At 49.9% G+C, this 285,618-nt stretch overlaps 6 protein-coding genes across 6 annotated transcripts; all 6 read right to left on the bottom strand.

Annotated features, from left to right (window-relative positions):
• Positions 1-18,813: 18,813 nt before the first annotated feature.
• Positions 18,814-82,121, bottom strand: MYO18B (myosin XVIIIB). Its single transcript, XM_030959125.1, has 43 exons — positions 82,062-82,121; positions 81,432-81,587; positions 79,339-80,448; positions 79,064-79,130; positions 78,186-78,298; positions 77,539-77,715; positions 76,380-76,578; positions 74,946-75,088; positions 73,250-73,350; positions 72,797-72,860; positions 71,297-71,441; positions 67,136-67,300; positions 65,293-65,383; positions 63,608-63,800; positions 62,888-62,968; positions 61,809-61,956; positions 61,517-61,676; positions 60,290-60,473; positions 59,128-59,320; positions 58,463-58,572; positions 56,846-56,911; positions 55,334-55,462; positions 54,977-55,120; positions 53,458-53,547; positions 52,187-52,306; positions 51,967-52,075; positions 51,409-51,533; positions 50,061-50,215; positions 49,195-49,318; positions 48,267-48,461; positions 48,056-48,166; positions 47,164-47,268; positions 45,180-45,326; positions 41,764-41,877; positions 41,257-41,373; positions 40,524-40,607; positions 39,053-39,190; positions 38,037-38,222; positions 30,249-30,382; positions 27,785-27,826; positions 26,510-26,671; positions 20,204-21,441; positions 18,814-19,402 (listed from the first exon to the last, which is right to left on the bottom strand). Exons 1-42 carry the CDS (start codon positions 82,119-82,121, stop codon positions 20,205-20,207), a joined length of 7,494 nt encoding a protein of 2,497 aa, XP_030814985.1. The 3' UTR covers positions 18,814-19,402; position 20,204.
• Positions 82,122-85,555: 3,434 nt separating this feature from the next.
• Positions 85,556-146,502, bottom strand: GRK3 (G protein-coupled receptor kinase 3). Its single transcript, XM_030958926.1, has 21 exons — positions 146,146-146,502; positions 132,614-132,690; positions 119,107-119,180; positions 116,581-116,682; positions 115,718-115,792; positions 114,755-114,816; positions 113,716-113,767; positions 113,013-113,104; positions 110,387-110,486; positions 103,929-104,007; positions 103,371-103,501; positions 102,524-102,618; positions 101,579-101,686; positions 99,547-99,613; positions 99,261-99,361; positions 97,866-97,932; positions 97,327-97,422; positions 95,011-95,173; positions 94,141-94,277; positions 93,115-93,228; positions 85,556-91,686 (listed from the first exon to the last, which is right to left on the bottom strand). The coding sequence occupies exons 1-21, from the start codon at positions 146,256-146,258 to the stop codon at positions 91,525-91,527; spliced, it is 2,067 nt and encodes a 688-aa protein (XP_030814786.1). The 5' UTR covers positions 146,259-146,502; the 3' UTR covers positions 85,556-91,524.
• Positions 146,503-159,246: 12,744 nt separating this feature from the next.
• CRYBB2 (crystallin beta B2) lies at positions 159,247-161,899 on the bottom strand. Its single transcript, XM_030958994.1, has 5 exons — positions 161,841-161,899; positions 161,126-161,244; positions 160,264-160,438; positions 159,665-159,807; positions 159,247-159,551 (listed from the first exon to the last, which is right to left on the bottom strand). Exons 1-5 carry the CDS (start codon positions 161,895-161,897, stop codon positions 159,383-159,385), a joined length of 663 nt encoding a protein of 220 aa, XP_030814854.1. The 5' UTR covers positions 161,898-161,899; the 3' UTR covers positions 159,247-159,382.
• Positions 161,900-164,821: 2,922 nt separating this feature from the next.
• Positions 164,822-171,825, bottom strand: LOC115909635 (beta-crystallin B1-like). The gene is given in 13 exon segments (XM_030959126.1): positions 164,822-165,089; positions 165,720-165,862; positions 165,940-166,072; positions 166,151-166,269; positions 167,486-167,565; positions 168,224-168,278; positions 168,280-168,312; positions 168,314-168,450; positions 169,983-170,035; positions 170,857-170,971; positions 170,974-171,108; positions 171,111-171,212; positions 171,792-171,825. Coding segments are annotated over 13 exon segments (1,305 nt in total). The 3' UTR covers positions 164,822-164,923.
• A 38-nt stretch (positions 171,826-171,863) lies between these two features.
• Positions 171,864-237,291, bottom strand: KIAA1671 (KIAA1671 ortholog). Its single transcript, XM_030958900.1, is given in 14 exon segments — positions 171,864-174,374; positions 174,758-174,840; positions 174,999-175,041; positions 175,044-175,131; positions 175,357-175,484; positions 175,672-175,846; positions 177,317-177,569; positions 181,997-182,115; positions 208,718-208,840; positions 209,599-212,793; positions 214,194-214,287; positions 214,831-216,451; positions 216,721-216,849; positions 237,004-237,291. Coding segments are annotated over 11 exon segments (5,865 nt in total). The 5' UTR covers positions 216,399-216,451; positions 216,721-216,849; positions 237,004-237,291; the 3' UTR covers positions 171,864-174,374; positions 174,758-174,761.
• A 13,286-nt stretch (positions 237,292-250,577) lies between these two features.
• Positions 250,578-272,734, bottom strand: SGSM1 (small G protein signaling modulator 1). The gene is made up of 23 exons (XM_030958814.1): positions 272,663-272,734; positions 268,640-268,802; positions 267,698-267,850; positions 267,173-267,240; positions 266,889-267,034; positions 266,342-266,473; positions 265,734-265,858; positions 264,298-264,365; positions 263,003-263,166; positions 262,503-262,632; positions 260,098-260,236; positions 259,769-259,833; positions 259,300-259,445; positions 258,278-258,406; positions 257,515-257,697; positions 255,823-255,894; positions 254,730-255,311; positions 253,880-254,004; positions 252,655-252,737; positions 252,327-252,436; positions 252,006-252,102; positions 251,484-251,651; positions 250,578-251,165 (listed from the first exon to the last, which is right to left on the bottom strand). The coding sequence occupies exons 1-23, from the start codon at positions 272,724-272,726 to the stop codon at positions 251,077-251,079; spliced, it is 3,201 nt and encodes a 1,066-aa protein (XP_030814674.1). The 5' UTR covers positions 272,727-272,734; the 3' UTR covers positions 250,578-251,076.
• Between the last annotated feature and the right edge of the window lie 12,884 nt (positions 272,735-285,618).

A 285,618-nucleotide genomic window follows, 5' to 3' on the forward strand; every position in this document is an offset into this window, starting at 1 on the left:
ACAGCCGTGATTTTTGCTTTACAAGCGTGATTGCTTATAACAGCCTGAAATTACAGCCAGAGCTGGCCAGCCTGGCAGCAGATAAGTGGAGCTGGGAGTGTGGCACTGTGTTGGTACATGGGGAGGGAGGGTGGCAGCCCCTGGTGAGCCACATCTCTGGGATATCCCGGTGGGAAGGCAGTGGGGAGCCCAGAGGAGATGGAAGGGCTCAGATTGGGAATAAACACGTGGCTGCCCTGCCCAGGGCATGCTCAGCCTCTCATGTGGGGACTCCAGCTCTGAGTGCCCTGCTTCAACACTGCTCTGTCCCACACCTCCCTAAATCCCTGTCATTCCAGGCATTTTCCTCACTTTGATCAGCTTTTTTCACCACTCTGAGGAAGAAGGTCTCCATTTGCTCATCACTGCTCTAATTCCATTTGCAAGCTGTGGGTGTCAACCAGAGGCAGGCCAGCGGGAGCTGGGAAGGATTCCTGGCAGAGCCAGCCTGTGTGTGCTGGGTGGGATTGATTTCATGGTGCACAAACCGCTCAGCAGCAGCCCCTGCCTGTCCTCCTGCCACGCACAGCACCGTGGAAAATGCACTGATTCGCATATTACACCGATTCTCTGAAGTTCAAGCCTTCCAGGTATTTCTGGTCCCTCCCAGGCTTGCCATCTGCTTTCACCCCCTTTCATCCCCGTGCCTCCCTGGTTCTGCTCTGCCTCCCGTGTTTGTCAGAGGGCAAACCAATCCCAGGGCTGGGAGCCTTTTCCTGGCGACTGCGCTCTGCCAGCCTGACCTTTCCAGGGAGCAGCCCAGGAGTGCTGCACATGGCATTCCCTGTGCCACAGCAGCAGCAGCACAGCCAGGAAAGGGCCCTTCCCAGGGTCTGGGTGTGCTCTGTGCCCAGAAAGCCTCGAGCACCATGGCATGGCAGCAGGGGCCTTTGTGGGGTCGGCAGGGCTGGTGGTGGGGCAGGGGAAGCAGCGAGTGCCTCTGCCAATTCCTCAGACCCTGATGGAGCCCTGTGGCTGGTGGCTGAGTCTTTCAGCCTGAACCAAGCTGACAGCTTCCAAAAATCCTGTTGATGGATGATCTCATTAACCAGGGATGCTCTGGGAGGGAGGGAGAGGAGTAGATGACTTATTGCCTTCGCTGGAGGCTTTGCTGGCAGCGTGGGGATGGTTCATTCCCTCCTCCCCAAAGCCAGGGAAGGTGTGTTCATCACTGCAATGTGACCTGGCAGGTCCCTGAGGCACTGGGAGAGGTTGGGGTGCTCCTTGCTGGTCCCTATCCCGCTCTCATGCCCAGAAGGTGCCAGTGAGGGTGACCCAAAGCAGCCAAGGAAATCACAGGGCTAGAAATGCAGCCAGGGAAGTCACCTCAGTGTGCTGGAGAGCCATTTCCATGCTCAGCACTCGTGGTTAGTTCATCCCTTCGCGCTCACAGCGTGGAGATCCAACAGGAGGATGATCCGGCACAGGAGTGGGAGGGATTTTGATTTTTCTTTCAGGGATCATGTTTATTTTCTTGGCACGCTTCAAGGAGTCCTGTGCAGCAGTGTGGAGATGAGCAGGCTCTCCCCAGGGGTGCCTGGGTGCAGTGCTGGCAGGGGATCAGGGATGCAGGGACTGAGTGGGGATGGCCTCTGCCCTTCAGCACTGCTGAAGATGCTGAGATCCTCTGGAGCTCATGGCCCAGGGGGACAAAATTTGGTTTACCCAAGTTTGTCTGCTCTTGAAGGGAACAGTTAGAGGGAGAAGGAGGGTTTGAGAAGCTCCTGGCTCTGTTAGAGGGAAGATTTGCAGTGCTGGCTGTGGGATCAAGGACTGCATTAGCATTGACCTCAGGTGTGCTGAGATTTCCCAGCTCAGCACAAGGCTGTGCTGGGCTCTGAGCCTCACAGAGCACGGGGCAGACATTGCCCCTGCCTGGCAGGAGTGTTTGGGGTCTTGAGTCATCAGTGTCTCCTCAACACCCCCATTCCCAGAGGGGAATGTTAGGAAAATTAATCCACAAACATCAGAGGTTTATGTGCAAAAAGGAGACAGAGGAGTCCTTTGACTTTGTTCCAATAAAGGCAGAGGCCATGGGGCATTCCCCTGGGATCTCCCAGATTTTTGGAGGCTCCCTTTTTATCCCAGTTTCCCAGCCACATTTCTCTTCTCTCTTTCCCAATTGGCTGAGGTACTTCAGAGGTTCAGACTCCCCAATACACCTGACACCAAAGATTTCCCTCTAATGTATAACCCTCCCCTTTAATTTTTAATTCTTATGGAATTTAGGGGTTTTTCTTCCCCATTGTTTCTTTCATCTTTCAATGCGTCATTTCATTTCTCAGCAAACCTAAAGTTTATTTGTAAAAGCAAATATCCTTTTCCATTCATCAATCAGTGGAATCCTTCCCGTTGTTTCTTTTATCTCCCAGTGCTGGTTTTATCTACCAGCAGACCCCACAGCTGGTTTGGAAAGGCAAATCTGCTATTCCTGAATGCCCTGGCAGTGCAACACTCAGTCCTGGCTGCTGGTTGTGCATCAGGCATCAACGTGGCACCTGAAACCAAAGGTTGTGCTGAGCAGGATCCCAGCTCCAGTCCCAGGCAGGGAGGGAGATGACTGAGGAAGGCTGGAGGAATAAAAATCCCCTCTCCCCTCATCCTGCTGCTGCAGCTCTGGCACAGCAGAAAGGCCTCATGCTGGGCTCCAGGCAGAAAGAGCAGGTGATGGCTGTGAAGTCAGGTGCTGCTTGCAGGAATGAGTTATCCCAGGAAAAATGCAGGTTCTCCCCTCCCTGTGAGCTCCTGAAGCTTTGATATGCCCCTTCTGCAAGTGAGAGAGGCAAAGGGAGCACGGAATCAGCACCATCTTCCCCCTGGAGTTCTTCTTCAGGCTTCACTTGGTGTCATAATGATCCAATCAATCCCAGGAGGCTCCGAATAATTATTAATTAAGGCAATGATTGGGTGATTTGGCCGTCATTGCAGCTGTCTTTCACAGGGAGAGAGAAAAGCCTGTTCCTTTCTTATTTTTCCCTAAAGCCTGACTCTGATGGCACGAGGCTGCTCTGCAGAACACAATGTAATAGCAGGGTGAGTCACAGCCAAGGATTTGTGTTCAATATCGGTTCGGATTACATTAGCTTTGCCTAATGCCTGAGCAATAAAGTGCCTCTTCATTGTATAGCTGCAATTTATTTCGGCTCCTGGGTCGGTACAGAGCAAACATCCATCATGCAGCAACACGTGTGCCCTGCCAGGGGAGCAGGCTGGGGGATGCCGGCCCTGCCTCTCCTCCTGCTCCCGACAGGAGTTCCCATTTTGTCATGGAATGAGTTCCCATTGCCATGGAATCCTGGAATGGTTTGGGTTGGAAGGGACTTCAAAGCCCATCTTGTCCCTGCACTGGAGAGGGGCACTTTCCACTGGAGCACGTGTCTCCAAGGCCTGTCCAAGATGGGGTAGGGAATCTTCCATTTGATGACTGGGATGGAGAATCATCCATTTGTTTAGCCATAAAACTTGCCTGGGTGTCCCACCAGAGCCCAGAGGTGACCACAGTGGCTCTGTTCCCCCATCAGGGTGTGGGTGCTCCACTCCAGGAGCAGATTCCTGAATCCCTGTAACAATCCACAGGTCCTGGAGTGTGACGGTGTCCACAGGGGTTCTTGGATTGGGGGAGAGACCAGGATCTGACTCCATGTTTCAGAAGGCTTGATTTATTATTTTATTATATATATTACATTAAAACTATACTAAAAGAATAGACAAAAATGTTTCATCAGAAGGCTGGCTAAGAATAGAAAAAGAAGGAATGATAACAAAAGCTTCTGTCTCAGACAGAGAGTCCGAGCCAGCTGGGCTGTGATTGGCCATTAATTAGAAACAACCACATGAGACCAATCACAGATCCACCTGTTGCATTCCACAGCAGCAGATAACCATTGTTTGCATTTTGTTCCTGAGGCCTCTCAGCTTCTCAGGAGGAAAAATCCTAAGGAAGGGATTTTCCATAAAAGTTGTCTGCCACACTGGAGCAGCATTCCAGCCCCTTGCCCTGCTCCCTGCAGGCTGCAGCTGCTGCCTCTGAGCGCTGAGCAAGGGCTCTGGATGGGCTATGGATCCCTCCAAGCCTCTGTGCAGCCAGCAGGTCCTGAGCTGGTGCTGTTCTGGTCCCATCCCTGCCTCACACGCTGTTCCCCTAAATTCTATAAGAATTAAAAATTAAGAGGGAGGGTTATACATTAGAGGGAAATCTTTGGTGTCAGGCACATCAGGAAGTCTGTACCTCCCAAGTACCTCAGAAATGGGGAAAGAGAGAAGGGAAATGTGGCTGGGAAATTGGGATAAAAAGGGAGGCTGCCTCCTCCAAAAATCTGGGAGATCTCAGGGGAATGCCCCATAGCCTCTCCCTTTATTCAAATAAAGCCAAAAGAAGGACACCTCTGTCTCCTTTTTGCACATAACCAATCCACAATCTGATGTTTGTGGATTAATTTTGCTGACAGCAGTGACACGGGTGCTTTGGCAGAGCAGGAAGATGCAGGAAAGCAGCGAAGGCTGTGAGAGCACAGCCCAGGCTCTGCGCTGCTGCAGCTGCTTGGCAAAGGCTCCCGTGCTGGGCTCTGGGCTCAGCGCTGCCAGCTCAGCCCAGAGCAAGGGCAAGGGGACAGCCAGCACTGCTTTTTTTCAGTTTGCAGAGGTCTGGGAAAATGGAGTGTTTTCCTTGGCTGCCCACCCAGCTGAGAGGAGCGGCGGATTTGTCTTTACAAATGTCATAAAATAATTCATGCTAAAGGAAATTAAAAACCACAGGATTTTGTGTACTGAAGCCAGTGTCAGGCAACAAGCAGCAATAGGCTAAGTGATAAGGATGGAGATTCAAACACCAGGAGGACACTGTCTCCAGAGATGGATATTTCAAGGGATTTTTTCATCTGACAAGACCACAGCAGGAGGCATTTGATAGGCATCATCAATAAGATAATAGTCAATGCCAGAAGTTCATCCCAGAAGATTTTCACCTGATGGGATTACAGCAATTATTCACCAGTTCTGAGAAATGAGGCAGCAAGAAAGAAAAAACTACAATAATATGCTAAAGAAGCCCAAAAGACTGTACAGAACAAACCCCTTAGAAATGACATTTGGAGACCCACAGGGATTTTGGTGCATAGAGGCCAAATCCTGGGTTTCCCTGCCTCTGATCACCTGGCTCAGAGTCAAATTGCTTGTGGCTTTTTCCAAATTTATACTTTGATTATTTAATAAATTTCCTTAATTATTAAATTGGAGTACTCACTCATAACACAAACAAGCTGTGGGTCTGCTGGTGGATAAAACCAGCACTGGGAGATAAAAGAAACAATGGGAAGGATTCCATTGATTGATGAATGGAAAAAGATATTTGCATTTACCAATAAACTTTAGGTTTGCTGAGAAATGAAATGACGCATTGAAAGATGAAAGAAACAATGGGGAAGAAAAACCCCTAAATTCCATAAGAATTAAAAGGGAGGGTTATGCATTAGAGGGAAATCTTTGGTATCAGGTGTTTTGGGAAGTCTGAACCTCTCAAGTACTTCAGAAATGGGGAAAGAGAGAAGGGAAATGCAGCCGGAAAATTGGGATAAAAAGGGAGGCTCCAAAAATCTGGGAGTTCCCAGGGGAATGCCCCATGGCCTCTCCCTTTAATTGGAACAAAGTAAAAGGATTCCTCTGTCTCCTTTTTGGACACAAACCTCTGATGTTTGTGGATTAATTTTCCTTACACAGGTGATGATTCACGTGGGCAGCAGTGAGTAAGAGCCTTATCTTTATTTACTCACTCGATGCTTTCGTGCTGGTGCTGTGAGAGACCTCGGAGGAGGAGGAGGGGCAGCTCCACAGGGAGCATCCGTGAGAGGAGAGCTGAGGCAGTCACTGATGATTTATGAACTCTCCCGTGCAGGGCACAGGTCCCTTTGTGCCTGGCACAGAGGCACGGGGCCTGTTGAAGGAGGGAACTGAAGCTTTGCTCAGAGAAGCTGCCAGGGATTTTTCCGCATCTCCTCCTGCCGTGGGTGTCCCTTCCTGTTTGTCACCTGGCCAGGCAGAAGGAGCAAGGAGGGATCCATGAGTGTCCCCGCCCGGGGGGGGGGGGGGGGGAAAAGAAAAAAATGGGGTTTCAGGGGGTTTTTTTTATTTATAGTATTATAACACAGCAACTGAGGGTCCCCAGGGGGGACCATCAAAAAGCACCAAAACGGGTATGTTCTAGGCCTCGCGAAGTTTTTCCAAAAATTTTGACAAACCAGAGACCTGGCGCTGTGACCCTCCCCAGGTGGTGACACAAAGCCCTGCAAAATGTGGGGGTGAGGGAAGTGGCTCCAGGGCTGTGCTGGGAGAGAGGAATGCCCCTGGGATGGGGTCCTTAGGGCTGAGTGATGCCACCACCATTGGTTAGCCCATATGCTCGGGTGTCCCCAGGGCCGGACACTGCTGCTGTCACCGCCCTGGGACACTGAGAGCTGTCCTACGGAGCTGTGACGCCGCTGCTGCCAGCTGGAGACATGCTTAGCGGTGACATCTGATTGCTGAGAACACCTCAGCCAGCCCGTGACTGCCAGCAGGGCTGGGCCAGTGCCAGGGCTGGGCCAGTGCCAGGGCTGGGCTCTGCAGCCACCGTGGGCGCATGCCCGGCTCAGGATGGGGCTGCTCCTGTGCTGGGACATCCACCTGCAGGGCACCTCCAGCACCCTCTGCTTGCCCACCTGCACTTCCCAGGAGCCTGGATAACCCAGGAGCAGCAGCGTGTGGGGCAGCACCACCTGGCCTGTGCTGTGGTGGCCGAGCCAGAGCCCTGCAGGGTGCATTGTCACCCTCCTGTCCCCTCACGTGGCAGGGTGTGCCAGTGGCATGGCCATGGCAGCAGCTGTGGGAGAGCCACAAGGACTGAACAGGGCAGGGAATTGTGACAGTGTTCGCAGGGGTCTCAGGTTGAGGGAAGAGATGAGGATCTGACTCCATGTTTCACAAGGCTTGATTTATTATTTTATGATATATATTATATTAAAACTATACTAAAAGAATAGAAGAAAGGATTTCATCAGAAGGCTGGCTAAGAATAGAATAAGAAAGAATGATAACTAATGTTTGTGGCTCGGACTCTCTGTCTGAGCCAGCTGACTGTGATTGGCCATTAATTAGAAACAACCACATGAGACCGATCACAGATCCACCTGTTGCATTCCACAGCAGCAGATAACCATTGTTTCCATTCTGTTCCTGAGGCTTCTCAGCTTCTCAGGAGGAAAAATCCTAAGGAAAGGATTTTTCATAGAAGATGTCTGCAACAGGGAATTACCTCAGTGCTTCCCAGGCTGCTGGGATGGGAAGGGGGATCCCTGAGCCCTGATCTTCCCACAAAGCCAGCACTGCTCCCTCTAAGGAGCTTAATCCTTAAATCAGCCATGGGGCTGATGCTAAACCTGTTAGTGCTGGCAGCAGCACCCAGGAGCTGATGGCTCCATGCCCAGGGCGGTTCTCTGGGATGAAGAAACACTTCCCATGCCACAAAGTTGGGGTAAAAAGCCCTGATTTCTGGGACTGCTGGCGAGACGGTGTCCTGAGGGAGTGGGGGAATCTGGATTCCTGGGTAAATCTGCTGCCATCCAAGAAAAAAACACATTTTAATCAGATCCAAGGCAACGCTGCGATCTAGACACAGGAAATATAGGCCACGCTCGCAAACTGGGAGGCTGCGTCCCAGAAAAGATCAAATGTGAAAATAATTCAGAGGTTGGAGGAGCAAGAGCAGCTCCACAGGCATTGCCAGGGCTCTGACACCCTCCAAGGCTGGAGGCAGTGGCCCCAGCACAGCCCTGGTGAGGTTTAGGGGGTTGCTGTGGTCCTGATGCACCTGTGGGACCAAGGGGAATATTCCATGCAGGGCTGGGAAATGTGCTTCATTAAAGAGGGGTTTGGCAAACAGGAGAGGGTGAATAAAAGAGGGAGGAGAATTCTCTGAGGAACTGAAAAAAGCGCCAGTGAAAGGCAAGGAGGGAGTGAAGCTCCTGGGGTTTGGCCAAGGAGGATCCAGAGGTGCCTTGAATCCGCTCTGCAAAAATGTTCCTGGGATACAGCAAGCTCTGAAAGGGCCTTTTAATCCAGCAGGGAAAGCACAAGAGAGCCAACAACTGGAAGCTGGAGCCAGACACATTTAAATTAGAACAAAAGACACATTTCTAATAGCGAGGTAATTAACCACTGGAACGAATTATCAAGGGGAAGTGATGCTTTCTCAGCCTCTTGAAGTTTTCAAATTAAGTCGGGATGTTTTTTCTGAGGAAAAAGCTTCACTTGAGCAAAAAAAACAACTGGAGGAATTTACTGCCTGTGCTCCAGTGTCAGCCCAGACCCTGCAGAACACTCTGGCCTCAAAATCAGCTTTTTTGATAAAACTGGTGGAATTTTTAGGGCAAATTTTTAAGGCAGATTCAAGTAATTGCCATGGCATGGGAAGAAGAAACATTTCCCAGCATATTCCAGTTCCCAGTGAAGCTGTTCCTGCCACAAGCTGTTCTCTTACACTTGTCACCCTTGGGGCGATTCCTTTGCCTTCTGCTAAGTGAAAAATTTGGAATTTGGAGAATGGTCTGGATGCATCCCCAGGGACCTGCTCTGGGTCATGGGGCTGCAGCTCCCTGGTGCAAAACCACCCTGGAAGTAGTGTCTGAGCTGGGGCTCTCCTTGCATGACACTATAAATAAATGCACAGATATTTATATTTATATTTATATTTATATTTATATTTATATTTATATTTATATTTATATTTATATTTATATTTATATTTATATCTATATCTATATCTATATCTATATCTATATCTATATCTATATCTATATCTATATCTATATCTAATTCTATGTTTATTGCTATAATTATTGCTATACATTGATATTGATATTGATATTGATATTTATTGCTATATTTATTGCTACATATGTATATGTATATGTATATTTATATTTATTAATGTATATGTATATGTATATTTATTTCTATATTTATTGCTATATTTATATTTATTTCTATATTTATTGCTATATTTACTTCTATATTTATTACTTTATATTTATATTTATATTCATTTCTATATTTATTGCTATATTTACTGCTACCTATGTATATTTATATGTATATGTATATTTATATTTATTGCTATATATGTATATGTATATGTATATGTATATTTATATGTCTATTTATATTTCTATTTATTTATATATTTATATTTATTGCTTTATATTTATATTTATATTTACATTTACATTTACATTTACATTTACATTTACATTTACATTTACATTTACATTTATATTTATATTTATATTTATATTTATATTTATATTTATATTTATATTTATATTTATATTTATTTGTCCATTTACATTTCTCAGTGGCACCACTGCAGTGGCCATGCCAGGGGTGAGGTGGGCCCTGTGTGTTTGGTGTCAGACAGTTTGGCCCTTCCTGTGAGCTGGGGCTGAGCTGGGAAGTCAATCACAGCTGCTCCACAGAGCTCTGGTCCTGTAATTACTCCGTGATTAAATAAAAACGTAATTCCTTCAACACCTCCGCACTCCTGCTTTATTGCAGGAGAGCCCACACAAGGAATTAATGTTTAAATAATGGCTTTCCTCCCCAGGAGCAGGCTCTGAGATAGGCAGGAATAAATTAATGCTCTGTCCCACGGATGGAAGGAGCAGCACCTTGCTGGGGGGCACAGAGGTGGCAGTGCAGCATCCACTGGGATTTTCCCAGTGATCTCTCTCCACATCTCCTGGGCACAGCCAGGGCTCCCTGGGGCAGAGTGCAGAGCCCCTTTGTGGGGTGCAGCACCCCAAATCCTTTCATCTGAGGAGCCCAAATCCCTCTGTATATATTATAAATATTCATGAATTAATCACCCCAGCTGGCACGAGGAGCCTTCCTTGGCAGGGCCCAGAAAATTCCTGGTAATTCCTGCAGCTGGGCTGGAAATTTGGTGCCTGGAGGAGTACAGGGAATTCCAGCTGCTGGCTGCATGGATTTCTGAGCTGGCCTGGAAATTTCCTGGTAATTCCTGCAGATGGGATGGAGGTTTGGTGCCTGGAGGAATGCAGGGAATTCCAGCTACTGGGTGCATGGATTTCTGAGCTGCCCATCTTTCCCTGAACCTCTCAAGTATCTCAGCCAATGGGGAAAGAGAGAAGGGAAATGTGGCTGGGAAATTTGGATAAAAAGGGAGACTGCACCCTCCGAAAATTGCAGAGATCCCAGGGGAATCCAATGGCCAATTTCCTGTCAGCTGCCTGGAAATTTCCTGGTGATTCCTGCAGCTGGGCTGGAAGTTTGGTGCCTGGAGGAGTGCAGGGAATTCCAGCTGCTGGAATTCTGAGCTGTCCATCTCTCCCTGTGGGCAGATGCCAGCTGGGACGTCAGTGCCTGGTGAGGAATTGTCTCTGCCTGCAAAGGGCGACGCTGTTTCAAGCTCTTTATTAAACCAAGCACAATCCTGTGCGCCAGCAGAGATGAAGAAAAGCTCCTGATAAGTGGGACTGGCCATTCCCTGAGTTCCCAGTCTCCTTGGTTACAGTACAACACACAAATGCTTTTCTCAGCGAGCAGGCTGTGAGCAGAGAGTCTGAATCCCAGACTGGAGGGGTTCTCCCTCTCCCTGCCTCTACCTGGTGCTGCTGGGGGGATGCTCAGCACAGGGGGGCTGGGGAAGGGGCCCCTGCTGGTTCTGCAGAGGGGTCTGAGGGATGCAGTGGGAGCAGATCCAACGGGCTCTGTGCAATCCCAAAGCCCAGAGCCCTGACAAGCTGCTCCCAGCTATGAACAGCACTGGATGGAGGATGTGCTGCCTGCTGTAACTGGTGTGAGGATGTGGGCACCCGTGTGGGGCTCAGAGAGCCTCAGCCCTCACCCAGCACCTCCAAGGAAGGCCAGGAGGGTGCTGGTCCCATATTCAATGCACAGGAAGGTGCTGGTTCCCATATCCAGTGACACAGGAAGGTGCTGTTCCCATATCCAGTGACACGAAGGTGCTGGTCCCATACCCAGGGGCAGCAGGCTGCTGGTCCCAGCTCCAGAGCACAGCCAGCAGTGGCTTCAACACAAGTTTTCCACGCTGACCCCACACCCGTGCTGTGCCCGTGCTGCAATGCCACCTCTGTGGTGTCACCCAGGGCATGGCAGTCCCAAGGGATCGCTGTCACCACAGCCAGCCTATGACAACCATTAGTAATGTGATCCCCTGGCTGGTCAGAGCCTCCTGTAGCTATGGTAATGGACTACCATAATTCACAATTATAATGTCAGATTTAAACCCAGGGCTTGTGCAAAAGGATAAAAATATCTCTTTGCTCGTGGGATCTCAGTATTATTTGCTTTGCAATATTGGAAGCTAAATGCTCTCATGAACATCAAGTGATTGTGCCGAGATTAAACACTTTTCTTCTGTTTATGCACGTTTCACCCTTTTATAGTTTTATTAAAATGCTGGCTGCACTCTCAATTAAGCGAAATCCTTCTGCAGTTGTAAGCACATTTCACAGGAATAAATAATTTAATCTGAAGGGTGTTTGGGGCTCAAAACCACAATGCTGAGATATTGGGGGGGTGCAGAGCTGGGGCAGGGGAGAATCTCACTGTGCTCCAGCAGGGATCAGGGCACAGAGCCTTCCAGGTGTGCCCCCCTCACACACCTGGTTTGCACCTCCAGCCCATCCCATAACCCCATAACAGGGGCAAACAGGGCTCGTGGCAGAGCCCACACTCCCCTTCCTGCCCCTCATCCTAGCAATGCCACTGACACCTTTCATCTGAGGAGCCCGAATCCCCCTGTATATAAGATAAATATTAATGAATTAATCACCCAAACTGCACAGCTTGGGCTCCGCCAAGCTCGCAGTCGGCGTTTCTCCGAATTTCGCATGGAAAAATCTGTCTGTTTTCTGCCATGTCTTAACCTCCAAATGTTGCTTTCTTGGCACTTCCCAGAAAGCACATGTTCAGGTTTCCAGCACGGAGCCCTGTTTCCCTGGATCCCTGCCCACGCTCCCCGTGCTCGGCTGAGCTTCCACGTCCTGGTGCTGCTCCCGGTGCCTGCCCGGGGCACCCCAGCACCAAGCCCTGCTCCCCCCTCCCTGGCACCTCTCCTGGCTGTGTTTGTACAGCACCAGGCAGACCAAATCCCTGAGAAATCCCACCCACTGCTGCTGGGAAACTCTGGCAGAGCAGGATGGTTTTATCCTTCGGGATGGCAGCTGACAAAGGCTGTGCTGTTGGAGAGTAATTAAAATGGACAGGTACCAAACCTTTGTCTTAAAGCCCCCGAGACCTTGAGCTATTTCTGACACATCAGCAGAAAGTGGCAGCAGCGTGACAAGCTCAGGGTCAGGGCTGGCTCTCAGGGACCCTTCTCCCAAGGCACAGCCATGGTGCCCTGGCTGCTCCATGAATATTCCTCAGGAAAAGCATTTTTCAGCGGCACCGCTTTGCCCCAGTTTTGGATTTTTGCTGTGGGTGATGCCTGGGTGTGTTGGAGTCAGTGCCAGCCCAGAGCTCTGCAATTGGAATGTAAATGAGCCTCAGATCCGGGATTTGCTTCTGCTGGGTGGGTTTTATTCCCTTTAAAGGCCTCCCTCTGCTCCAGGTACCCCAGTGCCAGCAGAGGCTCTGGGAGGCTCCTGCTGCAGCAGCTCTCTCCCCAGCTGGTTTGCAATGTGCCACACGAGCACAAAGACCTTGCACTGTAATTAAGCTCTTGCTGTTCTTTCAGGACTTCGATTCAGAGAAATTCATCACTCAGAAAGAGCAGCTTGGCTGGGAGTTGAGGGAAAAACAGCACTTTTCCCCCAAAGCCACGGCCAATGTGTGGAGGTTTATGCCCAGCCCTCTTCATCACCCGGGTGAGCAAATGAGGAGCCATCTCCTGCCCCCAGTCCTCTCATAAATTATTTAGCACAATCCAAATTACTGGGAATGTTCGCTGGCTGTCCAGCTAAATCTAATTTGTATTAAGTTCATTTGGCAGCAATTTTCCTTAATGGCCAGGGTGGCCTTCTGTGGGTGTGTGGTAAAAGTGGTCTCTTGGATATAGGTGGGAAAGGCCTGCGTGGGCCTGCACTCCAAAATAACAACCAAAAATTAATTATAGCCATTATAACAGCTCAGAGGTACACTTAGTGAAAGTGGAAAATAGAATGAGGATAATTATAGTGGTTTTTCCCTGCTGTATCAGTCATTTGATGACATAGCAAGCTCCTCTATAAATATAGAATACATCAATAAAACACATCACACAGAACCTATAATATATAATGTATTATATAATATGCAAAGTAATTTTAAGATGTATCAATATATAATATGTATCTACCATATAAAATACATCACACAGAATCTATAATATATAATGTATTATATAATATAAAGTGTAATTTTAAGATGTATCAATGTATAATATGTATTCACCATATATGTATATCTAATAGTTTCTTTATAATATATAGGCAAAAATTATCGTATTAGATATATGATAAATAACATATGTAATATTTATTTTAATTCATATAATGTATTATATATTATATTTATAATGTATATATATTATATATTTATAATGCATATTCTGCATGATATGCATTATACGTTCTGCATTATATGCATTATAAATTCTGCATTGTATGAATTATAAATTCTGCATTATTTTGAATTGGCAGAGACCAGGAGCCACCCAGGGGCACATGGTGGTCCATAGCAGGGCCAGCCCCGTCCCTTCTGCTCCTGGGCAGATCCCAGCCTGCTGAGGTCACTGAACAGCCCCATCACATTCCCCTTTGCCATCTGCATCTCAGCTTTTCCAAGCCCTTGGAGCAGCAGGATCAGTGTCAGCCTAAACCGAGCCCAGCAGAGCCTCAGCCCAGAGCCCCCTCTGACTCCTTGTCCTGACTTCAGGGATTTTTTTCCCCCCAGGAGAGGTGTGTGTGTGGGGTGGTTGATGTTCCCCAGATGCTCGGGATGCTCGGGATGCTCCGGGCTGATGCTCGGGATGCTCCGGGCTGTGCCGGGATTGCTGGGAGCCGCGGCAGGAGCTCAGCACGCTCTTGTCACCCTCTTGTCACCAGCACGGCAGGAGGGTGTGGGCTGGCTGGCACTGAGGCAGGAATCCCAGCGGGACTTCAATAAGGATAAAGCTCAGCGTGATGAAAACGAGCCCCAGCCTGACAGATGGCCCTGAGCGAGGTGGAAAGGCAGGAGCTGGGCAGAGAGGGCATCCTGCCTTCCTCCTGACTCGCCCCATGCTGGGATGGGCAGGGAGTGGTGAGGAGACACCCTGAGCAGGGGTAAGATCCTGATTTTGGTGGGGACAGGGGATTTAGGATCACCCTCAGTGGTCCTGCGCAGCACAGGGACACAATTCCTGCTCTCCATCCAAACAGGGATGAGGAGGGTGGCCAAGACAGCACTGCTTTGACAAATCCAGTCCATTTTCATTTCCCACCCATCCCTGCAGTGCCACACCATGCCAAACTCTTGCATCATCTCTTCACAGACCCATTTGCCCATTCCAAACCCATTTGGAAGCCCCAGTGCTGGGGGTGGCCTTGGCCACTGCTGGAGCACGAGCCCAGCCACAGCAGCAAACAGTGAGCAGGGCAGGGGGGAGGCTGCCACGCCCGCTGAGCCACCCCAAGGAGAAATAATTTCAATTCTATCTCCCTTTTGGAAGGGACACATTTAATGGCAGCAATCAGGAATTAACTCCCTGCATCCAAGTGCCGTGAAATTGAATCCTGTCAGCGCGGGCAGGAGCTGAACACAGCCCAGGAGAGGTGGGGGCTCCACGTCCCCATCCTTCTGCCAGAGCCACCAACCCATCAGGACAACCCTGGCTGCTCTACCAGGGGAGGGTGTGCAGCTCTGGGTGCTTCCCATCCCCCTGAGCAGAGTTAGGAGTCAAAGCCAAGCGGTTATCAATGAAACAGGCATCCCCCAGCCAGGGAATAAAGTGCTCTGGCTGCTCTACCAGGGGAGGATGTGCAGCTCTGGCTGCTTCCCATCCCTCTGAGTAGAGTTAGGAGTCAAAGCCAAGCATTTATCATAGAAACAGGCAATCCCCAGCCAGGGGATAAAGTGCTCTGACTCCATGATTCAGAAGGCTGAACAATTGCTTTATAAAGTTATTCTATATTACACTAATACTATACTAAATACATACTAAAGAGATGCTATACTACAAAGATACCATACTAAGGAATACTAAAGAAAAACCCAGACAGTGGATCCAATTGGTCAAGGAATCAAAACAACCTTCACTGGTGTCCAATTAATTAATCACTTTGGGAAAATAATCTCCATAATACATTCCACATGTGCAAAACAACAGGAGCAGCAAGTAAAGATAAGAATTGTTTTCTCTTCTTCTCTGAGCTTCTCACTGCCTTCCCCAGGAAAAATCCTTGGGAAACTTGTGCCTGCTGCTCTCTGTGAAGAGAGCATTCACAGATACAGGTGCTGGGAAAAACAGCTTATTTGTTGGGAAAAGGGCTCGCAGACCCAGCTAATCGTTTGGAAGTGCACTAAATGGAGTTCCCTGATTGCTCTGAGAGATTTGGAGGAGGCCACAGAGCACCTCAGGCACGTGGTGGGATTCTCAGGGTGGTCTGGTGCAGGACCAGGAGTTGGATCCATCATCCCTGTGGGTCCCTTCCAACTCCGGAATTCTGTGATCTCCTTGATGCTCAGCTCCTGCAAAGTGCTGTGATTCAGGGGGGTGATGGGGAGACCAGGGAGGTGTCCAGCCCTGGTACCCACCTCAGCAGGGACCTGAGCCTGCCCAGCTCACCTGCACTGCCTCTGGATTCTCTGTGAGGGATGGATGTGATGAGCCAAAGGAAGCTCTGCCAGCAGGAACGCTCCAGGAGTGCTGCAGGATGGCCCTGGACACTCAGTCCTGAGTGATGGGCATCATGCAAAGAAAAGAGCTCTCACAGAGATCACTCCTCTGAGGAAGCCTTTCCACAGGCACAGCCAGTGGGAGAACAGAGCACGCTTTAATTATGCTAATTACAGCCTTGGCAGTCTCGTTGCTGGATGCCGTTGCATTTGATGTGGGGGCATTTCCCTTTGCCAGGGTCTGCCCCAGCTGGAGAGGGAGGGATGTGGGCACAGGGATGCTGGGTACAGCCCTCTCCCTTCTCCAGGAGCCTCCACACTTCCCTCCCCAGGGCCTCCATCCCTGCCAGCAGCACAGGGCTGGAGGAGCATCGGGGGTAGGATGGTTGGGATTGACACAAGAGATCTCTGCAGCCAGGTCAGGAACTTGGGGTTTATTGCAAAGGGGGCAGGGCCCTGCTGGGAGCTGCCAGCCACAGCTCAGAGCAGGCCTGAGAGAAGAGAGGGGGAGAGAGGATGAGAGGGTGAGAGAGTAAAAGGGTAAGAGAGCAAAAGCATAAGAGAGTAAAAGGGGTAAGAGAGAGTAAAAGGCAAGAGCGCAAAGTTCCCGTTATAATACCACAAATCTTCTTCTGTGTTGAATATTCTCATTCTCACTAACCAAGCTAGCCCAAGATACAAATCCTATAGCATTTACATGCAGCCTATAAGAATCACTACATCACCACACTGTGTTACGTTTTAAACCCTAAAAACTCCTCTTTGGGCCCCTTCTGCCAAGCTGTAGGGTCTGCTCTGACCCTTGGGCCTGTCTGCAAGCAGAGGGTGTTGTTCCATCAAAAGGGGATCACCTTCAGCCAGCCACACCCTTGTTTTCCAGTTGTTCAGTAACTAAAGGATCTCAAAGCTTGCTTTCATTCCAATCTCGCTTATAGTTTCTATATTCTCAAAATCTTTTGCCAGGCAATCATATTTATAAGGCTTTCCTGTTTCATCTTCCCCAACACAGGGCAAAGTTCTTGTGCTGAGAGCAGGTCAATGTGCTAAAACACAGGGGCAATGGCAATAACTCCTGCCCTCCCACTCCAGGCTATAAATGGCCATGGTCCTGCTCCTGGCTGGCTCAGCCATCAGTTTTGTGTCTCCTGAGCCTCCCAGGAGGAGCAGGAACCAGAGCTTTCCCCGCTGTGCTGTGCACACACCGTATTTTCTACCAGCCAGCACTGATGGATGGCTCGGTCTCACCATCCACGAGCTTTGCTCTCTGGCTGCTCCAAGGGCAAACAATTCTCTGGACTGAGCCCGCAACGCTCCAGGCCAAGCATTGTTTTTGTCCTGGTTTGTCATTAAAGGATGTGCACAGCCATTCCAAGTGACAGAGCAATTTCCTTTGTGTCCTGCAAAGCAGAAGGAAAAGAAAGAAGTCAGCGTATTACACACAAATCTGCTTTTCTCCCGCAAGTTGAAATAGGAACAGCTTAATTTCCAGCAAAGCCAACACTGTAGTAATTCCAAATCAAAGGCTTTGTGTCAGAAGAATCATTTTGCCACAGCCACAAATAATGAGCAAGTTGTGTCACGTTTGGAGATGAGATTAAAAACGAGCTGCAAAAGCAACACCTCGGCCAGTGGTGGTTGTGGGTGGGACTTCAGAGGCCAAAGGTGGGGCAGCACTGGATTCCTGCTCCTGGGTGTCCCTTCTCCAGGTGCCACTGGTGTCCCTCCCCTCAGCTGGCTTGGGGCAGACCAAAGAGCCAGGATGGGAGAGCTGGGGGTGCTCACCTGGAGAGGAGAAGGCTCCAGAGACAGCTCAGAGCCCCTTCCAGAGCCTAAAGGGGCTCCAGGAGAGCTCCAAAGTGACTTGAGACAAGGCATGGAGGGACAGGACACAGGGAATGGCTTCCCACTGCCAGAGGGCAGGGATGGACGGGATACTGGGAGGAAATCCTTCTCTGTGAGGGTGGGGAGGCCCTGGCACAGAGTGCCCAGAGGAGCTGTGGCTGCCCCTGGATCCCTGGGAGTGCCCAAGGCCAGGTTGGACAGAGCTTGGAGCAACCTGGGACAGTGGAATGAGTCCCTGCCCATGGCAGGGGGAAGAACTGGATGATTTTTAAGGTCCCTTCCCACCCAAACCCTTCTGTGATTCCCTGGTTCTGTGAAATCCCCCTGGGGAGTAATACTCCCTGCAAAGAGAAAAGCACTTGCCTTTTTCCTCCCAGAAACAGCGGAATCATTTTTTAAAAAAGACCAATTTAAAACTAATTAGAGGCAATTTCTTCATCTGCTGCCTTCTTGCATGAGGCACACGTCCTGAAAGGGACACGTGGGAGCTGAAGGAATGTCACCCTGCCCCCTGCCAGCCCTGCGGGCCGGGGATTGCTGAGCAAAGCGCTGATGTGAGCCCTCATCCCCAGGCTCCCCATCCATCGCTGACAAGGGAAATGCTGCTTGCTGCAAGGCTCTGCTTTAAATGAGAAGTGAAGGTGAAGAATACAACAGGCAAAACAAAATGCTGAACAGAGCCCAACTGGCCTTTCAAGCTGCCACTGCCCTGTGGCTGTCCCTGGGGTAGGGACAGGAGAATGTGCAAATTGGTGGAAATTTCCTAGCCAAGCAAATGACTTGGAAATGCCTGATGGAGAGGAGAGGTTTGTGCATGGACATTGTGCATCCTTTTGCCCCAAAACCTCTGATCAAGGAATAAGTTTGGATCTCTTCTAGGAAAGAAGGGTGAGGCTTGAGAGAACAGGTTTTTGTGGAAGGAGGTGCTCAGCTCTGCACTGCACAATTTCCACAGACCTGCTCCCCTCATGGGGAAAGGAATAACAAGAAGGGACCTGTGTGTCAAAGAAGCAAATATTTTATTGTGTAAAAACCAAGCAGACATTAAATAGAGCCCCCCCATTGTCCATGTGCCTTGAAAGCCACTGGGATGTGCCCAGGTGTCCCCCACAGGCTGGAGCCATGGAAGCACAGATGGATCCATCAAATACCTGTGGAATTATCAAAGTTTCAGAGCTCTGCTGTTGCTGGGTGTCACACTGAGACCCAAGAGCATCCTCAAGATCAGCTAATTTTTGGGCCGTGCAGTGCGGGATGAGACACCTGGGCTGCAGCTCTGGGTTACAAAGGAGGGGTTTGGTGTCCCTCCAGCTCCTCTCAGAGTGGCTTTCCCGGGCCATGGCACATCCTCAGCATCTGTGGCAGCCGCTGGGTTTGAATTTGAGCACCAACTCCCAAGTCAAACAACTGCAGGAGAACAGGAAAGTCCTTTTCCCTGCGGCTGGCCCTGAGCAAAGCTGGGAAATGGGGCAGGAGCAAGAGGAAACCACGGTAAGTCCAGGACCAAAAAAAGTTTGTAGAACCATCCCACAACTTTTGTGGAGCCATTTGCAGTGTCTGCTCACGCGAGGTGGTTCTGCCAGGAGCAGGGATGCTGTGTGCCCAACGTGGCTCCTCGTCACTGCGGGTTGGGGCTCGATGGAAACAGATCCTGCAGAAAGTGGGATGTTGCATTATGCAAATTTGCTTCCTGGAAAGAAATGTTTTATTAACACGCGCTCCCTTCGTGTGTTGGCTTAGTCAATTTGGTCACAGCTTGACATCCAATAAGTTACTCTAAAGGCAATGGTTTTACAAAATGTTTTTCTAATCTATTTTAAACACTTAATTACAGTTGTGGCGCATTCATTAGGGACTCCGCTTTCAAACCCGGATTGCAGCAATAAATCCTAATTCTCCAAGTGTCAGTTGCAATCCAGACATGGCATCCAAGTGGGTGTCAGAGGCTGCTGAGAACTGGGGGAAGGATATCTGGGCCAGGTGGGAGCCCCATCCTCCAGAGAAGGAACCCCCAGTGTCCAGCCTGAGCTGACTTCTAATCACCAAGAAAGAAAATCACCCAAAAACAACTTAGGGCACTGAGGAGGGAGCACTTGGGGGGATAAGTCTGCCATGTGCTGGAGTGGCAGCTGAGGGTTGCTGGTTTTGGGAAACCCCAGTGAATTCCGAGCTGGTGCTGTGGATGGCTCTGGGGCTGTCCCTGGCACCAGCAGCGTCACCATTGCAGCTCTGAAGGTGCAAAGGCAAGGGGGGACCAGTCCCAGTGCCACACACCCCGAGGGACACCCTGGCAGCCCTGGGATGCTCTGACACCAGGACAAGCATGGGAACTCCTGCTGTCCCAAGCTATCCTGTCCCCACACAATCCCCAGCAGCATCAGCACAGCCACCGAGGCTCAGGGCCAGCGCCCCACAGCTCAGAGCCCGTGCCATCACTGCCTGGCACACTGACCTTACTCTTTGCCCAGGTATTTCTTCATGATGCTGCTGACATCGTCCTCCCTGCCCTCGGCCTCGGCTCGGCTGCTCATGGCGCTGCCCTGGCTGCCGGCCCTGCCGCTGGAGCCCTCCCCGGCTGCCCTCGGGGGCTGCGGCCGCCGCTTGATGCTGTCGGCGCTGCGGGACGAGCGGTGCGAGCCCGAGGATGAGGAGGAGTCAGACACGTCCCCGGGCTCTTCCCTGCCCTTGGCCGTGCCCTTGGTGTCAGAGGGCTCCAGGCTGCCCGAGGCGATGGCCTCGTCCTCGAAGCGCACGGTGAGGGGCCGCTGGTCCCTCCTGTCCCTGCGGGCTCTGCCCAGGCTGCTGGCCGAGCGCGACTTGCGGATGGCCGGCACGAAATCATCGAAGTCAACCTTGGTTCTCCTCTCGTAGTTGAGGGTGGGGATTCTCCAGCTGAAGGGGTCGCTCCCTTTGCCCTCGCCCAGCCCATCGCTGGGCAGGGAGCTCAGCAATCCCTCCGGCTCCTTCCCCAGCTCCACATCCTCCAGAGACGGCTCCAGACAGCTCCTCCAGGAGCTCAGCCGCGGCACCTCCATCCCCGCAGCCGGGGAGCTCGGCCGGCGGCCGGAGCCCTCGAGGGCCGGCAGGAGGGACTCGTAGGAGCCGAATTTCGACGCCTTCTTCAGCGCTGGGGAACGCGGGGGCTCGGCCGGCTCCGAGGCCATGCTGCGCAGGCTGGAGGAGCGGGTGAGGCTGGCACCTGCTCCCTCTCCATCCCCTGCCCGATCCCCCTCCAGCCTCCCCGGGGGCTCCTCGGCCGCCAGGGCAGCCCTGGAGCGCCGCAGGGCCGCGGCACCGGTGGTGCGGTAAATGGGCAGCGGGGAGGCGTCCCCCAGCCCCGGCTCCCGCTGCCGCCGCAGCTCCTCCACGTACTCGGAGAGGGCGGCAGAGCTGGGCACCGGCCCCGAGGCCACCGGGACCGACCCCGAGGCCACCGAGAGCCTCCTCCTGCTGGGCACCGGCGGGGACACCCCGCGCAGCAGCGATGGGGATGTGGCTCCTATCCTATCCACGGGCTTCTTTGGGCTCTCCAGCTCCTCTTCTTCTGCCTGAGGTTTTCCATATTCCCGTCTTCTGGCGCCCAGCAGGGGACTCGTTGTCCTGACCGGGCTCGCAGCCTCGGCGGGGCGGGCAGAGCTCCGGGAGGAGAGAGGGCGGCTCAGAGCGGGGTCCTTGGTGTCTCTGCTCACCCTGAACGAGAGAAACCCGTGTTAGTTTAGCTTGTGGGATTCCCAGGGACCGGGATGTCATCCAGCAAGACAAGGCTGAGCAGTGAAAAGCTGGCATTGCCATGGGAGTCTCGGGATGAACTCACTGCTGCATCCAGCAGTTGGGCAATGCCCAAGGATTTTTATCTTAAATAAGCCCAGGTCAGCCAGCCTGGATAATTCCTGGTGGTGTGACCAGCTTCAGCTCTGCCAAGCCAGCACTTACCTCCAAATATCCTTCTTCTTGACAGATTACAGCAATATGTAGGATTTATTTTATTTCTGTCAAAGCCAAAGATTATTCACTAAAATTTTATGAAAGCAGCTCGCAGCGCACCCCCGACACATCTCAGTGTTATTGCTGGGCATGTTTCACCCAGGCTGCTGCTCAAACAAGAGCCCTGAAACCCCTGAATTTGATGTTCCTGCACAGTGAAGGGGGATGGCCAGACCAGGGATCACATCCCAAACAAGGGATGGTGCAGGAACCACATGAGATCCACACCAGCAGCCCCAGCCAGGCTGTCCCGGTCACAGAGATGGGCACCAGTGGGCTTGGGGTCACTGGTGTCACCAAGCCCCTGCTGGGACACTTTTTGATCCCCTCCAAGCATTTGCTTTGCGGCACTGTCCCCACTCCCAGGTACCCTCTCGCTGCTCAGCCGAGGGAAACGAGGTCTGGCCTTACTGGGATGGGAAATTGGGAAAGAAAGGAGGAGGGGAAAAGAGGGAACAGGGCAGAGCAAAGCAGCAGGACCCGAACAACAAAGGAATCTCTGGGAGGGAGCAGCAGTGATGAAGGTTCCTGCCCTGGGAATGCCGCTGTTGCCATGGGAATGGGCTGGGAGGGGATAATCCCGGGACACTCAGACCAGGCTCTGCTGCTGACCCGTGAAATTATTTACATGCCGAGATGGGCTGAAGACAAACTCCAGAGCTGGGAAATGCGGGATTGCAGAAGGGAAGGGGCAGTGGAGCAGCTCCAGCTTCCTGGTGCCCACTGGCATGGCCCAGGGCACAGAGGTGCCCCCCTGAACTGGCACCCACCGCCTTTCCCTGCTCATTTAACCACCCTAAATCTCTCAATTATTCAACACAAAAGGAATTAACCAGAGATTTCATCTCCCTGAATCACTGCCGTCCCATACTGACACTGCTGAAGCACCACAGCTGATTAATAGTTTGAGACATTTCAATAATGCTGGATTTTAGGACCCTAAATTGCATCTTACTTAAATGGCTGGTGTAATCCTGTGGTGAGGTTTTGTACAGAAATTGCTCCATTCATTCTGCACGTTCCCAAATAATATTGTAACCTGTGTGCTGCATGAACGGCTTTCATAAATTAAACACCGGCATCAGGGTTTTTATTTGGGTTTTAAGGCTGAGATAAAAGTGAGTGGAGATGTGAGAACCACTAATGGGCTGTGAACAAGGACTGAACACGCTGTATTTATTGTCCTGTTCAACATGACTGACAGGTAATGCTTTCCTGAAAATCTTCAGAGTCTGAAATGGAGTGAAAGCTGCAACGGTGGGATTGTTCCAGCTTCCATGACTGCCCCAGAGCCCAAGCAGGGACTTCACACTCTCCATGCCCTGGTTTCCAGCCAAGACTGCCCCATCCATCCTTGTCTCTCCCAAAAGTTCCCATTTTCTGCACCCATTAAACTGCCAGAGGCGGGGTTGGATGGGATATTGGGGGGAAATCCTTCCTTGTGAGGGTGGTGAGGCCCTGGCACAGGCTGCCCAGAGAATCTGTGGCTGCCCCTGGATCCCTGGAAGTGTCAAAGACCAGGCTGGACAGGGCTTGGAGCAACATGGGATAGTGGAAGGTGTGAAGGGGGAAGGGGGTGAGATTGGATGATTTTTAAGGTTCCTTCCCACCCTAACCATTCCATGATTTGTTTCTTTAACTCTTCCCTTATGCCTACCAAAATCCCCTCCAAAATCATGGCTCATCTTCCTCATCCTCATCCTCCTCACAAGGCAGGACACAAGAGCCAGAGGGTCACGCCCCATCCTGCAGCATCCTCTGCTCATCCATAAATCCCTGTCTGATTCCCAGCACGAATTCCCAGGGCTCAGAGTGACCCCAGGAAGGCCCAGGCAGCCCCAAAAGAAGGTGATGCCACAGGAGGCAGGACCCTGAGCCCCTCCAGCCCTGAGCAGAGCCCTGCTCCTCCAGCATCCTCAGGGAAGATGATTTTCCCAGCAAAAGATGCCTGGGAGGCACCTGGAAGCCAACAGAGCTCTGCAATCTGCCATTCACACCAAACCAAATGACATACAACAATAATTAGCGAAGATTACATAGCAATTAGCATGATTACAATTATACCAGTTGAAATCATTTATACAATAAAATCCACACATGCTTTGCAACACATGACCAGGTCTGAAAGCGTGGCTGGGATGCTTTTCCTGGGAGCTGATAAATAAAACAAAGACAGCTCAGTTTCAGGGAGGGGAGAGACACTGGCCTCATTTCTGTCAGAAGAGGATTTTCTTGTCACACCATCATCTACACAAGAGCTCCCAGTTTCCCACGTAATGATTTGCTTCTGACACAATCGTGGTTAAAAATAAACCTGTCGGATCCCCAGCAGCCTTGGGACCAGGGCTCTTGGTTTTGTCAACCAAGGTGGGAGGGGAATTGCTGTCAGGGTGATCCAGGGGTGATGCCAGGGCTGTGGATGCCCCAGTCCTGTGGGATGCAGGATGGAGAGGCAGATCCTGGGATGTGCATCCACTCCCTGACTGCGCCTCTGGGTAACCTCCCATCACAGCACAACCCTGACCTGCCTGGAAAGGGGCACAATAAATACATAAACTTTTAAATTGGCTTCTTAAAAAAAAAAAATCATATTTATCCCAACCCTGAGCTGTCTCATATTTATGGAGGCTTAGCTCTGCTGGCCAGCGTTTTGTACAGGAATTTAAATAGCAGAGAATTAAAGGCAACGTTAATCAAAGCTCTCCCTCCTGTAAGCACAGGGGTGATAAGAGCTCCCTGCTCTCCTCTGGCTCTTGGCAGCTGTTTGTTCAGCAAACAGCCCAGATGTGGTGCTGAGCAGCCAACACGAGCAGGACTCGTTTTTCATTACTGGGAGCTTGTGTAAGACAAAGGAATCTTAATAAGGAAGAGCTCGTTTCCCTGATCTCATTTTTATTACCTCCAGTCTCGTCTCCTGTTTGTTTGCATTTCATCCCCTCCCCCTCGATTTCCATCTTAGATGAGCTGCAGCCAAACACAGCTCCCACACCCACAGTCGCAATCTGGCCCTTCACAAGCCCCAGGACAGAGGGTGATGCTCACACTGGGGCCAGGGCTCTGGACAATTTGCTTTTCACAAGGGCCACAAGCAGCCCAGCAAACCCCAAAATCCCAGAATCACTGAGGTTGGACCACTGAGCCCAAGCTGTGACCAATCCCCACCCTGTCACCCAGCCCAGAGCACTGAGTGCCACCTTCCTTAGGGATGGAAACCTCCCTACCTTAGGGATGGGGACTCCAAACCTCCCTGGGCAGCCCCTCCCAAGGCCTGACCACCCTTTCCATGAGGAAATTCCTCCCAATGTCCAACCTGAAAGCCTGAATGTCTCCTACTATAAATCCAAGGTATAGATTGGATATATATATACCAGAAATAAGATATTAGCCACAATGCCTGCTTTTCTGTCATTCATTAATGATCAGAGTTGGGTCATTTGGACCAAAACCTCCTCAGCAGCACTTAGGAAGGGCTTTAATTATTGTGCAGGGTGCCAATAAGCTCAGCCCACTGCTCTCAGGGCTCCCACTTATCACTGGTTTATGGGAGGTGTCCCTGCCCATGGCAGAGAGTTGGAATGAGATGATTTTTAATGTCCCTTCCCACCCAAACTATTCCAGGGTTCTGTGACCTCCCCACAGGTCTCTGCCCTGCCTGACTGCTCTTAAACTCTGCCTTGTACCTCCCCAGACTGCTCCAGCTCACCCAGGGTGCTTCCTGCAGGGGTTCTGCTCCTCAGAACATAATTTCTGACAGCAGTGATTCTCCTGTACAAGGCAGGTGGGGGCTGTGGGGATGGAGCTCTCCAGAATCAGAGCAGGGAGATTAATACTAATGTCTGCAGTGAAACTGTGCTCACAACCCTGACAAATCCTGTCACCTTGGAGCACCTACACCTGCAGGGAGCTGTGCCCAGCCTCAGCCTGGCACCTGCCATGGTTATGGGGAGAAAAACTGGAAAAGCAGTGATCGCGTCACGAGACACCATTCCTGGGGAGGTCCTGAACCACAGGGGCTGTGAGCAGGGGCACTGCCAGCCCTGCCCACCCTGAATTTGGATGGTTGGCACCTTGTCCACCTTGCCTACAGGGGGATGAAGCTCTCTGGAGCTCGCTCTGCTCCCTGCCCCAGGACTCCATCCCTGCTCCATCTCTGCCCTCACAAAGCTCCAACACCCTCCTCCACCCTCACCAGCTCCCTCCACAATGCAGCCCCAGACCCTGATTTACAGAGTTTTTCCAAACTCAAGCCCTGTGATTGTTTCACACACGAAATGCAAATTTCTCTGTGACACAGAAATTGAGTTTTTCTCGGGACTGGGTGGTCCCCTGATGGGCACCAATTCAGGATGGGCACCTGGGCACCCACAGAGCAAAGCAGGGACATTTGCTTGGGCCCCTCTCCATCTCTCTCCCAGCCCACCAGCATCACCACCAAAAATTAACGTATTTGATATTAGAACACTAGAAACGCATCCCTCTCCCTCAGCAGCGAGCATATGGCATTCAAATCCTCAAATAGGCTGCAATGCCTCTTTAAATTATCTCCAGAGAACACATCAAGGGATATTTTCCTGCTTGAAGCACGTTTTTGATGCAGTGACTTTCATCTGGTGTTTCACTGATCCCCGGCGTGGCAGTGACTGCCTCCCTTGAGTTGATGTTTTTTGACCTTAAACACCACAGGTCCCTCTGAGCTCCGTCCTGCACATCCCAAGAGGAAGCCCCCACAGCTCAGCACCCCCCAACACCCCCAGGATGGGCTGGGGTCCCTCACCTGAGGCTCTGGGAGCTGCGGCTGCCCACGGATGGTGCTGAAACGCTCCCGGCCACGCTGGCACTCAGCAGGGACGTCCAGCCTGAGGAGGAGCTCGGCCAGGACTTGACACTCTCTGCAGGCTCCAGGCTGAGCACGGAGCCAACGGTGGAGCCGGCATCCCTGGGGGGACAGGAGACACGTTCTTAATGGACGCCCCTCTGTCGGGTTAACAAGATAATACTGTGCTTGTTTGAGTTGTCGTGTATTGGTGATTTGTTAATAACGTACGGATGTAAGCTTGCGTCGTAGAGGGAGGACCCTGGTTACTCATTCTAGCATTAATTCTCCCGTTTGAATATAGGTTAGCCTCTTTATGGGGAGGGAGTCATAAAGTTCTTATATTTTTGTAGTGCAGAGCTTTAACGCACTCTGTGTTGAGGGCTGCTTGAGGGCCCACAGTGTAATTGGGAAATTAGTATTTATCCGCTCCTAGAGATTGTATTCTTTTTTAAAGGAGCTGTACCCCCTTTAAATAGCCCTTAATTCGCTTCATTGGGGTTTGTAGGTTTTCCTTGGAGAAGAATCAAGAATGAACTTATATTCGTTTCGGGTTGTGGGTCACTCTGATGGTGGCACAGGGCACAGAGTGGGGTGGTGTTCACACCTCCACCACAGCAGCTGGTTTGTGGCACCAGCAGAGGGAAAAGAAAACTTTCCAGGCGGTCTGGTTGCTGCCACTCATTATTTCCTCAAGATTTTGCAAGTGCCCTGTAGACCTTGGGCAGGAAAACCCTGCACTGCCTATGGAGTGCAGTGACAGAGGCAGTGTGACCCCAGGCACCCCACAGAGCCCTACACACCCCGGGATTCCCCAGGGCTGGACTGCAGTGACAGAGCTGCTGTCACCCTGGGTACCCCACAGGGCCCTGTGCACCCCTGGGCCACCCCAGCCCAGCCAGCAGGAGCTCCCAGGCCACGTGCAGGGGATGAAACCCTTCAGGATGTCAGTTTTCCTTCAAAGCCAGAGATCATCTCTCAAAGCACAGCCCAGAGGAGTGGAAGCATCCCTTGGGATAAGAGCCAGAGCTCCCAGGGAATGGGAGCGGGTCGATGGGCATGGGGCACACAACACCAGCACATCTGGATGCCAGTGTGAGCCCTGCCCACGCAGCTGCAGATGCATCCAACCAAGGGGTTCATAACCCCTCTTTTCAGCAGCTGGTGGTCCCTGAGCTGTGGCAGAAGCAGCCCAGGCTGTGTCCCGTGGCAGCAGCATCTCCTGGGGTCACTCACGTGTCTCTCCTGGAGCACAGCGACTCCCGCGCCGTCCGCACGCTGCAAGGAGCGGGGAGAGGGTCAGGGGTGGCTCCTGGGGACCCCAAACCCACTGATCCTAAACTTCCCACCAGGTGCAAAGCTTCCCAGCCCAAGCCAGCGTGGCCAGGGCAAGGGTTGGGCTGAGCCAGGTGTCTTAGGCTGCAGGATGTAGCTGGGGGTGCGTAGTGTGTATTCTATTTTCTGTAGTTCCTATTCCCATATCTTTGTCTGAGAGCCCCTAAATTCCAAAATTCTAATAATTCAGAGGAAAGGGGTTTAGATATTCCATTTCTTGCCTTCCTTAGCAGGCAGCTGTCTGTCCAAACCAAGACACTGGGGAACACTCCCAAAACAGCCCCAGGGAGTGGGGCTGGAGACCCCTGCCTGCTCCCTGCATGGGGAAAAAGGAGGGAGCAGAGCAGGGACTGATGCTCTGGGAGTGATGCTCCTCCCCGGGGCTGCTCCTGCCGGGAAGCACTTCTCACCTCCACTGATGCATCAACTGCATTGGAAATCACTCTTCTTTTGGGAAGCAGTGAGTGTCTAAGCTCATGGTTTCTATCTCACCTTCCCTGGTTTAATCACCACACAGAGCAAGTGGTGACAAGCACACCTCAGCTTTATTTTTCTTCGTTTTTTTTTTTTTCCCTTTTTTAAACTCATTTCTCTGTTTGGTCTCCATCTGTCATGATGCCCCTTTAGCTGTACGGCAGAGGGGAAAATTGAAGGGCTTTGGAAATAACACCTGAAAAATGCACTGGAATCCTTTCCTCATTTTTTTCCTAGTAAAACCCTCTACCCAATCACTCAGTTTCACTGGCTCTGCAGCTCCTGGGGATGATCAAAACAGGATTTTCACTCAATGAACCCAGCACGGAGGGCACCAACAAACTCCTGCCAGGGACCTGCTGTACAAACGGGGCTATTCCCACCCCTTTTTTGCTCACTTTAAGCTGGGCCACCCAGGATGATTTAAAGAGTGACACTTTCCATAAAACCTTCCATTAACGTGAAGTTTTTTGCTTGTAGCAGCACAAACACGTGAGTGTGAGGACATGAAATTACCCTGGCATTGCCCCTTCCCCGGCAGAGAGCAGCTGAGCCCCCCAGCTTCCTCCAGTTCCCCCAGTGTGGGAACCCAGCACATCCCTCTGGCTGATCTGAGCAGCCAAGAGCCCTGCCAGGGCTCTCAGAGACCCTGGCACAGAGCCCAAAATGCCTGTGTGGTTTTGATTATGACCCGTAGAGCAAGTTACCAACCTTAGATGAAGATCTGCAAGCCATGACAACCTAAGTAGAATGATAGTGAATTTATCATAAGGTGAAAAAGTAGATTTTGGGGTTTTTAGAATGGGGGTTCAGGGGGCAAGATGGAGGGATCTGGGCGTGTCCTGCCATTCTTCTTCTTCTTCTTCTTGGCCTCCATCTTCTGCTGTGATGTTGGCACTTTTAGATTGGTTTAGAGTAGAAGCTCACGGTCTAACATAGGTGATAGGTATTGGGAATTAAGTGTAAATATTGTAGTTTTTAGTATAAAGACATAACACCGCCCTGAGGGCAGGCAGAGTGCCTGGACTGTCTTGCTGAGCAGACCTCAGCTGGACAGGAGAAAGAATTTTATAGATAAGATACAATAAACAACCTTGAGACCGAGAAATGAAGAGCCCTGACTCCTTCTTCAAGCGCCAGGCTGGGAAAAGAAACTTTGGAACTTTTCTCGGGGTCACTCTGATAAGCTAGAGATCCCGACACCCCAGCTTCCCCCAGCTCCCCCCTCTTGAGTTGCTGTTGATAATTGCTGCCCCAAGCAATTATCAATAGCAATTAGCAATTATTAATAATGTCTCTGCTTCAGCCTGCACAACTAAGAACGAGTCTGGACTCTTCACTTTTCGGTCTTGAGGTTGTTTATTAATTCTTATCTATAAAATTTTCTTTCTGCCCAGCTGAGGTCTGCTCAGCAGGGCAGCCACAGGCACTCTGACCGCCCCCGAGGTGGGGTTGTCCTTTTATACTACAAACTATGTATAACATATTTACACTTAATTCCCAATACCTATCACCTGTGTTAGACAGTGAGCTTCTACTCTAAACCAATCCCAAAGTGCCAACATCACTGCAGAAAATGGAGAACAAGAAAGAAGAAGAAGAAAGGCTGGACACGCCCTGATCCCTCCATCTTGTCCCCATAACCCCCATACCAAAAATCCTGAAACCTACATTTTCACTCTGTGATTACTTTGTTATTACACTATTCAAACCTGTGTGACTTTCACGTCCTCATACAAAGCTGGCAACTTGCTCCAAGGGTCAAAATCAAATCCCCAGGTGTTCTGGGCAGCATGCCAGGGTCTCTGAGCCCCCCGGCGGGGTCCTTGGCAACTCTGGACACGAGGAGGGACGTGCTGAGTTCTGACACCCCCCAGCCCCTGCTCCTCACCTCTCAGCATCGCTGTCGTCGCTGTCCCGCAGCCCCTCCAGGGCCACCTGCAGGTCTGCGATGCGGCGGATGGAGGTGCCCAGGTCAGCCTGCAGCCCCTGCCTCGCCTCTGCCAGCTCTGCCAGCTGCTGCTCCTGCACAGGGGACACCAGGTGAGGGTCTGCACCTGGCATGGGGACTGCTGAACCATGCCACCCCCAGCCCAGTGCTGCCTGCTGGGGCTGGTTAGATGCGCCATGCCCTGTGGTGCTTGTGAACATGAACTGCATCTTCCAGCACCTTCCAGTGCTTAAAGGGGCTCCAGGAGAGCTGGAGAGGAGTTTTGGATGAGGTTATGGAGTGAAAGGACCCAGGGAATGCTATCCACTATCAGAGGACAGGGATAGATGGAATATTGGGAAGAAATTCTGCCCTGGGAGGGTGGGGAGGCCCTGGCACAGGGTGCCCAGACAAGCTGTGGCTGCCCCATCCCTGGAAGTGTCCCAAACCAGCTTGGACAGGGCTTGGAGCAGCCTGAGATAGTGGAAGGAGTCCTTGCCCATGGCAAAGGGTGAGACAGGATGCGTTTTGAGGTCTCTGCAACCCAAACCATTCCAGGATTCACAATCTGACACGACCCACACAGCTCCGTGGACCAGCATCTCCCACTTTGCACACCAAGGGCACCAGCCCGGCCCTGCACCCATGCTCATCACATTCCACGTCCTTCCAGCTGGGAAGGAACCCTTCCTGCTGCTCCCAGGCCATCGCAGGGCAGAGAGGAGGGAGCAGCAGATCCACAGTGATTGAAGCTGCCAGCTGTGAAATCGCCACGGCGGCGGTGACAAGGTGAGGGATGACTTGAGACAGGCCAGGGCACAGGAGCTGGCACACTGTCACAGTAAATAATGGAAGGCCTGGAATCACCAGGCACACAGGGCCTGGGGCAAGAGCATCTCAGTTCATCAAAACGTGGAAAGGAACAGCCCAGTTTGGGTGTCACAGCAGCCCCTGGGAACGCGCTGGCGTTGGGGAAAACCTCACTGCTCATCAGAAGTTTTCTGAAACTTGGTGTTTCCAAGCCCTCCACATCCCTCCTGGCTCAGGGAGAAGGTAGAAAGGAGCTGTTTCACCAAGGGAACTGTTTCATCCAGGACTGCAGGGGCTCAGAACAGGGCTCACAGTGAAACACTTGAGAGGAGGAAGGAGCCCCAAGCTCTGGGTGCTCAAGTGTCTGGGTTCAGTGTTTGGGGCTGCAGGAGCAGGGAGTGGAACTGCTGCCTGATAAAGGGCTGAGCCCTTCCACAGGCTGATAAGAGCCTCTCTTGACTCACCTGCAGGCTATGGCACAAATTATACGCAGTTCAGTGGCTGCATTTAATTCCACTCCCCTGTCCTGCTGTTGTTAGCAGGGATGGGCAGGGAGGCACGGACCAGTATCCCCCTTACCAGCACCCCAAACCCACCTCCTCTGGCCACAGACACAGAAATCCCCTGGGAATGGCTGTGGGAGCAGCAAACAGAATGCCCTGGGGGCTGGAGGGGTCCCCCTGGATGGTGGGGTGCCCCCTGAGCTCGCTGCCTTCTGCATGACCCTGGGAATGCTGAGAGGGAAGGGACAGCCCAGGTGATGCTGCTGAGCTGGGGCTCCCCCTGGCACCCCCAGGACACCCCTGGCACCCCCAGGACACCCCTGGCACCCACAGTTTGTGGCACACACACTGGTGGCCTTGGGAGGGGGACCTGGGGTGACCCTGGGGTCCCCTGCCCACCTGAGGGGTGATTTAAATGTGAGCCAGAAAACAGAGCTGACACTGCTCAACCCCCCACCCCAGCTGTCCCAAATCTCATCCATGGAGACACCTCACGTTTCTCTCCATACCCTACAATTGTCTCAAGGAAAGGAATAATTTTGCCACAATGATTCAATTTCAGATGGAAAGACACTGCCTGCAGAGCACAAATGGACAAGGCCCAGCACCAGGCCCCGGGCACCCAGGGAGCTGCTGGACGCCTTTGACACACGTTGTTTCTATCTAAATGTAAACCCAATGAGCTTTTCTCTTTTCACACAGTCCCTGGGCTGAGAACTGACACCCTCACACTGGGCAGAGCTGGCTTTTTGATTCCTCTGAGCAGAAAATGGGGAGAAATAAAAGGGAAAGCTCACATTATTGGGCAATCTGCACCACGAGGGACCTGAGGGGCTAAAAGGAGCATCCTCTGCTGTTAAACCCCTTTTGGCACCAGCATCTCTGGCTGCTCCCACCAAACCAGTCAGACATGCACAGCAGGACCAGCCTGACCAGCTCAGAACCCCTGGCTGATGTATATTTCATCATCAATAAATAAAATACACCCTCTGCTTGGTTCTGAACACATTTCCAAACCAGATTCTTCCGTCCACACTGGGGGAGAGATTGCCCCAGAGCAAAGGACTGGCTCTGCTGGTGGGGCAGAACCCATGGTTTTAGAAGGCTGAGGTTGATCCCTGCTGACAGGGAGCCTGGATTAAAGGCTTCCCCAAGACAAGGGGATGGACAGGAGCTCACTCACTGATGCCTGGCACTCATCAAACCCACAGGGAGCTGCTCTCACTCCTGAAAATATTCTGCACATCCCTCACGGAAGGGGATTTCTAAACCTTCTTTTCCTTAAGAGGCTTTTTTTTCCCCCCAGCTAAATTTGTCTCAGAATTATCTGAAGACCTTAAAAGGAGATAAACAAAACCAGCAGTGCAATGATCCCTGGCACTCCAAAGGATTCCCAGGCCAGCACCACGTCCTTGTCACCACCTCGTGTTTTTGTTTGTGCTTTTGCTGTGACAACACCACCTCTGCTCGCTCCCCTCCATACCTCGAGTCAAGTGTAATCTAATTAGTGCAACTTGGATCCCTTTTTCTTCTAATAACCGAGCCCGCACCTGCAGAACTCATCCATCATGATTATTTTTAATTAAGCCGTTAACTCGCAGGGTTTTGGGAAAGTTTGAAGTGACAAAATTCGCCGGGTTGAAGGCTGGAGTGTGAGCACAGTGTAATGTAATCGGTGCGTGAGCAGCTGATGGATTCCCGAGGAATTGGCTCTTTTTAAAGGCAAAGCGGAATCACAACAGCCCTAATTAGCAAAAAAAAAAGCCAAAGCAAACAAAAAAAAACCAAAAAGAAAACAAAAAAAAACCAAAAAAACCCAAACAAAAAACGCCCCAAAAAACTAAAAAAACCCCAAAACAACACACTCACAAAAAACAAATAAAACCCAAAAAAACAAAAAAAAACCACAAAAAACCAAAACAAAAAACCAAAACAAGCCAAAAAACCCCCAAAACAAAAACAAAAAACCAACCCAAAATAAAAAAAACAAACAAAAAACCCCAAAAAACCACAAAAAAAGCACAAAAAAACAAAAAAAACCAAAAAACAAAACAAAAAAACCCAAAACAACAACACACCCACCAAAAAAACACCCAACAAATAAAACCCAAAAAAACAAAAAACCAGAACAAAAACAAAAAAAACCCAACCAAAAACAAAACAAGCGAAAAAAACCCCAAAACAAGACAAAAAAGCCCCCCAAAAGAAAAAATAAAAAAACTCCAAAACAAAACAAAAAAGCCCCCCAAAAATTTAAAAAAAACAAAAAACCCCACAAAAACTCAAAAAACACACAAAAAACTCACCAAAAAACCATTTAAAAACCAAAAAAGAACCATAAAACCACGCACAAAAGAACCCTAAAAAAAAAAAAGAAACCCAAAAAAACCAAAAATGCCCAAGAAACACACACAAAAATACCCTTAAAAACCCATAAAAACCAAAAAACAAACAAAAAAACCAAAAAAAACACAAAAAAATCACACACACCAAAAAAAAACCCCAAAAAAAACCCCTTTATAGGTTGCAAATGAGCAAAACCCCTAATCCTGGAGTTCCAGCTCTGTTGTGTTACATAATGTGGCCATAGCAGGGCCAGGGAATAAAGATCTGCCAGCACAAGTACCAGAAAAAAAATTAAAAAAAGGTTATTTACACTATTTACACTGAGGCTCTCACAAAAAACCCAACTTGTGAAGAATATCTTCACACCTGCGCTTCAGTTTTCTGTAAAATGAGTTAATTATTGTGCTGATGAGTTTCACGGCTTCATTAAAGGAAGCTGATTTTAGGACAGCACCCACCAGCCCCCCTGGTGTGCTTGGGGGAGGGTTCGGTGGAGCTGTGCTGGGCTCAGAGGGACAGGAGCAGACCCAGGAACTCCCTGGATTGTGCCTCAACCAGCCAGGGCTTCACCCCAGCTGGGCCAGCCCCTGGTTTTCCCTAGGAATTCCACCAAGAAGGCGCCTGGCTCTCCACAAGAAGAGACCTGAGCAGCTCCTGCCCATGGCCGGACCCCATTGCTGAGTTTTCCTCCCAGAGTCCTCATCCAGATGTTTAAATTGTGCCGTGAAAGCCAAACTCTGCAGGCAGCTCCGTCAGAGCAGCACAGCCAGCCCTATGCTCCCCTAGGAGCAGCCTCAGCAGGGAAATCCCAGACACTGGGACAGCCACTTGTGTCCCACATTCCTGCTGCTCCCAGCCCTGTTCCATCCTTCCCAGCTTGTTCCATCCTTCCCAGCCCTTCTCCATCCTTCCCAACCCCTGTTCCATCATTCCCAACCCTTCTCCATCCTTCCCAGCCCTGTTCCATCCTTCCCAGCCCTGTTCCATCCTTCCCAGCCCCTGTTCCATCCTTCCCAGCTTGCTCCACACTTCCCAACCCCTTCTCCATCCTTCCCAACCCCTGTTCCATCCTTCCCAGCCCTTCTCCATCCTTCCCAACCCCTGTTCCATCCTTCCCAGCCCTTCTCCATCCTTCCCAACCCCTGTTCCATCCTTCCCAGCCCTTCTCCATCCTTCCCAGCCCTTCTCCACCATTCCCAGCCCTTCTCCATCCTTCCCAGCCCCTGTTCCATCCTTCCCAGCCCCTGTTCCATCCTTCCCAGCCCCTGTTCCATCATTCCCAACCCTTCTCCATCCTATCCCAGCCCTTCTCCATCCTTCCCAGGCCCTGTTCCATCACTCCCAGCACTGCAGCCTCCCCAGGGGACACGTGTAGGGGACAAGCACGAGCGTTTGTGCACACACGACGAACACAGAGAGCAGGGTTTGGGTTTAAGCTCCCCGAGCTGGAAATCCACCCCCTCACTCCTCACCATGGTCAGAGGACACCAGGGGGCTGGGGCTGGCCTGACAAGCTCTGGGTGCCAGCACAGCAGCTGAGAAACGAGGAGCTGCTGCAGGCTGGGATCCAGATTTTATTGGAAAAGGAGCTCCAGCTCCAGGGAGGAAACCCAGGATGTGCAGCCAGAGCAAAGGGAGTCCAGCAGGGCCAAGTCCTACAGCCATCATTACCAAACATGCTTGGAAAGTGTTCAAAACCCATCCTTCTTACAAAATTCATGAGGCAGAGCCATCTGCCTGGCAGCCAGCTCTCATCCCTGCTCCTCACTGGGTATTCCCTGCTGAATGGCACAAGGCTGCCTCCCAGGTGCCCTAAACTGGGTGGGAAAAGAAGGAGGGATGGAATGGAGACACCCTGAGCCTGGCTGGGGATGGTGGCATGGGGTTTTCCACTGATAAATGTGAGCTGTGAGAACAAAATACCTCCTGTTCTGTATATTGTATATATATATATATATATATATATCTACATATACAGGCAGCAGCTCTGAAACAAGACAGGATTTTTAACCCAATCTCTGCCAGGAATTTGTCCTTTCAACACCCCCCTTTAAACCTCAACAATGTGTGGTAAAGTCCACAACCTCACCATGGTGTATTTAAATAAGTTTTTCAAAAATTGTTAGGAGCAGAGCACGACTTAAGTAATGTCAAGTGAATAATTCAGGCTGGATTTATAATTGATGGGGGATTTAGCAGGAGCAGAGCCATAAGTGGCTTTCTATTAACTATTGATGCTCCCCAGCAGGCTGGGCTGGGCTCCCTGATCACAGCTCTGCCCCATGTTTAATTCAAGTGCTCTTCAGAGGACACAGCCTGGGGGATGCCTCTGCTCCCAGGAATGTCACAGCAGCGCCTGGAGCCAGTTCCCATGGAGCAATCCCCATGGGGAAGCTGGGATGGGGAGCTGTGTCTGGGGGAGCCCCCCTGCTCCCTTCTCCTGCCAGAGGACCCCAAATATCTGAGTGTCTGGATAAACCCAGAGCCCTCAGTCCTGCCTCACAAGTTCAGCTGGTTTTCAGCTGTTTGTGTCTGATTTGAGGGAGGCGCCTCTAAAATCCCCTTTCAGACCCTCTTTGCACGCTTTATCTGGGAGAGCACAAGAAGCTGCTGTGCCTCCCATCGCTCACATCCCCGCGTGAAACATTCAGGAAGCTGCTAAAAATACAGGCACAACCCCAAAAATACAGCAGAAAGAACCCACCCCCATCCCAACAGCCAGAGAATCCACGCTCCAAGCACTGTCCTCCCAGCAGAGCTGCAACAAACACCCAATATCACCCACAGCCACTGCTCCCCCAATCCCACAGGGATCAGGGAGCCCAGAATGCCCATGGCACCTCAGCAGAGCCTCTCTCTTCTCCATCCCTCCCACCCCATTCCATCCTTCCCAGCCCCTTCTCCATCCTTCCCAGCCCCTTCTCCATCCTTCCCAGCCCCTGTTCCATCCTTCCCAACTGTTCTCCATCCTTCCCACCCCTTCTCCATCCTTTCCAGTCCTTCTCACGGCTCTGCAGAGCATCAGAGGCTGAGATCCGACCCCATTCCATGCCCAGGGGAGGCTGGAGCAGGCAGGGCTGAGCCTGGCAGAGCAAGGACAAAGCCTGACCCTGGTGCAGGCAGAGGATTGGGAATCATTCCCACCACTCCCCTCGGCAAGGCTTGGCAGCCTCGGGGCAGAATAAATCCTGAAATCTCCTTGATTGCTAACTAAAAGATTATTGATAAAATAACTGCTCCTAATTCAGCCCTGCTGCCAGCAGAAGTGCAATATCTTTCAATTACCACTCGGGAGCGAGGCTTTCCCTTGGATTACTGGAAGAAGCAACATGAAAAGAGACTCTGGAAAGGGCTGGAAAGGGAAGGTGAATCTATTTCTGCTGCTCTCCAAAGCCAGCTGGGGCTCTGCTCACTCAGAGCAGGTTCAGCTGCTGGTTGGCACTGTCTGAGCTGCAGCCACGGGGAGGGTTTGGCAAAGCCAGGAGCTCCAGGAGGAGCTGGTGCTTGGGCTGAGCCTGGCACAGCCAGCCCTGGCACACCTCAGCACTCAGGGCCAGGGCATTCCCACCCACTGTGGTTCTGCCTGACACGAGGAGAACCAGCATGAGGAGCTGCAGGAATGACCTGAGCAACTTGGAATCATAGATTCACCTAGGATGGAAACACCTCCAAGGTCATCCAGTCCAACTGAAACCACATCCCCAAGCGCCACAGCCACACGGGAGCTGCATTCCCATGAGAGCAGGCAAAGCCACCTCCTTCCCACAAAAAAACCATGGAGCAGAATGAGTGTCCAGGCTCCCAGACCAGCCATGGAGAAAGGGAACACGAGGATCCTCAAGGACAGCTGTGGTTCAATGGTTTGGGGCTGCAGAGAGCTGCAAAGCAATTCCCTGCCCCTCCCAGAGGAGCAGCCCAGCAACAACTCCATCCCCAGACCAAGAGCACACAAAGGACCACACAAAAATGAATTTCTGGAGCCCTCAAACCAACCCAGGGGCTATGAGGGGTCACCTCCAGCTGCAGCAAACCCCTGTGGCCATGCGACCCCCCCAAACCCCTGTGGCCATGGGACCCCCCCAAACCTCACCAGCTCCACGAGCCGGCGGCTGGACTCCAGCTCCCTCTGCACCAGCTCGTCCATGTCAGCCTTCATCTCCTGCATCCTCCTCTGGTAGTACCTGCTGCTCTCCCTCTCCCGTGCCTCCGACTCGGCCGCCTTCTCCAGCTCCTCTCCCATCTGGATGATGCTGTCCCGCAGGCGCAGCACCAGCACCTGGGGGGTGAGGGGAAGGTGAGCAGTTGGGGATCTCCCTGTGAGCACCAAGCCACTGCTGGCTGTCAGGAACCCCCTCACAGAGAGAGCAGCAGTGCCACCAACCCGCCTGGGCTGCCCCAGTGTTGGAACTCAGCGCATCCCTCCCGGTGTCCAGAGTTGCCAAGGACCCCGCCGGGGAGATCAGAGAGCCTGGCACACTGCCCAGAACACCTGGGGATTTGATTTTGACCCTTGGAGCAAGTTGCCAGCTTTGTATGAGGACTTGAAAGTCACATGGGTTTGAATAGTGTAATAACAAAATAATCACAGGGTGAAAATGTAGAATTTAGGATTTTTTGTATGGGAGTTATGGGGACAAGATGGAGGAATCTGGGTGTGTCTCGCCTTTCTTCTTCTTCTTCTTGTTCTCCATTTTCTGCAGCGATGTTGGCACTTTGGGATTGGTTTAGAGTAGAAGCTCACTGTCTAACACAGGTGATAGGTATTGGGAATTAAGTGTAAATATGTTATACATAGTTTGTAGTATAAAAGGACAGCGCCGCCTCAGGGGCGGTCAGAGTGCCTGTGGCTGCCTTGCTGAACAGACCTCAGCTGGGCAGAAAGAAAATTTTATAGATAAGAATTAATAAACAACTTCAAGACCGAAAAATGAGTCCAGACTTGTTCTTCAGCCGCACGGGCTGAAGCAGAGACATCCTGCACATCTCAGGGCAGCAAATATCAACAGCAACCTGAGACCCCAGCCTCCCCCTGTCCCTCCCAGCCCTTCCCAGGTGCTCCTGTCCCCACAGGTGGGGCAGCGGCACTGCCAGGTGACGAGGGGGTACCTCGAAGCGCTTCATCTGCACGGCCTGGAAGTCCAGCTGGCTCTCCAGGTCGCGGATCCGAGCTTCCTGCCGGCTGACGATGGAGCGCTCGGCCGGGCACTGCTCCAGCTGGGCTGCCCTGGCCTGAGCTGCCTGCAGCTGGGAGAGCAGGGGCTGTGTCAGCATCAGCATCCCCAGCCCCTCTGCTGGACCCCTCTGCTGAGCCCCTCTGCTCATTCCCTCTCCTGATCCCCTTTCCTGAACCCCTCTCCTGGACCCCTGTCACAGACATCTTTTACGAAAAATCCTTTCCTTAGGATTTTTCCTCCTGAGAAGCTGAGAGGCCTCAGGAACAAAATGTAAACAATGGTTATCTGCTGCTGTGGAATGCAACAGGTGGGTCTGTGATTGGTCTCATGTGGTTGTTTCTAATTAATGGCCAATCACAGTCCAGCTGGCTCGGACAGAGAGTCCGAGCCACAAGCCATTAATCATTCTTGTTGTTATCATTCTTTCCTATTCTATTCTTAGCCAGCCTTCTGATGAAATCCTTTCTTCTATTCTTTTAGTATAGTTTTAATATAATATATATCATAAAATAATAAATCAAGCCTTCTGGAACATGGAGTCAGATCCTCATCTCTTCCCTTATCCTGTGAACACCATCACAGACCCCTCTGATGGATCCCTCTGCTGATCCCTCGGCTGAACCCCTCTCTTGATCCCCTCTGCTCATCCCCTCCCCTGGACCCCTCCCCAGTCCCTCCCATGCCCTGGGGGTCTCTCCTGGCCCCTGAGCTGCTGTGGCCAAGCACTGCCCTCCCTCCCCAAAGAATTCCCTGCTGCTGGAGCCTCACAGAACAGGCCTGACACCGAAGTGTGGCTCTGAATGGAGAACCTGCTGGCCAGGGACACGTGTCTGGGGCCCCTCTGCTCCTCTCTCCTCACACACTCTTTGAGGACAGCAGGTGTAAAAATTCACAGTCTTTGTGGAAAGCTGCCTGGGCCAAGCTGTTTCCTCAGTTCTTACACCGAGATCTCCAAAGGAAACTGCCCTTTTAGTGATCCCGGGTTCAGATTTTGAATTTGACCTAAAACTACAGGAATTTGTCTCCTTTTATCCAGCCTATCTCCAAAGCACCACCCGCTCCTCCTGCTTCTGATTCCTGGGCAGCTTAGCCACGCTCCAGTAAAGCACTTCACTTAATGGGATTACTCATGTGTTTAAAATTAAATCCCTCACTCCAGGAGAGCTGGCACAGCCTCAGAGGCAAGGAGGTGCAGCCCCTGGCTGGTGCCCACCCTGGGGTCAGCCCATCCCAGCCAGGGCAATTCAGCAGGGGAGGAGAGAGAAACCAGGCTGTGAATCCCAAAAACTCTGCCAGGGAAAAATTTCTCCAGCCTAAAGAGGTCCCACTCCGCAGCAGGGGTGCCACAGGCTGGGCAGGAATTATGTTTTCCTGCAGGAATTACGTTTTCCTGCAGGAATTACCTTCTCCTGCAGGCTCTGCTTTTCTTTCTTCACATCCTCCACCTGCGTCTGCAGCTCCCGGATCTGAGCGATGTCTGCGGCCGACTGCAGGAACAGAAAATGTGGAGTGGGAGCAGCAGGGCTCCGAGCAGAGGGCTGGTTCCTGCCTGAATTTCCTGCCACTGGGACACTGAGCTGCTCCTGGACTGCCCTGATGGAGCCTCATTCTCCCAACTCACTGCAGCATCCCTAATTTTTGAAACAAGTATTTGTGGATCAGGATTCTCCTGGTTCCAGACACAGGCTCCTGGATCCCTAGCACCTCTGCAAGGAGCACCAGACTCTGAATTGTCAGCCTGGCCCCCTCCCATGGGAGTTTTGGGGTCCCTCAGCTCCCAGGATAATCCTTTGGGAGAGCCTGACATAGTTTGGATATGGCACTGGAAGCCCCAGGGCTGACTGACAGTGCTTTTCAACCTCTAGAGGAAAAAATGGTGAAAGGAAGAATAAAAACAACCCAGAGGGACAGCTCTAGGATTCCCCAGGTGTTGAAACCAAAGGCAAAACACCTCTTGAAAGAAAATTAAAAACTGCAGGTGAGAGGACCTGGTGCTGTGAGCCTTCCCTTCCTCATCACAGCATCTCTGTGGCTCCTCACCACTGTGCACCCCCAGGTGCCACCACCTGCTCTGTGCCAGCCTGCAGGGCTTTCTGAGAGCCCTCCCAGGGCTGGAGAGGCTGCCCCAGCCCCTACCTGGGCGATCAGAGCTTTGTGCTTTTCCATGAGCTCGTTCAGGTCCTCCTGGTCCTCGTCGATGCGTTTCAGCAGGTCGGCTCGCTCGTGCTGCAGCTGGAACAGCTGCTCGTCCACCTGCAGGAGGACCCACAGCTCCTGCTTCATGGATCCCACCAAATCCCCTCTGGAATATGCTGCCAACAGCCTCCAGCCCATCAGAGAGACAGGGCAGGAAAGTGGGATGCTGTTCCCTCGCAGGAATTTTGTCCACCCCATTAAACCACCCCGAGGGGTGTTGCTTCCAAACAGCCCCAGTGATTTAGTGAGGAATATCCTTGGAGACTCAGTAAATTTGCTGGGATATCGTGTAAATATCCTCAGAGGTGTAATTAACACTGTGAGGTGATTTATTAACCACTCTGGTAGTGCTGATTTAGGAAACCATCTGCTGATTGCTGCCAAAGCCCCCGAGGTGGGACTGTGCCCTCCCACCTGCCCTGCCCTGGGACATCTCCAGGAACCCACCAGGGTCTTGCTTCTGCTGAGGGTCTCCAGCTCCGTGTGCAGGTTCTCCAGCTCCTGGGCTGCTGTCTGCTGGCATCTCTGGGCCTCTGCACACTTGGCTTCACTCTCTTCCAACTGGGAAAAGTTGCAGGGGATCATCATTAAAGGAGCAGGAACCACATGCCAATGGTGCTGTCCCCGTGCTTATTCCCACTTTCACAGGGTGTCACCCTATTTTTTTTAAGTTCTTCTAAACCTTCTGATGTTTGCACTCTTGTAACGAACTTTCTCACGCACTTCATGTAAATAACTGATTGTTTTGCATTCTTTTATGGAGGAGGAGAAAGTTGATGGACTGTTGGTTTGTCCAGTGTCATTGGAGAGGTGGCACTGTCACCCTCCAATCCGCTGTCACTTTTGGAAATCTATAAATGTTGGAGTCAGAAATTAAACTGCCCTCTTTTTTACCTTGGAGAGTCCAGCGTCCGTGTTGTTTTATTTCATGTCCTAGAGCGACAACAGGGCATTTTTCCCTGCTAAACAACACAGAAATCTCCACATTTTAAACCCCTGCTGCTCCTCAGCTTGTCTGCTCCTGGTTGGCACCTCCCAGCTCAGATCCCAACACCACCGCCTGTCCTGGTGAGTCCAGGCACATCCTCCCTCCTCCTCGGCCAGGCAGAGCTGGGATCATCAATTTGCAAAATTATGTGAATTACACGTAATTCCTGATTAGAGCAATTCATGATTCGGGGGTTTGCAAATGGGCTTTTCACGTGGCGTAAATTGCATTTGCAAATACACGTGGAAGATCCCATTTATAAACGCTCGTTTGCTCTCGGGTTTTGCAGCTCAGCCATTGAGATCGCGAACGATCTTCAATGGGCTGCAAACATCTGGAAGCTGCAGCGTCATCCCCAAAACTCCCCCCTTGCCTGGGCGGAGGAGTTGTCGTAGGCTGTACCTGAACATCCAGTTCCTTCCCCTGCTCGTTGGGGTTTCTTTTTCTCTACGAAAAAGAAAAATAAACCCCTCTGCTCACTGCTCATTTCCTGTGGAGTTCCAGGGAGCAACGGGAAAAGCTGCACACCATGGTGAGAGTTTGAGAATTTTTTTTTTTTTTTTACTTTCTTTTTTATCTCTCACCCTCAAAAAAAAATTTAAAAATAAAAAAGTGGGGGGAATAATGGAATACTATCACTGGAGCAATCCTCAGCTGGTTTCCCTCCATTTTTTGGGAGGATTGAGACCTCTCACTAGAAAAGGAAGAACTTTCTTCCATCAGCTGTAAAAAAGTCTCTGTTCCTTGCTGGGATGAGTTGAAGATGCCACTCAGATCAGCTCCTGGTTTTATGGCCTTTCCCACCTGTCCAGCTGCATCCCCACTCATGGACTGGCCTCTTCCCTGCCACAATTCCCACCAAACTCCTGAGAATTCCATCAGACAGAAAAGCATCTCCAGGACCCCTCATTAAACATCAGCTTCCAATTCACTTGGTGTAATGGAATTTTCCCACTTGGGAAGAATAAATTGAAATTCCCCCCCAAAAAATGCATAATGTATGAACTGTGGAACAACATTAGTTTGCTGTGAACACCATCTGTTAAATACCTGCATAAAATGGATGCCTCAGCCTTATTAAGAAACAATGCTGCACTTTCAGCCATATGGATTTTGATTAACGGAAATGTAACATTTTAGCAAAGTTTTTCTTCTCGTGCAGGTCTGTGGGCTGCTGGTAGGATGCTTTGGCTTTTGAGAAAGTCGTCATGAATGCCATTAGAAATTGTTTCAGCTTAAAGGACAGGATAATCATGTGGCATTTTAAGCACAGGCAGAGCCTCAGTGTTGGTGGCACAGGAAAAAGTCCACATTCCCAAAATCCAGGCTGTTTGCTCTTCTCCAAACACAAGGGAGATGAGCAGAGGACATGGAATCACAGGGACAGAGAGTGACCTCCTGCCTTGCTGTGGGGGCTGGGGTGTGCAGGGAGCCAGAATCCCAGAATCCCAGAGTCGTAAATGTTGGGAAAGACTTCCAAAGTCACCAAATCCAGCCTGTGCCACCAGCCCAGAGCACTGAGTGCCACATCCAGGAATTCCTTGGACACCTCCGGGGACGGGGATTCCAACCCACCCTGAGCAGCCTCTTCCAAGCCCTGACCACCTTTTCCATGAGGAGATTCCTCCTCATTTCCAACCTGGCACAGTTTGATGCAGTTTCCTCTCCTCCTGTCCCCGTTCCCTGGGAGCAGAGCCTGACACCCCCAGGCTGTCCCCTCCTGTCAGGAGTTGTGCAGAGCCACAAGGTCCCCCCTAAGCCTCCTTTTCCCCAGGCTGAGCCCCTTTCCAGCTCCCTCAGCTGCTCTCTCCATGACTTTACTCTCTGGAGCAAAGACTTAATTCCCCAGATAATGCCCAGCTCATTATTCCCCAGAGAGATGGGGCTGGACATGATGGGATGGGCAGAGGGAGCACCTCAGCATCCATGAAGGTCCCTCAGATCAGCACATGGAAAGGACCTGAGTGCACAGCCCTGCCACATTTCCCTCTCACCAGGGACTGGGAAAAAACAGGGGCAGTGCAACCTCTCCAGCCCCAAAGTGGGATTTGGGAAAAAATGAGAGATTAAGGAAGTGCAGCACTACAGCACTGGGTCAATAATAATATTTAACAACACAAGAGTGCAAAAAAATGGCCATTCCCAGTGTGGCCTGCCCCAGCCATGGCCATCTCCTGCCCTGGACATCCAGGTAAGGGCATGGACACACCTCTGTCTCCATCAGGCCCAGCTCACCTTCCCCTTCTCCCCCAGCACAGGTGGGAGCAGCTGCTGCTCACAGCTGTTATTTATGCACAACGACCCTCCCAATTACATTTGGGTGTTGCTGGAGTTGCTCGTGCCTCCAGGTTCGTTGGTTTCCAGGTGAAATGTGCAGAACAGATTAATTTCTGAGTGGTTCCAGCAGGCCAGCATCTTTAGCTGAGCCCCTGCTTGGCACTTGGGAATACACAGCCCACGAGGGGATGGACAGCCCCGTGGTGCCCCTACCCATGGCAGGGGACTCAGAGCTCACCCTGGGGTCGGGGATGTCCCCAGTGTGGTGGCACAGAGCTGGCACAGGCTCCGCAGGTCACTCAACAGCGCCGAGCTCAAATCCCCCCCATCCCTCTCCCGCTTCCAGCATCCCTATGGCAACGCCGCCCCAGCCCGGCCGTAGGAGACGCGCAGAAACGCGCCAAACAGAAGGTAATTAACAGGAAAAAAAGGGAAAAAAGGGGAAAAAGGGAAAAAAACCCCAATCCACCAGCGTTGCCTTAATTACAGGGAAGCGCTCCTTTTCCAAGGAGACTCTCCAATGCGTCAGCGCTCAGTTAACCGGGGCAGCGGGGGATGCTCCTTGCGGCCTCCCCGCTGCCCGCGGCTCCCTCCCTACCTGTTTGCGCAGGTGTTCCAGCTCCGGAGCGCTGCCCCCGGGCCCGGCTGGGGCCGCCAGCAGCAGCTGAACATCGGCCAGCAGCGCCCGGCTCCGCCGCAGGTCCCGCCGCAGCTGCTTCTCCACGTCGAAGTCGCGGTGGCCGATCTGGAGAAGGGGGGACAGGGGGTGCCTGAGCCCTGCTGGCCCCTGGAACCTCCATCAGCACCTCCCGCCACGCCCCCAAAGCGTTCCCCGCTCAATTTAGGGACATTTTGGTCGGCTACACCAGAGTGAACACCTCCAGGATGTTCCATGCTTTCCCCCATCAAAGAGATGCTCCCCTGATTTGCCCACCCCTGGTCCCCACGAGTCACATCCCCCACTGTGGCCACCCCTGTGGGCACAGCCTGGCTGCAGAGCCACAAGGAATACCTTAAAAAACCCACCCTCAGTGCTCCCCCCCGGAGAGAGGGAGAGAGCAACCATGGTTACAGGGATAAAGGAATTAGGAAGCCACCAAATAAACAGGGACATGGTTTCAGCGCTCGATTTCAGCATCACTGAGGTGTAAGAGCATTTTCCATTTAGGTTGTTTTCCACGGCTCTCGTTTCAAAACCCCTTTCCTTCTCCCATTTTCTGTTCACTGGCTGAAATCAACTGTGTGGATTTGACCTTGTGGCCTGGTTTAGAGCTGGCTGGAATTTGCCGGAACAAGAAATCATCGGCATCTCCATTTCCTTAATTAGTTTTCTGGGTTGGATGTTTTCTTCCCATTTTTTAATGAACTGTCCTCTGCAAACCACAGGGTGTTTGCAGCACCACCACTGCTGCTCTGCCATCCCTCCAGCTGCATCCTGGACACTGCTTACATCACTTTCCTCTTGCTCAGGGTCTCTCCACGACCACAGGGGATAAATTTGGAGCTGTGGTGGGAACCAGCTGCCCCCTCCCAGCAGTGCAGCCCAGGATTTTTAAGTGACAAAGGCAGGATTTGATTTAGCTGCTGCAAGCTGTGGTTGTGTCTCACAGCAATCCCAGCTGCATGGCCCCATCTCCCCTTCTCTTACACCAGGACTGCCCTTGGGGGGCTGGAGGGGAAGGGGCCTTTCCTCCTGAGCCCCCCCAGCTCCTGCTGCCTCCTCATCCATCTCAGCTCCCCTCCCCTGAACAAGCAGGACACGTTGGACTGTTGTAATAATCCCCTGCTTTGATACAGCATGTGCTTGGGATACAATTCCTCTGCAACGAGCAGGATTGGATAAACTGCTTTTCTTGGCAGCTGGATGCACTCCAGTGCTAGACCTGGCTAGTTTGACTCTCATGAAACACCAGGAAAAAGAACACACCTCCTCCTGCTTGGATTATTCTCCTGTACATAAAGGAACAATTCCCCTCTGTGGGTCCTTGGTGGGACCATGCAGCTCCTGTGTGATCCCTGCAGTCCCAACACCTCCAGATCCCAGTGCCTGCTGTGGCTGGGTGGCATCTGGGACAGAAGAGGGACAGAGCCCCACGAGCAGCTGCACGTGCACCAACACCAGGCTGCTGCTCTCGCTGCACTTTATCCCCACCCCTGTTTTTAGGGCAGGGCTGTCACAGACATCTTTTATGGAAAATCCTTCCCTTAGGATTTTTCCTCCTGAGAAGCTGAGAGGCCTCAGGAACAAAATGTAAGCAATGGTTATCTGCTGCTGTGGAATGCAACAGGTGCATCTGTGATTGGCCCATGTTGGATGTTTCTAATTAATGGCCAATCACAGCCCAGCTGTCTCAGACAGAGAGGCGAGCCACAAGCCTTTGTTATCATTCTTTCTGATTCTATCTTTCTGATGAAACCTTTTCTTCTATTCTTTTAGTATAGTTTTAATGTCATATATATCATAAAATAATAAATGAAACCTTCTGAAACAGGGAGTCAGATCCTCGTCTCTTCCCTCATTCCAAGAACCCCTGTGAACACCGTCACACAGAGCAGCCCCTGGGAGGGCACTGCCCCCTTACCTGCTCACACAAGGTGCCAATGAGCCCTTCCAGGTCCTGCTTCTCGTGCAGCACCATCTGCCTCTGCTCGTGCTCCTGCTCCAGCTGCATCTCCAGCTGCCGCAGCTGCGTGGGACAAACCCAGCCCTGCTCAGTGCCCGGCCACCCCTCAAGGTGCCAGCAGGGCACAGCCCCTGCCCAGGTGGGGGTTTGGCAGGGCACCAAGGTCTCTGCAGCCAGCACTGGGGACCAGGAATAGCCCACATCCCCTGGAGCACCTCCTGTCCCCAGCAGTGCCAGTGGCAGGGACCTGCAGGACACTGGGGACAGGATGGGCTGTTTGAAGTACACCCAGACGTGCCCAAAGGCTGCCCCTGCAGCTCTGGAATTCGTGTTTGCACCCATCAACCTCATGGCTTCGAGGAAAGGCTATTTTCTGCAAATCATCCCCAAAAAACATGAAACGCTGGAGTTGGTGCCCTTGGTGTGACTCTGGGGTTACTGGGAGCAGTGGGGCCATGTGCTGCATCACGTGTGGCTCTCACACACTGTCCCCAACAGCCCCTCCAGCATGGCAGGGGCTCAGCCCTGCCCCAAAGCCTGATCTGCACACCTGGGATGTGACTGGGGCTCAGCCCTGCCCCAAAGCCTGATCTGCACACCTGGGATGTGACTGGGGCTCATCCCTGCCCCAAAGCCTGATCTGCGCACCTGGGATGTGACGGCTCGCCTGCCCCAAAGCCGTGATGTGCACACCTGGTGGGGCTCAGCCCTGCCCCAAAGCCTGATCTGCACACCTGGGATGTGACTGGGGGCTCACACTAAGGTGATGGTGGGAAAGCAGGAACATGGACCCCTGGAAGGGCTCCTGGGGACATGGGGAGCTCTGGGGAGCACCCAGCATCCAACCTACCCTCTTCTGGCAGGACTTCTGCGTGTCCTCCAGCTCCTCGTCCTTGTCCTCCAGTTCCTTCTGGTGCATCTGCTTCATCCTCTCCATCTCCAGCTCCAGCCTCTCGTGGAGCTGAAACCCCCAGAGATGATGCACAGCCCCGAGGGGTGAGGATGGTGTTGGGCTGTCCAAGCAGGGACAGACCCCCCTGGTCCCCCCAGCCCCACATTACCTGCTCCAGGTGCTCCACAGCAGCTGTCTGCCTCTCCAGCTCCTTCTTCTGCTCAGCAGCGCTGCCCTCCAGGTCCCAGAGCTTCTTCTTGAGCACAGGCACCGTGTCCATGGCCCCGGGGGTGCTGAGCTCCTGCACTCGGCCGGCCAGCACGGCCACCTGCTGCTCCAGCCTGGCCACCTCGGCCTCCTTGTGCTGGGCAGAGCAGGGTCAGAGCCTGGACACTCACAGCCCGCTCTCAGAACCCACAGCATTCCCAAAAACATCATCCCAACCCCCTGGAGCAGCAGCAGGGGTTGGGCAGCCCCTGTCCCACACACTGAGGGCCCCATCCTCACCTTTCCATCTTGATCCTGAGCTCACTTTCCCACTGCCCTGGGGTGTCCCTGCAGTCCAGGGACGTGCAGGACACTGGGGACAGGATGGGCTGTTTGAGGCACACCCAGACATGCCCAAAGGCTGCCCCTGCAGCTCTGGAATTTGTGTTTGCACCCACCAACCTCATGGCTTTGAGGAAAGGCTATTTTCTGCAAATCATCCCCAAAAAATGATGGTGGGGGGTGCTGGCAGCAGCCCTGGGGGTTCCCCCCACCCCAGCAGCTGTGCCAATGGCACCACAGTGGCATCTAGTGCAGCACCATCCCATGGGGCACAGACAGCACCATCCCCAAGGTGGGATTGGGGGTAGGATGTGAGGAAGGGCACAAGTGACCCCAGGGAAAATAGGGGTGGCCCTGATTAGCTGAATCATGGTGGGGGGGGTCACTTATACATAGCAACATCCCTTCTGGCAGGAGATTTAAACACACCGAGCTGTGCTAGGAGAATTTGGAATCAAGTTTCCTGATTGCCTCTGCTCTAATTGCAAAGGTAATCAGCGCTGCTTCCAGAACTGGGTCCAAGACAGCAAAGTGGGGTCTCCTCTCACCTCCAGGCTCTGCTGCAGTTTGCCCATCTCCCAGCGGATGCTGGTGTTCTCCTGGGACAGCTTCTCACGGAGGCTCTTCTCGAAGGCAGATTGCCCCAGGGCCTGGGCTAGCTGCAGGTCAAACCTGGAGGGGAGCACAGCAAGGTCAGGAGGGACACACGGACCCCACGCACCCCGCTGGACAGGGCTGGGAGCAATGTGGGGCGGTGGAAGGAGAATATTCATAGGGAATATTCCATAGGGATGGAACTGGGTGAGCTTTAAGGTCCAAACCCAGATCAGTCTGGGCTCAGACTCTGTGTCAGTCACACAGCAATGGGATGGAAAAATGACTCCCAGCAGCTGAAAGAGATAAAGAACCAGCTCCACCCTTACAGCAGCTCTGTGGTGGTGTTTGCAGGGGTCCCAGGACGAGGGAAGAGATGAGAATCTTGACTCCATGTTTCAAAAGGCTGATTTATTATTTTATTATATATATTGTATTAAAAGAAAATTATAGACTAGAATTATACTCAAAAGAATAGAGATAAAAGGATTTCATCAGAAGTCTTGAAAGGAGTAGAAATGGAATGATAATAAAATCTTGTGACTGACCAGAGAGTCCGGGACACCTGGACTGTGATTGGCCATTAATTAGAAACAACCACATGAGACCAATCACAGATCCACCTGTTGCATTCCGCAGCAGCATTCAATTATTTTTTACATTTTGTTTCTGAGGCCTCTCAGCTTCTCAGGACAAAAGATCCTAACAAAAGGATTTTTCATAAAACACCTCCGTGACACAGCTCCTCACCCACCCCAACCCTCCCCATTCCCATTCCCTGCCTCCTGCTCCAGCACCCCCAGCCTTCTCCATTCCTCACCTCTTCTGCCTCTTCTCCAGCTCGTGGCTGCGGCTCTGCTGGCTCTCAGCCAGCACCCGGGCATCCTCCAGCTCGCAGGCCAGGCGCTGGCAGCGCCGCCGCAGCCGCTGCGCCCCGTCCCGCGCCGCCTGGCACGCTGCCCGCGCCTCGGCCAGCTGCGGGGGGACACGGAGGGGCTGTGGGGCCACGGAGGGACGCACCGACCCCCCGCACCCCACAGAGGAGGGACATGGAGGGGGGATGTCGTAGAGCCCATGGTACGGGCGGCCCGCGGAGGGGGGACACGTGGGTGCCACACAGGAGGGACACCATAGAGTCCATGGCACACGCAGTTCACAGAGGAGGGACCCCACAGCACACACAGCCCATAAAGGAGGAACCCCACTGACCCCACAGAGGAGGAATCCCACTGACCCCACAACACACGCACCCCACAGAGGAAGGACCCTTGGACCCACACACCCCACAGAGGAGGAACCCCACACACCCCACACCCCCTGGATAAGATCCCCACCAGGACTCAGCCCAGGGTTGCTTCAGCCAGAGATTTTTCACCAAACAAGACCAACCCGAGGTGCTGTATCCCCTCCAGCTCCAGGCACCCCCCGAGTGCCTGCAGCATCCCAGCCCTTCCTGCTGAGCCAGCAGAGCTGCCCCGGGGCGATGCCTGATCCCATTTCTCTGCAAAAAGGACTGGAATCCCCAAGGATTCCCGTTGTGTTTGGGACAGACACTCAGAGCTCTCCCACACCAGGGAATGGAGTCGTTAAGGAATGACTTTAAATAAGCAAAAATCTTGCATTAATGAAGCCTGTAATTCCAAACTAACTGAGAGCAAATGGGCTGCTTCGCTTTACCCAAGCTCCTAAGACTCAGCTTCTTTCTTATTACTATTTAATGTACCATGAGAAATCTTTATTTCTTTGTTTTATCCTTATGGGGAGTGACCTGGCTCGCAGGCACTGCTCAGGGAAGCACGTTGGCTTTTTCCCTCCTCAGGGCAAAGCTCAGGAGCTGCCAGCTCTTTCTGTGACAGATGGGGAGAGCAGAACCCTGTACAGCTCCCAAAGCCAGAGCAGCACCAAGTCCCACCACTGAAAACCCCCTGCCCACAGCTCCTCACCCTCTGCCTACGCTCACACTTGACCAAGGTGGAATTTTGCTATTTCTGAGGCTCAAACCTGTAGGAAATATCTGTTTTGCCCCGGTCAGTGGGAGCAGCAACAAGAAGCAGATGCAATGCTGAGCCTCAACCCTGCAAAGCTCCTGGGAGCAGGGAGAGGAATATCCCTAGGATCGCCCTGCAGCCGTGGGTGTCCCTGTCCCCTGCTGGGCTGGCAGCACTTGCCTTTTGCTCCAGCCCTGTCCTGGTGCCCAGCTCTGCCTCCAGCCGCTCCTCCAGCTGCGCCAGCCGCTTCCGCAGGAAAACGATCTCGGTCTGGGCACAGTCAAACCTCACCTGCCACTCGTCCTCTGCCAACGAGAGACACCCAGGGTGGCTGCTGGGGGCCTGACCAGCCCCTGTGGCCCTGCTGGGGGCAGGGGAGGGGACGCACAAGGGACTGACACCAGCACAGAGTTTATGGGGCACGGATCTGCTTTGTGTGCCCCATTCACACCGAGCATGTGCCCTGCCTCGGGCACAGCTTGTGTGCCCATCCCACCCATCCCAGCAGTGCCAGCAGCACCCTGGGGCACAGCACACCAGCCCCATGCCAGAGCCAGAGCTGTGTCCCCAAGCTGTCACAGCCAGCTCCCGCTGGATGAGCAATGCAGGGTGACAGAATGTTCTGGAGAGGCCAGGGGCTGCAGAGTGGCACTGACTGGGGGGGACAAACCTCTGCCCTCTTCTCCAGGTCAGGCTGGATGCCCAGAGCACGCACTGCCTCCAGAGGGACATCCCTACCTCCTCCAGAGCCGCTGATCTTCATCTCACGCAGCTGCACCAGCTGCTGCGCCTCTTCCAGCTGCTTCTCCACCGACTCCAGCTTCTTCTGCACTTGGTCGTGTTTGCTCTGGGGAAGGGAGGAAGGGAGCAGCTCTACCCAGCTCGGGGGCACTCGGGAGGGCTGTGCCAGGGGGATGGCAGGGCCACTGTCACCGCACAGGGCTCGGGGCTGTGGTACCTGCAGCTCCTGCAGCTCGCGGGTGCCCCGCAGCCGCTCCGCCCGCTCCCCATCCAGGGCCTGGCAGGTGACATCGCCCTTGTAGCGCTCATCCGACAGCTCCGTGGTCAGGTCAATGATCTGGGGGAGCAGGGGGGCACTCTGGGCATGGCAGAAGGGGGTTCTGCCGCGCCACAGCCATCCTGACAGCTCTGCCTGGTCTCAGGAGTGCACAGCAGCCCTGGCCAGTGTCACCAGTGGGAGCCCAGGCTCCTGCCTGGCAGCTGCCTGTGCCACGCTGCCTGCACTGCAGGGCTCACCACAGCTCTCCATTGTCCTACGTTATTGCATTAAATTTCCTTTGAAACCAGGAGCAGAAGGGGAGAATTATTAATCCAGAAAATCAATTCCGTTTTCCGCAGAGCAGACGGGCACATGGTCCTTGCTGCTCAGCCAGTCCAGCGAGGGGCTGCAGAGCCACAGGGAAGCACAGCATTCCAACACTGCTCTCCTGCGCCTGACAGCATTTTAAGGCACCTCACATTGTGCAGGCTCCTTAGGGAGTCCCACAAGTTTAACCCAGTAAGCAAATCCCACAGGATTTCTCTCCCTGGTGTTTTCCTAGGTCTGCCCTGAGGCAGTTGCCTCGCTCAGCATTCCCAAAGGGCTTAAACTAAACCATCTTTGCCCCCTTCCCGGGGATGAGGAGGGTCCTGGCCTTGGGGGCTGTTGGCTGCAGCCTAGACCCAGCTCAGCCCTGCTGCAGCCAAGGGAGTGGGAAAACCCAGGGTATTTATAGAAACCTTGGGAGCTCCTTCTCCTCGTGATGCTTGGCAAAATCCCAGGCACAATCACAAGGAGCTGTGCATCTGAGAGCAGAGCCCACAGAGGACCAGCAGCCAGCTGGGAACATGAAATCCCAGAATGGTTTGGGCTGGAAAGGACCTTAAAGTCCATCCAAAGCTTTAAGGGACAACTTCCACCAGCCCAGGTTGCTCCCAGCCCCATCCAACCTGGCCTTGGATATTTTCAGGGATGGGGCAGGCACAGCTTCTCTGGGTAGCCTGGAGTGTTGCCAGCCTGGAATTCTGCAGCTGGACACTGCAGAATCCTGTCCAGAATCCTGTCCAGGGCACCACCCCTGGCCACGGCTCCTCCTGCTCTGCTGGGACTGCTGCTCCTGTTCATCCCCATCAGCTCCCATCCCAACCTGGCCAAACAGGGCTGTGGCAGAGGTTTTGGGGTCTGTATCAGCTGTTTTGGGGTCTGTACCAGAGGTTCTGGGGCTGTACCTTGCTCTCCAGACTCTCTGTAGTCTGTCTGAGCTCGCTGCACGCCTGCTCGGATTTTTCCAGCTTCCTTCTCAGCGCCACCAGCTCCTCCTAGGGAAGATTGGAAAAAAAAAACACACACACACACACAGAGTTCCAGCATCCTCGGCTTATTTATGAAAACCTTGTTTTCTGCTCAAAATAAGTGGAAGAGACATAGCTGCCTTATTAATAAAATTTACCAGGCAACTTTGAAGGCTGCTCACTGCAAATTGCCGGGACTACAGCTCCTGACATGAATTCCATCGGAGGGAATGTCAGCTTTGCTGTGTGTGGAGCATGTTTTATGAGAGAGCAGCAAGCCTCAAAAGCCTGGGATGAACAGCCAGGGGCCTGGATCATGCCCAGGGAGTGTCTCAGGGCCCTGGCAGGTATCAGAGCATGGTGCAAAGGCACGGTGTTGGCTGTGATTCCTTCCCAGGCAGCAGGAGCTGCTCCATGCAGCCTTGTCCTGCTTTGATGTCCAACACCGAGCGTGCAAAGTGGTGATAAAAACTGAGGTTAACAGATGATGGGGCCTGATGGATCCCAGGTGGGCTTGGAGACAAAAACAGAGGCTTGGGCAGCTTTTATTTCATCTGAGCCAGCCTGAAAACAGCTTGTTCAAACCTCGCTAAGGCAAGAGGAGGAGCGGGACTGCAGGGAAGATGGGAATTCAGCACAGGTCTGAGAGGGTGCAGAGGGGTGAAAGGAACCTTTCCTGGGACAAAAAATGTCCATTAGCATCTCCCATCACCCAGGGCAACACAGGTGGATGCCGGCACAGCAGTGGGGACAGCACAGAGTGGAGTCCCCTCTGTCACAGGGGTGTCTGAATGCTCATCTCTCAGCAGCCCACAGGCTGACAAACCCATCCCCAGGGGTTTGGCTCAGGGGACACAGCCCCTGGAGCTTGCAGAGGGCACGAGGAGGGCAGTGGCTGATCCCTGGCGTGGGGTTGGCTGTGGGGACACGGTGTGTTTGCTATTGTCCCTCTAAGCAAGAAGTCACTTCTCCCTCCACAGCCCTGCAGAACATGCGACACCGGGCTAAGAACTGATGGCAACTTCTGGACGGTGGGAAAAACATCTTTGCTGGGCAGAAGTGACTTCCAACTTGAGCAATCCACCAGGCAGAGCCCCTAAAGCACCCTGTCCTGTTACTGTTCTAAGTTCTTCTAAGCCTTCTGATGTTTACACTCTTGTAATGAACTTTCTCACGCGCTTTCCTCTAACTAATTATTGTTTTACATTCTTTTCTGGAGGAGGAGAAATTTGACGGACTGTTGGTTTGTCCAGTGTCACTGGAGAGGTGGCACTGTCCTCCTCCTATACACTGTCACTTTTGGAAAAATCTATGAACGTTGGAGTCAGAAATTAAAACTTCCCTTCTTTTTTACCTTGGAGATTCCAGTGTCTGCGTCATTTTAATTCATGTCCTGTAGTGACATTGTCCTGTCCTGTCCCACCCATCCCATCCCATCCCAGCCCTTGGCACTCACCTCCTTAGCACGGAGCTGCTCCTCGCCAAGGTTCACACTGAGCAGGGGCCGCAGGTGGCTCAGCAGCTGCCACCAGGGCCAGTGCCTGACTGCCTGGAACACCTGCAGGTTCTTCTGGATGCAGCGGATGGCCAGGCGCTGGATCTGTGGGGACACAGCAGGGATCACCCCCACCCAGCCAGGAAAAACCAGGCTGGGACACCGGGCTGGACAGGGAAAGGTGGCAAAGGAGCTCAGGGATGGCAGCACAGCAAGTCATGCCTACAAGGGAAAGCTTCAAAGGAGCTCAAAGAGCTGTTATTTGGGTGCCATATCCCAGGTGTGGGCTCAGGTGTCCCCAGCCCACAGGATGGGTACCTTCAGTCTCTTGAACTTCTGGCGGCTGAGGAAGCCCTTGCAGGCAGCCTGGAGCAGAGTCATCTTCTGGGCTATCAGCTTGTCTCGCTGCTTCTCCAGCCTGGAGATCACCCCTGGCTTCAGGAACACCTGGCAGCAAGGAACAGGTGACACGCCTTAGGTCAGGGCTGGAAACTCTCCCTCCTCCTTGACAGAGGCATTGACCATCACAAGGTGCAATTCCTCAAAACTTTCCTGTGGGATGCTGCCTGTTCCCCCCACTGTGGGGATGGATGGATGGATGGATGGATGGATGGATGGATGGATGGATGGATGGATGGATGGATGGATGGATGGATGGATGGATGGATGGATGGATGGATGGATGGATGGATGGATGGGATGGATGGGATGGATGGGATGGATGGGATGGATGGGATGAGGATGATAATAGATAGATGATGGATATGGTGTAATAAGATTCTGACAGGTGACACACAGATGCACACAGGTAACAGCAATAATGTGTTACAATAGCAAAACCAAAATAAACCAGATTGTTTTCTTTCTCTGAACTGGTCAGAAACACCTCAGAAATGACACAATTTGCTGATGCCATCAGACCCAGGCCAGTATAGATCTCTGACTGTCTGAAACATCTCTGGGTCACTGCTGGGAGAAGCTCTTGGAATCCAGGATCAGGAGCTCCCAACCATTTGCACGGCCCAGCTTTAATAACCTGAGTGACCCGGGCGAGGCCGGGGCTGTGCTGGGAGAGCTGCATTTCAGCCATGCCAAATTGAATCACAGCACAACCCCAAGGAAAGCAGCTCTCTCGTGAGCTGATGCCATGATTGCTCCACCACCCATTCGATTGCCTCATTAATGTCTGAATTAACTCCCCAACCCTGCGAGTTTCACAGCTGGTACAAAATCAATGCTCAGAGCGACGGCGAAGCGAACCCGTCCCTAACAAAATGTGACCAGGGCTGCCACCGTGCTATTGATTAAGAACGAGCGTTCCAGAGAGGAGATAATTACAAACTGCACAGTGCAGGATAAAAAGAAAGTCATTTCGCTCCACAGAACCGTTCCGTGAATTCTTTCTTTACAAACTCCAGAGCTGAAGGCAAGCACACACGTGAAATTAATTTTTCTTTCAGACCATCGCGCTGAAGTTCAAATGTGGTTGCTGTGACAGTTCCTGCTCTGCAGCAAACCCACAAGCTGCCCAAGCCCCCTTCACTCCCAGGAGACATCAATGGTAATTAGAGACTTAAATACCAGCAGGGGCTGGCTGGATTTTGGTAATTAGGTACAGGATTTACCCTGGGTTCTGCTTTCAGATGAGAATTATGAGGTTTTGCTCTGATATTTAGCAAGTCTCGGTTTCCCAGCCCACCTGGTGCCACATGCAGCAGTGGAGGAGAGATTTTGTCACTAGTTTGGGGAACTTGGGGCTGCTGGGGAGCCTGGCATGGGGCTGTGCCCACACATACAGAGCAGCAGGGAAGCAGGGCACAGTCGTGGTACCTGGGTGCGTCCTATGGCAACGCTCTTCTTCTCCAGATCCAGCGCCTGGAACAGCTCCTCGATAGCCTATGGAGAAGGGACAGATCATGGGACTGCCCAGGAAGCACCCACACCCTGCTGGGAGCTGCTGAAATGGGGTGCAGAGACCCCCAGTCCTCGTGGGCACCCAGTGAGGGTTCATCCAGCTCTGCCCTCATTTCCTCCTCCCCTTGCCAAAGCCCAGTCCCGAGCCCCAGTGCAAGGACCTCCCTCCCTCGAGGCTTTCAGCAGGATGGGGAGCAGAGATTTGCAGCTGCAGGCGAGATTTTCCTCCCTTTGCTGCCATCCCTGTTCTGGCAGAGCCTTGGTGCGCGGGCAGGAGGTGACACAGGGGACAGTGCCTGTCCCAGCATTGTCCAGCTGCACTCGGTGCTCCCCTCCTGCCCACCTCACCAACGGCTCATCCCATGGAGCCAAAACCAGGGGCAAGGGCTGAGTTCTCCCCTGAGCCCACAGAACAGAACTCCTGGGGGATTTGAGCAGATTATCCCAAGGAGAAGCCTGAACTCAATTACTCCAAGCTTTGGACCAGAACATGAACACAACAGCAGCAACACCAGCCACCCCGCTGGGGGAGCCACGCTGGATGGATGGGTGGTTTGAAAGCCCCAGGACTACAGAAACTGTAACAAAAATCCTCTGCTAACACCTGACTCCACACAACATCATCTCATCTCCTCCCCGAAGGACAAACCCACAGAAGGAATATTCCACCATGGGCCCAGCAGCAGCATTGCACCCCTGGCCTCACCAGCAGCCGTGCTGGAGGGGATGGAGCACAGCAGGGAATGGGATATGGATCACAGAGCACAAACAGGCTGAGGAAGCAGCAGAGCTGTGGCTGTGCCTGCTCTGGTGGCACTGCTGGGACCAGGAGTGGTGCAGGGCTGTGCAGGACAGCCCCATCCCAGCACAAGCACGGGGCCAGCTCTTGCTGTCCCCTCACAGCTGAGCCTCTCTCCTGCTCCAGCAGCCAGGTTCATGCTGGGTCCCAGGCAGCATTTCCCAGCTGACAAACCCTGGTGGCAGCAAGCTCCGGGGAGGATGGGATTTTCCAAATCCCCTGCTTACACGCTGCTGACAAGGCACCCTCTGCCTCCGACAGCACTTCATGGCAATATTGACCTTTCCCAATTGTCAGACTTGTCTTATTAAATCCCGAGGTCTTAACTGCCTTTGCACGTGCTGGCTGCAGTTTGCACAACACAGCACGTGCCCAGCTTTAATTCAGCTCCTCTCAGCTCTTGGTGGCTCATCCACAGCCTTATTCCAGGCATGGCTTTGCGCTGGTTTTGCTGCAAATTCACTCGGAAACAAATAAAACTGGCAGGTGTCCAGATTCCCTCCTGAGCTCTTTTGGCTTTCAGCATCACAGGGTGAGGTGAGGAGTCACCCCAGGCTGCAGGTGATGCCCAGTGCTCAAAAGATTCCACAGTCCCTGTTCTCTTGGGCTTCTGGGAATGTTGCCTGGCTTGTCCTCAGGTTTTTGGGGAGCCAGGGAGAGGGACTGGACCACAGCAATGCCCACATCCTCCCCTCAGCTCTGGCATCATCACAGCCCCCCAGCCCAGCACACACCTTGCTCTCATCTGGCACCTCGTAGGCAGAGTTGTGCTTCTTCATCACCTCGGGAGCCAGCACCTGGAAGCGCCTGCGGAACTGGGTGAGGAGCAGCCTGTCCGAATAGCCTGGGGGCACACGGGGCTGTTGGGGGCTGCACCACGCCCAGGGCATGATCTGAATGTCCTGGGGGCACACGGGGCTGTTGGGGGCTGCACCATGCTGGGGCATTGGCACTGGCACACTGGGGACCTGCTGGGACATCCTGTGCACATCAAAGGGCACCAGGGGTGGAGGGGACCTGGGGAGCTGCCATGAGAGAGGAAATCCCTGCAATGAGGGCACGGAGAGGGCACCCAGATGAGTTTGAGGTGGCCAGATGGCACCCCAGCACCTTGTGTGACACAGGACACAGCTCCCTGTCCCCATGGCATGGGCTGTGGGCAGTGCAGGTGCAGCCTGACGCTCCACTGGAGCTGCAGCCTCAGAGCTCAGGCAGGAGAGGGGCTCAGAACCCCTGCAAAAAGCAGGGATAAAAATGGAGGAGGAATTTCTGAACGGGGAATTTCTGAAGGAAGGGGGATTCCTTGCCTGCTGGTGAGAAGCAGGTGATGAGCAAAGGCTGAGCAGGGGCAGGGAGCTGCAGGTGAGATGGGCACGAGCCAGGCAGGGTCTGGACATACCGACACGGTGGAGGCGCAGGGCATCCAGGAGCTGGGTCCCCTCCAGCTGTGTCCTCAGAGCCACCACGTCCAGCTGTGGGGCTGCATCTGGTGGCGCTGGGGGCCGAGGGACCGGCCCTTCCCAGCCCATCCCTGGGAGGAGGCAGTGCACAAAGTGCAGCTGGGAGCGTCGCAGGAGGTTGGTGAGGGCATCCTGCAGGGTGGCAGAGGTCAGTGGGCATGGAGGGGACAAAGGGTCAGCACGTGCTGGCAGTGGGAAAGGCTCCCTGTGCCACCTGCAGGGTGTCTGGGCAGGTGGAGGGGTCGGCTCTGTGTTGGGAACAGGCTCAGTCAGAAAATGTTCCAGGATTTGTAGAATCATGGAATGGTTTGGATTGGAAGGATTAAAAATCATTGTTGTTCAGGGATGCTGGGCAGGGGGTTTGCCAGGGGCAGGCAAGACACCAAAATGGGCTGGTTAGGGACTCAGCAGAGCCTGAGCCTCATCTCCTGAGAGAGTTGGGCCGCTGAATGAGGTGTGAGAGCAGCAGGAGCCTGGCACGTGCCCAGCGCCCAGGGCTGGCCACTGTCTGAGCACTTAAGAGGATTAAAGCAGCGAGGTGCTGGTGTAATCTGTATGTGATCTGTGTGTAAACTGTGTGTAATCCGTGTGAGATCTGTGCATGATCCGTGTGTGATCCGTGCGAGATCCGTGCGAGATCCGTGCGAGATCTGTATGTAAATTGTGTATGATCTGAGATCTGTGGATGATCTGTGTCTGATCTGTGTGCGGTCTGTGTGTAATGTTCGTGAGATCTGTGTGCAATGTTTGTGAGATCTGAGATCTGCGTGTAAATGGTGTGTAATCTTTGTGAGATCTGTGCACGATCTGTGTGTGATCTGTGTGTGACCTGTGTGATCTCTGTGAGATCTGTGTGTAATCTGTGTCTGATCTGTGTGAGATCTGTGATCTGTGTGTGATCTGTGTGCCATCCATGCCTCATCTCTCCATTTAGGGGGCTCTCCCTGAGTGCCAGCAGCTCAGCACCCCCAGGTGGCCACAGCCCCAACGGGGAGGGGCAGGATCTCCCTGCTGGGGGTGCAGACACCCCTGTAAGGCACCGTATCCAAGCCAAGATCCCCCCGGGTACCACCCCCCCATCCCGCAGCCGCTGCCACTCACCGCCTGCAGCTTGATCTGGGCGCACACCGACCTCTTCCTCACGGCGGCGAAGCTGCTGGCGAAGGTCTTCCTCAGGCAGGCGTTGCGGTGCAGGGCGGCCTGGGAGCGCCCCTCCAGCCCGGCCAGGGCAGGGCAGCAGAGCGGAGCGCCCGCCCGAGCCCGCACCAGCTCCCGCACCGCGGATCTGCGGGATGGACACACGCACACACACCGCGGGTCGGCATCCCGGCTTCTTCCACAGGGATGCAGCACCCAGCGCCCCGCATTCCAAACTGGCGCTGTGTCACAGACATCTTTTATGGAAAATCCTTTCCTTTGGATTTTTCCTCCTGAGAAGCTGAGAGGCCTCAGGAACAAAATGTGAACAATGGTTATCTGCTGCTGTGGAATGCAACAGGTGCATCTGTGATTGGCCAATGTTAGTTGTTGCTAATTAATGGCCAATCACAGCCCAGCTGGCTCGGGCAGAGAGTCCGAGCCACAAACCTTTGTTATCATTCTTTCCTATTCTATTCTTAGCTAGCCTTCTGATGAAATCCTTTCTTCTATTCTTTTAGTATAGTTTTAATGTAATATATATCATAAAATAATAAATCAAGCCTTCTGAAACATGGAGTCAGATCCTCATCTCTTCCCTCAACATGAGACCCCTGTGAACACCATCACAGTGCTGCTCTGAGGTGTGGAACAGGGTGATGGGACACCTGCACCCTCTCCATGCTCCCTGGTCAGAGCATGGAGGTGTTCTCTGCTCTGTTAAAGCTTCCCTGGGTTGAAGCCCAAGCCAAACGAGCCAGGAGCATGCAAGCAGAAGGTTAAAATCCCCCTGTGTGCACAGACACCTGCAGCATTTCAGCTCCCTTTCAATTCCAGTTTCGTTTGCAAGGCTGCTCAAAGCAGAGGGAAAACCCAGGCAGCTGCTGGGGAAGCCTCACAGCTCTGACTTGTGCAGAGACACCTCCCACTAGCCCAGGTTGCTCCAAGCCCTGTCCAACCTGGCCTTGGACACTTCCAGAGATGGAACGGGGCTTTACCACCCTCACAGCCAGGAATTTCTCCCCAATATCCCACCTAAAGCTGCCTTCTGCAGTGGGAACCATTCTTCCCTGTTCACACAAGGGATGCCCCACTCCACCCTCTGTCTCCAGAGCTGGGGCAGGTTTGAACTCAGGCCAGGGGCACCCCCAACCCCCTCCCACGGGCACTGTGGCACCTCCTGGCACTTACACCGTGGAGTTCTGCAGCACCTGGATGGCATTCTGGGCCGAGAGGTTGAACTTGGCCTTGCTGACCCAGCCCGTGAGGTCGTAGCGCACGGGGGCCGTGCCCAGCTGGTGGCAGATCTCGAAGTGCAGCGTCTGCTCACACCTGCGCAGGTGCCCCTCACCTGTGGCAGCGACAGCACCCCAGGACCAACCCAGGACAAAAAACCCAGTGATGGGTTAAATCATCCACATCTCCCCCAGATCCCAAACCCAGTGATGCCAGAGGCTGGGCAGCCGAGCCGAGCCCAACTCACCATCCTGGTGGGGTGCCTTGGTGGCGAAGTAGGAGCAGAGGCGCTCGAAGGCAGTGCCGTCCCCAGAGCCTGGCACCAGCACCTCCTCATCCAGGATCCACAGCAGCCCCCGGCGAGCGGCCCCGGCGCTGCCCTTGAGCACCTGCGGCTGCCGAGGTGTTGGGGTGTGATGCAACAGCCTGTCCCAGTTACCCCGGTTCCTTCCCCAGGTGTGCCAATCACCTCTCCTTTCCCCCACCCTGAGCCCTGTCTGTCAGTCTTGGCATTCCAGCAAGGGCGTGGTGTGATTGGCGAAGTTCAAAAGAAGCCTCTCAGCCCTGGGGACATTGGGCCATCCAGGTGTCATTTGTCCTCTGAGACTCCCCCCTCCTGACCTGGTTGGTGGGATCCCTACCCCTACCCTGCCCCTCTCCCTGGGGTTAAAAGGAACAGCAACAACGTGGTTTGGTAGTTCTGTTGGAGCTGTTGCTGCATTCAGAGGCCTGTGGGCCAGGAATAAAGCTCTGGATCCAAACCCTCCATCAGAACCGACTCCTTTCCTTTGCCTCACCTTAAAGCTTCTCCACCAGAGGTAAACTGAGCTCCTGCACACCTGGACTTGTCCCAAGCACCCAGCTGCAGCATCCAGCCAGCCAAAGGTGTCTCTGGGGTGAAACCACCACAGCTGCCACCTTGGTCAAGCAGCAAGGGCCAGACGAGCTCAGACACGTTCCATCCGGCTATATTGGTATTTAATTCCAATACCGGGGGACACGGGGGGCTCTGGGCTCCAGCACAGCCTGCTCTGCTCCCCCACCCTGCTCCCCCTGCCCAGCTGTGCCCCCAGCCCAGAGCAGACCCTCCCCAACCTGATCCAGCTCTGCACATCACCCTCAGCAGTGCCCCAGAGGAGCCCATCACCCCACGATGGAAGGGGTGATGGAGCGCGGAGCTCGGTCAGGGAGGGTGTTTATATTGTAAAAAGCAAAAAGTCCTGGTGGATGCTGTGCCCCCTCTCCCTGCAACACCTCAGGTCACTCTGGGATGCTCCCACTCTGCCTCTGGAGCCCTCACTGCAGGATGCAGAGGGGACAGGGTACCTGGGAGCAGCTCAGGTCGATGATGGACAGTGTGGCCAGCGGAGAGCGCTCTGGAAGATCAAAAGACACCTCGACATTTTCCTGGAAAACATCATTTAAAGGCTTGTTTTAGTCAAAAGACACCTCAACATTTTCCTGGAAAACATCATATAAAAGCTTGCTTCAATTGTGGGACAGCATCTGGAAGTCTTCACCACTAGGGAAGCGCACATTTATCCCTACTCAATGATGTCTGTGTTAAACCATAGGAATTCAGCTCTTTTCCCAGGGCTGGAGGCATTATGGTAACTCCTTCAAGCCTATAATAAGTTCATCTCTGCCTGTAGGTTTCTCAGCAGCTTATTTCTGCAATAATTTATCATTTTCCTTTCTATCCTCTATTATTCATCACCTGAGGAAAAAGTCAGCTGCGCCAACAGAAGGCACAAAGTCTCCTGAGCTGCAGCAAGCATCTAATAGAATTCAAAAATTATTTGAGTTGGGAAAAATCATCTCATTCCAACCCACCCCCCTGCCATGGCAGCTTCCACAAAGATGCCAAGAGAGCAGAAATAGCCAAGAGGATTCAGAATTGAGGCAGGGGGTGGAGAAGGAGGCTCCCCCAGCCCTGCTGCAGCCCTCCCAGCAAAGCCCCTGAGTTATTCACTCACACCACAGCAGGACCCTGGGGCACAAAGGCACTCCCAGGTGCTGGGAGCTGCTTCCAGCCCTGCTCCTCACCTCTCTGTACCTCTCCATCTCCCACAGGAAGGTTTTCTCATAGAAGAGCCCCTGCAGCCTCTCCTGGACGTAGTTGTGGCACAGCTCCTCGAAGGTGGCCGCTCGCTCGCGCCGCTGCTGCCGCGGGCTCTGGAAGCCAGGGGTGTCCACCACGGAGATGGAGCCCATGGAGAGGTGCTGGGAGGAGAAGGACCTGGGGAGAGCCACACACAGCACCAGGATTTACCCACAAATGGCAGCAGAGTGGTGCCAGCTGAGCCCTCACAGTGGCACAGGACACTGCAGTCCCAAATGCCAGCTTCCCAAAGATATTTTTTCTGGGGAAGCACAGAGAGAAGAAAAAAACCCAATTCTTATCTCTATTCTCTACTCCTATTATTTTTACACATGTAAAACATGTTGAGAAAATTATTTACCTAATGTGCTAAGAAAATTATTTACCTAAAATAATTTGATTAATAAAACACTGATGAAAGCTGTTTTGTTTCCTTGGCCAGTTGAGTCAAAACTGTACCTAAGTGTCTGGAGACAGTCATGAGATTTTCTTTAGTATGTATCTTTAGTATAGTATAGTATAGGATTGTTATAGTAGTTTTTTTGAGCTAGGTCTTATAAGCTTTTGGAGGTCTATAACACACTCAAGATAGCTCAGCTACCTTTGGAGGCATAAAAATCAGCAGGATGGCTTCTGTTGTAGTTTTGGAAACAAAAAGGTTTAATAAAAGGCAAAATAACAAACAGAGAAAAACAGAGCCAGGTGCAGGAGGTCCGTGCTCTTGGTAAAACACCTCACAAAAGCAATTAGTTTCTTTGTTCACTTCTTTTTCTAGTAAATTGCTCAGGGGGGCCTTTTTGGCTATTGTCTAATCAGTTATTTTTAAGTCTGAGGTGAAGTCCCCTAGGCCTATCAGGTGGCTTTTTTACCTAATCGAGGAGAGAGAGAAACTTCTGGGCTTCTTTCCTTTTTGAGGGACAAATGATGGTTTTGTCACTCCATTAACAGGGGGCACACTCCTATATAGTATTTCTTTAGTATAATTATAATATTAATATAATGTGGTGGTGTTCACAGGGGTCCCAGGACAAGGGAAGAGATGAGAATCTTGACTCCATGTTTCAGAAGGCTGATTTATTATTTTATGATATATATTATATTAAAAGAAAATTATATATTAGAACTATACTAAAAGAATAGAAGAAAGTATTTCATCAGAAGACTAGCAAGGAATAGAAAGGAAAAGAATGATAATAAAATCTTGTGACTGACCAGAGTCAGAGACAGCTGGACTGTGATTAGCCATTAATTAGAAACAACCACATGAGACCAATCACAGATGCACCTGTTGCATTCCACAGCAGCAGATAACCATTGTTTACATTCTGTTCCTGAGGCCTCTCAGCTTCTCAGGAGAAAAGATCCTAACAAAAGGATTTTTCATAAAACATGTCTGTGACAACATAATATAGTATAGTTTTAATAAAGCAATTGTTCAGCCTTCTGAATCAATAGAGTTGATGCCAATCATTCCCTGCATTGGTCCCTCCATTCTACAATACCAGCGCCACTCCCACATAAAGATTTTCACAAGGCTGCCTGTTTTTCCAGCAGGAATCAGCCACATGCTCCATGCTCCTGGGGAAGGGGCTGCCACCCCCAGCCCCAGCTCCCAGCAGCACTTTGGTACCTGTTGATGAGCGAGACCACAGCAGCAAAGAGCTCCTCATAGAGCCCCAAGGCCATTCCCTCCACGCACTCCACTCCCGTCATCTTCGGCCCTGGCACAGCGAAGGGAAGAGCAGGAAACATGTTTATTTCCAGCCAGGTGGGATCTGGGATTCCCTGGGTTGTGGTGCAAGAGAACCCACACAGCTCCACAGCACATCCCCCGGCCTGCCTTCAGCTCTCGTGGATTTAAGGAATACAGCTATTGCCATGTCAAAATTCTCCTCCTCAGGATCTTGCTTTTATCAGGATGACTTGCAGGGCCCAGCTGGAATTCCGCTGCTACCATGGAATCATCAAGGTTGGAAAAGACCTCCAAGATCATCAAGTCCAACATTTAAGGAGCGTGGGAAGGCTGACCTGAAATCCAGGCAATATCTCACCTTCCCACCTCACACATGCTCCATGAATCAGAGCCATACAATAATTTCAGGTTTCTGGTGGCTCAGCAGCACAATCCCCGATCCGGATCTCCTTGCAGGACACAGGTGCTGGGAGCACAACACCAGCTAATTTGTGGGGTTTGGGGTTTTCCCCCCTTTTTCTAGGCAGAGCTCTCACAGCATTTAAGCCACATCATTTATCTGAATTAATCTCATTTCACCTGTCCCTAAGGAGGGTCAGGCAGGGGCAGCTGGAGAGCTGAGGGCAGCAACGTGACACTGCACAGTTAATGATTTTATTAATTTTAAGACCTACCTGGGCCTCTCAGCCTGAGAAAAACAGGACAATTTGCCTCACCATTCCCTCTCCCCCAGAAACAAAGGGGAAAAGTGATATGGGAAACATATATGCGTATGAAAATGCTAAATTTTGGAAGCATGTAATGTATTTAGGTGGGTGGAGGAAAACAGAAATTTATATAAATAAAATCTATTTATAAAATATATTTTATATATTATTAAATATAATATAATGTAATGTAATGTAATATAATATAATATATCTATAGATAGAGAGAAATATATAATAATATATAGCTTATTTAACAAATATGCAAATCGCAGAACACAGTTTCTAACAGGAACATAACTTGCTAGGTAGAGACAACTTGTAACAGAAAACATAGGAATTTAGTTGCTAGGTAAAGGCCATAAAGATAACTCAGTAAAGCAAGATTCAGGTACTGTTGAAACCCATAAAGCAGAACCTTTCACTGAAAGAGCCAGCAAGAACCAGGCTCCTGGTTCTGGCCTGAGAGAAAGCCAAACCTCCACTAGGCCTGCCCAGAAGAAAAGGTCAAGCAGTGAACATTGATGAAGATGATGTTACTTCATCAAAAACACCCACCCAGGACCACCAGGAGGTGAGGCAGCGCCAAAAACTCTGTGTGGTGAATGGGCAGGCAGGGAGGTGTGGGCTTGGGGGGCTCAATGTGTGTTTAAACTCAAAACCTGTCTGAGAAATTTTGGTGGAAACACCCCCCATGCATCCCAGCTGCAATAAACCACACCCATGCTCCCAGCTGGAATAAACCACACCCATGCATCCCAGCTGCAATAAACCACACCCATGCTCCCAGCTGGAATAAACCACACCCATGCATCCCAGCTGGAATAAACCACACCCATGCATCCCAGCTGCAATAAACCACACCCATGCTCCCAGCTGGAATAAACCACACCCATGCATCCCAGCTGCAATAAACCACACCCATGCATCCCAGCTGGAATAAACCACACTCATGCATCCCAGCTGCAATAAACCACACCCATGCATCCCAGCTGCAATAAACCACACCCGCGTTACAGTTTTAAATTGTAACCTCCTAATTCCACAAATCCAAGGGATGGGGATGGCGGTACCTGGCGGGCTCTCCTCTGCCTGGGGCCGGCCCCGCGCTGTCACCTGCGCCAGGATGTGCCTCAGGTGATGCTTGAAGACGGCGCTGCCGAGCTCCTCCACGTCGCAGCCCAGCACCTCGGCAGCGCGGCTGGCGCTCTCGAACCTCAGGAACTGCTTCCTGCCCACTGGGGAGGGGCACGGGGGGCTCAGCATCACCAAATCGCCCCCTCGCGCACCCCCAAAATCAAAATGGTCCAAAGAGAACCAGGCGAACCACAGGACATCAGTGTTACAACAGAGCAGAGCAGCAGATGTGCTGGTGGGAGCTGATGGGATTAGGAAGCAATCCCTCGAAATCCGGGATCACCTTTCAGGGTCCCAGCAGTGTTTGCTGTCCCTGCAGGCGGGAGCAGCAGTTCCTCCCCTGGAGCAGACATGGCTCACAGCCGGTGATAACGATCCCAGCTTAATGATTTAAATCAATAGGGAAGGGATTAATCCTTTTACAAATCCAGAGCAGAAAGATGCTGTGGAGGCAGCTGGGCAGCACAGCTAAGAAACACAGAGGGATGAGCAAAAATAGGAGCAGCCAAAATCACCCAGAGACCTCAGGGTGGCACTTTTGGGTGCTGGATGAGGAGCTTGGGGGAGCTCACAGCTAAAATTAAAACACAGCTGGAGGCTGGTGGCAGGGAGAGGGTGTGGAATGGAGAGTGAGAGGTGGCCATATCCTGGAAAGCTCCGGGGGAACCACTCCTGGCTGAGAGGATGCACAAAGCAGGGCTGGAGGGCTGGGGGTGCTTCATGAATCCAGCCCCTTCTCCCTGCCCCTTTGATCCTTCCCCAGTATTTCATTGCTGACTGAAGGACTCCAACATCAAGAGCTGTGCTGGAGCAGGCAGGGGAATTGCCTCAACACTCCAGGCTTTGATTTATTCTGTTTCCACTTGTTCTTGTCTGAGCTGGCTGGACGGACGCTGATTCCTGTCAGACACAAAAGCTCTGCCTGCCAGGGAGTTGGAAGGGCTGGGGGGGGGCTGCACAGACCTGGCTGGGATCCCACACGGACCATTCCAGAACCCCACACTGCACATTCCATAATCCCACACTGCCCACTCCAGCATCCCTGGGACAAACAAGAGGGTCCGCTCAGCCCTGGCACCCCCAGGCACCATTTTAGCCTCCATGAGCTATAACCAGCAGCTCCACATGGCTCTCCTGAGTGTGATGTGACCATGGAAAACTCGCTGACTTTAACACCTGAAGGGAATTACTTTGGCCCAGGCAATATTTAAGAGAGGTAGAAGGAAAACACGGGTTCAGCACTCACGGGGACAGCTCAGCCTCTCTTGCTGCAGCCCCAGCCCATTTCCAAACTGCTCAATGCCCAATTTCCTGGGTTCCCAGGCCATGATGCCACAGGTGTGGGTGTGTGCAGGACCCCCTGGGCCACAGCAGCTCAAGCACTCACCCTGGGCTATTGCTGGTGCTCTCACTAACCCCAAAATTCCCCCCTGGCTGTCTCAGTTCTCCTGTCCCTCCTGCTGCCCTGCTATCCCTGACCTCTGCAGGGTTTGGGGCAGCTCAATGTCCCCACCTGAGCAGAAGGTTCCAGCCCTCCTGCCCTGTGGTTTTCCTCCATCCAGAGGAGCTCTGGAGGGTGGATTTGCAGGGGCTTTGGAGCGACTCCTGACACAGCTGTGGCAGCACCAGGAGGGCTGGAATGGCAGCCAGCTCCATTCCAGGTGCGTGCTGGGGAGCCCACAGGGAGCTGGGAGCCACAAAGCCTTATTCTGATGTTGTGATATTGTGATATTCTGATGTCAGGCAGCAAAAGGACAGCGTGAGAGCGAGCTGAACGCCGCCCCCGCTGCGCCCCAAACCTCCCTTCTGCTTACAGGGACAGCAAATAAATTAAACCAGAGGATTTTCTGCAGCCCACAAAGGGACTGGAGCACTCAGGTGAATGGTGCCCGGGGTGCCCTGCTGGCCTCCAGCTGCCAGGCTGCTCTCCTAATAAAAGAGCTGCTCTAATACGTTTCAAAGGCAGCTGGGATGGAGCAGAAGGAGCTTTTGAAATTCAGCCTTTTCTTCTCAGCGTTTTTTGTGGCTGCAAATGCATTTTCCACCCCCAGCCAGGGAGAGGTGGTGCTGTCCCCTCCTGGTTTATTCCTGCACAAACTGAATGGGTGAGGAGAGAAAGGTGCCTTTAGCCCACACTGGGACTCGTTTAACACGTGCCAGGGCTGGGGATGGGGATGGGGAGGGAGGAGGTGCCTGGCTGAGCTGCTGAATGCCCTGGAAAAGCAGTGCTGAGGCTCCCTTCGGCGAGATTTCAAGGAGAGGATTTGGAATACACAACATCAAAGGGCACGAAAGGGGAAGGGAAGAGATGGCTATCAGGAGACAGGTTTAACCACATTAAAAGAGTCGTCGCCCCCACTGAGACTTTTGCTCCACCCGGCTTTGATCCATTTTTTATCCATATTTCCTTTCATTTCTCCCCTTTTGTTGACACACGGTGGGGGAATCGATACCAGAGTGAGCAACACTGAGACATGATCTGCTTGTTAATCCCACACCAGAGAGTGCTCAGAGCTCTGCCCGGGTCTGCTACTCCCATTCCTGCTCCTGCTCAGAGAACGGAGCAGCATTTGTTGGGCACAGCATTCCATTCCCTCCCAGGCTGATTTACTGAGGACAGAACGTGCAGGAAGTCTGAGCAAAGCAAAGCTCCTCGTGACCACCCCTCCACCTGCCATTGAGCTGGGCACTCCCAAAATGAGACACGTCTCCAAAATCTGCTCTTCTGAAAACCCACAGGGCCGAAAGACTTTCTAAATTTTCGGCCAAAAGCCTTCTGACACTCATCAACCTGAGAGGATAGGGTCATGGATAAAAGCTGGAAGGGCATTAAGGTAGATGGAGATGAGGAAAGAAACACCAGAAAAAAGGAGAAAAGAGAACTCACTGTAAGTCGTGACAGCATCTATCCTTTTAAAATAATTAATAAATGATTAATGGCATAAATTACCATAAGATGTGTTATGACATGTTGCAGAGACATTTATAAATGTCTGCTCCATAGTTCATGGCAGCCTTTATGCAGCCCTCATAAATTGAAGGGTGTAAATCAATGTGGCTGCCTCTGAAATGGGTTAGAGCACGTCCTAAAATCACTTGTAAGGAATAAGGCAATTTCTGCCCATCTCTATTAACAAAGTCTCTATAAATACAATCTTCATCCAGACTCAGCCTATTATAATTCAGTTACTGCGGTAGACACTCAAGAGATGATGAAATTAGTGAAATTAGTGCTACCTGGAGCTGTCCCTTCATGGTGTCATTGGGGACAACGTGACAACAAAGGAGTCACCCACCCCAGTGCTTCCCAAGGAGCTGGCATGAGGTGACACCCTGTCACCATCACATTTTCTGAAAAATCCTCTTTGCCCAGGATTCTTCTCCTGGGAAGCTGAGAAGCCTCAGATTAAAAGGAAAACAATATAATCTCATTTGCTTCTCCTGTGTTTTGCTGCTTTGGAATGTGGAAAAAGGAAAACAATATAATCTCATTTGCTTCTCCTGCGTTTTGCTGCTTTGGAATGTGGAAAAAGGAAAACAATATAATCTCATTTGCTTCTCCTGTGTTTTGCTGCTTTGGAATGTGGCTGGAGATTGTTTATCCAATGTATGAATTGTTTTAACTGAATGACCAATCACGGTCAGGCTGTGTCGGGACTCTTGAAGGAATCAGGAGTTTGTCATTATTATCTTTTAGCCTTCTGTCTGTATCCTTTCTCTATTTTTAGTATAGTTTTAGTATAGCATTATTTTATATAATATAATAACACAAAATAATAAATTACCCTTCTAAGAACATGGAGTCAGATTTATCATTTCCCCCCTTCATCTGGGGGCCCCGAAAATACCACAACACCCAGCAGCCCCTGCCCTGTCCACATGTGGCCAGGACAGAGCTGCTCCAGAAGCAGGGGGGCCACCAGCATCTCACCTCCCACCATGCAGGAAGAGCAAGGAAGAACTTGAAGCCACCAAAAAACAGAGCAGCCTTGGGATGAGCATCATCACCAAGCACTGATCCCTGCCAGGACACACTCCCTTCCCCTCTCGAGCCCAGACACGAGGTGTGAGGGAAGCAGAGGCAGCATTGCCCTCACCTTTGCAGGCTCCAGCAGCTCCCAGGTGGTAGATTCCAGCCAAGACACGCCACACGGCCGCCTGCTCCTCCGCGGTGATGCCCAGCGTGCCCATGGCAGCCCGGAGCTGGGAGAAGGCCATCGAGGCTCTCTGCTTGTCCTCAGGCTGCAGGGGGACAGAGCCAGGGGTGTCACTGCCTCTGCTGGGCACCGTGCCCGACAGAAGGGACAGGGAAACCATCAGGGCACCTCAGAAAATTTGGAGCAAGTGGAGAAGCCACCAGCAGGTGTGACAGACGTATTTTCTGAAAAATCCTTTTGCCAGGATCTTTTCTCCTGGGAAGATGGGAAGCTTCAGCTTCTCCATGTTTTGCTACTTTGGGATGTGATTTGGAGAACTGTTTACCCAGCATGTGAATTGTTTCTACTTGATGACCAATCACAGCCAGCTGTGTCTGAACTCTGGTCAGTCACAAGATTTTATTATTTGTTCCTCTTCTTTGCCAGCCTTCTGACGTCTCCTTTCTCTTGCTTTATAGTATAGTTAGTTTTAGTATAGTATAGTTTTAGTATATCTTTATGATATGATATGATATGATATATGATTATATTATATTATATTATATATAATAATATAGTATAATAATTATATAAATAATAAAATTAATAAAATAAATACTATATTAATATAATATAATATCATGTAATATAATATATAATATAATATAATATAATATAATATAATATAATATAATATAATATAATATAATATAATATAATTAATATAATATAATATCAGCCTTCTGAAACATGGAGTCTAGATTCTCATCTCTTCCCCCATCCTGGGGACCCTCAAACACCACCACAGGCAGGTTCCTTGGGTGCCTGTGAAAGGAGGGTAAAACCCCATCTCTGAGCCTGAGTCTGCTGCATCAGCAGGGTGAGGAGCTTGCTGTGCCTTCCCCGGAGCTGCTGCTCCAGCAGTCAGTTCCTTTGGCTGCCAAAGTGGAGCAGGAGCTCCCTAATGAAGATGGAATATTGGATTCATCAGTAGATGATGTAACTGCAAATTGCTGCAATTCATCCCAGCACTTTGGCTCGTGAACAATCTGCTGGGGCTCTGCAGACAGCTCAGACTAATGAGGGGCTGGAGGTGGGAGCCAGCTCTGGAGCTTTAACCCCTAAAATTCACATTCACATCCCAAAGGATGCTCTCGCCCCTGGGAGTTGCTGCTGCAGGGGAGCATCAGGGGTAGGTGACCCTGGAGCAGCAGGATCTGGTCCCAGGGTGGCTGTGGCATCCCAGGGAGGGCAGCCCCAGTCCCAGCAGAGGGGTGTTGGGGGGGCTGTTTGAGCAGACCCTTCCTCATATCCCAACATCCCCTACCTCCCCTCCAGGCTCCCAGTACAGTGGCATCATCATGAGACACCCAGGAACCAGGGAATCCAAGTCATCCTCCAGCTGGTGGTGACAAAGGGGGTGCCCTGCACCATCCCACCTCAGGATTTCCCTCTCCCTACCTTTGTGAAGGGTTTGATCCCAAAGGAATTGCTCTCAGCCACCTGGTGCAGGTGCAGCATCGTCCTGGGAGTAGTCACAAAAAAAAATGAGAGTCAAGCTCCCTCCTTGGCTGCCCTCAGCACCCCCAGCCATGATCTGAGGGACCTGGATGGGACAGGCCACCACAGCACACTGCCCCACGCAGGGACATCAGCTGGAGCCTTCTCCTGGGGACACAGAAGTGGGAGGGAAAGGGATCTCTGTCTCATTTATCACCCCAATTTCAGCTTTAGTGGAGGGGCACCAGGAAATGCCCTCATTTCATAGAAAATCTCTCCGGATGCAGAAAGATCCCATTCATGCAATTGCTCTCACAATCCCTTACCAGGGCGTCTCAAAACCCCACAGATGGAGGGAATTTGGCTATAAAGGATGGGGAATATCCCTGGGCAGCCCAGGGCTGTCACACCCACCTCTCAGCCACATCCAGCCCTGCCAGCAGCAGTGGGAAGATGTTGAAGCTGCTCTCTCCTTCGGGCTGCTGGGCAACGCGGGCCCTCTCCAGCAGCAAGGTCTGGGGAGGGAAAAGGGGAAAGGGAGATGGGAAGGGGACAGGGAGATGGGGAGATGCTCCTGGCAGCTGCCAAGAGGGGCTGGATTTCTCCTTGCAGGGACTGAGCTGGTGTCAGAACTCAGGACATCCCTCTGGAGGTCCTGAGCAGCCAAGACCCCTGCCAGGGGGCTCAGAGACCCTGGCACACAGCCCAGAACACCTGCGGGTTTGATTATGATCCGTGGAGCAAATTACCAGCTTTGTATGAAGACCTGAAAGCCACAGAAGTTTAAGTAGTGTAATAATAAAATTATCACTAGGTGAAAAAGTAGATTTGAGGGTTTTTAGAATTTGGGGTTTTGGGGACAAGATGGAGGGACTTGGGCATGTCCAGCCTTTCTTCTTCTTCTTCTCTACCTCCATCTTCTGCTGTGATGTTGGCACTTTTGGATTGGTTTAGAGTAGAAGCTCACTGTCTAACATAGGTGATAGGTACTGGGAAGTAATTGTAAACATTGTACACGTAGTTTTTAGTATGAAGACATAACACTGCCCTGGGAGCAGGCAGAGTGCCTGGAACTGTCCTGCTCGATGGACCTTGGCAGGGCAGGAGAAAAATTTTTATAGATAAGATACAATAAACAACCTTGAGACCCAGAACTGAAGAGCTCCGACTCACTCTTCGAACGTGCAGGCCGAAACAGAGACTGTTCATGTGTCTTGGGGCTGCAATAAACTGCAACCTTCCGAGAAGCTGGGCTGGGGGGCTGCTCCTCCCACCCAGGGCTGTGCAAGCAAGAGCTGAATCATGACCCAGGCAGCAAGGAGAAACTTCAGCGCATGAAAGCAACACCCACGGTCCCTCTCTGAGCTCCCAGAGGCCTGGGCAGTGCCATGGCCCCAGCAAAGATGCTGCAGGACTGGGATAAGTCATTGCCTGGGCTCCAGCCTCGCCAAAGGTGTTCAGTGCCAGCACTGGAGGCAGCAATGAGTCTGCAGAGCTGGGGGTCCCCACCCCAGACTGTGCCACGGACGTGCCAGGGTGGCTCTGGTGGTTCTAATGGGGACATTCCTGCACAAGGAGAGCTCCCCCAGGCCACCAGCTCCCCGTGGGTGCCCAGGGCAGAGCAGTGGGAAGCCCTGGTGCTCCCCAGGAGCAGACAAGGCTCCAGCCCCCTCCTCCCTCAGACAAGGCCCAGGGGCACGGGCAGCTCTGATTAAAGAGCCTTTGATAAGAGCCCTGACATGATAAAAGCCCTCTGAGGCTCAGCTCCGGGCAGCCGTGAGGTGCTGCTAATGAAACGCTGAATTATACATTTCCTCATCAACAGTTCATGCCAGCACTGCCCTGAGCTCCCTGCCAGGGACAGGGACAGGCTGGGGGACCCTGCCATGCTGCTGACAGAGATTCTGCTCACTTGGGGCTATTTGGGCACCTCTGGTTAGGAGGGAACAGGGAGCAGAGCAGGGAGCAGAGCAGGGAGGAGAGCAGGGAGGAGAGCATCACCCCTCATGCCCAGCCTGGCTGGGAAGTGCAGCTCAGGGGAGGCTCATCCCCACCCCAAGGACCCCCATTTTCAGCCAGAGCCCTCCCATCTGAGCAGTGTGACAGGTACCTGGAGGTGAGCAGCAGTGACCTGGCCAGTGGCACTGAAATCCAGCGACAGGACCATGGAGAAGCGCGTGGAGCTGCTGCTGTGCCTGGTGCTCACCGACCCAAAGGCTCCCAGCACTGTGAACATGGCCTGGATCTTCTCCACTGCAAAACCACCAGCAGAGCCCCCTGAGCCACCCTGCAGCTCTGGAGGAGGTGTCTCCTCCTGTCTCACCTCTGCTGCTCCTCTGGGCTCTGTCCCAGCCCTGGGGAACTGCCCGGGCGTGGGGTCAGCATCCCACAGTGGGTGTCCACTGGCAGGAAGGGGACATGCCAGCCTGCCCAGCGTGTTCCAGGCTGTCCCTCAGCCCTTTGCAAGAGCACGGTGTACCCGAGAGAGCTGCGAAATCCAACCCTGCCCTCTGAAGGCGCTGCCTGCTGAGCAGCGTCACCGGTAACCCGAGCAGGTGCGAAATGTGAAATCGCTGCCCCGAGCACCACGCGAGTGATTCCCTCCCGCTGCTCACAAATCTGCTGAGTCTGCCACGGGGACAGTGGCACTCGAGGCCACACCGGGTGCTCAGGAGCCACCCCAGGGAGCCCAAATCCAGGGTTTTGTGTGGCTGTGTGCCCCCAGCCTGCGCAGGCTCTGTGTGCTGCCTCTGCCCAGCACCAGTGTGCCATCCCTGCCCATTACCTGAGAGCCTGCCCTGCCCATACCTGACACCCTGCCTGTGGAACCCAGAACATCCCTCTGCCTGTCCAGGATGGCCAGGACCCTGCCAGGGGTCTCAGAGACCCTGGCACGAAGCCCAAAACACCTGTGGGTTTGATTATGACCTGTGGAGCAAATTACCAACCTTATATGAAGATCAGCAAGCCACAACAGTTTGGGTAGAATAATAGTGAAGTTATCATGGGGTGGAAAAGTAGATTTTGGGGTTTTTGGTATGGGGGTTCAGGAGAAAAGATGGAGGGATCTGGGTGTGTCCTGCCTTTCTCCTTCTTCTTCTTGGCCTCCATCTTCTGCTGTGATGTTGGCACTTTGGGATTGGTTTAGAGTAGAAGCTCACTGTCTAACATAGGTGATAGGTATTGGGAAGTAATTGTAAATATTGTACATGTAGTTTTTAGTATAAAGACATAACACTGCCCCAGGGGCAGGCAGAGTGCCTGGAACTGTCCTGCTGGATGGACCTTGGCAGGGCAGGAGAAAGAATTTTATAGATAAGATACAATGAACAACCTTGAGACTGAGAAATGAAGAGCCCTGACTCCTTCTTCAAGCACCAGGCTGTGAAAAGAGACTTTCCAACTTTTCTCAGGGTAACTCTGATAAGCTAGAGATCCCGACACCTGCCCACACCTGAGACCCTGCCCACACCTGAGACCCTTCCCACACCTGAGACCCTTCCCACACCTGAGCCCTTTCCCATACCTGAGCCCCTCCCCATACCTGAGACCCTGCCATCCAGGCTGCCTGCCGTGCCCACCAGGTACTCCAGGGCTCTCTGGCAGCAGCGGGTCCTGCCAGCCCCACTGTGCCCCAGGGGGACGATGGCCTGGTCCTGCCTCTGCAGCAGCAGGTTCCTGTAGGCTCTGTGTGCCAGCGAGCAGATGTGGGGGGGGAGGTTGTCCCGCTTCCCCCTGGGAGCCTGCAGGCAGGGAGAGGGTGACAGAGCACGTCCCAAACCGGCTTCTCACTGAGGGAATCCTGGAGGTGCTCCCACTCAGGGTGATGGTTTCTCCCCAGGGCACAGAACCTCCTGAGTCTGAGTGCTCAGAGCTCCCCCAGCCCCAAGACCAAGCACCCCCAGAGCATTCCTGGCCTTCAGGACCTTTGGAACATCCGCCTCTCAAAACATCCCTGGTTCTGAGTATTCTCAGAGCATCCCAAGTCCCCAAATGTCCCCAGAGCATCCCCGGTCCCAAACATCCCCAGAGTATCCCTGCTCCCAAATGTCCCCAGAGCATCCCCAGTCCCAAATGTCCCCAGAGTATTCCCAGTCCCAAATTTCCCCAGAGCAACCCTGGTCCCAAATGTCCTCAGAATGTCCCCAGTCCCAAACGTTCCCAGAGTATTCCCAGTCCCAAACGTCCCCAGAGCAACCCCGGTCCTAAATGTCCCCAGAGCATCCCCTGTCCCAAACATCTCCAGAGCATCCCAAGCCCCAAATGTCCCCAGATCATCCTCGGTCCCAAATGTCCCCAGAGTATTGCCAGTCCCAAACATCCCCAGAGCAACCCTGGTCCCAAATGTCCCCTGAGCAACCCCGGTCCTAAATGTCCCCAGAGCATCCCCTGTCCCAAACATCTCCAGAGCATCCCAAGCCCCAAACATCCCCAGAGCATCCCCGGTCCCAAATGTCCCCAGAGCATCCCCGGTCCCAAATGTCCCCAGAGCATCCTCGGTCCCAAACATCCCCAGAGCATCCTTGGTCCCAAATGTCCCCAGAGCATCCCTGGTCCCAAATGTCCCCAGAGCATCCCCGCTTGTCCCCGCGCTGTGACGGTCCCACGGTGCCACCTGCCGGCCCCGCCGCGCCCGGCGCCCTCCGCCACTGTCCCCAGGAGGGTTGGTGGCCGCTTCCCGCTGTCCCCGGTCCCTCTCTCACCTTGCCGGCGCCGTCGGCGGGCGCGGGGCCGGTGGCGATGGCCACCAGGCTGGGCCCCGCGTAGGTGCAGGGCAGGCGGGCTCGGAAGCGCTGCCGCAGCGTGTTCAGCACGCTGCACTCGTTGAGGCTGATGAGGGCAGCCAGATCCTCGGCCTGGTCCAGGCCGGGGGGGTTGGTCTGGGGAATAGAGACAGAAACCCCTCGAGCTCTGCTGTCATTGCAGGGCTGTGCCAGACCCGCTGGCACCCCGACACCTTGGGCACAGCCAGCTCAAGGCGATGGCTGGAGAAGCATCTTTGTGCCCTGGCACTGTCCCTGCACCCCCAGCCCAGGGAAAGGGGCTCACCTGTCATTACAGGACATGAAACAACACGAGTGCACACACTGTTGCTTTTAAGGTGAAGAAAAGGGGAGTTTAGGTTTTGATTCTAACATTTATAGTTATCTAAAAGTGACAGTGGATTGGAGGGTGAGGGCGTCACCTCTCCAATGACACTGGACAAACTAACAGTCTATCAAATTTCTCTTCTTCTATAAAAGAATGTAAAACAATAAGTTATTTACAGGAAGCGTGTGAGAAAGCTTGCTACAAGAATGCAAACATCAGAAGGCTTAGGAAAATATTAAAAAATCAGGGTGACACTCACCCTCTGCACGCTGTCCTCGTCCACCTCGGTGATGGTGCCGTCCTCGTCCCGGCGCACCCTCACCCTCCCTGCTGGCAGCTCCGGCGTCCCCACGTCTGGTTTCAGCTGTGTGGCTGAAGGAGAGGCTGGTGAGTGTCCCTGGGGTGGGGCAGAGCCGGCTGTGGTGTGTGCCAGGGACCAAACCCAACCCCGACCCAAACCCAGGACATCCCTCTGGCTGCCCTGCAGGGCTCGAGCCCCTGCCCAGGGCGCTCAGAGACCCTGGCACAGAGCCCAGGACCCCTGTGCCTTTGATTTAGCCCTTGGAAAAAACAATTACCAACCTTTACATGAAGAATTACAAGTCAAAATAGTTTAAGTAGAATAATAGTTTGTCGCGGGGTGAAAAATAGATTTTTGAGGTTTTTAGAATGGGGGCTCGGGGTCCCAAGATGGAGGAATTTGGGCGTGCCTTGTCCTTTTTCCTTCTCCTTCCTAGCCTCCATCTTCCGGGTGATTTTGGCACTTTTAGATTGGTTTAGAGTAGATTGGTTTAGCTCACTGTCTAACACAGGTGATAGGTATTGGAAAATTATTGTAAATCATGTACACGTATTTTTTAGTATAAAAAGATAAAACCAGTGTCCCTCAGCCCGACCTACCAGACAGACCTCAGCGGGTCGGAGAAAGAATTTTATAGATAACAGAAAAAAATCAACAACCTTGAGAACAAGAACAAAAGAATCCTGACTCCTTCTTCAACAGCCAGGCTGGGAAGAAGAAGCTTGTACGTATCTCAGAGTCACTGTGAGCAGCAGAGATTCTGAGAGTGGGGCACAGCAGCTGCAGCTGGCTCTGCTCCCGACACCTCTGACCCAGGGAGGAGCAGGGAGAGTTACCCAGTGTGAACCCGTCCTGCTGGATCAGCCACACCTTCTCTGCTTCGTACCAAACGTCCCTCGCAGCCTGCGGGGAGGAGAGAGGGGAATCGGGCAGCAGCAGGGGAAAGCTGAGCTGGACAAACTGCCTTTGTCCCACGGACAGGGGCATTTCCACACTCCTGCCCCTCCAGGCTTGGGGTCACCTTCCCACCAGCCCAGGGGAAAGGGAGGAGCTGCATGAAATCAAAAACTGCACCAGTGCCCCAAAACCCAGATATCCCCCAACACATTACCTGGTCCTTGTCCGTGCTCTCGCCCGATGCCTCTTCATCCTGCTCCTTTTCCATGCTCTTGCTCATCTCTTGGCTCCTTCCCGATGTTTCTTCAGCCTGGTCCTTGTCTGTGCTCTTGCCAATCCCTTTGCTCTCTTTCAGCATCTCTTTACCTTTCCCCAGCTCTTCCTTCACCTTCCCCACCTCTTTTCCCACATCTGTGGACTTCTCTTGGACTCCTCCCGGCTCCCCCTTGAGACCCTCTGACTTGTTTGTGGCTTTTTCAGGCTTTTTGATCTCCCTCGGCTCCTTCTTGCCGCCTCCAACATCTTTCTTCATCTTCTCTGGCTCTTTCCTGGCTGACAACAGCTCCCTCTGGGCTTTCACCTTGGCTGGAGGCTCCTCGTGGCTCAGGGGTGTCCCCTTCTCCTTCTTGGTGCTCTCAGGGATTGTCCCCTTCTCCTTCTTGGTGCTCTCAGGGATTGTCCCCTTCTCCTTGGTGCTCTCAGGGATTGTCTCCTTCTCCTTCTTGGTGCTCTCAAGGATTGTCCCCTTCTCCTTGGTGTTCTCAGGGACTGTCCCCTTGAATGTGTCCCCTTCCTTCACTGGGACTTTGCTGCCTCGCTGGGGGCCCTGGCTGGGTGCAGGGGCTGGAGCTGGGGGGCTGCCCCCCAAGAAGGAGTCCTTGGGGCTCTTCCTGGGCCACGATAGCTTTCCCACCTTAGGAGCCCCTGGCTGAGGGGTCTCTGCTGGTTTGGGGGAGGTCCCTGATGGTTTGGAAGAAGCCTCTGCTGTTTTGGGAGATGTTTCTGTTTTTGAGGATGTCTCTGCTGGTTTGCAGGGGGTCTCTGCTCTTTTCGAGGGTGTTTCTGCCGGTTTGGGGGCAGGCGCTGCTGTTTTGGGGGATGTTTCTGCTTTTCTGGGGGGTGTCTCTGCTGGTTTGGGCGCAGGCACTGCTGGGCCAGGTGCAGGGGCCGGGGTTTTGCTGGGGACAGTCCCCAGCACAGGGGGCAGCTCCTTGTCTGGGGGGGCTGTGACCCCCTTGCCGCCCTGCCCCTCTGCCTTCAGCCCGTTCCGCAGTGGCCCCTCGCTGGCCGCCCCTCCTCGGCTCTCTCCGTCCTTCCCCGTGGGCTGCCAAGGAAAGGAGAGGAGCCCGCTGTGACACCTGGGGATGCTGCAGTGTGATGCACTGGTTTGCCTCAGTTTCCCCAGTCCTTCCCCAGGTGTGTCAATCACCTCTCCTTCCCCCCACCCTGAGCCCTGCTGAGTGCTGCCTGTCAGTCCTGGCATTCCAGGAGGACGTTGAGTGATTGGCAGAGTTCAAAAGATGCCTTCTATCCCTGGAGGATATTGAGCCATCCAGGTGTCCTTTGTCCCTTGAGACCTCTCCCCCCACCTGGTTGGTGGCTCCCTGACCCTTCCCTGCCCCTCTCCCGGCATTCAGAGGAACAGCAACAACGTGGTTTGGTAGTTCTGTTGGAGCTGTTGCTGCATTCAGAGGCCTGTGGGCCAGGAATAAAGCTCTGGATCCAAACCTCCATCAGAACCGACTCCTTTCTTTCGCCTCACCTTAAAGCTTCTCTGCCAGAGGTAAACCTGAGCTCCTGCACGCCTGGACTTGTCTCTAGTGCCCAGCTGTGACATCCAGCTAGCCAAAGGTGTCTCCTGGGGACACCAGGGGACACCCGGCTCCCCTGTGCTGTGAGGTCCTTTCACAGACATCTTTTATGGAAAATCCTTTCCTTAGGATTTTTCCTCCTGAGAAGCTGAGAGGCCTCAGGAACAAAATGTAAACAATGGTTATCTGCTGCTGTGGAATGCAACAGGTGGGTCTGTGATTGGTCTCATGTGGTTGTTGCTAACTGATGGCCAATCACAGCCCAGCTGGCTCAGACAGAGAGTCCAAGACAGAAGCCTTTGTTATCATTCCTTCTTATTCTGTTCCTAGCCAGCCTTCTGATTATATCCTTTCTTCTATTCTTTTAGTATAGTTTTAATGTAATATATATAATAAAATAATAAATCAAGCCTTGTGAAACAGGGCGTCAGATCCTCATCTCTTCCCTCATCCTAAGACCCCTGCGAACACCGTCACCAGGTCCCTCAGTGCTCACCTCCTCCTTGGTGCCCACCCTGCTCTCCTTCCTCCTCCGTGCTGCCTTGGCCTCCTGCTCTGTCTCCCGCACCAGCTGCTTGATGAAGCCCCCGGGGATGACTGACAGGAGCAGGGGGGGAGCAGACGGGGGTGGCCCCCGGTCCTCGTCACGAATCTGGGGTGGGGAGCACAGGGGGGTCACAGGGCAGGCACGGGGACAGGAGCCAGCACAGCCTGTTAGTGGCAGCAGGGCTGAGCACAGCATCCTGCTCAGGCTGAGCACAGCATCCCACCCAGGCTGAGCACAGCATCCTGCCCAGGCTGAGCACAGCATCCTGCTCAAGCTGAGCACAGAATCCCGCTCAGGCTGAGCACAGCATCCTGCTCAAGCTGAGCACAGCATCCTGCCCAGGCTGAGCACAGCATCCTGCTCAGGCTGAGCACAGCATCCCACCCAGGCTGAGCACAGCATCTGCTCAGGCGAGACATCCTGCCCAGGCTGAGCACAGCATCCTGCCCAGGCTGAGCACAGCATCCTGCTCAGCGAGCCAGCATCACCAGGCTGAGCACAGAATCCTGCTCAAGCTGAGCACAGAATCCTGCTCAGGCTGAGCACAGCATCCTGCTCAGGCTGAGCACAGAATCCTACCCAGGCTGAGCACAGCATCCTGCCCAGGCTGAGCACAGCATCCTGGCTGAGCACAGTCATCCGGCTGAGCACAGCATCTGCTCAGGCATCCCACAGCCTGCTGGCTGAGCACAGCATCCTGCTCAGGCTGAGCACAGCATCCTGCCCATGCTCCTGCTGAGGGCACCAGGGCTGGGTCAGGGATGCTGTGGGAGCAGTAGCACGAAGAGGAAAAGGCCAGAGAGAAGCACCCAGATTGGTGCAGCCCCCATGGGCTGGCACAGCAGGAGCCCACGGGCACTGCCAGCTCTGCTCTGTGCCAGCAGCCCTGGTGTGGCCACCAGAGGAACCATCCTGGCTGCAACCAGGCAAGAAGCAGCTCCAGCATCACCACAGCCACATGCAGCCCTGTGGGTCCCAGGGCAAAACCAGCCCCACAGCTTTTCCAGCAGCAGCACCAGCATCAAACCCTGCCTGCCAGGCTCACGAAAATCACTCAGGCAGGCGAAAATCACTCAAACCAGAGCACTCAGGCTGTGAGGGAGCCCAGACACAGCACAAGGGAGCTGTGGGCATGTGACCCTGGGGCTGCTGCAGTGACACCCCCCAGCACTGAGCTCCCAGGCAGCCCAAAAACACCAGGACTGAGACTTCCCTTCTGCTCCCAGAGCGCGAGGCGCGAGGAGATGGCCATGGTGGCGGCGAGGCAGGACGGTGCTGTGCAGAGACACACGGGGACAGAGAGCAGAGAGTTAGCCAGGGGCTGCTGCTGGCCCCAGAGCTGTGCCAGGCCAGCAGCACCCTGACCTTGCTGGTGAGAGGAAGAGGAATGGTGGATTTGTCTTTACAAACAAGCTGTAGGTCTGCTGGTGGATAAAACCAGCACTGGGAGGTAAAAGAAACAATGGGAAGGATTCCACGGGTTGATGAATGGAAAAGGATATTTGCTTTTACAAATAAACGTTAGGTTTGCTGATAGATGAAATTAGGCATTGAAAGATGAAAGAAACAAAGGGGGAGAAAAATTCCTAAATTCCATAAGAATTAAAAGTTAAAAGGGAGGGTTGTACATTACAGGGAAATCTTTGATATCAGGTGTATTGGGGAGTCTGTACCTCTCAAGTGCCTCAGAAATGGGGAAAAACCCCTAAATTCCATAAGAATTAAAAATGAAAAGGGAGGGTTATACATTAGAGGGAAATCTCTGGTATCAGGTGTATTGGGAAGTCTGTACCTCCCAAGTACCTCAGCCAATGGGGAAAGAGAGAAGGGAAATGTGGCTGGCAAATTGCGATAAAAAGGAGGCTGCGTCCTCCAAAACTTGGAGACACCCCAGGGGAACGCCCCATGGCCTCTCCCTTCATTCGAATAAAGCCAGAAAGGACTCCTCTGTCTCCTTTTGGGACATAAACCTCTGCTGTTTGTGGATTAATTTTCCTAACACCAGAGGAAAATTAATCAGAGCCCACCTGAGCTCGGGACACCAACTGGGGACAGGGAGGCCACCAGCAGCCACCAGGGCAGCGTGGGGAGGGGGTGGCACGGAGGGTTGGTGGCACGGGGGTGATTGAAGCAGGGAGCCCACCGCCCCGGGCTGGGTGGCCGCAGGAGCCCATCCGTGCCCCACTCGGGGCCGAGCGCGGTTTCACCTGTCGGGATCATTCATGCACCGAGCGCGCCGGGGCTCGTCCGGCCCGGCCGTGCCGCCCCGGCAGCCGCATCTCCTTGTACAGTAAAGGGCAGGGGCGGCCAGGAGCGGGCTGGGAATGTCACTTGCCTTCCCGGGCGGCTGCCCCACGTGCTCTCAGGCCCCCGCGCTGTCCCCAAGCCGGGCTCTGCTGTCCCCGGAGAACTGGCCCCGATGGCACCGCAGAGCCCGGAGGGGGCGAGGCACACGGCATTGTCACCCCCGGTCAGAGAGGGACGCTCCTTGGGGAAACTGAGGCACGGAGGGGACGTGCCTTGAGCAGGCAGCCAGGGTGGCACCGGAGCGGCACCAGCGGGACCAGCGCCACCAGCACACAGCCCCAGGCGGGCCGAGGGCGTTCGGGTCGCTCCCTACTCCTGCTGCCACCCTGGTGTGCGCCACGAGGCCACCGAGGGGTCCCCAGCCACCACCCTGCACAGGGCAGGAGCAGCGTCCCCGTCCCCCGCTCCCACCGCTGCCCTGCCGCGCTTCTTCCCCCGGCACAGCCCCGCCACCCCCGGAGCCGGGGCTGCCGCTATCGCCATCCATTCCCAACTACAAATACGGACCATAGCCCATTCCCAACTAAAAATAGCCCTCCCGGCCGAGGGGACCCCGACCCGCACCTCGGCCCCCCAAGCTCCGGTACCTGGCGGGGGCGGTGGGTGCTGATGTCCCACACCGGCACCGGGATCCCGGCGAGCCCAGAGCGGCGGCGGCAGCGCCGGGAGGGTCAGCGGCCGCCTCCCCCCGCCCCCGCCGCGGTGGCAGCTGAGGTGACACATGTCACTGCTAAAAATACCCGCGGCGGTGGCACCGGGGCCTCGCCTGGGGAGAGGCGGTGGCACCGCGGGGCCCTCCTGTCCCTTGGCTTCCACACGAGTGTCGCCCGTGCCCTCCTTGGTGCGCACCTCTGCACCCCAAAGAAATGGGGGAAATGCTGTGGTCGGGTGTGAGCCCCCCCAGAGCACCCTGGTGCTGCCCAAGGGGGACACCCTGGGCTGGGAGCCCAGCACGGGGCTCCCCAGTGCACCCCAGTTCCCCCACCAGCCCCAGCCCTGAGATGGGGCCGAGCTGGAGGAGGGAGGACCTGGGAGCAGAGCTCAAAATAGCCCCTGGCACCAGCACCAGCGTGGTCAGCACCCGGCCAGGGCAGGTGGGAGGGGAGCAGCACAGGGGACACGTGGTGACCACATGGGGAAAAGGGTGACCCCCCCCAGGGCACAGCAGGACCTGTGTCCCACATGTCCCAGCTGCCAACAGCCAGTCAGGGTGCAAGTCACCTGCTCAGGACAAGCCCAGCTGCACAGGGGCAATGTCCCCACCTCGGCCACTCAGCATCTGACCCAAAAGCTCCATGGACACAGCCAGGGCACCGGCACTCGCTGCCAGAATGGCTCTGCTAGTAAGCAAGGAAACAGAATTGTCAGCCTGGAGTCCCCTGGCAGGAGACTGAGGGTTGGCTGAGCATCTCACCAACCCCAATCCCACCTGGGAACAGCACGAGGATGTGGTTTCCATGATCCTTCCCAGGTGACGCTGCAGGGACGAGGGAGCCTGGCCACTATTGATGGAATGCCACCCTTGGTCACCTGTCACACACCTCCCAGCCCCTCCTGGCACAGCCAGCACTGCCTCACCTGCAGCTGGTGTGTCCCTCGGAAAAACCATGAAAAACAGCATGCACAGGGCTGGGGGAAGGGACTTACCTGTGCATGGGGCAGTGGGGTCCATCCACTACATCCCAGTACATCCCAGTACATCCCAGTTCAGCCTCACAGTGGGCGCAGGAAGGGACAGGTGACACAGAAAGAACGTGACACGGGCACACACGCAAAGGACGGTTTTTATTGGGGTCTGGTCGTAGGAGAGCAGTTTTGTACTGACCAACACACAGAAGCAGCTTAGCTGTGCCAAAATAATCCGTTAAAAAAATACTGGCGGCAAGAACCGAGTGTGGCACACCCGCCACGACGGGGCTGTAAACTCCGGGACAGTCCGTGAGGAGCGAGGCCACGGCTCATGGCACCCTCCTCCCCACAATAAATATGGAAAGAGCCAAGTACATAAAACAAGGAATGATCTCATCGATACAATATCTAAAGTTATTTACAGATCCTGGCTTTGCTTACCATTAATTAATTACACATTTTGGACAGGTTCTCTTTCGATCGCTTCCTTCATCGCGAGTAGCTGTTCGTGTGAATCTGCTCCTTTTTGTTTTAAAGGACGTGGTGAGGCACTGGAAGTGCTCACAAATCCCCTCTCTGAGGATGCTCCTGCTTTATTCTGTTTTTCACATGCATTTTTTTGGTGCCATCTCACCCGCTGACTGCTCTCTCTCCCTTTCCCTGAGGAGAAGATGCCTGCTACCAACAGCAAAGCCTCTTCCCAGCCCATCTCCTTTTCCAGCCTGGAAACACAGCGTGTCACACAAACCCAGACCAACCTGGCCCTGGACAAAGCCACCTTCCTGCAGCTGTCCCCAGGTTCTCTGCCAAATCCCTGCCTGGACACACCCCAGGCCAGCAGCAGTGTCCCCAGCACGGCACCTTTCCAGGGGTGACACTGAGGAGTCACAATGCCACCAGCACTGCCAGCTCCCCCTTCCCCCCAGGAACAGCTTGGGCTACAGCTCACCCCAAAATCCAATGGGATCAGAGAGGGAAACAGGGAAAAAAGGCAGAGATTACTCCAGGGAGCACAGCTGGGATCCCTCCCTGCCCCAGGCAGCCCCTCAGCACAGAGAGAACTTCAGCAGCAGCGTGGCAATGGAAAATGCCACATTTCACCCAGAAATGCCACAGGGATCGGCCCTGACCAGCACAGACCTCCAGCCCCACCACTGTGGAAACTGAGAGCACACAATGTTATACCTCAAGTATTCCTCAGACTGCACAGGCCAGGCCCACAACTGGAATTATTTTTAGGAACTGAGCGACCTGATAACTCCAGGGCTATTTCTGTACCTCACTGGGGACAGAAGAGCTGGGGTTGGCGCTGCAGATGTGCCCAGATGTGCCCAGCAGAGGCAGCTCCTGGGGAGATGGCACCACAGGGGGGTCCTGCCTGGGTGTCACCCCCCCCAAACCCCGAGGGACAGTCCCTGCAGGGTCCCTGGTGGCTGCCACCCCCCTGAGATGTGACACCAAGCAGGGTCCTGCCCTGGCCCCGGCTCTAGGACAGTGATCTGGCACTGCTCCTGCCTCAGGATCCTGCTTTTAAGGATCAAGTGATCCCCCTGGAACACCAAACCCATCTCCAGTGAGGACATTTTGGGTCCTGCAGCCCAGCCCTGTGTCCAGGCTCTCCCTCCACTCGCTCCTTCCCCTGGGAATGACAGAGCTCTGCAATTCCCTGATGGCTGAGCTGGATCAAACACCACACTGACTCCTTGCCCCAAGTTTAGGTCATTAATTCTCTTTAACTCAGCACAGACTCCTGTGAATGAACACTTGCTCTGGGAATGCTGAGGGATAAAGGAGAAATTTAGAAATATCCCATCAAGGGGTGGATTTGCAGGAGTTTTCCACCTGAGATGGTCCTGACTGAGCCTGGAGTGCCTGTGCAGGGAGAGAAGGGCTGCACAGGCTCAGGAAATCCATCCCTACCTTGTCATGAAAAACAGAATAAAGCTGGCTGATCCTGCTTGAAAGGAGCTGCCACTTCCATACATATACAGAGCAGAAATTCTGTGGAATGTCAGAAGTTGGAGAAACATGTATTTAATAAATAATATAAAATGCTTTTTTTCTGTTAAAATAGAATTCTCGGGTTTATACCTACAGAGCATAGCAACCTTTACATAAACAAAATAAAGCTGAGTCTGTGATGATTAGTTTAACACAAAATAAAAATACAATTTAACAATAGTATTAAAACAGCCGATGTTCCATCCACACAATATGTACACCATGGAATAGAAACCAACAGGAAACAAAAGTAGATTATCTTGAAACTCCTCAGACATTTGGATATACATATTTTCTCTGTATATTTTAGATATTTTCCTTTTTTTTTTTTTTTTACAATATTAAAATTAATACTATGCTTTGTCAAAATACGCTTTTCAGATTTTTTTTCTTTAATTCGTAGAACTGACTCATTCCTTATGTTAAATCACACACCACTGGAATTATTTCTTGTCTACTGTACACTTCAAACAGTCCTTCCTCTGGGGGTATTTCGGGTGCAAACACCTCAGAGGCGGAGGAGCCGTGTCACTGCCACGTGCTGGGGGTGACACCGCCCTGCCAAGGGCTGCAGGACACGGATATGGACATGGGATCAAGGAACCTGCTCCTGAAGCTGACCAGCTGCCAGGGAAAGAGCAACTCGGAGCTCCAGGGATTTCACTCCTCATGAGCTGATTCCCTGCAAACCCCAGGAATGGCGATGCTGGGGCTGGACCTGCTCAGGGAGCATCAACCCCGAGAGCTCCTCTGGGCACCAGTGGCCACTGTGGGCAGGATCACAACCAAAACAAGTTCCTTCTTAGCACAAATCTGTGTTTTCACCACCTCCACACCGGGCTGCAAACACCTGATTTATCCTGATTTATCTCAAAGCCAAACACAACCTCACAATTTAATTTCTGGGTTTTCCTCCCTTGGTAGAAGTGGGAGAGGAAAATCTTCCACTGGGTTTCTAAAGGGGAGGTGCTGAATGACAGAATCATGGAATATCCCGAGCTGGAAGGGACCCAAAAGGATCATCAGAGTCCAACTCCTGTCTGTGCTCAGGGCAGCCCCAAAAAATTCAGGAAAACTCCAATGTGACTTAGCCAAGGTCTATCCCCCAAGCTGCTATCTCCCTACCTGCCAGGCTTCCCTTCCCAGACACACTTCCAGCTATTATTAGCCTGCTCCAAGATTTTTTGAAGCCTGCTGGGGGGTGGGGGAACATACCAGGAATGTCAATCCCAGCTGGATGCACTCCAGCATTACTCCAGCTCCTCTCACAGCAGCACTTTGGGAAGAACCCGTGAGCCTGCAGCCGCAGCTCTGCTGGACCAGGGACAAGAACACAAAAAGCTTAAACACAACTAAGAGGAAGAAGATTTACACTTGGAGAAGTGGATGGCAAACTCTTGGATGAAGGATTGGAAAAAAAAAACCCACAAAAAACACCCCACAGTAAATGTTCCTTTAACGGTTTCATCAATTTGCAAAATAATTAGCAAATAAACGAGGAATCCTAAACACACAGCCAAAGACCCTCCTGCAGATTAACACCACCAGGAATCTTTGTCCAAAACAAAAACTTCAGAGACTCTGGTTCCTACACCAGGAAAGGAGCAGACTGGGGCAGTATCCAGGATTTTTTGGTTTGGAGGGTGCAATTCCAGCTCTCCCTCCACACCAGCACATCCAGTCACTTCCACACAGAGCCCCATCTCTTACTGGGATCCCACCTTCGTTCAGGAGTTTGTCACTGTGATAGCCTCTCCTCTCCTAGCTGCACAGTTAGATACAAGTCACAAAAATAAAGCTATTTTCAATTGTCAATAAATCACAGCTGGCTAAAGAAATCCAAATCTTTTCCTGCCCCTCCCACTGCAGATTGGACGGGGCAGCAAAGACCACAATAATGAGAATATTCCAGGGCCATCCCAACTCCATCACATTTCAAAATAAATGTATTTCCCTAAGACAATATACAGCCTTCATTTCATATAAAATCTCTGGGTTTGAGGCACAATTTCCCAGCTGATGACCTGTTCCTCCCTCACTGACACCAGCACCGGAATCTGCTGACAGGGAGTGAGAGTGAAATCCAGCCATGGAAAATAACTGAAGGAGAAGAATGGGACTGAGCAGGGACTGAGGAGGTAAAAACAAGTTACACAAGAACTGTGAGAAGGTTTTGACACCATCTGAGGGCTTTTTTCCTAAATCAAGGAGAGAAATACGAGCATTGCATGGTATTGTAGGGAAAGCTGAACCACAGCCAGGATGAGGCATTTTTTTATCCCAAACGTTTTTTAAATACCACACAAAGAATCATGGAATTATTTTAGGTCAGAAAAGACCTCCAAGATAATCAAGTCCAACCTTTGACCAATCACCTCTGACACTGCTCCTTACAGAGGAGCTGAGATGCTCAACAGGAATGACAGAGATGCTGGTGCTGTTTACACAGAATAATTTAGAAAATAAATAGGGGGGGAAAAAATCACTGAAAGAAACCACTTTCTCAGGGGGGTATTTTCCAGAATGCATTTTCCCTTTGGTGCAGCCCCAGGTGGTCAGCCAGGGTTTGCACAAGCTGTGCAGCAAACCCAGCTCCCATGCAGAAGCAAACAGAGCCACTTTTACTACTTCTCTCCAAGGAACTCTGTGGTGATCTGACAGCCACACACGCTCGACAAACCACGCACAACTTCTACTCCCACTGACACAGGCACAGCTCCACTCTCTTCAGGGACTGTGAGAGTTGTACCTCTGTAGCTGGGAAGAAAAATCTTCTCTAAGCTGTTCACTGAATTGGAAAAACAGCTTCAGTTCAGCCCTGACCTCTCTCTTAGAAACCACCACAACACCCAGCTTGGGGAAGCTTGTGGGACAGCTCAGGATGAGATCTTTCCTTCAGCAAGACTTTGCACCCTGATGCCTCAGGTAGAATGAACATAAACCTGGCACTGGATCAGCTCGTCCATGCTCAGTTCTCTCACACTGCTTTCACTGTGGGCAGTTTGAACTCTTCAGAACAGAAAATGAGAGATCCTTTCCCAAGCCGAGCTGTGATATGTGCACGAACCTCCTGGGCTGGGCTCCAGGGGATTTCTGGGGATTTTTGGGGGTTTCTATGCTATGGGAACACACCTGTGTACAGCAGAGGAGGATCCCGAGTCCCAGGACTGAGGAGTGATCCGGGATACGTACCGAGGTACCCACACACACCTGAACCCAGCACATGCTCTAGAATGCACTGGATTTGAATCATTTCTTTTTAATTTTTTTTTTTAAAAAGTGCAGTTGACCTGAAATGGAAAAGAACTGTCTTTTATGTTCACTGTAAACTTGTCAAAAGGAATCTGCTCTTTAAAAACTGTGCTAAAATAGTCAATTTATACAACAGAGCACTAGATGAAGCTACCATAAATTCCTCTTCACCAATTATTACTCTATTGTGTCAGTTATAGTACTGCATATACGTAGAAGAAGCAAAACTGGTGGTAGCTACTATTAGTGAGTACAACAAACCCAGGGAATAATTCGAGTTCAACGCTCCCATGAAGTAGCAATAACATTTAAACCACAGGACAGTTAAGAATTCAGTACTTTGAAGTGCATCAGAGTCACACTGTTGATCATCAGCAGTATGGAGCAAGGTTATCAGAGAGAGTCAGCAGTAATGGTCGGGGAGGACACGGCAACACCACAGAGCGAGGGGGAGCACCCACCACGGTCCGTCGGTGTCACCACGGCAGTGTCACCCCCCTGCCAGCCAGGCCACGGCAGGGACAAAGCCTCTTCCTTCCTTCCTTCCTTCTTTCCATCAGTAGTTCCAGAGGGACGGAGCTCGGGCGGGCCCCGCCGGGGGTGTGGAGCAAGGAGCAGCCTCTGGGCTTGGTGACCTCCAGCGCTGCTGCTGCTGCTGCTGCTGCCAGGGGCAGGGTCCCCCCCTGCTGCAGACAGAGTCCTGACGTGATCCCAACGCTGTAAACATGGAGCTCCTCCTCCTCCAGGCACATCCCGCCTCCGGCACTGCACAAAGTCATTCGTTCACAAGGATTCTGGGACGCTCTGCAGGTTCACCAAGCAGCTCTCCCTGCGGGAAGGTGGTGGGTGTCTCCTACAGCCCGTTGCTGTTCCTGTGGCTGAGCGGGGGCTTCGACAGCTCCACCACTGTGGAGCGGGATTTGTTGAGGAACTTTGGAGCCCGGCGCAGCAACCTCTGGGCCTCGGTGAAAGCCTCTGTCAGCTCCTTTTTCCACTGGACAAACTCGGGGTCGCTCTGCAAGACACACAGAAGGAGTTTGGCACTTTATGCTATGTGGCCAGTGGCGTCTTCTCTTGTAGCCACATTTCTCTTCACAGAGAAAAGCAAGGCACAGTTCTTCCCAAGAATATTTCTGGGTTTCACATTCTCTCAACCTCAGAGAAAGGAAAAACAATTCTTATCTCATTTGCTGCACCTGTGTTTGTTCACATTATGGAAGACTGGTTACCTGAAGAGAATTAGTAATTAGATTCTGGTATGAGTGTTTTGATTCACTGACCAATTGAATCCAGGTGAGAGGAATAGTGGATTTGTCTTTACAAACCAGCTGTGGGTCTGCTGGTAGATAAAACTAGCACTGGGACATAAAAGAAACAATGGGAAGGATTCCACTGATTGATGAATGGAAAAGGATATTTGCTTTTACCAATAAACTTTAGGTTTGCTGAGAAATGAAATGACGCATTGAAAGAATGAAAGAAACAATGGGGAAGAAAAACTCCTAAATTCCATAACAATTAAAAAAGGGAGGGTTGTACATTAGAGGGAAATCTTTGGTATCAGGTGTATTGGGAAGTCTGAACCTCTCAAGTACTTCAGCCAATAGGGAAAGAGAGAAGGGAAATGTGGCCGGGAAAATGGGATAAAAAGGAGGCTGCATCCTCCAAAAATTGGAGAGATCCCAGGGGAACGCCCCATGGCCTCTCCCTTTATTGGAATAACGTCAAAGGACTCTTCTGCCTCCTTTTTGGACATAAACCTCTGATGTTTGTGGATTAATTTTCCAAACACAGGTGTGTGTGTCGGGACTGTCGACTGACAGTCAAGAGATGCTGTGCAGTCGAGTGCAGTTGAGTGCTTGGCAGATTCAGTTTAGATGTAATGTAATACAGTGTCATATAATATAGAATAATATAGTATAATAAAGTAATTAATTAGTCTTCTGGTATCAATGGAGTCTCCTCATCATTCCTCTCCTTCATCGGGGGCAAAAATATCTCAGATATTCTCTGTCAGACAGCACTTTAGGGAAGATAATTTTATTTTCCAAAGGAATGAGCAACTTTGGCTATTGTCCATGTGCAGCCCTTAGCTTCTCCATCACCCCAATGCAAGCTGGTACAATGTTCTGAGGATTTGAGCACTCCCCCATTCCACACATGAGCTCCAGCAGCTCCCCACAGTGAGAAATGAGCCAATGAGGCCCTTGGAGCTTGAAAAGTTTTTAGCTATTTAATAAACCCAACTCATTTTGTCCCAAAAACCACTGAAATCCATGACAAGCTGCAGGTTTCCTGCTTTCAGAACTCAAGGGTGATAAAAACTTTAGCTCTGCTTCACCAAGTGTCTTAGTTAACATGCAACATGATAAGCTGACAAACTTGACAATTGTTTATCATATGCAAAACAATCTGATCAAGTTATCAAAAAATCAAGTCTTACCTCACACTGTAGGACAAACTGTTTTCCCCCTTTAATTCTCAGTAAGATGCATTTCTTATCTTTAATTTGTGTTTCTTCAACAGATACTATTTGTTCCATTGTCAGCAGGTTTTGCTGCAGCATTTGCAAAAGAGCAGAGAATTAATTGAAAAAAAAACTGTTGCCCATCAAATAAAGCCACTATCTCATTTTCCTGGACTATCCACATGAATTAAGTGATGAACATTAAATGTCATTATACAAACATTTATTTCTGAAGGCTGGGTCATGAACTAAAGATAGATAGTAAGGTAAGAGAGAGATTTACAAGGGGCTTGGTTGCTTCAATAGTGACAACAAAATATCAGTTCTAAAAGCCAGTAATGACAGCATGAAATAAGAATCTACAAATAGGTGTGTCTGCAAACAGAATATTAACTATTTTCCCTCAAGAGCTGCATACAATTTGATACATTTTTCAAGCATTACTGTTATTACCCAAAAAAAAGGCAATTTCACTACTTCAAAGAGCTGAAAGGGAATATTTCAGCACTGAATACTTACAAAGAGAACATACACAGCAGTGTGCAGGAAAACTCTCCCTATGGACTGCAGAGTACACAATGTCTTAAATTCCAAACGCTTCCTTAATTTAAATATACAAATTATCTGCCCTGCACATGAGCACAGCTGGGCTACACTACAGCCACTATAGCATTTTCTTGGAAACAAAATGCTATAGCATTTATCACCTTACCAGTTTGTGTTTTTTTGTATAAATAGTCCAGAGGTCCTAAATGAGAAACAACACCATCAACTACCAAAATCCTTTAAAAACACAACAGAACAAGCAATGGATTCTCAAGTCAACTTTACATCTCCTGTGTGCGGTGTAAGCTATGCGTTAACTACAGTGAGACAGGAGAGAAGATACTCAAAGGGGCTTTTACTTAGAGCAAATTCCTTCCCCAGGAGAGCTCCTGGGCTCTCCAGGTGTGTCCCAGCTCCACCTGCCTTCCAGCAGAGCTCCCAGGGCCCCTCACTCACCCGGGACTCTCCTTCTCCTCGCCACTCCAGCCGGTTGGGGAAGAGGTAAAAGTAACGCCGCTGCCACTGAGTCAGGAAGGGGTTCCCCAGCTTGAGCATGTAGCCATGCATGATACAGTCCTTCCCCAGGGCATAATCTAAACCAAGAGGAGATGTTAGCAGAGCGCCAGGAGATGCAGCTGAAAGAATTCTGAGAGAGCTCTGTGCCGAGGGGATGGAGCCCCGGACCTGCCGCACCCTCGGCAGGTTCAGATCACACACTCAGCCCCAGCTCTGCCCTAACTGCACAGCTCCTGTGGCTGCAGAGCAGGGAACAAGGACAGGACTTGGCTCTTAAAGAAGTACCTCACTGGAGGAAGTTTTAAAAGAATGTTGCTCTCCAAAGTTTGGGGGTTTGATGCAACACCCCCGTGGCAAGCTGCAGTTTGCTGTGCAAAACCTCCTGGGGCCCTTCCCAGCTCCTGGGCAGGAAATCAAACCCCACAGACTGGGAAGGTGGGGAGGCACAGGGTGCCCAGAGAAGCTGGGGCTGCCCCATGATCCCTGGAAGTGTCCCAGGCCAGGTTGGACAGGGTTTGGAGCAGCCTGGGACAGTGGAAGGTGTCCCCGCTCATGGCAGTGGGGTGGAACTGGATGGGCTTTAAAATCCTTTCCAACCCAAACCATTCCAGGACTCCATGATTCCATGAATCTCTTTCCAAAGCCTGATGTCATCATTCAGCATTTCAAAACATTAAGAAACATTTTAAGCAACACGACAGCGATTAAGCAAATCCTAACAATTCCTGGGAATGACAGCAATGGGAGAACTCCAAACCCAGGAATTACTACCTAGCAGCAAAAGATGAGAGAAGTGTAAGGACAGATTACCTTCCTCGTGGCCAAGCTGCTTATTTTTAGCCCTTTTTCTGGCCTCAATTTTATCTGTGTCTGCATTTACTGCATCATAAACAGTTTCTGCTACTTCTTGCTGCCAACGCTCCGATATTACCAGAGGGAAGTTCTTATATAACTCCTGGTCACTATCAAGCAACTTGCAAGAGAAAAACAACAAAAAACCCAACATTTTAATAACTTTCACTACTCTTATCCCCAACAGTTAATAGTTACCCATGCAACAGTATTATTTTACATGATGGATTGAACTCAAACCTTCACAAAACAAACAGATGCAAGCAAGAGAAGCACAGACACTAATTTAAGCAAAGATATTAATTTATGTGCAGAGAACAGGCCACCTGCTCAAAATTTGTTTGGTTTGATAGCTCCAAAATCCTCACTCAACACTGCCCCATAATGCTCTCTAGACATTTAAATAACTACTCCAATGTAAGCAGCAGTATTCTTAATCTTGTTGCACAAAAACTTCCCCAGCCCAAAAACTCCACGAATAAGTGCAAAGATACCTTTTCCACAGCAATGCCTTCCATGCTTCCACAGCCTGGCTTTATATTCTTAATAATTAACCCTCAGAATTCATCAGCATGTGCTGCAGATCTCAAATGTACTGGCCTAAGGATCATTTTCTCCATTAATCCTTTGAGTACTTAAATTGAATTGCACTGAAGAAAATCAGGGGAAAAAATCCTTCACCAAAAGGGTTTCCCAGCACTGAGCAGGGCAGTGGTGGAGTGCCCATCCCTGGAGGAGGTTAAAGCTGTGTGGATGCAGCACCAACAGCTGCAGGAGCAGCTTAATTCTCCTGCTGCAGCCAGGCCAGACCCTCCTGGAATTAGATATTCTCCTTTCCAGAGATCCATGCTATAATCCAGCAGGAAAATACACACCCAGAAAATCTCCCTGTGGCACCCAAGGAAGGGGGAACAGCCACAGGTATCCCCTGCTGGCTTCCCACTCATAACCCAAAGCTCATGAGCTCTTCTGGGGGCCACAGGACACTTTGCAGGATAAATTCAACCCCAGGGAGGACAGCAAGGGGCTCAAACTTGGTGGTGCCCAGGGCACAGAGGGCTCCTGGCACCTCGCTGGCAGCTGACACAGGCAGGAATCCTCCTGTCCCCTCTGGAAGCCTGTGACACCCAGGGGGGCTGTGCTGTCCCTCCCTGACTCACCCCCAAGGGTAAATTTATCCCCTGGGCAGCCTGAGCTATGAGACTCTGAGATCAAACTGGAGATGACACAGCGCTGACCTGCTGGTGGTTCGCATTCCAGGACAGGAATCGTGTTATTGAGAACCTCTGAGCCACCCAAGAAATAAAAAGACTCCCTGGTTCTTCCTCGCAAAATGTTCCTCTGAATCCTGGCACTGCAGAACTACAGGAGACTGGGATCCTGCCAGGCTAACATTGATGCTGAAGATGTGGAATTTTCTGGGATAAAGAACATCCTGGGCTCTCTGCACTTCTCTGTGCCAACTTCTGTCACCACAGCAGGTGACACTGACAGACGAGCTCCCTTGTAGGCTCAGTGAGTACTTTATGGGGCTTTTTCCTTATAAAGTTTAGAACAATTAATTTCCCTCCTGACTCACTTCTGTAAGAACAAGAATGAGATCTGTTCTACTGCAGAAATGGGTGATGAAAACAATGAAGGGCACTGACCCAAGCCCTGCTGCCCTAAAGTCCCAGAGAAACTTCAGAGAGAGGAGGAATTCACAGGGGGTCACCTCATTCATGTGAGTCCCAAAGGGGCCAGCAGCTCTAACTTCTCTCCTTTTTTATATGTTATTTTCATTAAATTTTGGATAATATCAGGACCTGAAAATTTCTTTTACCACTCTTCTAACTTATGACATTGCTACTATTAACACAGTTTGTCATTTTTAAGAGTTTTCCCCAGCACTCTCTGACCACTCAACTATTAAAATAAGGTTTAGCTCCACTTCTCCAAGCTACCAGAAATAAATCCCAACTTTTAAACACAAAAACCATAAGGTATTCTTGAAAAACTGAGGCTTTCCCAATTCTTTCCTGACCATTTGAAACAATTCCTTCATCACATAAACCTTTTGGTAAGAAAGTAGATTTCAGTTAACCTAAAAACTTAAAGATTTGGCAAGCAACAACAAACAGGGGAAGCAGCCCAAGGTAGCAGCATGGATTGATTCTCCCAGCCTGAAGGAATTCCTTGCACATCCAGAGCCCTGAAGCAAAAGAATGCCACACACACATGGAAAGCCAAGCAGAGCAGCCCCAGTGCCACCCTCCAGCACTGAGAGTTGGGTACCTTAATGCCTTTAGTGTCCTCTTCATCAAAGGAGCCAATGTCAAAAGCATCTGCTGCATTGACTTCTCCCCGGGGAGGAATCAGGGGGGGAGGGTACTAGAAATTGAAATCAGCATCATTAAAGACAAATTAATGGGTATTATTTAACTCCATTCTGTATTCATGCATAACCTTTGTATTTTTTGCACAGATTACACCTGACTGTGCCAGAGTGCCCCCCTTGGAATTAAACTTCAGTGCAAAATTTCTGGCAATTCTTTTAATTAGAGCTCCTTCAAAAATCTGGGGATAAAACTCCCCAGTTTAGAGACAGCAAAGGAAACATGCAGTCATTTGAGCCTGGAAATGTTATTACTTACTCCTAACAATCAGGAAGATCTGCAGTAATGAATATCCATCAACAACCCTCCCTGCATTTGTGTGAGTGAGCACTTGTGCTGGGCACTGTGACCCTCAAGTTTTCTCTTCAGTATCTGTTTGGGTTTATTTTCCTTCTACTGCTTTACCAAGTCAGTTAAATTACTGTCTTTATCCTTTACCTTCTGTAAATAGACTTGCTGCCAATCAATGCCTTTGAAGAAAGGATGTTCCTTTACTTCTTGTGCGCTGCAAAACAGAAGTGACTGAAGTCAACAAAGGAAAGGGCTTTAAAAGTGTATTCAAGGAATACAAAGCCCTCAAAGGTCACACTTCTATCACTTGAGAACATCAGGGAAACGCTCTTTTTTAGCAAAATAAAATATAAGAATTCCTCAGTAAACAACAAGAGAGAAGAATTGCAGATGGAAACACTTGGAACAGTGCTCTAGGGCTGGCAGGCAAGAATTCCTGATGGCAATCCATCATTTCCAACAGCAAACAAAGTTCCTCTGTTGTCAGATCCCAAACACAGATCCAGGTCAGATCCCAAACATAGATCTGGGGCAGATCCCAAACACTGCTCTGGGGCAGATCCCAACACTGCTCTGGGGCAGATCCCAAACATGGATCCAGGTCATGGATCTGGTCAAATCCCAAAAATGCTCTGGGTCAGATCCCAAACACTGCTCTGTGTCAGATCCCAACACTGCTGTGGGTCAGATCCCAAACACTGTCTGTAAATAACCAATTACTCCACATTATACAAATTTTACGAGAAAATAACCAACTACTCTTGTTATCTCCCAGGGAAAATTAATCTCAGGTCATTATCAAAGAGGGCTCCAAAACAAAAACCCTCTGAATCTCCCACTGCAACTGGAGCCAGCCCAAGGCTCAGGTGTGACCATCTACCTGTTATCACACATCCCAATGGTTTCTCAACACTTGTTTACTCCTCTCCTTGTCTCTCAGTCTCCTACTGGCTTTTTAAGCAGGAGATAACAATTTCATGAACAGCTACATGCAAGGTGAGCCTGGCAAAAGCAAGGAGTGTTTTGTAGTCAAGAAACAAAACAAAAGCTCTTTTCCTCAGAATAACCAAGTGACACAGGCAGCACCAGCAATATTCACAGCTTTTGCTTGGTGTTTTTGGGATTGTTTTTTTTGGTTTGTGGTTGTTTTTGTTTTGTAATATGCTCCTATCATTACAGATACAATATAAGCAATAAATTTTCCCTATCAGTATGTCTGAGTCAAGTCATATGATTTCATGCCAAAACAGATCAGGCAAAACCAGAAAAACAACCGAGGGATGAGAAGTAAGAACACCACCCAAAGCAAGTATGACTGCAGGGAACTCAGGGAAAGGCTTTAAGGACAGAAATTGTCCAAAAAACATGTCCAAACCGAAGGAATCTGAAATGTAATTCCATGCAGCAGCACTTTGTAATGTTCTCTTTCCAAAATTAAAATCCTCACAACAGGAAGCAGATTTTTACTTGAAATGAATTCACTCATTGACAGAGAAGTGGAAATTTTTCAAGGCAGAGGTCCAAGGAGAAGACAACACCTACCTTCTTCCTTGGCATCCAAGCCTCTTGCTCACATCCCTCTGCAGGAGCCCTTCCAGAAGGGACTTCAGCTCAGGAGAAAAGGAATCCGGGAGCTCCACGTTCTGCAGAGAAAAGAAACACAAAGAGATATTCCATGGTGGAAGAGGCATGCTCTGCTTTCTTGCCTCTGCTGGTGTTTGGAAACAGCTCTCCCACGTGCAGATAGAGCTCTCTGGGAGAGCAGTTCCAGTTTTAGGGGAAATGGGAGCTCAGGGAACACGGGGATGTCACTGAGGCCAGCCCTTACCACCGTGAGCGTCATCCGGTCGATCTCGTGCTTATCTTTGGTTTTGTGCTGCCTGAAAGGGCTGTGCCTGTGGAAAGAAGAAAAAGAATGCCAATAAATAAATGTCAAGCCCCAGCATATCAGGGTATTTCAGCTGTGGCAGTGCCAGGAAAGAGTGGAGCATCCTGTTAGTCCCATCCTTCCCCCTCATCGCTCCTGTCCTGCACAGCAATCACAGGAAGGTGAGCAGAAAGCTGGGTAATTCTTCAACAGTGATCTGGCCTTCAAGATGTGCTTCAAATGCCTCACCAATTACATCTATCTCCCCAAAACCTGAACACTTTTCAGCTAACAAGGAAACCCTGAGCAGCCATCACCCACAGGGATTTAAATCCAAGGATTTCTATAGGGAAGGCGAGCATGACCCACTGAACTCACCGTTCCTCATCACGGAGAGTAAAGAGATAAGAGATCACAGATCCCACAGCATCAGCCACTGGGAGGATATCTGATGGTATCTTGGAAATTATCAGCTTCATCCCTTTCCTGCTTTATAATTCTGGCTTGAATTTGAATTTTCCTCTAAGCTATGGAAGACTGTGACCCATTAGAGATTTATCACACGGTCCTCCGTGAAAGAAGCAGCATTGTAGTAAGAGATATTTTGATTATATTTAGGATATATTCCCTGCTTCTTTTCTTTAAAACCTTGAGGGGATGATGTTTTTCACAATCAAAATGTTACTCACTTATCAATTCCATTAATTAGATATTCTAAAGCATTCTGGCTTACCACATGGCAGAGTGTACCAGCATGTTTCAACTGGAGACCTGCTACTCCCAAGTTATTTTCCTTTTATTCTCAAAAATGTTCTGATTGATGAATGCAATGGATGGACCAGGACTCCAATTTTTCTCTTTTCAGCATGACAGGTAAATGGTTCCCACACAGCCTCGTGTACTCTGACAAGGAGGCTCTGAGTAGATCAGGGAAGAAAATGATTCACTGGCGACTTCTGGGCAGATTCTGTGCCAGACTAAATTTACCAAATACCAAGAAATGGCACCATGTGCCCAGCCCTTGTTTTGGGATGTGTTTAATTGGTTTCAGAACAGATGAGGAATGAGAGTTCACTGTGAATAATGCTCTGGCTTCTGGCTGAGCACTGATACCACCCTGAACATCTCTGCCAGGGACAATCACAGCCCAAAGACTGGCAATTTAAACACCACTTCTTTCTTTATTTGCACCCTTACACAGTCTGCTTTGTGCACAATTAATGTTAAATCGATATAGTTCTAGAGTTCAATTCACAAGTCACACACTGACCTTCCTTTGTGCACTGTCTGCATGGAGATAAAAGCTTATAATTAATTATGTGTGAGGACACAGGATGACCTAATGATCAATCTTTACAGAGAAGCACTGTGAAAAGCCTCAGATTTCTCCTGGTTTGCCATTAACACTGAGGATGCCATTTTCAACAAGCTCTTGCCCATCAGTGCTTGTTGACTGCTCAGATAAATCCCATGGCATTAATCTATTCTAAATTTAATGAGCTGACAAAGCTGTAATTATCGTGTACCTTTGGACACTGGTAAGGTAACAGGCCAGATTCAGCAAATGGAAGGATCCACACCTTGTACCTGGCCCAAACCCTGCAGGAGGGAAGGCTGAGTAACACCCAAAAAGGAACCAGTGCAGCCAAGAGCTTCTCCACAACACCAGGTCTCAACACAAAGCCCACGATTTAACAGGGCTGCTTAGAGCACTCCAAGGAGCAACACATTTAAAACACTGCCAGAGAGGAGCAAACTGCTGTCTGCAGCACTTCAAAGAGCAGACAGAAGTGGCTTCCTCATTTCCCACACCTGTAGCTACTACAGGATGCTTGGCTTGGGTTTGGTTTGGAAGAAAAAGCCTGGTTTGTCACACATGGGGCAGCACTGAGGGATCCCTTCAGCCAACCTGTGACACACCACGTCCTGCTATTCCAAGGGACACCCACAGAGGCCCCCAGGCTCCCAGAGGCAAGGCAGGAGCCCCACTCACCCCCTCAGCAGCTTGAAGAGCATGCAGCCCAGGGAGAACCAGTCAGCACTGCTGTCGTAGGCTGTGCCCTTCTGCAGCACCTCGGGGGCCATGTACCCGTGGGTTCCTCTGCAGAGCACAACAGCACAAAGCACTCATTACACCCAACATTATCACTGGGGAAAAAAATCATTAAAAATCAGTATTCTCTCAATAAGACAGCCCGGTTTGGAAAGAATTCATTTTGACAATTTTGTTTTGCTTCCAATGGGTTTTTTTGTGTCATCTGTGTGAGCACAGGACACTCCTGAAGTCACCCCTGGGCACCACAAGAGGCAGCCACCAGGTATTGCTTTCACCCTTAACATGTTCAAAACATATGGACTTTTTTCAAGAAGCTACTGATTTGCAAATCTCTTAAGGTGTGACAGGCTGGAGTTTCCCTTTTTGCATAAATTCCAAGACTAAATCAGGTCAATTGAGGAGCTAAGAATGAAACGTGCCAGGTAAGATGTGAATCCACACCCAGCTCCAGGAATTCAGATCCCAGTTAAATCCTGATGGTGAGAGGCAAAAAGGAACAAAGCTTGCCTCCAGTTCCATGAAGATCCAGAAAGAGAAAGACATAATAAATCCAAGATTTTAGTCGGTTTGGGAATATTTAATTACCAGGTTGGGACAATTAAAGCAATCTGGTACTTTAACTCAGTCAGGTTCTTCTCTGAGCAGTGAATCATCCTGAAATAATGTGTCATCTCCCAGCCATGCCTACACATCAGCTGCTACAACTGTGCAGGAAAACAGGGACAGGAGCCCAAAAAACCTCATTAGAGCCACCAGCTCAGCAAGCCTGGGCCACACAAGTGTCATCCCTCCCCTTCAGGCAAAGTTAAGTTATAAAGACAAATTCCAGATGGATTTAGCACTACCTGTGTGTGCAGCAGAGCTCCCAGACAGAATACTTACACACTGGCATGTGGCTTCTTTTTGGAAAAGTCACAAGCCAGCCCAAGGTCTGATATCCTCACGTGCCCATGTTCATCCAGCAGGATATTTGCAGGCTGGAAACCAAGAGAAAGAGGTGAGTGCTTGGTATTCCCCAGCTGACAACTGCAAACTCTCAGAGCACAGCAACTCAAACATCAATACTCCCTGGTAATTGGTAATTGCCTTCTTTCATTTAACATCAATATATACCAGGCACTTCCTAGATAAAAATCCACCTTCTCACAGAGCACTACCATCAACTCCACAGGTTATGAAATACTGAATAACAGGAGGGAATAACCAGGCAAGGTTTGAACACAAAGCAGGTAATAAACGAATAATCCATTCTGGCCTCAAGTTGGTTTTGGTTTCTTCACAGCAGGGGCTGTGTGTGGCTCTTACACCTTTTATTCTCAGTCTCTGGGCAGATTTTCAGCCCCTTGTGCTGTCACTTGGTCCAGGGACTCTTCTCTGGGACCTGTCCTTGATTTCCCAAATGTCAGTGAAAGTCCCCAGCCCCTCTCCTGCTGTTGCCCCCCATCACACACACAAAGGTCTCTTCCAGGGCTCCCAGAAATACAATATATCCTCTAAATCATTCCCATCAGGGAGATCAGTAACACCTCACAGGATTTACTGTGACCCCCAGGAAGCCTCTCCCAGGCTGGTTAAACTGGATAATGGCACAGATTAGAAGGACTTTGAAAACTCAGTACAAAAATCAGGCAGATAAAGAAATAATCCTGCCAAGGAAAGGTTTCAGGAAGGGTAATCCATAGAAGTTTTCTGAGGGGCTGTGTGGATTTAGGCACCCACCAAGCATTACCTTCAGGTCTCTGTACACCACGAAGCGATTGTGCATGTGCTCTAAGCCCAGGATGATTTCAGTAGCATAAAACCTCATCTCTTTTTCAGAAAACACTCCATGCTGGGAGAGGTGGTAGTGCAAATCTCCTCCTGAAATGAGAATTGAGATGTAATTAAGTGCACAGTAAAATCTTACCCTGAAGGCAGACAGGGTGACACTGTGGGGGAACAGCTCAGCTTTTGTAGGTTCTTATTACCTGGAGATCACACAGCCCCACCCTCTGCAAATCTGTGTGGTGACAAAACGGCTGAGAAAGTTCATACAGAGATTTGATCAGTCTGAAACTCCATTTTAAAACGCATTTATTTCATAAACATTTGCATTCAGTGACTAATCCAGCAGAGGATTTCCACATAAGCAAAGGCTCCACACATTGGTTTGTGGAGAGCAGAATAAATCAGCTCATAGAGCAGCCCAGGCTTGAGGGACCAACCATCTCAGCAATCCTCCTGCCAAAATTTCTGTAGCATCATCATCATCATCATCATCATCATCATGTGAACAAGCCTTGCTTACCATTCATGAGGTCCAGAATGAAGCAGAGCTTGTCAGGGGTGTGGAAGGCATAGGTCATACAGACTATAAAAGGACAGTCCTGCAAGGCAAGAGCAAAGAGGTTCACCTTGGGCAAAAAGCAAAGTGTGACTTAGGGAAGCTAAAAATACAGCTGGTATTTTTCCTGTGCTATTTGCCAGCATTCCCAAGTTCTCTCCTGAAATTCAGCTTCATTGTTAATCCCTGTTCCCCTGTGAGGGCCCTGCTCAGGAGACAGTGAAGGTGTTTGGCCCCTGATGCACCTGAACCTCAATCCACCCCATTAAAGACAAGCAGCCATAAAAAATTCCACTGGAAAAACACATCTTTGTTCCCAAGGTCTGCTCACGTGCTGGTACCTCCATGGCACACATTCCAAACCCCATGGCAGCAGCTGGCAGACCCTCCTCTGCACCAGGCCTGTGCTGGATACAAGGGCTCACTCAGAATTATGGAATTGCTGAGGTTGGAAAACCTCTCTGAGATTGAGGGATTCAGCCAAGGCCACCACTAACCTGCATCGCCAAGTGCCACATCTGTGGCATTCACAGTCTCTGAAAAAATTCCTTTGCCCAGGGTTTTTCTCCTGGGAAGCTGAAAGGCAGCAAGAGAGGCCTCAGAGAAAAGGAAAACAATTCTTATCTCATTTGCTTCTCCTGTGTTGCGCTCATGTGGAATGTGTTTGGAGATTGTTTACCCACAGGTGATTGTTTCATTGGATTCTGCTGTGAGTTGTTTTGTTGGGACTCTTTCCAGAGTCACAAGTTTTTCGTTATTAACTTTTTAGCATTCTGTAAGTATCCTTTCTGTATTCTTTAGTATAGTATAGTATTCTTTAATATGATATAGTATAATAAAGTAATAAATCAGCCTTCTGAGAACATGGAGTCAGATGCATCATTCTCTCCCCTCATTGGTGGACCTGCATTTACAACACCACATGCACACATCGGTTAAATCCTCCCTGGGCTGTGACTCCACCACTGCCCTGGGCAGCTGTGCCAGGGCTGGAGAACCCTTTCCATGAAGAATGGACCTGCTCTGGCCATATTATTGCTGATAATAGCCAGAAGGCTCTTGGCTAATGACCAGGAATGGCTGTCACCTCCTAAACTTCTTCTCCAAAGCCATATGGGATGGAACCATGGAATGCTTTGGGTTGGGAGGGACCTTAAAGCTCATCTCATCCCAAGCCCCTGCCATGGGCAGGGACACCTCGTGGTACAAAACCAGGGCTGTTTGGTGGGTCTGCAGTGATCCCTTTGGGAATCCTGGGCTGGGCTGCCCCATCCCACATCAGATCCCAAAGGCAGAGCAGCCCAGGACACCCTGCAGGAGGCAGAGCCTCACGTGACTCCAACAACGTGCCTGGAGCTGCAGGATGGAGCAGGGAAAGCTCTGGGAATCTCTGACAGGAACTTGCTCCCTTCCCAATTTAGAAACAGCAAAACACAGTGGCCTTGGGCAGAGAGGAAAGGGAGGGACAGGGACACTTCAGAGCCCCCCCCTTCCTTCCATGGGGTTTAGATAGAAAGGTTGCTTTATATTTCTAAATCTTTATAAATTTATAAATCTTATAAAGATTTTAATATATATATATATATGTATTATTTATGTATCTTTACATATATAATTTATATTTCAGGGATCCCCACAGTGCCAGGCTATTCTATTTGCAGGGTGTCCTGATGAAGGAAGGAAGGATGAATCTGACTCCATGTGTTCAGAAGGCTAATTTATTATTTTATGATACTATATTATATTAAAGAATGTTAAACTATACTATACTAAAGAATACAGAAAAGATACTTACAGAAGGATAAAAAAAGATAATCATGAAAAACTCTTGACTCTTTCCAGAACCCCAACACAGTTTGGCACTGATTGGCCAAAGAGTGAAAACAACTCACATCAGAAACTAAAGAAACAATCACCTGTTGGTAAACAACCTCCAAACACTTTCCAGACAAGTAAAACATAGAAGAATCAAATGAGATAAGAATTGTTTCCCTTTTCTCTGAGGCTTTTCAGCTTCACAGGAGAAAATTCCTGGGCAAAGGGATTTTTCAGAAAATGTGAATGCCACACCAGGGTATATCCTGCCCCTCTCCAACCCAACTGCACTTTGTGTTTTGCTCCCTTGCAGAGAGGAGGGATGGATGTGAAACACCTGCACAGCATCCAGGAAAAAAGCCAAATTCCTAAATATAAAATGCAAATTTTAAACATCTGTAAAATTTTTTTCCTAAAACTAAGGAGCCTGATGTGGTGTCTAACACAAGATACCACCTTTGGTTATGAGCTCTGTGTTGGGGATTATTGTAGCTGCCACTTAACTTCACAACAGCAGCTTTAGCAGAATTATTAACTTAATTTCCTGCATCGACTGGATAATTCAGAAGGGTCCCCAAGCAGGGCTCCTAAAATTTCAGAGCAATCTAATTACCCAGAAGGATTTAGTGGTAGAATTTAAACACCACACATAGACAAATAAAAAGGTTTTTCTACACCAGAACATAGCTTGCTTATATTTTTATGGATTTTAAAAATAGAAGTTATCTGGAAGTGTAAATGTGATGCATAACTCATTTTTTTTGTGCAAGCATTCCTAATTTCATCACTACCCTCTCCTTGCTTAACAGAGAGAAAAACTGTACTGCAGTATTTTCCTGACACAAAAATCCCAGCAAAGGAGTATTCTACAGCATAAGAATAAAAAAAAAACCACCCTACAATTATTTTTTAAAGGACACATAAAGCAATAAAACCAATTTCCCAGGAGAGCAATTCTTCATGGCAGTCAACTTTCTGCTCTGATGAAAATAAGCAACATTATGACATTAATGTGTGAATTAAGACCAGTTTGGAAAGAGTTCCTTACATCCAAACAATCTTGGATTGAATCCAGAGAACTGCTGAAGTCAAAGCTGTGGCAATAAATCATGTGGAAGGAAAAAAATATTGGAGTAGTCATTAAAAAAAAGTAGAAATGTGATATTTTAAAGACATTAGCACACTGAAAAGTGCTCTAGGAGGAAACCTTTGGGTTTAACTCTTCCCAAAACTCTTCTAAAAGCCAAGCACTGAGCTTTGGGGCACAAAGTGACAGCAAACAGGGGACAAAGGTGTGCAGAGCACACAGCAGCTGTGTCCCAGTTTAACTGGAGGGCAGCTCTGTCCTGACATGTCACCAAAGATGTGTCACTGCTTGAAGCACATAAACACCAACCAAGTACCTGTTCTGCTCCAAAAAAAATCAATTATTGATCTCCTGGGGCATCCTGAGCTGGGCCCTCCAACTGAGGATATTCTGGGATTATATTTAACATATCTTGGAGGAAATCTTGAATGCAGCCATCAGTAAAATCATCTCGAGAAGATCTGGGTAAGGCAGCTGAACTGCTGAGGCTTTTTTAGAAGGAAAAAAGCTGGGAGCCACAACAGAGAGGAGGCACAGCCCTGCACAGCCCCAGGCTTGCAACACAGATGGAATGATCCCCTCCTACCCTCAGGAAAAGATTAATGGAATTATCATTCCTTCCACCAGCACCTTGGCACTGGCTGGTTTCACGGGGTCCATCACCACCTTGGTGACTTCCATGTTCCAGTTTTTCAGCAAAAATCAGGCAAATACTGGCTACTACAGAAATGAAGTATCTTTTTCTTTTTAACAGAAAGTAAAATCTTTTCCCTGCTCTGTGACCTTCCAAGGATTTCACAATGCCTTTCCAGCCTGAAGGGCTCTGTGGGAGGGGAAGATGAGGCCTGTGTCTTGCAGAAGAGGAAACCCAAAGCTCAGTGACAGTTTGTCCCCGTTACACCACAGTGACACAGCAAAGGCACCAAGGGACACTGAGCCCTGCAGAGCCCAGTTTGGTGCCACCAGGGCCATCCAAGAGGCTCCAGATGCTCTGCAGAGGTGCCTGTTGTACTCCTGAAGCCACTGGAAATGGAAAGCTGCTGTCACCACACAGCCATGACCGACTCCAGCCTGGGAGCTCCCTGCTCCAGGGGTGCTGGGGGGAATGCCAGAGCTTGAGGTGGATGAACAGAACTGATTACACAACCAGCTGTGTCAGCTGCACAGCTGTTATTATGCATTTTGCAGAGACATCTGGATTCCCAGTTAAATGACTAATTGTGCTGTGATGGATTTCCCAGTTCCACTCTGCTCTGGGCAGTGCAGAACTGTCCCTGGGCACACCATGAGCCACTGCAGCCTCCCAGCTTCTGTTCAGGGACTGAAGGAATTCTCTTATTCCACCACCTTCAAACCTATCTCATTCTGCATATTCCAAGCCTCTCCTGCCCAGGTGTACCTGACCTGAATGAGCAGCACTTTGTACAAAACCTCTCTTCAAAGTCCTTCAGATTTCTGAGAATCTGGAAGAAATGTCACTCTAACGAGCTGATAATCCTTTACAAAAGAAACAAATGCTTCCTCCTGCTGCTGCCCCTGCTTAAAGCCTCACTGTGTGCTGGCCTGTGACAAAATGCCTCCACCAGCAGCTCCTGATCTATTTTCTCTTGGAATCTCTAGACATCCTAATTCACATTCAGTGCTGCAGCCACAGAATCACAAATTAAAGTTAATGGGACAATTATTACTCATTTGCCTCGATTTCTTGTCTAGTCCCTACTACAGACCCACTCCCCACTGGTTTTCAGGAATCCTGACACACGTGGACAAACTACAACTTATCTCTGGTGAAAACAGGTAACTTGATCAAAAAGCATCAAAAAGGGATGAATCACAGATCCCAGAATGGTTTGGGTTGGAAGAGACCTTCAAATTCATCCAGTTCCACCCCTGCAAGGCAGAGACACCTTCCACTGTCCCAGGGTGCTCCAAGCCCTGTCCAACCCTGGACACTTCCAGGGATGGGGCAGCCACAGCTTCTCTGGGCACCCTGGGAATAATTCCACCCTCACTGGGAATAATTCCTCCCTAATATCCCATCTAACCCTGTTCTCTGGCAGTGGGAAGCCAATCTCCCTTGTCCCAAGTCTCTTTCCAGCTCTCCTGGAGCCTCTTTAGGCACTGGAAGCTCTCCTTGGCTTAGTGGTGGCCATGGCAGTGTGGGGACAATGACATCTTCAAGGTCAGTCCCACACAGAAGATCCCCTGATCTCTGGGGACACAGCCCTGGTGCCTCAGAACAAAGTTTGCTCTGTGCCATGCAGGGAATGCTGCTCTTTGCACAGCTCTGGTACAAAACCACACTCAATTCCTCCTCATCCTCATCCCTCCTGTCACAGACATCTCTTATGAAAAATCCTTTCCTTAGGATTTTTCCTCCTGAGAAGCTGAGAGGCCTCAGGAACAAAATGCAAACAATGGTTATCTGCTGCTTTGGAATGCAACAGCTGCATTTGTGATTGGTCTCATGTGGTTGTTTCTAATTAATGGCCAATCACAGCCAGCTGGCTCGGACAGAGAGTCCAAGACAGTAGTCTTTGTTATCATTCTTTCTTATTCTATTCTTACCCAGCCTTCTGATGAAATCCTTTCTTCTATTCTTTTAGTATAGTTTTAATATAATATTTATCATAAAATAATAAATCAAGCCTTCTGAAACATGGAGTCAACATTCTCATCTCTTCCCTCATCCTAAGACCCCTATGAACACGGTCACACCCCCCATATCTGTGGGCACAGGGGCTGTGCTCCCACACTCAGTGTTTAATTCATGCACCACAAGGTGAGGGAAGTGAACCTTCCTGCCAGCATCACCCGTAGCCATGGCAACCACGGTGTCACTGCAGGGAGGGCAGAGCCACCTCCCATCCTGCCTGGAATTCTCTGAGCCCAACACACCTCAGCCACCAGCCAGTGACCCCAGGGAGCCAACCCCAGGTAGGTGCTGGCTTTTTGCACACACCAGTGATGGTTTCAACTTTAGATTTTAATTCATCTCGTTTTAATCCAATTTATAAATAGAACAGATGGCTTGGAATACACCTTGACTCAGCTACAGTACACAGAAAAAAAAAAAAAAAAATGGATATCAGAGTAACAGGAAAGGGAAGATGAACTGGAGTTTTGTGTGCAGGAACACTTTAGATCCCACCAAAGTACTCTCTAACTCTACAAATAAAAGGAATCGTTTTTACAAGACAGAATCGTGTTTTGGAAAAGTTTCAAAGAAAAATACTTTAAAAAGGAATACTTAAAACGTCAGGAAAGTGGGAGGATGAATTACCTCAGAAATGGGCACCCCCTCAAGCCTCTGCAGCAAAGATGCTCATTCTGTAGGACCCAAACTGATGAAGCACGTTTGGTTTTCCCTTCTCATTTCAGACACATTGCAAGAATCAGGGGGAGGCTCCAGTGGGGGTTAATTCTTGCATGTCACACAAGGGAATTGATGGAATATGCATTATATGTAACAGCTTTTACATTATATGGAAGGAAGAAGGAATAACATGGTGATACTTACTCCTGTACTGACAAGAGACAGCATAATTCTTTCATTTAAGGCTAATGTTTCTCCTTGCTTCATCTTGATTCTCTTCTTATCTAAACATTTCATTGCATACCTGAAAAGAAAAAATAAACATTCAGAAAAAGCACCAAAAATCTCCTCTGCCAGGACTCTTCACTGGCAGCCAGGCCATGCACATTCACAGGATGCTGTAAGCAAGCTCTTGAAAGACTTAACCCCAGGACTAAAAAAAACATAATTTCACTAAAACTAAAAACCTCCAAAATCTCCCAGAATTAACACATTTCCAGCAGAAGCCTCCTGACAGAGAAATGTGCTTTACAAATAATTCCATGTCCAAACCATCACAGTGAGATAGGAATTACACAACATATATTCATTTTCTCATACCTACAAGCAAGGATCTGCCTTAGGAATTAAATAACAAAAACTCTGTTATGGTACCTTTTAATTCCAACAGTTTCAACTCTATCAGGAAAGCAATATCTTGAACACACGCTGAGTTTTTTTGGGTTTTTTTTCCTCCTTAATTTTCTTTCTACTCAGAAAAAGTCAGATACACACAAGAAAGCTTTTTTAGTCTTCTACCATCTGTGCTACACAAATTAATAAAATTTTGCTCACAAAGGATGTTACCCTAACAACCACCAACCACAGGAGGATATGATCCAGGCTGGGTATTTTTCCAAGCTGTTGGTGAGTTCATTAATAGATATCAGTGAGAAGGACATGTGTGCTCCTCCACAGAAGACTCCTAGACATGGATAGTCATGCATATTTTTTAGGAAATTACCACATTACAGCAGTGTTTCAATGCCCATCCCCATCCAGCCCCAGGGCTTCAGCTTTTGGGAGCTCCAGTTCCCAAAAACAGCCACGTCATTCCTGACATCAGTGTTGTTGGGAGTGGGGGAGTGAGGGTGAATTTTAAGTTTGCAGACTGGGAATATATTCATGTGTTCCTGCTGAGGAGTCTGTGAAGGGTGAGTACAAATAACCCCTGACCCTGCCCTGCCCAGAGAGAGGCACTGGGGGTGTTCAAGGCTGATGGAAACCACAGAATGGTTTGGGTGGGAAGGGATCTTAAATCCATGGGCAGGGACACCTTCCACCATCCCAGGCTGCTCCAAGCCCCATCCAACCTGGCCTTGGACACTTCCAGGGATGGGGCAGCCACAGCTTCTCAGGGAACCTGTCCCAAATTAAGTCTGCAGCTCTAAGTGCAGCAGAGGCAGCCTGGAGGGGATGGGAGCTGGGTTAGGGATGGGCACAAAGGTTTGGATCAAGAATTAAACCAAACCTCTACCCAGAAGCTGAACCTCGTCTTAAGTTTTTGCTTCAAATTTGAAAAAGAAGGTTGGTTTTCCCACATTTTGCTTCCCTTTGCTGTATTTATATGTAATAAAACCTGTCCTTTGCTTCACTTTTCCTGTCCTTCTCACTTCCCAAGGGTTTATCCACCTCCTGCCAGAGCCCTACTCAGGCACTCAGACATGGAGACGGCTGGGACTCTGAGAATTGCTGGCTGAGCATGCCTCAAGCTAAATAAAATGTTTATTTTTGTACACAGACAACTGAATGAACTGTACATGGACAAAAAGTACCAAAGCAAGAATAAAGCCAGCGTTGTTAGTAAGAGCATTAATATAAATACTTGAAGTCACTGCAGAAATACTGAATATAATAATAGCAACATTAAGATGTCTTCCACTCGTTAAGAGTCAGAAGTTTATTATTATCAAGGATGTCAGGCACACATAAATGCCAGAGGAGCCAGACACAGGGCACCTCACACATGCCCTGCTCACTTGGAAGGGAAATGTTTAAGGATGGGCTGTGGACTAAAATTGTAGGAGAAAAGCAAGATGAAAGGCTGGGGTGTAAATAAAGAAATGTTCAAAATATCGAGAACAACTGGTTAAATCCATGCCCAGATGTTCACATCAGAACACAATGGGACAATGGTGCCTAGAAATGAAAATCTGATGATCAGGGGAGGTGTGTGAATGGAAAAGGAATAAAAACCACCCAGGGCTGACCCTGGAGCTCCCACTGAGAGTTCTGGGAAGCACAAGTCCAGCAGTGGGATATCCCCTTCCAAACAGCAGCAGGGATCTCTGCTTTCACCACACATGGGGCAGGCAGTGATGGAATTCCCCAATGGGAATGGCTCTGGCACAGCCCTGACTGCCCAGATTTGGGGACAGATTCCTGCAGCTCCACCTGGAGCAGGTGACACCTGAGCAGCCACCATGGGTTCCACAGAAATATCCTCTGATCCAGGGAATTGCTGCTGATTTTAACACATCTGCATCTGTGCTGATTTTAAGACATTTGCATCTGTGCTGATTTTAACACATCCACATCTTCCACTGGTTTTGACAGGACATTTCCATGTGCCCAGGAGCTGTGTGACACTGAGCCCCTGCATGGCATGGAACAGGATCCACTGAGCCTGCAGTGAGCCAGGAATCACAATTGTGGGGGTAAAACTTCATCACAAAGAACTTTACAGCAATGTGATGCTGCTTCCCAGTGATTTCCTAAGAAATGATTGGAAGGATTTCCTCACTAGTCCAGAGTTTACAATCACCTCTGCCACAGAGTGGGTGATACTCACATTTTTCCAGTGTCTGCTTTTCTGCAGCCATACACTTCACCAAATCCCCCTCTTCCTATTATTCTATGTACACTAAAATCATTCATGGTCAGCTGCAAATGGAAACAGAAACAACAAAAACAAAACCTTCATTTTTCCAGCATTAAAAAAAAAACCTACTGTGAAAACATCTAAATGATCCATGAATGTGTTGAGATCCTCAACTGTAATTCAACAGCATTTACTGTGTTGGAAAAGGAGCCCCTTATTGTTGATATTTCCATGTACTTGGAAGCACTACAGTGTGAAGTAGCACCAACAGGCTGCTGTTCCCAAAATCTGCCAGTCTCAGGGCTATTTTTGCAGCTCAACTTGTCACACAGAAGTGCAGAAGGGACAAAAGCTGAGGCCAAGGGAAGGGGCTCACAGGGTGCTGGGATCACAGACTGGAGAGGGAAAGGGAGGTGGACAGGGATTGGGGCTGGTAAAGAGCAGAAATTCTGGCACTTCAGCTCTTTCAGCCATTAAAAAAATCAAAATTCCATTAGCTGAGGAAGGCAGAGGGGACGTCCAGACAGGAATCATCAGGGCTGTGCCTAAGAATAGCAGAGCAGTGACATCCACCACCCTCCTTAATGAGGCCTTTGCAGAGCAGGATTCAAAACTGAACATTCTCTTTCCTGTATCAGCCTCTGACAAGATAAATATACTTGTGAGTACTTACATGAATATTTAGCTCTACATTTTTCCATTGACAAAATCTAGTAAACTTGTCACTGCAAAAGAGAAAAAAAAAAAGTTTAAAAGTTGTCTGAGACTATTGTGTAGAGTATTACAGGAAATGTCAAGACTCTGATATTTAAAATCTAGTCTGAGCTAGGGCGTGGGGTGGTATTTAATAAATGACAGCCTTCCTTTCACCAACTGTAATCTTACCCCCACCAAGAAAAACAATTCCTAGGCAGAGCACACTCCATGTTCTACATCCTTGGGAGAGAAAGAGAGCAGATAACCTCATCCCTGGAAGTGCTCAGTGTGTCCCCACAGCTCTCTTGCATGGTTTTCAGTCATTCAAAGACGGTTTTCAATTTTTAAACAACTATGTTTGGAACTAACAAACATTTAAATTACATCAAGAGAAAGATAATTATAAAAAAAAACACAGGCAGCTCGATTTATGTTAATGAACCTCCCTATACTCCAAGGAACATTTTAAAACTCATTTTATCTTAAAATAGGGAAGACATCAGCAATACCACAGGCATTGGGAAAAAATGATAAAATAGTTGCTTATTCCTACATGAATAATTAAGTATTTATTTTCAAAGTAAGAAAATAACAGCTTTATGGAGGCATTTTTATAATTATCACAGAATGGCACCAAACCAGTTTAGAAAATAGATTTGGGTGTTGCTGGGTGGCAGCTGAGCTTTGCAGAGCCACACACAGGACCAGGAAAGAGCTGCTCTGCTGGGCCAGACTTGTGCCTTCAATTCTTTATTACACAGAATATCCCCAGAACCCCAGTTCTGCCTTTTCTCAGCCCAAACTCCAATCTCTGTGTGCCCTGACTGAGAAATCCCTGAGCTTTCCAGCTGTTCCACGCACACATCCTGACTCTGATCAGGATATCCCACAAAGCTGGGTTAATTTGATTAATCATGCATTAATACACATTTTTAGCCTTATTTACAGCAGTACTGAAAGGACCTGGCTTCCCACTACAGCAGGCAGATAATTCAGGTAATATCCCAGGTTCATACCTTTCCATAAATTTTTGAAATATTTTTCCTCGGAGACTATCACAAATTTCTTCTATATATGGCTAAAAAAGGGTGAGGAAACACAATTAGTATTTAAGCAGACAATAAATGGCTTTTTTCAATCCCATCCAACACAGAGAACTCTCCTTGGCCCCACACAAGAAAACCTCAACAAAGCATTTTAGCTTTATTTGGCTTTTGGAATCTGAGCAGGTGCCCTGCAGTCAAACACAAAATATTTTCATCAGCTAAAAAACCTTAAGGGGTGTGGGGGCAAAAAATTCTTCTCTCAAATGTATTTAACCGATAAATTGTCACCCCTGTGGAACCCAAACTTCCCAGAGCTGCTCCCTCATCTCCGTGGTGCCTCTCTCCTCTCTGTCCTTGCACCTTGAAATCACAGGTGAGTTTTTCCAGGGAAATCCCTGCCCTGGCTGTGTCAGGGCCCAACCTCCCCCCAGGTAGTGCTGAGACATCCCCCAGCACTGCAATCACCAATTCCCAACCACAACAGCTCAGGAGCACAACAGACATCAGGCAAGGGGCAACCTCCACATTTTTTCAGCACATAAAAACACATCAGATTTAGATAAAAGACACTTAGGCTTACAAACACCCCCATGATGGATTAAGACTATTTCTCCACTGTTGCAGCTCAGTTCACCCTGACAGGATGAGCATCTTCCTGATGGAAAGTGATTTACTCTAAATCATTTAATGGCTCAAAATTATACAACTATAAAAACTCTTCTGTTCACACACCAAGGTACAGTTTGCTTTTCTAAATGTGCTTGAAAATATTACAGATAACAAGAGTAAATTGTAATTTTGACTTGGAAAAGCATTTCAATCCCACTTACAGCACAGAATATGTACCAGTCCCATTTATTCAGTCTCTTTAAAGAGTATTTAAAAAGTCACTTTCTGTCAGAGAAGCTGAATGTTCAGACTGTGAAAGCTCACCTGGAAAAGGCTGGCTGGCACTTGTTTCTTGGCTAAATGTGTTTGTACATGATCTACAGCTTGTTTTGAGAAAGGCTTTTGGAAAAGAAAAAGGAAGATTTCAAACAGTTGGAACTGTCAGGAGTTTCATTTCAGGTCAGAGCACTGTTGTTCTTTTCCCCACACAGAAACACCGACCCCAAGGGGAATCAATAGGGCCTCCCACAGGTATATTACAGTGAATATTGTGTGAAATGTGCAGAAAGATCCAGTAACAGGATTATTCTGAAGCAGAAAAGCAGGAGAGGGGAAGACGAGGAGGAGCAAGGTAAAAATCAAAGGGGGTGATGATCCTCCTTTAACAAATCCATGAAAAATCCCATTTACAGGCACAGCTCCAGAGCCAGAAGCAGACACAAACTTTTTACTAATAAAATAATGCATTTTGAGGGAAATAAAAAAAAAAGAAAAGCTTAAACCCTCCACCCAAAGCATGATACCACCAGAATACAACACCTGCAAATCCTTCTTTCAAAAGAGAGCACATGAAACTGTTAAGAACAGATCAATGGGCCCAAACTTCAGCTAGAGGAAATGTGTCTTTTCAATGACTTTAGCCACATCTCTGTACACACCCTGCATTTATTTCATCCTTTTGGAAACAGACATTTAGTCTAAAGAAACATAAACCAGAAAAAATCTCCTGATACTTCCTTTGCGTGCCACTAGTTTTAATGAAAATTACAGCACGCCTCAACCTTTACACCTCAATAAAAAAAATAAAAATAAAAAAAGCAACATTTTGAATTTGGCCAAACCCAGATGTTGGATTTCAAAGGGAAATTTCTGCTGCCAGGAGAGGGGGGAAAGGGCAGGATACCCACGTGGGAACAGGAGAGCAGCTCCTTCATGATGTAGGTGTCGTAGATCTGCCGGCTCCGCGACAGCCGCTCCTCCTCCGAGTCCAGCTTCTCGTACTCCTTGATCTGCAGCACAAGCACACACACCACACATTTCCTTGTGATTTCTCACTCACTGGGTCAAAACAGGGCTTGGGCCGAAGTTTTATTTTATTGTTTTCTTTATTGATGAAGAATCGCCTGCGACAGCACAGTTACAGCTGGGATTTCCCTTTAATATTGGGATTTTCCAATTGTGGAGTCCCATTCCGTTGGTGGAGTCCCCATTCCTGCAGGGATTTAAGAGGATGTGGCACTTGGGGACATGCTCAGTGGTGGCTGAGTGAACAGTGGGACTCACTGGGCTGAGAGGGCTGTTCCAATCAAAAATTCCCTGATTACAGCACATCGGGTACAGATGTCCAAGAAAGAATACAAAGCACATTTCAAAATGTTCACATAGTCCAGCTACACTGTGGATTTGAACCCCAGAGGTGGCTAAAAGGCAGTTTTACAAAATACATCCAGTTTCCTCAGGTGTGCTGTAGGAGATCAGTGTGTTCCAGGTGAAACAACAGCAATCCCAGACAGTTCATTTACAGAACAAAACCTGACAACCAGCTCCAGAACAAAAAGTTCACCCAGTCCAAGGGTCCTCTGGAGCATATTTCGGGAAAGAGCTCTTCCAGAAATGACAAAATGTAAAAAAAGATGCAAGGGGAAACACTCAGCATTGGCTTTCTGGACCTTCCAGGAGCAGCCTGTGAAGCCCTGGGATCCAGATCTGCTCTGTGCCACACAACCCCAGCATTGCTTAGGTTGGGAAAAAAACCTCCAAGATCATCAAATCCAATTATCAAGAGACAAACTGGGACCAACCTACCTCTGGAGGTGGAACATTAATTAAAGTCAGTATCTTTCTAGCTGTACTGCTGGTGTTTGCTGACATGATAAGGCACCAGTCCCACCCCAATCTGCCATCTGTGCTGCTTCCCCCTTGATACCAATTTATAATTAAAATGACTCAAAATGTCTTTGCCCAAGAAACACTTTTAATTAATGCAATGACACAAAATAATTAGCAGTACAGGAGGAAGCCTGATGGATATCTGATTGTCTTATTTGAGTACAACCTCCTATCCCTCAACGTTTGCTTGTTAAAGGACCCGATTCCTCAGTCGGCATTCAGGGGTTTCAGCAGAGCCCCCCAGAGATCAAAAGGATCTCCTGAAAAACTGGGATCAGAATACATTTGTTTTCAAGTATTTAGAAGCTCTTTTTTTCCTTTTTTTTCCCCAATTTTCCACCCTTTTTCTTTTGAATTTCTTTTCTTTTCCTCCTGAAACCGATCGGGATGAATCACTCATCCTGTTAAATGCCTGATCGTGACTCCAGCTGCAGTGATATGAAATCCCTGGAGTACAGAGCTCTTTTACATCAAGCAATTTTTAATGTAGCAATGTACTCAGATTATTCTATGTGTAATAAATGCAGCAAGTAAATCAAATATATAAAAAAAGGGAAAAGCTCCTGGATCCGGTATGTCACAGAGGAAAACACAATGAACCTCTCTTTAAATATCTTTAATGGGATTTTTCCAAAAGTACATGACAAAGCACTGAAATTCTTTTGAGGCAACATTTTGCTAATAACCTAAAAATACAATTTTGAATTGTTTCAGAGATAAAGAGGCAGCCAAAAATATCTTGCTAAATAATCTGGTACAACAGGCCTTTTCGGATTACTTATGACAGTGATATCTTCAGTGTATAAAGAGATGGAAATGATAGAAAAAGATTCTTTATTGACAGCAGGTATCTGATCTGAGTGAGGGAATGGAGTCTTGCTGAGGACTGATCTCCAAATTGATACCAGCTGTTTGTGCTGATAGCAAGGAGAAAAGTTAAATTCTCAACTCATGAGTGAAGCAGCCAAGGCTATTCCAGCTCTAATTAACCCTGAGCATCAGGCATGGGCAGGGCTGCCCTGAAATCAGCACCTGGGACAGGATTCACTGGGGCTTTATTCAGTGTCACAAATGTAACAGGGAAGGAATGAATGAATGGAGCCATGGAGCTCAGACCCTGCAGCAGCAGAAGCTGGAGAGGACCAGTGCATTCCTTGGAATTATTGATCCTTTGGGATGTGCCTTACCCAGTGAAGGAGCTGATGGGCACTGTGCATCTCCTGACAAGGGACACAATTCATCCATCTGAAGCCACCTCTTGTGTTCCCTCTGCCACAGCAGCTCCTGAACCATCTGAGCAGCTCCCACCCCTCATCCCTCCACAATCCCCACCCTTGCTGCCTTTTCCACGGGTGAAAAACTGCTGGGAAGGACCTGAAGGGTTTCAGTGTCACCCCAACACCAGAAAATTCATCCCAGATCCTTTTCTACCAGTCCACACCGCTTCCATGTCCCTCTCCTTCCCTCTCACCATTCCCTGATGGAGCAGGAGCAGGAGAGCCTCACTCCCTGCACAGCCCCAGAGCTCCATCACCAGCACTTACCTCCTCATAGAACTTCAGCTGAGGGACAGCTTCATCGATCTCATTCATGCAATAGTCTTTAAAGAGCAAAAATCCTGGAAAGAAAAACAGAAAACATCAGAAAAACTTGTCTCATTACACTTGTAAAAAGGCTCATGAAACCACCTGAGCTCCACCACGGGCTCTACAAACCTGTGTGAGCATCCCCAATTGGCAAGGTTTAGGATTCTGATTCCAGCTCTTCATTTCCAGCACAAAAGGATCCCAAACCTGCCTCACCTCCCACAGGTGTATTAAGCCCATTACTGCTTCCACCTGCTGAGGATTTTATCAGGCATTTCCATAATGCACAAAAATATCCTGTTCCTCTACACAGACCACATTTTCTTCTCTTTTTTTTTTCCCCCAGTAAAAACTAGACACTATTCACATTTTGGGTTTTTTTTTTGTAGGAGATTTACCTACATTTCACTCATGAAGCACAACCTCTTCTGCACTCCCATTTCAGAATTACCGGTTCATGTTACCTCTAATGGGTTTTATTGCTCAATAAATTACAGCAGGGTCTTTACAGTTCCTTTGCAAGTAATTTAGAGCATGACCCCAGCAGGCTGCAGATGAGAATCTTCCATTAGGAGCATTTTAATGCACTGTCACAAGCCTCATCCCATGGAAGCTCTGTCTTTCCCTGCCTCTGAGCTGGCACCTGCTACCCTGGAATTTCACACAGCAATCTGTGTCACAAATGTCCCCATCACTGCCAAACCCACCCAAAGTCCCCCATCTCCTCAGCCAGACCGTGCACCTCCACCTCTCCTTGCCAGCTTGGCTTTTTGAGGGCAAAAAGTGAAATTTTGGGAGCTGATTCAAATTCCTTATTTCCCACATGACGGAGCCAGCAGCAGCACGGAGCAGAATCCCGCTGAATGGACTGAACTTTTCTAGGACAATGAACCAAAGATTGGGTAATTAAGAGACTGAAGAGTGGCACAAACAGCTCTGAATGCAGTGAAAGAAAAATCCCTGGCCTGGTCCCAGCTCCTGGCTGGTGCCCAAAAAAACCCACAAACAACAAAAAAACACAACAATAAACCACAAAGACAACTGTGGGAGGAGTGTGAAAATATACCAACACACATTTCCAGCAGGGCCACGCCAAACATTCCAGCCCTGCTTAGTATTTTCCAAACTTTTTCAATTTAATTATGGCAGAGAAAGAAGAGGTTCCCAAGCCCATGGCACAGGGAACAATCAGAGGCTTATGCAGCCACAGGACACGGGCCACTCCTCCCTGAGGCCCCTTGGCACTGCGCTGCAAAAACCCAGATATACCCAAAATATACAGACTGAGAGCTCAGGCTGCTCAGCCTGGGGAAGAGAAGGTTGGGTAAGGACCTCACAGCACATTCCAGGGTCTGAAGGAGCTAGAAAGAAGCTGGAGAGGGATTTTACATCAGGAACTGGAGTGACAGGACAAGAGGGAATGGCTTCAGACTGAAATGGAAATTTAGGTGAGATATATGGAAGAAATCACTCCCTGTGAGGGTGATGAGGCCCTGGCACAGGTTGCCCAGAGAAGCTGGGGCTGCCCCATCCCTGGAAGTGTCCAAGGCCAGGTTGGACAGGGCTTGGAGCAACCTGGGATAGTAGAAGGTGCTCCTACCCATCCTACCATGGATGATCTTTAAGGTCCCCTCCAACCCAAACCACTCAGTGATTCTATAATTCAGACAAATCCAATTAGAGCCTAACGTTCCCCAGACTGGAATTGTTTCTGTTTTGACCTCCCATTCTATCAACAGACCCTGCACTTCCCCTGCAGCACAAAGGAAATCTCCTCCTTTACTGCTGCTCTTGGATTGAGTGAAAAATGATCAGCCAGAAACTGCAGCTCTCACATAATGGCACAACGAAGTGACAGATGCAGCATTGAGTAAGTGACAGGAGTTTTAAGAAGTTCAGGGGGAGCTGACGAGGAGCACAATAAGCACAGTTAACAGCACACAGAAAAATAAGCCCAGGAACAGAAAGCAGGAATTAATAAAATGATAGCGTTAAGTAACAGCTAAAAAGAACCAGCAATTATTTATGAAATAAAGATGCTGACAGCTTTGGTTTTAAAGATTCCTTCTGCTATAACTATATAATTTCTGCAACAACCAGATCACTGGTTGTTAACGGAAAGGAAAAATATTTTTTAAGAGCTTCTTCTGGCAACACCAAAGTGATGGATGATATCAATAATACACACACAGAGTGTGAGGCAGCACCCACCTCCTCTGGGCTCCAGCCTCTGGACAACCATTTCCCCCTTCAGCTTTGTATTTACAATCCCAAGACAAATTTGCCAAGTGCCATGAATTGCACTGACTCTAATTACCAAGGCAAAATGTCTTTCAAGGAGGGATGAAGCCACCTTTGAGGTTTGCAGAGGCTCACAAGCAGGAAGGGATGGGCTGGTGGGGAGAGCAGATTCAGGTCAGGCAGTTCAGCCATAACCAGGAGGGGAACCAGGTCAACCCATCTCTTTAAAACAGAACATGAATGTTTACTTCAGTATTCATTCAAATAATTGTGTTTTTTCCAGCATGAGCAGAGTTTTGCATGAAATCCTGACTCTAATCAACAGCATCCCTCCACCCCTGGTTTTTGTCTCCAGAATTCAGCCCTTCCCACAATCAAAGAACACAAATGCTGCTGGTGACCAGCCACACACTCCAGAGCCCTCATCATGTTTGTGGCCTCCACTGGACCCTCTCCAGGAGCTCCCTGACTTTCTTGAGCAGTGGAGACCAGAGCTGAACAGCACAGCCTAGATGTGGCCTCACTAGGGCACTCAGCAGGATTGAAGCCAACTTCTCATTTTCTACTTCCGTGGCATTTTCCTGCCTGTGACTCTGCCAAAGTCCCCCCAGGGCAGCAGCCACAGGGGCCAGCACTGGCCTCTGTCTCCTCCAGCAGTCTAAAGGTCACCTGCAGCCACAACACCACCTCCTCACCCCTGTCAGTCAGCTGAGAGCATAATAAATAAAATAAAACAGAACAACAACGAGGAGCTCCATCATAAAACACTCGGAGAAAATGACTTATCTAATTCTAACTGGAATTTTATGAGCATCAGATTCAAGTGACCTTTTAACAGGAGTAAATAAAAATCTTATTAAAGCAAACAGGAGCGACTAGGTGAGAGAGCAGAGCTAAAAATAGCCACGTTCAGCCCCGATACAAGCGTTCACAATGTCACTGATTGAAAGGAAGCTGCATCTATTTACAGCAGGCCTGAACGTGGTCCAAAACGCTGATGTAGCCTCTTTCTAGTAGGCAAAATAGCAAATTAGAGAACAAAAATATCAAGCTGTTTCCAAATCCTCCCAAAACGTGCTGTGTATAAATACAGAACCCTGACAAACAAAGCAGCAGTGACATCTGCACCAGACACGGGCTCCTTTCCCGGGCAGGAAAAGCTCTGGGAATGTGGGATGGTGCTCAAGGCTGCCACACAGGATCTGTCCCTGCTCAGGGCACTTGAAGGGCTCCAATCTCAGTCATTCCAAGATGTGTCTCATGATCTTTCTTGCTTGGTGAGCTCGGATATCAGCAAGAAGCCATGGCCAGAGGGATGTCTCACATGCTGCTCTCTGCACCTCCCTGCCAGGACACTGCACCAAGGTGGGCCAGGCTGGAAATCAGGAGGAATTTCTTCCCAAAAAGGGTGGTCAGGCATTGGAAGGGGCTGCCCAGGGAGGTTTGGAGTCCCCATCCCCGGAGGTGTCCAAGGAATTCCTGGACGTGGCACTCAGTGGTGGCAATTTGGCACTAGTTGGACTCGATGGTTCTGGGAGGAATTTCTTGACCCAAATGATTTTGGGATTCTGGGGCATCTCCTCCCCAGGAATGTCTCTTATGTAGAGCTGCCACAGAAAAACAAAGCTCAGCCACCACACCATGGTGACATTACAGCACAGCTGTGTTTAAATCCAGCTGTGGGTGTGTTCAACCTCCTGAAATAGCCCTCAGTGACCTGCAGGTCCATCAGCACCAGGAACAGATCTGGGTCATTGACACAAACACTGGGACAAAGTCTCAAAAAACCACATGAAACCTGTGATTCCCACCAGCCTGCAATTGTCACAGAACACCAGGCCGGGCTCAGACTCCTGCTCTGTGCAGTGCCCGCACAGAGCTGACACAGCACACAGTAATTCAGGCCACCTAAGAGCTCCACAACTGAGAGAACCACCAATTTCCCTCTCCAGGAACAAAGATCACCAGGGAAAACTGTGTAGGAATTGTGCTCTGGCAAGGTGCAAAGCCACAAGAATCCTCCCAGCCCAGAAAGCATCACACATTCCACTCCTTTCCTTTCCCTTTTCCATTCTTTCCTAATTGAGCCTAATGTTCATTCCCTTTGCATTAAAAATAATACATTATAACAGACTGAAACATATTCCTGTGCATAGAAAGCAGGGGAAAAGAACAAACTGTATTTCATGAGGACGTGCATCCAATGGTGAGGAGAACAGAACAATTTCCCTAGAACAGAACCAAACTGAGCTCAAAATGAGGCTGCAAGCTGCCAGGTAGCTTGTTTAATGAGGTCTAGAAATCATTATATGAAAATAAGCTTTGGCTAAAAGGTTTTAAGCATTGTCAAAGAAAAACTTTTTTTATTTCCAGGCCTTTTTTCCAATAGCTTTTCATCTAGGGAAATCACTGCTGAAGCTTGGTCAGCCCTCTTTCTAAACACCAGACTTGTGCATGCCTGGAATTCCTGCAGGGAGAGGAGCAGGAGAGCTGAGCTGCTCCTCCAGCGCTGGCACTGGGGACAGAATGGAGGAATATTCACAAATTCTGTGTCAAACCTCAAAAGCTTGAGCCAGGTAGAGCACCTCAAGCAGTGAATATACAGATTTACTGAAAGCACTCAACTATCATTATTTAGGCTGCCCAGAGAAGCTGGGGTTGCTCCATCCCTGGAAGTGTCCAAGGCCAGGTTGGATGGAGATCTGAGCAACCTGGGATAGTGGAAGGTGGAGCTGAATGAGCTTTAAGGTCCTTTCCACCCCAAAGTACTTAGGGATTTCCTGAATATCCCCATGAAATAGTAGCTCTGAATACTGAATGTGTGATCAATCATTTCTTAAAGCCATGCAGAGAAAATAATGGGGAAAACTTAGCTCTGAACCATATTTACTATGTATCCTTCATATTCTGGGCTCCTTTAACATGCAGATTCCAGCTGACTGAAGTCAAAAATCAAAGGCATTCAACATATCAAAGGTGAAAGAAAAAAGTGGGTTTTACACAAGAAAAAGCTCCTCTGGAAGATGGAGGAGTAAAAACACTAAACAGAAATACACAAAAATATTCTAATTTTTAAAAGGACCACTAAACACAGAATAGAAGCATTTCATTTCAATCAGTTGTCACAAAGAATGTGATTAAATTCCTTCACTAAATCCCATCAAGGAATACACAGCAATTGAGGTTTTCTTTTTTCTTCGCTTGTAAAGAGAAGAAATTCACAGCCCTTTGCAACTGGTAATAGAAGGTACCAGCAAGCTAACAACCAGGAGCAGCTTAAAAACCTCATGGTGGTGGACTGGGCTTTGTTGTATCTGTTCTTTCCTCACATCACAATTCAGGCCCTACCAAGGATGTGAAAGTTATTTTCCTGACCAGTATTTTTCCGTTAGAAACATTTTTAAATTAATTACATAATACAAGCCAATATCCCTTTATTATTATTGAGAAACACACTTTTCCTTCTGCCCTGCTCCAAGCTGAGAATTTCACTGTTACCAATTACTGAACACACAAACTCCACTGGGAAACGCAGCTCTGCTGCTCAAGTAGGGCTTAGATCCAGGTGTGGTTTTTAGTGGCAGCAAGGTGACAGGATCATTTGATGAATACACGGAATAACTGCACAACAAAAGGGTGTTCTCAAGTCCCTGGTGCCAGTATTTGCCTCAGCAAACTCTGCTCAATACCTGATCCACTGTGAAGAGCCAAATTGTTCAGCCAGAGCATCGAGGAACTGTTGTGCTGTGGTCAAAACCAAAACACAAAGCCAGCAGTATCCAGTTAGTAAATACACACAGCACTTAGGTAAAGAGCAGCAAAACCACTAAAACAACAGTGACAGAGCCCAGCTGATTCTGCTGCAGGAATTTCTGACTCTTCCTCTAGTTCATTCTGGCACTCTGAGAAAGCTGCTGTGAGCTGGAGGCTCAGACACAGATGGTTCTGCTGCTCTTCCTCTTTTAATCACAGAAATCATGGGCAGAAGTATCTAGAAACACCAAGAAACTGGTTTGCACGGTTTTGACCCCAGCTATCCAACCTCCATGGACACACAGGTGACAGCTGGATGTCACAGAGGCCCTGGCTGGACAGGACACTGGCAGGAAAGGGGTCTGTCAGGTGTATTGCCCACATTCTTTTATAGAGGAAATGTTGCATGGATCAATAAAAGCATCTGGAAATGGGGTAATTGATAGCCAGAGCTCTCCAGCTCCTCTGCTCTGCACCTCTGACCTCTCTATCCCTTAAATGCACTGCTGAAAGTGAGAACACTTAACAGCTCCAGTAATTTAGATTCTACTGACTGGTGCTGGTTCTGAGTGATCCCACTGATGGGAATGAGCAGCACTGGCAGGCCCAGAGAATCTGCTTTATTAACAATATCAATAATGCTTTTACAGCTGTGCAGGTAAAGCTCATTAAAGCTGTTACCATGCCTCCTTACAGACGTGGCAAACTAACAGCGCCCTACTTCTCAGTGGTGCTCAGAGGCTTAATTAGCTGTGAACTGTTTCAAGACACATTGATAAAAAACTCCATGGGAGCGCAACTGTTTCAGATTGACTGAGGGATTGCTGGGTGGGAAGAAGAGGAAATCAGGACTGTGTGTGCACAGTGATGGTGCACAAGGAGAAGATTCCACCAGGAACAGGCAAAGAAAGCCCAAGTGAGGCCAAGCAGAGAGGAAACGCCACCTTTGGGATGGAAGCCACTCTGCACAGCGTTAATCACAGAATTTCCAGAGCTGGCAGGGACCCAGAGGATCATCATCCACTCCTGGCCCTGCACAGACACCCCAACAATCCCAGAGTGTCCCTGGGATTGTCCAACTGCTCCTGGAGCTCTGGCAGCCTCGGGGCTGTGCCCATTCCCTGGGGAACCCGTTCAGCACCCAGCACTCTCTGGGCGAAGAACCCTTCCCTAAAATCCAGACTATACCTCCCTCACATAGTTTTAAACCACTGCAAAGAGAGCTCAAGAAGAGGCTGGAGAGGGCTGAACCAACCACCCAGGGCCCTTCTGATGCGAAAGGAATGAATTTTCCTACAGGATTCCAGGGGCAAAGCAAACACACCTCAGGCAGGTGCACAGCAGGGCAGGTGCGCTTGTGTTTGTGTTCTCTGGAAACAGCCAAGGGAAATGCCATGCAAATAATCCCTTATCTGTTCTCTCTATTACAGAGTGATATTCCTTAATACTCTCTTCTTCTCTCCTATGTTGCTACTTGAGTTCAAAATTGCCAGTTTGCCTGGAATTCTTGATAATTTAACCCAAAAACCGTATAATTGCACTGCTCTGCTGAGATAAAGACTTTCTCCCCATGCCTTATATCTTCCAACAACTGCACTGCATATAAATGCTAATCTAGCAGGATGTGTACATTATCCATCATGGGACGTTCCAGATGATAGGGTATATATTTTTTCCTATTTTAAAGCTCAGATTTAATCTGCAGCTCCCCTGGGAAATCACATAACACAGCATCTTCAACCCCCCACAAAGGCAGGCAGGGAGATCAGGGCTGAAGCCCAACAAAGAAATGCTCAATTATTTATCATCAAAAGAAAATCCAAAATGAATACATGCATTTTGACAGTGCCTTTGGATACTCTTTACCCCTGACACCAAGCCAGACAACTCCAATGCACACAAAATCTACAGCAGGAGCTTCAGCAACACCCCTCAAAACGATCTTCAAAGTAAATCATGCCAAGTATCACTTCATTTTACCACAAAATAAGAGGGTGTTGAAAGAAATGTACCTTCCAGTAACACTGAAATTATGACATAATAAAGAAATCTTAAATCTAACACTCATTTGGTGAAAAAAAAATACTGCAAACAGAAAACCAGACCAACTTTTAGAAGGCTCAGAGCAGGGATTTTCTCGTTCACTGTCCCCCCCCTAACCCCCAGCCTTGTTTGGTGCAGGCAGAGAAGCGTGTGAGGAGCAGATCCCCTGTGAAATGTCTCACATTAACGGTTTCTGTTTCAGTTTGCAGCCACAGTTTCCGATGTCTCCTTGTGGTTTGGGTTCTTGTGTTGTTTTTAACTGATCACAGAACTGTGCAAGGACAGAGGGGGCTTCCACAGCCCCTGAGAACCTCCTGCAGCCCGTCCACAACCCCACGTCCCAGGCTGATCTTGCGCTGAAAACTACAAATACCATGAGAAAGAAGACGATCTGTCTTCAAACAGCATTTTAAATGTAATTTTTGTTTGGAGGACGACTTCCTAATTTTGGTGGTGACTAATTCTGTGTGGTGGCTGCCAGGTCAGGACCAGAACCTCAAAATAAAACCACTTTGCAGAAACGACCTGTGCCCCTGCTTTTACAGAAAACCCACCAAGCAACGATGTCCCTGCTACTTGGCTGCACATTATTTAACATCAAAGTACCAGAAACAGAGCAAATTTATCAGAGTGCTCATGATACAGCACAGAAAAGTCATCCCTGCTCACTTCACAGCCAAAAACTCAGGTGCTTTTCTTTACTCCCCACCAAGTTTTATAGCCTTCATTGTTATTTCCTCAGAGGACTATTTAATTAGTCTAGAATGCCAACAGCACATAGATCTTCTGCTTAAATTAAACAATAGCTTAAATAATGCTCTAGGGAGTCACTTTTCCCAGCCTGTTATTTTTAGGCAGTTCAGGGAGCACGGTGCCAGCAGAAAGAGGAAGAGCAAGAATGTTTTTCTCAACAGATTTTAACTCCTATCTAATGATTAGCACCAAAGCTCTGAAATAATGAAATGTGAGTCCGTAACTAGAGAAAGAGGCAACAGAAAGCATCATTCACTGACTCCAAAAAAAAAAAAAAAAAAAAACTGCTGTAGCTGTTCTCACCTCAGTTTTGGTTGGGTTTTTTTTTTGAACAGAAAGTTGTCCCTGACCAAGCAGCCAGCAGGGTCATTTTGAGCACATTTCCCCGAAAATGAGAAGGGCAGGCACAAAAATCCCTGTGCAGAAGGAGTTACCAAACAGACCAAATGCCCTGGAAGCTGAGCTGAGGAGCTGCAGAACAAACATGATCCATGCTGAGCTGGATGAGGACAAGGGGAGCAGGGAAGGGGCTGAGAGCCCCCACAAGCCCCCGTGGGTTGGAACCAGCCCCTGATGCAGATGGCAAAATGCTTCCCCCCTCTGCTGGGAAAACCTCCAGCTTGGAGCCGGTTGAGGAGGATATGGAAGACAGTGGAATGAATCACCTCAGAAAGATCATCCCTCACTCTGCGAAAGTGGATGGTAAATAAGAAAAAAAAAAAAAGGTTTGTAACTTCTTACGTCAACTACAAGTTGTTTTAATTAATTCACAAAGGGAAAAAAAAAAAAACTAAGCCACCTTCAGGGGGAAAAAAAAAGCAAGTTACTTCCTGGGAAAGGTGCAAAACTCACACTGCAGCAAGACCAGCTGCTGAACCAGCTAAAACACGTCCTGTTCTCCTCCTTCCCCCAGCCCCAGCAGCTGTGCAAGAGATGAGAAACCGAGAAGGGTGTGAAGGAACTGCCACGTCCCCCCAGCTCCAGAGATGACAGCAGCCCGCTGGCCTTCACCAGGGTCTCAAGCAGTCACCAGAGAAGCCAAGGCTTCCATCGTGTAAATTATGAATATTGGGATACCAGAGTCATAGAATGGTTTGGTTTGACCTTACAGACCATCCCATTGCATCCCCTGCCATGGGCAGGGACACCTTTCACTAGCCCAGGCTGCTCCAAGCCCTGCCCAACCTGGCCTTGAACGCTTCCAAAACCCCTCAAAACATCTCCTTTTCTAAAGAAACTCCTAATCTGGAGTTGTAGCAAACAGGATGTGGTAAAAGAAAACCAGCTAAGGTGGTTACGCACTCGGCTTCGAGACAGGCTGTACTTCCCCAAGAGGCTTCTGCTGTGGAGGAAGCAGCTTCTGAAGGAACAGCCGGCTGGGCTGGGCTGCCAGAGCACTCTTCTGGGTGCTTCTATGAGCTCCATGTCCTCTGACTCACCAGGACATTCTTAGAGAGCTCCAGATCGTTCTGGAGCATCACTCAGGGGGCAAACAGCAGTGCCAGCACCAAGGGATGAGAGCAGCCTGGCTGAGGGAAGGCATGCAAATCGGGGACACACTTGTTTGTGCAAATCTGATGGAGCCTGCGGGCCATTTTCATCCCTGATGAGCTTCCTGCTCTTACCCTGATCCTAAAGGTTTTGGTTTCCAAGCCAGAGCTGCCCCTGTGACTCCCTGCAGTTGCACACCTGGCAGGAAGGGAATTTGGGCCAAGCTTTGGCAGTGGGAGCAGGAAAGCACTGACCCTAAAATGATTTTAGGGCTCGCTAAGAATAAACACTCGCAGGTGATGAGACCAGCACCATAATTAGACACATGCATAGGGAAGCATCCATACTGACATCAGAGCCCTTGTATCAGACAGCTGATCAAAGCCTGCGTTTACATTTGAAAGGATACTGAAAAACAAGAAAAAAGAAAAAGAAAAAAAAAAACAACAGTGACCTGGAGCTGTGAGGAAAAATTTAGGTCTGGGGAAAAAAAATAAGAAAAAGAAACAAACCAGTTCTCATCTAGAGCAGTTGCCAAGGAAAAACTGGGGAGCTCGGTGCATTTTATAGTCGGTGTGTAAAGATAAAGCAGGGAGTGCTGGATGGCTCCTCAGCAAAATTATCACAGGAAAAACCAGGGAAGATCCAGCAGAATTACTGGATCAGGCTGATGGAGACTCCCCCCACAGCGGCACACCCAGGACCTGCCTCACCTGTGGTCTCACCACATCCCCCCCCAGCCAAAGAGACAAGGAGCAGAACAAAAAGGTGATTAGAGTTTTAATTACCTCCCCATACTTCTTCTCACAGCCCTTCGCAGAACGCTTGCCTAAAACTGCAGGTACTTTACCACAAGCAATTATGCTAATGTCTGGAAACAGAGCTAATTGAGTGGCAAAGAACACGCTAGAAAACGCAATCAAATTTAAATGAACAACCACAGTAAAGGAAATACTGTATTTTCCAGCGTGATGCAAAGTCTGCTGTTAAAAACAGTCGTGTTTAGCTTAAATCTTTTTTTAAAATCCCATTCTAAATCCTATTTTGGCTTCAGAATGAACTGAAACTCCTGCACAGCATTCACAGAACTGCTCCTCATTTCCAGGTAATCCAGGGCAAGTCCTGCTCTGACTGTACCCGGGGAGAGGAGGAGGAAACCTCTCCTCTGTGCACAGAAACTAAAATGTTAATGAAACTGGGCTCTAAAATTCCAGCTTTAATGGCTACTACCAACATGGGGAAAAAAGGAGAAAGATCTAATCCTTCCAAGGTTCCAGTTACCTAACTGTAATTGCTGTAACTAATCAAAATAACTGCAACAGTCCTCGCTGTAACAGGTAATGAAAAGTATTCAATTACACAAATAGAAATATCCATTACATAGAAGATGGTCTGTTTGACTTCTCTTTTTATAGAGAAAAAAAATAAAAAAGGACTTCTTCATTTCACTGCCCCCAAAGAGACTCAGTTGAAGTCAGACTGTGTTTGGTTGCTTAAAATTCTGCTTATTTTGCAACTGCCAGGCTACAGCAAAATATTAATGATTCAGCACAGGCATTGGAGCTGAAGAACACACTGAGGTGTCAGTACAAGCAAACAAGGTATCTACATTTACATGGCAAAAGTTCTGGGCACATTAAAACTCATAGTTTTAAGCACAAGTACAGCCCACACTCCAATTGCTGAAACACAGTGAAAAGCTCCCCAAGACTTCCAATGGCTTTGAGACTCATTAATGGCACTCTGAGATATAGAAACATTGATTATTTGAATCTGGCAATACCTAAAGCTCCCACTCCAGTGAGCTGCACACTGCCATGGTAAGCAGGAAGGTTTTGGGGTATTTCTGCTCCAGCCACAAGGGAGGCCAGTGAAAACTCAACCAGCCCAAAGATGCCCCCATTGCACCACTTTTCCTGGGAAATCAGGGACTTTGCTCACTACAGCCTCATTTCAGACAGGAATAAAACCACTGACCTCCTCAAGACTTGCCAGCCCATTCCCCATTTCCAGGAGCAGCTGTGCTACCCCAGCCAACTCACTCCCCAAATCTGCCACACAAAAATCCCAAGAGCCCCTCATGAAATCCTCCCTGCTTTATTACCCACACTACCACTAATTTTTTTTTTCTTTTTCATTAAAACATTAAAGCTCTAGAAAACGGACTAACCTCATCATTTCTGCAACAGCTTTTCTGGTTTTGAATCATGTTCAACCTCACTTCTCCCTTCCACTGCCCACATCAGACCCTATTTCAATACTTCCCTCTAGGTCAGATTTAACAGACTGCTCATTCCCACTGCTTTTTCCTGGACTTTTCCCAGCAGGTCCATGTATATTTTTTTTAATCCACTGCCAGGATGGACACAACATTCTGCCAGAAGAGGATTATTTCACATGCCTCGCTGGCTACAACACTGATTTTATATTTAGTTGTGTGATCCAGCTGAGCCAACACAGCTCAGGGCTGGCTGTCACAGCCAAGTCCCCACCCTGAGGGTCCCCAGGCTGTGCCTTGTGATTGCTCTGGCACAGGTGGAGAGGAAGGACACTGCTGGATTTCCCTGGGAGCACTGCATCTTCCCCCTCCCCTGGTTTGTGGAGTTTTTGTCCTTGGTGTGTCACAGCAGAACACAGAGGCTCCTCACTGCAGCGTGAACCCTGATCTCTGATGCTCCCATTCCCTGCATCAACATTTCCATCACTAACTGCTCCACAAGCCCATTTTCGCCCCCTGCACACACAGATTTCATCCCCCACGCTGGGAGCAAGAACACCACGTCAGAGGGTCAAGACAACACATCTGGGATCTTTTCTCCTGCTCCCTTATCAACAGGCTCATTACCTCTGCAGAGAAAAAAAAAAGTTTAACTGATGTGACACATTACATTGTTGACAAGCCCATACCAAGTAATATCATTTTCTCCTCGATGTTTCCAAATAATTTAATTATTTTCCCTGTAGTTTTCCAGAACCTGAAGTTGACAGATGGCCTTGCTCTGTCTTCTTCCCTTTCACAACATTTCATCTTCTTGAGGACCTTTGTTTCACTAAGTCCTGTCCATGCTCCAGTGTTCTTCAATCTACAGCACTGGCTCCTCAGCAGGCACCACAGAAAAATGTAAAAACCAAACTGATCTTGAAAATATCTCCACAAGTAACATTTTATTGAGACATGACTTACCAATTTTCTGATGAAAGATCTTGTCAAAGGTTAATTCACCCCTTTCCTCGAGGTATTTCTGCATAACACTGCGGATACTGAAAGAAAAAAAAGGGAAAAAAAAAAAGGAGGGGTTACTTGAAATTGCCTTTTGATCTCTGGGGTCACTTCCCAGGGGACATCCTGGTCACCACTTTATTCCTGTCTCAGGTTTAGCTTGCACAGTAAAATAACTGCACAAGTCACCCTGAGCTAGCCACACAAGGAGCCAACAGCAGCTCCATTAGGCCCTGCTTGGCTGCAGTGCACTTAACATCTACTCTGCCTAATTTATAATGTCACAATCACTCACTTCAACCACATTAACAAAGATTTCCTTTATTTGTCAAGTAACTTCAATATTCATTGTAATATAATGCCCATAAAAATTTCATATGGGCAACAATACAAGAACATAAATCTTAAAATCAATGCAGGCCAGCAGTGCTGGGCCTTGGTAAAGGAACTCTATTGTCACAGTACCGAGCCAAAATTCCACCAGACTTTCTCTGTTTCCAATTTTAAAATCAATAATTTCCATATGTGCTATTTATTACTATAATTACACTACTTATTATGATAATTATACTATTTATTATTATAAAAATAACCTTGAACAAAGTACTCATGCTCTAAACAAGGCCATTAAGTATCACTGATATTTCTGCAGCAGCAAGACTGAGCAGCTAAGCCTTGCTGACCTCAGGGACATCCCCTCTTGTGTGCTCATCACTAAAATTCTGAGAAGCCTCCCAAATACTGACAAACATCTCCCCCATGGAGAGAGGAAAGTATCCACACTCCTCCTCAGAGGAGCTGAGGCACGAAGTCTGAATGACTTGACCAGAAAAAAAGTCTATAACAACGCCAAGGACTTTGCTGGAAGGCCCTAAACTCCCATGTAGGAAAAATTCCTATTAATAGTTCTCTGTGTATCTCCAAGTCCCACGTGGAACACGGATCTCTGAACAGTGTGATCCAAAGCGAGAACTCTGGAGGCCAACCACCACATCAAGTCAGACAAGAACTGGGAGGGCTGAACACTGTTAGTCAGGTTTGAGATGATAAATTATTCAGTGACGAACTTGCTGTTTATTTGTTCATTAAGAACTGGGTCTGCCCTCTGTGTATTTTAACAATCTAAACAAAATACTGATTTTAAATGAAGAGGGAGCAGTAAATAAGAGATTGTGGAATCACAGAATGGCTTGGATTGGAAGGGATCTTTAAGAATATCTTGTTCTACCTCCTGCCATGGGCTGGGACACCTTCCACCATCCCAGGTTGCTCCAAGCCCCATCCAACCTGGCCTTGGAGACTTCCAGGGATGGGACAGCCACAGCTTTCCTGTACCAGGGCCTCACCACCCTCACAGAGAACAATTTCTTCCTAAAATCCAGCCCAAATCTTTTGCCTTGGACACTTCCAGGGATGGGACAGCCAGACCTTCTTTGTACCAGTGCCTCACCACCCTCACAGGGAACAACTTCTTCCTAAAATTCCAACCCAAATTTTTTGCCAACCAGACCTTCCCCTTGTCCCTCTGAGCTCACAGAGGAGCCACTGGAGATGAACAAGCCTGGCAGGAGCTCCCAGAGCCCACAGCTCCCCCTCCTCCCCGAGCCCCTCGGCGCTGCCATCGCCCCCCGGCACCATCCCCGTTCCCACTGACCACCAGACCAGCAGTAACAGAATAAGCCTTTCTCATAATAATGACATCAAGGAAGCTTTCCTCTGCTCCAACGAGTGCGCTGCAAGAAATTACATCAACAGATCTTCAGTCTAGACAATGGGAGAAGATAATGAAAATTTAACGTGTGACTGAGGCGCCCAGGAAAACAGTGATTGTGTAAGGAGCAAACCTCTCCAGCACCTCCTCCTCCTCTGCTCACATCCCATACTTCTGGTCTGATGGATAACGTCAAAGGAACAAAATGTCTTTTGCAGCCACAGAAACTGAACAAATCTGTAAAATGATCACAGGCTACGGGAGTCTGTGCCACGTTCCAGCTCCTCGACACTGCACTGCTTTAAAATCATTGCTACTTATCCATATGGATAAATAGGAATAAAGGAATAATTAGGAGGTGATTATTCTGATATGACTATCCAGAATAATCACCTCCTAATTCTCACATGGAAGGTACAGGTAGAAATCCTCTGGAGTTCAAAGAATTGAAGCAGAGTCCATGTATCCTTCAGAAGGACGGAAAATTTTAAAATGGAGCTTAGCACATTCCACAAACAGGAAGAAAGGTTCCCTCTCTGCTTTAGTCTATTGACTCATTAGTTGCCCTACACGTAAACAATCTGGGATTAAAAGCTGCATTTCACAGAAATGCAGCCATTTCTGAAAAGCTTTCCCTGGCCAGAGATGCCATCAGCACAAACCACGCACTAATGCAAGAAGTGGCCGTGTCTGCACGAGTTCATCTCAGTTCACAGCGTGATCCACCTTAATAGCAGCACTCACAAGGAGCAGAAACAAAAGTTGGCTAAAAACAAAATCCAAGGAGACTTCAGAAACAAAAGCACATCCAACTGGACTGCAGCAAAACCTTTTGTTCATGTATTCTTTTCATTTCAAAGAGCAAGAAAACCGCAAGCAACAAAAAATTCAGGAACACTCCATTTACTATCCACATACCACAAGTCAACTGAAGGATGTTTAGGGGAAGTCAGAATCAGGCCTAAAATTTGATGAGAAATGCAGCTTGGACCCTGGGTACCTCTTTCTGGGCATCTTTATCTTCACTGAAAGGGTGGTCAAGCATTGGAAGGGACCGCCCAGGTGGAGTCTGCATGCCTGGAAGTGTCCAAGGAACATCTGGATGTGGCACTCAGTGCTCTGGGCTGGGTGACAAGGTGGGGACCAAGCACAGGTTGGACTCCATGGTCCTGGAGGGCTTTCCCAACCTCAGTGATTGTGGGATTCTGTAATTGCTGCTTTAACTGGGAGCACAGGGAAGCCCTTTGCCACTGCCCCAGGGAGATGCCCAGCAGTGCCTGGGCACAAACAGCGGGGTGCTCTTGCACTTCTGAGAGCCCCTGGGTGAAGCTGCCCCCAAAGAAGGAGCTGAACAAACACCCCAGGCCTGCAGAGCAGGTTGGAGCACACTGCCAGCCCCAAGCAGGCAGAAGATGATTTATCTGCACCCTCATCAAACCATAAACAGGTCGCTCTAACCTGGTCAGCTCCTCCACCTGCCCAGAAAAGGGATTTATTTCAAGCACGAGCTCAACAGTTTGTTGAAAGGAGCTTCAAGCTGCATCTTGGAGCTCTAGTTACTCCAGCCTTGATCAAAGAAACCTGCTGAAAAGCAGCCTTCCAGGTTAAGCTCCATTCTGGAATGAAACAGCTCTCAGTGTCTGTGAGCAGCCTGGCAGGGCACAGGCAGCAGCCGCAGTGCCAAGGTCGGCACAGGAGGAAAATGTCTACTTGAAAACACGTCTGAAAAGCTCTGAAGAAAACACATTATGTCCTTTCTAACACAGAAGAGGCCATGTAAGGCAAGAGCATCTATGATCCTCCTTCTCAGATGAGTTCCAGCAGGAGCAGCAAGGCAGAAGGAGCCTTGGAGAGGAGCTGAGCCAAAGGCAGGACTTGTCCTTGGCTGCAGCACTGGACAACAACAGCCACTCCTGCTGTTCGCAGGAACACTGCAGTGACAGCCTGGGACTCCAAGGAGAAGCATGCCAAGCAGGAGAAATCAAAGTGAGTGTGCGTGCCCAAGGATGGTCACTGGAGCTGAGGAACTGACCACAGGGCAGCTGGAGCACAACCCCAGTGGATGTGGGAATATGCCCAAATCAGGATTTACAGAGGAGAGGAAAACACTCAGCACTCGCTCTGATACTTCTGAGAAAGACGGAGAGGGACTTCTTCCAAGAGCATGTAGCAACAGGACAAGGGGGAATGATTTCAAACCGGCAAAGAGGAGGTTTAAATTAGATATTAGGAAATATTTCTTCTCTGTGAGAGTGGGGAGGCCCTGGCTCAGGTTGTCCAGAGAAGCTGGGGCTGCTCCATCCCTGGAAGTGTCCAAAGCAAGGCTGGACAGGGTTTGAAGCAACCTGGGATAGTGGAAAGTGTCCCTGTCCACAGCAAGGGGTGGAACTGGATGGGCTTTAAGGTCCTTTCCACCCAAACTATTCCACAATTCTGCTATTCATTTCACACAGACTTTGTCCCTGAAGTTCTTCTGAAAGTAACTCACACCTCAGAAAAGGAAAGGGCACAGAATGAGGCAATGGGGTGTATCCATATGTACAATACTCCTACTACTGGAACTAGGTCAAGACTCTCCTTACTACTGCCCTTCCTACTGCTGGATCTTAAAGGAGCTTTGAATTATTTATTATCACAGCAGATGATTTTTTCTTGTAAATCAATAAGAGTTCAGATTTGTGGGATGTTATTTGGTGTACAGGTGCACACATGCACACCACAGCTTGGAAAAACAATGGCCAGCATTGAAGAACCACATCTGCATTAAAAATGAGCAGTTCCAGTCATTAATATATTCTCCAAAAGGCTGAAACAGGAGAACAGAAAAACAAAATAAGAATGAAACAGCAGCTTCACAGAGACTAAGAGCTTAGTTCAGGATTTAACTCTACCAACATTTCCTGTACTGTGAAGAGCAGGTAATAAACTTTACCTGCTCAGATCTCCAGTCTGTAAAATAAAGCTGGATTTCTTTTTTCCTTCCTCTTTGTCATTAGAGCAGGTACCATCCCTCTGCCACATGTGGCTCCTGTATCCAACAGCACACTGAGTTCCTGATGTCTCCTGGTGCATCCAAATTATTAATTATTTCAAGAAAATGCCAGATATTCTTTAACTCCATGGCCAGTGCATTGACTGCCAAGGTTTGGCAGTGCCTGTCCACTCTCTGCACTCCCAGCATCCCATCTCCCCATCACAGCCACCTTCATTTATTCCTGTGTCAGGGGGTAATAAACACTGAACACTCACAAACCACTGAACCCATTTCATTCTGCTTCCTCTCAGATTGCACTCAGCTCAAAGTTCAGCAGAAGTCAATACTTCTCCAAATGACTGGGCTCTCAATGCTGTAAAAGCTGCTACACACGTGGTCACTGTGGTTCCAGCAGTTCATGGGGCAAATTCCCAGCACAGAGAGACAGAAAAGATCATAACACCATCTAAACTGACATATTTATGTATTACTTGTAAACTCACAGGAGCACACTCAATCTTGAAGACCTTTCTCAATGCAAACCCTTCTGTGAGTCAGTTATTAATCAATGCACACGCTCAGCCTCACCACCTGACAAAGCAATGAGTGACCCCAAACTTTGATTTTTCTCCATAAACACATCACGCTCCCCCACCTCTATGGGACTCGTACCATTTTCTGGCCCAACTTCACCCATTTCTGCCCCATTTTGTGCCCTCACACCATTTCACTGCAGCAAACTAATGCTCTTAGAGCTGTCGTGGGTGATTAGCAACATATTTCACCCCAGAGCCCTGTGGGATGGAAGGGATTAGAGCTCAGCAACACCTGCCCACACCCCCTCCCCTCCCTGCATCAGCAGCTTCACTTATGCAAATTATTTTAACGAAGGAAGTTTACAAGGAGGGAGCCAGAAGCAGGAGTTTTGGAGCTCCAACTTCACAAAACACCAGCCCCAAGATCCTTGAGGCATTATCAGCGCTGAAATCTGAAACTAATATAAAAGCTTCTGAGTACATGAATTTTGCAGGAATAATTACACCAAATTGCAGTGTCAAGGACTTGCCCTTCCACCAGATTGCTGCTGCTGAGAAATTACAAGAAAGGGAAATCAGAGCAAAATCACATCTCCTCGCTCTGACTGCAATTAAGGCATTCGCCAATCATAAATTACTTTTTTTTTTTAAACAAACACAAAATTACTGAAGACGTGCCAATTTTTTCTAATCTTTCTCAATCTCAAATGTTTAGAACTTTCTTTGCAAGTAGCAAGTATAAACCTTGACTGAGAGACCAAGAACTACGGCCAACACTGACAGACGCCTCTGATTTATTTATTCATTTATAGGCTCAGGATGCAATTTTACAGAGGTTTTAAATGTTTACTTCCACTATCCAAATCCATCATAAAGTTGCTAAAATTGGACCAAAGATCCTGCCCCAAAGGCCTCTGAACTGAAAGCATGACAGGGTCAACAAGCACAATTCAAAGCATTGGCAGAATGGCCCAGAGCCACCACAGCCTAAAGTGGGTTGTTTTTTTTTCTCTTTGTACAAGTGCATTTAAAAGGTTTAGCAATGCAAGATTGATCAAAAGTGAAAACTGGGATGAAATATTTGGCCTAAGAATCAGATCTTTCAAAGCTCTTTTAAACAACAAGTTAAAACTACAGGGGATGTTCCTGTATTTTTGAACAATTAAGAAAATCTTGGGTAAAGAAAACAAACATCAAAACCTTAATAAAAAAAAAACAGAGGATTGATGCACAGCACAGAATTGCTTCAAACATGAAAACGAAAAGAAGAGGACAGAGAAGAAATGGAGAAGTCAAAGTCTTCTTTTAATTGAGTTATGGGATTTTTTAGGTTGGAAAAGCCCTCAGAGACCATCAAGACCAACTGTTCCTGCAGCACTGCCAAGGCCACCACTGACCCATGTCCCCAAGTGCCACATCCACATGGCTTTTAAATCCCTGCAGGGATGGAGACTCCCACCAACTTTTGGGATCCTGAAATTCCAGGAATTTTGTTCCCCATTCCCAAATTTTGTGGTCCCAGGGTGGATTTCTGGGTGAATTTTGGGGTTTTTTTCCATTTAACTTTCACCATTTTTGCACCATTTTCCCTTCGATTTTCGCCGTTTTTCCACCTTTTCCCCTGAAATATTTTTGGGAATTTTTGGTATCCTGAAATTCCAGGAATTTTGGGTCCCTTTTCTCAGATTTCATGATCCCAGGGTGGATTTTTTGGGTCCTTTCCCCTCCAAATTTCACCATTTTGAGGCCCCAAATCCACCTCAACCTCCCCTGATGCAACTTGAAGCCGTTTCCTCGGGGCGCCAGCTGGATCCAGCTCCATTCACCACCACCCTCTGGACCCACCACATGAAGCTCAGGCTCAGGGCTCGTTTTCCCCGCTGAAATTGAGGCAGAATCACAACAAACAGCAGCAGCCAAGGCACATCCCAGAGCTGTCACATCCCAGAGGGGCCCTCGGGACAGGGGTGTCTTTCTCCAAGGTCTGAAGCACCAAGTGTTTCATTGGCTTCCCTGGAGCTTTTTAATTTCCCGGGAGGATGCAGGAGGCTCTTCGCTCATGTGCACCTTGAGCAGAGGTAGAAGTCCCCTGAGCACCCAGCAATTCCCAGCTCCTGGTGAGGCTGCAGGAGCTGGGGAGTGCAGCTGGTGCCTGTCTGCTGTCACACACCCCAGACTCGATCCCTAGTGATGGCTTTGATCTGCACAGCTCCACCAGATCCTGAGAAATCCTCCCTTTCCCCGGCTCCCTCCTCAATAGGACGTGACACACGCTGACAGGACAAATTCCTGGCATGCTGGAAGGAGGCTGAGGGGCTCTATGATCCCTCAAATGCTTTCAGAAATTGTTATTTATTTCTGCAAGGCGTATTTATATAGGTGTTTAGTCAGTGTTGGAATGATTTTTTTGGGTGAGTATGGGGTGAAGATCCTGTGGAAAACAGCTGTATTTTCTAAGCTAGAAACTGCTGCTTTTCGCACCAATTTAGTTCAATTAAAATCTGTTGTTTGGTTTATGCACCTGGACCTGACGGCTCCTGATAGGCTTTCTACTAATTTTATTAATTACCAACAAAACCAAGCTATTATTGATAAGAAGATTAAACCAGGCCATTCCACATGATTTCACCAGAACAGAAACCAAGGGCTGCACACGCTGGTGTCCTGATGTTATAGTTCCAGTGTTGGCTGAAACCATCTCACACAGGAAGGTCTGGGCACTGAAAAGCCATCAGCTATAAAAGGATTAAGAGCTATAAAATTCATTAATTTTACTGAAAAAAACATCTGGCAGGTCCCTGCAGCTCACCTGCACCAGATCAAATGAGTACACCTGTAACACAAGATCACATTTTGGAAGCTTTCCCCCAAAAAACACATCTAGAATCATCCCTCTGTTTTTAGCACAGGAACAGAAGGCTGCACGCTGATCTCCCTCCAGACCACCGTTGATTTACCCTTTTTTTCCCTTACTTAAGGTAATGACACCCGAGGGAAGGTCTGTGCTGCAAAACATGCGCAGCAATCCTGCAGCATCCCCAGGGAGAAGTAATTGGAGCATCTCTCTGAAGGCCACATCTCTCCTTCTGGCACCCAGAGATGCTCCAAGCACTGGATGCTCAGCAACTGAGACAGTCGAGGGTCTCCACTGAGGCTCAGAAAATTCAGCTTCAGCTCCTGCACCTGCCCAAGGTGCTACATGTGAACAAATGCACATCAGGTATTTCCTAAGTGGCTCCTGATCTGTACAGATAATACAGATAATAACAACCTTTTCCTCACCCAGACTCTCATTCCTTGTCTCTTAAAGCTCTGCAAAGGACTTATATCCTCCTGTGCTCTGCTGTAGAGGCTTGTCTGTTATCAGGGTATGGGACACTGCAGGTACAGTAAAAACTGAATTCCCAATAGAGAGAGAGAGAGCACCCAAACAGAGCCAAGAGCAGCACCCACAGCAAGCAGGAGCCCTCCCATACATCCTCCTACACTGACAGGCCATAATCCATCCCCAGGCAGGCATTCTTCCCAAGAAAGTGCTGGAGTACAAAGCTGACTTGAGATAAAAAGCAAGTACACGTTGTCAGCAGCCCCAGCATTCTGTATGCACACCCAATTATTTTGAGAGAGCCATTTCTTACTGCCTTCACAACCACACACTTCTGCTGATGGCAAAGCAGGGAGGCTGAATTTCCAATCAAAATTTCACTACTCTGTCTCACCCTGAGCTAATCCACCAAAAATCACAAGTGTTCAGCCTTTCTTGTACTGTTAGTTCAGAAAAAGGCAAATTTTTCCCCTTCCTCAAGCGGCTCCCAATGAACCCTCACGTGTGCCTTTTCACACTAGCAGTGCTAGATAGCAAAATAAGCTTCAGTTTACCCATTTAAGCTTCAGATTTTGGATATTAGGAAGAATTTCTTCATGGAAAGGATTGTCAGGCATTGATTGAAAGGAGCTACCCAGGAAGGTGCCCAAAATTGAACGCTTTTCTTACAGCAACAAAGAAGCACCTAGAGAGACACAGAGGGCTGACACGGGCGGAACAGCAACAAAAATGAAAATTACACAAGCAATTGTCAGGAAAATGTTCCCAGAGACAGCAGGGTAAATGAATAAACACAACACGGAGGCGTTAAACAATGCCAGAGAAAACACCACCAAAATCACCCAGACTGACAGCACAGACAGGGGAATGTGAGCCTGCAACTTGGAGATTTACACAAGTTTCACAAGGTGCAAGAACTCCCTGAAGGCCACCTCAAAGAATGAAGTGAAATCCACAGAAAGAGCAAAGTAAGGCCAAGAGCACAGAATTACAAAATCAGAAGCAAGAGAGAACAGAGCAATGATGCTTAACCCTGAGCGGGAGGTGTCGCTTGGATTTCAACAATATTCTGCACCAATAGAGGAGGAAAAGAAATCACAAATAGCTCAGGACAGAATTGGGAAGGCAAATTAACCTCTGTGATTTCAACAACCCTTAATCAGAGTTTTAACAAGCCAGTTTGAATACTGGGTGAAAAAGCAAAGGGCACATCAACCACCCTATGAGAAGCAGCTGGGTACCAGGGGCCAGAATTCACCCCTACAAGTGAAGTGAAGATGGGATGAAAACTGAGGAAAAACGTCATGTCAAAAGCATGATTTTTAAGAAAAAAAAGTGACTGCAACATGCTCCCTTTTCCCCCAGCAGAACAAGATTCAGAGGAGACCAAAGAAAAAGAGTGGGAGAAAAATCAGAATTAACTTGAAATAGAGGTAATTAGTGAAAGCAGGTTAGAAAAGGAGAGATGGGATCAGAAATATCTACAGCCTCAGGGAGAGAAGCCTGGACAGATGGATGCTGTGTTTTGTTACCATGCCCGTGGTATATGTATACCAAAAGCACCCAAAGCTTACGTGATGTTTATAGCAAGAAAGGTTTAATGTCAACTTTCCAGGGGCGCACACAAGAGGCTTCTGCAAGCCCTGAACCCTCTCCCATTTGTTACCTGATTTCTTGGACCATTTTTCTCAGCTTCACATTACGCAAATCCTTTACTCAAACCAGAACAAGCTGCTGGCAAATAAAAACAGCTGTTCTATAAGTGCCCTTCCACTCCCTCTGACCAAAATAAGGGAAATGTAAAATCGACATGGAAAAGTAAAAACCCTCAGCAGCCTGCTGAATAGCCAAAAAAATTCAAAATGCAGTTAATTTACTCCTTTCCCTCCAAAACTTAAAGATATTTGAGAGCAATGCTGCAGGATAACATTTAGGTTTCATATTTGCTCATATTTCCACAGGGCTGACTTCCTCCCCATTCCAGGCCTGATTTCACCAGGATATTCTGCCTCTGACAGCTTTTCTGCCCACCCATGCGAATCTCCCTGAAAAACAGGCTTTTAGGAAACAATGTACAACAGAAAGATACCACAGCTCTCACAGCTCTTGGCAAAGGCTCTTAGGAACGAAAGGAGGAAATGCAGAAGGGAAGGAAAAGCAGATGACAGAGGATGGAAGAAGGGTTGTTTTGGTTTGGTGCTTAAAAAAAAAAAACCAAAACACACTAATCCTCTTCCTTAGGCACTCCCCGGCTCATTAGTGTTTTCTGTGCTTCCTCCCCAAACTGTGATATTTAACGATTTCAGGACAAAACCAGTCTGAGGATAATTCAGGAAAACTCAGCAATAATCAGCCCCATGGCCAATAAACTCTTCACCCTCATAGTTTATTTGCTGCTAAGCCTTGGCCTGCAGCCTTGGAATTCATTCTGCCGGCACTACAGCTATTTCCTTGTAAACAGGAAGCCCCCTCAAATTTGCATTACAGTAAACTCATTTGCTTCATTTAACCTCAGCCTTATCTGGGAAAGATAAAAGGGTGCCGACAGGTGTATAGGGCTCCAACAAGGAGACAAGAGGTAAAACCTTTCTAACATTTCAATAGGTGATAACATCAGGGCACTGGACCCGTCCCTGGGCTGTGGTTGCCCACCAGAGATAAACCAACACCTTCCTGTGAGCAGAGCACTGCAATAACGCAGGGACATTTATTCTCAAGCATGGATGTGATATTCCAGCGACCTTCCTGCTCTCTGTCCCAGTGACAGCCAGGACTGATGGTGGGGATGGCTGCACACCCAATGTCACAGAGCCAGGCTCATGCTCCTCCAAGGAGCTGCTCACACACACACAGAAATAATGAATATCTGGAAAAATTGTTTGATTTCAAACAAGAGAGGACTCTGTGTGTTGTATTTTTTTTTCCTGTTACTATATCAACCTGCCTTTAACCAGCCGATTTATGTCATTTTAAATGAATCACTTTGCCAGCGACACAGAATATTTCAGTATACCCAGCACACCATGTCTGCTCTAATGAGAGGCATCAAAAAAACCAGCCAGAAGCCAGCACAAAGATATCTGACACCAGAATAACGGTCACAGTTTCCTACTGCATGAGGAAATCCCTGGTTTCAGTTAGAAGCTGAGAGGTTCAGTCATTTTGGGCACCCTAGAGCCGTTTGTGGTCCCGGGCTGAGGTAAGTCCCTGTTCTCAGTTATGTCCGTGCTTCCTTCCGCTCCTGTGCCGAGGGCCTGGCTTGTCCCTGTCCCACAGCACCATGTACAGCCCCAAACCTCTCCTCACTGAAGGTTTCTCATCTCCTGCAGGGCATCAAACACCAGGGAGGGTGACAAGCCATGAGCTCCAACAGGTCCTTCCACAGGCAGCCCAAGGAGCGAGGCACTACAGCCACCGATCCTTTCGCCTTCCCTGCAAAACTTCCTCTGGCACCTGGCTGCCTTTCCCACCTTCTGGAGCCAAACACAGGTGAACCATCTCTCCCAGCTCAGGGAAACCACCACACACGTAAACCCTGGAGCAGGAGAGCAAAGCACAGCAGGTTCCTCAGGCCTCGTGCTGTGCTTGCTACGAGGCTTCCGCCGCGCTGGGTGTGAGGGATGTCGGAGCAGGCAGCAGCTTCCAGCCTCTCCACAAGCACCAACCCTGCTGATATTCCTCATGGCATTGGGAGGACTCCTCCTGCCCTGCAATTCTCCACGTCCCACCTTTCACCTGCCCACGGGGGTCACGTCCCTGCTGGGAACAGGGAGCAGCACATCACCGAGGACAGCACTGACATCACCAGAGCGCTGAGGCACATGAAGCCACCAGCACCCCCAGCAAAGCTGCACCTCGGGCTAACAGGGCAGATGAAATGTCACGGATATTGTATGGCTTTTAAAGTGTAAACACATACCAGGAGAAAAGCAGGCACCGTCCAGCAACACCATCCTCAACCTTAAACACAACAGCCAAACTTCATCCCCTGAGCTCCCACTGCCCCCTGCAAGGGGGATAAACATGGGCTGGGCATCCTTCACCTTCCCCTGCTCTGCAGCCTCCCAGCATTCCAGCAGAAAGGCAGGAAAACGAGTGCAGAAGTGGGAAGAGGGCTCCAGCGATCCCTGGCTCACAGCAGACAGCTAGGCTAGGCCACCAGCAGGCTTCCAAACTGCCTACACATTCTGCAGTAAAATTTGGTTTAGATTTTTCCTGTTGCAGTATTCTGTTTGCTGGCTGAATCTTCGTTTTACATATGTATATGTATACACACACACACAGAGCCATGAAAAAAAGGAAAAGCTCCGCTTTAATTTCACCAATAAATAAGCGATGCTCAGGTGATTTTATAACAAACACATAACCACGGGGAAAAAAAAGCTGTTTTTGCAGAAGAAAAGCTGCTTTTAGCATCAAACCCCAAGCAAACAACCTCGTCCATGCCAGGGCACCCGGCTGCTCCGGCGGTGGGACCGGGGAAGGTCGGGGCGAGGAGCCCAGACCGGCACCAGCACCTCCGCTCCGTGAGCCGCCTGCTAAAGGCGAGCTCCGGCCCCGTCCTCCTCCCGCATCCCCTGTCAAACCCCATGAAGCATCACCCAAAAACCGCTCTGCAGAGCGGCACGGCCAGAGCGGCTCCTCTCGGTGCCACCGAACGCTTTGGACGGGAATTCCTCACCCGCCGGGCTGCGGAGCCATAAACCCCCGAGCTGCGGGGCTTCGTCCCTGCAGGGACCGGCGTCCCCCCTTCACCCGCCGAGGGACCCCGCACAAGTTGTGGCAAATAAACACACGCATGCAACACAGCCAGCACAGCCAGCCCGGCCCCGCGCTCGCCAAGGCCAGCCCCGGTGCCGGCGGAGGCCGCGGGGGCACGGCCGGACCGTTAAGTCCGGCGCGGGGAGGGCGGCGGGGGCCGGGCCGGGGCCGCGGCGGGGCGGGCGGTACCTGGGCTCGGGCAGGGTGATCTTCTTGCTGGCCCTGGCCGCCGGGGTGCTCTTGCTCTTCTCCATCGCCATCAGGTAGCTGACATCGGCCAGCACCGCCTCCAGGTCCGCCATGTTCCCGCTCCGCCGCCGGGCTGCAGATGGAGGCTCCGCCGGGGCAGCCGCCCCCGGGGCGGGGGTTGGCGGCGGGCGGCGGCGGCGGCTCCGCCGGTACGGCCGAGCGGCTCCCGGTGCGCGTGTGCGGAGCGCGGACGGCCGCTCCCGCCTCCCGCCCTGCGCCCCGGGGCGGGCGGGCGGGCGGCAGGAGGGACGGACGGACAGACGGACGGCAGAGGGAGGGAGGGAGCGAGGGAGGGAAGGAGGCAGGGAAGGAAGGAGGGAGCCCCCGCCGCGCCCCCCTCAGCGCCCGCCCGCCCCCGCCGGGCCCATGGCGGCGGCCGGTCCGCCCCCGCCGCTCGCAGCCTGCGCGGCCCCCGCGGCCCCGGGCCCGCCGCTCGCAGCCATGGGCGGGCGGACCGGGCTGCCCCGCGGCGCCGCCCCAAATCCCGACATGGATCGGCGGCGGCCGGAGCCGGGAGCGCCCGCGGCCCCCGCGGGGCTCGCGGTACCGGGGACCCGCTCTGCGTCTGGATCCCTGGAAGTGTCCCCGGCCAGGTTAGATGGAGCTTGGAGCAACCTGGGATAGTGGAAAGTGTCCGTGCCCATGGTAAAGGAGTGGGATGGGAATTTTAGGTTCTTTCGACCCAAACTTCTGTGGGATTCCGCGGTTCCGCAAGAGGGGAGCACCAGAGCCAGCCCCAGCCGCGGAGCGCTGAGCTGCCCGCAAGCCTCAGCGCCCAGTTGGACGCATAAGTTCGGAATTAATTTCCTCATAATTTATTAAAAGGCGTGCATAACAAAAACAGGATACAAATAAATGCGTCTGTGTGACACCCCATCGGTGCTCGTTGAACCACTTGCTGGCAAATAATGATGCAAAACAAGGCACCCAGGTGTCCTCAGGCTCTGAGCAGAGATCCCTGCTCGTGTTCCTCCTTCAAGTAGTAGTAGCTCCACTGCAGCCAAGCAGATATGCAGATTTTAAGTGCTTTCTTTTCTGAATTTCGTCAAATATGTCATAAATAATTGGCTCAATGAAAGGCTAAGTCAATGACAAGTCTGAAGTTTGAAACTCAGCGTGTTTTGAGTTCTTTTCAAGTGCCGCCACTCCTCCTGCCTACATCTTTATGAAAGTTAATGATCTGATTAAAGCGAGGTAGAGCATACAGCTGGGAGGATTTCACCATGTGCCTCATTATGAGCCGTCTGAGAACCTGCTTTTTTGTTGAAAATGTTAATTTAAGCCAACACTTTCCACCGGAACAGATCCACTGGGGAAGGTTTCTCCTCCACCAGTGGCCCCAGAGCAGGGCTGAGGCTCAGGGTGTCCAAGCAAGTGTGGAAGGGAGCAGAGGAAGACTTAGGGCACGTCCCTCCTGGAAGTTCAGGGTAAAGTGTCCCACCAGCCCTGTTTAAAGGTTTCACTGATCCAAGCCACGCCATGGAAAGGGGTATTTTTATCTCCAGAAATCCCCTGGGCTGGCAGGACTGCTGGGGCCGGCTACGGTTCCCGTGGTTCTCCAAAAGCTCTTCCAGGGCCTCCACGTGGGCTCTCCATTTACAGGGCTGTAATGGGGGGGAAATTCCTCTCACCACATCCTCAGCCTGCTGATGTGATGGACACGTGCCTTGTGCTCTTCCCAGGGGACTCCCCAATTTTGGCTTCTGCACCTCTGCCCAAATCCACGGGAAGAGCCAGGTTTCATTCCCTAAAACAGCAGCAGCAGCACACAGGGAGGATCTCAGCACTGACCTGAGGGTGTTGCTAAACACCCCAAGCAAACAGAAACCATCGCCCTGGTGAGGAGGGCCCTGTGTTTGCTCAGAGGTCTGGATGGCTTTACAGTGGTGGTGACAGCAAAATCAGCCACCGAGATGCCCCTTAGGATTCCTTATGCTCTCCTACTTACTGCTGTGCCACGTTTTCACCGTTATTACCTGGATATTCTTGTTGTGCAGACGTCAAAGGCGTTCCTGGTGACAGTTTCTAGGAAGTGAGGTCTGGTGAGGACCAAGTTAAGGAATTTGTTCTTTCTGCTCTTGGTGTGGCAGCAGCAGCAGCAGCAGCCACCAGGGTGGTGGTGGGTGATAAGCAAAGGTATTTTCTGCTCTGCTGATTTCCCAAGCGTGGCTGCAGCACAGTCAGAGGTGGTGGCATGTCCCCAGAGCCACCCTGGACCCTGGCTGGGCAGGCAGCCCACATCAGGCTATGCATGCTCACCTCTAGCAACACATGCATTTTTTAGTGTTATATTCACATATTTTAAAGGTCACTGGGACAGGTATTTTTTTAATAACGGAGTGGAATCAAACCTGATTTTTTTTTCCCCAAATGAGCAGAACAGGCAGTGCCAGCCTCCTCCTTTTCGGGGAAGTTCAATCCCCCAAGTGCAAGCCTGCAGCTTTCCTTAGCCTGTGTTGCATCCCAGGCCGAATGTTTGCGCTGTTCTTGTGTTGTTTTATGCCTCCAGTGTGGGGTTTGGTGTTTGTGAATGTTTATAAACAGTGCTCTGGGGATTCCCCCAGGTAAAGGAAACCCAGAGATAATCGATGCCAGGGTGAGCAGAGGTCAGAACACGATACACTCTGAATGCATTTAAGCATCTCCTGACATTTCTGTGGATGGTGATGGATTCTGCTCAATCAATTCACGTGTGTCTCCAGGCCTGGCTGGGCTGCAGGCTCTGCATCCACTGCAGAGCCAGGAACCCAACCTCCCCTCTGCCGCTCCTTCCTTCCGAGGAGCGAGTTCCTCCTACCATCTGTGTGAGATTTAAATGTTTAATTTCGCCCTGCTCTGCTTCACAGCGTGACAGATGATATTCGGGGGAGCTACGAGGCTGTTGTAGATTTATTAATGCGTCCCACACTGACACCATCCCATCAAGATAATGCTGCAACACATTACCCAGGACGGAGCCACGTCCGTCCTGCTGCCCTCCAAGCTGTGCCAAATCCCATATCAAATAAGATCTCCTCTCTATGCTGATGCCAGCAACATCTCTCCAGGGGAATGTTCACATAAAAGATCATTAAATATTATTTTTAATACGATTTTTACTAATATTTCTGATACACTGCCAGAAATGCACACAGGTGGAGATTAAGAGCATCGAGGAGTGTTTAGCTCAGTTCCCTCCATGGGCTGCTGCTCTCTAGAGAGAGGACAAATTATTTGCTCCTCCTTGGCAGCACTGGTGGAGAATCATTTATTGGTGATGGATCCCCGTGGGAATCTGACTCTCTGTGGCTTGTTTATAGCAAGGTTATGTTTTGCTGCAGTTCTGGCCGTACTTTTGGGGTGCCTGACTGAAGGGGAGGGGGCAGAACCCCTTTCCCCACTCTCACCTCAATGTTCCCAAGGAGCTCCCGAGCACAGGGTTACCTGGAGGGGAACCAGCTCCTGCTGAATGAGTTTGTGTGAGGATTCATCAGGCAGCAGTGCTGCAGTGCCTGGAGGCCAGTAGGACAGGAATAAATACAAATACATTCCTGGGAATTCCAATGCCAGCACTCCTCGTCCCACATCCCCACATCCTCACCGCTCCCCTGGCTTTAGCCCAGCATCCCAGAGAAACAGCCTCACTCCATCCCCTCTGCCTGTCACATTCTGCTCTTTGCCAGGCCCTGGGGTGGCTTTGGCCCCTCTGCCCTGCAGTGGCACATCCATGGCAATCCCACAGGCATTCATTCCTCTGCAGCATCCACACCCAGCCTGGGGTTGCATCCCATCTCCTTAGTGCTGTGCTAATAAGTGGTGAGAGGCAATGTGGAAAACAAATAGAGTAATTAATGGCCACGGCTGCTGCTGCTTTTATTCACTGTCTGTTCCAGGAGGAGCAGTTTTACAGAAGGCAGCCTCTGCCCTCACAGTGCCCTTGCATTTGGCACCCCAAATCCCAGGGTGAGGGGAGCTCCTCAGAGAAGCAGGGTGGCTCTTCTGCATCTCTGTGGATCCCTCCTGCTTGCTCCTGAATACTTCTAACAAAGCCACTCCAGCCACCTCAGACAGGTAAAGCCTCAGTGTGGCTTATCATCATCATGTTCCCTTTTGCAAATAGCTGACATGATGAGGAGGTTGGGTTTTAATTAGGAAACAAGTGGCAATTCAGTTCTCAAAAATATTATTCACCATCAAACATTTGTACTGGCATAGTCAGACTAGCAATAATTATGTCCTCTGGGGGCAGAGATAAGAGCAGAGTTGAAAGTCATGCAGCATCTATAAAGACTTGCATGAGAAAACACAGGCACGAGAAGACCGGGGCCTCCCGTTTGCAATTGCATCACACCACCCCTCTCACCATGTAATAAAAATACCTTACTGACATTTTCCTCTGCACATTTTCTTCCCCTGACATGGCACACAGCAACGTCCTGGTGCTGCCTCCCACCCCAGGCTGTGCCTTGCCAGCTGCAGCCCTGTGCCCTCGCTGTGACCCCTTGGCAGCACACACGGGGACATTGCTGATGGCACATCCTCCCTCCCTCCTGATAAATAAAGGAGCATCACCCCCTCACCTGGCCAGGGCAAGCTTTAAAAGGAGCAGCATCAGCACAAAGCTGGGTGACAGAGCCAGCACTGCCCCACCAAAACCATCCTGGGTGATACAGGGGTGGCCCTGGAGAGATGAAACTCCTGCTGGAGGAGGGAGAGCCAGGGATCTGCATCAACACCCAGCCCTGGTTCTGCTCCTTAAGCAGCATCACCTGGTACATCCCATTGCATCCAGCATCACCTGGTACATCCCACTGCATCCAGCATCACCTGGTACATCCCACTGCACCCACCCGGGCTCCTCTGCAGGAACTCTCACAGGGAAGGGAAGTTTGAGCCATTCTCACACATAAATTTCCACCTGTGGTTGTCCTTACAGGTCAGTCACGACATGGACATGGCATCTGGCTCTCTCCTTGCTAGAGAGGCTCATTCCAGCCCTGCTCGGGGAGGTTAGAGGGGCCTGAGAACCAAGGGCAGTGGGGCACTGACCCTCACAGACACCCCCTCCCCTCCTGGGTCACAGGGCACCTTCCCCGTGTCCCCCAGCCTGTGACATCCGTGCCCAGCTCAGACCTGACCCATCCTCAAGAACTCCCTGATTTAAAAACACTCGAGTGTGTTGTTACAAGCTAAAGCAAATAAACCCGATGAGGACTGGAACAGCATATGTCTCAGAGCCCCACAAAGAGTCAAAGTGTCCCTGTTCAGCACTGTGGTGGGATCAGACACTGCAGGAGCATTTTCCCTGCACGGATTGATCAGACAAACAGATGTCAAGAGGGACCCATTGAGCATTTGCTGTTCCACAGGCTGGCTTGAATGTAACTTGATAAAGGGGGAAAAAAAATCAATAATTGCCTAATTTGGCTATAAATTCTGAGGGACAGAAGGAGAAAAACCAACAACTGTGCAGATATTGAAGCACTGGAAGGTAATTCAGATTCTGCCACGGCATCTATGAAAGGTAAATTGTGCAGTGCTGGAAATGAGAGCCTTTCTCCCCCGGGAGGTTCTGCTGGGTGGATCAGGACAGGGTCAGTGCTGGAGGTGCTGGGAAGGGCTCAGAGCTCTCCAGCCACAGCAATGCCACAGCAGGCACAGGGAGAGGGGGTCAGCAGCCAGAGGATGCAGGGCTGAAACCCCCCCAGAGCTCTGGAGAGGCTGTCTCTGCTCCTTGGAAACAAGTCTGGCTGTGTGGGAAATGCTTTCTAGTTACTTCTCTTCCCTGGCTCTTTGTGCTCCGAGCCTGTTTACACACAAATTGGCATTTGCTGCCCTGGCTGATCATTCACCCACGTCCCATCTCACCCGTCTGGTCTCAGAGCTGGCCCTGGGTGCCTGATGTCACCACAGACAGGGGCAGTGACAGCTGACAGGGGCACCACAGGCTGCTCCTCCACCTTGGCTGCCTGGCCCCAGAGCTGCTGGTCCAGCCCTGAGCCAGGCAAAGCCAGCAGAAACATGGGAATGCACTGGGAGTGAAATGGCACGGGGTTTATTTGTACTTCTGTCACATCAAAGGGGCCCTTGTTTGAATTCTTCTGCCTTTAGCCTGGAGAAGAAGAAGGGGAAAGATTGGGTCCTATTAATAGCCTTGCATCCCACAAGATCCGAGCCTCACAAGAAGCCATGAAAGACTGCGGCATCTGATTCCCTGAATAAATGAGGTAATTTAGGGAGAAGTGCGTGCTCAGCAGCCTTCATTACTGCCTTCTGCAGCTCGCTGGGAGGTGACACTGACAACTCACTTCGGTATCAGTGAGCACCCAGGTCCCAGAGGAGCTGTGCTGTGCCCAAAATCACGGGCAAGGGTGCTGCGTGCCACCTCTCCCACAGAATTCCTGATGCTGCAGCAAAAATCTCCAGGACTGGCACAGAAGCAGTGGAAGGAGCACCCCAGCAAGCTGAAGGGGGGGGCACAGCTTCCTGCATGGATGCCAAGAGGCTGGTGCCGGTGGCAGGGCACAGGGATGTTTGGGAATTCAGTGCACTGGGAAGGAGCCAGCAGGGAGCAGGGCTGTGGGATGGGGCTCTGGTCCTGCATCCCCAGGGAGTGAGGAGGGCACAGCCCTGCTGTGGGGAAGGGCTGGGAGCTGTAGGTGGGCTGGCATGGCTGGGACATCTGCTGCAGGGCCCTGACATCATCCCACAGCAGGAATTCTCACTCGAGGGCTGTGGGATGTGTGGATCACAGCCGTGGGTAACACCCGCTGGGGCACCGCAGTGCAGGGAGAGTTCTGACCCTGCTCCGCAGCACAGGGCCTGGCAGCGCTGAGGGTTGTGTCAGCTTTCCCTTAAGCAGATTTTCGGGCTCTAAGTGTCAAGTTTAATCCCGACTCTGCAGGTCCGGTGCCTCCAGCTGCGTCACCGCCCTGCACGCAGGTGCTGGGGACTGAGCTGCCCTTTGCATGTCAGCCCTGAGGTCACCAGGGCCACCAGCCGTGCTGTCCCCGGGCTGCTGGATCTGCCCTTGTGCCAAATCCGTGGTCACCTGGTCTGGAGTGAGGTTGGGGAAAGGAGTCCCTGATCCCAGTGGAGCCGCGCTCCCGCAGTGCCTGGCAAACAGCAAAACAGGAGGATTTGAGGATCAGAACCCGTCCTGTCTGTCATGCCAAACAATTCATCCTCCCTCTCGGTGCCCTTGTAAAGCAGAGCAGTAAATTGCCTTCATTTCACAGCTGAGGGAACAGCCCGGGGGAGTGACCACAGGGGCTCTCCGGAGTGGGTCAGTGGGCACATCCCCACAGATGGCTGCAGCCCCCCCCAGGACAGCCTTCCCCGAGGGAACAGAGACTGTTCTCAGAGAGATTTACACGTCAGAGAGCACAGTGAATAAACCCTCAGTGACCTCAAAAGCATCTTGCTGCTGAAATGCATCCCCACGGCCTCAGCATCTGTGGCTGGGAACAGGCACCTCCAGCGGGAGGGTGTAGCAGGTCTCCTACAACAGCCAGTGCCATGTGCTCCACGAGGGAATTAGGGCACATTCCGCCACTAAAATCCCATTATTTCAGGGGCCTGCTGTGGTCCTGATGCCACCATGCCTGGAGTGGCCACTGTCCCCAGAGAGCCGGCGGTGTCCAGGGGGATGAGGGTTGAAGCGCCCCACTTCCCTTCCCACACGGCCTTTGCAGCTCATCTGGACAGATAATGGACTTTGCCTTCTCACTTAATCTGCTGTAAATCTCTCCCGTAATTGCTCGTCATCCGGAAACCTGGAGAGAACCCGGACGGACATTCCCGCGCCGTGTGAGACAGCCATCCTCTCCCTCCCTGCCTTCCTCCTGCTGCCGGCCTGTGCCCAGAGCCCCCAGTACATCCAGCACATCAGGGCATCCAGGGGGAGTTCCGGATGGGAAATGCGGCCGCAGCTCACTCCCTTTCATCCCCCACAACCAAAGGGCTCTGCCTCCCCAGCTTCTTGCACCCCTAAAAGAGCCGAGGCTCCGCGGGCAGGGGCAGCTCACAGCACCCAAACCCTGCCCAGCACAGAGGCACAAGCCCGTCTCAGCAGCTGGGAGCTGCTCACAGCACCCAAACCCTGCACAGAACAGGAGCACAAGCCCACCTCGGGAGCTGGGAGCTGCTCTCAGCACCCAAAACCCCTAACCCTGCCCAGCACAGGGGCATCTCAGCAGCTGGGATGTGCTCTCAGCCCAAACCCTGCCCAGCGCAGGGGCATCTCAGCAGCTGGGATCTGTTCGCAGCCCAAAGCGCCTCTCCCGGCAGCTGCGAGCAGCGTTTTGCTCTCTGCGGCTGCCGAAGGAGCAATCCCGTCCTGCAGAGGAGCACCAGACGTCACCCGCGGGAAGGTTGCTAAGTGAGCTGGTCCCTCCTCATGATGCACGACTTCATTACGCGGCTCCCTAAATGGATCTTACACACAAATGACATTTGCCTTGGAGCATATGAGCTCCCAAAATAGCGGGCGGCTCTCGGCGTTGTTGCTTTGCTTTGCCCAAGAATGTCCCCATTGTCTGCAGGGCTGCTGTGCCCATGCCTGGCACGGCCCTCCGGGGTTTGGGGTGTTGGGTACAAAGGGATGGAGACCCCCAAACCAGCCCAGCTGTGCCCGGGGTGGCCCCGTGGCCAGGATGGGGTGAGTGGGCTCTGCCTTTCTGTCAGGAGCCATGGGGAACAATAAATGCAGGCCCCTCTATTGTTCCTGCCTCAAACTTCTCTCCTGATGCTTCCCTCATGGTTTTTCTTCAGCCTGGGTGTTTCCCCTGTGCGGAAGAGCCCCAGGGATGCTCCAGACACAGCCCTGCTCCTGCACCATCCTCCCACCACCCAAAGGGACCAAAGCCAGCCCATGACACACCTCCCAACACCTGCAGAGGTGACAGAGGGGACAGGCCATCGTGTCACACCCCAGGCTCACCCAGCTAAAACCACTTCTCCGGCTGTGGTGGCAGCACCAGGGGCTGGCTGCTCACACGGCCATTTCATCTAAAATTGCTTAAACTCAGCCCCGGTTTCCTTTGAGATGAACTGAACCGTGCAGAGAGAAGGTCTGGCTCCAGCTCTGCACCGTGCAGAAGGTACAAATAAAAAAGAAACATAAAGGTTATGTCCATGCCGAAGAGAGAAATTTGCTTTTTGCTTTTTTCCCCCCCAGGAACATCCATGGCAGCTGATCTGCGCAGCGCTGCCCTAATCCGGTGATACATTTTAATCCCATTACGTTGCCATGCGCTGGGAGGAACAGATGTTTCCTAATTGCCACTTGTGCTGCCCAGGGGTTTCCAGCTCGGACAGCATTCCCCCGGCTCTGCTGGCACTGACAGAACTCCCTGCTGCTGGATTTGCAGGATGTGGCAGCGCTGGCTGCTCCTGTGCCAGTGCCACACCTGGAGCTGCTGCTCTCCGGCCGTGGTGTCCCTGTGGAGGGGTCACAGTGCCACTGCTGGCTGTCCCCGAGGGTGAACCCACAGCAATCGGGGCTGCCCTGCCCACTCACTCAGAGGGAAATGCAGTATTTGCCTTTTTCCATTTGTTTGGGGAAAGGTGTTGGATGCAGAGGGAGCCCCATCCCACGGCACCCCATGAGCCCCTTCCCAGCACATGCCCTTTGTCGCAGACATCTTCTATGAAAAATCCTTTCTTTGGGATCTTTCCTCCTGAGAAGCTGAGAGGCCTCAGGAACAAATTGCAAACAATGGTTATCTGCTGCTGTGGAATGCAACAGGTGCATCTGTGATTGGCCCATGTTGGATGTTTCTAATTAATGGCCAATCACAGTCAGCTGGCTCGGACAGAGAGTCCAAGACAGAGCCTTTGTTATCATTCTTTCTTATTCTATTCTTAGCTAGCCTTCGATGAAATCCTTCCTTCTATTATTTTAGTATAGTTTTAATGTAATATATATAATAAAATAATAAATCAAGCCTTCTGAAACATAGAGTCAGATCCTCATCTCTTCCCTCATCCTGAGACCCCTGTGAACACCGTCACACACCAACCCAAAATTCCTCAGTGAAGAGTTTTGGGTTGGTCCTGAGCGTTTCAGCACCGTGGCTGTCCTGGCCTGCTGCAATCCCCTGATCCCTGCTAATCCCATTATGTCTCCACGAGGCTGCTTCCAATTCTGGCCGCTGAAGAAGTGATGTTTCTTAATTAGCTTTTCAACCGGACAGGGATTTTACTGGCTGTAAGGAGCTGTGGAGGTTTTTCATTGCTTCCTTTCTCTGCCTCATCACACCAATGTCAGGAACAAAAACAAGGAGCAGAAAGCAAATGGGAGCCTGGTGCTGAATGCCCATTCTCGGGGACAGCCAGAGCCAAAGCTCCTCTCTCTCTCTCTCTCTCTCCGGGATATTTCACTTCTGCCTCAGCCCTCGCATTAATCAGAGCAGAGATTACTTTTCCACATGCCAAAGCTGAACATTGATAAATCAAAAATCTGCCCTGAAAAACCACAAGGCTTTAATAATACATGCTGGGTTCCTGCTTGGTTTTCCTTCCTTCCTTAAACCTCCAGAGTTTGTGGCTGGGTCTGTGCGTGGAGCCGCAAACATGAGGCTGGAGGCTCCATTTAATGCAAAGAAGAAGAGAAGAAAAATTGAAGCTAGGAATGTCATGTAATCACGTGGCTCCTGAAGATGGAGAATTAAACATAACAATGATTTTCATAGGATAAAAATCTGTGAAACCCACAGTGAAGCTGGGGTTTCACAGCTGGCGAGGCACATTAGGTACCCAAAGCACCCAGGCTGCAGGTGTGATTGAGCTCAGCCTGACGTATTTAAGTAAAAAACAATTCATATTTTTCAAGGCTGTTGTTTTTTAGCCCGTGATTCTCCAACCTGGGGTGTCCCCAGGTGGGTTTCACCCGGCTGCCACTGGCAAAGGCAAAGCAAAGCCAGTGGGAGCCGACGGGCACATCTTCATCTCTTCCCCCTTTTGCCTCCTCCTCTTCCCCACCAGCCCATCCCGCATCACCCACGGTCCTGATGGAGGCATTCCCGAGGACAGCTAGCGGCTGCTGCTCCAGTGGGAAAACAGGAAGGAAAAGACACCTCGGATTTAGCCAGGGTTTGCATCATTCTTACTCTTTCATTAATTACCCCCCGTCAAATTGCGGCCGTTCCCCTGCGGGCAGCCCCTCCCCTGTGGGGTTCACCTGCCGGGGGTCGCGGGGACCGCAGGAACCGGGGGATGGAGCCAGCGCGGCCGGCAGCGGTGGGAGCTGATCCCCCCTCTTCTTTTTGCTGGGTGAAAAAAAAAAAAATTTAAAATCCCTTCCGCAGCCTGGAGAACAGCTTTAGCTGTTGGCACGATGGCAAAACCACCCACCCAGGCAGCAGAGCAGCGCCGTGACACCGCTGACATCCCCCCAGCCCCGGCGGCAGCGGGACACGGTGGCCAGCGGGAGGGAGGGGACAGGGACAGGGACACGGCTGGGGTGGCAGTGGGGGCTCCGAGCTGCTGAGGAGATGAGCGAGGTAGCAGCGAGCCAGATGGCAGCTCGGAGCGGGCGTGGGACGGAGGCGATCTTCTGCTTTTGAATAAAAATGTTTAAAAACCAAATTATTCTCTCAGCACATTTCCCCAGAGCCAGCGAGGGAAAAACCCTCCTCGGCAGAGCTGAGGCTGCTTCCAGGTGACCCGGGGGCGCCCACCTGGCTGCACCCAGCCACCAGAGGAGGAATTTCCCCCGGCGGGTCCCACAGGAGCTGCTCTGGGCTCGTTCACATTTTCCACTTCTGCTTTCGGTGCTTTTTCCCCCAGAACTCTCCCAGCCCACCCAGAGCCGTCCCCGAGGGCGCTGCCCCGGCCGCGACTGTCAGGTTGGGCAGGGCTTGGGACAACCTGGGCAGGTGGAAGGTGGCCCTGCTCATGGCAGGGTTGTCGAACAAGATGAACTTTAAAGACCCTTCCAACCCAAACCGTTCAGGGTTCCACGGCTGGGAATCTCTGACTCGGTGATTTGGGGTCTCTGCTCCCCACCCGCTGCTCTTTCAGCACTTTGCCCCCCAGCAGCCGCCGTTTCCCTCCCGGCACGCACGGAGCACCGTCGCTGCTACCGCTAAAACCCCATTTTTCACTAAAACCTTCGGGTCTGGGATGATCCTGAATCCTCCCTGGGGAGGGAAAGGCGCAGCTTTCCTCACAGCCTCGCGAGGAGCTGGCATGTCACAGCAGCGTGTGGCCAGCGATGAATCGGGCTGGTCACAGCCCGTGGGCTGGGCTGGGCTGTGCCGGCCGGGGGGCTCCTCTGGAGCACAGGGGAAAGCCTCTGGCACACGGAGGATTTGGGGGCAAATCCCACCCTGGCGGCGGCTGGGCGCTGGAGCTGACAGGAGGATGCTGTGCATCCCTGACTCCCCGAGATTCCCGGGTTTGCGGGGATTCACACCCAAACCGCGCAGCCAGGCAGGGCCAGGAGAGCGGCAGGAGGCGCGGGGTGCCCGGAGTGCCCCGTCAGGTGCCCCTCACCTGTGCCCACTGAGTGACATTGAGCGGCTGCCACGGCCACGTCCTGCTGCCGGAGGGGACCGAGCGCAGCCGCCCCCGCCACCGCGTCTGTCACCGCACGGAGCGCCCCCGGCCACGCAGGTGCGGCTGCGCTCCTCCGCTTCCTTTGCCCGAGTTATGATCATAAAGGCATCCTCCAGCACCGTGACTGCTAAATTAGAGCGTTGTTACTAATTAGGGTTTTCAGAGCTTAATAATTAATGCTATTATTCGGCTTGGAGGTGCCTCAACTGAGAGGGCAATTCCTGCCCGAGCACCCCCCAGCATCTGTGACATCTGCGCCGGTGCTCAGGGGACACCTTTGTCCCCGCAGCAGGATGTGACCCACGGCCTTGGCCGCGCACCCAGGACAGGCCCCAGGTCACCTCCCTCACCCCGGACACGGATGGCACCGGCGCTGGGTGGCACTGAGAGCATCCTGGCCCCCTCCCCATCCAGGAGCACGGGAGGGCAGGGCGACCATCCCATCCCTCCAGCGGGATCCCTCCGCACGCCGCGGATGAAAGGGCAGAGCTGGGACTTTGAAACTCCAAGCTTTATTGAGTTGCTTCGGCAGCGCGGGCATCACACGGGGGGAGGCGGGAGGCGAGGCCGCGGGGGCACAGCGGCGGCCGGGGGAACGCTTGCTCCGCTCCCCGCGCCCCGGCACGGGCCGGGGGCTTTAGTTGGTGGGGTGGTAGGCACCGCGCTGGTGCCACTGCATGTCCCGGATGCGCCTGACCGACTGGATCTGGGGGTGCTGAGCGCCGAAGTCTGAGCTGTCCTTGTAGTCCCCCTTTTCAAACAGGTACTGGTAGCCCCGGTAGCCAGGGTACTGGTATCCCACCCACCTGGCAAGGCAAGCGGAGAAGGGGGGGATCGTACAACACACGCACATCAAGCATCGCCCCCGGGGATGCTCGGGCAGCGCCCGGGACCCGCCCCCGCCGGCCCCGGTACTCACGTTCCGCTCTGCACCCGCACGGACGAGACCTTCTCCTGGTAGCCGTGTGCGTGGAAGCTGGGCACATCGTCGTCTATGATTTCGATCTTCTTGCCGGTGAAGCTGGGGTTCTCGTACAGCACGATCTTGTGCTCCTGGCTGTCCTGCAGCCGGGAGAGCAGAGAGCGGGGGCTCAGCGGCCGCCGGCCCCGCGGGGCTGGGCAGGGGGGGCAGAGCCCAGGGCTGTGGGGAACCCGAGGCCAGGGAGGGCACAGTGCCGGGGGTGCTCTGCATCCAAAAAAACATCCATCCATCCATCCATCCATCCATCCATCCATCCATCCATCCATCCATCCATCCATCCATCCATCCATCCATCCATCCATCCATCCATCCATCCATCCATCCCTGCCTCCGTGGGCCCGTACAGACCTCACTACCAGCAGACGTCCTCGGCTCTGGGCTCACCTGCCACCGCCCCCGTCCCCGCGCCCCCTCCGACCCCCCCATGGCTCCCCGGGCCCCGAGCGCTGGGGCGAGGGTGCGCAGGAGGGGGTGCCCCTCCGCCCGCGGGGCTGGGGAGGGCGGGGGAAGGCTGGGGAACACTTCTGGCTGCAGACCTTGGTCTGGCGGGTGGGTAGTGGCTGTCTGGGTGCTCTCACCACTTTGATGGGTCTCAGGGAAGTGATGCTGTCGCTTCTCCGGCTGTTGGTCCAGGAGTCCCAGCGGGGGTACTCCCCCTTCTCAAACACAAACTGCTCCCCTTTGCAGCTTGCCTGCTCGTAGCCCACCCAGCTGGAAGAGAGCAGGGGACGCGCTTTAGAGGGGGCAGAGGAGCGGGGATCGGCCGGGCTGAGCCCCAGCCGTGCCCCCTGCTCCCTGCCGGGATGGGAGAGGTGCCAGGGAGGTGCCAGGCGGGGCTGCGGTGCCTCCGGGCAGCAGCGGCACCGCAGGGCTTCCCGCTGTGGTGGCCACCGATCCTTGGCCGCTGGGGACTCACGGGATCACCCAAATGTCCCTGCTGGGGTTGTGCTCCCACCAGGTATCCCTTTGTTCAGGGAGCAGCGCTGGGAACTCTCCAGGGGCTTTTCGGGGCTCTCCCTTGTCCGGAGAGCACACACGGGGCCAGCAGGTGGGGAGAGGGCACAAACACGTCCCAGGCTCACCTGTCCCTGCACCCAAAGGGAGGGAAACCGAACTGGGGATAGCGCTGTGATCTCTGCCCATACCCACACGCACACCCCTCCACTCTCCTGCGCTGAGCGGGGCTGTCAGCCTGTCCAGGTGACAATGTCACCCCCTGGTCACCCTCTGTGTCCCCCTGCTCACCTGCCGGCACCGGGCACTCACTGGGCTGAGCTGGGCGAGCAGCTGGGCGGCGATGGGCGCGGGAAATCCGCGGCGAGGTGCGGGTGTGGCAGCGGGGAGACCCCTCCTCGCCAGCCCCTCCCTCCCTCCCCCCCCCCCAGGGCCCCCACGTACGGTCCGGAGTGCACCAGGATGGAGCCCACTTTGTCCACGCCGGCTTCCTTCAGGTTGGGGCAGGCCCCACTGAGCTCATGGCAGCGGCCCTGGAAGTTCTCCTGCTCGAAGATGGCAATCTGGAAAAGAGCAGCACCTCAGCACGGCTGTCACCCGCCCCTGCCGCCGCTATGAGGGGCACACGCTGTCTGCAGCAGCCCAGACCTCTCCCTCTCCCAAAACTGCACTCCAGAGGCTTTTAAGGAGCCTGCAAGTGCAAGCCATCCCCCTGAGGATGCAGGTCCCACTCACGGGTGCCCAGGAGGCCCTGCCAGCTCTGTCCCTGTGCCCCGGTGCTCCTGGCAGAGGGATGGCCACGCTCACAGGGAGCATCAAACAGCCGAGGGGCTCGGGTTGTGGCTGGAGCACCGCAGCCTCCAGAGGGACACGGCGACACCCGGGGACAGCCCCGGGGCCACCAGCCCAGCACAGATCTCAGGGCTCAGATCTGTGGGTGGGAGATCAGCGCTTGATCTGTTCCCAGCCGCTCCACCTGCCCCGAGGCTGCTGGATGCCAAAAAATTCCCATTCCCCATCCCCGGGTCCTGCTGCAAAGGCTCAGCAGGGAGTGCCTGGCACCAGCTGCTCCCAGCTGTGCCTCCGGGTGTGGTTTGGGCACCCAGAGAGGCTGAGGGTGCTCTGGTGCCCCTGCAGGGCTGGGCAGAGTCCCACTGACCTTGGAGCTGGCTTGCTGCTGCTTGGAGGCTGGCATTTGGTGCTCGGAAGCCATCATCAGCTGGGGTGTCTGCTGCCTTGGGAGGGAAGTTTAGCAGGTTAAAATCTGCCCCTGGGGACCCTGCTCATAGCCCTGTGCCCATGCCCCCATTTGTACCCTGCAGCTTGCCCAGCGAGGAGGGTGGTGGGACCAGGATGGGCTCAGCCTGGGGGTGCCAGGGACAAACTCTGCTGAGGGCTGCTCAGCACCCCAAACCTCCCCAGGCTCAGGCAATGCTCCTTGGGACCTGCCCGGGGTCTCCAGCACAGGGAACTGTGAGTTCAGGCAATTCCGAAATCATCCCCAGTGGAGCCCAGGCAAAATCATCCCCAGTGGAGCCCAGGCCCTGCGGTCGAGCATTCCCTGCTGTCCCTGCCCAGCTGAGCATCCCGGTGCCACGTGTGTGCAAGGGAAGGGGTGATGGAGAGAAGCGCCCCCGGAGCCAGCCCCAGCCCCAGGAGCCTGTGCCGAGCCCTCCCAGCCCAGCCTGGCGCTGCCACTCCCGGGAAGGAGCCCCGTCCTCAAGCCCAGAGGGATCCTCAGCATCTGAGCAGCTCCAAAAACTCATTCCTGACAAGAAGCAACGGAGCCGTGGCCGGGTGGGATGTCCTGCTTTGGGCTGCGGGGACGGGACTGTCCCCGGCTCGGGTACCGGGAAGGGACCCCGGGGGTCGGCAGGAGGCTACGGCAAAAGAGAGGGCAATAAATAGCAAAGTCTTACCAGTTCTACCAGTACCCGCTTGAGCCAGTGACGGGCCGGGGCCGGGAGGTGGAATTTATACCGAGCCGCAGCAGAGAGGTGCCAAAACTATTTACAAAATAGTTAAAACCCGATTCAAAGCGAGAATGCTGGATTAAACCCCAATGAAAACCAGGGTCAGCTGATCCGCCGCAGCCTTTGTCTGCCCGAGCACCAAGCCCGAGTTATTTCATTACCTGTCACATTCGAGTCACCCGCTTTGTCGGCTTGGTGGCGAGGAGATTTGGACTTTGCAAGCATCAGCCGAACGCGTGCCAAGAGCCGGGGCGGGCCGGGCCAACAAAGCCCCGCCAGCCCCGCTTCGGGGCCAGAGATTTGATCCCCCCGCCAGCCCGGCAGCCGGGGCTGCTGAGCTCGGCTCTTTCCATGCGAGATAAAACGCCTCAAAGCGCTGGGCAGCGTCTGGCTCTGCCCGTCTGCAGCAGCCCGGGGCTGTGCCAGCAGCGGGGGCACCGCGGGAGCCTCCCCGACACCGGCCCGGGGCCTCGGGGATGGGCAGGGGCTGGGGGGCTTTTCCTCGCAGAGCTGCGAGGTCACCCCGGTCCCTCTGGCCCCGGTAGCTCCATCCCCTGGAGCTGCTGGCAGCACTCTGGGGGCAGCACCCTGGGGCTGGGGTGCGCTCAGGGTTGGTGTTGGGCTCCTTTGGGGTCCCTGAGAAGCACCCCGGGGGTCCCTCGGTGACACCAGGACAAAGCTGAGGTCACAAGGGGGTCGCAGTCCCCCCTGGATGGGCAGGGGGGTGAGGGCAGCAGTGCACGCCCCCCTAGGCTGGCATTGTCCCAGCAGCTGAGCCAGGGGCTGCACGGGTCTGGGGGCTACAGCAAAGGAGGTTTCACAGAGCGGGGACACTGCTGCTGTGCAGCACTCACAGCACCCATCACCCCACAGAGGAGCTGGGTCCCCCCTGTCACCCCACCAAGCATGAACAGACCCCACACCTGCCCCTTACAGCACCTCCTGAGGGTCCCACGGCAGGGGATGGGCTGCAGCCCCCCAGGGTCACCCCTGCCCCATCCCTGCCCCAGGGTGGCTGCACACAGGGTCACCCACAGGGTGCTGTCACCTGGCAGTGATGTGAGGAGGTCAATCCCCAGGGTCTGCAGCTGCCCCAGCTCCAGGTGATGGAGTTTCCAAGGCCAGAGAGGCCAAGGTGGCCTTGCAGCTCTTCAAGGAACCCATCAGGCCATGACCAGGCCAGGGTGTGATCCAGAATTTCCAGCATTCCCAGCCCTGGATCCCCCTTTCTTGCCTGTGTCTCCTGCTGCAGCCCCACAGATGGAGCCAGCACTGCCCTCCCCATCTCTGGGTTAATCCATTCAGTCAATCCCGAGCCCTGGACCCTCAGGGACGTGTCCCAGGTCCCAGTGCAGCCCTGCAGCCACATCCCATCCCCTCAGCAGGGGCTGTCACAGTGCTCAGCACGGCCCCTGTGATCCCTTCCCTTGGCTGGGCTGGTTTAGCTCATCCCAGCCCTGGGCATGGCAGCCCCAGGGACTGTTCTGGAAGCAGCTTCTGCCTCTTGGGGCCAGGCACTCACCTTCCACAGCCACCAACCCTCCCCCAGAGGGAAAAGCTCCTGGGAGCTGCTCAGGGACCTGCGCAAAGCCCTTGGATGGACTCAAGCCCATCTCCCATCTCTGCCCCAGCCCAGTGGGTCCCAAGCATGGCCAGGGTGCCCCTGGGGAAGGGCAGTGCCAGGGCACCTCAGTGTCCCACCAGCACCCTGTGTCACCCCTGAACCCCCCTCCTGTGCCCCCAGGACAGCCCCCCCATGTCAGAGCTCATTCCCATGGGAGAAACCAGCCCAGGACTGTGGGAAAGGTCCGTGGGGACAGGCTGGAGCCCCTGCAGGACGCTGAGGTTGGTCACAGCCATCCCACCACGGGGATGTGCCCAGGGCCTGGCAGCACCCAGGGATGGCCACTCCACATCCCCCCCGGCCCCCTCCCTGCCCGGGGACTGGCCAGCAGCCCTGGGAGCGGGCAGGAGACACTGTGAAAAGGGACAGAGGCACTGGAAAAACCCTGACACGGCAGCCCCGGGGGTTAGCTTTGGAAAGCTGCAGCCTTTATGTAACACTGCAAACACTGGCACTGCCCCCTCTGCCCTGAGCGGGGTTTGCTGGGCACGGCCCCATCCCTCCATCCCCCAGCCCCAGGAGCAGGCAGGCCCCGGCGGGCTCCAGCTCAGAGCTTTATTGAGGTTTTTGCACAAAGAGAACACCACGGTCACGGCAGCAGCAGCGGGGGGAGCCCTGGAGCGGCCCCGGCGGGGTCGGGCTCCCTCAGCTGTTCTCGAAGGAGCCCCGCTGGTGCCACTGCTGGTCCCGCACGCGGCGCACGGACTGGATCAGGGGCTGGTTGGCGTCCCACTCGTTCCAGTGCCGGTACTCGCCCTTCTCAAAGACGTGCTGGCGGCCCCGGTACCCGGGGTACTCGTAGCCCACCCACCTGTGGGGATCAGGGCAGTGCTCAGCAGGGCCCACCCCACACCCACACAGCCCCTGCAGCAGGGGCAGTGTCCCCATCCCCACCTCAGTGTCCCCATTCCAGTGTCCCCATCCCCACCTCAGTGTCCCCATCCCTATCTCAGTGTCCCCACTTCAGTGTCCCCATCCCCACCCCAGTGTCCCCATTCCAGTGTCCCCATCCCCACCTCAGTGCCCCCACCCCCATCCCAGTGTCACCATCCCCACCCCAGTGTCCCCATCCCAGTGTCTCCATCTCTGCCTGCCACAGCCAGGTGATGCTGCCCAAGGCCACTCCTGTGTCACCAAGTGCCACAGCACAGGCTGCAGTGCCCAGGTGGGAAATGCCAGGTGCCAGGGGGAGATGGAGAGTTCGTGGAGAAGGGATCAAAGCTCAGGTGGTGGGTTAGGGCAGGGAGCCATCATCCAGTCCCAGGGACACTGCCATGGTCCCTATTACAGCTTGTAGGCCAAGGAAAAGGTGGCAGCAGGGAGGGGACAGGGACACGATGGGCATGAGCAGTACCACGGCCCCTGCCACCACCCTGGGGGGACAAACCACAGTGCCAGGGGCAGGAAGCTGTTGGGGTGTCCCCTGTGTGCCCATCCTTACGTTCCATTCAGGGCCTTGACGCTGGCCACACGGTCCTGGAAGCCGTGGGCCCACAGGCTGGGCACGTCGTCATCCACGATCTCCATCTTGCGCCCGGTGTAGCCCGCGTTCTCAAACAGGTGGATCTTGTGGTCAGCGCTGTCCTGGGGGAAAGGGCGGCTCAGGGGCTGTCCCCTGCTGGTCCCCAGAGCTGTGGCCACCCCAGCACAGCCCCACTCACAATCTGGATGGGCCGGATGGACATCAGGCTGTCGCTGCTGTGGCTGTTGGACCACGAGTCCCAGCGGGGGTAGTCGCCCTTCTCCAGCACGAACTGCTCCCCAGCGTAGGCCTGGCGCTCGAAGCCCAGCCACCTGCAGGAGCCCAGGGTCAGGGGGATGCTCTCCCTGCCACCCCCCGGGGCTGCTCCACCTTCCCCACCCCAGACTTACGGGCCAGACTCCACCTGGATGGAGCCCACCTTCTCCATCTCCTTCTCGGTGATGTTGGGCAGCTCCTCTGTCAGCTCACACCTTTTCCCCTGGAAATTCTCCAGCTCGTAGAGGGTGACCTAAGGTGGGGAGAGACCCTGTCAGCCACCACAGCAGGGGAACACCCCAGGAAACGGGGGCAGCAGTGATCAAAGGGCTCTGGCAGTGTCCCTCCATCCCAGCCATCCTGTGCCAATGTCACTCCTTGCCTGGCAGAGCTGGGTCCTGCCAGTGCCTCTGGCAGAGCTCCAGCCAAGGGTGTGTGCTCCAGCACAAGCTGGAATTTTGTCCATGACAGGCTGAAAAACAGCTCGAACACAGCACTGGAAACATGAAAGGTTTGGGCCAAGAGAATTCCTGAGCCATGGGCTGCCTCTCCTACCCACAGCCTGGTCATTGCTCGTTATCATTTCCTTATCACTGATCCCTCCAGATCCGACCATCCCCTTGCCCTGGCCTGGCACGAGCTCTGTATTCAGTGTTTCCTTCTAAGCCCTGCCAGGTGCACAGACCCCAGTGCCTCCCCAGGCTCTCCTGCTCTCAGCTGAGCTGCAGGATGGGCTGGAGCCAGTCCCAGCAGCCAGAGCATGGCATGGGGCAGGGGCAAGGGTGCCCAGCACCATTCAGGGACCAGCAGGGTCAGTGGGGTGACCAGGCAGTCCCAAAGGGGTCCCAGCTGCAATACCTGAGTCTGGGACAGGAGCAGAGCCTCCTGCACACACCACATAATGGGAGGCTCAAGGGACAGAGGGGACACCCAGATTCCCCTGTGCACCCCAAAGCAATAAACAGCCCCAGCTCTGGCACCCCTCTCCCACTGCCAGGATCTGCTTGCACCTCCAGCCTTCCCTTATCCAGGAGCAGCTTTGTGGGAAGCTCTGCACCCACTGCATCCTCTCCAGCTGATTTACCTTCAACCAACCCACGAGCTGAACCCCAACCTACAAACACACCTGGGGAGTTTCAGTGCCAGGGCCCACAGCTGATCCTGCTGTGCTGGGTGCTTCATCTCCTGGATTAAACCCCTGGGCAGCTGCACACCAGCCTGGCCAGCCAATGTCCTTGGCAGCCACGCAGGCAGGGAGCAGGGTCCCTCCTGCAGGCAGCAAGCAGCCGCAGATCCCCAGCCCCAGCTGCTTCCCAGCCTGCAGCCCCCAGGCTCAGCACCAGAGCAGGGCCACCACCCACTGCTGCTGTGGGAGAGCTGGAGGCCACTCCTGACCCCAGCACTGATTCCAGCCTGGCATCCCACGGCTCCACCCAGCACCCAGTTGTCCCCAGTACAGCCCAGTATACCTTGTAGGTGCCTCCTCGCTCGCCAGCACCCTCCCCAGTCGCCATCTGCTCGGGGGGACTTTGCTGCTCGGTCATTGTGCCTGGAAAACCCAAATTGCAGGAGGTTAAGGCAGGAGGCACCAGGATTTACAGCTGGTAATGAAACACAGAGGATGAAGCTGGCACAGAACAGGCAGCAGGGGTTAGCACAGACCTCAGTGCATAAATCCCCAGGGATGTCCAAGCTCTGTTATCCATCCTCCTCTCCCTCCTGCACTCACAGGCCCCAAATCCTCATCCTGGCACCCACAGGACTGAACTGAGCCATGTCCCAAGGGACACAGAGCCCTCTGCCCAGGGCAGCTCGCCCAGCTGCCACTAAACTCCCATCTCACAGCCCCGCCTTTGTTCCCAGCAGGAATTTCTCAGCTTCCAGCTGCTGACATCTTCCCCCACAACATAAACCTGACACCTCTCCCTTGCTCCAGCATGCCGGGGGACACCAAACCCGGCAGCTGGAGCTGCTGTGCCACCTTGGCCAGGGTGGGATGGCAGTGAGAGCCCCCTCTTCACTCTCCAGGAACATCCACAAAACTCTGCTCCAACACTGGAACACGCCACGCCAACAAGGGGCTTGAGAGACGAATAAAGGAGCTTGGAATCAAACCCTGCAGCTTCACTTCTCACCAACCCCGTCTGACCCAGACTCAGACACACCAACTCTTTGTGGAGGCCCCTTTGCAGTCCCAGCAGTGCTACCTGTCCGTGTGGTTCCGCTGTGCCGGGCGGCGCGGGCGGCCCCGCTATTTATGGGGTTGCTTCTGACCAGAGCAGCAGAATTCCCCGGGCGGGCGCTGATGCAGCAGCTGCGTCCACGGAATTCCAGCCATGAGATCGCGGCTCAATAGCGCGGGGAGCGCGGCGGGCCATGGAAACGCCACGGCCATCGCTGCCGGCCGGGCCTCGCACGCGGGCCGCTCGGTTTACTGCAGATTAACGGCCAAACTCACATCAGCACGTTCACGCTGCTTCTTGCCAGCTTCTCTGGAAAACTCTGCCATCAGCAGTTCGCCGCCGAGGGTTTAAGCCTGGAAACCGAGAGCAGCGCGAAGCAAAAACCGGGCAAAATGGCCCCGTTTGTGAGCAAGACGGGACACCCAGGTTCCTCAGGAGCCTCGGTGCAATAAACAGCCCCAGCTCCTGGCACCCCTCACCCACTGGCAGGATCTGCTCCCATCTCCAGCCTTCCCTGCCAGGATCTGCTCCCATCTCCAGCCTTCCCTGTCCAGGAGCAGCTTTGTGTTCTGCACCCATTGCACTCTCTCCAGCTGATTTACCTTCAACCAACCCACAAGCTGAATCCCATCCTACAAACACACCTGGGGAGGGCTGAGCTGAATCCCATCCTACAAACACAACTGGGGAGGGTTGAGTCTGAATCCCATCCTACAAACACACCTGGGGAGGGCTGAGCTGAATCCCATCCTATCCAAACACAGCTGGGGAGCTCTGCACACGCATCCTAACTCGAGCTGATTTACCTTCAACCAACCCACGAGCTGAATCCCAACCTACAAACACACCTGGGGAGGGTTTAGCCTGGAAACCAAGTGCAGCACGAAGCAAAAACCGGGCAAAATGTCCCTGTTTGTGAGGGCTCCATGCAAGGTGTGATGCAATGCTGGGGGCAGCTCTGGGAGCTCAGTGGGAAGCTGGAGCAGCTCAGCATTTCCAGGTTGGTGTTCTTGCTGGAACTTTGGCCCTAAGCAGATTCTCTCCATCGAGTTCCTTTTCTTTCTCTGCCCCCAGTCTGGCTCCCTGCCCGGCATTTCCCAGGAACAGGCTGGGAACACATCCTGGGTGTGTGATGAGGCATTTCTAGAGCCTGGCACAAGGGTTTGTCCATCTTCACAGGCACAGGGTGATGTAAGGCATCAAACTGGGAGCATTTCACACCAAACTGGGAGCATTCCACTCTGCTGGTAGCAGGCCTGACTCCCTCTTCACCTCTGAGAGTCCCTTCAGACCCAAACCATCCTGATTCCTCAGGGAACATTTTATTCAGCTGCACAGATCCCAATTTACTACAATCCTTGCAGGTTTTTCTACCTGCTCTGAGCGTGGCTCATCTTGAAACCAACAGCTACCCCCTAAATCTTAACTGAAATTGCCAGAAAAGTGAATCCACAAACTGAATGGGAGAGGGATGGAAACCTCTCCTGTTGTATGTGTTAGACTGAGGCCCTTCAGCCCCACCCCACCCCTGGCCTTGCTGGGTGATGCTCCAGGCCTGGTGTGACAGGGATGACCCAGGTGTCTCCAACTGACTCTTCCCCACTCTGCCCATCTGATGGAGATTTGCTGTTCCCATCAGAGCTGTCTCACAGCTCCAAGAGGCACGGACTGAGGAGGAATGGATTCATTTCTGTCTCACCAAACACAGCATCAGCTGTCCTCAACAAATCAGAAACGCAGAATTTCCTGTGCCAGTCCCTTCCTTCCCAGCAGCCTCATTCACCGAGCTCTGCCACGGCCTCAGGGCCCTGGATCTGCCTCTCCCAGCTCTCCACACTGTCAAGGCAATTCCAAAAACATGACAGAAGGGGCACTGGATCTCCTTGATGCCTCTCCCAAACAGACCTCAATTTCCTCTCACTGTCAGCCTCTTAAATCCCTTTGAAAAATGACTGCTGGAAAATAGATTTTTTTTTGTTAATATCTGGCAAAGCTAAATTGGAACTGTAATGGTGCAGAACAAAATACAGCAGACAGAATATCTTTATTCCCTGGGAAACTGTGTAACACAAAATACAGGATTTCTATCACACTATCTATGTGATTTCTATCTATGTATTTATTGTGACCCAGACTGACAGACTCTATAAGGCTATGTGGAGCAACATAAAAGCTTAATCTCCACAAGAGCTCCTTCAAAACCAGATTTGGTACCATTTTGTTTAATATGGACTGAGAAAAACCCAGAAACCACCAGACCTTGGCTTTCCTCCTCTACCAATCCCACCAGAAGAACAGAAGTTATTTCAGATTATATTTTTGCAATACATTTATACTTGAGTGAGCAGGAAAAGAGCTCACTACCAGCTGGGGAAGGATTCCCACTCTCCACCCTTCTCCACTCCCAGGGTGAGCAGAACAAGGCCTGGACTCTGCAGTCCCAGCCAGAACACCCCAAATCCCTTTAAAGCTCCATGGAAGTGGTTTCACAGAATCACAGGATTATTTGGTTGGAAGGGATCTCAAAATTCATCTCATTCTGCCCCCCTGTTCCCCCAGCCTTCCACTACATCAGGGTGCTCCAAGCCCTGCCCAACCTGGCCCCAGAAGCCTTCACCTCCTAAAAGCCCATTTTTTAAAGGAATTAAAGCAAATACCTGTTTTTGTTCTCAGCACTGGGCTGAAGGGATGGATCCAACACTTCCCTCACTTGGCTGCAGCTGCTCTTGCACCAGTGTCCTTCAGGGAGGTGCAGACCTTGGGCTGACAGGGAGCACAGTTACGGTGACAGCTCTGGATTCCACTGCAATAGTTTGTTTTACCCCCAGAGCTGGCTTGGGGACAGCAGTGACAGCCCTGGGAACTCCCCCCAGAGGTTCTGTACCTGGATACACCTCGTGAGGCAGAGCAGCACCCCAGAACTGCCCACCTGCCCCTGAAACACACCATCCCTGCAGAAATCTGGGATTTGCTGCTCCAAACCTTCTACAGGTCACACTTTGTATTCCCAAATCTGCCCCATGGGCATTTCAGTTTGCAAAGAAAGAACAGGGTGAAACAAACTTCTGTGGGAGTGGAAAGGGGATGGTGTGTGGGGGTTAAATCCTCTGGAATAAAGTCTGGGGATGTCAAAGGTTGGAGAACCAAGCATTGCTCCTCTCTCTGCAGGAAGTGAAAGGCTCTGGTGGATGAGGAACAAATTGAAGATTCACAGATGTTAAAAAGGTGAATTTGCAAACAGAAAAATAAAAAGGGAGAAATCCACAACTGGGAATTCCAATAAAAAGCAATGGAGCAGCTGTGCAAGCCCCTGACACAACACCTGGAGCAGGGATTGCTGGGGATCATGAGAGGAGGGTAGTCAGAAAGTGTTCCTGAACTCCACAAAACACATCATCCCACCTTTAAACCCAATATTGATGTGGCTTTTTAAGCAAGGAGAAACAGCTGAGGAGCTGTGAGGGGAGAGATAAAGGAAATTACAGGGCCTCCATCACCTTTAGCATCACTTTTTGGACAAGAGCTGAACCTGCTCCAGGGCAGGATCCAGGAGTGGAGGAAGCAGCACGTCTGAAGGAACCTTAGAGCTCACTTCCATCTCCAATAAACAGCAGGAAAAAGCACATGGCAACAAAAGTGAAAGCACAAAAAATTCCAAGAAGCGTTATTTGGAATTAAAATAGAATTATATAAAGTGTATTACAGTCTGTTCTATCATTTAAGAAGTAATAACATATTTATATATCTTTTATTACAGAGCGATAACCCGAAGAGAAGGAAGTTGATATTTAATCCATGTACAATATAAAGAAATAACAGAGCAAAAAAAAACACTTTCCCATTCAACAACATTCTAAAGATGCTCTTTAATTAGACATTTAAGCATTAAACATTTCTCAGTAGTAGGTTAAACTACTCAATACAGTAATTTCAGTGCATTGTCCAAGCAGATGTGGAAATGCAAACACATTCAAGGGCTGTGTGGAAACCTCGTGTCAATCCCCTCAGTTTCCTCAGCACAAACAGCTACAGAATTTCTGGCCTAGACCAAGAACCAGTAAATCCTCCAGCTGCTGGGAACACAACACTGTCACCTGTGGAAGTGGAAAACGCAGCCTGTGGGGATGTTCCTGTGAGCAGGGGCTGATTTTTGGACGTGGGAGGCCCCACCTGATGTGAGTGAGAACAGCCACCATCCTCCTCCTCACCTGCTGCTCAGGCTGGCCCAGGTGAGTGCCACACACCATGGAACCCTTGGGTGCTGCCACAGGAATACATCCCAAAAAAACCACACCAAGAGTCACCTTTTCCACCATCACCTAAAGGAGAGGGAAGGAAATGTGTGCAAGGTTGTAAAAGGAGCTGGGTAATGGTGGTGGCTGCACCGACACGGCCCATCCCCAAAATTCCATCAGAATCCTGGGGATCACTGCTCTGTGGGGAGCAGAGGGGCTGCCAAACTAACAGTGGCAACAGCTCCCATGAGAAACAGGGCAAAGCAACAGGGGAAAAAGACTTTTACATCAGACAGACGTCTCCATCTCATCTCCAGGGAGCGCAGGGAGCTGCCACCGGAATAAAATCCGGGAGCGAGAGATGTGCAGATGGGACTTGTCTCCTGCCATCCTGCTGCTATTTCATCCTGCTGCTATTTCCTGCAGACTGGGACTGCAAATCCCCCCCTGTGACTCCTCCATGAGGTGAATTGGCACATGGTTTTGGCAGCTCCAAGCCTGACAGACACTGGCCTGAGCAGGCCCCACGGGAGCCACGCTCCCGAAACGCTGATTGGGGAAAAATAAAATAAAAAAAGACAAAAAGGAAAAGGAGCTGAAGTGCTGGTGCTTTATGGTTTGTGTCCAGAGGAGCCCCTCAGCAGGATGTGGGGAGTGCAGCCCAAGGAGCTCTGCCAGGTGATGAGAGCTCTCCACTCTCCTTTTCCCTCCTCCATGTTTTCCTGGTTGAGCCTGAGGAACACCTGGAGTCACCTCCCTGCCTGGGCCACCACACTTTTGAAGGTTATTTACTGAAAGAGCACTTATCTGGGGCAAGAATCGAGTCTGTCCTCCATAGCCATGGTGGTTGGTAGTTCAGAATGAGTGTCCAGAGACAGGGAATATCTGAGAATTAGGGATACCCAAACACCTGTGTGGTGCAGGAGATCTGTACTCTGCTATCAGCACATCTTGCCAAAGGAAAGACAGGAAATCATCTGAGAAACTGAAGATCACATTTAGGTTATCCCACAAAATCAGCATAAAAATAAAAACTTAAACCTGGTATTTACAGATTAACAAATAAAAATATGAAGTGTGACTATTTGAACTGCTATTAAAGTGACATTCAACAATTAACTGGAACCCTGATATGAGTGTAACATCCTCCCTCTTCCCTTCCTTTTTTGTTATAAAAACAGTATTTACATATTTTTACTTTTTTTTTTTAAAGAGAACTGGTTGACATTATTGCTTGATCCTTTTTAGGAAAGACATTCCAATGAAGCAATTTTTCCACATGCTGACAAAACACAGAATATACCACTTCAAGAGTGACAAAAGTTAACATTTTGTTCATCTAAAAATTATCTCCATCTGCCAGGTCAGCAGATCACATGTAAATACAAGCCAATCAAAAATACATTTTACAAAAAATAATCAAGTTTCCTTTTTCAATATGGCAGTAAACATGATTTGTTCTTCCACTATCACCTTCCACAAATTTCATTCTAAATAGGAGCTTACTATTTGTTCACCAAAAAAAAAAAAAAAGATAAATTTGATTAAAATTATTATTTTCATAAACAAACACAAAGCCCAGCCAGACACAACTCCCAGAGGTGAACACCTACAGAGTGTGTTCCACAGCGAGGGGAGTTCCCTGGATCCCAGCACTCCCAAATATCTCTTTTTCCCAAGATTTTCTAAGTGCTAACTGTGACCCAGGGAGGTTCTCCTGGCAGGCAGCTCTGAAGTGCCACTGTCCCCCCTGACCTGACAGACACAGCTTTGTATTTGACTATGAATTGAAGCAGCTTTTCTCCACAAAACAGGAAGGCACCATGCACAGAGCAGTTGAGGCAGGAAGCAAACAGCAGCAACATGACATGGGGGTTTAGGTTCAGATGAGTTAAGGCTTCTGTTAAACTTCTTCATCTTCTCCTAGTTAGAATCACTGTCTGGAAAGGAAAACAGAAGGAAGGGTGTGATATGGTCAGCTGGAACAAGAAAACTTTAACATGTGTTTTCTGTTGTAGTGCCACCTTGGTTGTGTCTATTTAATGCATTAAGTGCTTAAGAGCCACCCAGAATTGTGCTGAAACCACACAGAGGTTTCAAACTCTGAAATTCCAACAGAGTGAGGGTTATGGAAATCAAATTATGTGCAGAGAATCAGTGGAACCGTGACTGGGAGTGGAGGGGCACCAGCCCCTGGCACCCCTGGTGCACAGGGCAGGGTAAGGGCAGTGTCACCACAGCGGTGACACCAGCACATCAAAGGAAATGTGAGTTTATCACTGCACACCTGCACCCAGCAAAGCCCCCCTTCCTAGCCAAGTACCTTTTCAAACCTGATTCTCATAATGGCTCTGTCTCTTCTTTGATTTCAGCTCCTTCAGCCACTGAGGAGACTTTTCTTCTGACCTATGACATAAAAAAAAAAACAACCCTCTTTATTCTTTCATTATGAAAACTCCTGACAGAAACAACACCAACAAAAAAGGAATGTACAGCTTGTTGCATTATTTTTTCCTTCCACCAAGAAGAGCATGAGCCTTTTCCTGACGCTGGGATTCCCTCACCTGTCCTCCTTTTCCACACTGGAGGGCAGCACTCTGCTGCGGGAGTGCCGAGCTGTGCTTTGGGAGATTTGAAGAGCTGAGCAGAGCCGGTGTCACCAGAGCTCTCAGACTCCTGTCTTTTCCTCAGCTGGGCCTAAAGATAAAAATAAAGAAAGCTTTTTAAGCCAGCATCCAGGCTTTTTTTTTTTAATTCAGAACAGATCACTCCAGATTTATAAAAACAAAAAAATGTCCTGAAATGATGAGGGGATTCCTTATAGAACACCTGCAGGTACTGAATTGGTGGGGATTCCTTATAAAGCACCTGCAGGTACTGAACTGGTTTATCTCCCACCTACTGGGCTCTGCCTGAGCTCACCTTGAGAACAGAGTGATCCATCCCTGGGAACACGGGCAGTCTCTGGGCTTGCACAGAAGATGACCTCGGAGTGTGCTGGATCTTGTCTTCCTCCTCAGAATCTTCCTGTTGCATAGTTTTCTTCTCTTCTAATTTATTGTTAAAAAAAAGCAGAGGGGGAAACCATCAGCTGGCTTTTCATCTCTGCCTTGTCCAACATCTCCTCCTGCATTCAAGCAGGAATGAAGGGCAGTATTTAAAAAACACCTTTTACCAACTCCTGCCCTTGCACTCAAGCTGACCACAACCAATTACTCCAGGTAGCTGAGGGGTTACCTGTGGAATCTTTGAACATCCAGCCATTATCTGACTCTTCTGTCAAGGAGAACCTGTTCTCCAGGTCCAGCCCTCTGCTCCTGCGCAGCGAGTGCGACGCGGGCGCCCGGCACCGGCGCTTCTTGCTCAGCTGCACCCGAGTCTTCAGAGCACTGGAGTCCAGGACATCTGTGTGCTGCACAAACACACACCTGGGAATGAGCCCCAGATCCCCCACAGTGAAATCTCAGCCCACCTGATTGCGTTCACCAATTAAAATGGGTATTTGTGTGATTATTATTATTGTAGTCACTTAAAATCATATTAGAGAGAGGGTATGATGAGGACATGGCACTTTGTGGCTAACTGGGTGTAATCCTTTGATCTCTCTAGGCTGTGCATACCTGAGTTGCATGAATGATTTGCACTAAATTAATATAAAAAATAACTGCAATAATCAGGAGTTTAGTTCCTAGAGTGTTTTATGAACACAGGCCTTGCTAGCTGGTAGCAGCTGAAGGCAAATCCCAAGACTGGGATCTAAAAAGAACAACTACACAAAATTCCCTTGGAGAGGAGAGCTGCAGCTTCCCTGCCAGCCACAAACACTCAAAGCCACTCACCAGCAACAAGGACACTCCAAGTTTAGTGTCCCAGCCTTCAAAAACCTTCTGTGATCAGTCATTTCCAACACATCCAATAAACAGTAACATTTACAGAGCAAAATAAGGAGCTGTAATTTATTTACTTGCTTAAAGCAATGTGCTGTTACCTGTAACAGATTTGCCTGTAACCACCAAATATCTTTGAGCATCCCCTTCTCCAGAAGATGTGGGTTTGCTCCTTTTTTCAAAAGATTTCAAGTCAGGAATAAACTACTTTTCACACAGCACTTGCCAGCTGCACTTAGAGCTATTAAAGTTTTACAGAGACACCTTTAGTGGCCCAGGGACAAAACAAAACCTTCTGGAAGTGTTAAAACACTGTGTGGATGTGGCACTTGGGGACATGGTAGTGGTGGTCTTGGCAGAGCTGGGGGAACAGCTGGACTCAATGATTTTAGAGAGATTTTTCCAAACTAATTTCTTGCAGCACTAGATCTCATTAACTGTGTATGGCAAGAAACTCCTGGTTTTACACCAACTGCAAGATTCTTCAATATAAAAAAAAATCCTTTAAAATGCAACTGTGAGCTACTGTGGGAAGAAACCAATCGTAAATAAGAAAAATGTTAGTGAAGGTCCTTACAGCCTTAAATGTGCATGGCTGACAGCACAGCAGTCACTGACTGTTTGTGTTATTTAATTATGCTTCCAATATTCATCCCTGCAAGTGTCCGAGGCCAGGTTGGATGGGGCTTGGAGAATATCTGGTCTAGTGGAAGGTGTGGATGGGGGTGGAACTGGATGAGCTTTAAGATCCCTACCAACCCAAACCAGTCTGGGATTCCATGATTGATTATCCAAGGCCAGCAGCTTCATGGAATCTCTCAGAACCTAAACACCACAGAGACTTAGAAGAATTCTGTAGTTTTGATCCTAAACTTTTTGGGCAGGAAAGCAGCTGGGAAAATTCAGAGTGGGAAAGGCAGGGCAAAACCGGTTGCAGAGTTTCCAGAAGGAACTGGGGGAGGGCTTAACTGAGAGAACTCCCGATGGCAACTCACATCAATGAAGGAGAAATAACTCTTGTCCTCGGGGAGTGTGTCCCCTGCAGGAGGCACATCAGTGCCATCAGTGGAGTCCATGTCCGTGCTGGAACGGTCCAGGCTGGTGCTCCTTTGCTCTTTGGAGAAGTCATGGTGCTCAGGCAGCGAGGGAGGCTCTGTCTGCGAGGACAGCGAGGACGGGTGGCTGCCCGCCGGCTGCTTCCGCCCCGACACCACCTCATTGTCCAGGGAGGGAGATTCTCCCACAAAGCTGCAAGTGGAGCAAATGGAATCTGTGAGAGCTCAAGGCAAACAGAGACCTGCAAGGCCAGGCTGGATCACACGTGGTCAGCAGGGGTTAAATAAAAGTGGAACAGAAAGTTGGGAGTACCAGGGTGTGGATCCCTTCTGCTGGCACAGCTCTTGTCGCAGACATGTTTTATGAAAAATCCTTTCCTTAGGATTTTTTCTCCTGAGAAGCTGAGAGGCCTCAGGAACAAAATGTAAACAATGGTTATCTGCTGCTGTGGAATGCAACAGGTGGGTCTGTGATTGGTCTCATGTGGTTGTTTCTAATTAATGGCCAATCACAGCCCAGCTGTCCAGACTGTCTCGGTCAGTCACAAGCCTTTGTAATCATTCCCATTCTATTCTTAGCTAGCCTTCTGATGAAATCCTTTCTTCTGTTCTTCTAGCATAGTTTTAATATAATATATATCATAAAATAATAAATGAAACCTTCTGAAACATGGAGTCAACATTCTAATCTCTTCCCTCATCCTAAGACCCCTGTGAACACCACCACAAGCCCTCACCCCTTGGATTCATGGTGTGTTGGGGATTGGGGTGGATTCCACCCAGCCAGAGGAATTTTTCCTTCAGGAATGCTGGAGCTGAAGAGAGCTGGGCACCAGGTGGCAGCCTAAGGCAGGGCTCCATGGGCAGAGCTTCTCCTGCCTCACGAAGGAGGGCAGCAGCACCTGCTCCCCAGTGCTGGGATGCTCCCAGTGTGCTCCTAAAATTCCTCCCATGGCCTGCGCTGACAGGAATGAGCTGCTGGGTAAGGACTGAAAGCTGGACACAGTTGTGTCTGCCTTTATTTGAAATAGGAAGACTCTACTGTCAGTAAAAATTGGGCTGTCTTGCTTCTAATTCCCAGATTGAAAAAAACCAAAACTTAAAGGATTTAGCTCTGATGGGGTTTTTTCTCCTCTTGATAGAAGTTTTTTGCCACTAAGCAGCATTTCTTGGGCACATACCTAGGAAAACTGTTCTAATCCTAAAAAAACCATGTATATGCACATCTTTAAAGCAATAAACCTCAGTATTTGGTACAGCAACCCCAGGAGAAAACCACTCAGGAGTTCCCTGCTGGTTAACTGCATTCCATCAGCACCAGCACATGGTACAATGTCCAGTCTGGCAGAGCAGACACTGCCCAGAGGGTTTCCAGCACACAAACACAGGGAATGCTGCTTCCCTCCCTCACCAGTGGGCCCCAGGATAATTAAGAATGGCACTAATGAGCTCTGGGGGAAAGCTTTTGTCTATGGTTTTTGCTTCAAATGACATTTGGTATCTGCAGCATTAGGCTTTAGAGCCACTGCAACATGGAAGAAGGGAGAGAGGAGGGACAATCTGCAGGACCTTTCATGCAAATTAAAGTGTGTGTTGAAAGGATCTTGTTGGATTTGCATGTCTCCAAAAAGTCTCTTTCTTCCCTGCTACACCCCAGGGCTGCAGCTGATACAATTCACTGAGGTTTTTAAAATTTGAAATAGCTGAGAGCAAGATGTGATAGAAATCCAGCTGAATTAGCACTGATTGGTAATTCCTCATTCCCAAACCTTCCCAATGGATTTTCCTTTGGAGTTCCTGCACAATTACAGCCCCATACACCAACCCCTGTGGCACAGCTCATCCCCAAATGTGGGAGGGATTCCTGGAGTCCAAACCCAGTTATGTGCAGTGGATTCTTTCCAGTGAACAGCTAATTAGGGGGAAAATTCCCTTCAGAAAAATGAAATTGAGAACATATTTTCAGTTCTCATTACTGACATATATCATGCACCTCTTTCTATTACTTCATTAAGATTTCAGGGTTTGTGAGCATATCCATGAGCTGCCCCTGGTGCTCCACAGGTACATTTACAGACACTTCTCTGAGAAATCATCCCTCACGTGGAGCAGACAAACCCAGCAGGATGTTATCACAATGGAAAATAAACTGACAGCAATCCTCACTTCCAACTGCAATTAAATTTAATTAGTTTTAGCAAGACAGTGTAGAGAGGCCATAAAAAGGTGTCTGTGAAATGAGGTGTCAGAGCTGTATGGCTCCACCACCTAAAACCAATTCCTTTCCTGTAAAAAACAATAATTTTCCTTATGAAGATTGTTCTAACCTAAAAGAGTTTTCTACTGTGCCAACTTGGAAAAACTTATTCAAGCACTTGAAAAACATTAAAATCTTTTAGATAAACAAAGAAAAATCCAATTAATGCCTCCAAATGGGAGAAGATGGTTTCATCCCTGTACATCCCAAGGAGTTACTGGCCAAAGCCCACTGGAGGCGCTCCTTATGCTAATTCCAGCAGTGACTCAGTTCTAGAAGAAAATACTCCTTCCTTCACCTTCCACAAGCTCATCTAGGGAAAGCACAGTGTTCATCCTGTTGCCATGAAGTTCTGGCTTTTGATTTCCACCCCTGGAAGTGTCCAAATGCCAAGCAGAGGTGGCACTGCTTGCTTTAATGGCCACAGTGGGATTCAGGTGAAGGTTGGACTCAGCCAGCCTGGAGGTCTTTTCCAACCTTAAGGACTCTGATTCCATGAAGATGAGGTCATTCACAGAAGCACTAATGGAACACTCCTAAAATAATCCCTGCATGGCTGCAATAGTGGGAAATGCCCCAGGCTGGAGGTTCCCCCAGCACAGCAGGAGGCTGTGACACCCTTTGGTCCCTGCAGGATGTGACACCGTGGGGCTGGCAGTGGAAATGCTCCCAGGGAAGGCAGCCAGACCAAACAGGAAAACTGAACCAGCAACATCTCCTGAGAGTTCCTGCCTCCAGCTGGGGTGAGCAGGAGGCACCAAAGGCAGAGCCCTGCTCAGAGCACCCACAGCAATGTGAGGAGAACGTCTGCACTGCTCCTGGCAGGGACTTCATCCAAAATAAACTGCAGACAAAATGCACGTTCAATACATTCCAGGAAGACTTCCATTACTTAGAAGTACATTAATCTCATTTCTCTTCAAGTGCCTGAATTAATACAGCAGTAATTCCCCTGCAATGAGCTGTAAGTCAAAATAAAGTGATGGGGCGGTAAAATGCTGAAGAGTCTCTACACTGTCACCATTATACTTTAAAAAAGGCAAAATCTAAACACTTCTTGCAGTGCAAACAAAATTCCAGCACAGGGGATTGAGTCCAATCCTTCAGTGAACCGGAATGTTTAGGTGGAGCTGTTCTAATCAGGATGGATGGATTGAAATAACTCTCCAGTGCTGTCTGCTGTGAAGCTGAGACAAGCACCTTTGTTAAGAAACTGATCTCAGAAATGTCTGTACCATCCTGGAATCCAAGTTAATTTTACAGCAGCCTGGCTGTCACTGTTGGCACTCGGCTGCTGAGCCTCGAGCTGGTCGTTACCCTGATTTCATAAGCAATAAAAATATTCCTAACACACTGTTCTCAAGTGCAGAACAAACCAAACGTAATTGACATTAATGTCTGCTGTAAGATCCCAACAAGTATAGCATTAGAAACCAGATAAAATGCTATTTTCATACCACACTGAGCAGACATGATACAAGTTCAGGGTAGATCAAGCTGCAATTTACACAACAGGTGTGAACTATAAAAAACCTCACACTTTGCTGCTCTGGGCTTATTTCACTAAATCATTCTAAGAACAGAAAAGCATCAGCAATACTCAATATCAGTTTCACTCAGCTGATATTACATTTCATCCTCCACTTCACTACCAATAAAACACTTGAGAGTCTGAGATGTGGGCATGGAGAGATGAACCCTGAGTCACCCCACCTGAGCCCCAGAGTCCCTGCTCCAGAGGGATTTTGCCATTCACCTCACCTGGTAGTATTTTTAAAGGAAAGGCAATGATAGAAAATCAGACTTAAAAACAAAGAAACCAAATAGAAGTGTGTTAGAATGTTGGGGGACACAAGACAGATGATGGACTTTGGACTTGGTTAACACAAGAGATTTGGTAACAGCATGCTTTGGCAAAAGCAAATGGAAGTTTGAAAATTCAATAGTGGGAAATGCCCCAGCCTGGAGGTTCCCCCAGCACAGCATGAGGCTGTGACACCGCTTGGTCCCCACGGGATGTGACACCGTGGGGCTGGCAGTGGAAATGTTCCCAGGGAAGTGAAGACTTAGAGTGCAAGAAGATGAAATTAAACAGGTTTACTGGAAAAAGAAATCTCATTAAACTTTGTGAGCAAGAGATGTTGTTATATGCATAATTTTGTGTATGTGATTTTAACTTAATCATTGTAGTTCGCCAATAGAAGTGTCCAAGAACAGGGCTTGGAGCACCCTGCTCTAGCAGAAGGTGTCCCACGGCCAAGGGTTGGAATGAGAAGATCTTTAAGGCCATTCCAGCATGAAAGCACTCTGGGCTGGTGGGATTGCAGCATTCCCCTCCTCCCTGAGCTGAGCAGAGCCCTCACCTGTCGCTGCTGTGCCGCTGCTCGTTCCAGGTGCCGTACTGGCTGTCGGGCTCCTGCACTAGCGTGTCCGTGTCCTTCGCCCCCGGCGGCTGCCTGGAGAAGCATTTTCTCAGCTGGTCCTGCAAAAACACCTCCAGTCAGTGCTCCAGCCCCTGGCTGAGGGATTAACAGGTTTTACTGGCAATAATGGCTTGGAATCTGACAATTAAACTCAGCAGGGAAATGAACTCAAACACGAAGAACTGCTGTGGAGTCGGAGCGACAATTCTCTGAACAATAATTACAATAATTGTTTTCGTGGGCAAATAAAGGATCCTAGAGGTTGGAGATGACTCCCTGGTTTCAGGAACTCTATGCTGCTTTAATATTGTTCTTATCTTAGGTTGCACAGAGCTTCTCAAAGCACCTATGCAAGCACAAGGAATTGTGTTGGGAATGATATTTCATCCCCACAAGCACAGCAGGCAAACATCAACTCCACTGCTCTTTTCCTTGGTTTAATAAAATGATCCTTTTTTTTTCAAGCTTTCTTTGGAAGACATTCAAAATAAAATGCATAAATACATAAATAAATAAATAACCACAGGGCCAGACACAAAAAGCCTTCTACAAACAGATGTAACATCCAAACCCAACCCGGGACAGACCACAGTGGGTTTGCTTTGTTTTACTCTGACCTCTCCTTTCCTGACTGCTTTTATTTCATGGATCTGCTGCTTTCCTAAGAAGGAATGAGTGGATCCCAGGCCCTCAGATTTCCAGGGAGAGAAGTGGGTCAGTGCTGGCACCCCAGATTTACAGCACACCAATGTCAACCAGCCCTGTGGTTGTGCAGAGTTATTCAGGGAGCTTCAAGAGCTCCTGAAATCCTACACTGGGAGCAGATAATTAACTGTTGGTCTCTTTCACCTTCATTACCCTGAACAAATACAAACATGGCTTTCAGCTCCAGATCAGTTTTGCTTATCAAGATTTTATCTGACAGCAAATTACATGGTTTTCCACCTGCCCTTGGAAAAATGCAAGGATTTTTCTCTCTTTCTAAGTACCCCCTGCCTCCAACTCACTGAGCAGAACACTTTGCTGGACTAGAACACAACTATTCCTCTTCAGGTAGCACACACAAAGAAACAATAATTAAGAAATCCCATATTTAATATGTATAATTCCTTCATATTATTGGGGGAAAAGGAGAGATTGCATGTTTGTTTCCTTAATTTTCTACACCTAAAGAATGCTGCCTTAAGACTATAAAACCATTAAGAAGAATTCAGTAGTGCTGACACCTGGCTCCTGAAGAAGTCCCACAACAATTCCAGCTCTCATAACCAGTTCTTATTTCCCAGTGGCCACAGCCACTCTCCAGCTCTGTTTTGCTTTTTGCTGCTGACAAAGTTGTTTGTGTTTTAATGCAAGGAAAATACAAAAGGCTCCACCATTTACTCCAACTATCACCATGCACCTCAAAGTGAAAGACCAAGTTAAATTCTCTTTGCAATACTCAAGTAAAACGGGCTCAGTTTGTGAGTTACATGGAAGAGACATTTCTTGCTTTTCATTCTCCAGATGTTCCTGCAGCCCCAGAATTCACCGGTTCTTACACTTTATGCAATCATAGGATCTTTAAGGTTGGGAAAAAACCTCAAAAAGATGGAGCCCAACCTATCCTACAGAGATATCTAAATAGAGAAAAGTACATGAATGCCTGGAGGCGAGTTAAGCTCTTACATTTCCCAGTCCATGCCAGGTACAAGATTCCAAATGTGAGCCAGGCACATGCTGCTTCCAGCACAGGAGACAGTCTGGTATTTCCTAGAAACCACAGGGCATTTCCTCCTGCTTGGCTTGGCTGTATGTTTTGCCTTCCACAAATTCCCTCTGCAGCTTCCCAGTCCCATGATTTGCTCCAGGGACTCTGGGCTCAGCTCTCACCCAGTGGCCATGGCACCTTTGGCGGGTGGCTGCCCTTCTAGGAAAGGCACTAACAAATACCAGTGGCTCTTCTCACTTCCCTCCCAACTGTCCACGCTCATTCAGGGGATTATTTTCTACCTTGATGCTTATTGTGATTTTTTTTTTTTGCAATGCCAATCCCACATCATGAGTTACCCTATTCTTATAATCCATTTGTACGGTGTTTTCCACCGGTTACAACTAAAGCCCATTACCTCTACACATGGCACCATTTTATTTGCAAGCACTCATGCTGTTTCTGCTAGAAATTAGACTAAAAAGCTCAGAAGCAGGAGCAGAGGAGCAGCTTTTGTCGTGCAGCAGTGGGGAGCCCTTGTTTACACAGCAGAGAGTTATCAGGGCCCTGGGGGCTGTGCAGGAGGGGTGTGGACAGCCCAGATAACAACGGCTCAGCAGCCACAGGGGTCAAGTTTAGATGCAAAGACACCACTCCTGTGAAGGCTCAGTAATACCTAACAACATTTTACACTGCTGCCCAGAATGACACCATTAGCAGAGAGTTATTTCTGGGTGCTAAACCCAAAACAAGCCTGAAAAAGAAATAAAATTGCTGCTTCTGAAGGCGCTGTGAAGTTCAATACAACAAACAAAGTCTAAATGTCAGGAATAAAACACTGCAAACTCTAGGAAATCTAGAGTTCTCTGTGTTCTGAAGACTTTGTTACATTCAGAATCATTATTTCATTTTGCTTCTGGAGGAAGCTGCTTATTTCAAGATGATTGTATTCTTCCCTGATTGTATTCAGGCCCTTCCAACACATATTTTTTAAGGTGCCAAATGATTAATTGGAAAAAAATAAATGCTCTCTAGGTACCAAGCAGAAAAATAAGGAGTGGGAAGAGGAGCTGATCCTCTCCTTGGCTGGTGGAGGAGGTGTTGGCTGGGGGCACTGAGAGCAGTGCAGAAAAGCAATTTATAGCCTGTGCAGCAGCTCAGAGGAGAGGGAGTGCTGAGGAAGGAAGTGACAACAACCCAGGAAGATTTTCCTTGCCAGAAGATGATTATTAGCAAGAATGAAGAGTTTTAGCTTTTCTTTTGAAGATCTCTTTTCTATTATTGTCATCACACTCCTGAAAGACTCAAGGCAGTCAACACATGAAGCCAGGCAAGGTACAGCCATTTCCTCCATAAACAGAATACTCAGAAAACTGGAAAACCAATAATTCCAAAGGAAAAAGCAGTAAAGAAGGGTCTGGTGTCTTTTTAGCACACAAGATAAACTCAGATTAGAACTTTTCTAATTTATGATGACAGAAAAATCTCCCAAATCAAATAAAACCCATGCCTGATTCAGGTTTCAAATGCTGTAATTCTCCAAGCTTTGATGTTTAACTTCCCAATTCTTACACCAGGAGCTAGGGAAAAAAAATCTACTTAATTTTTCTATAAAATCAAGCAGCTGAGCTGTGTCCTGCTTTGCCTCTGGTTCTTCTAAAATGAGCCATTATGATTATGCCTCTTTCAGTCTTCCCTTGGAATTAAGTTGGGCTTGGCTACACTCCAGGGCTGATTACTCCTGCAATTTCCCGTTCCTGAAAACGATGCACACACAACATTGGTCCAACCAGCCCCAAAATTACCCCTAACTCTGGGTCAATGCAGACATTTATGAGCAAAACCCTCCTGCACTGATGGGAAATGAAGACCTGGCACAGGAGGAACCAGCTCTGAGAGATCTCCTGAGTCAGAAGCTGCACAGACAGTTTCAAAAATATCTTTGTTTGCCAAGGAGCCCGAGACATCAGCCAGCCAAAGTGACAGCCCACAGCTTGAGTGTGAATGTTCAGAGCTAAATTCCACTGGCATGGGTTGGGTATGAAGAGGAACTGCACAATGGAAGGAAGTTTTGACCATCTGCCTTGTTAATATACAACTCAGAGAAAAAATGGTGCTGATTTCTTGAAAAAGGCTGCTTTTTTTTTTTTTTTTCCATTTTTCCCTCTGCTTACTTTAAATAAAGCAGCAAAAAAATGTGGTCAAATTGCCCCTTAAGTGTGACACTGCATTTTAGCAGAGCTCACAAGTTCTTACAAATCCCAAAAAGTATTCCAGCTGTTCCCCTGCAGCATGCCAGGAAGATGCAACAGACCTCTACCTATTCATATCTTATGATATTATTTTGTAGCTGACTCTGCTTTGAATGGGATTCTGGGCTTGATGAGCACAAGAAGTCCTTTATAACCTAAATTATTCTACAGTTACTCTAAGAATTTGAAGGACTAAGAGGTGAATTACATATTTTAGAGCACTAACAGAATTATCAGAACATAACCTCTGATTGAGACCAACCAACACTGAAAATCCCACCACAATAAGAGGGTTTAAGGGTCATAGCCCGCAGATTTTAATTTGGAAGTACCCAAATGCCAAGACAGCAAGTGGGAAGAGGATCCCAGGATTTCCATCTGTACTTACTATCCATCCAATGAATGCTGCCCATAAGGAGTAAGTCATGGCTCCAGCTCCTCTTAATTCCCAGCAATCAGGTGGGATTCAGACTGGTGAGATCAGCCAACTCCTGCTTTAATTCACTGCTGAATGGAGTCAGTGCCTTGGGGAACGCTCCAGGCTGAGGCAGCACCTTCTGCCCCCACCCTCCCTGCTGCAGCCCCAGATAAAGAGTTCCAGGAACTGCCCAGCTGAGCTCAGGGATGAGCTCCAGACCTCCAGCGTGAGGGAAAGCTCCCCAGGCCTCCCCAACACCCCTAAACAGGACAGCACTGCCCCATCCCTGGAGACCAGCCCCAAGAGCAGCATTAAGGGAATTAATCCATCTCAGAACCTCCAGGGCTCTCCAGCCTGACCCAGCCACCTCCAGGGTGGTCAGCAGGTGAGGAGATGGCAGTGAGTGGCTGTGGTGCCTGCTCAGGTGGAGCATCAGCTCTGGGGTCCCAGCGCAGGGGGGATGTGGAGATGTTGGAGTGAGTCCAGAGGAGGCTGTGAAGATCATTAGAGGGATGGAGCAGCTCTCCCATAAGGAAAGGCTGAGAATTGGGGTTGTTCAGCCTGGAGAAGGCTCCAGAGATACCTTACTATGGCTTGCAGTATCTAAAGGGGCTCCAAGAGAGCTGGGGAGGGATTTTGGACAAGGGGAAATGGCTTCCCACTGACAGAGAGCAGGTTCAGACTCATGTCAGGAAGAAATGCTTCCCTGCCCATCCCTGGAAGTGTCCCAGGCCAGGCTGGACAGGGCTTGGAGCAGCCTGGGATAGTGGAAGGTGTCCCTGCCCCTGTCAGGGGCTGGAATGGGATGAGCTTTAAGGTCCTTCCCAACCCAGACCATTCCATGATCCCCCTGACCCCAGTGCATCCTGGGCTGGGCAGCACAAGCTGCTGGTTTTATGTGAAAAACTGGTTTTATGTGAAAAACTGGAGCTGCTGCTGCTGCTGAATGCACAAACAGTGCCTGGAGAAACACACGTGTGCCCCACGTGACTGTGAGCACTCACACAGCACATTCAGCTCTCTCAGATCCTAAGGAGCTCCACTGCTCTGCTCAAAAATCCTTTAAATAATGGATGTTTCCCTCTCCCATGGGCAGTGGAGTACGTTCCAGTCCCACAGTACCAAGCATCTCATAAATGCCATCAGGCCTGACAGCCTCCCTGTTGCTATGCAACCCTGGGCTGCCTTTCCATGTGAGTTTTCCCTGCCTCTTCCACAGGGATATGATACCCAACCACCAATTACATCCCTGATGCTAAAGCCTGACAGCATTTCCCTTACGAAACAGGAGTTGTTTTTAGAGGGTGACTGGTCTAATTCTCCCCATTTCCATTGCTTCCCCATTGCTGCACAGGACTGAATCCCAACCCTCTCTCCCTGGAAAGGCCCAGCAAAAATTACAGATTTTTGTACTAAAGGAGCTCCAAGAGAGCTGGGGAGGGACTTTGGACAAGGAGGTGGAGGGGAATGGTTTAAACTGGCATAGGGCAGGTTTAGATCAGATATTGGGAAGAAATTCTTGCCTGTGAGGGTGGTGAAGCCCTGGCACAGGCTGCAGCAGCAAAGAGAGACCCAAAGTCCACCCTGCATGGATTCTGGCCCCAGCAGAGAATGTGGTCAGAGGAATGCAGATGAAGTTGGTTTTGCCAGGGATCTGGTTACCACCAAGCAGTGACATCATCTCCCTGCTCCTGCAGGGACTCCTGGTGCTGTTCTCCTCCTCATTCCACAGAGCATTTCAAAGACATTGGAGAGTTTGTCATTTTTTTTCTACCCTGCAAATCGAGCTGCTCTGCCTGGCTGTGAGCACTCACCACACACAGGTCAGGTGGTTCAGGGCAAGGCTGAAGATGGAGCAGAGGCTGACCCAATGTGCAAAAAGCAGACTAAAATCTAATTCTAAATATAAGCCCTGCTAGGGCTGGGTGAGCCACAACAGCACTTCCTCTGAGAGGTGGGAACGTACAACAGCACAGCACAGCAGAGGAACTAGCTGGGAACATCTTTAAAACCTCTCCTATGTCATCAGATTAAATTTCCTTTCCAGCCTGAGCTGATAAGGAATGAAGCCCTAAGAAAGCCAAGGCAGCAGGAAGGAGCCAGAGGCTGGGTCAGGAAGATGCTGAGCAGTGAGAGGGGATCCAGGCTCTGCCCAGGGCACGTGTAACTCCCAGCAGAGTTCATAAAACCTGGAACAGGATCCCTCGACTTCAACACCGCAGGAAGCACAAGCCAGAACAAGGCAATTTCATTCTGGGATGCCAAGGAGGGGATAATTTGCTTTTTTTGAAAAGCTGCATAGTTGAAACCAACACCTCCTACTCCAAATGCTGCATTTCACAGCTCCCCTACACAGCTAACTGAGACACGAGTTAAACTTCAAACAAACATTCTTGGGAGAAAAAGCTCCCCTTAGCTTAAAGCCTGGAATTAAAGATGTAGAGAAAGTGATAGGATTTCCTGACAACAAGTGAATAACAAACATGCTCATTTCAACACACAGCTCAGGAGATGTTTTAGGAGACAGCAGTCAAAACATGCACACAGTCACCCCCCAGTGAACGTTTCCCAAAACTTTCACAATATTACCAGTTTCAATAAAAATGGATTGCCAGGATAGGGAGGCTGTGAGGGTGGTGGTGCCCTGGCACAGGGTGCCCAGAAAAGCTGTGGCTGCCCCTGGATCCCTGGAAGTGCCCAAAACCAGGCTGGAAAAACCTGAGATACTGCAAGGTGTCCCAGCCCATGGCAGAGGGTGGGACTGGTTATTTTAAACTCCCTTTCAACCCAAATTCTTCTGGGATTCTATGATTCCAAGGCTTGCATTCAGAGAAGTTTTTGTATGATACAATTTATTTCTCCTGAAAGCTGTCACTTACAGCTTATAAAAAAAAAAAGGCAGCAAGGTGGATGAGCAGAAAATATCAGCTCTAAGTCTATTTATGCTATTTTCTTCTTGTTTAAGAGCATGGTAAAAATCAACTCCTTGCAATGAGCATAAGCGAAATCACAGAGTAAAGTCGTTTAAATAATTATTCTTGCCAAAATAATGAGAGAACAACAAAGGCAGCCACCAAATGCCCATCACTATGGGTTTCTGGCCCAGATTTATCTGCCAGCTACGTTCATGGCCTGTTAAACCAAAGAGAAATTATTAAGAATGAAAAAGCAGGAACTGTTTCAGCACTGGCCCTTGTATCTTCATTAATTAAACTGAACAGTTTCACTCCTCCCCCCAGCCCCAAACAAGACAAACAACTCATTTTTAAAGCCTGCTTGCTGCAAACTTGCTTCCCCTTACCCTAACAGCTCCCTGGGAATTTAAAGATTAAATTTAAAGATTAAAATTCCATTTACTGATAGTACCAAAATATTGTTTTTGAGAACAACTCACTGTGTTCTCAGTGAATATTAGGGCAGAACAATTCAGCAACCATTCACCGTAGGGCCTGTACCTATTCCAAGTTCAGAATCAAAGTGCCAACTTGTAGTAATTTCTCTTTACAAAACATTTGTTGAAGGATGTTCACCACAAAGGACAAACTTTTTGCAGATAGATTAGGGTACAACATAAGAGGCAGTGCAGATCAAAGCTCTTTTATAAGCAGAGACACAGTCCCAGGTGAATGCAGGGGAGGAACTCAAACCAGGACCCTGCCCTGCTCCAGAAAGGGATCCTGTTCAAGGGGAAAAGGCAGAGTCCATCAGCTTTCCCCAGCAAAAAGCTGCACAAGCTTAGAATAAAACATCTGGGAAGACTAATAAAAACTAGGATGGGAATTTCAGCCTCTCAAACAGAGAAAGGGCTGTGGAATTCAACAAAAACCCTCAAAAGGACTAAGTGCCCTCCCAGCATATGCATCAAACAAATCACTCCACTTCCATCTTTATTTTGGAATTAAAAACTGAATCCAAACTAAGTACCAGATGACTTTTGAATGAAAACAACATTTTCTTTGACTGCCTGGTATACCAAAAGCAAACCACTCCTAAATGCACTCAGGTGTTATTTTTAGCATGTACCAGAGCAATTTAGGTAAAACACATCGACCACACTCAGCCCCAGAATTCATCTTTGCTGTTCTGTGTGAAACACCTCTGAGGTTTTCCATGACTTTTTTTAGCAGTGTAAGTGGAGCCAAGGGAATCAAACAGCTTGCCCTGGTTTTATTGTATGGCAACAAACCTCGAGACCTAGAACAGTGCTGGCTGTGAAACCAGATCTCACACCTATAATAGAACCATGACCCATAGACCCTGATTAAATCTGAGGCCATGTTTAATGCATGTATCTCTGCTCCTCTTACAAAGACACCAAGCTGATGACATGAGATGAAAATGGACAATTAACTCCATCAAAATACCTGAAAGAAAAATCAGCTTCTATTTAAAAGGTCTCAGTGCAAAGCAAAAGCTTCTGCAAGCTCAGCTACGGATTCGCAGATGTGAGGGTGAAGAAGTTTACTCACACTGACTTAAATTGTGCTGCCTGAGTTGAATTTGGAGAGCTTTCTGTGCTGTGTACGAGGCCAAGTTCTCCACCAGCAGCCACCAGTGGCAGCAGGGAAGGGAGGTGGAAGCCCTTGGCTGTGTCAGGCAGGAGTTCATGGGCACAGCTGCTCCTTCTTTAAAAACTCCATCAGCCCCGAGTGTCTGCTCTACACTACAGCCCCAAAGCAGCACAGAAACCAGCTTACATTAATTACACACTTTTTACTCATCCCATAGGTTTTTGTAGCACAATGTCAGTAGCTCCAAGGACTAAGACTTGCAATCAAGTAAAAAATACCAGCTCCGGGTCTGTATTCAGCATTTGCCACAGATACAATGGCACCAACCACAAACTTCTTGGAGTGCTCAGACCTTAAGTTTGAGCCCAAGTGAAACCAAATTCCCACTTAAAGCCAAGCACAAGCAGAATTCCTGCTGAAACAGAGGAACAGCAGCTCCAGCACTTTCACCAGGGACTTAAGTGAAAAGGTCACCCCGTGTCTCCTGATTTCTGCTCTGTAAGCAGTGCTGGGTAGGACAGCAGAACATTTGTCCTCTGCAGGTTTCACATTCCCATTTTTCAGCCTTCTTCTACACGAGTTGTTCATTCAGATGATTCCAATAAATCTAAACCACCAGCTTAAAAAAAAAAGCCAAGAGAACTTCACCATGCTAACACTGTAACAGTGGTTACCAAATATTTTCTTCTTCATTCTTTTGTGCTTACTTGACACTATTTTCTTTCCCAGTCTGTCCAAACAGGACATGGATAGCAAGCTGGGACAGAAATGCTCTACCCAGTGCTGATAGAGAGCAGTGGAAAGTGCCATATTCAAACACCACACCTGCCCAAGGAATGCAGCGTCACCTGCGCTCATTCCCTGAGCAAACCCCGCCAAAGCTGCCTGTGTTTACACTTCACAATGAGTAACTGTTTTGTTTAATAATAAAAAAGAAACAAAAACATTTTAGCCACTTCAGAGAGTTTGGATTTACCCACATGTTGGCACCACGGCTTGGGGCCCCTTTCCACACAACTCAACCACAGTCACTGGTCAAACATTGGGTTTAAATCACCAGTTTCAGATACAACTCAAACCACTGGTTTCAGCTCCTCTCCATGAAATAAACAGAATAAACCAGATTTGCTTCCCTTTCACTCCCTATCACCCCAAACCTTTGCTGCTTTGCAGATGTGCCAGAACTAGAATTGGGGGTGTCAGTAATGGCCAGGAAAGTCATGGCAGCTGCAGCCCTCAGGAAACCAGCCTCTCCTCCTCCTCTTTGCCATGCCATGGAATACACAGTTCTTCCTGAAAATAATCTGGAGACCAATGGAAAAGGGTGGGGAAAAGGCTCTGTGTGGTACAGAACTGTGGGGAACCAAGAGCTCTTCACCTTTCCTTTGCTTCCAGGAAATGCACCCTGCCTCTGCCACGCCACAGCCTTCACAAGGCACACTGACCCTATTGCTTCTATGGCATGACAAAGTAGGAAGAACCCTGATAAAAAATACCTATTTTTCAATAAAAGAAGGAAATAATGATCTTTTATGTTGCCTGCACAGTGACAGCACTTCACTCTTCTTACAAATTCAGCTTGAAGCATTTTTTACTAGAAAATCACAAATACTGAAGCACACCCAAAGCCATGCTGGCCTGCTGGGGAACTGACCAACACCAGCCCAGTTTCAGCCTAACTTTCTAATTTCAGACCAATACATGTCCTACCTTACTGTCTTGCTTCAAAATCAACCATATTTTTCCCATTCCCCAAATCTTGAAATGAAAACATCCACCTGTGCTGCAGGAAGAAAGCAGCTGGGAGCAGACAGACAGACAGCACTATCTGGAGGTGTTTTGGGGGCTGTTTTTAGATGGAAAAGCAGACAGGAGGGAGGTTTTGTTAGGAGATAAAATGCTGCAACAAACCCGAGGGTTTGCACTGATTTTTTTTTTCCCCTTGAGGGTCTCAAAAAGGTGCTTACAAGCTCGGGGGGCTCTGAGCTGGGCTGCCTCTTCCTCAGAGAGGAAAACCTCTGCTGACTCCGCACTGAAAACCTTCGGAAGGACTCTCTGCTCCGGGATGCAAAGTGCCTGAAGGAAGAGGTTCTCTTGAAAGGAGTCCTGGTGCCACCTTCCCCTCCACTCCGCTCATGAGCCACCGCAGTAGTGACTAAATTTAGTGCTTCCTGCAAGGATCTCCGCACTGTGCCCATCCACTGGGTCATGTGAGTTTGTGCCACTGTCAGTTTGTCTCCAAGGTAATCCATTTTTTTTTTTTTTTTCCAGCAGAGATGAAATATCAATATTCAGTAGCAATTAAAATATATTCTCCTTAACAACCCTGATTTATTTTGCGAAAAGTGATTCCATGTATAAAATATTTCCAGCTAAGGTAAACAGCATTGCACTATCACCCTCAGCATATTCCTAAAATTAAATAACCAAAGATGTGAGGTGGGAGATTGGTATTTGTCAAGTAGGAAAAAATAAAAGACTTTTCCTACTTACAATCGGCTTTGCAGAGTTCCATCAAAATATGTTTAATTCAGCCATGTTAAAGAGATAAATCAATGTTTAAATCCTGACACAGTCACTTGAAACGAGTCCATTTGCAAGCAGAGAATTAGGTTTTCACTCTCATTTCAGAGCAGGAAAAGCAACTCCCTTTTTAAGCCAAGCTTTTCTTCTGCTGTAAATATCAGAAGGATAAAACAAATCTTATTCTCCTGGCTCGGCCGCTCGACAGGTGAGAGTACACTGACCAAAGTTCTGGTGCTCCTATACAATCCATTTAGCAGCAAATCGATTAGATCTTCTCAACAATGAATCCAGCTCCTCCTCAGAAAACTCTGCAGCAGGCTGTCAGCAGCAGAATCCCCTCCTCACCATCCTTGCTGCCTCCGGAGCCATCCTGGAGAGCTCTCCCGGGCGGGCAGAACTGCGGAGCAGCGCAGGGAAACGCGTCCAGCCCTCCTCGCGGGGCTGCTCAGAGCCTGCCAAAAGAGCTGCTGGATGACATCAGCTCCTCTGCTTCCAAGTGGGGGACAAACACAGGGACTGTCCCCACTCCTCCTGTGCTCACATGGCTCTGGATGCACAGCTGTTTGCAGCACGGCTGCCTCCCAGGCTGGCTCTGCTAAGGCACACACGAGGTTACCGGCAGGAGAAACGCTGCTGCTGCTGCTGCTGCTGCTGCCTCTGGAATGCTGATCCCTCCTCTCTGTCCCTGTGCTCCGGGGAGGAAACAATGAGGAGGTGACCAGCCGCAGAGGTCTGCCCAAGGAAGGAGCTGGGCTGGGCTTTATTATAGTACAGGCAGGGTTCCCATGGCAACGCAGGGAACAGCATCTGCTGGCTCCGGAGCAGGCAGGAGTTGCACAGATCTATTGGAATGATTCATAGTTTGCATACGTCACGTGGACTCACTGATTTTAACCCTTCCTGGGGAACGTGGCTCTGCCAGGGAACGTCTCACACCCCCACCAGAAGATTCCCACTGGGAATCCTACACCTACACCCTCGTCCTGCTGCTCAACGGGCACCTGGGCAGCGCCAGCACCTGTACGTGGCTCACTGTGCCATTCATGGCCTCAAAGAGGACACGTCCCAGCCAGTGACTGCTATCAGCACAGGATAATGATTAAGCCAGAGGCTCAAAGCAAAGCTGAACAGGTCTGACCATTGGAAGCTGGTTTTTTCCACTTTTCTACAGCATTCCCTGTTGTGAGGAACAGCCCCATGTCCTTCCCTAAGCTCTGCTCCCTCCCCAGCTGCTGGGAGATCATGGCATTGGTACCACAAACCCAAAATGATTGAGGGTAATGAGAGGACCCCAAGTGTCACCAGCCATGGAATCTTGGGAACAGCCCACTTGGGAGGGCAGCAGGAATAAAAGCTTTGAGTTTAAATCAATACATCTCAGTTTATGACGTAAGTTTGGACTTAAAAGTCCAAAGTCAAGCTGTGACTAGTTCAGGACCAAGGGGAAAGAGGCAAGACAGGCACGTTGGGAGCTGCTCGCTCTCTTGTTTGTTTAAGGGGGTTTGTGGCTGTTGCTTAATTTGCCATACAAAGTACCATGAACTTGCATCACCCTCTGCTCCTCTGAACTATCCAGGAAGAGAATCAGTGGAAGAAAAAACTTCTAGATAACATTTGATGCAATGGCTCTTGCGTAAGGTTCATTGTATCAGAAATGTGCCTTGCAGACATGCATGAACCCAAGACACCCTGAGGAAATAGGGTGCCTTCCCTTTTAATCCCTGTTTTTAGGAGCTCAGCTCCACCAACTTGTAACTTATCTCCAGGAAAACTTCACTGACAACTATGTAGCTTTCCCTAACTTATTCTCATTTCTGAACGTATTTGCTTTGAACAATTGCAAATTAGCAGCCTTATAAAAGCCCTCGGTAATCAAAGAAAATCCAGCCAACAGCGAAAAATCCTTTTTTTCTCCCCTCATACAGCTCTTCTCTTAAAGAGCTGCAGGGTTATTTTTGTATGGAAATGGAAAGAGAGAGTTTTGACCAGACTCCCCAAGAGCAGGGCGTTTCTTAGATTTGTAAAGAAATAGGAAAAAAATAAATTTATCTACCAGAGTTATGGATAATCCTCCATGAACTATGGAGATCCTGCATCCAAGGCTGGAATTTAAGACTTAGTGCACATTTTCATGCTGTTAAATTAAAGTGTGATATTTCAAACATCTGTGCCTTTGCAAGTGCAGCTCTATGCCTGCTGCAGTGCAGGGATTGTGCACTCTGCCATTCCAGAGGGTTTCAGGCTCCATCTGATGCAGGAGCCCCTGAAATAGCAGCCCAAGAGCTCTGCCTGGAGCTGCCATGTGAGTCAGCCAGCAGCTCCTTCACCTCACCAGGATGGGCAGAGCAGAACATAAATTTAACTCCCCATCTGGAATATCACCTGGGGCAAACAGGGGGAGAGGCAGAGCCAGATTTCACCCAGGATGCAGAGAGCAAAATGTTCCTACAGCTCGCTGCAAGGGCTCCTCACACGTGCATGGAACTTGAAGGATCTGAAAATGCTCTAGAGAATATATTCTAATTTTTTATTATGCCTCTCCTGAAAAAGAATGTTATACCAAATATACAATTTTTGTCCTCAGAAGACTGGAAAACTGCTGACTTGAGTCTTTCTGCAAGACTAAATTTAGGATCTTCTGGCACCACGTGAACACACTGCTGGGTATTGAAGCATCTAAATTACTGCTTAGATTTACACCTCAATTAACGTCAGGGCAAAATGCTTTGGAGAACAATCCAGATGAACCTTCACCATCAAATTCAAATAGTCAGAGATTTTTCCAGCACTTCAGCTAAACTTGCAGGGCAGTGGAACAAGACGAGCTTTAAAGTCCCTTCCCTTGGAGGCACCTTCCACTATCCCAGGTTGCTCCAAGCCTCATCCAACCCGGCTTTGGACAATTCCAGGGATCCAGGGGCAGCTACAGCTTCTCTGGGCACCCTGTGTCAGGGCCTCACCACCATCCCAGGGAAGGATTCTCTAACTGGCCCCCAGCCCAGCAGTTCTGGCTGAGTGCGAGTTTGTTCCTGAACAAGAACAGCACAAGATGATCTTCTGCCCTTGACAAATTCAAGTGATTATCTCACTCTGGGGCTGTCAGGGATCTGCAGCTCCAGAAAACAGAGCACATACACACAGCTACCCAAACTGCATGACTAATTACCTCAGTATAAATGGGACCTCGTTATTCAAACATTGCTGGATACTTCCATTATTAACATCTATTCCACCTACAGCTCAAAACCACAACCCTGCACAAAGGCCTAACAACCCTTGTTTCTCCCCTTATTCAGTAGAAAACAAGATTCCATGGTTACATTATATTTTCCAAAAGCCTCTTGCAGCTCATTTGGGGCCTCACCTGCTCTCAAACACATGTAATTATGTTAATGACTCTGTGGGATTGCAAGGTCAATTTAAAGAAGGCCAGAAAGCAGCAGAGCACTGCACACAGCCCAGGAGGGGCAGCGGGGACTTGCAGCCTCTCCATGGGTGTGAGTCCTTCCAGCCCATGGGGTTCCCCTGCCACCAGCTCCACCCCAGCACCATGGAATGGGGAAAGAAATCCAGCTGAAGACCCATCAAAACACCTGGGAGTAGTTTTCACCTCAACTGGGTCCCCTGAAGGATCCTTTGCCAGCAAAGCAGATGGGACAGAAGGATGGGCAACCTTAGTCTGGACTAAGTGTGACAACAGTTTCTGCTCTTCCCATGTGGCAACCTCAGTCAGGAATTCACACTCTGATGGGTTCCTCCTATCACCCCCTCCCCCCATCATTCCAGTTAGCAATTAGCATTAATTCAGGCATTTCCAAAGGATTTTCTGAGCCATCATCCCACCTACAAACAGCAGCACCCAGCACTTGTGAGGACCACAGTAGCTCCATTCCCACCTTGTGACACCCCGGGAGCAGAGCCTGCCCTTGTAAGGCTGTCCCAGCCCTGCATTCCACACCAACTCTCCTTCTGCTTCATTAGTAAGAGAACTTAATTTAACCTCTTGTGCTTGGCATGATGGACTATTTAAAGATGCAGCACTGGGCTGGGCTCGGTTGCATGGCTCCAGACTAAATTACTCTTGGGCTCCTCAGACATGACAAACAACTCATGGTTTTATGGGCTCCTTGTTTTTGCCTCTGTGTTCCGTGTTTTGCCAATGGAATTGTCACATTCCAAGAAGGAGCAGCAAGCATTCCTTACTACTACATGCAACACCACCACCATGAAGATTTTACCGTATCACCTTCCAATTCTCATTTAAAGGAAAAAAGAAATGCTTGGCTGCACCTCTGGCTGAGAAAGAGCAAAGCTCAACAGCTGGAGCAGAGGATCTGCTCCATGGCAGATACCCAGCTTGCCTCCATTCCAATCCAGGAACTCCCATGACACTTAAAACCACCAAGGCCTTTTGTCTTTGGCTCTGTTACCTGTTCTGTTTTGTGGGTTTTTTAAAATTTTCATGGTGATATAAAAATGCAATTCACTGAGATGGCCAAACAGCCTCACCTGTAGAAAGGCACTCCACAGTCAAAAGAAAAAGGGAAAAAAACCAAGAGAAAGCAAAATGAGTGGAATGGATGAAGTGTTTTAACACAAGGACTTTGGACAGCGTCCATACAGAGAAATCTCTTTTGTAACCTGAAACCCCAGGTATCTCAATATTTACACCAAATATTTGTTTTTGATTCTTACTTTCGTTTTCTACTGAAATTAAGCAAGTTACATTCATAGCTACAGCTCTAATTAAAGGTTATTCACAATCTTGGACAACTTGCAGCGAGACCTCGGTGTTCCCCTTGCACATACCATCTACAAGTGGCTGAAATTCCAAACTTTTTCCTTCTGCTAGGTAATTTTAAAAGCCCCCAGAGGCCTCACAAACCAGTGAATAAGGAGAGGCTGTGAAAGCAACAGGTTCTGCATCAATATGGGAAAGTTTACACAAGCACACGCTGATATGAGAGGTTTTTAAAGAAAGGTGCAAAAACATTCCATAAAAGAGCCCATCAATGGCTACTTTAGAAAGTATTTTTTTAATAGAGAAGTAAAAAAAAACCTTAAATCTGCATTCCTTGTTTTCCTTACAGAAGTACCCTTGTGATAAACAAAACACATTAATAGTTTTCATGACTGAACAAATGCTCCACATATTTGTTTATACCTGCCAGAGTAATTTTTCCATTCTACTTCCATGGTGATCCTTGATGGGATCAGCAAAAAAATGAACTTTCTCATTTTATTTGTAATCAAAAAGTCAACCATCCTTTCTCTGCCTAGGATTCTAGGAACTTTTGCAGTAGCATGTCATTATTTCAAGATTAATAAAAATCTGTAAGTAAGGGTGACTGTGAAATAAAGATTTTTACTCCAAGTTTTTAAACAATTTAAATGCAACTACCAGTCATAATTGTAACAACTAAAGTACAACAGTATTTCAGAAAATGCCAATTGTTTTGTCCCCCAAGCTACACTTCTCCTGAACCTAAGCAAGGCCCAGTTAAACATCCTGAACATACACAGCTTTTGTGCCTTGAATTGTTTCAGTGTAACACAAAGCTATCAATGTTAAAGCTGAGGAAACCAGCTAAAAATACACAAGGTTGTTTGCAAGCCCATATCCATAATCCTGCAGCACTTCCCTTCTAGCTCAATGGAGAAGGAAAAACTGAAAAAACAGAAACAGGAAATTCCTACAGCACTGAAAAGGACTAAAACAATTTTCTTTACATTTGTTTATGTCCAAGGGATCGAGCCAAGCAAAAGAGGGATGGTTACAGGTTGTTTTTAATTTGTACAAACAAAAATCCAGGATGAAGATGTCTGCAAAGGATCTCCCTACACCAGGGAGGGAAAACAAAATAATGCCAGAGCCAGGGCTCTCCTGGCAAGTCCAACATGGAACAGTTTCTGCTCCATGACTCAACCCAATGGACATGTTAAGCATAGATAACCAAAAGACATCTTCAAAAGAGACTTCTTGGGCACAGAACATGGCCTAAAATACCTTCACCTGCTGAACTTTTCTCCCAGGGCAGGCAGGGTGAGTGGAGTGCACAGAAACAAAGCAGAACACACTGCTCCTGCTCCACACCACCTGCCTGAGGAGACGACAGAGCATTTGTTCTCCTCACTGAGGCTGCTCAGGAAATCTCCAACTACTGAGGGCTCAGATCTGACTCACAAAATTCACAGAACACTCTGAAGAAAGAGCTTTTTTTTTTTTTTTTAATGCAAGGGATTTCCTTCTTCAAAGATCAGTAACAAAGAGCTGCTTCTGAACCCATTCCAGCTGCTCCTGGTGTGATCACACACTGCCCAAGGCCTGTCTGAACACCGCTCCTCCATCCTCTCCCTAAAAATCACCATTCCATGTGGAATCAGGCACTGCTTGATGGCAGTAAATTGACCAAACACCGGCTGTAGGTTAATACAGTAATTCCTTCACCCATTTTAACCTATTTGATGATGAGAGCAGAGGATTTATCTGAGATGGCTGTATAACCCTGAGTGCACACAACTTCTTTTACTTCCAGGTCTCTCAGCTCTTGCTGCCTCCTCCTCCTCCCAGACCCAGCACAACAGCCCCATGTTGCCACATTTCCCAGGACATGGACAGCCCTCAACCCATTCTGCCTCCCCTTAGGTGCCAGGGATTTATTTCTCTCCACCATGAGTCACTAAACTAAACACGACATTTTTCCAAGGCTCCAGATTTCCCTGAAGTTGCACTTTAAGAACACCTGTGTCCTGCAGTACAAATCCTGTGGTATCCTGAGGAAAGTCCTCCACCAAGAGCTACTTTCCCTGTGCTCAAGCAGCTCCCTAAAATCACCATTTCCTTTCAGCACAGTAAACGCTCACTGGATGCACGAACAACTCAGCACTGCTGAAGGGACAGGAACAATAGTGGGAACTTGGCTGTCTCCCAGCATCAGCAACACGGACAACAGCTTGGGAAAGCAGGAACTGAGTCAAAACAACTTTAGATCAAAATATTACAAGGGAGGCAGCGAAGTTACCTCTGCTTTGTGTGTGTAAATGAGGTTTAACAATCCTCTTTAGCCTTATGTTACAGAATGGTTTGGGTTGGAAAGGATCTTAAAGATCATCCCTTCCACTATCCCAAGTTGCTCCAAGCCCTGTCCAGCCTGGCCTTGGACACTTCCAGGGATGGGGCAGCCCCAGCTTTTCAGGACAATCTGTGCCAAGGCCTCACCACCTCACAGGGAAGAGCTTTTTCAGAAGTGTATTCATAATTCCAGATTTAAAATAAGGGGAGTGAGGGCAGGCACGGTCAGCCCCACTTCCAGCTGCTCTGAACCTGGAACAACGCAGTCACTACAAAAAAAAATGACCAGGTCTAGAAATGATTACATCTTACTCAATGAAACCCTTATTGCAACAAGTTAACCTAGAATGTGCTAGTCCATGTGAGCATTTAATGGTAAATTAAACTTAATGCCACAGCTCATTAGAACAAACTGCTGTGCCCTGAGCACGTGTCCCTGGGCTGGGAGCAGGGATGTGGCTGTGGGCCAGCAGCACTGCGTGGTGGAACAGCACTCCCTCGTGTTCCCACTGGGAACGGGGCTCCTCAGCCAGGCTGACCTGTCTGCCTGCTCTCAGCAATGCCACAGACACCACAATTCCTCTTGTACAGCAGCAGCCAGGAATTGGGGAAATGCCTTTCCAGATTTTCCTGTGCGAGGGCGTCATTTACCCAGGTTATCGAGAGGTAACCCGGGTTATCTGCTCCTGCTGGCACCAGGACAGCTCACCCCTGGGTGGGAGGGGGTTTTAACTCTTTGGAAGAAACATCCCCACCACCAAAAGCAAATCCCAAAAGGAAAGAGCAGCACAGTCCACAGGAACTTTCCAGAAGTGCAGAGAGAGGGAAGGCACAGCACAGCTGTACAGAGCCCCTTCCCTCCCTCAGAGCAGGGATAACCCCTTGAGAGCAGGGATAATACCCTCTCAGAGCAGGGATAACCCCCTCAGAGCAGGATGAGCATCACCCATGGCTCCAGACAATGATTTCAGTTTCCTTCCATCACCAACCCACCTCCTCTCACAGTGACACGTCAGGACAGTGGTTATTAACCAGCTGATGCTTCCTTCAGAGTCACCTGACAAAACACATCAAAACTACTCTTTAAAGGTAGCAACCAAAATCTTGTCAAAACAAACTCTAAATCTTACTTCTTCCTTAAAAACCCCAATTTTCTTTTGATTTTGCAATTGTTCAATTCATGACTATCAATAAAGATCTTTTTAAACCATCACAGTGCTGCAGAGGAACGTTTTATTTAAAACAAGCACTTGCTTTGAGTGCTTTCAGGATTAGCATTTCTTTGCTGCTTGAAAAAATGACAAGTGCCAGATTGGGAAAAAAACCCAGTCCATCAGGACTGGTACCAGCATGGGCAGGAGGCCAAAACTGAGCAGTGAACCAGAGCAAGAATTGCTGACAAATGAGAAGGCCAAGGGCAGGAACAGAACCACCAGAGCAGTCCAGCAGAGGTTGTGTCCACCAGGAAGCCAAAAAAAAATTGGTTCTTGGACAAAGGGCATTGGAACAGGAAACCCCAGAGCTGTGGCTGCACACCTGGCATGACCAGTCTGACCCTGTGACTGATGATAGACCATGCAGCTGCACCTACAGGGCTTCCTGTGCAAGCCAGACCTAAAGATGTCTTGTACCAACTGCAGCAGAGCTCCTCACCAGCTGGAAAAGTGGTGATGGATACCCCATGCACACTGGAAAATACTCAAATATATACAAGCTGTGGAAAAAAAGGTGTCACTGGACACAAAGACATTTCTCAGAAACCCAGAGGTGTCACCCACCCACCACAGAATGCAGATGTGTGGTGGTCACACCATTGCACACAGACTGGGGCAGACCACAGACCCTGCTGAGCTCAGAAAATGCTGTTTGTCACAGCCAGACACATCCTGCCCAGAGATCAGGAGAGCAGTCAGCAAGGAATTAGCAAAGAGCTGGCACTGAGTGGGTCCAGTGATGTCCCACAACTCCACCACTGCAGGAGTAAAGCAAAGACACAGCACAGGAGATGCAACCCAACAGTAACTCCATAGAGCAGCTTTAAGAGCAGATTTTTGTCATAGTATTTTTTAATTAAGAGTTGTAGCTTCTTCAGGTATGTCTGCCTAATGAATAAAGCATCTTAGCTCCCCAAGACAGATTAAATAACACTTGACAACCAACCCCAGCATCTCTGGTTACTCCTGACTGTAAGTAGAGAGAACAGATAAGTATCTCCTCAGCAGCACAGAAAGTGACAGAAGGCACAATTGTGCATGTCCCTTAAATTTCTTTTTTTAACATCATGAATATCAGAGCTGTCATTCTAATATTTTCTTGCAGTAAATCAGGAAGTGTGCATGAATGAAAGTAAGGAATGCTCCAGGGCCCCTAAAAGAGAATATACACCCAGAAAATACAACATCTTGTTCTGTTACAGCCTAGAACTGCACAAGACTGGAGCCCACCATCCCAGGCACCTTCTGGACTGATCCAAAGTTTGGGTTGGTTTGGGATTTTTCCCCTGGCCTTATGGAAAATCTCATGTCAAAGCAAGAGCAGGGACAGAGCTCTTTCACATTTCTCACACTGACAAATCTTGAAAAACATCCTCCCTCTCCTCACACTAATGACTAATTTTTTAGTTTGCAATTTAAAGGAGGCTTTTCTCTTAAAAATACATCTGGTCAAATTAAAAAACTGAATTAATGTCCGAGCACTTCCATGTTCTATGCTACTACAGTCTCCAGCAGGAAAAGGTTTTCAATAAAATGCCCAGTTCTTCAAGCACAGTTTTCTCTATCAGCTGCAAGAAATTCACAGTGGGCAATCTCACCTCGCAGCTGATCAAAGGACATACAGGCAAGGATTGCAAAACTCAAAATGAGAGAAGGAAACTCTTTGCTAGAGTTTTAAAACATAGCAGCCAACAGCTAACATGAAAAGGTTTGGTGCTGATCACATGCTGAATTGACAGCTGAAAAAATGAAGATCAATGCAAACTACAACAAGCAAATGAAACCTGATCTTTGATGAGTACAGGAGAAATTAAAACATTAATTAGTTCAAAGCAGTACAGTATTTATTCATAAAGGCTTTTCAGCTCAAATTCATGTTTTATAAATGTGAAAGTTTCAGACACACAGCAGTCCCTGTGCAAAGCTGGCAGGGCAGCACAGTCAGAGCCTGCTAAAAAGAGCTTTTCGTGACAGACAGCCCTGAGGAGTGTTGGAAGAGGAAGTGCTCACTGAGACATTGAAAGCCACGAAGAGTCAAATTAAAAGGCAAGAAAGGAACTGTAAAATGACACATTCCTAAAGCTGCTTTCCTGGAATAGCAGTGGCTGTACCAGCATCAGGGCAGGAGGGTTCTGGGGCAGCAACCCCAGAGCCAGGCAGAGCTTTTACACAAAGAGGGAAGAATATTCCTAACACACACTAAACTAAACCACAACTCCCATGGTTCTGCATAAACAAGGAAGAAATGTCGATTCCTGAAAGGGTTTTCCAAGGCACATTCGGGTAGGCGACAGTTGTAAGTATTAGAGATAAAACAGCCTTTCTCACCCAAAATAAATCCTGAGCTTCATGTTAGTACTCAAAAAGGAACTGCTGAGGAAAGCTTCAGCACACAGGAACACTCCCAGGATTTCTGAAAAGAGTGGAAACAGCCAGCTCTGGGAGCACACTTACCCACAGATACTGCAGGAACTTCAGCAGACGTGGACAGTAATAATACTCCATTTTCCACAGCTCCGAGTTAACGCCAACCCATCCCTGTTGCAGGCAGCTCCCGGGCTCTCCCCGCCTCCAGCACCAGTTAAAAGCAGAGTGGAGCAATTAAAAGCAGCATGAATAATGTAATAATGTTCTGAGTGTGTCTGGCCCCACGTCACCACCACCACCAGGAGCTGGGGCTCCTCAGGAGCAGTCGCTGAGCTACCGGCGGCAGCACGTGACTTAACCACTTGTTATTGAGCAGCCCACTGCTCCCAACTCCGTCATCTGGAGTGGCTCAGGCTGGAATTAGTGACAGGACTTTGGGTTTTGCAGTAAAGGCCCTGCAGGAGGAAAGGGAAGCTCTAAAACCCCTCAGTTATGAAACGCTCTGAACAGCAGCGGGGTCGCTTGCTGACCTTGTTTTGGGTGATGTACAGGAAAGACAAAAACCCACACATGTAACAAGAGGAGCTGCTGTTTTTATGTTCTTTGAATATAAAAATGTCTTTTGTGAAGGAGAAGAAATAGACACAACCAAGTAACTTTTTATACAGCCCTGGAATGTTCCCAGGGAACGAAAACTGCCAAAAAAGGAAGAAAGCCCAGGCAGAGCTTTACCCACCCCCGGGTCGTCCTCCTCGGGCTGGGTCTAAAATAGAGAGTGGTGGAGTTGTTGGACATCAGCAGTGGGTGGTTTGTGAAGAGCAAAAATGGGAATTGTAACACTGTTTCTTTTTTACTTACATCCTTTTTTGATAGGAAAGGGAAAGATAAGTGACAGGAGCTCATCCAGGGAGGGCAGCCTGTTCCCTCCCAGCACTGCTCCAGCTCTCACCCTTCCCAGGGAGGGACAAGGCTGAGGTGATACAAAACAGCCTCCAAGATGCTGCTTGAAATTTTGATACTTCAAGGAAACTACCTCTCACTTTTCTAATCATCCCCTATGAATTCCTGTAGAGCTCAACCAAAGTATTTTGATTTTCTTCCAGGTTGCGTCAGTTTTTGGGGTAACAGAACAACTCAAGATGGGGTTCAGAAGGAACAAAGCTCCAGTATCAGAGGCTTTACACAATGCAGAAAAAGAGAAGGTGTGGTTTTTAGTGGGCAGAAGACAGACCTGTCATGGGCAGAACTGAAAACAACTGGTGAACTGTGACAAGCCAAACCATAAATTCATCTGCACATGTTTATAAAATATTTATCTTCTCTCCTTTGCACTTCATTTCCAAGATATTTTAGGAGTCAGCTCATGATTTTCTTCAACAAATCCTTCTCCACCCACACATCTCAGTCTCATATAAATGCATCTTTCTATGGAGACCATTAGAGAGTTTTTCCTCCCTAAATGACAAAAAAAAAAAACCCAGACTTTAATATAAAATAAATAAATAATATGCTGAGAGACTTCAAAATAACTCCTGCCTACACCAGTCCTAGTAGCAGTGCTCTGTTCTAACTCCTCAAAGCAGCAGATTGGGTTATAACCCAAAGCTGCACTAAAGCTGCTCCATTTCCAGCTGAAGGTACAATTCCTCCAGCCCCACAGCACAACTGCAGCTCCTTTATTTGGAGGATGAGTCCCAGCACACATTCCTCAGGTTTTCATTCCCAACACTCTTATCAGTCTGCATGACTCAATCAGGAATCCAGGCTTGTGACTGAGTGTCAGCTCTGATGGCATCACACAATTTATGGAAACACCTCCTGAGCTCTGTGGCTGCCCCTGGATGGGCAGGTAGGGCACTGAGAGGGAACAGCCCCACATCCAACCACAGGTACCAGCCCAGAGAGGATTTGACTGCTCAGGGCTCATACCTGTCCCTTCACCTGCATTCCGGGTCCAAAGGAAAAGATCCCTACAAGAGCCCAAGGCCTTGAGCCTGCTGCAGGCTCTGAGATTTGCAGCTGAACCAGTGAGAGAAACCCCTCGCTGTCCAAAGCACAAAACTTAATTTTTATACCTACTCTGTGCTGCAGCAGGGCTAAAAGAGGGAAGTACCAGCCATAGTAAAACCACAGATGACAACAGCCTAGCAGGAATCTTTGTAAAAGCCTTACTCTGTTTTTTAATCAATACAAACTTAAAATAGCTGAACAGTGTGATCCAGATGAGTGTTAAATCTCCAAAGTATCATCCTTCGCAATTTCAAACACCAATCCCATACTACCACTTGTATTTTGCAATGGTTGATTTCAAAGTCATCCTATGTAATGTTCTAAAAGCCTAATTACAAGCAGATTCTCTGGAATATAATCACAAATAAATGACTTCTCCAGAGGTAAATTATATTACTGAACCTTGCTTCCATTTGGAATTGTGCTTATCTATAAGAACCTAGCTCATCAGCTGTCCTGGAAAATGCCATTCAAGCAGTTGTTTACTATCACAGACAGATGTGGAATAATGCAACAAATTGATTCTTGCAAACTCATTTGGCAAATATAAAAGGGTATCAATGTCAGTTCTTCACTGCTTTAGTGGTGAATGTGAACCAAAAAGAATTGTTTATTCTACAACAAGACTTGTCACTTTGAGCACTCAGTCTCACCAGAACAATACCAGTATACCCTCACTGACCAGCAGTATAGACTGGAGAATATATTTTGTCATTAAGCCAGCCACAAGGAAAAAGAAGTAACTTGAGAAATTGCTCAAAGCAAACAGCAGCACAATTTCACATTTCCATCTAATCTCCCTTTCAAGGGAAATACAGACTGCATTAGGGTTTCTGGGGAAATAGGGGATTTAAGTGTGGCTCCCGTGGCTCTTTCCTGACCCCTCGTGTCTGTCCAGCTCACACAGCTCGGATGTGTCTCCAGCAGAGGGGAGTGTTGGAACGTGCTGCCAGAACTGGGAACTGCGGCTCCGCACCCAAAATCTCTGTTTTCTCCAAGGAAAACAAAGCCATAACCTTGGTGCAAAAGAAATGGTTTGGTTTTACATAATCTTCTGCAGTATCTCTGTGGGGCTTTGGAAAACATCAGTACGGTGTGTTTTCCACCTCCCAAAAGCAAGTCAAAGCCCCTTCCATGCACTCACTCACACTTTACACCCAGGAGGAGCAGGCTGCCCTTTGGCTCCCATGGCACTGCACAACAATCACAGCCCGAGGAGCCTTTCCAAAGCAACACAAAGGAGCAAAGCACTTGGTTCCTCCTGAATTCCACACAGGTCAGCTTTCTCTTTTCATGGAGCTGAGTCTCCCTTTCCAACCTTCCCTTCCTGTCTCGGGCTACACTTGGTGAAGTTGAGGGATTATCCTGAGTAACCTGCCAATCAACAATGAAGTTGGAGAGTAGCAGCTGTATTTATCTGAGAACAGCACCTGAACAGTTCAGCTATGCCAGCACTACTTCCAACAGCCCTTCTGTCCCACATTTCCTACCTGGCCAACACCACCTTTATATATTCGCACTATAAGCTGATGGCACATAACTTTTAGGGGTTGGATAAATGCCCCTTCTGTCAATAACCTAAATTCCCTAATATGAACCATGCTAAGAATGGGAAAGAAAAAGGGACATCAGCCCTTGGATACCCTTCCATGAAGCCTAAAGACTAGAACTGAAGAACAATCTGAGCCCACTTCCAAAACTCCAATTCGGAAATTTGTTTATAAAATCCTTATAGGTTTAGGTGTTCTCCTTTTCTTTGCTAGAAGGAAAGAAAACACTGAGTTTCTTTTATTTTTTTATATTTTTGTGTGTTCTCTGCTAAAGAGCTGCAAAGAGCAGAGTGAGCCATGGCAGAACAGGGCAGTGCAGCACCTCACTGCAGAGCGTGCTGGCAGAGACAGGACAGGGGAGGTGTGACCTTGGGACAGTCCATGGGACAACATCCTTCAGTGTCCACATTCCAAATCCTTTACTTCCCTCAGGAAACGTTGATCTTTCATTTAGTGCACATCTTTTGGAACATCCAGACCTTTGTTTTGTATTTCAGAGCAATAGCTGGATTGAGGAAGCTATTTCACAATATAAAATTTCTCTGAAGGGTAAAGTCAGGACATCCTTCTGAAACTGAGGAGAACAGCACCCAACAACATCAAGCAGGAATTCACCTCAACAATTTGTGTGTTAAGAGACAAATCAAACCACCCAAAATGTCAGCTGTGATCTTTCACAGAAACACTTCTCTGTGTGTTGCTGACAGAAAGACAAACCCATCATTTCTCAGGCTGTGACACAGTTCTATTTGTCTGCACAAGCTGAGAAAACAACAAAAACCGTAATGCTCTAGAGCCATCTTGAGTTCAGGGTGAAAATTCTTCACTCAGAAAGTAAACTGAACAAGCTGCAAGGCTGAGGCTTGGTGTTGGAAGCTTTGGCAGTGAGCAGTGGGGTGGGATCCCAGGGAGGGGCAGCCTCACCAGTTCAACCCCCAGGAAATGCTTCTCTGCTTGGCAGACACATCCTTCTAGCACAGCCTTTTGCAAAAAGGAAAACAGAGCTGCAGCTCCCTGATCCCACCCCAAACCCTCCTCCAGGGTCACATACCAAACCCAAATCTGATCTCCTCTCCTTGTAGAAACTGTGGTGGCTCCTCTGTGCAGACACTGAGGAAAAGTCTGTTCCTTCTGTTTTGTCTGAGCTCTGCTTGCTCCACTCTTTCCTGGGAGCCTGTAAAATACAGTTATGAATGTGATTAAATATACATGCATATGCACATACATATATACATATTTTCTATACATATAAAATGCCTTTTTGGAAAAAAAAAAACAAGAGGAAACTCAAAGCTGAAAACACAAAATGGAAAAACATTATAACCATGAACATCCTACACTTTAATCACAGAATTATAGGACCATTAAGGTCTTTTCCAACCAAATCCAACCTCTGGATTTCATTCACATGTCACTGTATGAAGGGAATCTCTTGCCTTTCACCCAGGTCAGGAAAGCAGTGGAGTTTCACTGACAAATGAAGGCTATTCACCCAGCAAAAATAAAAATAAAATTTGCTTCCTTCAGATAAAGACAAAAACCAAAGAGAGGGCCAAAAAGATCACTGCTGACAACTCATAAAATAAACTCAAATTACTTCTTTTCAAGTAAATATAAAACTCCAGAGTTAACAATTGAACCTCCAGGTTCACAGCATTACAAAACCAATAAGCAACCTTTTTAAAGCTTTTTCAAGCTCTCCACAAAAACATCAATCAGTATTTCTAGACTTGAAGCAAAAATGAGGTCATCCAGTGCAATAGCCATTGCTAAAGAAAAGAGAACCCAAAAAGAAATGAACTCCAGTGAAAAGTCTGGATCTGCTGCCTTGCTGCAGACTGCTGAGAAGAGCAGCAAGAACACAACAAAATCCTTAATAAAAACAAGTTCAGTTACAGCTACATGACACACTTGGCTACCATTTGAAAATACCTTTTTATCCTCATGGAAGAATGGTTCTGACTGAGCTGACACCTTGTGCTTCCACGAGTTATCCACATTTTCCAAGGGGAAGCTTGGCCTGGATCGGTGCAGGTCCTTCCTTGCCCTCAGATCCTGCATGAGGGGCAGGCTGTCCCTCCCTTGGCGGCATTTCTCCGAGTAGGATCGTCTGAGATCCGCGGGGACAGTCCCAAACCCAGACATGTAGCCCTTCCAATCAGTCTTACTTTTGAAAGAGTCACCCTCAAACATTTTATTTGAGCTGTCTTTGCTTCTCAGCGTAGAGCTCCTGACGATGTTTTTGCTCCAATCGCCCTCTGGAGACACCTCCAAGAATTGTTCTTTTGTCACCAACTTCTTCTGCAAGAGCCCATCATCAGCCTTTAGGGACAACTTGGAGGCCAGACTGACTTCCAGCCTCTGCTCTGTACTCACTGCATTTATGGGCTGTACCTTTTCAATTACAAATTTTGCACCCTGATTTCTGGAGGTCAAGTTCACTTCCTCGTCCTCATCAACAATGAAAGTTTTCTTCCTAGCAAATTCCACAGATGAGTTTACAAACTTCTCTGGGAAAATGCTGCTGGGGTTTCCCCAGTAAGGAGGGCTGACCTTTCTGTCTTTGGACTTCTGCTTATCAAATTCAGGGCTCCGTAGTTCCAGTTTCTCTTTGCTCTTTTCATTTAGGATTAGTTTCTCTGGCCCGTGCTGCTCTTCTGCACGTTCACCTGGTTTGTTATTAACTGAACAGTGGTCTGATCCACTCTTCCACTCATTCCAGCTGTAGGTAAGAGTCATTCTCTCCGACACATTTCTTTTGTTCTTTGATCTCTCCCAACTCAGTGAGCCCAGATCTTCAGAGAGCTTCTCCTGAACTTTACTGGCCTTTGCTGATTCTTCTTTATATTCTGCCATAAGCGCATCAATATCGAGAATTTGGGATCTGTACCTGTCCTCAGCCTTCCTTCCAGGCAGATCAGAATTATTGTCACTCCTTTTCTGGGGGGCCAGCTCACTGTCCTTGTGCACCTGTGCGGAACGCGGCGGGGACCGGGGTTCATGGTAAGAGGAGATTTTCCTTCTGCCACTCTTGAGATCAGCTTGAGCTGTGCTTTCCACGTCATGTTTTAACAGGAAAGCATCAACATCTATAATTTTCTCTTTAGAATGATCCAGACCTTTTTCGTGATGCTGTTGGTTATCTTTCCTAGACACATGAAAATTACCAAATGCAACATTTTTGGAGAAAACGGCATCTTTTTCATCTTCTTTGACCCAATCCTTGCTAATACGCGCTTCCCAGGAGTCTTCTCTACAAGTTGAACTTGTCACATTTTTATTTGGTTGCTGCAATAAAGGTTTGGACCTTCCAGGAAAAACAGGGTCCAGATTAATTGCTGCTGCCTCGTTTGAACTAGAAACCGTATTAATTTCACTTGCACTGGGAGCACCAACAAAGCTTTTCTCTTTTTTCATACCAGGAATCTGATAAGTCACTGCAAAATAAGTTGCCTTTGGCTCAAAGACAGAACTCTGATGTTTCATGTAATCATCAGGACTGCCAAGAACAGCTTGGTTGGCCTCACTCCCCTCCACCCCATCTTTGATATTTTTGCTTCTCTTTTTAAGTAAATTTTCATTCAATTGCAATGAATCTGTCCGGCTCAGCTTCTTGATATTTTCAGGATTGAGCCACACAACTTCTTCCACCTTGAGTGACTCCTGAGGCAAGGTCCTCCTCCTCCACCTTTCAGAAATCTTCAAGTCAGAAACGCTACTTCTGCTTCTCCTGACTTTCTCTTCTGGATCTGCTCCTCGGAGTTTCTCGTTGTTTTCAGGAGCTGTACAAGCCAAGCTGAAGTCTTGCTCTTTGCAATTGAAGTCCAGACTTTTCCTCAACCCAAAGGCCCCAGATTCCTCTTTAGTAACATTCAGTCCTTTTGTATCAGGGCTACTGGAAGATTTAAAATATTGCCCACTTGCAAGCACTGAAGCCTGAGCCCCCTGTTTACTGACACTTGTGGAAATCACTTCACGATCCAAGTTGGTTCGGAATTCATGGATGCCAGTCCCACCTGCCCTGAAACTCCTTTTCTCAGAAGAGCATTTCACAACATTAATCCTCTCTGATTTCTCTACAGAAGAGACTTCACTCTTATCACCTTTAATTTCAGCATGTAGCTTGCTGACTTTTTCACTCATTCCCAAACCTTTACTTCTGTTTGTGGCATAAGGTATTTTCTCAGCTATGAACAGTGGCTCAGGATCAATTTTATCAGAGTCTCTTTTCTGTTCAGGTGAAGTGCATTCATTGGAGAGAAAACCAGCAGGTTCTCTCAACACAGCCTTGCTTGTGAGAACTTTTGCCTCTCTGGCTTCTGAAGTAACATTATCTTCTTTCAAGTAAAGAGTGTGACTACTTGTCTTAACCGACTGCCCTGCAGGTACAACGTCCTCATCAGTTTTATTCTCTTTCACAGATGATTTTCTAGTTCTGAGTGTCATGGCCTTTTTCTCAGGAGCCATTGTGATGGCTTCACTAAGAGCCCTTTCACCACAAGTCTGAAAGATTTCATACCTGGGCTCTATTCTTTGGTAAATTTGAGAATCTTCTGCATTTTTGGGAGCGGGTTTTTCACTCTTCTCAGACAAAGATTTTTCCAAGACAATTCCCGAACTCATTTTCTTGTCTTCACTTGAAGAAGCTGGTTTTGGACTTTTCTCTACATGTGCTGGATGTTTTGATGGATCAGGCTGCTTGTGATGCTCCTTTGCAGTGGTGCTTTCCTCCCCTTCTCCCATCCACGAGCGTCTGTTGTGCCCTGAAAGCACCAGGTCCTGCTTTGCCTCGGGCTCCTGGTTCCTTTTTGGTGCAGGATCAGCCCCAGAATGCTCAGCAACAACGTTGTGCTTCTGCACATTGTGCTCAAACAGGGTGGCCCGCACAGTTTTAATCAAGGGCTTTTCCAGAAGAGCTGGGTTTAATTTCTTTTCAAAGTTGCTTGTGAATGAGACAGAACTCTCACTCTGCTGTGAGAAATGCTGACCATCTCCCAGGAAGCTCCCTTTCCTCTCCAGCTGATCAGGTTTGTTGGTTATCTTTAAAACCTGCCGGGATTTCCAAGGCTTCCCAGGAGGAAATGTCTCGGTGAAATCTGTGCCATGGGTGAGCTTCAGCTCCTTGCTCTGGAACAACAAAATCCAACAGTTATCTTGAGTTTATTTTAAAAATAGCATTTATTTTAAAACTTACTTGCACCTGCTTTGTGCAACAGAGCCTGTACAGGTCAAACACATCCACATCCCCTGAACACAAACTCCACTGAGACCAGGTAATCTAAGGGAATGTGTAGCTCCAGCTCCTGAATCTTGATTTTAACAGAATTATCTCTCTAATAACCAGTTACATGGTCAAACTGCAAGGAACATGAAGATCTGAGTAAATATCACAGCTGGAGCTGCTCAGCTATGAGAAATGTTAAGATGAGCTGAAGTGAAAAAGGAAAGATGGAAATTAATATTTATTACCAATCCTTCACTATTATCTACTCACAGGAAATACAAGCAACATCCTAAAAGATGGTATTTTTAATAGCACTTGCTGAAAAAGCACAGCATGCAAATAAAGGGAATCAGAATACTAGAGGTCTTACAGGACTTCAATCTTTTATTCAGGTTTAAAAATTTAAAATTCAGAGTTGACTTAAGATTGTCTTTAAAAAAAGCTAAAGAACATCAAAAAATTAACACTAAAGGTATTTATAAATGAAGATTTTTAAGCCTGAGCTATATTTTTCAAGGAATTTCTTTAATCCTACTTTACTGTCAGATTCTGAAAACAATACTTCCATTAATGAAAGATTTTCCTTTTAAAACAAATTGCTCTCCTTGAAAATAACACTGAACTACAGAAACTTTGCACCTGTAGCTTTTCCTTACCACATATTCCTGTCTTGGACAGGAAAAAATCCATAAGAACTCACTACAAACACCCTTAAACTACATTAAATCTCCTCTACCAAGAACTGTCACCAGAGAAGTTCTGTTTTGCAACACTGAAGTGTTGCTTAGAAACAGAGAGAGCCTAAAGCTTCCAGAGCAAATCCCCATTTTCCCTGGAACACTTTGTTGTCTAAACTGCTCAGGTAGATGTTGTTGAGGAGACTGACCAAGGTCCAGGCTGAGATTTATCAGGAGCTGGGAAATGGATGCAGAAAAGCACAATCCTAATGCTCTGCTTGGAGAAAATAAAGAATAATCACTGCACAAACCCACCACAGCCATAGGCAGTTCACTGGGGTTTCATGCATCAGAAATCCCTTAAAAACAGAGCACAAAATATTCTTCCCTCTCTACCACTCCTTCACTGAGCAGTGTGCACACAGAGCTGGGCAAACTCAGCTGACACAACACTCCTGAACTTTCCTCTGTACATCTTAAAGACAAACTCACACCAGCAAATGCACTGGGGTTGTGTCAGCCCTAATAATCTCCATACCTATTAAATAGTCACTGATTGATAAAGCCACACACAACAGGACCTTGCAGAGCCAGCTGGAGCCCACCAGCTGCTGTCAGTTCCTTACTTTTGGATTTTCCTGCAGGTCGTGGATCGAGTCAGCTCCAGCCTCCCCAGGTTTCTCGGGCTTTGCTTCACCCCCTGATGTTGGACTTGAAAACCTAAAACAAAGGACTGGTGTTATTTCTTTAGTCCAGCTGGTCAGTGAGCAGGGTGGCTTCCTACAAAAGCAGGCTGGTAGAAATTATCCATCCACTTACATTTCCTAAAGGACAAATATCACTATTTCATAGTAAATGACTGTGTTTGGTGGTTAAATTGTATCTAGACCAAAGGAATTACCAAAATATTAAAATATTAATACAGCAATACAAACTATTGTTAATATAAACAATATTGTTAATTATGCATCTTAATTGATAATAAAGGATTTAGATATGCATATCAAGCTGCAATATCTTATTGACAGTTACACTTACATGCAAAGGTCACAGTATTGACAGCTTCATTCTTTTCAGTGGTTGTCAGAATATATTTAATTTTCTCAGATTAAAAAAGGCAGGAAAGGAGCTTAAGAATTATACTAAAAAAATCACATTAAGTGGAAGCAAAATGATCAAGCTTTTTTCACTGGACTGAGAGAGCAAGTTTTACTGAACAACATGAAGCCAAGAAGATTAAAAGAGAATTTCTCTGTAACCTACATCTTGGTTAAGTCTGCAGAGAGTGGCCGTGACTGCAGCGAGCGGCGCAGATTTCCTCCCTTAACCTCAGGATTTTCTGTTGTCAGCTCCTTGATCCTCTGCTGGATGGTCACACACCTGTTTTCCTTCTCTGGGAGAAGCTCTGGATCCACTGTGGCACTGGGATTTTCTGAAGTAAACAAACTAATGTGTTTTTTAACACTACCTCTTAAGGTATTATTCTCCTTTTCCGAGGAAGCTGCAGGACTTTCACAGCCCAGGAACGTGTATGTTTCCTTCTGCTCTGGTCTTTTCCCCCCCTTATTAGTTCTGCTTTCACTGGTTGTTTCAGGGCTTCTTTCAGGACCATGCAAGTTAATAATTATTTCTGGTTTTGTTTCAATTTGTTCACTTTTAGATTTAAGTTTAGTTTCCCACGTGTATTTCCCATTATTTAGGATGCCAATGTCCTGACTACTGCATTTCAGATTTGTTTTAGAAGAACTGCTTTTATTCAATTCAGTTTCTTCGTGTTTTGGCCCCGTTTCAGACTGATCATGACTACCCACATCAGTAAAAGCAATTATGGATACATTCTCCTTGCTTTCATGGGATGAACCAGCCTTCTTGCAAGAAGAAAGATCTTTATGTTCAAACTTAGCTGTCAGGTCCATGGACAAAGGCCTTGGTTTCCTAACCCCAGATTTCTCTGTAGGAGATTTTTCCTCAGAAGCTTCCACAGCGTGATGCTTTTGATCTCGTAATGATTCCAGAAAAATAGCAGACACTGGTCTATGTTTTGCCCTTTGCTGGACATCAACAGAGAAATCAACTTTATTGTTGAGATTATTTACATCATCGTTGTTCTTCTCCCCTGCATGAACTTCACGAGCATCTTTCTTTTCACTGGTTTTCAGAGAGTTCCAGGATTCTGGTCTGAGACTGGAGGAAAATGACATGTGCCTATGGAGAGCCCCATCAGGATTCCTGTGTGGCTCTGCTAGTTTCACAGAGCCCTGGAGGTCCTTGCTTTGCAGAGCAGAGAATCCCCTGCACTCCTGAGCCTTTTTCTCCTGAACCTTGGTCTGCTCGGGGCCCCCTGGCTCAAACAGAATGACTGTGTTGGCACTGGGCCCTGTGTAGAAAGTCACATTTGTCACCATGTCACTGCCAGCCCGATTTTCAGTGTCAATGGCTTTCTGATCCACTAAGGGAGGGACATTCCCACTCAACACCTTCACAGAGGACGTTTCCTCAGTGGCCTTTCTCACCATGCTGCTGGATCTGAACGCTGGGACGGGCGGTTTGACATTTGCAAAAGTATCCGAGGATTTCTCTTTACAGAAAGGCTTTGGGAAAAGTCTGGGCCTTGATCCCAGCGAGGGCATCGTTGCAGATCTCAAGGAATTCCCAAATTTCTTGTTCTCTTCGAGAGTCAGGGATGCTGAGGTCTCCTTTGCCTTGTTGCTGGCATCTGAAAGCACGCTGACATACACACGCTGTGCCTTCTCCTCAGCCCTGAGCTCAGCTAGGTCAGGGACTGCCGTCAAAGACGCCAAAGTAGAATTTATTTCTACTCTTGTTGCCATAGTTGGAATTACACATTCAACAGAAGTGAAAAACTCCAGCAAGGAAAAAGAATCTGCAAAAAAAAAAAAAAACAAGAGGAAAATGTGAGTATTGATGTAGAGTCAGCATGAACATCAAATAACATCATTCTCACATAAATTCACAAGGAAGCAAACTCAGATTAAGGTGCCTTTCAGATACGCTGATCCCAGAGTTTATCACACTGAAAGACATAGTGTTCCTTCTCTAAAAAGCAAGAAACACCATTATTTACTGACTTGGCCCAACAACCAAATAAAATGCAAATAAACATATCCTACAAATTTCCACGCTCCCACTTACCATAAATTGCTGCTGCAACCAATCCATAGGGCCTGAGTTCTTTCTCATAGTGACAACAAGAACTTGGTCACCAAGGGCACAATAAGGACAGGGAATGTGATCACTCCAGAGACACTGCCCAGACCTCACCTGCAAATAAACAAAATATTCCAATTCAGGTGTGGCACATACCCAGACAATGCCATGTGGGACAAAAATCCAGAGCATTCTAAGGAGAAAAAGCTGGTTCCCAAGCAAAAGTGACCTCATGCAACTGTAAAAAGCAGAAGAATGTTTATTTTTCAAACAGCCATTAAAGAATCCAGAAATTACCACTTAAAGGTGTAACTGCAAGGTGAAGGGGGAATAACTCAGACTGCACAACAGACACACCAGATCTGAGCAGTTAAAACCACATTTAGGTAAGACTGTTTGCATATTCAAGTGCTGTCAATCACTGGTTAAACACAGAGCTTTGCATTACTGTAATCTCAATTACTGTAATTTACTTTCTATTGTAAAGCTCTTTTCTGGGGCAGCGGTCTGTGAAGTGCTACCTGAGCAGCTGATGTGCAAACGGCTGATTTTCCATCAAAATGGAACTTTTACCATGACAAAGCAGTTTTGTATCTCGCTAGCAAAGGCAGGAGAAGAGCTTTGGCTTTAATTATATTCTTACTGCAGAGAAGTGGGAAAACCGGCAGTAATTAGAATTTCAGCTACAAGAAGTAACCTGATTCCTTCCTAACAGAAGTATATTTAAACTCGCAGCAGATGCAGGCAGCTATGTAAGGTTAGATTAATTTTTTTCCTTCAAAAGCTGTTATACTCTTCATTTTTAGAAAACTCACACTGTACTTCATAACCAGGGGCCCAAATTTGCGTTGCCACCCTCTTGTCTCTTCTGGGCAGCCTTTGAAGGGGCAGTTTTGGACTCCTCTCACTGGACCCTATATTGGTGTGAATTCACCATGCAAATAAACTTATTTGTAGATTCTGTGGAATAAGGAGCTTCCTGCTTGTGATTATTAAAAAAACCCAACCAGGATTTTCAGGATCTTGCCTTCCTGAGTCTGCAGTCTGGAGAAGTGGTTATTTCACCTTCAGCTTCCCTTGACCACACTTAGCCCACGCTGGCACTGAAGTTGCAGGGATTTATTTTTGTCCCTGCTTGTGCTCCCTCTCTCAGGCAGGAGAATGAACTCCACTCACCTTGTCCGTTCCCTTTCATCTTCCAATCCACTTGGAGTTCTGTCTCAACCACTTATCCCTGATGCCATCCCCCTCCTCCCAAGTCCACGACCTCGTCCTTCCAAAATAGCCACTAACCCAATCAGCTTATCCACATCAAGCTGCCCCCTTCCACCATCTCACAGATCTCCGTGAAATCTTCCTCCCTCTCCCACTCCTTGCTCTAAGAAACGCCACCAAAATCCTATTAAAATGCTCTCGCATTCCAAGGATGCAAAGGTTTGGGAGGTGCTGTAAAAGGAAACTTGCTGGAATGAGGCTGATGCTCACAGGCAACATTGCAAAGGGAAAAACTCAGCTGTGAAAATAGCACTGGTCTTGCAGTAGCTGAGAATAAATTCTCTCCTATCATTCTGTAGTCCCTGTTCCTCTGGAAAAGAAGAAGGGGGCACAGAGCTTCTTAAATGGACTAAAACTTGATCCTCAATGGAACGCAGGGCAGTGAATTTACAATGTGGGACCTAATCCCTGGTAACAGAGTACAACTTGCTTCTCCAGCCAATATTCCTAACACCAAACTTACCCCTTCCTCAGTTTCATTACACTCCAGCTTTACAGGACTCCATTTTCCACTACATAATCTACCCAAGTCAGTTTTCATGTTTTAAATTCAGATACCCTACAACAGATACATGGCCCCAAACAGCCAAGTGTTGGAAAAAGAACAAAAATTTAGTGGAAAAAATAATCACCCAATTTTGAAAATGATAAAGCTCCTTGATACAATTACACTTGATAAAGAGGAACCATGTCATCAGTGCCAAGTGTAACATACACTAGACACTGTGTCTCAGTTTTGAAACATATTATTTTAGATAAACCTGATTCTTTCTTAATAAAACACCTCTAGTCCAGTTGGCAACATACAAAATTTGGGGCAATTTATAAAGATCAACTGTAAATTGTACAGCAGGAGGATTTCAGATGCTATTAATATTTAGTAATTCTACTGTAATCGTACTACTACAGTTGTAAATCCCTCACCATCAGCTACATCATGTCATTGCCTCCCTGACCTCCTCTGCCCAGGGACAGTCAGCTGAGCTGCCCATGCTGCTCCTGCATGTCCTCACACTGTGTGGCAGAGCCTCAAAGCCACTTTGTCCCCATTTCTGGGCACCTTATCCCCATTTCTGGGCACTGTTTCTCTCTGTGCCTTCCAAGCAGTGCCCACGCTCCCCTGGGCTCTGGCAGGCACATTCTGCACACAAATGAAATTATAAATGGCACTGAAGTGTCTCTTGAAATCCTCCTGCTTTTATCAGAAAGGCTGGCATATGAAGGCCTGGCTCTTCCCTGCTGCTCCTCTTCCTCAGCTTTCAAACACCTGTGACTGGAATTTTTTATTTTTCCTGGGCCAAGCTGAGCCACCACAGGGCGTCACAGAGATGCAAATGCAAACACTGCTCCAGGCCCCTTCAAATCTTAATGCCCTCAGGTGTTGCCTGCATTTTTATAATTAAAGATCACTGCAAAAATTGTCAACAATTTCTCTGTAAGAAATCAAAATGGATTATTCACTTCACAGGGTTATTTTTGCAGAAGATCATTTGGGAAGGGTTTCACCCCAAACACGCCCTCGCTTTGGCACTTGCCCACCCACCACACACACAACTATTATTTACATCACTGCTAATTCCTTTAAGCCTATTAAGGCAACAGCCTGCAGATAATTTTTCCACCATGAATCACGTGACTATTGCCAACCTCCTTGCTCAGAAACAAGAATGTTTTAAATGACACAAAGCAAAATTATCTATAATCGGGCCCTGAACCTCGCAGCAGATAAACAAGTCCATCTGTCTTCTCTAAGGGTGGAAAGCATAAAAATTCCACTAAGAAAATGTCTCTGCTATTAAAAAACCCAAACAAACAAAAAAACAAAACCAAATATGTTTATGACATGGAGATCAAGCAGAAAGCCTGGCTCCAGCAGCAATACCCACTAAAAATACCCCACAGAAAATCACCTAATAAACATGAAGTTTTTCTTCTTTATATACAACTTTATCAGCAAATCTGCTCTCAGTATAAAAAATTTACTCCCTTATTGTGTAGAAACAGGAAGAATTTTGTATAACAACATATATTAGCAGCTCCTGAAGACATGGCTTTGTCCATGACTGGGAGGTTGGGACTGGACCATCTCTAAGGACTCTTCCACCCCAAACCAGCCTGGGATTCCATGATTCTGTGCATTCCCCTGGCCCAACAAGCCACAGGAGCTACTGGGAGCAATGACCATAAACCAAGATTTATTTCATCCCTCCTACAAAAGGTTGCCCCACTGTCTAAAATGATTCAGTCTTCACAAACATTTTTCTTCTCTCCTTTCTCTTTCCTGTCCTCACTGACCAAACCCCTGGTGTCAGTCTGCAGCAATCCCTGTCTGTTCTCCCCAGAAATCCTCCTTCTGCTCCTTCCTGCACTTGGAGAGGCACTGATTGGATTAAATAAGAATTAACAGAGCAGATCCCATCGCTTACTGTGCACGTACGAGTGTGAGTGCTGACAAGAACGTAACTTACTACAGCGCAAGAAAAATAACACATAAAACCTTATTCTGAAACTTTCATAACCAAGTAATCATGAAACTAATTCAGTAAAAAGCAGGCTTTTTCTATTTTTGGGTTTAAGCCTGATTCAGGTTATTATTCACTGCAGTGGGATCCATCATTAGTATTTAAGAGGACATTCAGGGTCTCTTGAAGGGAGAGATTATCAAATATACTTTCATAATGGCTCCAATTTTTAATTTGCCAGGCTAAGTTTATTCATAAAGTAAAAACAACTAATACAATGCATTTAAATTATATTTTCCCAGATTCACAGTAACTCAGTTCTGCTTCTCAAATAATGAAAACTAGAAGGCTGAGAATTAAAACTACATATTCCAAATCTCACCAGCCAGATAGATCTGCAAAGCCCCACAGACCACTGATACTAGAATTCCAAAGTATTGCAAAATTCAAAATATCCTTCCCTCCATTTCCCATGTCCAAGTCTCTTGGAAACCTCCAGTTCTTCTCTTTTACAAAAAGAACAAAGTGCTGTTCTTTTGGACATTATGGTCCAGCCCCAACCCAAGGATGAAAGACTCCACTCTGACATTTCCCACTGCAGAAAAGATTAGCATTTTGTTAAATAAAGTGTCCATCCTATAAATAGCAGCATTTACAAGCACTTGTAAATCTCTAATTGCTCCTGCCAGTACAATTGCATAACGATCATCACCTGCCAGAGCTTCACCCCCATGCAGCTGCACTAAAGAGCTGCAACATTTCCAACCACCCTTTCCATAAGTGCTGCCATCTCAGTCCCACGGGGAGAACTTTATACCTTGTACTTCAATCTCCATGGTGCAAAGATTGGTTAAAATGGTAACAAGTTATAGAACAGCAGTTTCAGTCAAACAGTTATTTAGCAAAGCAAAAATTCGATGTTAAATACACTGGAATGGCCAGTATGAATTTAAGATCACATTCCCGATGTAGCAGGACAATCAGCTGAAACAGGGATTCAGGAAAACACAGTGAGGGTGGGGAGGCCCTGGCACAGGTTGCCCCATCTCTGGAAGTGTCCAAGAGCAGGTTGGACACAGCTTGGAACAACCTGGGCTACTGGAAGCTGTCCCTGACGCTCCCAACATAAATCAGTTTGGGATTCTGTGATTAATTTATGGTAGAGTAGGATTCAACAGCAAAATGCTACTGTGTGCAACCAGGACAGAATGCATCATGATGGCTGTGGGGCACAGGGAGTCATCCTCCAAATTTCCTTGAGTTCATGAGACAGAGAATGATTTGGGTAAAAAATTACATGTAATAATCTGTTTCCACAGCTGTCAGTCTGCGCTATTTTCATAACAATGCGTGTCACATATAAAACATAACCCAACAGGATTAATGTACAAAAAAGGCAGATTGCTCCAGTTCTTTCTAGAAAACAGCTTCACAATATCACCCTTAAGAAAGGTACTGTTTGCAACCACAGATTTAGTATCAAGTACCCATTTTTTGGGTATTCAGCTCCAAAAATTTCTGCACTGGGCTTTGGGGGCAATGACCACTGCTCTACAAACAATTCAGGCCAACACCTTGGTCAAGATCAACTTTGTCCAAGCCAGGTCTTGGCTGGAGATTTTCCTCTTTGTACATCATGTTCTACTCAAGCAATCCCTCAAGAGCACAGGGACTGACAGAACACGTTTGGCATTTCCTCTGACCTGCACAACGGCCTCATCACACCCCAATCTTCCACAATTTCCTTCTCCCCAACCCTCTCATTGACAGTTTCAGAGGAAACTCTCTTCCCTTTCCAGATTCACAGTAGGCTTAATTTGTTTTGTAACTCCCTCAGGTCTCAGGTAGGGAAAAAACCCAACCAAATGAAAATTACATTAAATGTTGGTGAATCACCATTTTTTTGGTACCAGAAGCTGCATATCCTCACCTTCCTGTGTGAATCATCTTTTACTTCCAGCATTGCACACAAGGGATTCCACCCAGCTCATTACTGGGTGGGGGTTTTCACAAAGTCCAATTCTTCTGGCAGTTGAAATAGGGAATAAAAGCAAAATCCTGATTTCTGCCAGCTAAGGATGACATTCTGCAGCAAAATATGAATTATGGGATAAGGCTGAAGTGAGGCTAAAAGTGTGTTTGTGCAGAAGGTGGGTATTCCCAGCAGGCTTCAGAATGCTGTTCTGTTTGCTTCTGTCATCAAACTTTTGCTTTTGTGGTCAGCTTCAACTCCTGCTAATGTTCTTTTAGGTTTCATCCTTGCAAATGCTTTTAAACCACAATCAAGACCTGCAAATAACCACCCTATGCAGTTTAGCAGGAAAAAAAAAAGACAGTCCAGAAACAACTGCATTGCGTGCCAGATAAAATATTAATAATCAGGTTTGGCTACAAGCAAGAAAAACTGACTATGGAACTGAGAAAAAGATTAGTAAGTCAAATTAAGGCTCTTCCAGGAAGATGTTTGGTTGTTTCAGGGAGGATTTTATTCTATCTGCAGCTCCCAAAGGTTAAAGGGGTCATGTCCTGGACACAGCAGAGTTGGGTACTTGAATTTGCAATTTGGCAAATTTCTCCTCATACCTTTTCAAAATCATCATGGACCTTCCTGCTGGCTAATTGCAACATGGTCTTCTTGTTGAAGGAAGCTTAACTTCACTTTTAACTGTATTTAAAATAATTTTTGGCTAGAGTTTAGTTTTTCTGCACAGATCCTGAAGGAATGGGTTAAATCCCTGACTCTCCTTTTCACATCTTATGCTACACATCCTGAATATGATGGAATTAATCAAAATCTAATTTATTTATGCGTCCTTTGAGTGTATTTTCTCCATGACCTTGCTTTAAAAAGGCGAAATTTGGCTCATTATAGTTTCAGAAATACATCAGGCAGCTACTGATCCCTCTGACCTCGAGCAGGCAGCGCTTTCCAAAGCCCCAGAACTGAGGCAGGGCTGTGTTTCTCCAGAGGCTCCAGCTTTGGGTGGGAATGCTCTCGTTTGGCAGGCACACCATGGACACAGCTGAAGGAGTGCAAGGAGATGCATGAGCCAGCTGCAGCACAGACAGAAATATGGGATTGAAAAACAACTTTGGCATTCTTCTATTTGATACTCCCCTCCACAACACCACGCTCCGTACCATGTTACAGCAGTAAAAGGAGCTTAGAGACCACCCACACCTGGAAATATTTACTGTAACTGTGCATACTTCTCATCCTCTTGGCAACAAGGGAAGAGGAAGGACAACTGTTTGATCTCAGAGCTGACAGGACATGGATATCACCACTGGACTTTGTTTTATTCGCTGCCTTCAGAGCCACCAGCTGCTGCAAATGCTTTAAAAGCAGCAATGATATAACTGGGACAATTTCCTCCTAAAACAGTGGTGGAAGCTACTTGGACACTGACATTGGGACACCTTGATGAGCAAAGGTGCAGTAAAAATAGCCCTGCAGCACCTTGCTAAGGCTGGCAGCCAGCGTGGGGACACCAAAGCTCATGTGAATTGTGGGAGGTGCAGCACTCCCATGGGAGACAGGGCTTGGCTGACCTGCTGAGGAATTCAAGTCAAAGGACTGAGTGAAGCAGATCCGTGGGCTTTGGTTTATTGAAAAAATCCACCTACTTGTTACAAAAATAGGCAAGTGCCTCCACGGCACTTTGAAGCCTTCAGAAATAAAGCTGACCCATGGCCCTGTGCTCCCAGGCAGGGATCAGGGGAAGGATCTCTTCACACAAACCCAGCCTCTGAAGGTCACTGTAACACAGAAATAGCACGAGGTGAGAAGACATTTCCTGCTTGCCTTCATGCACAGCAGGTGCTTTTGTGTCAGAAGGACAAAGCCCCTAATCCTCTGATCTGCCTCCTCAAATTCTAATGGATTTCCAGCACTGGAAAACGCATTTGTGGCCTGGCACAGTAAACCACCTTCAGAAAGTACAACCAGCTCAAGTTGTCCTGTGATTGACGTGGGGTCACCAGGACGAATTTATAAATACTGAGCCTTTATACATTCATCTAAGTGCTGAAAAATTAATTAAGGTATTGCCATATGGAGAGAAAAAAAAGTGGTTTCATCCAGAAAAATTAAGGTTACTGGCCTTGGAGCACGACCTTGAACACACTGAAATCACTTCAACAGTTTAACCATCTGGAGAAACCTGAACCCATAAAACCAGAGGACAAAAGAATGAGAATGAAGGGCTAGAAGACCAAAATCATGATATTAAAAATAATATACGTGTATACATAGCTATGGTGACTAACGTGTGTCCGAGGGCTAAGAATTAACATTCCTTTGCTTCTGCAAAAACAAGAAAGCAGGTTCACAGTGCATTATTTTTATACCTGTACTTTTCCTGACAGACACATTTGGAAGCTGCACAGTCGCCAGCAAAGACTCATTCACAAAGAGCACGTGGCAGCTACTGATAAAACACTCAGAGCAGAGATGCTGCAATAGATTACACTGCTCCTAAGCTTTCACCTGCACTAAAAGAAACCACATGATCACTGGCTCAGGCTGGAAGGGACCACAGAAGGTCATCTGGTCCATCTTCCTGCTCAAGCAGGGTCATTTCAGAGCACATGGCTCTGGAATAACTCCACTGAGGGAGACTCCACAGCCTCTCTGGGAGATCTGGGGAAAACTGTCACTGCACATTCTTGATACGAATATTTATGTACTGCTTCAGCTCTCACAGCTCTGCCTTCAGATGTCTTCTCTGATGGCTGGTTTGCTACTTGTTATCTTAAAAAATCATATGCAAAAAGCTCTGTGTTCAACAGCTTTTGATTTGGCTGCTAATGACACATTTTCTATCAAAACAGAGAGCCAACACTGTGTCACAGCAATTTCTCCACTCAGCCCATCATCATTCCACCTTTCAGATATTTGATTAGTCAGAGCATAAGCACGTAGTCGAGTTCACTCAACAAGCAAATACACTCGAGCCCAAAATACTCGTACCAGGCACTGCTCTGGAAATGAACTGCAGCTGCATGGCAGATAAACAGGGGGCTGGACCAGGTGATTCCCAGAACAGATGATTCTGCTCTTGAACAAATGAACAATTTCAAAGCCTGCTCCTCTGAGTCACAACAACCTCTGCTCTGAAGATGAAGCCTGCAAAGCTGCAGATAAGGAGATCTCCCTGGGACTGCTGCAGGTGACAAGCCCTGTGACAAAAGAGTGGCAGAGCTGGCATTAATAAACAGCACAGCTCCATCTCCCAGGCAGCACCTCCATCCTCAGCTCTACAGCAGCAATTCAAGCACTTCACAGAAAAGATGACCCAGCTTGGAACAGGAAAATTATTAACAGTGTTAAATTGGATTAATTTTACTCCAGTTATGTCTTTCAGGATACTGATGGAGCCATTAAAACTCATTCAGATCAAATGACATGACCCTCAGATTTACCATTTCCACTCCTGTCTCACAGATAGTGATAAAAGCATTGGACTGAGGAGAGATGGGTGCATCTATTCTGAGTCAAATAAAATATTGTTATAAAAGCCAAATACTTGGTGGCATATATCATTCCCTAAGCCAAAATCCCTTATGTCACCCTCTGCCCTAAACACACTGACACACTGAGACATGAAATCCTTTTGCCTTTCAGGTTGTTCCCAGTGTTCCAACAGCTCTTTGATCTCTTCCTCGTGTACTGACCTGGCATTAAGTCGGGTAGGATACGGCGCTGCAGCAGGGTGCTGCCTCCTGCCAGCCATCAATAAACTGCCCTGAGCTGCACACCCAGAACAAACCTGCTCTGTCAACAAAGCCTGACGTTGTGCCAGAGGAGTTACTGCTGCTGCCTTGATGATAAAGCTCCTCTTTTTCCTTCAGTGGGCACATCTGGCTTTTCACATATGCAGGAAATAGGTTTTTTCCCCCCACATTAATGCAAATTCCCACCTCAGAACCACTGACTGGGTATTGCCAGCTTGTACAAGTGTTCCTTTGGTTGCCTGTGAACAGGGCATTGTTACCAGCAATCCACAAAGGAGCTTCCTCTTCCCCCAAAGCCCCAGGAATGGAACAGAACACAGAGGGTCATGTTGACTGTGAGGAGCCACAGCAGTGATGCTGCATTTCTCCTCATTTCTGAACAAAAGGATGTTTAAGCCAAGAAGTCTGACAGCAACAAGCCTGTACATGCATTGTACACTACCTTGTTCTTCAGAAACACAACATTATTCAGCAAAATCAAGGCCTGCAATGAATTATTGATAACACGTACACTATCCAAAAGCTTTGTGAGTACTAAACAATCTCCTCCACCTCCCTACATGCTTGAGAAAGCACGGAGGGGGATATAATGCCTATTAATTGAAATACAACAGTTCAGGCACCAAAAACATTAATGCATTTATTGAGGGGGGTGAAAGGAAAAGAAATAGCTGGAGTGGGAAAAAATCAGCTCTGAAATCCAAACGGTGGCACTGGGAACCTGGGAGTGCCTGGATGTGCACGAGCACTGGTGTGGAACATCCTCAGCACAGGGACAGGAGGCCCAGGGAACCCCAGGGCTGCTCAAACCACACTCACAGCTTTGGCACAAAAGGGAATTTTTAACCACAAGTGAACCCTGGGGGCTTTTTAACTTTTCAGGAAGTTTTAAGCACAGAGAGCAGAGAGGCACTTAACCATCAAAATAAAGATAGAAGAGTAACATGAAAGCGCTTGAAACTGATGGTCCAATGTAGAGATCACTTTGATTTTAAGGCAATGTAGTAATGAATAGCTGACACAGGCATATTTTGCAGCTCACAAAAATTAGGAGGAGTGAAAGATCACAGGTTTGTCCTCACCAGTTCATCCAGACCTAAGTGCCTCAGCATGAGCACTCATTTGCCCATGAGCAGCCAGACCATGAAGCTTCCCTCAAATCACCCCCACCCAGCCACAGTCACACCACAATTACAGCAGCCCTGGCACCTGATCCCAGCTTCTCAGAGCATATCCAAGGAAGGGATTTAGTAACCTGAAAACGATCTCACAGTGAATTTAGAAACACCCTTCTGAAGTTATTACAAAGGAGGATCCTTGGACTAAAATCTGACTCAAAAGAAAACCAGGATACACCAAGTTCTCCCAGCTCCTCACCTCTCATGCCTGTCCCCACAAAGCCCCACAGTGAAGCATGACCCACTGATCCCACTGGGCTCACTGTTAACACCACTGGAGGCCTCTGGAAGGCAGAGACACTCACCAGCCTCAAGAGGCACAGCAAGTCCTGCAGCTACTGAGAAATCTGCTGAGCCAACTCCCTCGCTGGCCTTTTTGGTGCAGATCTACAAGTTCAAAGGGTGCCATAAAGCTGTCATAAAAACAGGTAACTGGCACTGCATCAAGAATTTCCAAAGGAGGAATCCCACCTGAGCCAAATCAGTTAGAGAACAGGAGCCACACCAATCCAAGCAACTGAATAAGTGGCAAAGTTTGAAAGGAAATTAAAGATCCACATGTCCCAACATTTTTCATGAGACAGCAGCTGGTGAAGGATGCTTCAGAAGTGACTTAGGCACAAAATTTAATTTCTTTTCATTTTCTAGTAATTTGCAGCTTTGAGACTTGATGAGCCAACAAGAGACACCTGCTCAGTGAAAAAGATTGGGCAATTTTTTCACTTTGTTTCATCACATATGAATCAACCAGCAAACCACAGACAAAAGGTCCACATGAACTACCGGACACAAACTCTGCCCAGGAACTGCCTTGGTCAGCCTGATGAGTTCCCCTCCCCAAAGTCATCAGGTTGAAGAGCCAAAGTGTTCAAAAATCAGCATTAACCAAAAGCAGCCAGACAGGCTGGAAGAGCTGTGCCTGACCAAACCTGCCCAGTGCTCAGGCAGTGTGTGGCCTGTCTGCTCTGCAGCAAAGTGATAAACACCACAGATTCTGAAGTCTAATAAAAGCCAGTCCAACCTACTACAAACACTGTCTTGCACATTGGTAAACAGTTATAAACAACCTTCTGTTAATTATATATTTTAAAATATACACTCATGGCTTAACACGTTTTTCATTCCAGCCTTCAGCCCAGATGTGAGCAGGAGCAGAGCCATTAGATCTGACAAATTGTGGTGCTGATTCTCTCTGTGAGCAGCTCCAGCCCTGGGTTTTGGGAGCTCACTTCAAGCCCAGCTTTCCAGGGTTATTGACAAGGCATGACAGAGAAGAGAGCACAACCACTTCTACAGTCAAGATGAACAAAGATGGAAAAAGCTTTAACCTTAAATTAACCATTTTCAGCATTTTTGAAGCGTGCAAATCTGACATGAAAGCTGTTAAATTAAAAATAAAATAAACTCAGTGGAAGCGAAACAAGAATTTTGGAGACAATTTGAAAAATATATGAACCTGCTCCCTACAGAGCCAAGCCTGTGAAAACACCATCTTAGCCAGCCATAAATCTACAGTAGAACAAACCTGGATTCCAGAGCAATTGCTTTGTACATTGTGTGCAACAGTCCAATATCAACAAAGACAATGCTCTGTGTGATCATTACACATACATCACACACACAGCACAAATAACTTCTGAAGATTCTACACATGCTGGTGTGAAAGCAATACTATTTTTTAAATATTCATTTTGTGAAGAACATCAACTGAATGTTATGATGACTTGTAAGAATTATGATACATAAATCCATATATTTTAGAAATATTTAATACTACTTGGATAAATGAATATATGTATTATAGAAGAACAGAAGTGTTAGAAGTGGCCTTAAAGCTCATCTCATTCCATCCCCTGCCATGGGCACCTTCCACAAACATATTCCCAGTATTTAAGAACAAATAAGAGAGAAAAGGCTCAATATGGTTCCTCAGAGGGGTCACTACTGGGGCCTAAGTTACACAGGTGCTTCAGCAAAGTGCCTTTGGGAGAGAAAAATATGTATTTCATCTCAAAGTTTCAGCCTCTCCATCATCTCTCTTCGATTTCCTCCTCATGCATGAGCACCAACATGACAGTGACACTATTCAAGCAAATATTTCACACAAAGAACACATCCACACTGAGATCTACAGACACATTTCCTCTGTGTGACTACAACACAGGCTACCAGAAAACCTCTCCCTGCCCAAAACTAACCCTCTGTGCTCTGAGTGCAGGGAAAAGGCTCCTGTGGAATCTGCAAGCACTGCAGAAGCAAAAGGAAGCACAATTCCAATATGTTTAACGACTGAATTAGCATAATGCTCACCAGGCAGAAAGCAGGAGCAGCCTCCCTGACCTTCTTGAAATGCTGACCTGTAACTATTGATGAGCATTTCCAATGGGTGCTGTGATTCACCCAAGGAAACATCACTGCCCTGTCAGGTGAGAGCAGGTCAGACACGTGGAGACCTCTCCAGCAGCTTCACACATCCACACAGGAACAGTGACTAAAACTGTGCTTAGGAGAGTAACAAAGACCTGAAGTTGTACTGGAAGCTCTGCTGTAATCAGAGTGATTCATTTAATCTCTCCTTAGCAGACAGCAGCCACAGAGCTGCAGTGATTTAATTATTTTTTTAAATATTCATTTTGTGAAGAACATTAACTGAACATTATGATGACTTGTAAGAATTATGATACATAAATCCATACATTTTAGAAATATCTAATACTACTTGGATAAATGAATATATGTATTATAGAAGAAGTAGAAGGGGCCTTAAAGCTCATCTCATTCCATCCCCTGCCATGGGCCAAGTCCTGTCCAGCCTGGTCTTGAACACTTCCAAGGATGGGGCAGCCACAGCTTCTCTTGGACAGAACACTTACTGCTGCTCAAACATGCAAAAAACCCACACTGCATCATGTTTGCAGCAGGAACAGGATGGTATTTAGATAACACTGCAGCCATGATGTTGCTGAAAACATTCTAATGACAGATTACACTAATATTTGACATTCAATAGTGCCAATACAGTAAGACACTGTTTGACAACAATAACAACAGTGACATTTCTGTAAGGTCCCTCAGTTAGGGAGCGAGCCAGCCGTGCTGCTCAGCTCCAGCAGAAAGGCCTGTTGTGCTCCTTTGGGTCAATGAAGAATTCCCAGTGTTCTCATGAAATATCAAACAGTTACAGTGGCCAGAAATTCCAGCTCTGTTTGAAATCCTGGTTTGCTGGGCTCGTTACGGACGAGGCAGCTTTGTCCATGGAAAGCCTTGTATGGTTGAACATACTCCCAGCAGATAAACATCCCTCCTAAATGTTGGCACAACTCCCTCCCTGCGAGGAGCTACGGCTGCACTGAGACAGTCAAGCCCAGCACAGGCTCAAGGCTGAGCTCATTAAAAGAGCAAAATAAAGACAAACTTAAAATTCCGCTCCTGTTCGTGCCTTTCAAACGGTAAAATAATGATGGGTCCTCATTTTACACCAGCGGGAATAACCAGTTTTAGAAGTCGACATTTATTAACATCACTTGTTGAAAGGCACTGAAAGCACATATTTAACCAATACTGTGATTACAAAAACAGTCACTACGAAAATATAAACAGAAGAGGCTGCTGTGTATGGCAACAATGTTGCAGCACTAAAAGCACACAAATCCTCTTATTTTCATGCATTTCACTAAAACACTGGCAGCTTCCTACCCCTGGAAAGAGGTAGGAAGGGTTATGAAGGGTAACTACCAAAATCAAAGAAAAACGAACAAAGTACAGACGGAGCATCTTCACTTCCTCACCTCCTCCCCAATGCACTAAACCCATGTAGTTTAGATTTAAACAACAGAATGCAGCTAATTCCTTTTTCCTCTGTCTCTGCCATCCATCTCCCTGCAGCAGAGCTGGAATTGCCGTTCGGAGCTCTGTGCAGGAACTGGGTCAAGCCCGGAGCTGGAGTTTACAGCCCACTCAGCTCCTGGCGATTCCCAGCCCCCAGCCGAATGAAAGGGGTGTTCTGACCTGGAAATAAGGCTCAGATCTCCTCCCTGCCCACACTGAAGCCCATCTAACTGCGAACAGTAAGACGAGCCTTACTCCAAAGCTGCGGCATCGCTCTTTGGAGGAGCTGCTGGAGCGCACACGCTTCTTCCCTCCAAGTGAAATCTGGGGAGACACCAAACCTCCAGCAACTGAATTGTTATCTTTCCCTGCTCGTTACACCAGCCTAATGACCATCCTGACTCGTAATTACTACAATAGTAAGAAGCTTTCAGTTCTCACACTGCTCCAAGATCAACACTATCTCATTTCAGGCAAGCAGAGGCTTTACTCTAGCCCAAAACTGGAAGTTTTGGCACTTAATTCTGGTAAGAACTTTTAGTGAAGAGCTCTGTGAGTGGCTTTAGAAGAGCCCAGATCCCCCCACCCCCAATGTTTAAGTGTGTGCTCATTGGACATGACTCAACCACAAACAAGCAGTGTTTTGGATAATAACCCTCTCTGTGCCCTGGACTGCTCAAGCTGCATCACCACAATCACACAACCCTCAGAAAACATTCATTTCCTCTCCTCAAGCGTGTTTTGTAGAGATGAAGAGCACAAAAAGAAAACTCAACTCCCATTGTCTCAATGCAAGTGTAAGGCATTCAGGAACTGCAAAAATATGTATTAATGATCTCCTATTTATACAGATGCACTGAAAAATATCCCCAAGCTGTTTGAAAGTGTTTTTGTTTGCAGAAGTTCCAGCATTACATATTCCCAGAACAAAGAGAGTGGGAACCAAGGAAATAAACCTCCTTGGTTTGAGAAAAGAATCTAAAGATAAAGTATGCTCCCATTAACAGCTTAATTTTAAGAGTCTGAATTCTTTAAGCCTAGGCCTGAGGAAAATCATCACCCAGTAGACTTAAATATCCTTTTGTGATCAGATGTTCAGGTCATACCAATCACAAGAATAAAAAGGAAACATTAGGGAGTTTTTTTAAGCAATAGCTGAAAATAGATAAAACAGTCACCACACTAAATTTAGTATGTTTTGGCAACACTCAATATCCAGGTTTTCATAAGAATTTGGTTTTCCTGCCAGTTAACAGAACTCAAGACACAGAATGTCCTCTTCACCTATAGAAGCCCTCTCAAGGCAGAGCAATTGACTTGCTCTGGTTTTGTTACTTGTAAATATTTTAATTATTCCTGGAACACAGTTTGAAAAGAATGGCCTGAGAGTTCAGAAGTTCATGGATATCCTTCAATCTCACTGAGAGGCAATGAAGGACAAGAGAACAGAGAACCAACTTCACTTCTAACCTAGCAAGAAGAGCATCTCCTCAGAATCAGCTGGAAGCACATATCCAGGCAACCCAAGAGCCAATTCCTGGACATTTTTAGGAAAAATCTGCACATCCAGCCGCCTAGGGCAGGTGCATCTCGAGTTTGTCAAGCATGAAGTCTTCCAGTTAAGCTGTTAAACCTACCAAGCCTGTGGTCACTCCAAGGGCCATGATTAGGATTCAAGACTGGTTGCTGTGGAGAGAATTCCTCAGCTCTCCTGATGCTATTATTCCAGTCTCTTTGGATGCAAGCTCCAGACAACCACACAGTGGTTTAAACTGCAAATCCTACTACCACAACCAGGGACTCTTTATTTAAAGAGATTTCTGAAGCAAAAGCAAAAAATCTGTGGCTTTTGCCCTACAATGCCTTTGGGCAATTCTTACACACAAAACTAAAAACACACCTAAAAACATTGCAACATTCCCAGGTTCCAGTCACCCCTGTGCACCAAACACAAACCAGTGATACAGACTGGGCTCACAGCATCACCACAAGCCTCATGCCTGGGCTTGCAGGATTGAGCATTTATTTCAGTCTCATCTTTCCAAGCAGCCCACAGCACACAGCAGGATCTCCTGCTCCAGAAAGGATTCACTGGAATGGTCCCTTCCTCCTCAAATGCTGCCTCCTGCTTGAGAATTGAACAAGCTGCACTTACCCTAAGAAATAAATAAATTTATAAAATCAATGAGCAGAAAGGCTGCAGCACTGCACACCTCCCTGTGATCAACAGCATCATGGACATTCCCCCAGTTTGGGAAGTGAAAGACTTCAAACCTCATGCAAGAAAACATTCCATTAAAATAAACAGCTTGAAAATAAGGAAAGAACAGAAACATTATACATAAATGGATGCAGAACACTCCAATCTGCATTTAGACACACCCTCTTACTAGTCAAATTTTTCACTAACTACCCAGCATGACCAGTGCACTGCCAAAGGATACTTCCCCTGGATAGGGACAGTGCCAAGCTACCAACCCCTGTGGAGTGTCAATTTGAGAAATCACACCAAGGCTTAGAGAAATACCTTGATCTGTGAAACTCCCCAATAAGAAACCAGCAAGATTTTTAAACATATGAGCAGCCAGGAGAGGAAGTCACAACTGTAAGGTGTCCCTAGCTGACACACTCAGGGAAATCCTCTCCAATGTGATCCTGAGCCCTGTCCCTGGTCTGCACAGCACTCCCCACAAGCAAAACTACACAGTCAGAATTTTCAAGACTGTGGGAAGTTTTCTTATCTCTGTTTCCGAACTCAAGGACAGAAATCATATCAATTTGATTCACATGCTACTTGGAAAATCTGGCAGAAGGGAGGAAGCTCCATGGGCAACAACCAAACAGGGAATAACTCCAGGGCAAGGACCAGGGAGTGAAGAGCAACACATTCATTACCACGGAGACTGAGCTCCTTTTTCACTCTGCAGTAACCAAACACGTGCCAAAGAGAGGGCAGGTGACAGGACTGGTTTCAAAATTATCTAATAGCCAGAGAAACATGAGTGCTGAATGGAGCAGAGTCCAGGACAACACCCAAGCAAAATCACAGAGCTGTGCAAAGAATCCCAGGAGCAGGAATACCTCAGCTCTCCATCCACCTGGGACCTGCTGGTCAGGACTTGCTTTCACATGTGCTCTGAATGTCACCTTGAGCACATGGGGCAGGAAGGGCTGGTAAACTTATGAAACACAAAGTCTGAAATTCCTGCTTTCAGTAAAGCCTATTTTCAAGTCGTAACTGGGTTTTTTATTCCCCTTTGGAAGAAATCACACATTTGGGAAGCCTATTGCCTCTGCCACAGGAGTCTGCACACTTAAGAGGCTCAATTAACACCCAAGGTGATGATGCTGAACATGGCTGAAAATGGAATTAAAAAAGGAAAAAAAAAGCCAAAAAATTTCTGCAGCTAGACAAACCTCAGTATGGCAGAGGGAAAAACTGCTTCATCATCAGCCGTGGAAATTTTCTGAATCCCTGGTTATCTCGTCAGGAGCAGCACAGATGGGGACTGTGCCCTTTCTCCTGCCATAAGAGCAGCAGCTCCAGAACTGCAGCGTGAGCACAACCCTGGGGCTGGGGCCATGCACGTCCTTTACTGCCACATATAAAATGAGACAGCAAAAAATGACAAACCAAAGTATTCCAGTTGGAAACAGTCCTAGACTTTGCCTCCTTTTAGGGACTTTCCATACTGTGACACTCCAGAGTGACTTGGTTCTGTGTCTTCTATACATTGGGAAGGAAACATTTAGCTTAGAATTAGCTCAGGGCATTGTCTGAAAGAGAGGAAAAGTTTACACACCCATTTTCAATAAACTCTACACCTATCAAAAGGGAATTACAGGCTACAACATCTATTTAAATAGGATCCCAACCTCCTTAACTACCCTGAAGCACAAAGGCTTTATAGCTTTACTTACTTATAAATATCCTTGATAATTCTTACAGGAAAAGGCAGAGCACATTGCAAAGAAAATCCTAGCCAAAAAAACAAAAGAGGGGAAAAGTTTATAAATTCTTGAAGGTTTTTTTTTTTTTCTGAGAAAGTCTTTACCTGGATTAAGCTGCCAGGCAGCTTTATTAGCATTTCTGCCACACAACTGTCTGCTTCCCTACACACCCTGCAAACGTCACAGGAAAACAAAGAAAACTCCCATTTTTATGTGGTCGTTAGAAAGATGCAAATCCTTCTGGTTTGTGGAGGAGAGACAAGGAAAAGAAAATGCCAACAACCTTCAGCTCTGGCAAAAAAAGTACCTCAGAAGCAGCTGAACAACTTCCCAGTTACCCTGGAAACAGAGTTTACCCCTCAGCAGACAGGGAAAATTGCCTGCAATTACCACCCTGGAGTAAAGCACCAGTTTGGACAAAACATCAATTTCTGTTTGCTGCAGCTCCTTTAATGTGATCCCAGTAATTTATCATGAGCAATATTTGATCTGGAATGGAATTCTATTACCAAACCCCAAAGAGCCTGAGCTCTATTACCAGACCTGCAGGTATAATCAAAGGTTACAATATCTCCTGATGGCACAGAAGAGCTCTGCCATCTGCCAAGTGCGATTTCCCCTAATCCCATTCCTCACACACAAATCAGAATCGCCCGGATTACGCCACAGAAATAGAAGTCAAGTCAATACCTGAATCCACGGGATTAATCTCCCACCTCCAGACGGGAGAAAGGCAAGAACAGCAACAATGCTGCAGGCAGGCTCAGGAAGGCAAAGCTTTCCACCCGGCTCCGTGCAGCACCACACAGGAAATTCTGGGATTTCACTGATTAGCTTCACCCATCCACAATCCCAGTGCTGCTCCCTCCCAAATCCGAGCGCAGAACCCCGTGCAAATTCAAGGAACTGACCTCCACGTGATCTTTTGGAGCAGCTATTCCCACCCAGGAGCAGCGCTCCACGTCTCTCCGTGCACATATAAACCGCTTGGATTTGGAGTTAGGAGGAAAAATTAACAAATGAGCCGCGTATCACCAGAACAACACAAATCTGTCCGCCCAAGCGCTTCCAAAACAAAAATACATGCCCCTAGCAGGGGGGTTGGAATGAGATGAGCTTTAAGATCCTTTCCAACCCAAACTATCCTGAGATTCTATGCCAACAAACAAAGCTATGTGCATCTTCAATTAAAAAGCAGCATGATGACTTTAAACTGGCACTTCGAAGTAATTTTAACGAGCAGATAATATATTTCCTGAAATCCAAGGCATTAAGGAGTCACATACCACTCTCGAGAATGCCTGAATCCCTCCTGCTCTGCCCAAGGAGCCGTCGCCCGGCTGTAAACCAGGGGGGAGAAAGGGGGAGCATCTTTATTTGTCCATTTAAGACCTCCAAGCACATTACCATCCCTAATCCAGCGAGGAACAGATAATTGCAGCCCGCGTGGATTATAAAATTACGTTCTAATCCTCAGAGCCACGAGCAACACCACCATCCACCAAAAACCACCTACAACTCCCCCCCACCTCCAGCCGCCGAATTAGAACCACAGAACGGGATATTTTTTGGAGGAGGGCTTTTCTCTTCTTTTTAACCCACGAGGACAGCAGCCCTTGGTCTGACGCAGTGAGGAAGGAGCAGCCAGGAGGTCCGGCAGCGGGGCTCGGGGCCATGCGGGAGCGGAGAGCGCACCCTCGGCACGGGACCCGCTGCCCGTTCCCCCGGAGCCGGCGAGGCGGGCGAGGCACCCCCGGTGGAAGAGGGGAAGCGATTCCCGTGCCGGCCCCACGGCTGAGCGAGCACTGCCCGCCTTTGTCCCACCCAGCAGCACTCACCCAGCCGAACCACCAGCTGCTCGCTCCGCAAAACCGGGCGCCGGCTCCGCCGCACCGGGGAAGTTGCTTGAAGTGAAGTTGGGCGCGGAGCGGCCTTTCCCCCACGGCCGCGGCGGCGGGTGGCGAGCGGCGGCCGGGCACGGCCGGGGGCGGGGCGGGCAGGGGGCCGTCCCTCGGCGCTTCCCCGGAGCGAGGGGCTGCGGGAAGGCGGCGGGAGGGCGGCAGGAGGGCGGCGGGAGGCGGGAATGTCCCGCCCCGGTGCCGGTCCGGCCCCTTCGCCCCGGCGGTCGCGGGGCCCCGCGGGAAGCGCCGCTGTTGCCATGGTGACCGCGCTGTGCGGGCCGTGGGCGGGGCTTCCCGCGCGCAGCGCGGCCGCGATTGGCTCCGCCCCGCTCCACCTGCTCCTGCGGGGACACGGGTTCGAGTCCCGGCCCCGCCGTCCCGAGGGACAGCGGCTGGGCGTGGGTAGGGCTGGGAAATGTGGGGTGTGTCAAGATTATCTTACTGTGTCCACTTCTGGACAAGGATAAATAAAAATGGGAGATACTGGAGAGAGTCCAGCAGAGGCCACAAGGATAATGTAATTACTGATCTAAATCTGGAGCATTTTTGTGATGAGGAGAGACTGCAGGAGCTGGGCCTGGTCAGTCTGGAAGGAATCTCACCAATCCATACAAACATCTCAAATCGTGTGCCAAGAGGGTGGTGCCAGGCTCTGTTCAGTGGTGCCCAGTGATAAGGAGCAGTAAACACAAGATCCACCTCAATAGGAGGAAGAAGATCTTCCAATGGAGGGTGGCTGAGCCCTGGGACAGCTGCCCAGGGAGGAGTCTCCCTTTCTGGACACATTCCAAACCCACCTGGGTGCAATCCTGTGTCACCTGCTCCAGGTGACCCTGCCTTGGCAGAGGGGTGGGACTGGATGATCTCCAGAGGGCCCTTCCTACCCCAACTGCTCTGGGATTGATTCTAATCAGTGGAACAAGCAACAGCTCCATCCCTTAGTCAAGGACACCCTTGAAAACTACAAGCTTTAAGGACCTGAATTTAAAAGTTGTATGTTTATGTAAACATTTGTAACTTTCAAAGCCAGTACATTCTATAGTTGAACTATGTTTGTTACAATAATAAAAATCACACCTGCAGGTTAGAAAGACCCTGCCCAGGTGAAGACCCTTCCTCTGGGTAGGGGGAAGCAACTTGGATGGAAATTACTGACAAATCGTAGTAAAGGATTGTGCTTGGAAAGTTACTAACTCTGAATTTCTGTGTATAAATAATAGCAGGAAGGTCTGATGGGGTGTGCTGGATTTGTGGAATACACTGAGCACCCAGGCTGCACAACCCTGAAATGTCTTTCTCAATTGTGTTATTATTGTCTTGTCACACACCAGGTAAAAAGTCCAATTTTGTGGCTCCCAGTGGCACCCCCTTTGCCACCACTGTCCTTCTGTCACCCCTAGGGCAGCACAGCTGTGGAGCCCAGTGCAGGGAACATTGCCTCAGAGCAGAGAAAATCAGAAAGGAAACATTTCTGCTCAGACCAGGGAGTGTTCCTCCTTAGTCCCCTCAGGAATGGCACCCAAGTCATGGGATCTGCCCACTGGCATCCTCTCCCTGCCACAGCTGTCACAGTTCAAAAGCTCCAAGTGCTGCTTTTTGTCATTACCAAAGGTGTGGCTCCCTGCCGAGGAGGCCAAAGTCGGCTGGGCTTCGAGGCGAGGCCATGACTCACGGCAGGAGGAAGGAGAGTGTGGATGATGGGCTGGCCACGGGCCAGGGTGATGCCATGACACAAGGAAAATTCATCTCCATGTCCTCATCCCAGCTCTTGGCAGGGCAGGGAAAGACCAGGCAGCAGGTCCTGTGTGCCTGCTCTCCATGGGGAACTCATTCATCTGCCTTTAACCAGCCCAAATCTCCGTCTGTTGCAGGCACAGGGCTCCTAAGCCATTGGATCTCTCCGTGATCCATTCCAAGGAAGCCAGACAGAGTTTCTGTAGCTGCCCCTTAGCAGGTGCATGGATGGGAGCAAGAGGAAAAGTTTCAGCAGCAAAAACATCCAGCCCTGTAACAACAGCAGGAATATGGAGCTCGCCTTGCCTCCTCTGTTCCCACCCACATCCCATTTAAATTAAGATCGCTTTCCCACAGCTTCCCCCCTTGCTCCCAAATCAGGATAATATAGGTGTTTTCCCCACCTTAGCAACCCTTTCATCTTCACCACACCAAGGGATCCCAATTCCATGACTCATTTGCCTTTTCACTTTTCCAGAAGCCAAGCCATAACCCATCCCCTCAGCCAGCACCCTCCCTGCAGCTCCGGCAGAGATGAGGGCGATCCATGGCTCGGATCAGCGCCTCTGCCAGGAGGGTGTTCCTGCCTCTTACACCTCTTTGAAGCGCTTCTTGTTCCACCCAAGGCTGGGAACCCCTGCTCCAGCGCACGGGGCTCTCAGCAAAGTCATAAGGAACGAGAAAAGCGCCTGATCAGTTATTCAGGAGCCACTTAATGGCAGCTCCCTCCACAAAAACACCTACACAGCGACAGAGCAGGAGAACTGGGCACGCCAGGCTCCGGAGGCCTCACAGCCTGGGAGCTGCATTCAAATGGACACTTCAAGAGAGCAGCCCTGTTCCCAAGGAGCTGCTGTCTTGTTTCCCATGTGTGAGGAGCAGCCTCAGCGTGTGCCTTGGTGAATGCCCCGGGACATGAGACCTGGGAGCTTCAAAGTGGCCACAGAAACTCGGCCTGGTTGGAGCTGCGGCAGGCCCAGGGCAGAGCTGGGATGGCGGCGCTGAGGGGTACAGAGCAGGCCCGGCCCGACCCTGTGGGGCCTCAGGGGCCAGATCCTCACCCTTACCCGGCCCTTCTTGCCTTGGGGACAGCCTGAACCTGTGAGAAAGGGAATGGATGTAGTGCAGGGCCAGCACAGAACTGTGGGACTGGCGGGAGATGGGAACCCCCAGCCGTCACAGCCAGCCCTTGCACCCCAGCTCTGGCACCAGGCAGGAGAATTGTCATCCCACCGCCACCCCAGTGCTGCTGCTCCCTTAGAATCATAGAATTCTTTGGGTTGGAAAAGCCCTCTAAAACCTTCGAGCCCTGCCCAGGCCACCCATGCCCCCGAGCTCCACACTGACACATTAATTAAATCCCTTCAGGGATGGAACTCTACCACGTCCCTAGGCAGTCTGTTACAATGCCTGACAATCCTTTCTATGATGAAATTTCCACAATATCAAATCTAAACCTCTCCTGGCACAGCCTGAAGCCATTCCCTCTGGTTTTGCCCCTTGCTCCCTGGGAGCAGAGCCTGATCCCCACCTGGCTGCACCCTCCTGTCAGGGAGATATGGAGAGCCAGAAGGTCCTCCCTGAGCCCCCCAACTCCCTCAGCTGCTCCTGGTGCTCCAGACCCTTTCCCAGCTCTGTTCCTTTCCCTGGACATGCTCCAACACCCCAGTGTGTGTCCTGCAGTGAGCAGAGGACCTGGCATGTGGCACAGCCCTGGCTCCTGGAAAGGTTCTTCTCCTGTGCTCTGTCCCCACCTGAGACCCTGCATGAATCTTTGTCCCACTGCGTTTATCAGCACTCAGCAGAGCAGAGGTGACCCCAAAAGGGGCAGAGTTAAATGCAGAGCCCTGGCCTCTCACCCCATGTATATGAATTAGGGCTGTAATTCCACCCTGCAGCGTGGATGGCAATAGTGAACAGACTCTTCCAGACCCATCTTGCAGACATCTGAGCTTTGACCCTCTGTTTTATGACTTCACTGGAGCCCTCAGAGGGATGGCAAGCAGCAATCTACAGTGAAGGAGTGCCTGCACTCAGAAAAGAATGACAGATCTCTTATCTACGAAGTTTCCATTCTTCAGATACAGTTTTCAAACAAAAGGTTCCACTCCTCAGATGAGTAATGCCACTGTTTCCCCTCTCCACCATACAATTAACTTCCAGGCTGGGATTTCTTCAGAACTGAGCTAAGAATGGCATAAAGCAGGGAGCACCAGTGAATGTTCCCTGCTCGGGTGATTTAGCTCCTCTCACACAGCCTGTCAGTGCCCTGCAGTGGAGAAATGGGTTAATTGCAAATGGCACACGGGCACTGCCTGCACAGTGAGGGCAGGGACAAACACCAGGAGGGCCCAGGCAGACCCCCCAGCCCCTGCTCTGTCTCATTCCTGTCTCACCCCTGCCTGACTTTGGCAAGTGCGACAAAATCCCCTCCTTTGTTCCAGCCAGGAACAGTCTCCGTCTCTTCCTGCTGAGCCAGTTGCTCCTGTTATGTGAAAAGGTGGAGGTGTATGCAAAAACTGCCTGTCTGGGTCAGGGGAGCACTGAATTTCCAGTGCTCCCCTGCTACCCTTCCCAGGCCCACGTGGCATTGAAATGCTCTGGTCCTCAGCAGGGAAGCACTTCAGTGTCCTACCTTCCACCAGATAACTGCTCCCACAAAATCCAGAGTTGTTGGTGGCAGCTCAGGATGAGCCCCAGGAGGAAACAGGCTCCCCACACACCTCAGGCACTGAGCACTGCAGGAAGGTGCTCCACTGCCCACTAGACAAAATCTGCATAAAGGAAAACAGGAAATCCTCCCACTCTCCATCACCACCACAGCAACTATCCTTAAAAGTTCCTTTCCCACCTCTTCTTGCTCATCCACCATGGAAATCAGTGCAGAGCTGCACAGAGAGCAAGTGCCTGGCTCGGAGCACAGGGAGGGCACAGCCCTGGCACTGCCTTCCCAATAAAACCCCACTGGCCATGGGGTTGCTGCCTCTCCCATCCTCAAGTTTGACTTGGGAACAGGGCTGGAAGGAGAGAGAGTCCTGTTTTAAAGGGAATAGGCTGTTAAACACACAGTCCTTGTGAAGGCTGAGCTCTGCCAGGCCCTGGAAAGGGCATCACCCCTCTGAGGGGGTGTGGAGCCTGTGGGATTACACCGTGGTGTCCACACAATATTTCTTCCTCCAGAAAGGGGAAGTTTGGGAGGGCAGAAGCTGTCAAACCTCAGCTGCTGAAAGCAGCCATCGCCAAGGAATCCTTGACTAAAAAACAAGGATAATTGAGTGTCAAATTTGTATGTATAATGCTCTCCAGTAGGAAGGAGCTGTTAGATTGCACCGTCACGGAGGTTTCAGTGCAACAGAGGGAAGAACCAGTAGGTGTGGGATTGTTGCCAGTTATATAATCCCTGGTGGTTTTGCCTGCACTGGTCTGGGTGAGGACATGGCCCCATCCTGATCCCTGTGCTATCAGCCAGCAGCACATGGCCAGGCTTGGGGGGCTGTGGGGAGAACAAAGGGATGCAGATTTCCTGGGAGTCTGCTTTTGTTTTGCCAAGCAGAAGAGTGACTCAGATTTCAGAGCACTCCTGTAACCCAGCCAACAACAACACGTCCTTAGTCACGGCGATAAAGCTGAGGATCTGTGTTCCATTTGCTGGACTAAAAAAAGCTCAAACTCATCCACCCAAGGGCCAGGTCAGTCACCAAACCAGAGACTGAACCCCGAGCTGTGCACAGTGACGGCAGCATCTTCCTCCCCAACAACCTCTCCACTCCTGGAAACTACTCAGAAAAATCCACTGAACCAGCACAGATAATCTGGGTGCTGCACTATCACAGAGCTCTCTGATAACTCCTAAGCACTCACATGTTGTTCCAACAGGGCTGCCAAAGCCTTGCAGAAATGCTTTCACTTCCTGAGAAATGCTCCAGGAAATAGCACCATACTTCCTTGTGCTTAAGGACTGGTTTAACACATCCCTGTGCTGTTTTCTCCTGGATGTGAGCTGGTTTTTCATGGCTGTGAGGTACATCCACAGCTCATTGGAAATGCCAGAGCATGGATTGCTCCACCTCAGTCGTTGCACTCAAAGCAAGCAAAAGGAGAACTTAAACTGACAAAGGGGAGGTTTAGATTGGAGTTTGGGAAGAAATGCTTCCTTGAGAGGGTGCTGAGGCTCTGGCACAGGGTGCCCAGAGAAACTGTGGCTGCCCCATCCCTGGAGGTGTCCAAAGCCAGGTTAGATAGGGCTTGGAGAAACCTGGGATAGTGGAAGGTGCCTCTGTGAATGACATGGACTTTAAGGTCTCTTCCATCCCAAATCACTTTGTGTTGCCCTGAGATTCCTAATCCGAGGCTAGCCAAATCCCTGTTGTACAGTCCTCCATCCCCCAGTGCTGCAGGGCTGGGTAGGGACCCAAGGCTGTCAGCCCCTTACCTTGCCTCAGTCAGGTGGTGCTGCCTGTACAAACTGGGGCTCTCTGCAGGATTTACCCAGGGATTGCTACAGCTGTGGATCAGCCTTTGAATTTTCAGCTTCATTTTCCTTTGCAAAAGGCCTCTGTGAAATAGGTGCTGGAGCACCTTAAGGCAGGAGAGAGAGCTCGGGGTGTTGCCAGGACAGCACCCACCTGGGCAGATGTTTGTGCCAGGACTCAGCATGTCCATTCATGCATGTTAACAAGGGCTATAAATACTCTGGGTCCTTCAGTGCCACGTGCCTGAGCCTGGCAGGAGGGTGTGTGAGGACGAGCACTCCCAGCTGGGCTCACCAGCACAGCCCCCAGTGCCCCCATCACACCCAGCCCTGGGCCACAGCCAAACTGGTTCATCTGCCACTGGTTCATCTGCCACGGCCCCCTGGGAGCCGAAGGATTGGGTTTGGGAGCAGAGGAGCAACACAGAGCATGGAAAGTCCTGGGGCTGCCACCACCCCTCAGAGGAGCTCCCATAATCCAACCCATCCTCAACATCTCCTGAAGAGCCCTTGCTGGCAAGGGGCTGGAACGGTTTCTCTTCCTGCACAGGACAGAGCTGCTCCACCAGCTGCTGTCTCCTGCACTGCATGGAGGTGGCAACTGATGGAAATTTCCATGCACTTCAAAGCACAACCTCAGGATAGCTGCTTTTGTGAGAAACTATCCCAAGTTAAAAATTAATGAAATTCACTTTTAGGATCATTTACTTTCCTCCATCCAAAAGGCAGGAATTTTGCCAGTCTCTCTGCTCAGAGCACGGAGCATTCCTGCTTTGGCACCTTGGGGATGTGGCCTCTGGTGGTTAGGTTGCCAATTAATATCAGGTAATTAACACATTTGCAAGGGCTGGTTGAATCCCACCCTGGCATTTTGCAAACTCTGCATGTTTGGGGAGTGTCTTCATCAGCTTTTGAAGTTCTGAGCTGTGAGCTCCCTGCAAACCTCAGCCTGCACTGGAAACGGGCTGGGCCTTTAGAGCAAACATGCCTCAAGAAGCAAACATATTAAGGATTAATTAAATACCAGGATTTATTTAATTAAGCCTCTTCTCATAAGTAGGTAGAGGCAGAAATCTGGAGCGAGCATCCAACCTTCCTTGTATTCCCATTTTTAGCAACACAGTTAAATTCTGTGCTTGCTTAAAACAAAACACTGGGGTGATGTGGACTCCTCCAACAGCAGTGCAGGAACTGACACCACAGAAAGGAGGTTGGGGACACCTCTTACCTATTTCCACACATGGCATCCCCCCATGGAACAGCAGGAAGATCCACAAGCACCCAAGGATCTTGTGGAGTCCAGAGGGGTGACAAGTGCCAGCCCTGAGCAGGGGCAGGGAGCACAGGCAGCTTGTCCTCCTCATGTTTTTGATCAAAAACTTGTCCCTCCTGTTCCCTGCAAGAAAGGCACCACAGCCCATCCTATCAGTGCCAGTTTAAAGGTCTGGAGACTGATCCAGGAAATACTGAGGCAAGGGAATGACATCAAGTCCAAGGTCATTTTGAGCACCATTGCAGAATGCACTCCCTCACCTCCTGCCCAGCTCACCTGGCAGCACAGGATCACACACAGGTGTAAACCATCACCACCACAGCCCAGCTCTGGGCTGCCACCATGCCAGGGCCCTCTGCCACCTCCCCATCTGCTCTGTCTGGGGCAATTCACTCCATGCAGCACCAAAGACCTGAACCAGCCCTTCCCCAGTGCTTTTCCTCCTCTTCCATCGCTCTGTTTCACCATCAGTTTAAATTCTTCACATTACAGGAGGGTACAGCAAGAGAAAGGACAGAGGTGACAGTGCCAGCAGAGCCGAGGAGGTGTCACTGCCACACATCTGCCCAGAGGGACAGGGCAGCAAAGCTGGACTGAGCAGGGGATGGGGAAAAGTGAGGACCATGAGGAGAAGGAGGGTGCAAAAAGGAGCCCAGGTCCCCCCCAGGACAGGGGACACTCACCACGAGCAACAGCAGGCTCTGAAATCCATGAGCAGTGTGGAAATGCAGAGAGCATTTTGGGCACTCCCTGCTCAGGGTATCCCCATTCACTGCCTTCCCAGGGACCACACAGACAGAAAAAACCACCAAGATCTGATTGATTTGAAAATACATTAACCATAGAGAATAGAGCTTTAATTTTTTTTTTTCTCAACAACAATAAGGAACAGTTTACATTTAAAAAAAAACCAACCCAAAAGCATGAATAAAATAATATAAAACAGATATTATACCACAGTGTGGAATTCAGATAATCTAAGAACATTAGCAGCACTTCTACAAATAGATTAAAAGCTGTAAGTGCTCATTAAGCTCAGATCGAGCAACTCCCAGAGACCAAAATGGCATCCAACAGAGAAAAGCAGCAATTCTGTGTAGGGCAACAGAAAAGTCTAATGCCAGGACACCAGATACATTCAAATCCCTGTGCTGAGGGGTAATTCCCTGTCCCACAGAGCCCCCACGATGGCTGTCACACCCTGCTGCCCTGCCTGGCTCTCCAGAACACTCCTTGAACAAGGGAAGTGACAATCGTGGGTCTGAGGTTACATCCACGTTGCATTTTCAAAGCTTTTCATCAATTCTGTTTGGGAAAACAATTTCTTCCCTGGCTTCTGGGAATTACTCTCCAGAGAGAAGGAATTTCTGAGAATTTAAGTCAATCTTACATAGTCACAACAATGACATTTTTAGTCTCTCAGTATCCACAATCAGGATTTTCAATTCTTTATTGTCCTTAGCAGCAATGCCATACTCATTCCTAAAACTTCCATGCATTTAAGATCTTGTGCATAGTTTAATCTTTAGTATTAATTTGTTTAAAAAATTTAAAAAAGAGGATAAATGGTGCTTTTTCCCCCTCATCAAAGCACTGATGCAAAGTTCCCTTGTTCCCAGTCATGTCCCACTGCTGATGGCTCAGGAGCCACTGTAGAGAAGGGACTGTCCCCTGCAGCACCATCCATGGGCTCTCCATGTGCAAAACCCATCTATAAAATGAAGCTATTAAACTACTGAACAGGAATTTAAGGTGGAATATGCACCAATCCAAAATTAAATTAGAAATTAGATTAGACACATTAAAAGACTTCCATGGCTATTCCAACCACGTACATTCTCCAGGAAGTTCAGGACTCGGGCAAAGTTGGGAAGGAATCTACACACTGAGCTGTGTGAATGTGTGGCCATGGCCCACGTGGCCACCAGAGGACAGAAATGTGGTCACACTGAGAACCACAATTGTTTAGATGCCTTAATTAGTGAAATATTGCTTATTCAGGGCAATGAGGATGCTGACCTTGAGTGGAAAAGGAACAATCAGTGGCATTTGATCTACTTCAGGGCATCTGAAAAAGCTTTTACAGGAATTTCTGACACAGGTTCTGGTGAGTTCCAACCCTTCCATAGTGCTAGGAAGGGCTGGAACTCCATCTCCACATTGTGCTCTATCAGTTTGTGCTCACACAACAGTAAAATGCTGAAGACAAGCCCAGAACTGCTCAGCAGTCAGGGAAATTCCCAAATGGAATGAGAAATCAGACAGAGGTTTTGATGACATGATCATCATTTTGGTCCTACTAATCAAATCCTCAGAGGCTCCCACTGTGCCTCTAGAGAAAAGGGATTTAGATATTGTAAGATATTTCAAAAGCAAAATCAGGGGATGAGAATCCCAAAACTAAAGTGATTTAGATATTGTAAGATATTTCAAAAGCAAACTTAGAGGATGAGAACCCCAAAACTGGTCCCATCCCTGGTCAGAGGCCCATTGGCTACAGTGGCTCCCAGTGCAAGGGACCAACCTCAGGAAAATCCAGGAAAGAGAGGGGAAATAGGCAAAGTAAGTAATAAATAAATAAAAAACAAAGAATAAGAAGAACTTCATCCCATAAACTGCTCTTGGCCACAAGGCTTGTGTCTCCAGGGATTTTGGGACCCATCTCTTCAATAGTTCCATCTCTCAGCCTTTTTTTCACCTGTCAGTGACAAGGGCTGACACCTGCAGTTCCACTGCTGGCTCACATTGCACCACCAGGTGCATTTGGATGAGTTAAGGGATGTTCCCCATGCCAGGGGCTGGATGAGAGCAGGACAGGGACACAGCAGGAAATTCCCCCCAAAAAAAATCCCCTCTCAGGCCTCATGAAAAACATTCACAGCAAAGACATTCAGGGACTCAACACAGCAAGAGAAAAAACTCCTATGAAAATCACACATTTAGGAACAAACACAACTTCTAAAGGGTCTGACACCAAAAGAGATGGGTACCAGGAGTTTGTTGGAAGGTTGCAAGAGCAGAAAGCTCAAATGCAGGAAGAAAATCCATTTGAGGAACACAGGGCCAGGACTCAAACACTCAGTGGATTTACACACGCCGAGATGACCTGAGCTCAGCACAAACCCCACAGCAATGTGGGTGCTCAGTGAGGGTGTGATGGGAGCTGAACTCAGCCCGTGGAGCCCATCTGTCCTTTCTTCCTTCCTCAGGCTCAGTTTGGAGTGACTGGGGCAGGGAACATGGGCTGGCAGCTCATGCCACCCTTGCAGCAGCAGTCTCCTCAGAAGGTGTGGAGTTATGGAATGGTTGGGGTTCAAGGAAACTTAGAGATCACCCAGTTCCACCCCCTGCCATGGGCAGGGACACCTTCCCTACCCCAGGTTGCTCCAAGGCCTGTCCAACCTGGCCTGGGACACTTCCAGGGATCCAGGGAGTGCCAGTGCCTTATAGCGCAGAATTTCTCCCTAAAATCCAATCTAACCCTGCCCTCTGTCAGTTTAAGGCACAGAGCTCCAGTCCCTGTTCCCACAGGCTAAAACAGTCCCGGGCTGGCAGTGTCATTGTGGGGGGGATTTCAGCTGCACAGAGCTGCTGGGATGAGACATTCCTCCTCCCCAAGGGGCCAGACAAGATTACTGTATATGGACAAGCCTGGTGACAGGCCTCCTCTGCGTGGCAAACAGGCCATCCTGGGCTGCACAGCCGGGAGAGATCCCTGCTGGCTTCCAGCACCACGATGGCCCTGTCAGAATTCCAGAACAAGGCTTTATCTCATGGGGATCCAGCAGAGGGGCAGAGCCAGGCAGGAGAGGCTGAGCCCAGAGAAGACCCACAAACAGCTGCACAAAAAGCAAAACCTTTGCTTTTCAGCTTCTTAGCAGCTTTTAAGCATTAAAGAGAGCCCCAAGCTCCTGGTGGGGTCTCACTGTAGGCCCCCACACGCACAAGAACTTGCTCAGAAACACAGCTGAGACAAAGCTTTTTTAAAATTATTTTTCCCTATATTTTTCTTCCTCTTGTCCAGTCTTAAAGCCAGAAGCAAGATGAAGCCAAACTGAGGTTGTGAGGGTGGCTCTGCTCTGAGCTTCCTGTTGCCCCACCAGAACAAGTCTCCCAGCACAGGGACAGTGACAGATTGGCACATCATGGAATAGGTGCTATAGAAACCACACAGTTCTTAGAAGCAAAAGATTTCTCACCCCACCCCCCCCCTCAAAAAATAACCCGCTTAGTTGACATATTTTCTCTCTATACTGTATATATATTATATATAGACACAATTCTCTGGTAAACATTTACAAGATATCGTAAATAACATTGAAAATTTCTATCTCCATTTGCACAACAGAGCGCACTCACACAGCACACAAGGACACACAGTCAGGTACAATCAATAAATAAATACTTTTTTTCCCTCCCCTCCCTTGAAATTATTCAAAAAAACACTGCTATTGAGCGGCCCAAAGACACTCTCAGTTAATACAGACAGCAAATATTGTGCAGAATTTCTTGGCTGTTTTTGTTTAAAAACCAAGGAAAGAAGCTTGAAAGGTTTAGTGTCAGCAATGTTGCTTGGTCAGGTGGTGTTTAAGGTGACCCTGGCCCTCAGGAAAGGGAGGACAGACACTTCCCATTCCCTCTAGGCAGGTGACAGATCTGTCCTAGAGCCCTGAGGGAACAGGAGCAGTCTGGAAGGAGGGAGGACACAGCTTTTCACTCTGCTTGGTGGAAAGATGAAAGATTCTCACAGGAACTGGCAGATCTCAAGCTCTTTGTTTCCTGTGCTACTGCAGCCCAGCACCCTTTGGGGTTTTACTGCTTCAGGGAATTTCCCAGATTGTTGTACACATTTGGGATTATGAGGAGCGAAGGGCTGCCCATTGCTCTCCCCCTGCTCCAGCTCCTTCCCCAAAGGGTTCAGGATGTGCCACTGCCTTTTCCAGCTGTGACCTCCGTGTCCCAGAATACAGAAATTGCTGATTTGCTCAGAAACAGCAAACCACTCCACCAGGCTGCTCGGCCCTTCCCTGAAGCAGCAGTTTTCTCCTGTGCAGACTGACAACCACCTTTCTTCTGCCAGCAACATCTGACACGTGCCACGAGCCAACACAAACCAGCACAGACAGATGATCCACAGGAGGAGGGAGGAAGGGCCCCTTTCCCTCCTGTGGGAGCACTCCAGCAGCAAGGCAGGAGCAGGGCCAGAGGAGAGCACGCACACAGCACACATTGCACCAGGGAGGAACACAAAAGTTTGCAGCAAAACTTGAGAGAAAGTACCCTCAGAGAGAGAGAGCTCCAGCCCAGCACTCCCAGCACTGCCCTCCCTGGCTGGGCTGGACCCTCCATCTACCCACCCACCCCTCTCCTTTTCCTGTATTGTTTTTACCTGAGTTGAAAAATGACTCCGAAGCCTCTGCAGGGCAGCCTGTGTGGGACACAGCAGCTGGAGAGGCACTTCATGCAGTGGGCTCCAGGCTGTGCAAGAAAAGTGGCCACACAAGGGCATCTTCCCAAAGCAAAGCCCACTCAGGGACCTTGGGCTATTTTCCTCTCACAGGCCTGTGGGAAAAGCCCACCAAGACCTAACTGGAGATGCTCAGTGGGTTTAGGGGACTCAAGAGCCAGCCCTGAAGCTGTCAGAGGGAAAGTCAGGATAATCAGGAGCTCTGACTTGCCTTCTGAGGAGCCCTTCCCTCACAAGAGCTCAGAGGAACAACAAGAGACCAGACTCCTACCACAAGCAGCTAAAGTAAGGCAGGTAAGAAAACCTCCAGCCTGGAGTTCCCAGAGGAGGTCAGGACCAGATTTCCCAGCGTTCAGAGAACATTACAGAGGCTGGATTTTGAAAAATAACCCCAACGCTGAATTTGGAGTTGTTCTGAAAATCCATCCAGACACGAATCCCTTGTGTGCTCAGATATTGTAGGAACAATGTAAAATCCCAGGGAGAAAACAGAGCCCTAAAAAAAAAGAAATTACTGAAGGGGAAGCAATGCACTGAGGGACAAGATCAAAAGAGGAATTTCTGTGATCAAAGTCCCCCCCATTACTGGCAGAACCTCGTTGTGTTGGTGAGAAGCTGAGCACTGGCAGCATCCCTGTGCTGCCTGGGCTCGCAGGGCTGGCTGCCTTCCCACCCCACAGGGAAGGGCTGCCCAAGGAAGCAGCTTTCCAAGGAATCAGCTCTCCCTCTGTGCCACCAAGCTCTGCTCCCCCAGCCCCCGAGCTCCACCCTGGGATGTGGCAATGCCTGGGCAGTTCTGGTGGCCACAGCAGCTGCTCTGAGGCCAGGAAGCCACTGCCTGGTCCTGCTCCAGGCACAGGAACACACCTGGAGGGATCTTTGGTTGAGTCACTGCAGAAGGTCTGAGCCTGGGCCTGTGCTGAGCCCAGGGGACTCCCAGCTCACATAGCAGCACGTGTCCCACCACCTGAGTCCCACGGGTGTGGCACTTGGAGAGACAGGAGAAGGGAGGGAGCGTCGGAAGGGAGTCCTGGCTCTTTGGGTGCCTCGTCTGCTCCGGGTCCTTCATTTGTTCTCAATCAGAGTCTGCACTTTATAGACCAGGTCCCGAGCCAGCTTCAGGATCTGCTTGGTGTTGTGGCGCTCGGCCATTTCTGCAACACACACCAGACAGGTCAGAGCAGAGCAGCCCCCAGCCCACAGCCCCCAGCTCTTCATTCTGTCATCCCTGTGCTGCCACATTCCCAACCTCCCCTGGCAGGGACACCTGGCTCTGGAGAGCCATCCTGAACCAGCCCAAACCTCAGCTCCCTCCAACACATCCAGGTTGTCCACTGCTGAGGAGGGCAGGTGGATTCCAGCCCCACCAGATCCCTCAGAACTCTGGTTGTTAAACATTCCCACACCTGAGCAGCTGCCCCAAACTCAGCCCAACACTCTGTTGTTGGGCTGTACCATTGAACGAACTGTACCATTGAAAAACTTGATGATGTCTGTAAAATCCATGTTGTTCTCCAGGATGATGTCCCGGTACATCTCCACCAGGGCCAGGGCTATGAAGAGCACGTAGTGAGCAGAGGAGACGTGAGCAGCAGCCCAGATGGTCTCCCAGACAGCAAAGACATCATCATAGACCAGCTCTGTGAGCAGAGAACAGCAGTTACCACTCCACTCACCCCACCCTGGCTCACAGAGCTCACAGCAGCACTGGGGAGACACGCTGGGTGCTTCCTTCCCACAGGAACCTGCTCCAGCTGGAAGCAGTCAGTCAGTCATCTGTGGGGAGAAATATTCTGCCCAGCAGCAGGTGACACAGGCCCCAGGACACACTCATGGAAAAGCTCAGCAGCAGCTCTGGAACAACAGGTTCTGTATCTAGACAGAACAATCAGCCAGACATCAACCAGGGAAAAGTGAAAAGGAATGAAAGTTTAAACCTGCTGAGAAGCCTGGAAGCAGACCCTGCCCCACCCTTGGGTGGTCTCAGCACACACCTCTCTTGAAGTCCAGGAGAAACCATCGGTAGCAGAAGTAGAAATGAGTGTAATCCCCATTCTGGTGCATCAGCTCAAAGAGCTCAGAGTCCAGAATCTGTCAAGAAAAGCAAAAGGAAACTCAGGAATGCACAAGGCACCAGCCATCCCTCTGCCTACTTCCCTCCATCCCTCTGCTCCCCTCCTGCACCAGCTCCTCCCTCCCTTTCCTGGCACACACTGCTCCAGCCCCCCAGCACTGAACCACCCCCTCAGCCCCTCCAGGACGAGCTTTTCCCCCTGGTTGTGAGGAGCTGCCATCCCCATGCCAGGAGTTCTCACCTGGATCAGCGACCTCATGTTGGCAAAGTGGGTGTCCATGGCTCCTCCGTGGGGGAAGTTCTGGTTCATCCTCTTCATCAGCTCGGTGAAGCAGCTGAAAGCCAGAGCCTCTGTGCAGGGAGGAGAGAATCACTGCAGGGCTGCATGGGCCCTGCTGCCCTTCTGCATCCCTCCAGAAAATCCAGCCTGGCCCCAGGGTGGGCTCCTGGGACAAATAGGATCCTGCTCCACACCTCCAGGCACTCCACAGCAAAGGGCCACCACCCACCTGGCACATCCCCCCACAGATCCCCATACAGCGACAGGGAAAGCAGAGCCAGCCACTCACCATCATCCAGGATGACCAGGAGAGGGGCCAGCAGGTCACACATGCCCTGCACGTAGCCAATCTCAATGTGCTGCCAGATGTAGCTGTGTGAGAGAGCAGGAGAGGTGACCTGGGACCTGAGTGCCACCACCTGTCACCTCCTTTGCCCATGCCCTGTCTCCCTTCCCAGGATGCTGGGGTAAATCACACCTGTTCATTCTGTTATCCCTGTGCTGCAAATGATTAAATTGTTGTGGTGCCCCCCAGGTAAGGCATGCATGGCACAGTCCTGGATCAACATCCTGCCATGGCCACATCCAGGGTCAGTCCAGGACTCTGCCATTGCAGGGCAAATCAGCACAGGGAAAAGCAAAATGGGAAAGCACAGCACAGTGGGGTCACTGGTTAAAGGGCAGAGACTGATAGAACTTGTTCATCTCTCATTCTCATCCTTCTCCCTCCATTCATCCCCTTGGTTCTCCCTGCAGACACTGCCTGCCTCCCCTTCCCATTCCCAGTGTCCCAGGAAGCACCCAGCCCCGCAGGGATATCTTCCCTTTTTTGGTAGCAAGGCAAAATGTGTTCAGAGAGGACTCAGATCTGCTGCTGGCACAAGGGAAGGATCTTTTCCATCCTGCCCACTGGTTTTCCAAAATGTGCTGTGCTGAAGGTCTAATCTCAGCAGAGATCTCCAGCTCTGGCTGTCGGGTGAAGTGACAGCGCTGATGGAACAGCAGCTTCTCCTCATGTTTGCAAGATGAGTAATAATATTTTAGCCTTTGCTGCCTGTGAGGCAGGAGCTGAGCTGGAGCTGGTCTGAGCCTGTGAGTGTCACTAGGCAAGCTCTGAGTCACAAGGACTCAGAAATGCACCCAGGTCTGGCTCTCTCCTGGGATTTTGGGCAGGCACAAATCATCCCGGTGCTTCAGGCACTTTCTCATTAGCACTACAGCTCTGTGGGCTGATCCTCATTAAAACGTTTGCCAGGCATGCTGCAGGAAGCAGGTGGGCTGCCCTGGTTCCTGGGCAGCCCAGGGAGCCCCTGCCTTGTCCAAAACCCCAGGACACAGCAGTGATGGGGACGGACAGCCAGACACCTCGGTCTGGGAACCGCCACATCCTTGGAGCTGCAACCCCAGTGCTGGGTGATGATGAGAGGAAGGCAAAGAGCAAAACTCCATAACCACAGCACAGTTTGAGGCTCCAGCCTGCAGGTGAATCCCAGGAAGGCCCCCAGAGCCCCCACCTGCACATGACATTGCGGAGCTTCTCCAGGTTGGCGGGGGTGAAGTACCAGTAGTTGCGGTCACAGCGCTGCACGTCCTTCTCGATGCGGTGCAGGTTCACCGTGTACATGTCCAGCAGCTCTGGCTGCCCAAAACAAGAGCAGAGTTCATTTGTTTTCTAGTAAAAAGGAGGGAGAGAGCTGCAAGGGCAGTGGAGAGACAGAGCAGAGTTTGGGTGGAAGGTGGGAGCCCCTCTACACCCAATTGTGGGATCAGCACAGGGTAAATGCAGGTAAATCCTGCCCCTCCACTCAGCCCCAGTGAGGCATATCTGGAATATGGGGTTCAATTCTGGGCTCCACAGCTCAAGAAAGACAAGGAGCTGCTGCCAGAGGGGGTTCAGCAGAGGCCAGAGAGATTATTTGCAGTCTGAAGTATCTCTCTGATGAGGAGAGACTGCAGGAGCTGGGCCTGGTCAGTCTGGAGAAGACTGAGAGGAAATCTCATCAATCCATACAAACATCTCAAATCATGTGCCAAAAGGAGAGTGCCAGACTCTTTTCAGTGGTACCAAGTGACAGGACAAGGAGCAATGGCCATAAACTGAAACACAACAACATGAGGAAATACTTCTTCCCATGCAGAGTGGCAGGAAAAAAACTTCTTCCCTTCCAGGTGACCGCCCTGGAACAGCTGCCCAGGGATTGCATGGAACTTCCCTGTCTGGACACATCCCAAACCCGCCTGAACACAACCCAGGTGAGCCTCCCTTGGCAGGGGATGATCTCCAGAGGGCCATTCCCATCCCAGCTGTTCTGGGATTCTATGGGGCAGCCAGGAAGGAACCCCCCATGCCAGGTGTGTACTTACAGAGTAGGTGACACCCGTGGAGGAGAGAGCAGCTGGCTCACTGCTGGTCAGATCAGTCACAGTCAGAGAGTCCAGCTGTGGGTACAGACTCTCCATCTCTGGCTCCTCAGAGAGGTTGTCCTCACTCTCCACCAGGCTCTGCTTCTCAGCCTCGCTGTCTGCCCAGCTCTCCACCACAGTCAGGGCCACAGTGTCACTGTCACGCAGGAGCCCCGCCGAGCCCTCACCCATGGGGACAAAATCCACGCTCCCACCAGTGGGAAATTCCCCTTCCAGGCTGTCTTGGCCCTGCAGCTTCTCCTGCTGGACACCATCTGTGTCCGGTGGGGCTGGCAGGTCAGAACCAGCAGCCTTTCCCTGGGAGCTGGATGAGGATTTGGTGGTTTCCAGGGCACTGTCCTCGTTGCTGAAGCTGCGCTCCGAGAAGCCCGACGTGATGGAGAAGTTTTGGGAAGAGGGGTGCCCAGAATCAGGGGAACATGTGCCATTGGGGACTGTCCCATTGGGGATCTTGCTTTGTTTGCCATCTTCCAGCTGAGAATCTACTTCAGTCTGTTCCACCTCATCCACAGATTCAAACACCTGCAAAGTGGGAAAACATCCCAAGCATTCAGCAAATGTTGGGAACACGAGCACTACATCCCCAAGAGCTGTGTACTCATAGTGCCCATGTTCCCAGCAGTGGAGAGGGAGGAAAATCCCCCTTTAGCTTCTTCTCACTGGATTTGAATCAGTGCTTGGTCGTTTGTGCAACTCCAAGCCCATAAATCCCTGCTCCAAAGGATTATGCTTTGCTTGGCATTATATACTGGGCAGAAATTTCAACAGGTGTTAAAATTAAACACCTGGGCATGAACAGAGGGAGCAGCCATGGACCTTCAGGTGTGAAGCCACAGGGCAGAGCTGGCAGGTGAATGTTGAACACGCCAAGCAGAGCACAGATCTGACACTAGCAGCTCCAAAGCAGGTTGGGCACTCATATACCTCTTCCAACACTGGTTCTGTTTGCCAGAAATCACTGTGGTTGTGGTGAGGGGTCAGCCCAAGCCAAGGCAGACTGTGGGGACAAGGAATGGAGGGACAAGGTGCTCACCTGGGTGCTGGAGCTGGAGTCGCTCTGCAGCCGGGCGTGGTTCTGCCGGCCGGAGCTGCAGCTCTGCGAGGACTGCAGGGCACAGGGGACAATGAGAAACAAAAGAAAAGAAAAGCAAAGGGGTCAGGGTGAAGGAACTCAAGCAGAGCTGGCACTTCTGCAGGTGAAGAACAAGCAGAAATGCATCCAGTAAATATCTGACCCATGATTTTCCTGTCACATCCACGCTGCTGCATCACCCAGCACAGTGCCCCTGACACTGCTGGGGAGGTGACAAAGGCAAAGCTTTGTTAGGTCAATGCACTTGTTCAAGCGCTGTGTGCTGGGTCTGAAGGAGCTGCTTCCCTCTGGCCTGCATGGAGGTCACGCTGCCTCCCTGGAGTGAGAATTTCTACAAATCTCTGTCCTAATTTGGCAGCAATGCAGCTCAGCCCAGCTCCGTTTACATAAACGATGAAGTCAGGCTATAAAACACTCCCTCCAAGCATATTCATGCTTTTTTTCCTTTTCTTCAAGGACAAATATTGATGTCTTAAGCCAGACTCGGTGGAAGCAGCTCCTCTCAAAGTCACGAGCACCCTGTTCTGGCTTCCAGCTGAAGCACAGAGGGAAGGGCTGGGCTTTGCAGGACCAGCCTGGCTCCGTGGGGTCCCTCTGAACAACCAGCCCACAATGACAGCAAGTCCTCCCCTTAACTGAGCAGAAGTGCAAGGCATGGCCATGACATCACACACAAACAATAGGATTTTAAGAAAATACAGCACATTCAGAACAGCAGTTGTCCCCACCCTTGTATTGTGGGTGTTTGCTGGGCAGGGCTCTGGTGGGGAAAGGAAGGGCGACAGTTTTCCTCCATTACCATGGGAGCACTTAAAACAGGAAATTTCAGGTTGAGATGGGAAAAGGGGGGAACTTTGCATGTGTTCATTCTGGCAGCTCCCTTCCCACATGTGGGTCCAAAGGAAGAGCCACGGTGGAGATGCTGAGGGGATGGGAATGATTCCCAGGGCTTCAGCCAACGGAGCAGCGTCTCTGCTCACCCTGAGAGCTGCATCATCCAGTTCCACCCTGCCCCTGGCTCAGACCTGCCTTCCCTGCATCTCTCCCTCTCTGGGCACACATGTAGCCTGCAGGACTGGGGCTGAGCTCATCCCTTTCCCAAAGCACCCACATAAACTTCCCAGAGGGAAGCAGATCAAATCTCCAGCGCTCATCTCCCCTCTGGGCCAGCAGCCTGAGGTCAGGGAATGCTCTGCCATGCTGGGCTCTTCTCCTCCAAGGACAAAACTCTCATGGAAACACTCCCTGGACTCTGTTCCCAGGACTGCCTTTCCTTTCACAGGCTTTTCCCTCCACACCCTTTGGTTTGGGCTGTGGATCTCATTCCTCACTGTATTGCTAAAAGCCAATACCCAAGGTGCTGGATGACACAGTGTACTGAGGGTGTGCTGAGGCTTCTTCTATGCTGGAAAAGGGGAGCCAGGATGCCCAGTGCCCTGCTTTACAGCCCCTTAGTGCCATGCTCTTCCTCCTCACCCCTACTTCAAACCATCTTCCACGGAGCTAATCCTGAGTATTTCACTTCCCCAGAACACAAGACACACAGGTGGGCACAGGTCAGGGGAGGAGGCTGGGCAGGACCTGTGTCTGCACCCCACAGGGACTCTGGGTGGGCACTGCCCAAGCCCTCACCTCGTTGCTGATGGTGGAGTCCCTGTGCATCATCCTCTGGATGTGGGAGTCCAGGCTGGCCCCCGAGGAGCACTTGGCCAGGGCTGCAGCGTGCGACTCCTTCTCGCGCTGCCGGACGATGGCCTCGCAGCCCAGCCACTCTGCCATGGTGTGCTCGTAGCATGCCCGGGTCTGCTCGTCAGCCTGGCACACAGGGGGACAGGGGCTGGCAATGGCTGTGCCTGGAGAGCCCCAAACCAGCCCCTCCTGTGCAATGCCTGTCCCTAGAGAGCCCCAAACCAGCCCGAACTGTGCCCCACACAGGGCGGTGAACATTTGTGTGAACTCGTGGGACACAGCCACCTTTACCCTGCACAAAACGTGGCCAAAGTTGGATGGAAAAACGCCCATCCATCTCCTCCCTGTCCTCCCAAGGTGCACAAGGCACTGAACATGAGGAGTTGCACAAGTCAGTGAGAAGCTTGGCCCTACCAATTCCTGCTCATGCAAGGGTTTGCCCCACTCCTACCTACAGCCCAGATAGACATGAGGCTCAGTGGGCTGACAGGGGTGTGCTGAGGCTTCTTCCATGCTGGAAAAGGGAGCCAGGAAGCCCAATGCCATGCTTCACAGCCCTTTAGTGCCAGCAACATGCTCTTCCCTCCTCACCCCTACTTCAAACCATCTTCCCTGGAGCTAACAGACCTCTGCTCACAGACCCCTCCACTGAGCAGGACCAGCGAGCACACCAGGCTGCTGTTCTCAGCAGCACACCCTCACCAACCTCCTTCCTCTCTGCCTCTGTCATCCCAAACTGGTAATGGCCCAGCAGGAAGGGCCACACAGCCTTCCTGATCTCGTGCTGGATCCCACCGTAGTAGATCAGCCGCAGCAGCTCCTGGTCCTCGTAGCTCTGTGGGAAGAGCCTGGGTCAGGGCACAGACACAGCCAGGTGGCCCCAGCCTGGCTGTGCCACCCATCAGCACCACAACTGATGCCTCAGGTTCTAGATTTCATGTTTTTCAGATTCTGTGCTGCTTTGGTGTGTAGTTCTGAGCTGCATATTGGGGGATGGTGAGTTCTCTGCACAGAGCAGGGAGACAAAACAATTCCTTCTCTAGCTGGGGACTAAGGACAAATGATCCAAATCTCAGGCCCAAGAGCAGAAACGACGTGGGCTGAAGAGAGGAAAAACAAGGATGGGACTTCATGGGCTAAAGCTGTAATTGGACAATTAACTCCAATATGCAAATGGAGCAGAATTTATCAAAGTGAGAGACCCCATGACTGGTCACGCATTTTGGGACCATTTTAGTTCATCTTGGGTGTAGCCCTGGCTGGGCTCTTGTGCTGCCCAAGGTGAATCCATTGAGGCCTTCTGATAAATACCTACTTTATTCTTTAACTCTTTCTTGTCTCTGTTTTGGAGAGCCCCCAGCCTCACTGCCCATGATCCTTCTGACCCCTGCCTGGGCTTAAGCAGAGCCAGAGGCTGTGGGTGGACATTTTGTCTCTCCACACCAGAAAGTGGCCCACAAAGTCACCAAAGCACCACTGCTGTGCCCCTGAGCTGGCAGCACATCAGGACCCCACTCAGGACAGCAGCACCTGTGTGACAGACACTGCTGCAGGCAGGCTCTGAGCAGAAGCACCTGAAGAAGAGCACATGCCAAAGATTGGGAGCCTCAGGCTCTGTGCAGCCTGGCTGACTTCCCTCCTTGAGGAACTTCTTGACGTGTTTCACCACCTCCCCGTGCTACACCCACTTCAGTGACACTGCCCTGTGTCCCCAGGGCATGGCCCTACCGAGCTGTCCTGCAGGTATCTGTGCCAGATGTCCACGGTGAGCCCCGCGCTGGCGCTGCAGGGCACATCGGGGGACACGATGTTGTGGTTCACCAGTGCTGACAGGTGGGTCCTCACCGTGGACAGGTGTCTGCAGTAGGCCAACCCTGCAGCAGGAACACCACAGCTTCAGCTGTGCAACTCCAGGAAACACGAGGATGAAGAGCAGGAGAAAGCAAGGACACCTTTACCCAGCCACATCCAGCTCTCAGAGCAGGGATTCTACCAGGACAGGTCCCTCATCTTGTACCCCCAGTGCTGCTGCTCATGGGGCTCAAGGCTGGGAGTCAGAGCCCAGCTGTTTGCTCCCCACCCTGAGCAGGTGCAGCAGGCTGGTCCCAGCTGCCCCAGCACCACTCCCAGCCCAGGACCTCATCCCTTATCCTGTCATACATCCCAGGGCAGCAGCAGGGGGGTGACAAGTACTCACATCCATAGAAAGCCCGGGACAGGATCTGGTACTTCATGTTGTCACACAGCAGCTTCAGTGGAGCTCTGCCAACAGAAACACACAGGATGTGAGGGCAGAAGATGCTCCTGTGCACCCCCTCAGCCTGGCTTTGATCCCACTGATCCAGCTTTGCCTGCAGGGATTCACCAGGGACGCTGCCCGGGTTCAGAGCAGCAATTCCTGCTGCCAGGCTATGGAGCAGCTGAGATGTCCCAGGTGCACAAGGCTCACCTCAGCCACATCCCAGTGACCCTGCCATGGCTCCTGGACACGAGCCTTGGCTCTGCTGTGCCCCTGTGCCCTCGTACCTCTCGTGGCTGCAGCCGTTGGCCGGGCCCCCGTCGGAGGAGCCGCTCTGGGAGCAGGAGGAGCAGGAGGATTTGCGGGTGCTGGGCTGCCACATGGGGGGCAGGACAGCCCCTGGGGCGTCCATCAGGTCCTGGGGCACTGCAGGAGGGCAGAGAGGAGCATCAGCTACAGCCTGGCACTGCCCTGCAGTCAGGGAGCTACAGAGAGAGCTTTCATTGGCAAATGCAGCATCCCACTCTTGCCAAGGAGGCTCCGGCAACCAGAGGGCATCACAGCACTGGTGAGCTCAGGAGAAAGGAAAGGGAACAAAGAGCACTGATGAGAGAGAACCATTGCTAATTAACCAGCTAATTCAGAAAGCTGATCTTAAACTGCTTCGTGCTGACCAAGGCAGAAACCCAACACCCAATGCAGAGGCTCCAGAGAGAAAAACAGGATTGAAATCAGCTGCTGTCCCAGGAAGAGTGGATTACTGGAAGGGAAAAGGCCCATCCCTCAAAGGATCCCACCCAAAGTTCAGGGAAAGAAGGGAGCACCCAAATCACAAGAGAGGAGACTTGGATGAAGAGGTTGAGAGGCACAGCAGGAGCTCTGCATGTTGTCACTTGTTAATCCCTGCTCAACTCAAAGTGCTGCTGCAAAGTCCTTGGGTCCTGCTCAGGTACCACCCACACACAGCCCAGGCCATGAGGAATAATCCTTTTTACTCCTCCTTGCAAATTAAATTGTGGTAGAAATTTCATTCTCTAGCTGGGTAAAGGTGTCCTCGCTCTCCCTTGGTCTCACTGGCTCTCCCTGTTTGTGATTGAGAATAAATGACTTTGGCAGGAAAAATACTGAATTATTCCCACAGAAACCCCTTCCCCTCCCACTGAGCTGAGGGGTCAGTGACAGGGACAGCTCTGCAGGAGCTCCCAAGTGACAACACAGGTGAGCTGAGCACCAGACCCAACCAAGAGCTCATTACACTGATGCCAAGAGGTGCCCAGAGCAGCACGGAGAGCTTGGGATGTGCCAGGGAGACTCAGACACCATTTGGGGATCACCACCATCTTGCATCCAGCTGGAATCTTCATGATCTTCCCTCTCCCAGCAGTCACAGGTGCAAGGAGTGGGTGAAAAGCACCATTAATGGCAACTGGAGACACAGAGAGAGGACAAAGGCACCAGTGAAAGGAGAGAAAGGAAGAATCTGTGGAGAAGAGAGGATGATGCAGTTGCACCCCTGGCTGAGGAGGTGCACAGGAACAGCACAGGCTGTGATGATGCCAGCTGAGGAGGTGGCAGCAATTCATTTCCCAGAAAATGTGGCCCCCCAGCATGGAATTTTAAGGGGTAGTTCAAAAGGCAGCCTCATCTCTATCTGCTGTTTTAGCTCCAATCAGGTTTTTATCTGACTCACTGAATTGTGTTAGTCAGCTGAAGGCAGGGAGAACCAAGTATAATCTCAAGTGACGTTATGGAGGAGTCACAGCGGATGTAATTTCTCCCTCATAGCCTCCAAAATGTAGGAAAAAGGTTTCCATCTGATTTCATAGCTTTTTTTAAAGAACACTCCACAAGTCTTCCATCTAAAACTCATTCTCTCCCCCTTCTAAAGTCACCTGTGATGTCCCCAGAGGTCAGAAAACAGGTCTTGGCACCTCACAGAAGAGTGAGGACAAATGCACAGACATTTCAGCCAGGTTCAGATCATTCACCACCAGACATGAAGAGGCATTTCTGCTTTGGAAAATCCAGCAGCATCCGCTCCCTCAAGTTAGGGACTGAAGGCAGAGCAGGGTGCTGGGACCTCCCCTTGGTGCTGCAGGAGCCACACTGAGGGAACATCACTGGATTTACTGCAGCCTGGGGGCAGCAAGAGAAGAATCAGCCCTGGGGGCTTGTGATGGCAGAAGGTGGCCCCCAAGTGACCAAAGTGAACCTTTTTACTGATATTATGTGGGCATTATTAAGAGGGGGTTTTGGCTGACCATTGATGCTGCTGTGGAGCTGCAGAAACAAAGGACTCAGTAGCATATGAAAGTTATAACAAAAAAAAAAAAAAACAAAAAACACAAAACCAAAATACAGAATCATGGAATGACTGGGTTGGAAAGGAATTTAGAGATTATTTAGTTCCACCTCTTGCCATGGGCAGGGACACCTTCCATGATCCCAGATTGCTTCAAGCCCCACCCAGCCTGGCCTTGGACCCTTCCAGGGATGGGGCAGCCACACCTGGCTGCTCTCTGTGCCAGGGCTGCCACCTTCCCAGGGTGCCTGATTTAAATTATGATATTTAAATCAGGCAGCAGTGGCACAAGCAGAGGCCCTGCCCCGGAACCACCTCCCAGTTTGCCCCGTGCCCACCAGTGCCATGTCCCAGCTCCTCCAGGCCCCCCAAAGGCTGCCCTGCACTCACCAAACTCTGTCTGAGTCCCAGGGTAGATGATCCTGAAGACATAATCTGTGGCTTCATCATCTTCCTTGTCAGACGCAGACTCAGAGGAGCCCTGGGGGCTTCTCTTCTTCAGTTTGGGGAACACCTTTCCCTGGGGAGCAGAACCTGCCCTTCACCAGCCACCCATGTCCAACCACTCCCTTCCCGAGCTCCTGCCCCACCTGCTTTGCCATGCCTGCACATTCCCTGGGCTGGAGCAGGCCCTGGATCAAGTTTCCAGTGGCAGGTGAATCCATAACCCTGTTGGGCACAGGGTAAGTACAGCCCAGAGAGCCAAACCCTTACGGGCAGCCCTCCCACAGCTTTCCACAAGGGTCTGTTTAGCTTGGCATGAGCTTAAACCCAACCACCACATTTTAACATTAATTAATTGAATTTATTAATTTTTGGGAGGGGATCATTTGAAACACAGCAGCCACTAATGCCAGGCAGAGGGAACCCCAGCAGGAAGAGGCACCCACCTTTCCCCGCTGTGACCAGAGGGGTGGGTCCAGCTGCCCATGGGGCAGGAGGCCGTTCTCCAGGCAGGACAGGAACTGCAGCAAGTGTCCTCCACGGGGGAAGCGCAGAGGTGGCCTCTGGATGCCATCCTGGCTCACCAGGACAACCGTGCCACCACTGTCTACTGCTGGCAACAGCGAGAGCAGACACAGCCATCAGTGAGAGAAACGGTGTAGCCATGGTATTTTCTGAAAAATCCTTTCCTTAGGATTTTTTTCTCCTGAGAAGCTGAGAGGCCTCAGGAACAAAATGTAAACAATGGTTATCTGCTGCTGTGGAATGCAACAGGTGCATCTGTGATTGGTCTCATGTGGTTGTTTCTAATTAATGGCCAATCACAGTCCAGCTGGCTCAGACTCTCTATCCAAGCCACAAGCCTTTGTTATCATTCCTTCTTATTCTATTCTTAGCCGGCCTTCTGATGAAATCCTTTCTTCTATTTTTTTACTATAGTTTTAATATAATATATATCATAAAATAATAAATCAAGCCTTCTGAAACATGGAGTCAGATCCTCATCTCTTCCCTCATCCTCGGACCCCTGTGAACACCGTCACAAAACAGCACAGGCAGGAGAGCTCAGGGAATGGGAAATAAGGACTTCCTTCCTTGTGTGCATTCTTCTCTAAGTCCATGATAAGACAGGCCCTGGAAGAGGTTGAGCTGGGATCACCCCCTTGGAAATCAGTGCAGGGAGCACTCCCAGCCAAGCACCACTGCGATGGTGTTCACAGGGGTTTTAGGATGAGGGAAGAGATGACAATGTTGACTCCATGTTTCACAAGGCTTGATTTATTATTTTATGATATGTATTATATTAAAACTATACTAAAAGAATAGAAGAAAGGATTTTATTAGAAGGTTAGCTAAGAATAGGAAAGGAATGATAACAAAGGCTTGTGACTGACTGAGACAGCTGGACTGTGATTGGCCACTAATTAGAAACAACCACATGAGACCAATCACAGATGCACCTGTTGCATTCCACAGCAGCAGATAATCATTGTTTACATTTTGTTTTTGAGACTTCTCAGCTTCTCAGGGGAAAAATCCTAAGGAAAGGATTTTTCATAAAACACATCTGTGACACACCACAGCCAGGAGTTGGGGAAAGACTTCTCCAGAAGCACTGAAATCACAGTGACCACCCAGAGCTCTGGGGAACTGCCCTGGAGCCACAGCAGAACCGTGTCCCAGAGGCAAGGGATCAAATGCCAGGTGACAGAGCCCCCAGCAGCCCCAGGTGTGGCCTTACCCTGCTGGTGGCAGTGCAGGTACACGATCTCCTCCAGGCGAATGGTCATGGCATAGTCCCAGTACACGCTGCAACAGAGGGACAGGGAAGCTGTGAGCCTCCATGGTGTGAGAGGCTCTGCTGCTGCTCACAGCAGCTCCAAACCCTGCTCCTCACCCCCTGGCAGCAGCCAAAGCCACAGAAAGGATGAGATCCCAGAGCAGTGATGCCAGCCTGATGAGTGACAACGTGCCTCCAGAGCCAGGAACTGTCCCTGCCACCTCAGCTCAGTCCTGTCCTACCTGCCCTGGGTGGTTTCTCTGCCCTCACACTGTTCCCAGACACAGGAAATGTGCCCATGGATCCTGGCAGCTGCAGGGAGGGACTGGAGCCCTGCAGAGCTGAGCATTCTCTGAGCACCTCAAGAATCCCTCAGGAGCAGCCCCGGAGCCCCAAGGAAATGTGCAGTGAGGTCCAAGCCTGGGCTGCTGCTCTGCCCCACGGAGGGGAAATAAACCCTCACAGTTTTTTAGAGCTCACAACAGGTTTGGTCTCAGCTGCTTCTGTTCAAGAACTGCCTCAGCACAGGCACCTCGAGGTGTCTGAGCAGATCTAGAACATGCTGGAGAGCTGGTGGCCACCAGAGAGAGCAGAGAGGCAGGGTTTCATTCCTGTGGAGAGCCCAGCACTGCTGTCCAAGGGTGTCAGCACTCAATCACATCCCACTGCTTCGCAGCAAAGCAAATTTCCAGATTCTGAGCAGCAGCAGCATCTGCCACTTTGTAAAAATAGTGCTTAAATAGCATTAAAAACAGCTCGTGAAGGACAGGAAGGTGTGCAAGAGTGACTCCCTGTGCAGTCATACTCACTGGGCCATCTGCCTCCTCTCTTCCTTGGTCACGTCTTGACACTGGGAATTTTTAGAGCTTAGGCTGATGCCCAGGGCAAGAACTCAGACAAGGAGTGTAGAGATGAAAACAGATTTTAGGGGAGGGTACCAGGCTCAACTGAACAGCCCAGGGGCCAAGAAGAAAGGGGAGATGAAAAGTACACAGGTAAACAAAAAACTACAACTGAAAATGAATGAAACTGAGACAAGGTTTTGCTGAAGAAGATCTCTACTCTAGCTTAGGACACTACATCAGTGTCCTAAACACTCCCACTTTCCTGGAGCCAGGAGAAACCTGGGAGCACAATGTGCTAGGAGAGAGGGAGAGCATTCAAAAAAAATCCCCCAGGGCAACAAACAAAACCACTTTGTGTATTTTGGAACAAGCCCCACTCCCTCTCTGAGCACTTCCCAGCAGAGACACACCTCATGCCACCTCCTGCCACCCTCTCCCTGCCTCCTTCCATCACAGGCTCAAGGGTGATGGTGTTTCTCTGGGAAAACAGCGATGGGCTTTGCATCCCAGATGCAAACTCTGACCCCGGGGAACACTTCCCCCCCAGGTCACCTCTTCTCATAGTCCAGGTCCCCCACGGAGCCATTCATCAGCTGGTTGGGGGTCCACTTCAGTGCCATGATGTCAGCAGTCTGGTGAAGGGACAGGTATCCTGGGATTGCCTCCATGTCATCTCTCTGGGAGGAGAAACACAGTGACACACGGAGCTGGAAAAAGCACAAAGCCCTGGGGCCCAGCTGTGGCTCCTCACACAGCCCTGCCCACCCAGTCACAAACAGGGAGGAACCCACCGTGTCCCTGGAAAACCTCCTAGCACAGACTCCAGGACACCTCAAGGCCTTGGAAAAGGGCTGAGAGCAACTGCCCAGCAAGGAAAACCTAATATCTCCACCTAAAAGCAGTTTGCACCTCATTTATTTGACTACAAGAAGCAGGAGGGGACAGGAGAAGGAGTTTTGTGGTACAGAATGGGCAGGGAGGGGAGCTTGTGTTTCCACCCAGGCTGGAGCAGAGCTCCTCCATCACCAAGCCCTCCACAAACACAGCCCACTCACTGCCTTCCCAGATGGGAAACGTGCTTTTGTGCATTCCAAGAGCAGTCTGGGACAGAACAAGGTGCTGAGGGGCAGAGCAGTGCTCCCAAGCCCAGCAGGACTCACCGGCTGCACCAGGACGTTGTTCTTGCCGTACAGGAGTGTGGCTCGGGAGTTCTGGTGCAGGGACTCCACATAGTCCCTGGCAGACAGGGATGGCCTGTCATCCATGCTGCCACTGGAATGTCTTTTCTGAATCTGCAAGAGACACACTCGCAAATGTGAGGTGAGCACAGACACCCTCTGGCTTCCCAAAAGCTTCTCTTGGACCTTATTCCCTCCTCACTTCTGAGAGTCACTACTAGAAATCTTTCCCCCGAGGGAATTTCTGACTCTGTCCAAGCTCAGAAAAGTCCCAGGAGTGAATTTAGTTTGCAATGCACAGAGCAGATTCAGCTTTCTGTTCACACATGATGATCTCAGGGACACAGACCCCAGCATGCAGTGCCAGGAGGGGCTGGCACACCACTGCTCTCCATGGGCCGCATCCCCAGCACCTCTGCCTCAAAGACTTCCCCCATCAGAGGGCTCCACAGGCCTTTCCAAGCAAAGGAACAGGTGTTCCCAGATGCTGTGGATGTGGGAGGAGCAGAGAGGTTTTCCCCCCACTCACACAGAGTGCTGGGCGCTTGGTGGGCGAGTCCTGGCGGCAGTGGGAGCTGTGGATCCTGTGCCTCTGGACCAGCTCATCTGCAGAGGGGTCTGTCCAGAAGTGGTCAGCAGTCTTCATCTTGGTGTATTCCAGTGCACAGGGCCCCACTGTGGAGAGGAACACCCCAAACATAAGGGAACCATCCTTGATCCCATGGCCGTGGTCACTTCCCGCATCTGCAGATCACAGATTTGGGAGCAAGGGTTTGGAAAGCAAGGAGGGAAAGCAAGTGAAGCAAGTGTTACCCAATAAAGATGCCAGAATTGGCCCATCCACAGGATCCATCAGGAGAGCTTCCTTCTCGTAGTACTTACTAGAAGAAATAAAGGACAGCAGAATGCTGGGGCACTGCAAGGTTATAGACAGTGGTTTAAATCCTCATCATGGCCTTCTCTTTCTGTATCACCCCTTGATGGGGAGAGGGCAAGAAGTCCTAAACAGGCTGAGAAATTCCTGGGGAGCAGCACATTGCAAGCATCACCATCTCCTAACTAACCTGTCCCAGCACAGGACACCTGAGCATGCAGATCCCAGAACACAAGGACAATGCAGCCCTGATGACAATTTATTCATTCATACAGACAATCCTGTCTGTATTTTAGGGAGTGCACAGTCACCAGCAGCAGGGCATCCACCAGAATCCCACTGAGTGACACACCTGGCCTGTGCCATGCAGGGATTTCCCTGTCCCATATGGATTCAGCTGTTCCTCAGCCAGCAACACCCCCAGTGCCATGGGCAGGACAGGGGCGGGCTGTGCCAGCGCTCACCTGCTGTTCTCCACCAGGTAGTGCACGATTTTATCCAGGACCTTCTCGAAGAGGGCTGTGCGGATCCAGAGGTGCCTGATGGCCTGAGGAGACAGGTTGGGCAGCTTCGGCACCTTGCGCACGTTCTCCGGGACCCCCTGGGCCTGGTTTCTCCTTTAGAGGTACAAGACAAGAGACAACAACACCACAGGTTCACCCCTGCACTCTGAGGGAGCCCAGGGCACCCCTGCCATCAGGGGTTTGGGGGTGTTGACTGTGTTGGCTGGGGAATCCCAGGGAATTGCCTGGGACAGAGATCTGGAGGTGTTTCCTGTCCCTATCCCATCCCCTGCTCCAGAGGGGCCACACCTGCATTTGAAACCACATCACCAAATCTTCTCCCCACTGTAAAGACAACCCCAGAACTCTGCTCTCCCTCAGCACAGCCCTCCAGCCCACACACATCTCCACAGCTGAGCTCACAGGCAGAGCAGCTCGTCTTAGGACAGCTTAAAATTCCTGCCCGCAGGTAGCTGCTCCATCCATCTCCCTGCTAATTGTCCAAGGATGAGTAATCCTCTCCCAAACAGCAGCTGAATTACTGCAGCTTTGAGCCCTGCACACTGAGACAGGCCAAACGTGGTTCCAGCTTGGTGAGCTGGTCCATAAACTCTGACAGCTCGGTGAACTGGTCCATAAATTGCGACAGCTCAGGAGCAGCATGCTCAGCTGTTCCTGAACCACCAGAGCAGAGGCAGAGAGACTTAAAACTTGTCCAACCCTGCTTAAACCAACAACTCAGCCTCCTAGAACAGCAACCAGTTTGGTCAAGATATAAAAAACCCAGGGGAGAAGACTGAAGGAGCAATTCCTCCTGTCGAGGCTCAAGTTGGACCCAAACCACACTTCCCACCCCAAAACCCAGGCGAGCAGGGAGGACTGGCAGCCACGCTGGTGCCTTACGCGTTCTCAATGAGCTGCTCCAGGTCCTGCACCTTCCTGCAGAGCTCCTCTGCCAGGGGGAAGCTCTTGCCCACCTTCATGAAGAGCGCTGCGATCTTGTTGCTGCGCAGGAACCCGGCCGCCCTCCGCTTCAGCCCGAACAGCACACAGCATTCCACGGCGGCTGCAGAGAGCACAGGGCCTCAGGATCAGGAAATTCCCAGCTGGAAGGAGCCTCAGGGATCACCCAGTCCAGCTCTTTGAGGGATTGGCCCATCAATAGAACACAGAGTTATAGCAATCTTGGCTTCAGTAGCACTGTACTCTGCCCAACTGAGCCAACCTCAGGGTCACTGGAGCACCTTCCCTATGCAGTCAGGCTGAGAGAGCACAGGCCCCAGGATAAGGATATTCCCACTTGGAAAGAGACACAGGGGTCACCCAGTCCAGCTCTTTGAGGGATTGGCCCATCAATGGAACACAAAGTTATAGCACCACACAATCTTTGCTTTAGTAGCGCCGTGCTCTACCCAGCTGAGCCAATCTTGGGGTCTCTGGAGCACCTTCCCTATGGAGTCAGGCTGAGAGAGGTGGGGCTGTTCAGCCTGGGGAAGAGAAGGTTGTGTGGAGACCTCACAGCATCCCCAGGATCTGAGGGGATTACAAGGAATCCAGAAAGGGACTGCTCATCAGGAGCCCTCCTACTAGACCAGGTTGCTCTAAGCCACGTCCAACCTATCCTTGAAGACTTCCAAGGATGGAAGCTCCTAAAATTCCTCAGACAGTAAATCTGAAGGCAGAGACATCCTCATCTTGCCTTCAGGAAATTTGTAATCCTATCCCACATGGGAATTAACAACAAGCACCACAGCTCCTCCAGGCAGGGCAATTGCTGTGCTGGGCAAACAGGCTGACACTCTCCTTTTTGTGGGTTTTTTTGTGGTTTCTTGTGCATTGTGGAGAAACCAACATCTCCCTGATGTTTTCCCTTCAGCCCAGTCTGAGGGATGGGCACAGCTGGAACAGGAGGTTTCACCCCCTGTGCTGGGATCATGCAAGTCAGGAGGAGAAAGCTCAGGAGCAAGGACAGGAACCCTGAGGGTTTCTAAAGCAGCACAGGAAATGGGGCAACTTTCCCCAAAAAATCTCAATGTTCATACAAACATTTTTCTGAAAAGCAGAAAGCAACAAAGACCCTGGGGATAAACCACAGGCAGCAGCAGCAGCTCTGGCTTTGTGGACTTCGTTGGCACTCAGGGACACGGGGACTCATTAAGCCCCTGTGGAAGGCTGTGCCTGACTCCATGTCCTGAACTGTGCACTCCCCAAACCCCAGTGAGTGCCCAGACAGCCCCAGACACCTTCCCTGCCCTGCCAGGATCCCAGGAATCAGCCATGACTCCACAGAAAGGCACACACACACACACAGGCTCAGCCAGCAGCTCGTTCCCACAGCCCCCAGGGAGGGCTCAGGATGGATGTCTGGTGCCAAACACAGGCTGATTAAACAGGCTGATCAAAGCCCTGGGAAATCACACAGACCCTCAGGCCCTTGATGCAGGTCTGACAAGGAAGGAGTTCTGCTCCCTCCTCCCCGGGAAGCCAGCGCTGCTGAGCTGAGCCTGGATGCTGCTTCCCCTCCTGCCTGGAAAGGCACAATTCCCTGCAGCTGAACAACTCCAGGGAGACCTGCAAAAAGGCATTCCATGCAGCCCATCTCAGCAGCTCCCAGGCTGGGAGAGGCTCATTATCCTGCCCTGATCCATGCCTGAGCTCAGTGCCCAGCAGCAGCATCCGAGGGGGGATGAGACACAACCTGTGCTGGCAGAACAACAGATTTGGGCCAGCCCAGCCCTGCTGACCCCCAGCAGCCAGGCAGAACCACTGCATGGACATCTGGCTGTGAAACCAGGCCCTGCACAAGCCCTCCCAAAGCCCAGAGGGCTTCATCTGTCTCAGGATTATGTGCAGCCACAAATAAAATAAACCCCAAACTGCTCCATGGCTTTGCCAGAAAAGCCAGCACCTCCCTCATGTGTCCTATGCTCCATGGCTGAAATACAAGTGACAAACAGCCCCACCTGCCTGGGACTGCACCCAGGGGTGCCCATGGGGAGTGCCCAGCTCAGGCTGGTGCTGAAAGCTCAGGTACCCACAGCGGGGGAGCAGCTAGGGCTGCTCCTGCTGCACTCCCAAAAAGGGAGCTCCCAGTGCCACCAGTTCCATTCCAAATTCCCAGCAGACAAATGAGAGCACTGGTGCTCTCCCACTGTGCTCAGGTCACAGGCAGCACATCCCAGCTCCTGCCAGGCAGGGGGAAATCTCAGCTCCTGCCAGGCCTCTGGCACAGAGCACCAAGACAGAGCTGTCAGCAGCATCTGTTCCCAGTGCCAGATCTGAACCCATGCAAAACACCTCTCCTGCTGGCAAACTACAGGGGAATGTGCTGCTTCCACAGGAAAAAACTCTCCCCGTGCTCTACTAAATCCAGGGCAGGATTTTCAAATAGGATGAGTTTTGGAGCTCAGTTTTGTCACCACTGCAAAGAGATTCTCCTCACCCCTCAGGATATAACTTAGAGCAGAGCCAAGATATCCAGGGTATAATCTATGGTGCATCAGCTACACCGAGCTACGGGGGATCTTTGACTCCTGGCAAAAGACTGAAAACATTCCTGAGCTGCCCAGAGCTCTGACATGATCCAAACCCCTCGGGCTGAGCAGCCTTGGCTGACGTGGGCACCAAACCCTGGGCTCCCCATCAGCCTCCCAGGGCAGCCTGGGTGTGACAGATGCCAGCTCGTGTTTGTCTGCTCCAAACCCTCCCTGCCAGCACCACGGGGGCTGCTGCCCTTCCCTGCCAGACCCCTGGCTCCCTCCCCAGGGCTTTGTGCTGCACAGAGGGCTCTGCTGGGAAGGGAAGGCAAGGCAGCTCTCTCCAGGGAAAAGGGCAGCTCCAGGCTTGCAGCACGCTCTGCTTGGCAGGCAAAGAGGTTATTTATAAGCTCACCCAGCTCCTGGAGAGCCACAGCACTGGGGAAGGTGAAGGATGGAGATGCTCCATTCCGGCAGATGGAGCAGGAAGGGGGCACCAGGCACCAGGGAAATGCAGCAGCACCTTAAGAGGCCAGAAGGAAGCAAGGAGCCCTTCGTGCCTGGATGCCTCAGCTCCCTGTCTATAAATAATGGCAGTTTGAGGAGCCTCGTGCTGCACGGAAAAGCAGGGAATGAGTCACACCTGGAGGTCTGCTCTGCTCTGTCAGTGCCACACAGGGGCTGGAACAGGCTCCTGGCTGTCTTTGGTGTGAGGGCCCAGCAGGAAAGGAGAAAGCCCAGCCTCCCTTCTGTCACAGACATCTTTTATGGAAAATCCTTTCCTTAGGATTTTTCCTCCTGAGAAGCTGAGAGGCCTCAAGAACAAAATGTAAACAATGGTTATCTGCTGCTGTGGAATGCAACAGGTAGATCTTTGATTGGCCCATATTAGTTGTTTCTAATTAATAGTCAATCACAGTCCAGCTGACTCAGACAGAGAGTCTGAGCCACAAGCCTTTGTTATCATTCCTTCTTATTCTATTCTTAGCTAGCCTTCTGAGGAAATCCTTTCTTCTATTCTTTTAGTACAGTTTTAATGTAATATATACATAAAATAATAAATCAAGCCTTCTGAAACATGGAGTCAGATCCTCATCTCTTCCCTCAACCTGAGACCCCTGTGAACACCATCACACCTTTCCATAAACTCCTATTCCATAACAGCAAAGAAAAGATTTGGACTTGACAGACTTTCAGCTGGATCAATCCTCAAGGGAATTTAAAAATAAAATATTGTTTCTAGTCCTTCCTCACTGCCAGCATCCCTCCCCTCTTTTGACACATCCCTGTGTATTTTAAGCACAAAGACCTCAGGGATTGTGACCTCTGCCAGAACAAACCATCCTTTGGCACTCCCCATTCCCCCAGCCCAAGGTCCTGGGGCTGGAGTGGGCTCCCAGGAGCGGCACAGCACCAAAACCCCCAGTGCAGGCCAGCACAGGAGACTCACCACAGAAGGAGATGATGTGGCTGCTGTCCTCATGCACAAACTTCCTTGTCACAGCCTCCTCCATGATCTGCTTCACCTGCAGGACAGAGGCAGTCAGGGAAAACATGGAATTTCAGCCACGGACCTGCAGTGGGGTGGGTGCACAGGAGCCTCCTCTGCTCCCAGGTTATCCCAGGGGCATTATCACAAATCAGAGTCATGCAGAGGATTGATGCAGCTCTGCCTGCTCAGCATCACCAGCCACTTCCAAAAGTCAGGCATAAAAAAAGAATTGTTTCATTTCTGAGAAACTTCGCAGCAGGAAAACGACGAGCTGAGGATTAACTGAGGGAGCTGAGCATCACTTAGATAAAAGTCATCTAATAAAGGCACCCAAATCTCATGTTTAAGGTTTTTACAGCATTGTTCTGTTCTCTCGTTCTGTTTGACAAATTTCCTGTGACACAGCTGTCCCAAATGACTGCAACTCTCCATCAATGCCTAACTCAGCGATCACCTGGCACCAGCTGTGCCCAGGAATTCCATTTGCAGGGCAGTGCCAGCAGCTCTGCCCTCCCTGCCTCACGCTGGCACTCCACTGACCCAGGGGAAGCTGTCACTTAGTGCTCACCATCAGGGGACAGAAACAAACAGGACCCCACACAAAATTGCTGCAGGGAGCAGACAGGAGGTCAGACCCAGCAGGTCAGGCCTGGCAGCAGGGTGGTGATTTCCATCCCCAGCTGTCACCCTCCCTAATCCTGCTGCAGGCAGCCAAAGCCCAGCTGAATCTTTGCTCCTTAAACATTCACTTCCCAACCACTTTTCCTTTCAAACACAGCTGCCAGCATGCCTGGATCTCATCTTCCAGTGCCTCTGCAACATCTTGGTTTTGGAAAACACAGGGGGAAGTGTTGCCAGCACAGAGCTGAGGGTGTGAAGGGAGCTCTGCTGAGCAAGGTGCTCTCCCTGAGGGCACAGGGAGGAGGGAAACACAGCAGGTCAAGACTTGGCCAAGCAAACCTTGGCAGAAATGAGAGACCTTTAATGGCATCATCTGGGGAATTAAACTCCTCTGCAAGGTATAATCAAGGGCAGTTATGCACGGCTGACAGCTCCATAAAGGAAATCCTGAGCATGGATTAAGAGCAGAGTCCTGTGTGAGCCAAGAGCTGCTCTGCCAGAGCCACCAGGTGAGATCCCAGCACTGCTCCCTGCCTGGTGACTGACAGAGCCCTGAGACTTCCCTGGATGCCAGCAGCTCAGGATGAGCTGGTACTGAGTCAGGAAGTCACAGCAGGGAACATCACTGAGATGTGGAATTTGGGACTGGAGGTGCCTCGGGGCACTGGGGAATTCCTCATGGTCCAGCTCCTGCACCTTCCGCACCTGCCACATCCCAGCCCTGTGCTCAGAGCAGTGATTCCACCTGCAGGAACACCCCAGGGAGCAGGAAAAAGCTCCATCTTCCACCTCAGTGCTCTATTGTGTCCTAAAACTGCAGCTGCCCCTGGTCAGGGCTCCTCCTGGTGCTCCTTCGTTCCTCATCATCTCCCACCTTCAGTTTTCTCCTGGTGCTCCTTCATTCTCTATCTCCCACCTTCAGTTTTCTCCTGGTGCTCCTTCACTCCTATTCCTTGGTAGCCTTCTGATGAAATCCTTTCTTCTATTCTTTTAGTATAGTTTTAATATAATATGTATCATAAAATAATAAACCAGCCTTCTGAAACATGGAGTCAGATCCTCATCTCTTCCCTCACCCTCAGACCCCTGCAAACCACCACAGGGGCCCTCAGGGATTCCCTGAAATTTGGCTGAGCCTCCCTTGTCCAGATGGCTCCTGACCCTCACCCAGCAGGACTCAGCCCTTCTCTCTCACGTTAAATGTACACTCGTGGCAGCACTGGTGGTATCAGGATTTTAAACCCCCACAGAAAATACACCTGAAAATCAATTTGCAGAGTTATGTCTTTACCAGCTTCTGATCCAATCAGGAAATATTGGAATATAAGGAGTATATTCAAATATTTGGTTGAAATTTCAGTGCATTGACACAATGCCTGCAGGGCAGTGACCATCTGTCTGTCCAGGGCCTGGGGACCATTCAGGACAGCAGGACACGGCTCTGAGTGGGCATTTCAGTGCCAACACTGCACACACCACCTGCATGCCAGAGGCACAAACAAAACACCTTCCAAGAGACACAGTTTAATGGAAAATTACTCATTAAAGGTAAAAAAAAAATTGCACAGCACTGACTGAGGTTGGAACACTAAAAATAAACCAAGTCTAAAGGACTGGAAGGGCAACAAGGGCACTCACCTGGAGTGTGACAAACACCAGCACAGACAGATAGACAGACACGGCCTTGTAACACAAAACGAGGGATATCTTGGAATCCTGGAATGGTTTGGGTGGGAAAGAACTTAAAAGTTCATCCCTGCAGTGCAGGGACAGCTTCCACCAGCCCAGGCTGCTCCAAGCCCCCTGGCCAGGGAACACAATCAACACTTGCAGGGAATGGAGCCAAGAGATCCCAACTTCACCTACCAAGAAAGTTTTCCAACAAAACCATCTTAAATTTGCCCAAAACAGACACAGCTGGCACCTGTAGGACAGCTCAGAGCCAGAGAAGCCCAGAACTCCTGACAGATCTCCTGTGCTGCTGCCTGCAGACCCCAGAGGAGTCTCCCACAGCCAGCTGGGATCACCAGGAGCACAGCTGGGATCTGCCAGGGGATTTGTGACACCCCTTGGCTCCCTGCACGGAGCAGCCTCTGAATGTGCTGCATTTTAATGCTAATTCTCAGACTGCAGCCAGAACAATCCCAACAGATGAAGCTGCCCACTCTGGATCTCATGCCAGCCTAGAGAAATGAGATGTTTGCTCTTCTTTTATTAGAAAGGAAATTAAAACAGCAACTAATAATTTTGCTGTAGGTAAACTCGAGAGGAATGTCATCAAGTATTCCACAAGAGCACAAACAGCCCCAGGGAGGGATGAAGGATGAAGGTTTAGACCTCTCTGCTACAAAATTCCCAGGGATATTCATCATCCAAAATCTAGCTTTGCTGTCACCCAGCCCTGCTGTCATTTACACTGCTGGAAGAAGCCAAATATCATCACAGCCACCACCGAGGTGCAGGGACCAGGAGCACACTGAGAACTGCAGGTTTAATTAGCCCAAGGCAATATTGACTCTCAAATGTTGTACCTGGTCAGGTTTTTCCCAGTAGAACCTGTACTCTGGCTCATTTGCAGTGTATTTTCCTGCCTCTTGCACAGCCTTTCACTGGTTATTCAGGCATTTCTGTGGATGCACAGCACCTCCTGTCTATTTGGCCATGCTCATAACTCTGTGAAATTGTTTACAGCAGGCCAGATGCAAACAGAGCCCCCAGGGAGATCCTTTTCCCAGTCCTGTCCGCTCATCTTGCCACAGGCTGAGGGCAGCTGTGGGGATGCTCCTGGTCACCAGATCCAGGAATGGGCCTGGCTGCCATAACCAGCACCAAAAAATGCCTGGATGAGCAAAAAAATGTGGCACAGCAGCCCCACACTGGAGCCAAAGCAATAGGACAGCATCCCATCCCATCCCAAACCCAAAAGATTTACAGCAAAGAATGGAGATGGAGATGAAGATGGAGAGGATGGAGAGGATGGAGAGGATGGAGAGGATGGAGAGGATGGAGAGGATGGAGAGGATGGAGAGGATGGAGAGGATGGAGAGGATGGAGAGGATGGAGAGGATGGAGAGGATGGAGAGGATGGAGAGGATGGAGAGGATGGAGAGGATGGAGAGGATGGAGAGGTGGAGGATGGAGAGGATGGAGAGGATGGAGAGGGATGGAGAGGATGGAGGATGGAGAGGATGGAGGATGGAGAGGATGGAGAGGATGGAGAGGATGGAGAGGATGGAGAGGATGGAGAGGATGGAGAGGATGGAGAGGATGGAGAGGATGGAGAGGATGGAGAGGTCTCCTGCTCCCTCTGGACATCCATCTCTACACAGCCTGTCAGATCAAGTGGATGAGATGCTACAAGAGCAGAGCCAGGAAGCTGCACTGCCTGTATCCCCCCAGAATCATGGAATTCATCACAGAATCATGGAATTGTTTAGGTTGGAAGAGACCTCCAAGATCACTGAGCCCAACCATTCACCCAGCACTTCCAGGTTCACTGCTCCTGTTCAATTCACCCAGCCCAGGAGAACCAGCAAGCCCTCAAAAGCTACCAAACAAACAACAAAATCATTTTAAAAAACCCAAAACCATCCAATCCACTGATGAAAGAGGCTTTAAACTTGATTTGCTTTTGTAAATTTGCTTTTCAAGTTCTTTTCCAAGCCGGAGCTTTCTTGTTCTCATCACTGCTTTGATTATGTGTTTGAAGTTAATTCTTGCACTTAAAAAAATCCCATTTTCTCTGTCAGTTTTGGTGCAAGGAGTGCATGTGCTTGTCACCATCACATTTTCTGAAAAATCCTCTTTGCCCAGGATTTCTTCTCCTGGGAAGCTGAGAAGCCTCAGAGAAAAAGGAAAACAATATCATCTCATTTGCTTCTCCTGCGTTTTGCTGCTTCGGAATGTGGTTTGGAGATTGTTTATGCAACAGGTGGTTGTTTGATTGGTTTCATGTGAATTGTTTTAACTTAATGACCAATCACAGTCAGGCTGTGTCGGGAGTCATGAGTTTTTCATTATTATCTTTTAGCCTTCTGTGAGTATCCTTTCTCTAGTCTTTAGTATAGTTTAATATAGCATTATTTAATATAATATAGATCATAAAATAATAAATTAGCCTTCTAAGAACATGGAGTCAGATTCATCATTTTCCTCCCTTCGTCCCAGAAAATACCACAGGAGCTAAAGCCACTTTTCCAGCTACAGCAGAACTTCTCAGACTGAAACCTCTCACCAACCAGCTTTATCTGCTCATTTGAAAATGAAATGTCAGCCTGTTGCCTGTCTTGTTGCTACAACGCCCTTTTTCAGCAGCCTTGTTGATAAAATTCACATTTTAAACTCGGTGCTGCAGTTTTTTCTGGTTTTCCTGCTTTACCACCTTCCTGATCTTTCCTGCAACAAACACCCTGATGATCCCAAAAGCAGGTGCCAGGCACCGTTCAGCACCACCCTCAGCCACTTCTCCAAGAGTTTAGTGGCTGATCACTATAAAAAAAACCCCAATTAATTGTGCAGGGATCAGTTAAAACCCCCCCAGCTGCAGGGCACAGGCAGAATTTACACCCAGATTTATTTTGGTGGCCCCTGGCACGAGGGGACAGCACAGGGACAGCTCTGGTGGCACCAGGCACTTGCCTTGAGAGCCATTTGGCAGCTCCCTGCTCTTGCTGCCTCAGGAACATCGATCACCCTGCAGCCCACTGAGACCTCTGGCTTTTCTAAAAGTCTTGTTTCATTATTTATGACCACTTGCTGAATAAAAGATGGCACCTCCTGCAGCTGAGGGATCCTCCACGTGACACTCAGGAGGGAATTCCAGGCCAGCCCTTCCCCAGGAACCACCTGTGCTCACAGCTGGGCACTGGGGGGGAGGCTCCTGAGGGGGATAAGGGAGGAGAAAAACTCAGAATATTTGTGCAGTTTGCTGGAAAATGAATTTAAAATGCATTAATGGAAGGATCCATAATGCAACATTGCGCCCTGGGGGACACAGGGGTGATCCCAGCCACGTGTGTTTGCTGAGAGTGTTTTGCAGCAGACTTTCATCAACTTTTGGCCAAAAAATCCCTGCTTGCAACACTAATTTAAGCTGCCTGAGATCACGTTCTAGCTGGTGCTATTCCTGTTGTGCTTGTCAAAGGCACATTTCCACGCCATCTGTGGGCACTGCTCGCTGTAAATGCTCAATGCAGACATTTAAGGAAGCATTTGAGGCAAACTTTAGTCATTTCTGCGTTTCCAGCCTCGAAGCTGGGCTCTGCTCTCACCACATCCCAAATTTCCTGTTTTTCCAAGGTACTGATGGCACCCTGAGGAGTCTTTTGGATTCACTGGAACATGGCAAAGGATGATGCTGAAACCAAGGGCAACTTCCAGCTCCCAAACTGCCCTGGATCTGTGCAAATCCAGGTATTTCCATGGCAACAGCCAGGATGCAGGGAGGGAGGAGGGCTGGGAATTTTGGCAGCAGAGGACAGAGGGTCCCCCAGCCCTGGGAAGGTGTGAGGAAGGGGGAAAGCAGCACAAAACCCGCTCTGCTCAAGGCAGGGGTTCCTGGAGCAGGAGAGCTCTTGCGCACAGCCCTGCTTTTATCTCTGAAAGGAGAGGAAATGGTCCCCAGTGATCAGTGCTGCTCTTCAGAGCAGATCGATGCAGGCAATCGAGAAATGCTGCATTAAGGGCCCTCTGTTACCTCCTGGTACAGGAATATCTGAAAAAGGCTGCCCTGGGTGCTTGAGAGACATCAGAGGGTCCCCTCTGCCAACAGCAGCTTTCATTATCAACCTGAAACTCATCATCCTCATCCTTATCTTGCCTGAACACTTTTGACAGCTACACAAAGGCCTTTTCCCTTTTTTCTATTTTTTTTTAATAAACTGGCCTTGAGAACACTTAAAGCTCTCAACATTAATTTTTCAAATCTTAGTAACATTAAATTAATTTACAATTTTCTACCCGTCCAGAATGAAATAGCTGGCACTGATGCCTGCAATCTGATATTTTGGAATAGCGGGCACACAGGAAAAAAAAAAACAAACCCAAGCTGCAAAAACACTGCTCTTACCAGTCATTTGTGTTATTTAGCCACAAAGCAGGCAACCATGGCTGCAAAGCAGGGGCTCCTCTGAAAGGGTGGGAGGAAGAGACTGACTGCTGTTCCCATGACACATGGTGAAGGAATTAGTCAACAGCTACACAGTGACAACCATTCCAGCTACTGAAAAATAAACAATATATCTGGCAGGAGACAAGCAGGCTGTGGTCAACCCCAATATTTGAAAGGATTCTAAGAACAGGCAGCAAAATATTCAATCCAGGTTCAACAGTTGCTGATGAGCAAAGACTCAGAGCTGCTTCCTGAGTGGCAAGTTAAATATAAACTAAGGTTTTTTTTTTTTTTTTTTTGCAGAAGAAGGACCAAGATGAATGTTTGCTTTCACACACCACCCAGGTTTTCTCTCAGCTCACATTCCAGGGACACGTGTGCAGGTGGAACAGCTGCTTCCCTTGCTCTGTGCCACGCAGCTGCCTGGAAGGGGCTGAAAACAGAGCTCAGGACTCCCTTCAAAACAAAACTTGTAGAAGAAGGAGCAGAGGTTCCAAGGGGAATATTTCTAGCTGAAAACCCACACCCCTCCAAACCTGGGTATTTCTGAGTTGGTAAAAAAGCCTCATTCCACCTGATAAAAGCCCTAAAAAATCAGAGAGTGTTGGTCATGCTGCTCATCGTGCATAACAGCACACAGGATGCCTCACAGAGTCAGACTCCACTCCCTGCCTTGCAGCCTGCTGACAAACAGTCAATCCTGCAGCTCCCGGGCTTGCTTTGATTTATTATGGCCATATGGGCTTGGGGGGAGGAAGAAGATGGTGACAGATAACACAGCTCATCTCAACCTGCACATCCACTGCAGCACAGGACCACTCCAGAACCCAGTCCTTAACCATGGCAACAGCCAAATACTGAGGGCTGCTCGGTGCCCTGGCTAATTCCAGTTTATTGCTTGTGTCCCTGCTCAGATCAGAGCTTCTTCCCAGTGTTTGTCTCTTCAGTGATGGCCCCAGGGTGACAGATGTGGCACAGCTCCCCAAGGACAGCCCTGCCTGTCCCTGCTCTCAGCTGGGCTCACCTGCACTGAGGGAGCAAAACCAGGTGTGGCCTTGTGAAAGGAGAATAATACAGCTTTGAGAAAGGCTAAAATTCCAGGAGTGGGGGGGGAAAAAAAACAAATTTCTGTAACTAGGCCTTTCTACTCCTCCTTGGAGTCTGCACAAGCTCCTGACTTAACCCGAGGTCAGACCAGAAGAGGAAGGAAGACCAAAAGCATGAGCAGAGGGGCACGAGAATGCCCCACCTGCTCCTGGTTTCAGGGATGGCGCTGAATAATTAACCCCATAACCTACAGGATCATGTTTCCCCAGGTTTTTAATTGCTACCAGAGCACAGTGGGAATTCCACTCCATGGAACTCCCCAGCCTGTGTGGCTGTGCACCCACAGCCCCTGCCCAAGCTCAGCACTTCCAGCAGGAGTGCAAGGCAAATCCCAAGGGAATTTGGGATCCCAACCCCGTGGTGCCTGCAGGGAACCCACACCAACATCCTGAGCAATGGGATTACCAGGAAAAAGCCTCTGCTCTGTGTCAGCACCAAGGGGCTGCTGGAGAGAGCCCAGAGAGCGACAAGCCCAGCTCACAGCACCGTGGTGACATTTCACAGGGCAGGAGGGCTTTCCCCACACACCCCTCCCTCCCTCAGGCTGTACCTGCATTTACCAAACCCCAATTATCTCCCCCAAAACCAGCAGAAGGGCAGGAACCAAGCCCAGCTCTGCTCCCTGAGCTGCCAGCTCCACTTTCCCCAGCCCAGGGAGCCAGCAAAGCCAGACACTGAAGGCCAGCACAGGAGGGGCTCTGGGGGAAGGCAGGAGCAGCCCTGGCTCCCACCCTGCAGCAGCTCAGGAGCTGCCACAGACAGCAATAATGAGATGGCAGCTCTATCCACAACGCTAAATAAATGTCATACCCTTTTTCCTGGCTTAATAGCCGTTGCTGAGGCAACCAGTGGTATTCCTTAGCACAGGATTAAAGGTGGGAAGTGGTCGGGATGGGCAGCGCCGTCACCCTCCCCAGACCCAGCACCCACGGCTCTGCTCCTCCCGGCTCCAAGCAGCGTCTCCCACTCCCGGTAAACCGGAGAGCGGGATGCTCGTAACGCCAGAAACAAAACACAAAACCTCCGCCGTCCCTCCGGCATGCCGGGAGGTGACCTGCGGGGACACAGCGTGGGCAGGACACGACAACAGCCCCCGGTGCCCCGGCAGCGGGCAGGACTCGGCTCCGCGACTCGATGGACCGTGGGCTCGGCTGTGACACACGGGATAAACACGGGCAGCTCCAGGCATGAAACAACGCACAAACTAATAGAGTTAAAGATGCCCGAGGCGGGGAGGGGAGCACGGCGAGATGCGGAACGCGATCCCCCCGCACCGGGCACACACATTTGGGCCCCCCCTTTTCCCCAGCCCCCGCTGCCCCCCGCCCTGCCCAGGAGCTGCGGGAAGGGCTCGTCCCATCCCCGCTCCCCAGGGAAGGATGCAGCACCGGGACTCGCCCCTTTTCCCTGCGGAAAATCCCAAGTTGTGGCGCGCTCTGCCCCCAGCCAAAGGCGATTTTCCAAGGATTTTCCAAGGCACCGGCGCTGCAGGGATGCTCCTCCGCCCCCCGGGACCCGCAACCGCGCCCGGCTGGGCTCTGGGCCCCGCTCCGGGCTGGTTTTGGGGGTTTGAACCCCACAGCAGCAGCAGCAGCAGCAGCCGGAGCCAGCGGATGCCGCGGGCGGGCGGAACCGGGGCTGCCCCCGGGCAGAGCCGCCGCTCCCCGCGGGCACCGGGGCTGCTCCCGGGGGTCCCGCACCCACCTCCTTCTTCACGGTGCGCAGCAGCCGCTGCCGGGTCTCCACCTCTGCGGGGAGAAATGAGGAGAAGAGACCCGTTAGTGCTGCCATGCCCTGCCCCGCCACCCCCGGTGCCGGTGCCCGGTCGCGGTCCCCGCCCGCCGTACCCGCCGGGGCCGCCGCCATGGCCGCGCTCGCTCCGCAGCGCCCGCAGACTGCCGGGCACCGGGCCGGGCCCGCACCGCCCCCCGCCCCGCCGGGGAGGGGCCGCGGCCGCCGCCAATCCGCGACCGGCACCGGCACCCCGGGACCCCGGCACTGATGGGTCCGGCACCCCGGGACCCGCGGCTCCGGTACCCCCGCATCGGCATCCCGGTACTCATGGCACCGGTACCCTTGTACTCCCGGCACCCCGGTACTCATGGCACCGATATCCCGGCACCGGCACCCCGGTACTCATGGCACCGGTACCCTGGTACTCCCGGCACCCCGGTACTCATGGCACCGATATCCCGGCACCGGCACCCCGGTACTCTCCGCATCCACAGCCCCGGCTCGCCCCGTACCCCCGACACCCCCGGCAGCGGCGGCCCGAGGGGCGACCGGGTCTGGCCCGGTGCTCTCGCCGGGGTCTCAACCGGGACCATGGTGCGGTCACAGCCGTCCCCAGCTCCCGGTGTCGCCTCCAGCAGCTGATCCCCGTTATTCCCGCCAGGTCCCCGCACCCCCGGTTATCTCCCCGTTATCCCAGCCCCGAGTGCCCGCGGACGGTGGTGGCGGGGCTGGGTGACACCGGACGGGAGAGCCCTGGGGCGTCCCCGCTCATGGGGGTGGCTGGGGCAGTGTGTGGCCTCGGGCAGGGGGTCAGGGCTCTGGGGGTCTCTCACAGGGGGGGAACACCCACGTCCTTTGAGGCATGAGCCTCCCAGCCCTGCTCCGGTGAGCTCCAGCACAGCGGGAAGGTGACAAGGACCAGAGACCCCCAACGCCCCCTCTCAAAATCACACCGCCACAGCCCCTCGCAGAGCGCCCTGCCTGCAGCTCCGTCACCATCTCTCCTGTTTTCCTCTTCCCTGCTTTACTGTTCCAGGACATTTCCATAGAAACAGCATCCTGGCTCCTCCGCAGTCCGGTTTCCAATAACTACAAACCGCGGCGGTGCCAGGGCAGCGGCCACCGGCACGGCCCCGCCTGCTCCCGCTGCACCGGGGCTCAGTGCCGGCAGGGACACCCCCGGCAGCCCCCAGCCTGGCCCCAGGGCTGGGCTGCTTCTGAGCTTTGCTCCTCCTTGGTGGCTCTGGTGACAGCAAGGACCGTCATCCCCACGGTTCCCTGTAGGAGCGTCGGGGGGTAGCACGGTCGGGACGGACGGAGAGCAGAGATCTCTGAAGATCACGGAACTTGCAGTTTATTGCAAAGGGGGTAGGGCCCTGCTGGGAGCTGCCAGCCACAGCTCAGAGCATTTTAAACCCTAAAAACTCCTCTTTGGGCCCCTTCTGCCAAGCTGTAGGGTCTGCTCTGACCCTTGGACCTGCCTGCAAGCAGAGGGTGTTGTTCCATCAAAAGGGGATCACCTTCAGCTGGCCACACCATTGTTTTCCAGTTGTTCAGTAACTGAGGTATCTCAAAGCTTGCTTTCATTTCAATCTTGCTTATAGTTTCCATATTCTCAAAATCTTTTGCCAGGCAATCATATTTATAAGGCTTTCCTGTTTCATCTTCCCCAACAGTTCCCTCCACTGCCCAGGCTGGCAGGAGAACAAGAGGGAGCTCCAGCCTCAGGATTAATCCAAATTCTGCTCCTTCTGTGCCTTCCAGGGGCCAGGAGGAAGCCTGGGCTGTACCTGTGTTTCCGTGTCCTCTGTTTGCTTTTTGCTGTTTATTTGCTTGTTAAATACCCATTTAGCACAAATGTAACTCGGTGGAATGTGATTGCTGGACCAGGTGGGTCCCAGAATCTTTGGGAGAAAATCTGAAAAAAGCACATGGACAAGCTCCCCCCAAGCCTTGCTGGCTCCTTTTCCTTGGAAAATTCTGCTTCTCCCCAGATTAAGGCCAGGTGGGAGATGACTGGCCCCTGTTTTCTGGAGCTTGGAGAGCTTAAATGAGAGCACGTTGATCTATACTTAATGTGATTAAGTTACATCTCCGAGTATCATGCTAATTAAATTAAACTTCCCACTGCTGCCTCTGAGGCTTAAGCAGGATAGTTGTTTTAAGACCACAATTCACTCCCCTGCATGGCTGAGCAGGTGGGATAAAAGCATTCTGCTAATCAAGTCATCCTGGTGTTTAGAAATAACTTCTAAAGCAAGGGATATTCAAATTTAAATCTAATTTGAGTTGGATTTAAACTGCATTTTTAGTCTGGCGTGATTTGTGCTTTGAATAAGGAAAATAGGGAAAAAGCAGAAGTAAGAGGGTGAGGCAGTGCACAGACTGTCTGACCACAATGTCTCAGGTGTAGACACAGGATTTTGGGAAGGAATTCCTCCCTGTGAGTGGTGAGCCCTTGCCATAAGATGCCCAGAGCAGCTGTGGCTGTTCCATCCCTGGAAGTGCCCAAGGCCAGGTTGGATGGGGTTTGAGCAGCTGGGACAGTGCAAGGTGTCCCTACCATGGCAGAGGGTGGCCCTGGCTGATCTATAAGGTCCCTTCCAGCCCAAACCATTCCATGAACTCCCCAAGACCCCTCTCCCCCTGCCCTGCTCCCATCTCCAGCAGCTCTTTCCACCTTGCAGCCTCTCAAAGCAGCGGAGATGTCAAAGCTCTCGGCTGATGGATCTGACAGCGCCGCCCCAGCGGGGCAGCCACAGGCGGGACGGGAGCACCGGGAACATTCACGGCTCATTCCCCAGCCAGCCCGGGGGCTCTGCCAGCGATGGAGGTACCGAACCCACGGCTCGGCTCAGCCCTGGGCTGGAGCGGGGCATCCACCGTGCTGGGTCCGTGCCTGAGCACAGCGAGCTCCCGGAGAGCAGCGTGAGCATCCCTGCGCTGCCAACCCGGCACGGCTCCGGCTGGGAGCGGCTGCGGGAATAACTCCGGCCGCAGACATTCCTGCAGGCCCAGCTCTGCCCCCCCGAGCGTGATTTAATAGCCCAGTGTGAGGGAAACGAGAGACTCCTCAGGAGAGAAAGGAGCTTGGTTTGAAACAGACAGCAGAGTCTGAACAGCCGCTACTTCACACTGGGAAAGGGCTCTCTGTGCAGTGCTCGAGGGATGCTGGGGGCTGTCCCTGCTTCCCACAGACCCCTGAGACCCCTGGCAGTGCCTGAGCCCATCTGCTGAGCCCTTCTGAGCAGGGGCAGGATGTGGGCACAGAGGAGTCTCCCGCTTGTCCCACCGAGCCATTCCACATAAACCACCCAGGGAAAAGAGCCAGCAGCAGAGAAAG

This window comes from Camarhynchus parvulus, chromosome 15, assembly GCF_901933205.1.
Source record: "Camarhynchus parvulus chromosome 15, STF_HiC, whole genome shotgun sequence".
NCBI classification, from domain to species: Eukaryota; Metazoa; Chordata; class Aves; order Passeriformes; family Thraupidae; genus Camarhynchus; species Camarhynchus parvulus.

Excerpts from the sequence above, each read along its gene's own strand:
- MYO18B (XM_030959125.1), bottom strand. The coding sequence starts at position 82,121 with ATGACTGTGCTCAGCCAGGATGCTGTGCTCAGCCTGGGCAGGATGCTG. Across the intron at positions 50,216-51,408 it reads GGACAGGGCTGGAGCAAAAG|CTGGCCGAGGCGCGGGCAGC; the intron begins GCAAGTGCTGCC and ends GTCCCCCCGCAG. Across the intron at positions 26,672-27,784 it reads CTGTGCTCCAGGAGAGACAC|GGATGCCGGCTCCACCGTTG; the intron begins GTGAGTGACCCC and ends CTGTCCCCCCAG.
- GRK3 (XM_030958926.1), bottom strand. The coding sequence starts at position 146,258 with ATGGCGGACCTGGAGGCGGTGCTGGCCGATGTCAGCTACCTGATGGCG. Across the intron at positions 119,181-132,613 it reads GATCTTTCATCAGAAAATTG|GATTTTTGCTCTTTAAAGAC; the intron begins GTAAGTCATGTC and ends TTTTCTTTCCAG. Across the intron at positions 102,619-103,370 it reads TGGTGTACAGAGACCTGAAG|CCTGCAAATATCCTGCTGGA; the intron begins GTAATGCTTGGT and ends CTTGGTTTCCAG.
- CRYBB2 (XM_030958994.1), bottom strand. The coding sequence starts at position 161,897 with ATGATGGCTTCCGAGCACCAAATGCCAGCCTCCAAGCAGCAGCAAGCC. Across the intron at positions 161,245-161,840 it reads AGCAGCAAGCCAGCTCCAAG|ATTGCCATCTTCGAGCAGGA; the intron begins GTCAGTGGGACT and ends GCTCTTTTCCAG. Across the intron at positions 160,439-161,125 it reads ATCCTGGTGCACTCCGGACC|CTGGGTGGGCTACGAGCAGG; the intron begins GTACGTGGGGGC and ends GCTCTCTTCCAG.
- SGSM1 (XM_030958814.1), bottom strand. The coding sequence starts at position 272,726 with ATGGAGGAGGCTGTGACAAGGAAGTTTGTGCATGAGGACAGCAGCCAC. Across the intron at positions 267,851-268,639 it reads GAGCAGCTCATTGAGAACGC|GAGAAACCAGGCCCAGGGGG; the intron begins GTAAGGCACCAG and ends GTACCTCTAAAG. Across the intron at positions 258,407-259,299 it reads GATACCTGCAGGACAGCTCG|AGCTACGAGGACCAGGAGCT; the intron begins GTAGGGCCATGC and ends CTCTTCCCACAG.